General features: G+C 41.9%; 4 protein-coding genes across 8 annotated transcripts; 1 reads left to right on the top strand and 3 right to left on the bottom strand.

Annotated features, from left to right (window-relative positions):
* Positions 1–18,963: 18,963 nt before the first annotated feature.
* Positions 18,964–54,766, top strand: slco5a1 (solute carrier organic anion transporter family member 5A1). Of its 2 annotated transcripts, none has more exons than XM_072378530.1 (10): positions 18,964–19,099; positions 19,631–21,081; positions 37,954–38,086; positions 38,206–38,423; positions 43,021–43,185; positions 47,117–47,315; positions 49,980–50,139; positions 50,473–50,714; positions 50,812–50,876; positions 51,741–54,766. In XM_072378530.1, exons 2-10 carry the CDS (start codon positions 20,142–20,144, stop codon positions 52,196–52,198), a joined length of 2,580 nt encoding a protein of 859 aa, XP_072234631.1. In that variant the 5' UTR covers positions 18,964–19,099; positions 19,631–20,141; the 3' UTR covers positions 52,199–54,766. The 2 variants fall into 2 exon arrangements, with proteins under 2 accessions (XP_072234631.1, XP_072234632.1); XM_072378531.1 differs by lacking the exon at positions 18,964–19,099 and adding an exon at positions 19,249–19,371.
* Positions 54,767–54,821: 55 nt separating this feature from the next.
* sulf1 (sulfatase 1) lies at positions 54,822–88,227 on the bottom strand. Of its 4 annotated transcripts, none has more exons than XM_072378529.1 (20): positions 87,925–88,226; positions 75,366–75,661; positions 74,681–74,920; positions 73,928–74,079; positions 71,231–71,400; positions 68,600–68,750; positions 68,338–68,513; positions 68,015–68,143; positions 67,400–67,456; positions 65,230–65,356; positions 63,492–63,705; positions 62,804–63,050; positions 62,595–62,691; positions 62,420–62,511; positions 62,172–62,243; positions 61,286–61,458; positions 60,944–61,086; positions 60,296–60,419; positions 58,803–58,836; positions 56,882–57,003 (listed from the first exon to the last, which is right to left on the bottom strand). In XM_072378529.1, exons 2-20 carry the CDS (start codon positions 75,538–75,540, stop codon positions 56,970–56,972), a joined length of 2,607 nt encoding a protein of 868 aa, XP_072234630.1. In that variant the 5' UTR covers positions 75,541–75,661; positions 87,925–88,226; the 3' UTR covers positions 56,882–56,969. The 4 variants fall into 4 exon arrangements, with proteins under 4 accessions (XP_072234627.1, XP_072234628.1, XP_072234630.1 ...); XM_072378528.1 differs by lacking the exon at positions 56,882–57,003 and adding an exon at positions 57,012–57,775 and having other exon boundaries at positions 87,925–88,227; XM_072378526.1 differs by lacking the exon at positions 58,803–58,836 and having other exon boundaries at positions 54,822–57,003; positions 87,925–88,225.
* A 47,633-nt stretch (positions 88,228–135,860) lies between these two features.
* On the bottom strand, positions 135,861–201,293 carry cunh8orf34 (chromosome unknown C8orf34 homolog). The gene is made up of 15 exons (XM_072378408.1): positions 201,002–201,293; positions 185,943–186,087; positions 185,382–185,513; positions 183,263–183,382; positions 182,123–182,151; positions 181,247–181,410; positions 177,432–177,598; positions 162,743–162,878; positions 155,331–155,416; positions 155,134–155,207; positions 147,664–147,790; positions 143,219–143,706; positions 140,366–140,462; positions 137,197–137,235; positions 135,861–136,371 (listed from the first exon to the last, which is right to left on the bottom strand). Exons 1-15 carry the CDS (start codon positions 201,068–201,070, stop codon positions 136,364–136,366), a joined length of 1,881 nt encoding a protein of 626 aa, XP_072234509.1. The 5' UTR covers positions 201,071–201,293; the 3' UTR covers positions 135,861–136,363.
* Positions 201,294–202,947: 1,654 nt separating this feature from the next.
* prex2 (phosphatidylinositol-3,4,5-trisphosphate-dependent Rac exchange factor 2) lies at positions 202,948–283,913 on the bottom strand. Its single transcript, XM_072378219.1, has 41 exons — positions 283,458–283,913; positions 270,321–270,392; positions 269,174–269,296; positions 266,678–266,782; positions 264,385–264,486; positions 263,490–263,651; positions 260,604–260,737; positions 259,733–259,836; positions 258,008–258,157; positions 257,471–257,612; positions 253,422–253,522; positions 252,303–252,406; positions 252,151–252,200; positions 249,759–249,834; positions 248,796–248,868; positions 246,821–246,963; positions 246,422–246,514; positions 244,991–245,139; positions 244,810–244,895; positions 242,764–242,900; positions 241,212–241,329; positions 240,429–240,613; positions 238,310–238,471; positions 235,811–236,033; positions 235,514–235,721; positions 231,921–232,100; positions 231,496–231,590; positions 231,289–231,371; positions 230,475–230,565; positions 227,769–227,897; positions 226,799–226,840; positions 225,312–225,409; positions 225,073–225,201; positions 222,588–222,690; positions 222,313–222,456; positions 222,057–222,171; positions 212,550–212,616; positions 212,000–212,190; positions 208,757–208,859; positions 206,381–206,448; positions 202,948–203,972 (listed from the first exon to the last, which is right to left on the bottom strand). The coding sequence occupies exons 1-41, from the start codon at positions 283,593–283,595 to the stop codon at positions 203,927–203,929; spliced, it is 4,824 nt and encodes a 1,607-aa protein (XP_072234320.1). The 5' UTR covers positions 283,596–283,913; the 3' UTR covers positions 202,948–203,926.
* Between the last annotated feature and the right edge of the window lie 4,445 nt (positions 283,914–288,358).

Genomic DNA, 288,358 nt, shown 5'->3' with positions numbered 1-288,358 from the left:
TGTGTCATTTTAAAGAAATATATCGAAGATGAAATGAAAAGTCCAAAAACCGAAACAGATGCTTCAGTACCGATAATCTCATGATGCAGAATACAGTATGTCTGTCAGAGGAACAAAATATTTGCCATGCCGTGAAAGGGATGTTTGCCATGGTCCACCCTAGTTCTCAGATTTTTTTGGCTTTTCTAAATCTTTTCATCTGGTTTAGTTTGATTGCAGTTTTAATCAAAGCTTTAATTGTGAAATGAAGGTCCTCACCAGGATCACAATAGTATGTTGTCTGTGTGACGTCTACCTTTAAAGAAACGTGTTAGTTAAGTCTTCTGAGTTTGAATGGATCCACTGAACTGTGCCCCAACCACTGCCCACCCCACGCTCTCAAGTCAAGCGATGGGCCTGATCAGCTTGCGCCCTGCCATTCACCCCTCAGGTTGGAAGTGTTGTTCGCGGCCGGTGATTTCCACAGGGACGGGCGGACAGTACAGCAGGAGACACGCAGAGAGGCTCAGCAGCTTGTGTGCTGCTGGCTGAATGAAAAGCAGATCAAACACTGTCGGCAAAGCCTCTCCATATTGGTCCTGAGTGTGTGTATCTTCTAGGTGGGATTGACGCGTGAGGTGGGCAGATGGTCTTATCCTTCTTTGTGGGGGCTGGTGTGAGGTTGCATGGTTGTCCCACGGGGCAACATATTTGTGGACACACATGCATACACACGCACACCCACCCACACACACACACACACACACCTTATACCCCTAAACAACCCCCAACAACCCCCAAAGTAGCTCATAGTAAAATCTACTGTATACCTGTGTGTCTCTTTCTATCTTCTCTGCTGCTCCTGTTTGAACTATTTCATCCCTGATTAACTGCAGGGCTTCTCTCTTGGGTTGATTCATATGCAACTGTGTGTGAGAAGTAAGACTGCTTGTAGGTTGACATCTGGCATTGTCATTCGGGATGTTAGAGAGTGTTATAGGCTTCTTCTCCACATGCGTGGCGCTTTACAATGGTTCTCTGTGTGCTAGTTGTGTGTCTTTATGCGCAAAGCTTTTGTATGGACTCATCTGTTATTCCTGTGGGTGATGAAGTTAGCAGTAGGGCAGTGAGGAGAGGAGCAACTGTTACAGCACTACTCCGTCCCCTGTGAATCACACATTTCTGTCACAGCATCCCCTTTCTTATTCCTTCTTTGAAGAGTGTGTGTTTGCATGTGTACTTATATTTTTTGGACTTTTCCATCAAACCAGCAAGCACATATATTGTTATAAAAATGTCTCTGTTAGGAGCTGATCGTGTACTTCCCGTGTGGCAGTTTGCTGGCCACCCCTGCTTTGCTCTAGTCTATTCTCAGGCAAATGTTTCCCTCTGTAGGGTGGAAGTGTTGAAAAGCCCTGTGATGTCTTAAACTAATACTTTTGCACAGTGAAACCACATGCCGCCCCCTACCATTGACAAAAGGGAAGAGATATACTGATGCATGCCTGCATAAATCCAGCAGCGTTGAAGAACCTCTGGGAAATCTTAAAATCCATATAAAACTTATACTTTCCACAGGTAGTCTAAAGTGCAAGTGGCATTTAAAAAAAAGAAAGAAGATCAGATTGGAACAGAGGGGATTGAAATGGCAAAATGTCTAAGAATGAGCACAGTCTTACAGCAAAAGAGGGACTGTTGCTCCTGGGGAAGGATTTACAACATATGGACACTGTACTCCTGCCACATGCGCATCCATGCGCAGACAAAGTGACCTTCCTGCCTCTAAGGATGTTTGCTGTTAGCCCTGATAATCCTAACTAAGCTGTTCATTTAGATGAACACTTAGATGGCGGACCCTGAGATCTGTTTGCTTTCTCTGTTACTGCCCAGCTGGAGGAGAAAGATTGTGAGTGATGACATTTTCTTGAAAGGTAACCTGACACGTTATGTACTGTATGTCCTCTTCCAGAAGAATGTATGGCAAGCAGCCTCACGGGACAGACCATGACTGATTCCCCATGAGAGCACAGGAATGAGAAGCATGTTGTACTATAACACTACAAACCTGTGAATGGTTATATTCACGTGTATGCAAGTCAGCCATCATCAAGTCATCAGTATCTGTCAAACTAACAGCACAAAGACATGGGAGGACAACTGGCTCATCAGCTAGTTAGTTCCCTCCTCCTCTGATCACCCCCTCTGCCCCACCTCACCCTCTCTAATCACTGTAATACTCCCATTCCATTTGCTTACACTCCTATTTGAGGAGCCTGTGGCATAGCTAAAAGGCAGCAAAGGATTAAGTCCAGGTGGTGCTTTAAAATTTGAATTTCAAAGTCTGGATTTTTTAAATCTTTTTTACAGTTCCCAACCACAGCTTCCAGTCTGTTTCTTTACAAAATTGCATTTGTTGCTTCCTAAGAAATCTTCATTGTCAGTTTTAAACATCTCCTGCTACCATCAGCTGATTTCTGTGAAATGCAAACCTCTACTTGGAGCTTCGTTTTGCTGTCTTTAATGCTCTAACAAACATATCAAAATACAATACAATTGTTAGCTGCCACAAACTACTCATACAGGAGCTGAGAGACATTAGCTGATGAAATGTTTGTTAAGGTAAATGTCCTGATCTTCTGTCTTTGCCTTCAAAATGAGCTCATGTAGTTCACGTTCCTATCACAGCTTCACTTGTATTGTTCATTAGACAATTGACCGTGACCTCAGGCAGGTCCCAAAGGCCTGTGAGGTCAAAGGGGAGAAGAAGTTGAAAGGCCCCAGGGTGTAGATATTTTAGTAGCCATACCTCAACATTGTAACAACTGTTTAAGCACTTGATGCTCTGCGATGGTGGCAAACATTAGTGAAGCTAAAAGCACCAATAGGCAGTCCAACAGAAAGTGTGTTGACAGTTATGGAGACAAAAACTATAAAGGATAAGCTGGGCACTGAGTGCTCTACCGCAGCTAAGAGTATGTGAGCTTACGTTAGGTGCTGTGTGTGCATGTTTTCCTTTGCGTTGCATGTCCATGTGTATGATTGTACACTGCCACAGGGAAAATGGAGCGTTTTGGCTCTGGAACCACAGCCATTTACCCCACCCCCAACAGTTAGTCATGATGGCTTTTTGACAGTAGAGCTGGAAGACAAATGCCCCTGTCTCGCTGAAACATTTATGAAGTCGTATGATCCTCTTCTCTACCTAATGTACCCTAACAGGCCTTTATGGCTCTCTAGCCTAGCGTCACCTTAGTGCTGTTTCCCGGCATCTAAGTTCTTAACACCCCGCCACCACCGGTCTTTTACATCCTTTCAGCAGTTTGATGGAGAATAAGTTCTCCTGAGTGGACGATATAGCTGTAGACTGATTACCATTGTTTGAAGGTTTGTGCTTTCTGCTAATCCCCGTCTTTAGGCAAAGTTCAGGCAGACTTGGATCCTCGCAGGTTCATTTTGTTTGCCTTCTTGTTCCTCCTTTCCTTCACGTGTGGTCATTGACAGTCTTTGTAATCTGATTCTCGAGGGCTTCATTGATCTGTTAAGATTGTCACTTTTAAGAAAGCTCCATTAGGGTTTAAGGTTTGACAGTTGATATCAACATCCTTTAGTGTTGTGACGGGTCCAAATGCATCAGGTGACCCTCGAGGGAGGGAGGAAAATGTTGCCGGGTAGCAAGAAAGGACAGAAAACTTTAGGTTAGTGTGTGGAGAAAATGTGACCAGCAGCCTAATTTAATGTCTTAACATGAATTATGTATAATTATATAAATAAGGATAAAAAAAATTAAATTAAAAAAAAAAAAGATAAAGAAGATTTATCTTTATCAGTTGTTGCTGAGCAAAATTACCTCAGCTTGTCATTGGACTATGTCCTCTGTGGGTGTCCATCCAATGTGTGGTTCCACAGGGAGATCTGTCCTGAGCTTTGTGTTTTACTACTCTCCTGGCCTCCCCACTGTGTTTACCTCTCCGTGGTAAAAAATGCCATATGCTAAATGGGCTTGTGTTACGGCTCTGGTTTCCAGGCAGACCATAGGCCCCACACACACTCTGACACCAGTCGGAACGGATATCCAAGCTATATCTAAGCCTATAAAGTGGAGCTCCATTGATTTGTTTATGCTTTTTCAACAATCTCCAACACTAGAGATTCATCTTGGCCACAGACAATCTTCTGATGGTCATTGATTCATCTGGTAACACCAGAGCAATTAATTAGTGGTAACAAATAGTCCTTGTTGAAGCATTATACATTAAATCACAACATTTGGCATTTTAGCAATGCAAACACATAATTATTGCTCAGTAAAATAGACCAGTTTGCTTTATTCAAACCAAATGTTCAGTAATGCACAAACTATACGTCTCAGACTATTGGCGATGCTTTTTATTGACTAAGATAATATGGCTGCGGATACGGTAAGAGTCAGTCTATATCTCTGATAATGTGCTCTCATCAGAGGAAAACTGCAGAGCGCTGCAAGAATTTTACTTTCTGACTTATTTTCTGATGGAAATACAAATCCCTTTAAGCATTAGGATTACAGGTGAAAAAATGTCCTCCCTACTGCAGTCTTTCACAATGAACACATTAGACTGAACATCAATTATTCAGATAAACAAATCTTTTCTTAAACAATTCTCAATCATTTAAAGTGTTTACTGTTTCTCAACAGCTGTGTGTACATCTTTCAGTTTTAGAGTGAATTCTTAATCAAAATGACCAACATGCCATTTTATTTTCTGCCATTATCAGCAGAACATTCAGCTTCCTTTTTAAAAAACCCTGCGTCTGTAATTTTTGCATTTTGCCACACCATGCTGACCGTGTTTTCTGCCACTCTTCCAATATGTTCGTACTCTTTGAAGTTAGTCAGAGTCTCCTTTGCAATGGCAGATTTCAGCTTTCCGAGGGTTTTCCATGAAATTCAGGTTACGACTCACTGCCGGCTAGTTTAGAAAAGTCCATCTGGTCTTTTTCAACAATTTTTTCAACAGTGTCCTTCAGGCTACTCTCCTGCTGAGAGACACAGAACCTTCACCTAAAATTGGGTTGCCTGACAACTCATTTGTAAGACCTCCACTATGCTTTATTGTTGATGAGTATTGTTTTCCTTGTAAGCCATTACCAGAGAGTGCTTCTTTAGTGTTCTCTGTCCATAGAACATTATTCCAGACAGATGTGAAACTTTTTGAAGGCAGTATTTCTGCTTTTTTATCTCATTTTGTCAGTAGTGGTGTCCTTACTGGCCTTCATCCATGCAACCCCTTGGTTCAGTGATATGAGCTGCAGCAGCCTCTCTTGGTTGCTCCAGGGCAGACAGAAACTCTTCAGAAGAGTTGTTTGTTGTGGGGGTTTGTCTGTTTGTCCCCCAGACTCTCTACCAGATTGTCATTGATCTTAGTTTGAAACACAGATTTGAGGATCTTTGGCTTTAGCTTTTGAGCCTTTGGACTTGATGTTATTTGGAAACAAAATGTTTTTATGTTTCTAAGACTGTGCTCATATTTTCACCATAGTGAAAAGAAATAGAAACAATCTATTTAGTCATACACGGTTCATTACAATTTATTGATTCATTCAGATTCACGAAATCTGAAATTCAATTGTACGTGTGGGATTCACACCAAAATGTCTCCTGCATATTTTCCATATTTGTGTCTCAAAAGAAGTCATGGGTCCTTTGAAACAGCCAATCCTTAAAAAAAAAAGTAGATCAGCCTGACATTAGCAACCCTCATTTCTCCATTTTAAACCCACCTCCCCAGCTTCTCTCAGGCTTCTATGTACCTCTCCTGCAACATCACTCTGCAAGCTCCAGCAGCAGCAGATCAATGTTTGTGAAATGGAGCCGGCCTGCAGTCACATTAATGGTACTCACATCATCTTAAGGGGCTCTTCCCAGAAGACAGTCCTGCTCACACTCTCGCACATACTCCAAACACAGCAACCAGCAGAGGGGAGACAGAGGTCAATACAGGCCATACTGCACCAAGTTATGTTCACCTCAGCCGGGCCTGCTAACAGCTAAAGGCTTACATTACAAAGTCCTGTTCATTAAGGACCCTGACAAAACCAAAGATAGTTCTCAGGCTTGACAGCAGGGGATGTCATATGATCTGTATCTTCTCTTCAGTAGGAAGCTTCCCTTTTCTTGACATCAAAAATGAATCAAACACCCCTCAGTTCTCTTGTCAGTGTGCATGTGGGCTTTTTTTCTGTATCACTGACCGCATTACATCAATAATGGCACTTTTTGCCATTAAATACTGACTATTCAGCACCAAACATGATCAATATTGGAACTTGATAAGAGGAAATGATTTCTGTTCTGCGGTTTCTGGGTACAGACACACATGTGGCAATGTCCTCAGTCATGATGACCCATTCCAAGGATTAACAGTTAGATATTAGCGTCCAACAATTGCTCATCACCACTGTGAAGGCTTCATACATGCTGAATGCTTCCATTGGAGGTCAGATTAGCAGCTATGATGTGTCATTCGTGTGGTGGAGCTGAAAGGCCTTCTCGGGGGAATAGGGTTTAGATGTGGCCCTTCTTCATCCACCGCCTCATAGATGCTACGAACAGGCCTCTGGAGTGTTAATGAGTTGGTGGAGGTGGTCTGTGCAGGTTTAAACTTTGTTGAATGTATGGTTTGAATTTGAAAGAAGCGGTTGTAGTTTTTATTACGTTGTGATAAATTACGTCTTTTGCTTCTTGACAACATAAACCATCTTTAAAGTAATATTTCTACAGTTGCTTAACATTTGCATTTCTGGCTTTTATCAGGAAACAATTATCTCCTGTTTACAGAAATTATTTATTTATTGCCTTTGTACATTTGGCAGGAAGGACCTCAGAAGGTTTAACACTTTATGTATACATTTTTTAAAAGATTTTGCCTTAATTTAAGCATTTAAAGATAACAGGTAAGGTATGTGTGACATAGAGCTCTAAGGCCTCTGCAACTGAGAGCTGTTAAGCAAATCAATCCACCTGTATTTCTCTGACACAAACCATCAGTATTAGTTACACACGCTAATCATATGTGTTGATTTCATCCCAGTTGGCAGCACGGAGGGCAGCAGAGCAGCGGTTTCCCCTGCGTCCTTGCAGCGTTCAGGCCCAGTGCCTTATTGATCAGAATGAGTAAGTTAATAAGCTTTAGACTCATTCATCAGGAGGGTAGAGACTGGAACTGCACATGGCAGGCTTAATCAAGTCATCGGTGCCCATCAAGCATGAACACAGTAATTAAAGGAAGAGCGAACACAAAGATGGGGTCTGACGAGGAGGAGGGATCTTTGGGTTTGCCTCAGAAAGAGATAGAGAACCTCAGTGCTCCATTTATAAAGCTCAGATATATGAAGACAGCTACTGAGGGATGTCACAGTTAAAGTCATGCCTCCCTGTCTTTAGCCGTGTTTGGCTCTCACGTTAATCTAGCCTTTGTTAATCAACAGCTGAAATACAATCAGCCACGCGATCCGAACAGTAACCCGAGGACAGAAGATTCATTCCGGCTTGAGCAGGTCCTCATATGTGTACAAACACATGCTCACACACATAAACAGGACAAAGAACAACTCACCCCCTCCTTCCTCTACTGACACGCGCAGCTGAGGAAATCACCAGTAATCACCATAATCATTATCATCCTCAATATTTCCCTGCTGCAACTGAAGTGCCTCGTGAGACCAAAGTGATGATCTCATTCGGTTTTTCTAGGTGGTTTGCTGAGGCCGACCAGATTTACAACAGCAGAAGTGAGTGATGACGCTCCTCTGCGAACAAAAGCCATCAGCTCGGTCTGCAGCAGAGGAGAAGAAAGGCTGGAAAAATCCTCATGGAATTTGTGCTCCGATTTGAAAAGATGTTGAAGACTTATGTTGTCACATTATGTAACTCTGTGTGAGTGACTTTCTAGTTAAAGTTTGACATATCAGGATATAGTAAGAGTCACCTGGTCTTCACCAGTTGTTGAAAATAGATAAATATGGCCTCAAATTAACAACAGCACGTGACATGTTGCACCATGCCCTCATTTAATGAACAAAAACTGAAACTAAATTCAGAAGAAAAGAACGACATATACCCTTACTGCTTCCATATGACTTCAGATAGTTAATGGCAGCCAGGCATCGGTGCTCTGGAGCATTCAAGTGTGCGTTAATAACAATGCCAAAGAGGAAAGTTATCAGTAGTGATCTTGGAAAAGCACATTATTGCTGTTTATCTATGTGAGAAGAGCTACAAGGCTATTTCCAAACAAGCTGGAGTCCATTGTTTATCAGTGAGAAAGATTATTCACAAGTGGAAAACATTCAAGACGGCTGTCAATCTTCCAAAGAAGTGGGTGTCGCAGCAAATTCAGCCCAAGGTCAGACTGTGCAATGCTCTGAGAAACTGCATAAAACCAAGAACTACATCTCAGACTCTACAGGCCTCAGTTAGCATGTTAGACATTAAAGTTCATGATAGCAGAACATTCAGCTTCAAGATAGTATACTTCGAAAAAAACTAAACAGGTATGGCTTGTTTGTAAGGGTCGCTGGAGCAAGTTTCTCCTCACTAAGAATAATACGACACGGCTCAGGTTTGAAAAGATGGATAAAAAATGTTTGACCATAACGCACCACATTTGAAGCTTCAAACCTCCATTGAGGTTAGAGTCTAAAGGAGTGATTTGCACTTTTTTCCCCCAATCTCAATCTACTGAGTTTCATTTTGCCATAATATGCATAAATACATATAAATTTAATTTTGTGAGGATTTAAAAAGCTTGATTTTGGCATCCTATCCAAAACAATATAATTCACAGACCTCTGTTTAAGCATGTTAGCACAGCTTTATTTATTTATTTTTTTTTAAAAGTAGCATTTTACAGCTGCTCCTTTATCTTATCAGAAAACTCTTCCTGTACATAACAGTCATGATAATACTCTTTTGTTCTCTTTTGTGCGTTATCTCTGCTGTAGTTTATGTTTGTACACACAAGTCAGTGTCTGTAATATATGAGCGTTGGGCCTCACTCAGGTGCCCTTATCCCCCAGTGCCCTATTAGCCTTAAACCTGACCATTACACTGCCCCTTCAACTCACACGACACACACCTAATGAAGGCAGCTCCCAGACTGAGTGGCCATTAATTGTTACTATTGCCATTCTGTAACCCATCTTCAGCTGGATACGAAGCTCGGAGTGGAGACGTGGTGTGTGTGTGTATGTGTGTGTGATAATTATATGGCCTTTGTGGTTGCTGAGGTAAGGGAGCTGACAGGTACCATTAGTGTCACAGGTGCCCATGGAAGCGTGGACGGGCCACAGAGGAAATATTCCATACACACACACACACACACGCACACACACACACACACACACATACACATACCCGCACTGACAAATATATTACGACACCTGTGTTACTTGTTTAACTTAATTAGTATCTCCTCTGACATCTAAACACAGATGCAAGCAAGATTTGAATGTTAAATATCCTTAAATGCTTGTGTTTGGTGTAACTTTTTCAAATTTCAAATGAACAAAACAGCAAAGGACCCAAATCAGAAGATTAAAGAAGATCTATCCACAAATGATTTTATGATATTTGGGTCAGGATACTGTGAGGGCTATGGCAAAACCTCCAGCTTGCATCTGATGAGGTTGCTCACTGTGTTTTCTTCAACAGAATCCCTTGATGCATGATCATTCCACCCTTGTGTGGGACATCTGCAGAGGTGTTTCAACAAGCATACTTTGGCTCTTTGTGGTCAGAAAGTTCTATTTTAACTTAATCAGACCAAAGAACTTGTTACGATAATGAATGATGATGGTTTACAAGTTCTAAAAGCCTTAGTTTCTGCTCTGTCCTACTCTACCACCACTGGAGAGTCTTGTTAAACCCTTTGGAAGATCTGGACTTGGACATTAATCTTGAATTGAACTTGTTTGCCTTCTCTCTAAAGTTCCATACTTCTGTTGTGAGCTGGCATAATATAAATAAAGCTGAGTTAACTTTAACTTTAAAAATCAAAATGAATGATTCATATTCAACTTAATGCTTTTTGCAGTCCAGCTCATCCTGTACTCATTTGACCATTCACAGGAACATAAAGTTTCTTCAAATTTGTACATGTCACTGTGATTAAGATTTAACATCTTAAAAGTTTGATCAGTTTCAGCCTTTTCAAGCCATTAAGCTTTGTTTAATTTATCAGAGCTACAATAATACCTTGTTACAGCTTTTTATCTAACCCTACTCAAGTTTCTGTCTCGTCTTTGTATAGTTTCTCAAGCTTCTCCAATAAGTGGTGTATCCCTTAATGTATTTTAAAGGCAAATTGCCCCAGAGATTGGGTTTTAAAACTCCATTATTATCTAATGTGTTAGTCAGTTGCATGATTTATGCATGTATTCCAGTAAAATGCTACAAAATGACAGAGCCATGCATGTATGAGAGGATTCACATGCTATTATCTTTGTATCAATTAGATCAACATCTTAGTTTAAACTTTCTTTCCCTCTCTGGTCTGTCTAATCACACAGTGCAATGGACAGACTGAATGTTGATCCCCCTCTGGGACGCAAACCAACAACCACAATCACAACCTGCTTTACAACTCATAATTAGCGCAGGGACAGCATCTCCCATGGCTTGAAACACACAAAAAGAAACACAACAGGATGCTGACAGTCCTGTACTGGAATACACCTTTGGGCATGTGTAATGTGTGTGGAGAACACAGGCAACACTCCCACTCCCACAGAGCAACTCAATTACAGCGGGACTCCTTCATAGATCTGTTAGCTTATCTGATAGCCGGATCACCTGATCGATACAGAACAGCCACGGAGGGTTTATGTAAGCATGCCGATCATTAATGTGGGTCCTGCAGTGCAGAGATGCAGCAGCAGTGGAAACCTGTTGAGGAGCTCAGCAGCCCAAACACGGGCAGCACAAGATGTGAGTGTGCTGTGAGACTGTGTTTGCGAGAACATTGGAAGAGTTTGCAAACTGTATTCTTACTCCTTTGGATGCACAGACAGAGCTCTGTCCGATCTCAAAGGACTTAACAGTTGAAAACACTGTGCTCGTGTCTTCTTGATGTTATTTCCCTTCTGTTTATTGATCTCTATATAATCATTAACAGAGCAATCTCTGAATGACTAGCCCTGAATTCAATTAAAAGCTCAGCCCACTGATGACATCTTTTTTCAACCACCTTGTACAACATCTCACCCCCTTCCCTCCCAATTAATGTGTAACTAATAAATTAATTGAATGACCACTTGTTTCTCCGTCACAAAGGCCTGTGAGTAGAGTATCTCCAAGCATGAGGCAGCACACTCCGGTGTTTGCATTAAAGTGCCATTTAAAACTTTGTCCCATTGTGCGTCATGCTTCCAGGCCGACGCCAGGGCTTACTGTCACAGGGCTAATTGTCCCTCTTTCTAGTCCCTTTTGTGGTGCAGCACACTTCTCTTGTTCGTGGGGCAAAAAAGGGACGGCCTCTCTGAGATGTTTGGGGTGGTTTAAAGGACAAGTAGGAGGGTGAGCGTTGGCAGTAGTGAGGGAACAGGCACGTGTGACCAACAATGAGATCCCTGGGATTATGGTGCGGACAAAGACAGCGTTGCAGTAATTACAGTCCAAACACCACTGCGTTGTATGTGTGTGTGTGTGTGTGCGCACAGAGGTGTGGATCAGGAGCAGAGGGCATTGCTCTGTTTAGCAGCTGTGTCTCAAGAACCTGATCACTGAAAGGAGGGTGCGTGTGTGTGGTCACTGGAATGATCAAGACAGCAGTGAAGAAAAGCAGAAAGAACTGAAGCTTTTGTCTTTCTGCTCTATAGGAGCCGTGGAGACAGCAGGTGATAAATTCGGCGCTGTGTAAAATCAAAAAGAAAAGAAAAATGCAGCTAATTGAGGACATGTGTTTGATTTAAAATGGTATAAATTAAACATTTAAAAAGTAAAAGAATTTGAAGCTTTATTGTTTGGGCCTGAGAAAGATAAAGTTTGATTCCATTTCAAGTATTTGAGAATTTCAGTGACCAATTGTTTGGCCTTTGAAAGAATTTAAAAGTGAAATTTTCTTCTTTTTCTATGTTACACACCTTTTGGATGAACAGGGTTGAATCGTCTTATACACAAACCCATTGAAAAGGTGTTGCTGCAAACATAATTCAGAGAGGAAACCCCTTTAAGCTCAACCTTTTAACAATGTTCACCACATATATCCTAAAAGCATTTGTAGTAATACTGTCACTGTGTATCTTGTTGAAACAAAAAAGAAAATCTAAAGCAATTTTCACTCATGCCACCTAAAAGCTAAATCCCAGTTTGGTATGTTCCATGTCACTGAGAATGATTAGTTTTAATTTCACAGCACAAATCCACAAATGTGTGCAACATGAGCACACACTCCTAGCTGATTCTTTTTTATTATTAGTGCAAGATTCCCTGAAAAAAAGTATTTCTGTGGGGGACTACCTCTCAGCTATGTAAGCGGAAACACATCCATATGCATCTTGGAAGATGTCACCAAAACCTTGCAAGTTGTCAAACCAACAAAGCTTTTGAGCTAATCAGCTTCATTGAAACACTGCCATTCCCTTCATCCCTGACCCATACATATCTCCCTCTGTTTGCACTTGCATCCAGCCTTCCTCGCAGCTTAGGTTGATTAGCAGGAGTGGCCTTTTTACAGTATGACTAGGAGGTAATTAGCGGGATGAGCTGGGCAGAAGGATCCTCTTCAGGGGTTTAGAAGGCACATGCTCAAGCACCTCTGATGTGTGTCATCACACAACAATAGGAAAAGCATTTCCCTTTACTCAAGTGGGACCAGGCCAGATCAGAATAAAAGATTTGATCATTTTTAAGATGATTAATGATGCACAAGATCTGCATCTTCAGAGTTAACTGGTGCTTTTGATTATCCGTCACTAAAGAAAACTCCATTTTTATCGAATCTTCTCAGCAATCATGCTTCATTTTTTGAAAGAAAAATTTAAAAAGACAAAGTAAGTAATGAGTATACATTAGCATTTTCCCAGCTGCAGGTAGATCCTTGTTGGACACACAAGTCTGGCCCATAAATAAAACTGGGGCCTATTGCATATGCGTGCCAAAATAGGAGGCAAGCATTTCTTCCCCATAACAGAAGATGAGACAGAACCTCTGCTGAGGTGGCTGATGATGATCACTGTGGCCCAAGGGCCTTAAAAAAAAAAAAAGCACACACACTTCAGTTAGAAGCTTAAGATTCTAAAGAGCAATTATTCCATTCATATTAAGGTAATTGTCTTCCATGAATATGAAATGTTTGGCAGTCCCTTCTTTAACATTTAGAGGGCTGTGTGGATGTTCTTGGAGGAAGACAAAGCCCCGAAGGTACAGCCCATTTCCATATGTTTTAGGGGAATTGAGGAGAGTGTGAAACATCCCACTGTTTACAGTAAACTCAAAGTCTCTTCTGGGTGTCCCTGGAAGGACTGACATGATGAGCACACTGCTGTAAAATCTTGCTCAAACCCACGGCTCAATTCTCTACTTTCACCGGTCGGGTGCTGTCACTGAAACACGATGTGCTGAGGTGATTTCCTTGCATATGTTGTACAGTTTTGTTCAAATTTTGACCTTCTCAAATGACATATAGTTAAGTCATTGGTGTTCATTTAGTTTAATCACTTTTGATACCGAATCACAGGGGTAAAAAATTTTTTTTTCGTTTTCTTAAATTCAGTGAACTTTCCACGAAACTTCGTGTCATTTTAGAGTAAAGACTTTCAGTTTTGATTATGCTACATCTGATAATGTTTTCATTTTGCTTCAGCGTAACTTTTAAACATGGCCTTTTAACTTGGCTCCTCATTTGGTATGAATAGATATCAATGATCTGTTTTTTAAATCAGTCAAATGTGTTTCTAACGCTCAGCAGGGGATAATTCTTGGCCATCACCGTGTGATTGTCTCTACTAATCGAGGCTGTATGCTATCAGTGTTAAAGATCACTGCAGGGAAGGGGACTGTTGTGCCCTCTTCTTAACAAGGCATATTTTTGTTAATGTCCTCGTGATTTATTAGGAAGGGAACATTCAGCTAGCCTTTGTCATGGAGGGACCTGTGTTTGAGTCCACTCATTGGGTGACCTCGACAACCAGTCAGGCTTTTGGAGGTTAGACTCTCTTTGGAGGATGGGCAAAGAAGAGGGGGGGTGGTGAGGACTTTTGCATAAGCATGGGGACCAATCTGCCCGGATTGCTCTGCACAGTAAGGGGGCCTCGACAGGCTTATAGTAGGGGTCTTTATTTTGGATCCCTTGTACTTTTCCTCACAATTACTACACCACCCTTCTGCCCTGATCTGCTTGCTTCATTCATATGCATCAGTCTCTCTTTAGGTTGCGAGGTTTCCAGTTGCAAGCCCCTCTGAATGGTTAAACTAATTTGGGGTGTAGTCCTAGCTACAGACCAGGGAGTCTGTCCACAAGACAAGAATGTTGACTTGAAAAAAAAAACAAACACACAAAGAGGATGGTTAATTTAAGAGGATGCCTTTCCTGTAAGCAGAATGTGATAAAACAGTACCACAGAGGGTTATAGCTCACGCATAGAGTCCTCTTATATCTTTGAGTGCTGTTGTAAAACCATTAGCTGATGAAGCCATGCACAGTCAGACACATTTGGATTGTTTCTTTTGCATCTTTTCACAAAATGCTGGAAGAACAGCTACAAGTAAAGGAGCAATAAAACAAGGAGCCCAGTGAATAAACATTACACACGTAACTCTTATCACATTTTCCTCGGAGGTCCAGGAATTCTTAGCAACACTCCAGACTTCCAGTTACAGAAGCAAACACCTCAATATCTGCCAGTATTACATGTTCCCGTATGCAACACAGCAGTTATAGCAGTCAAGGCTACATGCAGGGAAAAAAACTACACTGTGTGGATGCGAATGGTGGGGGATGGGGAAGCACAAGTATTCATGAACACACATGTCTGTGTGAGTTTGCACTTTATTCCCTTTAATAGCTCCACAGGCAGACGGACCCTCAGAAACAGACAGAGCTTCATTAGTGATTCCTGTAATGTCGATAAAGTTGAGATGGTTAACAGGAACAGTGTGGGATGGGGCAGGGAGAAGACCCGCCCAAGGCCATGGGAAGTGTTGGACCAGTTACACATCACGATTACACTGATTAGGTCATGAATTATCAACTGACAGAAGGACATATCTCACTGGCACAGCAAATTTGTGACAGCCACAGAAGCCAAGATTTCTTGATTTTTCTTTTTTTTTTAGGTCCCTTGTATGAGTTAGCCTCAAACTGGTAACCTCTAATGTCACTTTAACCAATAATTCCTTGTTATAGCGCATTCCCTAATCAATATAGTTTGTTTTTTAAGCCTTTGCAGAGCGACAGTGGACGTTGCTTTCACAGACACGGGCTTAAAGGCAGTCTGGATTCAAGATCAATCCATTCGCAATGCCAGCTTCATCCTGTTCAGGGTCACAGGGGGCTGGAACCTGTCTGCAACAGGGCTAACAGACACAAACAACTGTGCACACACCCACTGTCAGTTTAGGCCTAACATGCCTGCTGTTGCACAGCAGAAGATTGTAGCACTAAATTACAGATGTAGCTCCTCTGCTCTCAAAGACACAAGCGTTATAATTGGCTTTCTTAGACATTATATATTCATATTCTGTATTTTTCTAAATAACCTATGTTCCTATTTTGTACTTGTCAACTCTGCTCATACTACACAAAGTATGTCCTTGAATGGTCCAAGACTTCAAGATAGCATAACTGGGCTAAATAACTGGGACAGATGAAAGTTCTCTATCTTGTCAGATAGGTCTGTTACATTAGATACACGCCAAAAGCAACACTCACACACACACGTTGTTTATCACATCCCAAGAACATGATGTGGACGGTGGTTGGCCTGTTCACGTCACTAATAATTGGTCAATTACATTCGATTTCGTGTAAGTCCAACTTCTGAACGGGGCTGACCCAGCCCAAGATGATAAGTGTGAAGAAGATAGATATGAACTATTTCCAGAGATCGGAGCTCGTTCTGACAGAGGCCCTGCAAGGGCTCTGTCTTTACCTGTGACCAAAATAAATGCTTTGTCTATGAACTGAAGATTTCCCCGTTTTGTTCTTGGGCTTCCAATCCAAACATGTTTTTATAAGATGAGAGTAAATTGAGGTGATGTCCAGAGTTTTTTTTTGTCCTGAGGCTGCTGAAGGCAAACGACAAAATCTGCATGTTGTTCATTTTTTCAAATTTTGCATGGAGGGATGTAAACAACAACACAAGCAAATTCTATGTCTGAAACCAGAAAAAAAAGATCAATTGAAAAGTACTGTGCAAGGAAATTAACTTCACTGAAATGTACATTTTACCACTCCTGATGTAACGAATGAAATTGCATTTATAATTTCACCAGTCTGGGTAAGATCTGCCCTTATATTGACAGCTCAGTCCCTTGTCAAGTGTCCATAATGTTAAGGGCAAAGCACCATCTACTGGTCATCCTTAAAAACACAAACATTCTACAAATCCTGGGTTCATTGCATGAGATTGCACAGTAGAGGGTAGTGTTGCATTTCTCTCCTCTGGGTGACCGACACTCTATTTATACTGATCCGTCACATCATAAAACATCAACTAAATAAAGCATAACATTGCAAACAACCTATGTACAAATCTTTTTAGGCACTTTTTTGAGTAACAATTGATCGCACTATATCTTTAAAATCAAGTCACTTGGACTGTTAGTTATTGCCGTCTGTTGTTGGACAGCGATGAATCAATTTCTGCATAAAACTGCTCTAGACATTTCTCAATGCTTTTGACAGTCTAAAAAGAAATTAGATTTCTGACCCAATAAGTGCAACAAACAGTTTTATGGACCTCTCTAATAACGACTAAGGAGTTGCACATTTTCATTGCCGCGAATATGAAAAAGAATATATCCATAATGACTGGCAACGACTGTGGGAAGCATTTTGATATAAAGGGAAGCTTTGTAGCAGCTTCCCTTTTTAAAAAATGCTGGCATGCTCGTTCCACCTCTATTGTATAAACTTTTTCCGTTCTCATGGGAAGTTTTCTGTTTAGTTTTCAACACCAGAAAAAGAGACGTTTTGTTCTTCAGCTGGCATTTCTGCTAGATAAGGCAGTACTGAACCCCATTAAGACAATTTCTGAGCAGGCATGGCCATATTAACCTTTAGAAAAGGCTGATCCTGTCATTTGTGAGTTCGCCATACACTCTCTGAGTTTGAAGAAAGGTCATGGGCTGACTAAATGTCTCAAGGCTCATGGTACAACTTTGCTATTCTCTCTAAATCAGTAGCATTTGCCTCTCAGAATACAAAATGATGTAGACATTATAACACAGTACACTGCCACTGCAACGCCGGCACGTTGTCAAAAACTGTTAAATATCTCCTTACATACCCAGCTGCTGATATGTATTCATGGTGGTTTGTGGTATTGATCAGCCGGCTGCATTCTGAAAGGCAGCGATGACAACCCGCTTAACAGAGGCGACAAAAGCCTGTGATGGACCATGATGCTTTTCATCGATTCTGTATGATTGACTGTTCTTGCGAGACACCTAAAGGGTGCTGAGGTCTAGAAAGTGTGTGTATCACTTAGTATAGAGATCATTGCTTCACAAAAATGTTAGATTAGATTTAGATTGCACACACATACCAAGTCTGGGTGGTGAGAAAAAGACATTTGGAATGAGTTCTGTTAAAAAAATAGGAACCAAAAAGCATCAGAATGAGAACGAGTGATCGATCATCCAGTTTATAGCCCCGGAAATTGATTAATGACGTTTGGAAAAGCCATCCATCCCTCTGTCAGGACAGTGTTTAAAGAAGCTTAGACATACAATTAATGACCAGGTCAATAACTGACATTAAACTGACATGTAATGTCTTTCAAGTCATGAATGTAAACTGTGTGGGAATATTCATAAAAAAGAAAGCTATGTGCGAGAATGTGCGATTATCCAGATGAAGTCAAACACAGATTAAGTATTGGCATATTTAAAAAAAAAAGCATACCCATAATATATGTATGCGATTTGTCTTGTGTAAAGTTGATATTTTCGACATAGAAATGCTTTTGAAAAAGTGCTAAAACTTTATTTAAACTGTAAGCATCACTTTGATAGTTACGTCACTTTTCATCAGTAAATCAGTGGTAGTATTTTCCGTTTAGTGTCAGTTTGTTGGGTCAGACAGCCAAGCACTTAGCCCCTTGACTGCACGAACCTGCGACCACTGACAGGACACTGCTAAGTCAGCAGGTGTCCCAGCTGTCTACATGACGCATCGCACTAGAAGAGCCACCATATGGTCCGGCTAGCATGCTGGTACATGAAGTCGCGAAGAGTTAGCGTTAGCCAAGTAAAGTGAATGAAAAATTAAACGAGTGCAGTCACATCTAGGTTTTTTTTCGGTGTGGCCTGTTTCGTTTCCAAGACTCAAGGATACTCAATTATTTTTATGTTGTTCATTAAACGTGGTTGTAAAGTTAAAGTCACGAATTGAACTACAAGTCCAAACATGGCTGCGGTCAGTCCCACGATGCCTTCGGAGATTGCACGTTGGTTTTTGTAAGTTAGATATTCCACGTCCTACATGGTGGGTTTGTCTGTTTGAGGTGAAAGTGACAAATAAGTATCTTTGTGATTTTAACATTTCATATATGCAAAAGTAAAACAACTAATTTTATTTTTTAGATCCTGAAAGGATGTAAGGAATCGCAGATTGAATTATTTTCGACCGCGAAAATGTTTAATAATGATATACACAAGATTTTCTATATTTATTTGTTGCTTGAGCGGACATTATAAAAACAAAGAGCCAAAGTTCGAGTTTTTTGTGTGTTGTTTCTTTGTTTGTTTCCCTACGCAGGTGGCTCTTGGAACTCTGAAGAGTGAAATATCCGACAAGTTGTCGGACAGTGAAGGCATTCTCCCACCTCCTCCGGCAGCAGCAGCCACCCTCATCAAACAGTTTTCATTCACTGTGTGGTTGCTACGCAGAGAACAACAGGCTACCTCCCTCGGTCCTGTGTGAGTATCACAGCCCTCTCTACCGTTAGCCTCTCCTCCAACTTATGTCAAATTACACGTTTTGTCATTCTTTTTGGTCAAAGCTGGCATGTCGTTATATTTGAATTGCGAAAATGTCTTAATTTAGCGTTTAATTTATTTTCAAACTCAGGACTGAGGCATTTATGGACAGCGTGGTCTTTTGTTCTCATGGTATAAATTCTCGTTTTTACAAAGGAGAGCAGGGTTTTTACTCCGATTAACCGCTGAGACACTCTTTTGACACATTTGCTGTAGGTTGTCAGTGTGGGTTATTTTTTCTTTTATTATTATTGTTTGAATATTTACTGGTGTTGTGTAGCATTTTAGCGATATTAAGAGGCTGCTGTAATCCGGTATGGATATACTGCAACACCTCAATGACAGGAGTCAGAAGGGTTTGATTTTAAACAGACCTTATAGGTGTATCCACTCTGCAAGTGGATTTTTTATTTTTTATTTATTTTACAGAGATTTGCTGATGTTCGTTTCCTATTTATGTCTGTTTTCTAGGATGCTGCACAGCTATGGGACAAAGGAAACATAAAAAGCTGTGAAGCAAGGTTGCTATCTAACAAAGAGCCATGAAATTCAAGACCAACATGCGATCGAAAGCTGTAAAATCAAAGTAAAAATCACCCTTTTTGTTGACAAAATATACAGTATTTGCTCACAAAGAAGAAATAACTCAAAAGATCATCTCCTGTTTTTGAAGAGAGAGTTATATCCTATAGTCAGTGAAAACGCAAATATCGCAGGGGTTTAGAAGCTTCTAAGAATATCAGGGGCCTCATGTTCTGCTTTGTGAGTGGATTCTTGTGTTAGAGCAGCATTGCTTGAAGGAGAAATGTGGAACAAAACATGCACATAACCAGAGGGGTTCAGTCTGCCTCACTCCTACTGGCAGTCTTCTCCCCAGCACCCAGCCCTGCGAGCAGCTCCACAGTGTCCTCATGTGCACCGGTTACTGACGGACTCGTCAGCCCTACCAGGAGCCGACTGAATCTCAAAGTCCAGCTGCACCATGACTTCATCGGACAACGACGAAACGGGGAGCGATCTGTCCGATTCTCTGGAGATCTGTGAGCTCCAGGACCAATACATGGACGCGGGAAACTGCTTCAAATCCAAAAGTTTACCCATCCTGAATGGACCCTGTCGGCAAGATGGCAAGGCTGCTGAGCTTAGGCCGCTCAACATCACCCACACCTGTATGGCTGTGGAGGTGAGCAGGGAGCTCCAGTTGAAAACCCCAGACTCCAGCCTGGCAGAATCTCCCTCGTCCAGGACAGACTTCTCCCCCTCCGTCTCCAGCATGGTGGGGCTCAGCAGCTCTCTGCCCGTGGAAAAAACAAACAAAAAACGTGGCTTTTCTCTCACTCGCTTCATCCGCATCCCAGCTCGAAAGTATGTCCGAGTCATCTTGAGTGATTCGCGCTGCTTCTTGTTCTGCATGTGCTACCTGACCTTCATTCAGTCTCTGATGGTTTCGGGCTACCTGAGCAGCGTCATCACTACCATTGAGAAGCGCTACAGCTTACGCAGCTCGGAGTCCGGCCTGCTGGTCAGCTGCTTTGACATCGGCAGCTTGCTGGTGGTTGTCTTTATCTCCTACTTTGGCGGCAGAGGTCAGAGGCCACGCTGGCTGGCTGTAGGTGGTGTTGTGATTGCTATCGGAGCAGCATTGTTTTCCCTGCCGCACTTCATCTCACCACCTTACCAGATCCAAGAGGTGAACTCCTCAGCTGGCCACGAAGGCCTCTGTCAGAACGTCAACAACAGCGGGCGCGAACTCGACGTGGCGTCGTGCCCTCGCGACCAGGAGGGCAATGAGCACAACCTGTACGTGGCGCTGTTTATCTGCGCCCAGATACTCGTTGGCATGGGGTCAACGCCGATCTACACCCTGGGGCCCACCTACCTGGATGACAACGTGAAGAAAGAAAATGCGTCTCTCTATCTGGGTAAGCAAACTGAACCACTTCAGTGTAGAGAATGAATCAGTCCCATCCTGTGATCCATTTTATCCTCTTTGCTTATGAGTGACACTTGTAAAAACTGGAAGAATTATTGTCATAAGACAAAAGCCATTAGGTGGTTTACACAGCCGAGGCCTGATGAATTTATTTGAATAAATAGAGGCTGCTTCTCAGACTTCAGCAGCTTCACTAATCTTGCTTTGCAGTACAAGCAACGCTGGTCTGGTATGTGACTAGAAGCATTCAATGCTCTCGGGTTTCACGGTCTTTAACACAGTTATCCAAGCTGATCTAATTTCCATTAGAAATAGATCGGATGATTACATTTTGATGGATTTAGAGGGCAGCTTCCAACCGGTTGGATCTTGCTCATCTTGACCAGTATGAGCATGCGTGTTTGTTTATCCAAAATGTTCTCCCTCTGTTCTTTGAATCCAGTCTCCACTGCACGCGACCTCTGCACCTCGCTGAGGTAAATACAGACTGCAAAGTCAACCCCGGGCGAGAGGCACATGGGAGACGGGATGTGTTGGGAAAAGCAAAACTAGGTTGCTTATGATTAATGGGCCAATACTGTCTGCTCCTGTCAGTGTGTATAATACAGCTGTGTTCTTGGGTATGTGTGCGCACATTGAAAACCGGCAGCGGTAATGAAACATGCTCTCGTGTTTGACCAGAATTGACAAGGCTCTGCTGTGTTTAAGCGTTAGCAGGTTGTTTTTGTTATTGTATTCCCCCTTAAAACATTTAGACATTTTTTGCATGACATCCTTACATTTTTTTGCTAATATGTTGGCTCACGTTGGCTGCAGACCACATACTCCTCATAGTTTATGGAGAAGATCATGATTGCAGAGATAATCTATTGTCTGTCTTGGTTTTGTAGTTGGATTATTGGGACAAGGGGCACCCCACAGTCTGTGCCCCGCACAGATGGCTTCTTCCTGTAAAGCTGCAACTCTTTTGATTATCAGTTAATCCATTTTTTTTAATTGAAAGATATTTAATGCAAAGGAAAGACTTCAAATCCTCCAAAATTTAAATTTTTTAATTTAATTCAATTGTTTAATTTAATTCTGAGCCTCTTAATGGTTTTTTTCTTGCTCGAGCTTAACAATGTATCTTGAGGCACCTCACTCATTGTTTCACTGTGAATCTGCTTAACTGACAGCTGTCTGGGAGTCCTTTAACCGTGTGTTTAAGTGTAGAGAGTGATGTGTGAACTCTGTTGGACAGAGGATGACATTGAAATGATTGCACAGCCTTAACCACGGCGCCGGCTCCTCATCACACCATTGCACGCCCCATGCAACGCATACACTGCCTTCTGTGCCGCCTGCCCTCAAGACCCAGTATTGATCAGATTGCTGCGTCACGGGGAGCCAATGCAGCACAGCTATTGAACCTGCCACAAAAACAAGGAGAAAATGGCCTCGGGTGCCAGCTTGCTTTGCCCTAACCTTGGCAAGATACTCCACCGGAAATGGCTGTTTGAGCCGCCACAGTTGAGACTTTCCCTCATACAGTTTTCCATCAAAAGCAGCACATGCTCTGATGACCTTGATTGTTGTTCAGAGGGCTCTCGGCGCGATCATCTGCTTCCTTCCAGTAAAGTAGTGTTTAAGACAACAGACGTGTTCTCACATGTCAAAAAGGAGCATATAAGTGGGGCAAAAATTTTTTTTGGTTTGTTTTTTATTCCTGCTGATATTCAGATAACCATGGAGACTAGATGTCAGGGGTGTTTTGAGTATTTTTATCTTCCAGAGTCCAAACAGTACCGGCTTGTTATACAGTGTCTCGCCTTTTTGTAAGCTTCACTGAACCCACGCCGACCCTTCGATCTTTCATCTGCTCGCTCAGAAATCCTCAGCCCCATTTCCATATTTCTCCAAAATGGATTTTGTCGCTATATAGGCTACACATATCTGGAGGAGGTTTCCCCCTCAAACTTTCCCCAAACCTATTAATGTCAACCCCATCTCAATTTGCAGTGGCTCGGAGGGGAGGAGCCGCCTGCTTTTGTAGGACAATGCTGTGCACATCCAGGGCTACTTGTGGTGTCCTTGGAGAGACACAAAGCGCGCACACATGTGGGCGTCTCAGAAATCAGGATGTTATCTTTCCGTGTGTGTGTGCACACACAGTAGGACATTCCTCCTGATCCACTGCCCCCCCCGCGCTTGTCGCTATGGTAATGTAACGAACGCAGCATCTGTACTCCACCTCTTCTACTCTGCCAGCGGAGGAAACTGAAATCAGTTCCTAGGATTTTGTGTGTGTGTGTGTGCATTTACACCTTTTTCCTCCTTTTTTTTTTCCTTTAGTTTAATGACATACCATTCCTGGTGTTGCTATGGTGAACATTTTGTCTCAGCAAAGGTTGCATTAGAAGAGGTCTCTGTTGTACAGCTGAGCGAAGGGCGCATTTGAATCACTTTTCCTCTCGCTTTGGTGTTTCAGCCTCTAACACTCTGTCATCGTCTTGTTGTGCTTCGGCGTTGCACCCACACGCGGATCGAAATGGTCAATGATTGTGTTTCTTATCCTTAAGTTTATGATTCATTCCAAGCAGTGGACAGTGGCTGTGACCTCTGGCTATTAGAGGAGGTGTGATTTACAAGCCAGTGATGTTGAGAAGCTGTTATCAATGTGGGATGACTCGTGAGGTTGGGTCACTTGAGATTTCTGCATCTGCATTACTGTTTGGAGGGGGCGTGCGATCATGCAGCATATGTGTGCTTGAAATGTCTAATGATATTACAATATCATTCTTTAATAACACTTCATTGTCTAGACATTGCAGGCTCTTTGCATGCCTCTCCATTAACGAGCGAGCAGCGCAGATGACCGAATTTAGCACACTAGTGTGTATTATTTGTGTTTTTTCATTATTAATATCTATCTGGCACTCATGAAAATCCAAGGATGCCTGATGCAGTCTTTGCTTAACACAGAGGGGGCTGTTAGAGCAGAAGGAGGAGGCGAAAAAGGTAGTGCCTGGTTTATAAAAAGAGGAGCGTTAATGTCCACAGAGAGCCTGAACGGCAGTCTTGTCTGCTTACAGACGTGCTCACTTAGGCGGACATAGGGGTGTGTTTTTTCAGTGGACAGATTTAGAAAGAACAGTTGCTCTCAGTCTCTCCCCTGAAGTGTGCGTAATGCATGTTCCCTGCAGATTGAGGGGGGGGGGGGATACAACTGAACAGCTAGTCTGCAGTCAAAGCTCGGCGTGCTTATAGTTTTGTTTTTTTGTTTTGTAAATCGGGATTATCAGTCATGACCCTGGCATGTCTCTTTCTGCGCTCACTCGGTCACTTTCATTAAATGGTGCGTGCTGTTCTGCTCTGCAGCAGCCAAAGCAAAAGGCAGATTGTGCACACACAGAAGTCCCCAGAGAACTTCTCCTCGGTGCTCCTCTGCCCCTCCAGCACGAAAGATCACATTTCAGTGCTGGTTGAGGGTATGGCCCCATCAGAGACTGGCACACATATAGAAAGCAGGCTGGTCCCGTTTCATCTGTGTCTCTCTGGCTTAATCTTGCAGAGGGTTTGAATATCACTGCCCCCCCTCTCCCTGCGCACAGTCAGGGTTACTCAGCAGCAGGCGACCCTTTTAGCTACAGACTGCAGGGCAGCTAGCCCTGAGTGCTACAGTACTATTAAATGTGACTCCCCTGTGAACCACTGACCTCTGTGTGGCTGATCCTGTGCCACTAATGACCATGTGTGTGTGCTTCAGAATGTGTTACTTCAGGACGAGCAGGAGTGATGATACAGGACCGTGAAGGTAGAGATAAGTGTGGGAGTGTTTGATGACAGTCTGAACTGCAACAAATGCAGTTTAGGTATTGCTCAGCATCACTTGCTAATGACAAGTAGTGTTATGGGCTGGTTGTTTTGACAGTGTGGGAAGGTTCCTGTGGAAATGCCACGGGAGCTTTTTTTTTTCTTTTTTTTTTTTTTTTCATAGCAGGAATGCTTTTGTTTTGAGCTATGCAGGAAAGAAACAGAGATTATTTTTTTTTTTTCGATCTGGCTCCTTGGCCCATATTAGTCCATTATGTCCTGGCTCTTGTTGGCTTGGAATGAAAATTAGAAAACATCTGAAATGCTTCAAAGCAGCTTAATTGTCATTGCATAGAAGCGCTTTAGAGGGCTATTTAAGAATTTGAGCAATACGTTCAACATCACTTGCTAATGACAAGTAGTGTTGTGGGCTGGCTGTTTTGACAGTGTGGGAAATGTTCCCGGGGAAATGCCACGAGAGTTTTTTTTTTTCAGTTTTTTTTTTCATAGCAGGAATGCTTTTGTTTTGAGCTATGCAGGAAAGAAACAGAGGTTATTTTTCTTTGTTCGTTCTGGCTCCTCGGCCCATATTAGTCCATTATGTCCTGGCTCTTGTTGGCTTGGAATGAAAATTAGAAAACATCTAAAATGCTTCAAAGCAGCTTAATTGTCATTGCATAGAAGCGCTTTAGAGGGCTATTTAAGAATTTGAGATGAGAGCAAAAACATGATGTTTAGACTGACATATTATACTCTAAACTGTTTTTTTACTCTTTCTGGCATAGGTTTGCCCCTGAAGTTTGTTTTTTTTGGGAGGGGAAGGTACCTGAGGTAATGTTCGCCTGACAGGAGCTTCTGCTGTTGTTGTAATTGCCATGTTTTTCACCAACTTCTATTTTACTCTGCTCTATTCTATGCTCTGTTAACCAGAAGTATGCTACTGCTTCCTCTTCTTCTTCTGCTGGATCCAGGGCAGACGACTGTCTTATTTCTTTAAGTGTAAATGAATATGAGTGAATGGAAGGTCTTGCTTATTTCAGCAAGATGATGGCCTCTGTGTTGCGGTCCTCCCCACATCGCAACACAGTGGTTTTGTAGTTGGAGTTCAGGTGCTAAATTGGCCCACTGAAAACAACTATAGACTTTGAATGACTTTCAAATCATTGCATTTTTTAAGAGAAAAAGATGGCGTTCTCTCTTCAGCCGTCTTATCTGATTTTCCTTTGAAAGTGTTTCACAACACAGGAATGAAAACAAGAGGCGTCTTTCATTAGATAGCATTTGCCTTTTCATCTCTCTGGTTGAAAGCATTTAGATCTTTAATTTTCTCTGATTGCGCTAATCAGTTCTGTGATCAGAAACATTGCCTTCTTTGGCCTGTTGTTTCCAGACAAGAAATTAATCACTGTCACTGTTTACCAGTTGTTTATCTCTTTCCAGTGGAGCAGTGTGTCCTGAGATTAGTATCCAGACAGGGGGTTCTGCTGCGATCATGAGCTGTTTTCTCAAAAAGATGGATAGTGACCGAGCTGAGGAAGGATCGGACTGATCCAACCTGCTTAAACTGTCTCCGGCTCAGACAGTTCGATAGACTGAAAAGAGACGGCCGGAACATCTGTATCATGCTGCATTGCGTTTCCTTTCCTTCTCCCCGTGCATCTTATCTGCACTGTTTTAGTCCACCCTCCATGTTGATCCAGCCCTCAGGATGTTGATAGGAGTGTTGTTTTGTTGTAGAGACGGAGGAAAAAAAATCCTCCTCCACTCCAGTGTTCTGCCCTGTGAGGAGTGGTCTGGGTATTGTTCTTCCCGACCCCTGCACCACTTAGATGACTTGCGAGTGAGGGAGAGTTGCTGGAGGGAGCATGTAAACTGTATTTGCATAAGCAAAAAGAAGCGAAGAGGAAAAATAAAATGTAGATAAGTTTGGAAAGACGTTGATGCTGGTAACTAATATGGGGATGATGTCAATACTTAAACTGACATTAAACTGAAATGCCAAAAGTCAATTAACAGCATTTTTGTGCATTGGGTGTCACTTTCAGACACTTTCTCAGACAGACGTGTGTTCCCCTCCGTCCTTCAGCCGTTCTCCTTCTGTAATGGCCGCACGCTGCAGTCCGATCTGCGTTGAGCTTCCTGGAGGTGCACGTGCAGACTCTGAGGGAGATGGATGCCTCGAAACATTTTTATTATTTTTTTTTACCTAACCCAGTGGGACCGCAGTTGCAAGCACACACAGACACACAAAGTTGCACACAGAAGTTGTGGATTTATTGCATTACAGCCTGAAATGTAGCTTGACAAATGTAAATATGAAGGAGAGTTTTGGTGTGCACGCTCATCTGTTTCCCACAGATAGTCTGAGCGGGCTCTGTTCCGCTGTTAAATGTAGCATTAAGCTTGTTACGCATTATGTAGTTCACTATAATAAGCTAAGAAGTAACTGTGATACAGCTCATCGAAGAGGCTGATTATAACAAGGGCTGCCCACAACTGAGTTAGCTCATTAATGGGGGAAGTTGGGAAAATAGAATTCTTTTGCTCAATACAGATACTTAATATACATATATATTAATTTTCCCAGATCTGCTGCATTTATGTTGATTTATCTTTTTCTGATCCTGTAGTTCTGCAGTTCCTAGTTTTAGTAGTCAGGAGGTTATGAAAGGGGAAAGAGCAGCTGTTGAGGGCTGCGTGGAGCTTTTAATGGGTGTGGGGGGGGATGCACCTGCATTTGCGGGTTAGTGAGGGTTTGGGCCTGTGGGAGTTGCCTGTAGGCAGCGTAAGTGTGTTGTTGGTAATAGCTTACTCTAGTGTTTCTTGCACAAGTCTCGTCTGAGCCTGCAAGCAGGGCCTCACATGCTCCTGTTCCAGGAATGTACGTGCACACGCTGTGTAGGAGGCAGAGCAACGCGCTAAGACTTTTTCTTACGTGCATTAACACCTTGTGGTATGAATGAAAGCAAAGCTGGTCTGTATTCATTCCAATTTGTGTGTTTTGACTATATCCGTATGATGAGTAATCAGTTTTCCTGTTTATTTGTTTCTTCAGTAGGGACAGTAAGTGAACAGCACAAAGTGAAAACTTGCTGGAAACAACATTTTATATACAAGAGCAGGATTACTATTGCAACAACACATCATCAGTAGGATAAAGATAACCTGTCTCACGACGGTCTAAACCCATGTAGGAGTATAAGAGTATGTATCAGTAAATATGAAACATAGGAAGTCTGTGTGTAAGGTTGGTGTTTCTATCCTCTGCTTCTCCTGTGCATATTGAACGGTTCTCGGCAGAGACGCTGAACCCCATGACTTGTGTATAGAAGTATTTTGCCTACAAGAGTGATGTTTGAGCAAAAACATTTACGTTATTGACAGTGTCTTTCAGCTTTTGAAGAAAGATTATAGATTTTCGATTTTTCAACTCGTCATTCCAAAGTGATTTTTTTTTCTCAATTGTATGCAGCCCTGAAATATACAAATACATTCTATGCAAGTAAAAGGAATAAGAGACTAAGTGATAGAATACATTGTGCCAAATGAATGGTGTTCATAGACCTGTTTGAAGCTCATGTTTTGAGCTGAGTCTTACGCAGAGTCTGTAGAGCGCTCTTTAACTGAAAGCGGTAGATTGTTCCACTTTCTTCTTGATATCACAAAACTAACACCAACGCAGTCTTTTTGAAAATGGATCTTTCAAGACTAAATTGAATTTTTTTTTCTCACAGCTGAAAATCCAAAACGAACATCACATAATTAGCAAAGAACATGCGGAGGCACAAAGAACAGCACGACGAAGAATGTGCCTTTAATCCGTGGATAATTATATTGAATACAAACTCTAAGAATGACTATACACACTGTTCTCCTTTTGTGTGAGACTAACTTTGCTGTGTAGTTTTGGGATGAGGAGTGTCTCTGATTTAGTTCATCGTGAGCAGTTGCTGTTGGACGCTCTTGCGATGCCAAATTCTTGGCGGGAGACGAGGGGGCGCAGCTTTAGCATCGTGAACCGGATTGCCATACCATGGCTGTCAATGGGAGAGGCTGAAAAGCTGCAGGTGCCAGCTTGTGGCAAACTGAAACCCAAGCCCCCGAACTCATCGCTCTGATGGATTCCCACGCACAGCGCACTAAGTATAATGTCCTTCTACCCCCGGCCCAGATGCCTCATTCAAGGCCACTCATCAGCTGAAAGATTATCTGCCTGCCTCCTAAATGCTGGAGCATTATATATGCACAGACGAACACACAGAGTGGAAACAAGCTTTTCCTGTTGATTTGTGAGCAATTCTTTGGTGTGATATTTACTTTTTTTTTTCGGGGGGAAGGGGGAATGCTTTTTTTCAAGTGGCTTGCTGACTTAGGTGTAGTTTTGTCTCTTTCTGTGATTTTAAACTGATCAACAAAACTGTAAAGAGATCGGTTTTCACCTTGAAAGACACTTACAAACTGTAATTGCGTTGCTAATCGCTCAAGTCTGATGACTAATCTCAACCTAGAATAGCTGTTTGCTGACTTAAGTGCTCAGCCAGAAAGTGGTTGAGAGGAGAAAAAAAGTATAGACACTCTTTCTGCAGGTTGCCCTGCCTGAGCATCATCTTCTGTGTGTTTGCAAAATGCCGACCTGAACTTCACTCTGTTTAGAGAGTTCCACTGCAGGAAGGTGCTTTCAGCTTGCTGATATCAGTCATTCATCATGAGCATTTAGTTTAGAATAAACAAAAGTGTGCCTATTTATTGAAAAGAAAAACAGATTAGCAGGGAAGATGTTGGATTAGACAATTAAGTAAAAGGATTTACTAAATGTGGCAGTGTGTAAGAGACGTCTCGGGACTAATAGACGGTGAGGTAATGTGAAAGAGCCGAGGAACGAAAAGAAAAAACCAACACATTTCTTTTATGCAGTGCTTCTGAATGGCACTCCGTCTCTAATGCATTTTAAGGAGAATGTGGTGCTTTCATTGGCTTGTGACAATGGGCAGTTCACAGGAAACCACATTGAAATAGATTTCCTTTGAAGGTGCTGCAATATGTCAAATCAAAATCATTGCTGACTCCTGTTTAGTAGCTTACATCCAATAAATAACATGTGCAAATGTGTACTGCGTACAGGGTGAGATTTTTTTTGCAATGTTTGTGCTACAGCAGACTTTTATGAACAGTAGCCATAAAGGAATGAGGGCAGCAAATGTTGTGAGATTTGCAAGCAAACTAAAAATGAGGTCAGATCAGGTGACTGGAGTACACAAAAGCAACCATGGGTGCACATTTGGGGCCAGCAATGAACATTAGTACAGTGAAAGTCAGTTTCTCTAATAAAGGAACTCCCACTTTACCAGATTTAATCCCCGAAGCATTTGTTAAACTCAGCCTTAACACACGCTTTGCCCATCTGAGACTGATGCATTCAGAGGCCTGGTCACATGTTTTAATGCAGCATGGAAGAGTGGTTCCATTACCGTGTCCCCGCTTGATTTGGAGACTTTGCCATTCTTTGCATTCATTTGCGCTCTCCCAGCCTTTGGCACCTTAAGTGGGTTCAGGTAGATCAGCAGCAGCGCATTTGCCATCTTTGCTGTCGGTGCAGGTCCAGAAGCCTTAGACCAGCAACAGAATCAGCACAATGTGTTCATTTGGTTTTAGAGTGGTGACCCCACTAATGCACACTAAAGAAAAGCTGTGGGCGGATCAGGTCCCTCAGGAGAGCACTTGCTTGTTACAACTTTTTCTTTGTGGACTTGCTGAATCGCTGGTTTAAACGGTTAATATTTGGCACGCACATTTTATGGCATGTTGTCCCCGTTAGATCTTATATCAGTGAATGAATAAAAGTACACGTGCCTCTGTGGCCGGCTAACTGACAATGACACCTCTGGCTTGATTTGGACAGAAATTTCATGTATTTGGAAGTTTTGGATTAACATAAAATAACAGCATTGCTGTAAGTCCACAGCAGCAAGCACACAAGCCTTATAAATGGGTCTCACCTTGGCCAAAGTAGTCCAGCTTTACAGTCCAGCAGGTGACTATCACCTGCGTCAGGACGAGGGAGAAGGTTTTAGTTTGTTGCACAGAAGTGAAGCAGAATAAGGGATGGCATGAGGAGGGCGGACCTCAGATGCTGACCAACTTCTTAATGCCCCTTGTGACTTGTGATGTCTTTGTTTAAGGGGCTTACAAAGTAATGCCCGGAGGTAAAGTGGTACAAAAGGCCGATGGGTGGTCTGAATGTTGATTTGCTAGTCAGAGTGGCTTTGATGTTGCTGTTCCTACACATCCTTTGAAGGCCTGTTAAAGACTTTGCTCAGGATCTGTACCCCTGTGTTCTACCCGTACCGCAGGATAAAGGTTCTTTACTGCTCTTAATCCACTGAAATCTTCAGCACATCCTGCATCTTACTGTTCTGCACGTGTGACCTGGAATTCATCTTAGCTTAACACCATCTTCTGTTCTCACAGTGGAGAAGTCAAACTGCTAGTACTGCGAAATATCACTCAAATATATACTTGTGTGATGTGCGTTTTATAAAATCTTTTCTGCCGTTGCGGTCATTTAGAAATGAACACAGTCATCAAAATAATCCAAGTACAAAGAAAGGCAAAGTGTACAGTTCAAACTGTCTTTGTTGTCCAACTAGACTGGTAGCACCAAGAGTGGTGTCTGTCAGTTTAACATACGGGGGAAAATGTGTGTCCCACTAGATCATCTGGAGTCTGTTTGTTGTTGTACAGTATGTACACAGTATATATATATATATATATATATATATGCACGTGTACTCCCACCGACCCTCCAGTATTCACCAATTCTTGATGCAAGAACATGCACAGTCTTGCAGAGAAAACTCGGCTCTCTTGGCTCTTAATGAGCGTTTGCACTATGAAATTTGGAGCATGATACGCCACGAAGAAGGTCGCCAAACGTTTAAAAGTTTAAAAAAAGGACACGCCTCCTGATTTGTGATGCTGCATTCTTGCTGTGTGTTGTAAAGATGTGTTTTGTCCCACTGTCCTTATCATGTCTGTGCACGTGTTTGTGCGTGCATGCCCTTTGGGTAAAACTGTAAGGTTAGGACTGGTAAGACAACACTGCTAAGTCAGCAAGTTGTCGCGACAATGCCGTCATTCCCCTATTTCATTGTCTTTTCTTTTTTCCTTTGCTCCTCTTGCGAGGAAGGTCACATGACTGCACCGATACCCATAACACAGGAAACACGGTGCAGCTCTCTTTCGAGCAGCAGCAGCACGATCATCTATCATCTAGCTGTCACCTGCAGCTATACTCACCAACTAGAACTCTGTGGTGCAGCAAATCAGAGTTCTGAAGTCTGTGCCGACGTATCGCACTGAGCCGATGTTCTCGAATAAATCAGAATAGCTCACCAAGGTTTTTTTCTTTTTGGTTTGTCATAAAAGTGGTGTCAACACTGATTATCGTCCCATGGCAGAGCAAATAGGTAATGTGTGATACATAATGCTACACAAACCGTTTTACAGCAATTAAACGGATCCCACGTAATGTACCGAAGACAAATCCAAGGTCTCTGTGTCACTGCTTGCCTCTCATTCACAGGCTTGTTTAGAGGCTGACTGAGCTGTGTGAGCTAATAAGCAGGTAGAGCGCTACATAACTCAATGAAACAGTCCAAGACCAAAGAACGGAGGAGGATTGCGGAGCCAGGCTCATTCCTCTGCAGGCCTTATCGGAGGCTGGTGACGGGAGAGAGAAATATTCCAAAATAAATTGGACTCATATGCTGGACCTCAGTGCATTGTGCTCAGTTTGGTTTCAGGACAAAGTCGCAGATGTTTTAACCTTTGCTGTTTTGTCCCAAAACAAATCTTAAATTTTCTTTTTTTTTTTTTTAATTCATGTAATTAATTCCAATCATTTTCCTGTGGTAATTAGTTTGACCACAGAGGAGCTGCTTCATTAGTTCCAGTGTTCTTTATCGTCAGGTTCTGGATGTTCTTCCTTCATTCTCTGCCTGAATCTCACGGTTGAGGGGTAGAGAGAACAGAAGGTCAGCAGAGGTTGGGGGATGGAGGGGGGTTGCTGACGCCATTTCATTGTCTGAAAGTCCATTCTACACCAAGGCGGCAAGAGAAGCATCTAAGTATCGGGACAAATGCAAAGGGCAGACAACATAAAGGAAACGGAAGATTTGGTTAAATTCTGGTAGTTTTGCCTGTTGTTTCTTCTTTCTGTCATTCATGCCTATGAGCTCGGAGAGAGTCGGTGTGGCTCGTGAGAAGGGCAGAGCTCTTTCAGAGTGTGGAGGAGGCAAAGCAGAGACAACAGAGCAGCAATGGTCCCTGAAGGTTAGACATAAGAGGGATGTTGCTGAGCAAGCTCTATCACTCAGTTTCACAGCAGGATCACAGAGCGCAGCTCGTCTTTTTTCCTCTCCCTCCTTGTCTTCATGTTCATTCCTCTCAGATATTATTCTGTTTCTCCCCAGCGTGTCTGTTTTTCTTTGTCTGCTTTCCCTCCCTGTCACTTTTCTGTGCTAATCGGTTTTTATGTCTTCCTGTGTCTCACTTTATTGCCTTTCTCTTTCTGAATTATTGTCATCTTTCTCTCTCTGAACACTGCATTCATCCATCACACTCGAGCTGAAACACGAAATTGGGGTCAATGATGCACTATAAAACTCAGTAACCTTATCCCTCCTTCCCTCCTACCCTTGACATTTTGGGTTTTATGCCTATAAGAGTATGTGACACTAAAGTCAGTAAGTTGTTATTGATACATTTCTACTAACTGATGTTTTTTTTTTTTCCTGGGAAGTAAAGCACATGTGCAGAAGAGCCATCCACCATTTCTACAGTATATTGTTAGGAGAACAATAATTAGATGCAGTGATTTTTATTGAAATGTGTGTAAACTTAAATGGACATGCAGTATATAAGGAAAACACAGAGTTTGTATGATTCTAATGATCTTGAAAGCCAGTATTTGCTATGAGCTCCTTTTTTCTTCAAAACATACTGAAACCTGAGGCCTTCCTTCCAAAACCTCCTTTCTAGATGTTGGCTGGAGACCATTTCTGAACAGAAAATGAATCAATTAAAAGGCTTGATGCATCTCTCAGGTCTTTAATGGATTTTTTTTTTCCTATCTCATGGGAAGATCACCTTCATATCTGCCCTAGATATATTCTTGACTTTATTGTCCTCGACTTATTGTCCAGTTTTTCTTCAGATGTGCTGCGGACAGATTGGACAACATGCTTTGATACTATTTAGTGCAAAATTATCATTTTTGTGTCTTTAACTGTGTTGTCGCTCCCATTTTTTTTTGTAGACACAGCTAAAGAAAGGATGTCTTTGCAACAGACTGCTAGTAACAAAATACCTAAAGATAGAATTAAAAATGGATTCTTTGCTATCTTTATCTTATGTGCAACACTGTTCATCGATTGAGTTGGGTTCTGTTTTTATGCTTCAGTGAAATATGGGAATCAAAACACATTTAGATGTAAGGACTTGACTGAAAATGAGTTAATGTAGTAAAAACAGACAGATGTTGAAAGGCGTTTGAAAGTCTTAATGACTGGTGCTCAAGGCCACTTCAAAAGTCAGGCTGATTGCAAATGAATTATAACGATATGAGCGGTGGCTCAAGACTGCACAGAATTGTACTTTCTACATATTTTTTTTATTCACACTGACAGAAACTATCCCTAATCGGGATTTCTCCATGCATGTCTAATGAGCAGAATGTGATCAGGACGCAGTTACTCCACCAATGGACCACAAACATCATTTAGATGCTGCCTTTGTATAACACAAAGAGTGAAAAGCCAATAACTGCAATGGAGAGCTCCTAATCCATTACCTCCAAGCGTGTAGAAAGCCATAAAAGCTATATAATGTGTTGTCCTTCAGTGCTGCTGGTGAAGGTCTGTTGTGTAATTTAAGGGAGCCTGTGGGCGCCATGCATTCTTCATTGGCGTGCACCCCCTGCAGTCCGGTGACGACTGCCTCCCACTGCATGTGTGTTGTGTTGTTTGTGATGGAACACTGCTGCTGTGCCAGCATATTCTTCAATCCAACAGCTCTGCCCCAGCTGTCCTTCAGGCTGGATGCAACCCTCCAATCCCTTCATCCCAACCTGCTGATCCTAAACTATCCCCACTCTGTGCCAAGTGGGCAGGATAGAACTATGTGTAAGGCCCAGTTCACAACCCTCTTTGTCCTCCAGCGGGGCAGAACACTGTTAACATGATAGATTGAGCGCAAAGACAGAGTTACACAATCACCCCAAGGGGATAAAATACGGCCATCCCTGGAGGATGGAGTTTAGAGGGCAAGCAAAGGACCATACCTTACGGTTAACCTCTGCCTGGCAACTGACTGAGTGGATGCACTGTTTGTATCTGACTCGAGCCAGAATGTGCTTGAATAATTGTGTTTTATATTTGGGGCAACAGAAGGGTCTTGAGGGCTGGGCTGTACTTTATTCAAAAACTGTCCTTCTTTGCTAGTTAGTTATTTTCTAGTTGAAATCTTGTTTGGTTTGATTAAAAAACAGTAGGCTGCAGATCGCAGCTGTCTCCATATTTCCACCCGGAGCTGATTAAGTGGTCCTTAAATGGGAGACATTCTGTCCAATTTCTTGAGGTCCTGATGGTCTGTAAAGTGCAAATAGCCTGAGAGCTCAGATCGCACACAAAACTTCCCTTCTGTTATTAGAGCATAGACTAAGCTACCGATCCCTAGTATGCTAGGGGGTACAGTGAATGCAGCATCATCCTAAAGTTGGGTGGAAAAGAGGAGAGGAGGAGGCTGGATGACCTTCAGTATTCTGAAATTGACTGACATCTGAATAATTTGACATAATATGTCCACTTTTAACACAAATTACTAACAAAAGTGTTGCGTATGGATTTATCATTTTTCTGTACCTTTTGCTGGGTCGAGCCTTTCAGATGACAGACCTTCAGGGTTTTTTTTCTTCGCGGTATGTGATAATACACGATGTTTTCTTTAAATTATGACCAGGTGATTGAACTTGAAAGTTTTTAATCCTCAACTGACCTGAAGTTGAACAGGTCTGTTTTGGATTTTGAGGATTAGAAATGGTGTGGGGATTAATCAGAAGGCATCAGATTTCAGTCTTCACTCCCTGCAGTCTAAAAGATTATGTCTAAAGCTCAGTCAGCCTTTATACTTCCATCTATTTTATGATTTCTCCCACCGGGGCACGATTCACTTGATTAAGTTTTTGCAAGACATTTTTAATTTTCAAGATTGCAATAATAAGAGAAGAGCTCTCGTCCTTGCCAGCTATAATTTATTGTTTATTGTCTCTGGGTGGTAATATCCTGTTACTGTGTGAATACTTTGACTACTGCAGTGAATTGTCTCTCCGGGCGGCAGGATATGAGAAATGGCACCTTGAAAGGAGTTAAAAAGACGATATATGATATGCGAGGGAAAGAGACGGATAAAAGAGGGATGAAAACCTGTTTTGTGTTGGTGCACGGTGAAGAGATTCCTGTCTGAACATGTAGACTAATGGAAAATGAAAACAAACAGACCTCCAGACTATTACACATGCTGATACATATTCTAAATGTAATTTCAAATGCGTCCACGTGTGATTGTCTGCTTTGTGCTGATAAGAGGATTTGTTGAGGAGTGTTATGTTGTCTAAGTTCCAATTTTCTTTCTTTTTTTTCCAGTTTTGTTCAAGGAGGCCGTGAATTTGATCAAGATTTGATAAGGATTATTGTTTTGGGGACATTGTTGTGGCATTTCTAGAAAACAGAACAAACCTTTTTTTGTTCTTTGCTGGGCACATCCAAAGAGGAAAGGATGAGTAGTAACTGTTAGAATGTTGAAGGTAGAAGAATAGACGTAAGCCACTAGAAGTGCTTTATGCAAATGTTGGGCCGGCAGCAGGCTCTTTACATTCCAACTAAAGCAAATGTACTTGCTGGAGAAAAAGTGTGTATGCATGCAACTTCTTATGTAATCTGGCTGGGAGGATGTGTTCCTTTGGTCTCAGGAGAGATTAGACATTTGACTGCTGGTTTGGGCAAAAAAGCACACACCTGCTGCCTCTACTGCTAAACCAGAGACTCAGACACCAGCACGCTCACACATTCTCTCACACACACACACACACACACACACACACACACACTGCCAATGGGATTTATCGCTGCCATTTAAAAAGGGGAAGAAAAAAAAAAAGAAAGAATTCGAGGACCAGAAGTCTTCTTTTTTTTGGTGGAGCGTGCGAATGTGTGGGAAGTGAGTGGCAGAAGCTTTTGGTTTGGAGCTATTTTGAAAGTGAAAACATAACTGTGAAGTCTGAGTGTGGGGAAGAGTTTTGACATTCAGTTAAACATTTTAAAGCATATGCACACACTTACACAAACGCGCAGTAATCCTCTCGGCACTCAAGTTCACACACACACACATTCCCAGGTTGCAGAAATGTTCCAGGTGTAATTATAGAAAGTTTGCCCCCTGATTCCAGCTGGTAAATGGCTTTGACTCACGTCTCTGCTGGATGTCCACAGGAGATTTTTCCACTTGTCTAACTAAAGTTATCCAAATTTAATGAGTTTTCCCTCTCCCTGCGGCAAAGCATCGGAGCATTTGGCCAACCTCAGCGATGGTCTGAGCCCCCCAGAGGGTTAATGTTTCACTTCCACTCGCACTAAGGCTTGCTGATGTGCCCTTGGGTCAGAGTGAGACCTCTGGAGCTTTCAGGTCAGTTGTTCCAGAGGCTTCAGAAGCTGTGAAAGATGACCTCTGGTATGGTGGAGAGCTCCCAGTGCAGGTGTCCTGACTAAAGTGGACTAAGAATCAGAAGTAATGAACAGCTCTTTCAGGTCTGATTTAATCGGTCACAGAGTGGATCATTAATGGCGTTAATGAGGAAAATGGGGAAAAAATGAGAGGTGTTAAAGCTTGTGTTAATTATGGAAGTACATTTTTAGGCTTCACACCTATCAAAACCTACCAATAACTGATGATGTTTAAAGCAGTTTGATTAGATGTTATGGAGGTTATTGATTGGTTTTGTCTGTCTTTTGTTTAGCCGTTATGTATGTGATGGGAGCCCTCGGACCTGCTGCTGGTTACCTGCTGGGAGGTGTCCTCATAGGCTTCTACGTTGACCCCAAAACTGTTGTGAACATCGATCAGAATGACCCCCGCTTCGTTGGCAACTGGTAAATATGCATGTGCATCTGTACGCCTGCCCGTTTCCTTCAGTTTCACACCCCCCCCGTTATGTGTTAATCAGTCTTCCACCTTTACAACCCACCTTTTCTTGCCCTTTTTCTCTCAGGTGGAGTGGCTTTCTCCTGTGTGCCATAGCTATGCTTCTGGTGATCTTCCCCATGTTTGCCTTCCCCAAAAAGCTGCCTCCTCGCCACAAGAAGAGGAAGAAGAAAAAGATGGGATCACCAGGCGACGTGTCCAGCGACGATGATGTGATGAAGGAGAAGTCCAGTAGCAAAGGCCAAAATGTGTCCTCATCTATGGGCTTTGGAAAGGATATCAAAGGTGAGAAATGGATGATTTCTTTTCTGGATACTGAGGTGTAGGTAGTATCGTTCATAAAGGAACTGTGAGCTATTGATATACAAAGTCTGTAATCCAATCAAAGCTGGGGATTAGTCATTTTATCCAATAATGGAAGCTTTATTGAGAACTCTTTTTAAAGATAATATTGATCTATATAGGACTGTGTCAACGCAGATGACTGAAGATGAAGCAGTAAACCGCAGCAGGTTTGGTTAGCATTAGCTTCCATTAAATGAATATATTAAATACTGCGCTTCTATCCTTTGCTGCTTTAGCATTTTGGAACGTATTCCCTGTGCCAAATATAGCAGGAATCTCCCGGTTTTCCCCGGATACGCTCACTCCTGCACTAGTGTTTCCTCTTGCCTGATTTTTGCTTTCGGTCCTCTTTTAAACGAGCTCTCAGGAGACTTCCATCACATTTCCACACAATGGAGTCGATAGGCTGCGCAGCAGGGCTAGAAAGCAGCGTTCGTGTTTGCCATCACACGCTTTAATACCGGCACAATATATTTAACATGGTTGCACGCACATAATTAATGCTTACATGCACAACCAGAGCAATGAAAACAGTGCTCTGTCTTGGGGATGCACATGATGCGAATCATAAATGTGTTACAGCTTCATCAGTTCGGTGCTCACTCAGCTGCTCTTTAATTTGTCTCAGCAGGATGTTTTGGGCCTGTGTGCAAACCGCGGCCAATTTAGCCGACTCAGGAGCTTCAACATGTAGTGCTGGGATGTATTTTAGTACAGTGCATGTCTTTCAGTTGAGGTGTGCATGTTTGCTAGTGCACATATTCAGCAATTTCTGTGAAAGATATGCTGTAATAAAGCGCTTTTTTTTTTTTTTTTTGCCCTTCAGATCAAAACTAAAAAATGAAAAAATGCTAACACTGAATGTTTTCAGTAACATCAGAAGGACAAACTTTTGATTTTGGAACGTTCCAGAGGCCTTGGTCTGCCACTGTGAGAAAGCAGCTCACCTTGAAAGGTACAGATGTGAGGAAAAATGACTGCTGACACAGTTTAAATGAAAAAAGTGATTGATTACTCGACAGGATTAGAAATGCAGGTGTTTTAGTACTGTTTGACTCAACCTTCCATTCAGTAAAATCCAAAGTAAAATTTGTAATACACAAGACGTATTTAAGGCTAATTATATTATTATTAGTAGTATAATCTATTGATTCGCTGCCATTTGTTTGGACTGTAAAAATAGCCGGTTTGATGTGGTAGATCTAATACAGCTCGAACACTGGCCTTTCTAAGAGGATCAGCGACCGCCGGTCATGATTAGCTCAATCCTCATTAGAGGAAAATTCCAGGAAGTTAAACCAGGACAGTAATTGCCACAAGTTGCACGTGTGAGAGTATTAGAGCAAGAGGGACTTTTCCTCATTTTCTGGTGGCAGTTGTCTGTCACCGGTGAGCGTGTTATGGGATGTTTAAAAGAGAAAAAGTCAAAATGATCAGTCATGAGCATTTTTTTCTTTTCTTTTTGAAAGAACGTTTTACATTAAACTAGAAAAAAAATTATAATTTAAATTATAATTGTTTTAATCTGAATAAAACCAGATTTTTAGAATATGACAACCGGATAATGCCATAAGGGGTTCAAATCTCTCCTGCTTGAATATGCTTAAGCTGACTTAAATGGACCAGGTCCATCTTTTTGTGTTAACAGTCAAGTTGAAGTGTATATTCATACAGTTCCCTATACCGCTGCTTTCATTCACATATTTTGCAGACTGGCTGCCGTGCATGTACACAGGGACGAGGACGGTGGTCCAGTTAAATGACCACATTATACATCAAAATACAAGGGAAATGGGAAGCAGGTGGAACATTTTTTAAAATGTATTTTGACAGACGAATGAAACAGGTTGACAAAGTCATCGAAACCAATTGCAACAAAACGACGAGTTTGGCAACCACAGCGAGCCAGGGGTCTGTCTGATTAAGAGAGCAGCTGCCATAGATGCCAGCAAGACTTGGCCATCTGCCCCCCCCCCCAGACAAGATTACAGTCCAGCTCTCAGGAATGAAATAATTAGTGTTACTATTTTACTCCTATCTTTGATCTGGGACCAACTGCGCTGACAGATGCTTCGAACATTTCCCCACCTACAACCAGATCAGTGGAGCTGGTGCTGGGGCGGCTATTCCCACATCAGAGCTCTGTGTCGTGTAGTTCCACTGGCTGACTTCCTAATAACCTTTGTGATAAAAGGCAGTGATAATCCACTTCATGTTCCTTGTGCCCTTTCCTTTGTGCATAGCTTTGTTGCATTTGCTCGTGAGCACATGATAGCCTCATGACTATAAAGCCATAATGTGCTCCTTCAGTCATGCTTTAAAACCTCTGTGCACAGAACTGGAGATGGCACTGAAAGTTGTGACACACTATGCATATGCTTACAGACATGATGGGAGCGTCACAAAGAGAGTTTTCTTAGTTTTTCGAGTAAGATCAAATGTTTTGACGCAAAGTGTGGAAACTTTGCACTAAAAATGACATCACTTCCTTTAATTACTGTTAATATTTGTTGACAGAAGGACCTTTTCTTGCCTGTTGGAAAGAAAATCTTTGGCTTTCGTTCCATTCACACACAAATGCTGTAGATACGGGCTCATCCTTTTTGTATAGATGATTCCCAGACTGTTCCTCTGAAAAAGGAGAAAAGAAAGACAAAGAGACACTCGACTGGTAGCAGCATATCCTGGGCCTTCCTCTGTACTGTCCAGTTGTAGGAAAATGCTACAACTGGACAGTACAAAATGACATTTAAGGCAAACTTTTCTCACACAAGAGTTAGAAGCATAGATCTTAGTGGTCAGACTTACTGTGAAATGGTGAAATGATCTCCTAAAGGTAGTGTCATTAAAGCAAAAATGATCATTTCACAATTTTAAGCAAGATAAGCATGTTGTTTTGTTTTGAAGTGGGGGAAATGTTGCATGGAGGTGACTTTTACCAAGGTCTCAGAGCAGATAGGTAGCTTTGCCCTTAATTCGTTACATCATTAAGAAATGACAGTTAACAGGAACCATTTAAGTCACAAAGACACATGAATATGTTTCAACAATCGTGCTCAAAGGATTCCTAGAGAGCCAAACAAAGCCCCCGTTCCACTGCCAAAGACTGGAAGATTTAGCAAAAGCTTTAAACAGACCATTTTAGAACAAACCTTGTGGACTGACGTTAAATAGAGCTAAGGTTGGTAGGGCTGGATTGATCAAGCTTTGGGCTTGTTTTGCAGCCAGAGACAAGACACATTTAATGGAAGGAAGAAAAAAAACTGACAATGAACAGATTATGGCTTCTACAACAGAGCAAATTCAAATAGATATTTAAAATAAGCAATATTTCTTGAACGCTGATGAAAAGATACATTTGCAAAGTAGCAACATTTTGCAGTGGTGCTCAAACCATGCCTGTGGATTAAGATTAACAGGCCCTGACAGTTTTGTTTTCCCATTAATTTATGAGTTGGGTTTCTTCTGAGCTGATGAGCTGAAAGTTAAAGGGAATTCTCAGATAGCGCTGAATGTTATGAGGATTGTGATTTCATGATAGTGAAATCCAGCATCCACAGAGTGCAGATGGCAGACTCCAACAAACCCTGATCGCAGAGACACCAAGTAGCCTGGCAGGCCTGAATGTTTTACATGACCAGATGAGCCAAACCCTCCTGAATTCCAGGACTGCATTTTCATGGACCTGCCAGCAGATTATTGGTATTGAGACGGGTTGTGTCAGTGGGGGTGGGGGCTATAACCCAACTCAGAAGTGTGTTTATATGGATCCAGGCGTTCTCAAGCTTGTGCAAAAATATAACGCATTTTATTTCATGCAGACTGTTTAAGGCAAGAGTTCTCTTTGATATAAGAGTTTTGTTTTTAGGGATCAGTGAAAATCACATGCTAATAAAGTTAGCCCCATCTCAGTTGCTGCAAAGTACCTCTGCAAAAGCTGAATCAGGGTAATTTGGCCCCGCAGCAGTAATAAAACTACAAATCATGCTCCGATGTCGTCAGTCTTATTCCATCATAGCAAGGGCAAATGCCCTTTATGTCTGCTTCAGGGCTGTGCCCATGTGATGTGGTCCCAATGATGCGTGTTCGCTCGTTCTGTCACTCAAAAGTCATGTGATCCAGGCTGTTTGTAATAGTTCTGAGGACACAACTGGCGAAGTCTCGATTGTTCATTAATAACACGAGAGTGTTCTGCACAGGAATCGCCGAACATCTGTGTGTTCAGGCATTGTTTTTGTTTTCTTTAATTGATTTTTTTTTTTTTACCGCTGCAGCCTTAATTGAAGCAAGAATGCCAATTCAGACTAATGAGACATGGCTGAGTGCATCTTTTAAATGTGAGAATGCTTATTTACGTGTGCCAGCTTCAAAGACGATCATATGTGGGGTTAACTTAGCGTTTTGTTACGTAAGGTTTGTTTGGGTTGCAGATGCAGCTTTATATCAGTGAGTGACATCTAAATGAGGAGGCTGCTTGTGTATTAATTACTGCAGGACTGTAACGAGGTGCTCTGTCCTCTCTTGTATGCTGATCCAGATCTCCCCAAGGCTGCGCTGAGGATCCTCAGCAACATGACCTTCCTGTTTGTCAGCCTGTCCTACACTGCTGAGTGTGCCATTGTCACGGCCTTCATCACATTCATCCCCAAGTTTATTGAATCGCAGTTTGGCATTCCTGCCTCCAGCGCCAGCATATACACAGGTAAGTCTATTTGTATGCATTCAAATACGGTTCTGTACCCCAGCATCGTGTCTACTGTTGCATTTTTAAGTGCTCAGTGCTTCAATCTTCCCTAGAAACGTCATTGTATTACAGCAGTCAGTCGTGTGTTTGAGTTGCTTGTGGGGGAGTGCAGTCACAGTCCCTTGTGGGGTACCAAGAAGGATGTGTGGGAGCCTGTGATGACAATATTCTGCTGTATGATCTGAATAGTTCCAGCTGTCTGTAAAAAGAGTTAAGCTCTATAACTACCCATTTACATATGCTTATTATTATTTTTAGGCTTGTAAAGAATAAGGAAATGCCCTTTTATAATGTCCTAAATGTGGAGAGATATTAAAGAAAGGTATCTGAGATATTTAACTGTTCAAACTGGACTCATATTTGCTCACCCTGTTCCCCGTCTATGCAGTGATTCACAAGTAAAGGACAGTAATGAGTCATGGAGTCCTTTCATTCAGTGATAAATTTCTATTACATCCACTGACTCTAACACACAAGTCTTTATTGAGTCCAGGAGACGCAGTCATCACAGTGTGGAGGCTGATACTCGCGCGCACACACACACACACACACACACACACACACACACACACACACACACACACACACACACACACACACACACACACACACACACACAGTATATAGTGTGCACAAAGCACAAAGATCCAGTTTAATCCCTCAGTTGTGTCTGAGCCAGTGTTGCTAATGCACAACTAATCTGGTAGCAGGATTATGGCAGTAAGGAGTGATTGAAAACCCAATTATGGTTTTGAAAGCAAAACGTGTGTGCTTGCATTTGTGTCCCAAGGATTCCGCCGGCTCACATACGCTTACTTTAGAGACACACAGGAAAACACAGAAAACGCACACAAGGTTTCATCTCATCTGCTTGTTACCAGGATACAAGGGGTAAAGGCAAAAGGGTGGTGCAGTTGCCTTGACTACCAAAACGCTGCCAAATTACTGGGTTGTGATGATGGCTGGAAATGAGGAGGAGAAGCCACTCCTGTTGATGGGAGTGCTGTGCTTCTCCGGAGAACCAGGTGGACTGACAGACCGTGGCATTTCCCAGATGATTGAAACAAGTCGATTGGAAATCAGTCAGTGGCGTTGCTGAGGTCTGGGTGTCATACAGTTGTATATTATTCCATTAAAACCAAATGATCAATTTGGGTTAACTTTTGACAGTTTTAAGCAGCAGACGCTGACATTTAGGAACCCAAATTCCAGATTGAGATTTAGAAGAGCACAAGTCAAACACCTGCCGAGGAAATTTGATATCGACACATCTTGTGTGCAGGGGTTGTTTTTCAGTCTGTAACTTTGTTTTTGTAGTTTTTATTCCACATAATAACATGCTAAAAATGTTCAAATTAAAACATGACGGTGATTTTTCAGCAAAGATACAAAGATTACAACAATCTTATCAATCTAAGCACTGACAAACGTTTATTTGGCACCAGCCTACAATCGCTTCCGACTTTTTTAAAATTAGTTTTATGAACTGATGAGCACTGATCTAACTGTGTTGAATTAGCTCAATATCTGTTGAATATGTGCTTCTCATGGCTTATAATAGTGTTAACATGATCTAATTGTCTAATGCGCTTAATTATCGTTGTATTCTTTATTCATTGCGTAAAACCTAATTAGCCACAGTCTCATAGAAACTATCAGCAGTACTTCTACTTGCAGTAAATTATTAAATAATGCAGTGCAATAATATTACATATTTGAAGCTTTTGTTTAATGAATCCCCTCTAATGAAACGATGCAGAGGTTCAAAGTTGGGCTGCAAATTATTTACAAAAAAAAGGCTTTTTCTCTGACCTGCAGTCTGTGAGCAAAATATTCCCATAATAATCTATAATTACTCATTTTTGCTGTGTTGCAGTGTGTCTGGTTGGTCTAATGTATTGGTAATAGATGAGGTTGGTGATCAATTTTCCTGTTTGTAACGTGTCAGCACTTCTTTGTAGGCCATAAACGGAGGAAGAGGGCAGTTTTGATATAGCCACAATGGCCGCCGCGTCCAGAGAGAGTTACGTTCTGAAGAAACAAGGAAAACGATACAGCCCCAAAGACCTCAAAAAGAAACTATCTGCAATCTCTAAAATTACCGCTTTGTTGAATCTGTCTCATGAGCTGTTAAATGGCTGCCACTGCTACATATTCATTAGATGTAGCCACAGAAATAGAACTGTAACATATCACACATGCCCCCCCCCTCAGTCAGCTGCAGTTTCCCCCTCACTGCCGCTGTGCTTTCTGGACTTTTTCTCCACTTTTTCGGTGCATTTCTTTCATTCTGAGCGTTTGTCTTATGTTTTCTTTTGTACCTTTTTAAAGCATTTCTCTATTGGATGTCTGTGAAACGGCCATCTGCTGCATGCTTTCTGTAATACAGCCACACGCAAATGTTATAAAAGAATGAGGGGGGAAAAGGCTGTTGCATTGATGCCCATAAAGCTATTAATCCAGATGGAATCATTCATGTAGCGTTGACACTACATCATGGTGTTTGTGTCACCGTGAGTGTGATATCTGCTTCTACAGTGTAAATACTTGATCTTGCAGAAATCATGTTTTTTTTTTAATAAACATGCACTTCTGATGATGATAATTTGCCACAGTCTGTTGCCTGCCTGTCACCTCGCTCCATGTCTTCGATTTTCACTTGAACACGCGGAGATGCAGGGAAAAGCCACACGACTCTTTTATACTTTTGTCATTTCCCTGCTGATGCTCCCTCTGACGCCCCCCCGCCTCCACTGACTGACCCCGTCTCGCTCATTACTCGGCTGTTTGAGCCCGTGGCCGAACTCCCGGGCTGTCGTGTGCAGTCGCCCCGGGCCATAATTCTTGCACGATGACACTTAGCACTCGCTCAGACTTGCTAGCAGCCAGTATTGCCTTTTGCTGTCAGTTTGACTGGCTTAAAGGAACTGAGCGCACGTGTCGCAGCCTGAAATGACTCAGTGGTTACCCGCAGCATGGCCTGGTCGCAGTGATACAGCAGAGCCTATTTTGGTCTCTCTCTCTCGCTCTCTCTCTGAAGTCATTTATTCTTAGTTTAATGGGGGAAGTCACGTTGAGATTGATATTTCTTTTTCAAGCAAAACTCCTTTCATACACTATATTGCCAAAAGTATTCGCCCATCTGCCTTTACGTGATTCGTCACTCCAGAGAACGCGTCTCCACTGCTCTGGAGTCCAGTGGCGGCGTGCTTTACAGCACTGCATCTGACGCTTTGCATTGCACTTGGTGATGTATGGCTTGGGTGCAGCTTCTCGGCCATGGAAACCCATTCCATGAAGCTCTCTACGCACTGTTCTTGAGCTAATCTGAAGGCCACATGAAGTCTGGAGGTCTGTAGGGATCGACTCTGCAGAAAGTTGGCGACCTCTGCGCACAATGCGCTTCAGCATCCGCTTCAGCATGGGCTATCACTTCGTGGCTGAGTTGCTGTCGTTTCCGATCGCTTCCACTCTGTTATGATACCACTGACAGTTGACTGTGGAATGTTTAGTAGTGAGGACATTTCAACCAGTGGACTTGTTGCACAGGTGGCATCCCATCACGGTACCACGCTGGAATTCACTGTCCTCCTGAGAGCGACCCATTCTTTCACAAATGTCCGTAGAAGCAGTCAACATGCCCAGGTGCTTTAATTCTGTGGAAGTGGTTGGAACACTTGAATTTAATTATTTGGATGGGTGAGGGAATACTTTTGGCAATATGTATGTGTATATTTATTAAAACACTGTATATTTGCATTGTTGTGAACTCGGTGTTAACATTTCATGACTTGGATTATTTATTTATTCATTTTTTTGTGTATTTCTGTGCGAGTTGCAGCACTTCCGCCACCTCACAAATGCTTTTCGTTTTTTTTCTGTCTCACAGGTGTGATCATCGTGCCCAGCGCCGGGGTGGGCATCGTGTTGGGGGGTTACATCATCAAGAAGCTGAAGCTCGGAGCAAGAGAGTCAGCCAAGCTGGCCATGATCTGCAGCGGAGTGTCTCTGCTCTGCTTTTCCACGCTCTTCATCGTCGGCTGCGAGAGCATCAATCTGGGTGGCATCAACATCCCATACACTACTGGGTGAGACAGATTCTCATTCAAATCTAAACTAAATCTAAGCCTCAACCGCAAAATGGTTGAGGTTTTTTCCTCCTAAAGCGCAGCAGCACATTTTATACATCTATTTTATTTTCCAGCTCATCATACAGGTAGTTTAAGACTCTTTGTGTGACACACACTTTGAATCTGTTCCTTGATGAGGTATTTCTGTGAAGGGGGTGGGCTCGGGACGCTATCGCCGCTCCTATCGTGCTCATGTGTTGTGGCGTTTTGTTGGGTTGAGTGCGAACGATTAATTAGCAGCACTGGCATCTGCTCTCGTAGCCCCGCTGAATCACTTCGCCACCTCTATTTCTGAAGCTGTTGCCCGACACCACTTGGGTAACCGGCTGCAGCGTTAACAGTCAGTCATCTGATGTGTCAGCCCTGCAGGCAGAAACACAGATCACTGGCACACGAGCACTCTCACGCAGACACATGTAGGCATCATCCACACACTGACCTTGGATGATGCAAAAGCCCCAACAAACACAATATCGTTCTAATATCCCATCTCCTCTTACAGTTCACTGCAGAAACTACATTTCATGACAAGTAGTTTAGAGTGAAGATGTTACGGTTGATTGTGGAGCCCAGATGCATGACAACGATGTGCATCAGCAGCCAAAATAGCTTCTAGGCTTTGTTTATCTGGGTAATAATTGAAGCATTCAACCTTGGCCCCTGCCCCCATGTTCTGCAAGTGAGAGTAACAGCTGGGCTCAAAGTGTTCCAGTTGTTTCAAAACTGTTGCATTGTGAAGCATTAATGTACATGTTCAGATCTCTGCACACTCAGATCTGCTCAAAAACGCCCCAAACACAGCAAAGAATGACGAAAAAAGGGACATGCCAGCAGAACTGGGTCTCTGTGAGGAAACGCACCACCACACACTTATAGTGGGTCATAAGACATGATAGAGAGGGATTACTCTGGAGTCTATTTGTCCTGTAAAGAAGAATTTTGCTTAATCTGCAGACGTGTACATAGCATGGCATTTAGCATCTTTTCTTTCTTTTTTTTTTTCAGCAAAATACAGCAAAACCACACCTCTTTTCCACAATCTTTTCATTTATTTTACAATCTTGTGTATGTAATATTATACTCGGAATGGGAAAACCTTTCACTTTCGAGACTGCTTTCTCTGTTTGCTATGCTGCCTCACACACACTTCCAGTGTTTTTGGAAACTGCCTTGTGTTACCTATACGAAAAGTACTTTTGTTATCAAGACCATACAAACTACTAAACCGCTGTGTATGTTCCTGAGTTAATCAAGGCAACCATTTGCCGAACAGCCTGCGTGTTCTTTCATGTGTTCAGTCCCACAGCTGACTCATTAATGACCGTGGTTCTTGTTTGAGCCAGTGTTTACAGACGGGTCACCGAGACTGTGTGAGTTGGTGTGGCGCCTGATTATGAACAGGACTGGTCACTAGTCATGAGTAGCACCCACATGTGGAATCTTTAGCTCAAACCTCCCCTTTAAGTCTGCGCTATAGTCTCGTGTCTAGACTCTGGCTATGCTGCCTGCTGACAGGCGGAAAGGTATTGACAAAGCCAAGAGGCTAATCGGGTTATGTAATATTCTTAAATAAACGTGACAGTATTGCATGATTATTTGGATGATATGCCTTATTTAAAGCTACAGACTCTGTTAAAAGACCTTTTTGTTCATGGTAAACCTTCACAACTTTTCCATTTTTCCTGTCCAGTATCCACAGTGTTGAAGCAGATTAAGCCGCTCGCTCTTTTGGCTCCGTTTGGTTGTTTTTTTTTTCCTTTTTTTTGCAGTGCAGCGTGGGCTCAGTGACAAACATCTGGAGGGTTCAGGGAAGGCCAGGGTTTAGCCTGGAGAAGGACACGTGTAATCAGCGCAGCAAAGCCTGCAACATGCCATTTTACATTTATGCAAATGCACACATGGTCAGGACAGTGTCGCCGTTATGTCAGGATAAGCTCAATACGCCATCCACTGTGACGGCCAATGTGAAAGATCTTTTTGTGGTCCTGCGAGAAGTGATGGTCCACTGACTTAACAGGCAGCTGAACTGACTTATTTCTATTTTTTATTTTTTTTTAGTTTGGCACAATGCATTTTTAGTTTGTTTTACTGATTTTCATCCGATAATTCTATTCTGCGTTCTCAGGAAAACGAGCTATGTGGAAATATTGGCCCTCTATTCAACCCAACATACACAATGTGACCCCCCCCACCCCCCCACCCTGTTATGTTGTGCGGGCCTGTCCCTGTCAGTTCCGCGGGATTCAGGGCAAAGCTTTCCAGAGAAAAGCCAGCCCTCGCTTCACTGCTCCTGGTTTAGACAACGCCAAAGTTCTGTCTGGCTTAGAGCAACCGTTCCCACGCCGGCCAGAGCGACAGCGGAGGTGTCGCTTCCTCGGCCCTGCGTCTCGTGTCATCACACAGGCCAGTAGAGCGGAAGGTCAAAGCTAATTAATGGTTATGAGCAGATTGTTTATTAGACAACTGTAAATATTTGCAATAGGATTGGGAAGGTCTTAACAGTATTGTCCTTCATATAAAACAATAAATAGAAAACGACCTAAAACAGGAAGCACCAAGTCAGTCCAGTGAAGTGTATTAGCCGTTGTTGACTGTTTTTCTCCCTATATTTGCCTTCTGCAGTCCCACCCTGACCATGACCCACAGGAACCTGACGGGCAGTTGCAACGTGAACTGTGGCTGCAGGATCCACGAGTACGCTCCGGTGTGCGGCTCCGACGGCATCACCTACTTCAACCCCTGCCTGGCTGGATGCAGCACTGTGGGCAACGATAGCACCGGGGTGAGGGCAGCTTCAACGGCACTCATAGCGCCTTTTGTATTCCTGTCAAATAAGTAACTTCTACAAAGGGTTGGTGAACAATATTCAGAAGAGCCTTGATAAAGGACACACAAATCATTGCTGATACCCAAAGACTTTCCCCTCCCGTAGCTCCAGAAGTGCAGGAAGTGACTCCACAGATAGGAAATGATGGCAATACAAGGAAAGAAATGTTTAGAATCTTTGTCCAGATTACTGTGATTACACCACATGGTTGGTGCCACCCAGTCTAATGTCCTCACAACAGAATTGGCTTTAGATTTGAAGCGTTTCCTCGTTCGTTTTTGTCTCCAGATCAGGAACTACACTGACTGCGGCTGCGTGCAGAGCAGACAGGTCATCACTCCGTCCTCCGGCGGCCAGGTCAACCAGCTCCAGCTGGTCATCGTCAAAACCTACCTGAACGAGAACGGCTACGCCATGTCGGGGAAGTGCGACCGCACCTGCAACACGCTCATCCCTTTCCTCATCTTCCTCTTCATCGTCACGCTCATCACCGCGTGTGCCCAGCCCTCCGCCATCATCGTCACACTCAGGTAAGAAGCCACGCCCCCTGGTCATTTTTCACATTTGAATCCTCTGAGTGCGGTGCTGCAAATTCATATTATTTCATGACCTTTTGTCTTCTGTCAGGTCCGTTGATGAGCAAGAGAGGCCGTTTGCTCTTGGGATGCAGTTTGTTTTGCTCCGAACTCTTGGTACGTTTCTGATCATTAGACCCGCCTACGCCATTATCCCAGTTCACAGGACTGCGAGATTATTAGTTTCAGAAAGCACAGCAGGTGTCTGTTGGGGAAAAGTAATGCATTTGTAATTAATTTTAGTAATGAGGCTGTAAACAGCCTCCTGAGCAGTTCAAGGAGTTGGCACACAACATGCAGCCAATCTCCTCTCCTGCTGGTCTGTAGTCCACCTCTCCAGAAATACTTTCTCCAGCTTCCTAACAGCCTCCAGTTTCACAGAGAGCAGGAAATGCTGCACTTTAGTGAACCTCTTTGACCCTTTTCGTTTCATAGAAGTAGCAGAACCGGAGGGTGAGTGAGCTCTGCCGTAACATGCCTCCGATCAACTCGGTATTGCCGTGGGAACTTAAAGCTGCCACATCACGTTACAAAACTCCTGCACAAAGGGTACGCGTGTGCCCAGGGGCAGAATCTAAAGAATCTGAGCTCCTGAATGTCATTTCAGCCCTGTGGTACCGTTTACATGTATAAACTTAGTGGAGCTCTCTTAATCTCTGTAGTTAATACTGCTGGAGGAATTGTTTTGCAGGGAGTCATCTTATCAGCATGAAGCTGAATGGTGCCACCAAGTGGTTAAAAAGAGGCGCTGCAGCCCATTAAAGTTTCTGAGGGTTGCATGGATGGAGCTGTATTTACACGAAAGGATTAAGCAGACAGTTTACATTTCCCAAAAGGGAAACTTTACTTTTTTTGTAAAGAAATGCATCTTTTGGAGGATTTTCAAAACTGGAAAAATAGAATATCTCATGCCTCACCTCCTTGTGAAAAATGTTTACTAGAATTTCCGGCATTAATCACAGTCTCTGCCTCCTTTTCCAGCCTACATACCAACGCCCATCTACTTCGGCGCGGTGATTGACACCACCTGCATGCTCTGGCAGCAGGACTGCGGCGTGCACGGCTCCTGCTGGGAGTACGACGTTACCTCGTTCCGCTTCGTCTACTTCGGCCTGGCTGCCAGCCTGAAATTTGTCGGCTTCATCTTCATCTTCCTCACCTGGTACTCGATCAAGCACAAGGAGGCGAGGGCCGAGCGCTGGCGCCAGCACCTGCCTCCACTGGGCACCGTCAGCGACCTCATCTGCCACGCCGGGGGCCAGAAAAGCCACGCCCGCACCCGCTCGTGCCCCGTGTTCATTCCGCCTCGGCCCGAGCCGCCCGCCGCCCTACTGCTCAACCGCGGCCACAGCAGCCTCAGCTGCCCGGGCAACACCCTAAAAGCAATAACTGCCCCCAATTTCCCCCAGCATCACCACAGAGGCTCCGCCCACGTCTGAAAGCACCTCCGTCTGGGCTTTATTGTGCCTTCCTGTTTGTGTTTCTGCACAACGCGGTGTCTGCTCGTGACCAATCAGACACTAGACTGACAGGCAGAGACACAGTTGCGCCCATCATACCTAAAGGGCTGCTCAATGTTCACGGTAACGGTTGGAAAGATGTTTTACTTGGAGCATATCGTCAGCTGCAGCCACACTCCACGTCACGTTTGGACGGTGAAGGAACATCACACGGTGCTACTGTTCACAGGCAGGGCATTTCAGTCTCTGTACAGACAGATGAGCCATCAACATGGCATCTAAAGCACAACAAACCTGTACTATGCAAAATCCTATGTACAGCTCCTTCAATATTCCACACGTACCTCCTTTTATCTGCGCAGGTCACAAGAGTCGTCGTTGGCCCTCTCATGATCTTATTTATCATGATAGTTAGCTGTCCCTTGTATATTTGAGCCATTCTCTTGTCCGGTTCATACATGTTGTCCGCATCCTCAGATATGACAGAAGTTTAAAAAAAACAAAAAAAAACCTGTTTCCCAGTCCTTTTTTTTTTTTCCTTAACAGTGCCTCTCAGGCTTTGCTAACAATTGAAAAGCCAGTCCCTGCGACAACACTCCGCTGTGCCGCCCTGAACAGCTGTTTGCAGATCTCCGGGTTGTGAACTTTTTTTCACCCGTCTTACGGTAACCATGTAGCTTAAAGCAGACGAGCACCAGCGCTACAAAGTTAGTGCACAAAGAAAGTGATGTGGTTTCACATGACGGGATATATAAATGCTAAGTGGTAAACCGACCGAGTGTAGAAGCTACTGTAAGTAATTTGAAAGTAGGTTAGAAATAATGGCAATCCCGTGGTTTTATTTCATCCCTTCTCAAAAACAATTGGATTTAAAAAAATGTTTAAAAAAAGCATCATTTTGGCTTTGTATTGTAATGGCTTCTCCATTCTAACAGTCAACAGATGTATATAGTAGTTTTTTTTTCTTTTTCTAGCTGTCTAGACTTAAAAAGATTTAGTGCAGTGAGCACCCATTGATCAGCAGGAATGCGATGCCGACTCAGCTCTTGGGTATGTGGTGCCCCCTAGTGGACACAGAGGAGATTGCGTGAAGGCCAATGGACCCTGCCGTTCGTCAGACCTAACTGTATTGTGAAATTCTTGGGTAAAAGGTTCTGAATTTAGCACGCCAATTTACCAAATATTGTTACCTGATGGGGAAGGAAACAATCTGATCTGCTGTTAATTTTTATTTTGCAGGAGGTGTTACGGCATCGTCCCGAAGGTTGCTCATAAATTCAGGGTTTGAAACCGCTTGAATGAGCCTCAGACTCTGAACAGATGCCAGAATTGTCACATCTGCGTTAACAATGGGCTCGTATTCTCTTCACAAACATTAAGATTTTATATTCCTTAAAGCAGGATTGGTAACTTCTCTAAAGAAGGGGAAGAGGCGCTGATGAGGCCTTTCTTTGTGTGCTGATATTGGATTTATCAAACGTAGACACATTTCAGACGATACGTATGCTTTTTCTGATGTGGGTTGGGGATTAATAATTTAAATGATAGTATTTTATAATTAGAAAGTTTAGTCGTTAAATGTTGCACATAAAAGAGGAATCTAACGCAGTGAATGGATTTTAAAAGTTAACCGTTTGGGGGGAAAAAGAGTCTGGTATTCTGCCACGTGGGGATTATCATGCGGTAATGACTAACTTTAGTATTAATGTGACATAGTACCGTAAAGTACATATTCATAAGTGATCGTCATGTAAATATGGAAAGCAAATGAAGCATATTATAGAGCTTGCACATAGTTAGAAGAGTATTTATGAACTAACCCATGACATTGAAATGTTGAATTAAAGCTACGAACAACCTAAACGGTGGATTTGTCTCGTGGAGCCTGACCAGTATTATCCACATGGGGACACAAGATCATTTCATATCTTAGTGGGAGGGAGTTATTGAAATGTTAACGGGGCTGAACTGGTAGATTAATAGAAATGTCTCAGTGGTGCCACCCCTTCTTTCTACCTGTACAGATTCTCTGCTCTTTCTTCTGTGGGTTGGATTTATCACACTGGGTAGGATTCTTTTTCCTCATTCTCTTGGCGTAATAACCGCAAATTAAATTATTCAGAATTATGAACTACTGTTGAGAAAATGGCATTAAACAGTCTGCCATTAATGAGGCAAATCAACCGAGGAGTGTATTCGGTGGAGACAGGAAGAGTAAAGAATCATCCAGAGACGCCGCAGAGGTCAGATGCTGTAAATGCACTCATGTCTGACTGTATAGTTGATCTCCCACTTAGGCGTCCCGCCCACAGAGCGCCTGGACTACTCTCTGCTAGCGCAGGCGACTTCGTGCTGACTGTGCAGTTTGCTTTACAAACACTGTCCTGCAAAGTGAATTTCCTGGACTGAACCCAAGTTGTGTTCTGAAAGATGAGCTCTTATTGCTTGGTGTTCCTCAGGAGCCGAAGCCTAATTGATGTTTGTGAACACTTGGTTTACAGATGCCTTGAATACTTGATATTTGTCATTAAAAAGTGAAAAACCCAACTTGTTTGAGTCGTTTGCACGGTGCTCTTGGTACGCACATGTGGAGGGATGAGGCTTGAGGCTTTGAAAGGGTTTTATTTCTGAACAGTGTCATGGCTTTACTGAAACCAGAGTTCATTCCAACACTTCTACACACACACACCAAGGAGAAAAAAAAGAAAAATGGCAGCATGAGACTTTTCTTGCTGAACCGAGTCAAAGCCAGAAGATGTCTTCTTTGTGTCTGCACTCTGCAGCTGGTTGTCACGAATGAAACTGTCAGACTAAACTGATGGTTCAACCGTTTTCAGATTCATTTGGTTCTGTGTAACGTCACGCTCTGGATTATCAAAGCGCTACAATCGTACACGGCGTCAGTAATTGGTGGCATCTCTAAAAGAAAGTTGCACAACGAGCGTTTTTCCAGCGCTTTGGTGCATTTTCTTTTGAGAAGTCAGGAGTTTTAAAACGTGTTGGACTCTGAATTAAAAACAGAGTTGGTGCAGTAATGCAGCTTATTGGTGAGAAATGGGTTCTGGCATGAAGAAGAAACAAAGCAAGGTATTTTGTTTTTGCCTGTACACATTGGAGGTTTGCTGCAGCTCGGTAATTCAGGTAATGTAAAGCCGTCGGTACTAAGCGTCACCCATGATTGTCTAAACTTATTGCTATGTTGTAGAGACAAAATACTAAAGAAAAAAAGGAAAGTTTCAAGATGATTTAGTTATTAGCACAATAGCTGTTATGTTCATATAACTTTTTCAAAGGTTACAATGCAGTTCTTCGTCTGGGAATTCAATGAAATCTGTTCAGAACGGACACATTTGTCAAACAGAAGGACGAGTGTCGTGATGTGGCAAAAGTTCAAAAGTGCATTTGGGGTTTCTCTCGTGGAGACTGACTGGGCTGCTTGAGTTTGAACAGTTTGTGTAAAGACTGGAGTTACTCGCTACTGTTGAGATGGTTTCACCACTCACTGTTTTTATAAAAACTTATATTAAAAACGTCAGTTTATCCATAAGGAATTAATCACTTTTAATCCCAATTGTTAAGCTTGGCTGCATTAAGGCTTTTTCTTTTTTAAACATATATATATGGAAATATATATATTTGGAAAAAAGAAAAAAAACGTAACACTGTTTACTAATAAATGTAGGCACCAGTAAAAAAATAAACAACTTTAATCGTCATTATACAACTCTGACTTGACTGAGGTGGCATCACTCGCCATCGCTCTTGGCAAGCTCATCTCTTAATCACAGTGTCCGTGTCACTATGGTGACCAGGAGCTCATTGGCAGGCCGGCCAGAGCGTATGTCTGCCTCAGAGGGTCTGATAGGTGGGTTGAGGCAGAGAGCCACTGCCCTCATAGTCCAAGCTGAGGGGCAGAGCTGACTGAGGCAGTGCTTTCAGTACCAGCCCAACACTCTGTGAGGGGCTAGTCTGTGTGGTGGTGGGGGTCCCGGTGGTGCCGACCTGCACCTTTGGCCTCAGAGTCTGTGGGGAGAAAGGGAGATAACCTTGGGCCTGGAAAATGTCCTCTTCTTCGGGGACCAGGCTTTGGCTGAGACTTTGTGGTCCGGTGGCTCCTTCGTGGTCCGTACCGGGTTCTAGGTGGGCTCGCAGGCTGTTGTGAGTACGCAAGAGGCTGTCATGTCTCGTCTCTAGCTCTGTCGGTCCGTTCCCACTGAACATCTCTCCCTCGATCTCCTCCAGCTGCTGCGCCCACATACCACTCTGGAAGATGGGCTTGTAGCTTTTTGGACCCGATGATGACACTGTCTCCAGTGAAGCTGATACAACAGAGCCCTTGAGTCCGTTTGCAAGGCTCTCGGGAAGGTCATTCATAAGAGATTCCAGTTTCCATTCCAGTGTGGGTGGTGCTGATGGCAATCTGCTGGGGGCGGGGGTGGCGAGGCGAGTGTCTGTGGCAAGGCGTGGCCAGACGTCACTGGCAGAGGCAAACTCTTTTCCGCTGCCTTCTTCAAGGCTTCCACCCCCGGCCCCGGAGCCCAGCTCTGGCAGGGTGGAGTCGTCAAACGTTTGGTTTAATTGGTTCAAAACGTGTAGCAGTGCAAACAATTCATCTACATCCTTCTGGAAGTTGGCCCAGTTGTCTGGGCTGGGGCTGTAGTCAGTCCTACATTCATACAGGCTTTCATTTATGCTATACAGATCCTCCAGTTCCTGCCAGTTCACCTCCTCATCTGTCAAGTTGGGTAGCTTAACCCTTTCTTCCCTCCCATACTGGCTGTGTGCTGCCAAAGAAAAAGAAACAGGACTTTAGGGATCTGGAGTCAAAGAACGAGGAGCTCTTTTCACGTTTACACAGACAGCATGCAGTCATGCCCAGCTTCCGGCTCACTACAACAGCCAACTGCATGGGGTCTGTGGCCCCAAACAGACACACACACACACACACTTTAAAGCAGCCCTAAATAAACACAGCACTGACACTGAGCTCAAGCCATAGTGCAAACATGCCTTCTTACTAAATCACATAAAAAAGAGAGACTGAAAGGAAAAATATTTAATGATACATTATAACAGACTAAGACACTAAGCTGCACAGGAAATATATAACAGCATAGGTAATGGCAGGCTGGCACTGAACTGAAATGCAAAGTCAGTTAACCTGAAATAAAAGAAGCTGAAGAAACAAACAAAAAAGACTTGATCAACAAAAGGAAAATGCTCAGGAAAAAAACCATGAAAATCAGCGTCAGACTGAATGGTGTATCCCCAGGAGAAGCAAAACAAAAAGAAAAATCAAAAAGAAATTTTGAAAATGCAATAAAGGAAAAGGAAAAAATAAGCAGACTGCAGCAAAAGCCAAAATTAGAGTCGGGCTCAGTTTGATGGCTGCGAGTAAAACAGGAAAAGAAGCATCAATGCCACTTTTGGCTGGCTGCCCTTCTGAGATCAGCTTTCCTGTAACTACTGCAGCTACAGATGGTTTGGCTAGTCTGAGGGACTCACAGGAAGGTGACGCTTGGTCTCCTCTTTAACCACTTGCGATGCTGCTGTCGCCTGGTAAGCAGGTGCCAGAGGGATCAAAAGCGCAGAGATCAGTAGGGGGGCAGAGATGTCTGCTCTAGCACTAGCAAATGTATATGAGTGAATAATGAGAGCTATTCTGAATGAGATGTTACGCTGGCACAGCGTGTGATGACTATGTGTGGATATGGGGGGGTTAATACATGGATTGAGATGTGATATAGGAATAGTTTCACATTTTGGGTACTTCATTTATTCAGTCTCCTTTTCTAAAGTTGGATGATTGATACTTCTCTCATATCAGTTTCTTAAATATAAACCTGCAGCCAGAGGGAAACGATGGGCCAACCGGCACCTCAGAAGCCCATAAAATAGCTGCCGAAGTACACAATCCAAGTCAAGACGGCACAGTATATCAGTCCATTTAAACAGCAAACTGATGGTTTTTGTGGGTTTTTTTCCCCTCTCGACTTTAGTATGGATTTAACAGAAGAAATTGATTAATGAGCTTCAATGTGCTTCTTGGAAGCTAGGCTAACTGTCTCTTGGCTGTCTATTTATTTGAACAGGAAAGTAGTATCATTCATCTTATAAGTTTATGCCCCAAAGTGTCAACCTACTCCTGAAGCTTTCATGTAATGATGCATGAGTGGGATGATACAGCATCATGCGTCATCATTCACATGCACTTGATGCTCAGTTTGATCTCATGGAAACACATACCACTTTGAATTATCATCTTTACGTAGCCATGGTATCCTATGAATGGGATCAACTCTGATCTAACTTTTAAGCACAGGAAACTGGTGTAAAGGTACGAAAATATGTGAATATATGAATTATCTTCACAGCTGTTTGCATTTTCAAGGAGCTGCAGATTGTGTGCGCAGAAGTGCGGGAAAAAAAAAATCTGTTATGATTTGTTAGCGTGTTCCCAGCATGCAGCCACAGATCAAGCGTCAGCACTCCATGGATGGATGTATTAGTGGGAATGAGGCAATTGGGCCCGTGCAGGTGTTAAAGAAAAAGCTACTGAAGAGGAACAAAACTTGGTGGATACCTGTGTGGCTCATAGCTTCCTCCATCTTTACCTCCTGATCGGAAAAATAAGAGCAATCGATTGTTAATTCTTTGATTTCAAAGGGATGTGGAGGGGGAAATAAATAGATGAGTTACACTGAGGCGTTCTTCATGCACTGGTGCTACTTGCTAAGGAGAAACGTAATTATCTGGTAACTGGAAGGAGGAATGAGGAGGAATTGAAAGGAGGACAACAGAGAGGAAAGGTGAAAACAGATTCAGAATAAAGTGATTCGATGGGTGACAAGTTCAACAGGTTTTCTCCTTCAAGGCAAAATACACAAGATTATCCAGTTGGATGATTGTCAGGGTTAAGTCATACTTTGCAAATAGATGCTGCTAGATCCATTTCATCTGACAATTAAGTTTTAATAATTCATTTCTCCAACAAAAACATCACTTGATGTAACCACAACAGCAATTTTACTGGTTGACAAAACTGGCATTTCACCGCGAAAAAGGGCAGCCAGGACAAGTAATAGGTTTTAGGCTGTTTTGTGACATGAGTTGGCATGCTTGTGACGGGCCGATGTGCCAGCACCAAAACAATTGAGTTTTCTAAGCGCAGCTTGGCCGCTCCAGTACTCCCCTCTCCAGCTAGTAATTATAGACATGAAGGTTTTATCCTCAAGTCATAAGCAGTGCAGCCAGTTCATGCCACACAATCACTGCAGGCTTACGTCACTGTGACATTCCTTATTAACCACCTCCATCACTGGGACGTCTCCTCTTCAGGATGCCTGGACCGTTGAGCGGTAGTAAAAATGAAATATTACAGCTGACGATAGCAGTGAAGCATGACAAGCTCAAGTAAAATGACAGCCTCAATTGCAATGATGACAGCATCCTCAAAATAATAACTTTAACACTCAGTGACTCATAAAGAGGAAGGTGGCCAGGACACACAACTGTAACATGGGCTTACTGTTTTGGTACAAGAAAACTGCATATGGGGGGAAAATATTCTGGCAGAGTAGAAGATCCGGGGCTGAAAGAGAGGTCAATTTGAGGTGTTTCATTGTGAGGTGTTTCATTGTGGGGGAAAAAAAACATTTAGCACAGATAAAGGAAAAAATAAATAAATCTCAGTAACAACTTAATGACCTCCACCTGAGACTTCAGCACACATCACTGAGTGGATCATACCCAAACACATGCAGCATGCAGATATGTGCAAACACACACCACTCAGACTGAAACAGACTCGCAGCGGAAGTGTGAAATATATTAAATCTGCGCCACCATTCGCACATGACGACACTCTGCAGCTTGTTCTTTTAACTCAAAACTAATTTATCTACTTGGGTTCATATAAATCAGAAACTCTTCTGTGAGAAGAATCTGTTTCAGTCAGAACTGGAATAAAAGCTACCATCATACCACATATCAGTCCGTATGTCCAATACATCTCACTTTCCACTCAAAGACAATGGAGCAGGAATGAAGACAAGACAAAAAAGTGAGCGTTTTTACCTGTGTCCAAGCCTTTAGGACGAGGGTTACACTGCTTGTACCCTTGACAGCTCCTCATCTCCATGAGCTGAGCATGGAGTGAGTTCAAAACGTCCCGATCCACTGCGTACACTGCATTGGTCAGCTGCAAATTCAACACAATCGCACACACTTCAGTGAAATTGCGTTTGGAAGTCTATTGACCCCTTTTGTGAAGGATCCATATAAAATCTTATACATTTACAACATATACGAAACATCTTTATTCAATTTGACTATTATACATCAGGCATTCCATTGTTTTATAGCCCTCTGGGGAAAAAAAAAAAAGTAGGGCTGAACTAATTTTACCCACTGCTTCTCAAAAATGCTACAGTGTATTTGAGTTAAATGTGACATGGTGTAAAAATCCCCAACATAGCATTCAGTTGAACCGCTGTGAAACTGTTTTAGATGGAGAAAAATGAGCTCTTCTCATGGAAGATCCCTTTAAAGCTTGGAATAACATATTCTAAAATCCCATGATACATGTACAAACACATGATATTTCGCACAGTACTGTGTGAACCATGTACGACAGAGCAGTTAAAAATGGTTTTAAAAGACAACGCTGGAGTGCACAGTGAGAAAAAGCACAGGGGGAATGACAGTAGACAGCTCTTCACCCACCTGGTAGGGGTCACTGTTGAGATCAAAGTATTCCAGGAAGCCGGTGGAAAACTCGCAGAAGAGCGTGTTGTGGGTCTCGTTGATGGTTCTCAGACACCAGTAAGTGTTGTTGTTGGAGCTGGTGCATGCACAGAATCCACCCACTAGAAAATAATTGACATTGTCATCATCGTCAGCCTGGGTCCTCTCACACAAAGACATAAAAGTGAGGTGTGGAATAAATTTAGCAGAGCTCTGGAAATGTAGTAAACACTAGAAAAGAAGCTTCTAATACTGACTGACACAGGAAGGCTCTTATCTGCCATAATGGTGAATTGAGAAGCTTGAGCTAAATGTACACACATGTCCAGAAGGGAGCGGTCTGCCAGTGGTCATTGTTGTGGGTGAAGCAGGTGAGGCCTGGCAGGCTGCAGTCGTCTCCTTTCCTCAGCCGCTTCTTCTCCTTTCTTTCCTTCTTCCTCCTGCGGATCTCGTTGTACAACTGGGTCTTCCCGTCGATTTCCTGTGTGGCCTCCCTGTTAGACAAAAACATGGCAGAATTTCTTAAAGGCTGATGCAAACATGACATCAGCCCCTATCCTCTCTGGTGCCTGTAAGCACAGTAACGGATGATATAAGGGGGACTTCCACAAGACATCAACCGTGCCAGGATATGACAGCTTGTTTACTTTTATGTTTAAGTTCTTTCTACGTCCAATTTTCTCTGGGATGATATTCCAGCCACCGTCCCCTCTTCCTGCCTGTCTTAACACACAACAGGCACCGCTGAAAACAGCTGCTTTGTATTGGCATAATCGGTTCCCAGTGTTTGCTGGTGCAAGTTGATCACTGCATTTGAGAGGCCGACTGATTTCCCCTCTGTTAAATCATTCCATCTTACCATGCAACTCAATCACTTCCAGACACACACATGAAATAGATCCATCTGTTTTGTCATTTTCACTCCATTCAGGGACCCAACAATCAATGAAAGTTTGTAAAAAGCATGCTCCGTATGAAACCTGGGAAAGTTAAAGGGTCACAAACATCAACACAACACACGACACAAATACTTTATGAACAGGTCATCTGTTACCTAAATAATAACTAATATTCTGACATGCAGAGACCATGCAGATGGGGGGGGGGGGCAACAATTCCACACTTGAACAAATACACACGATCTGGATGCTGTCAGTTACAGATGTCAGGATTGCATGTCCATAATTAAAGGGGAAATGAAACTCACTTAAACGGATGGAGTTGATCTTTCCTGCTCTTCAATCTCTCTGCCTTGTTTCTGTGTCCTTTGCTATAATAGCTGGTTTTATAAACAGAGAAAGAGACTAAGGACGGTAGAAGAAAACTCTTTGTCTGTGTACTCTAACAGGGTTTGACCTAAGGTCTAAAACAAACTACAAATGACTTGCATTTTGTGTAGAAATCTAAAAAAAAACAAAAAACACAGAATTTTTGATAGTGTAATCAACGACTAACCTCTTTCCACAGTCACACTCGTCCGGTCGAGTCCTCTTCAGATGGCCTCTGACTTCTCGAAGGTTTTTTATTTTGTCTTGAAGTGCTTCGATCTATAGAAAAAATTATGTCACTGAATCCACAAACGATTTGTTTCCCATTATTATTTATTTCATCAGTACAACTTCCCACTCACCTCCTGGTCCACATAGCTCTTGTGATCCTTCCAGGCTCTGGAGGACTGGTAGATTTCTCTCTCACAGTGGACGCTGTCATTCATCAAGATGTAACATCTGAAAAAACATCTCCAAAAAATGTATCCTGCCCTTCACATAAACATAAATGCAAATGAGAAGTTCCCCATCAAGATGTCCTTTAATAATCTAAGAAGGATGGATTTCTTACTTGTGGGTGACTTTCACAGAGTTCGGGTATCCCACTGCATTGGTATCATCTGCCAGCATCTCCTCTGAACCGTCATCAGATCCCCAGTCGAAGTCTGGATCCTCCGGGCTGTAGTGACGTTTTGAGATGGCACGGCGGTGGATGGCTGACTGGTCATCCGCTTGCAGGTCAATGTCATAAATCTGACCCTCAAACTCCACAGAAAGAGATCTGGCAGGCCGTGTGTGGACAAAACGAGGGTGATTACCTGTTAGGAAACAAGAAAACTCACTCAGGCTGCATCAACTGCCTTGGTTGAATGAGATTCTATCTGGATCTTATCTGAATATCTCAAGACAAAAAGATATTCTACTAAAGCTGCACTTCATCTGAACAACACTAGAGGGCAACAAACCATTTTAAGAATGCAACACTGGCAGAACATCCACACACGAAGCAACCCATAGACTTGTTACAAGATATTTGTTTTAAACAGAAATCTGCCTCCTTTAACAGCCTAAATAATCTATTTGAAAGTAATTGAGACTTGAGCCTTTACAGACTGATTTCATTCAACTGGCAGTGAAGATAGACATAAATGACAAAATCCCATACAGCATGAATAACCAATTCCGTATTGTTAAAATAACAAAATGTTCATGCACATTCTTAGAAGAGAAGAGGAGAGAACATTTAAATGTATACTCACGTTGACCTGCTGAAGAAGAGAACTGTCGGTGGGCCCGGCGGTCCGTACTGGATGGTTTGTACGGAGTTTCTTCACAGTCACAGGCCTTCTCTCGGTTGTCATAACTGCTGCGGGGCTTCAGGCTGCGAGGCCTCTTTCTGGAGCCTTCTTTCGAGCCACCTTTACACTTCTGTATCCTCCACTTCCCTGTGATCTCCTCCACACAGTGCCATTTCTGTCAGTAGGAAAAAGGAAACTTAAACTAGGAGAACAAATACCCACTCTCAGTTTTCCACAGGCTGGAGTGTACGTGGTCTGAGGGCCCTCCCACGACTTGTAGTGATGACTTCTAATTTCAATGCAAAAATCTTTTATGACGAGAGATTCTTTTTGAAAAAAATATTTAATGAACAGCTCAGACAGATCTTGAAATCCTGGCATCTAAAAGCTGCAATAATGATAAACCAAAAGAAAACTATTAGGTCTATCTGGTAACTGAAAAACAAATAAGAAACACTCTCACACTGGGCATGTCGATGTTAAGTGCATCATCAACATAATTGCATAAATGCACATCCCCACACAACATCATCTGTCTTTCTCAACTTGCGTTCCACCATGAAAGGAAAGTTTTGGGGTTAATTGCTGTGAGTAATGCTGCAGATTAAACCCCATACATAAACAGAAAAGACACATCTGTAGAGTGTAGTGCAGATGACCAAAGCAAAGTGTGGGAACGAGGGTCCAAACAAAGAGGCGTAAGGCAGATCAGGTTTCCTCTGGAGGAGCTTACGGGCCCAGCGGTGCGGTTGTGTCCGCATTAGACAAGACGCAAGGGAGAGACATGTATCGTCAATGGAGGATGAAAACAATCACCGTCTTTCTTTATCCTTTCTTTTCATCCGTCCTGCTGCGAGTGGCTTAACCCGTTAAGACCAGATGCAACATGTGCATGTACCACTGAAGCAGCAGCCCAGCAGAAAGTTGTGAGAAACATAAAAGGAGGGGAGTGGTTAGTAAGAGCCTGATTTGCTGCCAGAGATACAGCGGCTGCTTAAAACGCTTACGTGGCTTCCAACAAATGTCATTTTACGGCCATCTGGGTTCGCAATTAAAGATTCATTTCACAGGACGCTTCCTGGTTTGATTTTGTTAGCAGCAGAAAGGATGATAATGCATGCTGAAGCACGAATGAAAAGCACCGCAAGCCACTCGCACCGTCTTGCCCCCCTACGATGTACAGTCACTTTAAAGGGAATGTTATATACAGCTGAACTACCGCACACATACTTTTGCGTGCACTACACGCTTTTGAGTTCAACCAAAATTGCTTTGTTGCTGTCTTTAATAAGTGATTGTTACATACACACATTTATGTGGTCATAAAACGGATCTGGATTGCATTAGTAAGACCTTAGAGACCGTGCCCGTCATTTAACACTACCTGAAATTTGTAACAATTTGTATAGCTCTGGCCTGTCTGCACCAAGGCCGCATACTGTACCATCTGGCTGTTAGTCTGCCAGAAAATTAATGACCACAGATGAAAGGAAAGTACCCACAAATGAATGGACCACAAAACAGCCCAAAAGAGAGCCATTATAAACCAAGTGACGCACTTGTACAGGGTGTTTCACTTGTGGCTCTGCAGAATTCTTCAACTGGTAGCAGGGAGGTCACTTCAAGTGTGTGTTCATAATTGTTAGAAAACTTGTTTGTAGTGGGAGGATTTGAACGTTTGCGGTAGTCTTTCTTTTACCTGTCCAGGCTGCTCACATGGAGTCTGGAATTCAGCCTGCTGGCAAGTCTCTCTGACCTTCTTGTACTTGGGAAGGCTGTTCGTGTGTTGAGTGCTCACAGAGTCATCCTTCTTTCTCACGATCTTTCTGCAAGACACAACATGTAAATGAACAGAAGAGGAAGACTGTATTAGGTATGTGACTTATTCAGGGGGTAAACACACACACACACACACACACACATAAATATACCAATTAAAATGAACTAAATTAAGTTGTCTGAAAAAGAATGTTGTGTACCTCTGTTTTGGCTAACCCTGTGTGATCTCATGGTGTTGGCCAATGAATGGATAAGTTATAGAGTGTCTGCATGTGCATGAGGGTTTGGGCATGGAGCAGCTTAGCCTCAGTTTAGGCTGCTTGACCCCAGCTTAGCATAAAGTTCAACTGCCCCTGTCTTCACAGCCATCACTACAAGAACTGGCTCAATGTGGCTCATTCTTCGTTTTGCCCATGCCAATAACACCCCCCCACCCCCCTAACCGTCACTTCTTCTTTCCCCCACTCTCTGCCAACATGTCTAAACCGCCCATGAACCAGTGACAAAATGACAAGGAAAACAAGGCACAGAACAGCCTGACAGTAAGGACATTTCCTTTTCTGGTTCTCTGTAGAGAAGACAGCCAGCATTCACACACTAGCTGGGCCGTTGTCTCTTGGCTTTTAACAGCCAACAGTTGTTGATGTCACTCCCTGACGACTGCGTCACATAGATGATGAGGTTTTACAACAACACAGTCAGTCCCAGCTGTCATTCAGCATTTCACAGCCTCTGAAGTAGTACTGTAAGGTCCTGTGAGGGTATCAAATCACAGAGAATATCACATGACCCATGACAGAACTGCACAACAAACATTAGCTACTGCGAGTGTTCTGCGACATGTGTGCCTGAGTAACAGAGAGAGGTCCGAGCAGGCTAATCTCAGCATTTAGCTACAAGTCTTCCAGTAGACAGCCATTGCAAATAGTTTGGATAAATGAGGTAAGAGCTTAAAAAAGCTAAAGGCCTTACAGAGTAAAGGTCATTCACTTTTTTTCACTTATTTTCCCCCATAAAGAGCAGTAAATATATCAGCTCCAGACTAGCGTATGTGTATGCGTGGCAACAGCACTAACGAGAGCTTCTCTTACACTCTTGAATACATGTCTGCAGATGTTGATGCAGTCATTGGCAAATGAGCAAATTAGTGGAGTTGGGAGGCCTCAGCCAGCAATTCAGAAAAAACAACAACAGAGATTTCAAGACAATGATTGTGTGTAAAATAAAAGCTGAAAATAAGTTTGTGACATACCATAACAAGATTATTACATATACTGGCAGTGTAATCTGTCCCATTCCTTTGGTTTTCTTTTGTCATGGGCACCTTGATCTAGTCAGGACAAGCTCGATAGGATAGATAGTCCCCCCTAAATGTCACGAGTCTGTCAGTATACCCCAGCCAGATTATAGGTATCATTTTCTGCAACATATACGTCACGACAAAGGAGAGGTTGATTAAAGAACGGAGAAAGCTTGTGTGCACTGTATCCAGTTGCATGCACTGTGAAGAAAACAGTGCTTGGTCAAATGTTTGCAGCAGCGGCTGCAGCATTCCGCAGCAGAAAGCTGGTGTCACGTGAGCCTTCAAGCCATTCCTCAGGTAACATCATCCCTGAGCCTGGATATTCTGTGTTTATTTTGCATACATTTAGCTCAGCTATGTAACTGAAATGCATCTTCCTTCTGTCTCCACTGGTTCAAAAACTGCAGGCTAAGTCCCATTTGCAAGGCCTCCATAAAGCACAAAGACTCGTTTTGTTTTTCCTATAAATGACCTGGTTAAACAGATGTCAGCACCCCTAGCATGAACCATCATAATTTGACAGCCGTTTATAGCTTTACCAAACAACTTAGAACACTTCCATCTCCTCCACCATCACTGCCTTCCAAACCGACTGTGGTCAGGAAATATCTGTCTGATAACAAATAGCTGGGGAAAGCAGCTGTGTTGCTTGAACAGGGTACATGTACCGAGTTGAACACATTTTGGGTTCATGTAAAACTTTTGCCAGGTTTAGGTGACACACAATGCTCTGCAATGACATGGATGTTCCTGTGGTGTGGACGAGGAATAAAGAAACCCAGCTTACCCTCGTTCCACCAGGAATGTGTCTCGCCAGACTTTTGGTTTCCGGTTGGGTTTGAATCTGGGAGAACAAAATGGACAAAGTTTATAGAATTCATATGGTCTATCCTCTACAGTGTGTCGGGTACAAAGCTAGCCAAGATTATGGAAGTTGATCACAGAAAACTCAAAACCTTGTGGGTTCAAGAGAACGGTGTAAATGCTCTTGAGTATTAAACAGATTATCACTGTAATTTCATTTTCTCTGAAAGTTTTTTTGTGCAGATACATAAACAATAGATACTTTGTTAAGGACAGTCATTTTCCCTTCACATTGTACATTGTTAGCTCAGTGGGTTTTGTGGAGAAACACATGATTCAGCTTGCAAACAAATTCTGCAGGAAACGTAATAAAGACCTCAGCAACTTGGGGCCAAAGTCCCACAGCCAAGAAAATAATCCGCCAAACTAGCCTGAACCCACTTGGTGCTCAGCTGGAGCAAAAGCAATCATTTAGACTGTGGCAATTTGCATTTGCTCAGTAATGGCCAATGAAGAGAACTGTTACATATATCATGCACACTGTGCAATTATTGTTCAAAATATCCATTACAGCATGGCATGATGGATCCATACAAACCTATTGCCAGTCCGTTCCTGTTCCAGCAGCTTAAGGATGGACTTTCCATCCATGTCTGGGGGCGTGTCCAGTCCCGCAATGTGGAGGATTGTGGGAGCCAAGTCAATGTTCAGCACTAGATGAGGGTTTCTGAAGTACATGTAGACAGAGTTTAATATATTTTGTGCATAAAGTGAAATTATATAAGAAGAAACGACCATGAGGACAAAATTATTGGAGAGAGAGAGAACATTTAGAATGTCAAGCATGCAGTACAGTACAGTCTAGCCCATACATTCAGAAACAATTAACCTTGTAAGCCAATGATCTTAATTGTTACTCACACAGCTCCAGGCTCCACATTGGGTCCTCTCAGGAAGAATGGAACGCGGATATCAAAATCATAAGGCATTGATTTCCCCTTGACTAACCCAAACTGACCAATGTGGTAGCCATGATCGGCTGTATAGATGATGTAAGTGTTGTCCAGCTCTCCAGTTTCCTCCAGCATGTCGTAAACCTATGTAAAGTAAGCAACTATGAAAAGATGTACTTTGGACAAAAAATGTTTAGAGCAACTTGAAGTCTATAGATAATTATATTTACCTTCTGCACAGAGTCATCCACAGACAAAAGTGTCTGGAGCCTTTTACGATGCAGGAAGTTAGTGAACTCCATGTGGATTGGTTTCATGGGGCCTGTGTACTGCATGATCCAATGTTTGTCCATATTTGGGGCATAGTTGTAGCTAGGGGTGCTAGAAAGACAAAGAAGGGACAAAGGCAAAAACTGCTGTGTTTAGGTCTGATAGAACATATGCAAGGTACATGATGATCTCACATAGACATATGAAAATCTTTCTCAACATCTCTCTACATGCGACTCTACAAGAGCGCGTGTAAGATGCCAAAAAACACCTGTCTGCTACTTTTCGCAAACTGCTGCACAGCAACAGGTGCCACAGTTGTCCACTGTGTTTGACATGCATCAATAGTTACTCTGTTTGTTGACGGAAATGTCTTAATACTCTGTAGCCAGCACCTTCGCCATTTTTCCACACCCCTCTCGGACCATCTCTCCTCTCACACAGAGACGAGAGTCTCCTCGCTCCACTGCGCTCTTGGCACTGACAAGTCATTTGAGGGTTGGCACATGCTTATGAAAATAACAGGCCCCAAAGTCAAGTTTGCAACAACTTCTGGACCAAAAACTCAATAAGTCATGGTCATTTGAAATAGGGGGAATAACAAGAGAGAATAAACAGCAAGAGGGAGGGAGAGTTATAATTGGTGAAGCTGTTCACCCGACTGTGGAGTCAGCTGAAGAGTTCAGACAAAAGATAGAGAATACAGTATGACTGCTTTCAAGGCTTTCTAGGGCTGAAAGCATCACTCACACAGACAGACATGAATCACAATTTTGTCACCTTTGGAATCTGTAGTGTTGGAGCTATTTCACTTCAGCAATTTCACTTTACTCCTAAAACAAGCAGCAGTAAAACAAATTAAATGGCTTCAGCTGTAAATAAGCAGCCCTTAGAATCAAAACTTTGAGGCTTAATGAAGACCTGCTATGAGAGTCGATTTGCTCTCACTGTCTAAGCTGCCTTCTGTCCTCATCTCCTCAGGCCTGCTTTGTGAGAAGGGTGAACTCTTCACCCACTTATCAGGCGGTCTAATAAGCCCCACAAAGAGACCTGTCTCTGGGCAATGGGCCACCAAGGTATGGGGCCCTGAGCACCAGGGAACCAAGAATGCGGAGGTCAGTGGAATGAAGCCGGTCCATAGGAGAGGTCACACCTGTCTCATATAGGTCTGAGTTTTTGGGTCACAGCCTTCTTGTGACTTTATAAAACTTACCACAGACTCATCCCATGCCATTATTAGTAACTTTCCCCAAAGCAATTTGTTAGGTTATGATCAGAATTACTTCCATCCCACCCTGCTATCATAAGACATGCAACTGAGAAACCACATCAACTCTGTAGTATTTAAAACAGATCACAGCTGAGCCTACATCTGAGGAACTCAGCAAAAACACCTACAGTGTGGAATGTTAATGACATTAACATCAAGTCCTCCTCTGCTATTGTGGCTGTCAAAAGTACAGACGCTCACTTGATTTATGAGGCTGCTCCTCCTTTACTGCCATGAAGTCTCTTCCCACCCCTGAGCACAGCACACTTCAGCTGTATAAAGAATCTGCTGCAAAAATAAAGTGTCTCTCAGCAGATATAAAGCATATACCATATCTTCCTAAATAAACACAAACTGGAAGAATGTCAAACAACAATTCTAGCTACACAAGAGAATTCCTAATCCCTCCCTAACCTATAATGAAAGCAGATATCCAGCAAACATCAAAACATCCACCCTACAAACCACCTGTGCTCTCCATAGTAACCTTGTCAAATATTCTACACACTGCACCTACACAAAATCACTCAGGCAACACTTTTAGTCACCCATGGGCCCCTGCTCCACCCCCTTCACTCGGAGGCTCCGGTTAAAAATAAATTAATAAAGTCACAAAGGGTGTTCCAAAGCACACAATGCATTCCTCACGCCCCAGGAGCCATAGGGAGAAACTACTGATTGATATGGACAGGGTCAGGAAGTCCTTTACGGATTACGCAGGACGGGAGGAAGGAGTGAGCAGAGCGAGCTGGGATGAGAACAGGAGATGAAACTGGGAAATACGGACGGAGATAAACAGAGATTCACAGATGGAAGTACAGATTTAGAGGTAAATAAAAGAATGTTAAGTTAGACAGAAAGTGAGAGGAAGGCACACTGAAAGCAGCTGGAATCCAGTGGAGCTGTGCACTCCATGAGCCTGTTGGATGGCACAGTGCCAGTGGAACGACTAAGAGTGAATCGCAGCGCCGCCTCAGCTGAAAAGATGAGAGTTGAGGGAGGCCACTGCTGGCTTGGCATGAACGTAGTGCTATGTTAAAAAGCAATCCCTGATCTGTGCCATGGTAGGTGCCCCTGCTATTTTTGGATGATAAATCATTTTGATTTCACACTCGACTTGTCAGCCCTCACAGCCTCTAAGCAACCTGTCATCCCTGGGGATTGAGGGGCGTGCCTACTGTCATCATGTAAGGCACACCTAATCATAAAAACTCAATTGGCTGTCAAAGAGGAAAATCTGAAAAGCTTGTATGGGAACTAAACATTATTTTACTGGGCTAAAAAGGGATTAAGTCTGAACGTGACTTCGGGCATTACTCACATGTGCTGTGAAGCATTTGGGAAGAGCTCAGCATACTGTGGAGCTGAGTCTTCTGGGCCATGAGGAGCAGCGTGGCTGATGACCATCATCACAGGACGGTGGGGGTACATCTTCTTGGACACGCGGAAGAAGTTGATGCTGTCGTTGGTGATCAGATCAGTGAAATAATCCTTTGAAAACGAGAGAGATTCAAGCGTCGTTATCAAGTGCTGCAAAGCGAAAAGCCACATCTAGAGAGGTCTAAAAATAAAGGTGGGATTGAGGGAAAATACTAAACAGCACAAGCTTTGATAAAACACGTTTGCAGTCCAATCACCGTGACATGTTGCTTTTCCTCGTCTAGTCGTTTTCAAATAAATTAAGAGGAGCCAGCAGGGATATGAAGTGAGGCCATTGAGTACACTACAGTACCAATCTGTCGAGTCAACAGCTGGCAGCTTGCCTGTGTGAGTGTGTATACACGAGTGTGTGTGGGTTTGAGTCTCTGTGTGTATGTGTATACAGTATATGGGCTGTTGCCCCATCAGTGAATCTCTGCACTATTGAATGTGACACCACTTGATGGTGAGGGAAGCCTGGCGCTTTCAAATGGTATGTTGTTATGACAGCTCCCACCCTCTGCTCCTCTGTAAGCCATTCATTCTGTTTCTGCTACTTAGCTTCATTCTAGTCGATCCATTTTACTTTCCCTTGCTTTCCACTGATTTACTCGCAGATAGAATGGAAGACACAAAGAGAAGATCTCTAAAGATGTAAGCCGCTGGCAATACTCAAGTGAGTGATTACACAGTGCGGTGTTTTTCAAAATGTAGTGGATTAGGCAAAGAGAGGACAACTGAATTAGTAAAACTAACTGTCAGGAGCTTAGGCTCAGGAAATGCAGAATTGTTACAACAAAAACCTCAAAGGAGTGGCACTTTATCCAAACCTTTATTCCAGGGGAGGTTGAGTCAGCACAGTAGGCAACACCCTGAACTAAAATCCGGATTTGCCAAGTTTCCTACAGCAGATTAAGAATTCTACCTGTTATTTTGGCATACTTTTGTCGCCTGGCAAACAATAAATGGAAGGGAGTGCCAGGCTGAGAATGAAAGGGTAAAGGGTGATTTCCCTGAAATGTCAGAAGTGGGTTTGGCTGATTCATCTTGTCCCTATTAATAGTTTTTTATAGTCAGGCCAGCTTTAATGGCCTGGCGGCTTAACATGCCCATGGAGGGTGATGATTACGCACACATGGCAAAGCACTGCCACGCACTCCGATGCTGCCAGCTCCTAAAATCTGAGCCACTGGTGCTAAGGACTCTGGCAGGTCAAAAGGAAGTGACAGTGTCATGGGGAGTGCTTGGCCAGCAGCTATAAAATAGTCAGGAGGGTGATGAGTATCACTTTTCCCATTTGGAGCTATGAAGTAGTAAGCGGCAATAATGTGATGCCAAGTTGTTAGTACAGGGCTAAATTTCTTGACAATATCCTTGTGATTGTCTAAGATTATAAACTTTGGAAGAACCTACAGCTCGGTCAGTACAGCGGGGTGCTTTAGAGTTAAATTCACAAAGTCTGTACATAAAGGATAATGAGGAGGAATTTTATTAGCCATAAAAATAAAACAAGCCAGATGTGGTGATATGTTGATGTCAACAGTGCTGTTACTCTAGGGAAATTTTAAATGAAAGTGTATGAACAATATCCTCAAACCAAGTCTGTTATAGAAAGATCCTTGACAAAAGCTCCAACTTAAATTAACTCATCCACTTACAGACGGAAAATTTGATGGGATTTAACTGAATGAAATTACTGAGCAAATGTCTCGTCTACATGCAATAACTCGATGTGCCAGCTGCAAAATCCTGCATGAAATCCCTTAAACCTCTCACACTGTGTGAATCTAAAAAAGAGCTGTGGTTCTCTTCGTGGTGGCAGGTGATGGGTTTTAGCAGTAAATTGCAAATATTGTGTCCATTTGGTTTCAAACCACAATCTGCTGACCAAGTCCGTGTCATGTAAACAGCCTGGCCTCAGCTTGTGGGTCATTTTACACCTTGGTCCAAGTTGGCTGAAGAACAGCAGTCCAAACATTTGTTTGCCCATCTCTTTGGCCAAATCTCCTCATTGATTTGTGTATACGGGACTGCCCGACCTGGGACGATACTGGCACAGAACCATGAAAACTAACTGACAGCTCTTACAAAAACATATGTGGAAGATTGATGACCTATACAATCCAGAGCCTCAACAGGCGGCTGATTGGAAAATGAAAACACATCCTGAGGCTGACAATATGAAAGGGAAATTTGATTTCCTATTTTCCTGTGGTATTTTAGTAAAAAAAAAAGCTAAACTGCACAGCACGATACTAAAATGAGGGGAAAAGCAGACCGTGTGAGAGACACAAACAACCACAAGGTGGTACTTATCGCAAGTGACTTTGGCTTCTCATAAAGATGTTTCAGTTCTAGTGTCTAAATATTGAGGAAAGGTGCGTCATAATAAAGGGATGCTGCAGAGAGAGACGCCTAAGCTCATTCCCTCTAATTCTCATGACAGAATTCCTGCCAGCCTGAATCATAACACGGTGATAAGTGAAGTGCTTCACTGTCTGTATTTATAAATGAGTGGAACCTGCAATTTGTCAGACCAAGTCTTTATATTAAGTCATAAAGGAAGAACAAATTAGTGAGAAATCATGTGAACACATACCTTGGCATAGTCAGCACCATGTTTCTCCTTGAAACCATTCCGACAGACAGTGTAATTATAGAAGCGGGAATTTTTTATCAATCCGACCCATTCACGCCACCCAGGTGGGATGTAGCTGCCATTGTACTCATTGAGGTACTTGCCGAAGAAGGCTGAGGAGGACAGGAGAGAAAGAAAGGCTTTAAATACGCAGGCCTTGGGGTACCAACGCATGTTTTCGGTGCTCTTTTAAGGTTGCGCTGCATCTATGACTTTATCTGTGCGAGATGCTCAGCTTTTCTTTACTTGCCCCCCCCCCCCTACCACCACCACCCCCCCCCCCCCCCCCCCCCCCTTTCTCTGACGAGTTTGGTAGGGAGCCAGACTGTCCCAAAGCAGGCTGACTGCAGAGTAACACATGAGCTTGAAAGCCGCAGGCCGTGCTGCAGCCAACATGACCCTGAGCTGAGCCGAGGGCGCCCATCACTCACACGGACACAGTCTGATGAGACATAATGGTGACCTGGCATGCTCAATCCATTTGGGTTTCTCACAGCCATGCTGTGTTGTGGAGACATGCTAAGTGTAAAATTTTCATCAACATGTGAGTTCAAAAAAATGAAGTATGAAGTGTCATATCTTGCTCAAAAGTGTGAAGGTACCCAGTACAGATAAACAATAAAAACAGCTCAGTTCACTGGTAAAGATACCACATTGTTTTAATGCTGATCATTCTATCGAAGGGTTTGTATTTGTGTACGCATCTTCACCAACCTGTCCTGTAGCCAGTGTTGTTGAGGTAGACCGCAAAGGAGCGTGGCTCATGCTGGGCTTGCCAAGACGGGGAGGAGCAGTTCTCATTGTTGGTGTAGGTGTTGTGGTTGTGGACGTACTTGCCCGTCAACATGGAGGATCGTGAAGGGCAGCACATGGGTGTGGTGACAAAGGCATTGGTGAAACTCGTGCCACCATCTTCCATTATCTTGCGGGTTTTATTCATCACCTGTAGAGAACCTGGAGCACAAAGCCAAATCATTCTTGCTGTACAGTTAAACTAAAATGTTCATTTTGCTACATGCTGACACACTTGATAAATTCTACAAATACACATTTTTAGTTGATTTCCGTATGTATAGAGTTCAGTTCCTTCGTATTATTTTACAACTCTTTGTCACTCATTTTCTTAGGAGGAAAAGTAATGAAAATTCAGCAGCTGAAAGACCAGATGGCCATTCACGTCTGGTTTATGGCCCGTCTTAAATATTTAATGTAAGGAAAGAAACGCATAAATCCTAATGCAAATGGCCACAAAGACAAAGAAACTTATTACGAACGAAAGGTGAAAGAGTTTAAACAAAATTAAAGCAAACTGACTTTGTTAAGTCAGGGAAAAAACAGGAGCCAAAGAATAAGTCGAAAAAGAGTATTCCAGGAAGAGCAGGAAGTTTGCCAGGCTTACCCAACTCAACATCCTGATCGTCAGTCATGATGAGGATGATGTTGGGCCGGATGTTTCTGCGGTCTCTTTGGATGCGACCCCTGAGGCCCTGAGCCCTGGTGGTGGTAAAGGCCCAGCTGCCTGGAGTCCAGTCCAGGGACAGCAGGGTCAACCAGGACAGCCACTGAATCAGCATGGTGTCCAATACAACAGCCCACAGGATTGGTTAATGGAAGGATTAGTGGAGAGATGGGAGGGAGAAGAGGACCAGCCAGGCTACTCACTCACACCCGTGCAGCTCTCGTAGCCTTGGTTGACTGAGAAGAGACGGGAGGAAAAAAAGAACACATGGATACAATTACAACAAGAAATTGAAAGTGACATAAAGTACTTAAATTTTAAGTAAACCTTTCAGGAAATTAAAGACAGACTTTGTCTATGAACATTCAAGTATATTTAGTTGAGATAAGCTGTGTGAATCTTGTCACAAACACTTAAACAAATCTTCATTATTCATTAGCAAAGAAGCCAGGAAAGAATCTTCTGAGCTTTAGCTTTTGATGGTCCACCAATCAAAGCTTTCCAAACAGTTACAACATATTTTTGCCAACTGAAACTTCATGACTACTGAAATCCAACCACATCAACAATCCTGACCTGAACTTATAAAAGAAGAAAACAAACTCTACGTCTCCCTACCCATTAAAACTACCAAAATTGAGCTGTGAAGACACACAGGGCTCACCTCATGTCTTCTCACAAAATCCTCCAACTTTCTCGTGGTTTTTACCCTCTCGTTCTTAACACACACGCACGGAAACTCTCCATCTCTGTTGCAGAGCTGTTGTTCAGCTAACTGCTGAGATAACACCATTGGCTGTTAGTACTCAACACCCACAGCTGCTCTCCTGTGGGAGCCAATCGTGGCCCACCTTCCACCTGTCACTCAAAAGTCAACCCCCCGGGAGTCAAGCATGACGGAGTGCCGGTGGGGGGAGGGAGTTCAGGCACTGGAGGCGGAGGGAGGGTTCCGCTACATTAACCCCGGTGCCAGTGTCACCAATCACAGATGACCACTGAGTCATCACAAAACTGTGGACCCTCATTCTCACAAAGTCATGGTGGATCATGAAAACTCCTACACATCCTAAATGCAAGAACTAAATTTATGCTTTTGCAAACCTGAACTAGAAGATAATAGATATTTATGGCTTTAGCCCTAATGAGAAATTAATTCAAGTAATCCCAAACTTCAAAAAAATTATTCCGCAGCAACAATTACTGTAAAAAAACAAAACAATGTAAAGATGTGTCTATCAGTAGGTAACTATGAAAAGAAAAACATCTGCAAGAATGGCTTTTGGCTGTGAAATGAACCATGACAATGTGATAATGAGTACTCCATCACTGCTTGATAAAAAAAAAAGTGCCTTATGGACAGCAATCCCACTGAGTGGCACCATACCGCTCCCTATTCTGAGTTAATGGCCTGAAAACAAATGGCAGGTTGGTGACACCTGGGCTTGGCCAAACCCTACGGGTGGCTCTGCCCTTGCCCTCATTTGAAAAAAAGGGTTCTAAACCAACATATATCATAGTTTACGGTGCATAATGGAAGACACTCGAGAAATGTTTAAGGGTTGAAATGCCAATCAGTAGTATTTTTAATACTGTGATTAAATCATCTCCTGTAGCAAAAGAGAGATGTTTGTTTGCCACTCCACTGTTAAGATGTTGGAAATGATAAGCAGAATTTCAGACAGAGCAGTAAGGTCTGTCTTGTTTTCAGACGAGCAGTGTCTGTGCAAGCCAGTCAGCCTAGTCATCGTGACAGCCCTGTGCAAACATTGGCACCGTTTGGACAAACACCCCTCCAGTGCAGGGTGGCGGAGTGCACAGAACCTTGCAGTGAATTACACACACAACACAAACTACTCTACAGACATATGGTAGCATGCAGAAACTCATAATCCTCACACATAAGCCTTTGTCCCACAAAAATACAATTTCTTGCTGTGTGGGTTCAAGTCGTTGGACAAAAAATGCTAAATCTTCCCACAAACAATAGACTTAACCCATATCTAAGCAAACTCCAGGCCTTATTTCTGTCTGTATGCTGCAGAAGACCTGAAATTAGCCATAAGCCTGTCGGCCAGCTAGTGTAATGTAGCACCTAGTGCAAATTCAATTTTACATGCCAATGATTCCAAGCAATAGCCTCTTCTTACAACCCAGAGAAAACAGACAAGGTTCATTGTGGTGTCTGATTCAAACCTTGTGGTGCTGATGTGGTTAGCAACAGTGGAATAAAAAGCTATACTGCCTAAAACAACTGGGATTGCAGTGCTAATTAAGTGCCACACAGAACAACCAATAGGATGAGGGCAGTAGATATACAGACATCCTTTTCCTTTCTATGGGCCAGGTCTCATCCTGACTCCTTTTCACCTGATCTACTTTCCTCAACAGGTCATATAAGGCAAAAAAAAGGAGCTTTAGCAGCTCTATAATTTGGTTAATTTGTTAACAATCCATCAAAGAATGGCCCATCAAAGAAAACAAAAAATGTATTCAAGTCACATCCTCTTCTCTGACTTTCTCGTGTTATTTAGATTTAACTCTTACAAAAACTTAATCTGGTACGTCCGCCATACAGAAAACAAAAGGTGACTGTAGAAGGCTACAATGAAATTTGGATCCCACGAGTCCGGTTTTAAAGTTGCTGTGAGTGGAAGCAGGCGGAGGCAAAAAAAAGAAAAGAAAAAGAAAAAAGGAGTTGCTCCTGGTGTGGAATGTCCTGGTATTTATCTAGCTTTAACCACAATTACGTAGACAGAAAATGCAGTTGATAAGATTAAAGCAGGAATTTATGATACAAAAGTCAAACTAGGTGAGCCTCACATTTGGACAGTTTTTTGGTTGTCAACATGTTTAACACAATAAATGGAAAACAGAAGGCACAAAAATCAATGGAGTCATGTGAGCATTTAGAGTGGATGGGAGTATATACATCAAATTTTGTATTCAGTATAATCTGAACCAGATTCAAAATTGGATAGTATGAAATTGACTAGAAAAGGCCTCAGAAATGACTGCTGGTTGTCAAACAGCAAAGGATTACCAGAATAAGATCTGTGCTATCAAACACTTCTGAGTGTTTTATTTTGTACACATGCCAGTGTTATCCAGAGCTCTCGGCTTCATGCACACGTTGGGATGACAGGCAGCAGGTAGGGAACCCAGATTATCCAACCCTGGACATTGCTGGATGTATTGTGGCCTAAGAGGCACTTCAAACACTGTAAACGCATAACAATATGAGCGAATATCATGAACTCTGAAAGTTATTATGTAGTTGGCTTCAGAATATTGTTTCTGTTATTGCCACAGCTTCCAACTTCCAGACTGTGATTTTATACGCATGTTGTTAATTTCATGGAGCCCTTGAGAAAAGTCAGAATAATGTTTCATGTAACTTTAATGAACTCTTCATTTCAAATGAGTCATTTATTTATGTCATCTGGCATGATACAAGTATAACAGGTGTCTTCTATACAACTGTGGAACAGACAAGAGGTCTTTATTCCTTGACAGAGTCAGAGGACTAGGGAGCACATTGTTTCTGCTTCCTCATTGTTGTGGGGGATTAGTACTAATGACCCTTTAAATGAGCCTGCACTGTACTCATCATGGGTAAGCTGCAGGAGGAATATTGAGGATGGATGGGAAGACCGTAAAATGCCCAGAGGTTCAAAGGACTGGAACAAAAAGGCCACTATGGAGTTTTCAGACACACAGCTGCCAGATACATAAAAGATGTGCAATTTTCAGATTAATGGCCTTCAACACAAGGGGCTTTTAGTACACCTCAGCACCATAGTAATCTTTACTTTCATGATAGTCAAAATTCTTTCCTCCTTTACTTGTGGAAAACAGCTCTCCCACTTACTTTGCTGGGGAACATGGACCATTGCTCAGTAATTTGGTACGGCTACACAGACAGCTGTGCTTTGTGCATTGAGAGAAGCTGAACATAATAGAGCTGTTGCTTGTGTAACCATGCAGGGTAGCAGTGCTTGGCTGGTTGGCAGTCGTGCCCTCCAGTTGGGGCCTCAAACCACACACTCTGCTGCGCTCTGACCCTCTTCCGACCCAAGCGGCGATATGGCTTTGATGGTGGCTTGTTTAACCTAACCTCAGCAACCTGAGGCTACCCGCACACTAGGGTTAAGAGGGGAACGTGAGGAAAAAATGAGTGGAGGGGGCTTAAAACAGAGGTTTGAAAGCAGCAAAAGTCCTGTAAAGGTTTTGGTTGTGATTGGCCTGCATTTTCATTTCAATTATGGCAAAAGGGCTACATCTGGCTTAGGTTTTGTTCAGTTAGCAGTGACAGTCCATACATTTATCAGCTGTCACTGAAAAACGAAAGAAGAAACATAAAAGAGCTCATATGTAAAAACACAGAATGAATGTCATGAATCCATAAAGCCTTTAAAGCAACATGTTTGTTCACCAAAGTAAAGTATGTCTGCCCACAGAACAGGATCCTGCTTAAGTTAACATGGTGAGTTTGGAAGGTAAGTGGGTTCACGTTCTAAAAACAAGATGCAAGTCAAACAGAAACCAGATGCTCTTCCAAAGTAAATCGGTCATTCATAAAAGGCCTTGCTATTAAGGACAATGGCTAATTTAAAGCTCCTCAAATCCCTCTTTGTTCTAGGATCTTGGTCCAGTCCATCACAATGGCAAAAAAAAGAGGATTTAACGTCTTATGGCATACTTTGAATTCTGCAGGCTGTTCTGTGACTATTTACTGTGGAACTAGTGACAATATAAGTCATTACATTTATCAGGAGAGTTGATGAAAGCAGGGAACGGGAATTAAGGAGTGGGAATACAACGCATGTTAAATTGTCCGTTAATCTGAGAAATACTGCGGAGGCGATCAATCTAGACAACGTTTTCTTTTTTGTTTCAGACCTGTGACGTTTCTCAGTCCTATCGGTTCTCTTCCTGTCCATTTCATAGGGGAAAAATTATTACAGCTAGGCCTAAATCAATATTGAGGTTTGTCCAAATATTTCTGTAATCCGAGGGAATTCAGCTGGTCTGTTGCCATGATGGCTGACAGGGGCATTTTACGCTGTGGAGGGCCTGTGTAAGGATCCGCTGTGCCCGGCAGGCCAAGGGCAGCACATTGTACCCACCAAGACCCGCCTGTTAGCCACACAAACTGACCGAAGGACAGCTCAGTCTCTGTGCAACCACTTGGCTGCAAATAGGCACTGGGAAAAAGCTCAAACCTTGGTGTTTTCAGACTCTTAACGCCACTGATTTGTTTGACCAAGTTGGTTTAAGATCCATGACAAAATTCCAATGAAAAGTTGAAGTACAAGATAGTGAAGAGAGATAACTGGCTCCTTGTTCTAGCATGTTTATAGTTACACAACTTTGACAGGCGCTGCCCTATCGATGTTAGATGTTTAAGCTTCCCATTAACTAGTGAGTGATGTGTTTGGGTGCAAAGCAGGCCACCTTAATGAAGAAAAATGGCCTCAATTCAGTGAAATGTGAACCTGGAGTGAGTGCATTTACAGCTATTTGTGAACCGCCCCCCCGTGTTTATCTCAGACCAAGTAAGGGACCCTTTGTAGTGCCAAACCTGCCAGGCCCTACCATCAATATCATGATTGCATCTCAACGTATAATTATATGATCCTGGTTTAAAATACTTCAAAGTGTGGGCAACAGGCAGCATGTTGGAAATCCCGATTGGATTTTGAGCACACTAAGAGGGGAATAATTAGAAAACACAAAAGGTCATTTCAGAAACAGAGGAAGCAGTATTTATTTGAGTATGGGTGTGTGCATGTGTTTCTGGCCTAAAGCTGGTGGGTATTTAAGCAGAACCAGGAACAACCTTTGTTTGGTTCTCTCCATTTACAAAAAAGTGTCATACTATTGACAATGACAAATTGGGCTTAGCGCAATCAAGCAAGACTGGAATCATTTACAATATAGTCTCCATGTTCAAGAAATTTCAGGCCAATATAAGCCATGTTTACCAAATAAAGGGCAACCAGAATTTGGTACCTTCAACAAAACAAAGAAACCCTGACCTCAACATCCTTGAGTGAGTCTTGCATCACATGTAGTCACATACACAGCCAGTACGCTTGCTCTTAAAGCGAGGCTCAATTTTATGAGTGGAAAAGCCATTTTACAATTCGAAAGGGTGAAGGAAAGGGTAAAAGAAAGGGATGGACAGATAGGAAAGAGAGTGAACAAAACAGAAACTACTCCTCTTGATTTATTGTGTGATATGAAATCACAATCAGAGGACTGGCAGCCACAGTTACATGATATATGCCAGAGGCAAGCACTTTCTTGTTAAATCTATTCTAAGCTAAGAATGGAAACCATTAGAGACAGATGACCTCAGATGAATAAAATACATTTCACTAATATGCCTGCAGCCACCTTCTTGTCAAAACCCACACTTCCATCCCAAACATGCTATCAGAGAGAGAGGGAGCAGAATGTATTGCTGGCTCACGGGTGGCTTTCCTGTCTTTTTGACGTGTCAAATAAAACCCAGGCAAATCACTCCATTTACCACATAAGAGAGCTATGGCAAATTGCTTCAATAGGTTTCCATTGAGGTAATCGTCGAGAATAAAGAGACTGATTTCTTTTCCATGAAATCATCAATGTGGCACAGAGAGCTCGAGGACTCCAATCCACCAAGTATGATTGATGTTTTGTGTCAATGACTACTGATGTGCGCAGGATGACTGCCTATGAGTTCTTTGTCTTACGTAACAATGATTGATATCGATAAGGAAAATTAAGTTCTTGTTGAGTTTGTACATGATCAGAAAAGAATTTTAAAAAGTCATTGTTCTTTCACCATAACTATTTCTTTTAGTGTGCCTGGGTTTGCGAAACATAGCTGCAATTAAAATATCACCTTTTTTTTTAACATGGAATTGAACAGTCACTGTTAAACTTTACTATGCTGTTGTTGTAGTTCAATTAAACTCTCAATCTGCATTTCACCTGAGGACACCGTCTCTGCCATCACTGCTTCTTCAGAGAAGAAGCTGCACTACAAAAGACTCCTGCTACATCTTTGGATATAAATGGTTCATTCTAAGAGAATATAAAACACTATTTGTTGTGTGTAGAGGCTTCAAATACTACTATGAGTGAATCAAATGCAAATACAAATATTAAATACAAGTTTCCATAATTATGTGGATTTAAGCTAACTCAATACTGAGAAGTGGAGAAAAATGCAAATATTTTTCAAGGTGCGAGCAGCTCAGTCACCAAGCTCCTGATAAGTGCAGCACTGCTGCAGACACATGAAACTAAACACCCCTAAAATGTGGAGCATGTGTAGGCATATTCTCTGGGAACCGAAGACAAACATAGCCCATGAGAATCGAGATGTGTGACCCTGCACGCCATAAACAAACCTCTCTATGAATGCGACACATAAACATGATACCACTCATAAAAATGTATATTTGTCTGATTGCACCTGTGCCTGTTTGGTACTCCTCTCTGTCCATGCCTGTGGGCACAAACGCAAGACTGAATTTGGATATCATGTACTCCAAGTGTGTGAAGCAGTCACTCAAACAGTCAGAAGGAGCATCTGTCAGACTTGAGCACAGACAGACGCATAACCTGTAATTTGTACACGGGGGAGCTCTCCTTTCCATTGCCTCTGGGTTTGTGTGTGGCTTTCCAAAGCACGCATTAAAGTAATTTGTAATTCAATTAGCTTGAGCCTGCCTGACAAAAATTCCACAACTTTGTGCATTTTGAAATATATAGAACAAAATATCTTTGCAAAGTCTAAATTAGCTTAGAAAGCATAAAACAGGAGGCTCACCCATTCAAATGCTTCCATGCCACACTTAGAGGAATGCATCATCTCACCATGTTGAAGAGACACCGGCCAAACTAAGCTGAAGTTGCCGTGGGCAGTTTGAGAAAAGTAAAGTGAAGATAATGTATAACACAGTGCAAGATGTTTTCCCTGTAAACAATGTTGCTGCTCAAAGATACAGCCGCTCACTTCTTCATGGCCTGGTTGATCAAGTGAAGGCAAACAGAACTAGAGGCTACCAGAAGCACATGGCCAAGTCCACACTTATGAGCACTTGTGCATGTACATACACTTAGACACGCACAAGCAGAAGAGGGGTGTGCTGGCAGAGGCTCAATGTGTTTGCCCGCTCCGGGGGAGAAGGAAAGAAAGGGAGCAGAAGAGCTGAAACAAACGCATGCTGGCTTCTATTAGTCGAGCTGTGGAGCGGGATGAAGGGGTGAGGAAACATATTCATTCCTCCTGCACACCCTCAACCTCCATCCATTCTCATCCCTCCTACCCTCCCAATCTATTATCTCCATTCTGGAAAGGCGGTGGATGAAAGAGACAACCCCCCAGTGGCAGCACTTCTCTCTCCAAACTTGCGCCGACGCATTCTGACGGCTGCTTAATTGTACGTGATACAGACCGGGTCCTTTCTTTTTCAAATCTAAAACAGATTGCTTGTCCCTGGGGAGGGGATTATTGGACAAGAGACATGACAAAGCAGGGACAGTTCAGCCCTCTGGGAGGTGGAGGACAGAGGGGGAAAGCTTGAGAGAAGTGTGTGTGTGTACATAGCTTTTTTTAGGTTTTTCTTTTACACATGCCTATGTCAAAAGGAGATTATGTAAGTGTCCATGAGTTTCAAATGAAAGCATGTGTAGGTGAGTGCACACTGCTCGGATCATGACAAGATGACTGGATCTTTTTCATCCGTTTTAATCTCTTACTTTCTTCTCTTCTTTCAGTTCACCTTCACACCACCTCCTCTCTCTCATCTTGCCCTCTTCTTTATCTTATCCCTCCTCCACTTCCACCTCTTGACCCAGCTTTCTCTTTCTCCCACTTAATCCCATGCTGCATCTACATGCAGTTTGACATTTGAGCAGAAGCTGCTCTGGACATCTGAGAATAAGCACTGAACTCCTTTCCTCTCTCCCTCAAACCTCATTTATTAAAGCACATTTTGGCCACAACAAGCAACCAAAGTATGATTGACTGAATGATTCTACAACCATATCCAAAATGTCAGTGTTCATTAAACTTTTCAATGATAAAAAAAAATATATATATTCTTTTTTTTTTTTTCATAAAGGGAAGAAAGGCACTCAAAACAGCTAAAGCACTAAATATATGTCAGGCATGCAGCTCTTTTTATGGCGGGCTCAGTGTAGGATCAAAGGCTGGAGAATGAGGAATTCCCTCCAAAGATGAGCTAGCTGTAATGCATGCCCCGACCTTTCTCACTTAAATGACAGGCTGATCAAACACATGGGGGTGCTATTGTGAGCTCCCAAATAACTCAAAATCGATAAGCATTGTGTGTTTCTTCGCACGTTCAGATATGAATGGCCCATCTTTTAAATATGTCCTCAAAAGTCAAGGACGCTTTGCGTTTAAGGACTGTTATTTGCTAGCAAATTGAAAACACCAAAGCAGTGTTTGATCAGTGAAGTCAACAAAGAACTGCGAAAGTGTCTGACTCATCTAAAGATAGTCTTTCTTGATCCCATGTAAATAAAAGCATGCCAAAATGCTCTATGTCTGAATACTGGTCATTTGCAGTGATAGGACATTGCAATCTACTCCAGTGCTACTGTGCAATCAGGCTTGTATGAGGAACACTATAATTATTGTGAAGAGATAAACAAGTGACAGAGGAGAGGGCGGTTTAGGAAACCTTTTCTCAACATTCCGGCACACGAGAGAACACACACAAACTACCACTGTTTAAGCATTGTTTTCTATATTTTCAGAGAGAGAAATGTGAAATGCCTTTCAAAGCAAAGATAATGTATGATTAAGTATACTTTATACCAGTCTTCATACTTATACTTAATAAGTGGACTTTATCTAAATGCGTTGCAAATAAAAACACCAAATGACCATTTCAAAATTATCTGGGTTCCATCTTTCAGGAGAATGGAAAGTTGTTTGCAGAGTTCTGTTCTACAGCAAACAAGGGGACACTATTTTGGCAGAATTCAAACGTGACATCTGTCACTCGTTTACATGGTCAGTTGAGTCGAGCAACGGCTATAGCTCAACTAAGTAGACTTTTCCCCTTTGTCCCAGTATACATCAGCAGCTTTGAGAAGTTTGATTTTGCATTTCAGTTTTTTTGTATGTCCAACTTTCAGATGGGCCAACATGTTTATTCGTTTTAAGTTTTTGGTCAGGCTAACGCAATAATTTATTGTTTTTTTTCTAGTATCATGTAAGCATGTCAAGTTAAGACAGTAAAATGCAGTATGATAACTGTCCGACTCTGCTGATAAAATTTTAGAGCCAAGTTGGAGACAAAAAGTTTATAGAAGACTTTAGTGCTCTTTTTGTTTAACTTTTGCAATAATTAGTTGGCCAAGAATACCTTGAACCTTGCTGGTCACTCGTCTGATTCACACTGTTAGTGCTGTTTTTACAGAACAAACAGTTAAATCCACAGCCACCTCCTCCTCTTCTCTTACACTCAGTCACTCAGCATCCTTATCAGAAGAACAAATTACTTCACTTATTACCTTCAAAATACACGCATACACGCACAAACACACACACACACATCTTTAAGCAGATTCAAATGATGTCAAAGTGGCTACTGGAGTAACGTTTGTCTTGGCAAAAGCCTACCCCCAGAATCTAATTATTTGCAGCAGCTGCTCGTACTCTTGTTTGTAGCACAGAAGAGCTAAAAACCGCTTAAAAGGATCTCTCCACTGTTTTGGGCTGGCAGTAAGCACTGTGTTTTAAAAGACTCCCAAGCTGCTCTACTATGACCTGGGCAGGGCAATCAGAAAAAGAATCCAAAAATTGTCCGGTAAAACTAAAGCGAGGTGACGAATTTGTAGATCAGTCTTGTCAATACGGAAAGTTTGAAGTTAAGGTTCTCCATCATTCTCCTGGCTCGCCATTCAGTAACACACACTGACTGAGCCAAAGTACTGAAATGCAAGCCAGTCTTTTCACAGTGATTGTGCTGGATACAAGCAATCGACTTTGAATGGAAGCACACTATAATTTTGCCATTTAGGAAATCTAGGTCAGAGGGATAAATGCTCTGGCTTTTGTGGACCAGTGAGTGAACACACACTGATCTGATACAAAGTAAAGAACAGAGTCAAATCATTCACAAACAGAGGAAATTTAAAACCATACCACACACAAATCAAAGCCTACTGGCAGTATACAGTATAAAGAAATTTGAATGTACTCAGTATTTAGATCTTCTAGAGCATTTAAAATGTTTCTCTCTGGTGAACATAAAGACCATGTTTAGTCAACTCAATATCTCTTATGAAAGTTTACACTTCACCACTGCAGTTTGCAAATTTCCCTTTTCACATTTTTTTCCCCTCAATAGTCTACTAATTGGTTCATGTAAAAATTGCATTAATGAACTGGCCTTAGAACAGTAGGTCATCAAAATCTAATGCTGGCAGTGTCAAATACTCCAAGTCACAAACAGGAAGTGGGGCTACGGCTGGTTTATAAGGGTAAACACAAATTCACACAACAGCAGCTTTCACCCCATTCAAACTCCTCTCCTCTCAGTCTGGCTGCTGTCCGTGCAGCCTTTCACAGCTGCACAATCTCCATTTACAAACACCTCACACACATACATGGTGCCCCAAGCTGGGTATAAATACTATACATCATATTCCCACTTCACTGGCAAGTTTCCTTTCTCACTTGACTTGACTTAAATAGCTAAAGTGAGGTGTGCATTCCCAGAGTCTCTGCCTCTCCGCTTACCTTTGACAGTTTCTCCGGAAAAAGCTCTTCAGCAGCTCATCCATTTAGCGTTTGCTGACACAATCTGCCAGAAGTGCACTCTGAATAAGATTTATTTAAAAAAAAAAAAAACTTATTTGGACTGAGGCGAGAGGATGTAAATGCCACACTGACTTTTGAAAATGTGAAAAAAAGAAAAAAAAAAGGATTGTATTCCAACTATCGTAAAAACTGAAAAAGATAATTGGAAAACTATCATTATATAATGTGAATAACACAATAAATTAAAGATTTTAAGACCCCTACTAACAGCACAAGCCCACAGCAGTATATTTTAATACAACAGCAACATTTTCCTAAATTTACAAAAACTGCTGTTTACCTTCCAGTAATTTTAAATAAACAAAAACTTTTACAGGTGAATACTTAAGCATTGGAGGGAAAAAAATGACATTAATGGAATGTGCTGCCCTCTAATCCCTTGAGAGGAGGAATTTGCGATGGAGGGAATTCCTGTCATTCAGTGGGAAAACTATGAAATCCTGCACATACACAGAGCTGCCGTACAGGCAGCAGACTGACTGCAGGAACAGTGCAGCTCACCACAACTATAAATCCCCTCTTACACTCGTATCCTCGTCTCTAAACTGAACAAATCAACAAGCACACACTCTGCAAAAGCAGAAGTAAAAAGGATGAAAAACAGTAGTGTGTAAACAAAGAAAAAGCAAGAAAGTTGTGCTGTACCTGAACGGCAGGAGAGCAGAGTGAGAGGCAAGGCGAGGATTCCTCTCTTAGTTCTATCCTCACGTTCTTCACCGGCTCTGCCTTCGCTCATTAAGGGGCTTGCGTCTGGGAGCTGGGATTTTAGCTTCAAGAGTAAGGAGGGGACCACACAGCTCCTGGAAGACAACCTCTCTCCTCTAATCCTCTCTCCGATGTGATGACACTTTCTAACCTCGACCATCTGTTGAAACACGTCCCGGAGAAGTCAGCACCACGCTGTGTCAAGAACCCCACTCCTCTGCCCAATCACAGACCGGCTGCTGGGTGGCTCCTTGCTGCCAGGAGGCAGGGACAAGGACACAGCACAGCGCAGAGGGAGACACGCACACACAAACACACACACAAACAGACACTACGAATGAGAGCAAGAAAAACCCCCAGTCATCGTAACCTGAGAGGCAGGGTGGAAGGGCAGGAGGAGTGGAAATGGGTGGAAAGGGAGGAATGGGAGGGGAGCAAGAGTGGGAGACTGAGAGCATGTTTAAATGCTAACAGTAGAGGGAGAAAAAGATGGATAAATACCATTTGTACGTTTTATATTAAAGTGATGATACATAATAATTCTCCCACAAATCTCAGAAGGAAAATCCATGCACACTGAAAAACACTAGTTCTACTACTTCACTCTCAGCATATTGACCTTTCTCCTCCCATTCCTCTCCCTGCAGCCACAAAGTATGTGGTCTAAAGAATAAGGCTAAAAAAAGCAATAAAAGTCTGTATTGGCTCCATGGTGGGAATGCTGTTGGCACTAAACTGTTACATCTGCAGGCACAGGAGCCCTCACACCTTAGTGTGATAAATCCTTGCAGTCCCCCGGCTGCATTCCTGCCCTTCACCACCTATTGCCTTAAGTTAGAAAAAAGGGCAGAGGGGAAGACACTAAAATTACAAAGCCAAGGAAAGAGTATGATAAAGAGAAAAAAGAAAAAGAAAGGAAGTATAGATAAGAGAGGGTCCGTGTTTAGAGATGGCAGCAGGTCAATAAAGCATTTAGCATTTACTATGAACCCCGTTACTGATGCATTTCCTGAAAGAATGAACAGATTTTCAACCTATTCATGCAAAACACGAGGAATATTAGGTGAGAAAGGCTGTCACATTAATCATTTTGTTAGAGCACTGTTCTACTCACTGATCCATTAAAAAAGGATTACGAGACCCTGATGATATTCAGGAGCCACTTCAAAGGCAAACCCTAATGAGGTAATTCCCGTTTGATAACCAACGGCATCGCTGTGAGTTAATCAGAGGTGTGAAACACCAAAGAAAAGGCCTCTAAGTAGTTCATTTACATTCTATAAGCAGCTTGAACATAATGGCGTCTGTCTCAAGTTGTTCTTTGTAAACTAATTTGAACTTAATGGTATTTATCAGACTTATTAATGATTACTTTAGTTACTTTTCAGCCTGACCTCTCTGCTAATTACAACCCTCATTATGTATAAACACAAACATTTTAAATTTAGGTTCACTCATTAAAGAAAGTTTCATGTCATGGAGTAATATGCCTGAGATTCCATATGAAACCGATTTAAAGTTTAATTTGAAAGCAACATTTAAAAAGCTTTTTTTTTTAAGTGGATTCCCAGTTAGATTCCCCTCAGGCTCACTTTAAACTGAACAAGACCCATTTTCACAAGAAACACATGAAACTTTCACCAGCTTGGACTGATGTTTGAAACAGAGGCAGCGGTTAGAAATAGCTAGAGCCTTCAGGGGAAAGAACTCAAATTAGATTAACTAAATTCACAAAGACTGTCCTTAGTCCCTCCTGCATGGCTACACAGAGCCTAACCCACACCTTCAACCCCAAGCCCCCATTCTCACGGCCGAGAGGTTTCCAAAGGGCCTTCAGGCAGGCCAGGGGCGACCAAATCCCTGTGCTCTTTACTGGATTAAAGATGGCTGCCTCACTAGGGGAGAGGGGCTGTATTTTTTCAGAAGCTGAGAACATCTGTAAACATATAAAATATATGCAGACAGAAAAGGTTCCAAGGCTGAGTTTGGGTTAGGAAAACATCCACAGCATTGCCCTCACATACTCGAGTTTTCAAGAGGTACAAACGGACCTTCTGAATTAATTCTGATTCAATTTCCACTATTAATTTCCATTTTAATTTCCATGAATGGACACAAAAGCAGGGGCAGAGGGAGGTCTAGAAAATGGTCTCATCTTATGAATGACTGAATGACCTGCAGGGGGGCTTGTGGTTCTCAGGTTCCCCTATTCACTCTCCTTCAGCAAGCCCATCACATGGATGTCTAACACTAAATTACCTTTCGGTAGAGCAGTTTTACCTTATGTAATCTTTGCAATTGGGTCCTTTATGTAATGTTACATTATTGTATCTTATGCTTTAATTTCAAAGTGGATGCAAGCTTCCAATCAACAAGTAACTTCCCCCATTTTCCTACCAGCTGTACAGCCATCAGTTGGGCCTGCAGGTGCAGGCAGAGGCCAATATTGGGGGGCTCCTCGGTTCACTGGCTTCATTCTCTATGGATGAATGAGATACATAGGGGTGTCATAGCTGAGATTCTGCTTCTGTGCCAATGCAAACTGCCAAAGCTGAGGCTGGGGGATGAAGCCATGATGTGGAGGTTACACTGGCTCATGTCATGAGGCATTTTAAATACCAAGCACACGGCCATCACTGCAACTGTAACTTCTCTCGCTGTGACGCAGTGCCATAGACTATGTGAGATGAGTGGCAGGAAACAAGGGGAAAGCTAAAGAAGGCTTGCGCAGTTGGTCGTAAAAAAGGTGCAGAGGAGAAAGGAAAGGGGAAGAGAGGACAGGAATACAGCAGGGACAGAGGGGTAACAAAAACAGAGGGGGAAAGTGAGGAATGGAGGAAGAAGAGGAGGGGCCTATGTGGTTCAGTGACAGGATCTCTCTTCACACCACACTCCTGCAGTGCTATGCATGTGCCCTCAGACTTTCAGTGTGCAACTAAAACACATGAAAAAAAACACACATCCACTTAGATATGCTTTGTAACATTTCTCACTATTCGGCATTGTGGGAATCAATCAAGAATAATACTACTGGTCTAATCGACAGAAACATGTTTAGTGCTGAGCCTTTTAGTTTGCCATTGTTAGATTGCTTAACTCAAGTTGAATTTGCGGAAGAACACCAGAAACGTTACAGAATTATATAAAATAATACCTGCACAGAAACCACATGGAAACATTTCAAAATCCCCTCCAGAGTAACATCAAAAATAAAAATGTTATGTCTGTGTATGGAGATAGGTCCATGTTGGTCCTTAACATGTACATTTAGTTCGAGTTTCTCCTTGGCTGTCTGTGTGTAGTCCTTAATTTGGGACAGGCATATTGCACAGACTTCAAGCACATTGAGCGAGCATGAGCCAGCAAAACTACAACAGTCACAGAATGTTATGCCAACTCATTGTGTACATGTGTAACTAATTTTTAGAACTCTATTATGCATACATTTACCAATCACTTAAAAGAGTTTAAAGGGCTTCAAAAACAAATGGAAAAAAAAAACAAGGTTGGCACAGGAACTCCTTCTCTTGGTGTCATAAAGTTGCCGTACGTTTGGCTTATTTGCTTGTCATTATTAAAGTAATGTGTGGCTCTTCTTTATGAATTAAAAGAGAGGACAAAGTTATTTACAGTGATAGTGTAAGAAAACATTCAGATCTACACTACATACATGAAACGATGAATGTGATTACTGTGAATAGTAAATTTAACTCTCTACACTGACTCTTCCACTAAACACCAAGTCTGAAACCAATTCTCAGCCAAATATCTAACAGATTGCATTCTTTTCATATGAAGCACAAACTTCCTGACCTAATTAGCAACTTGAGATTGAGTGTTTTTTAGGTTAATAGGATTTAGAGGCCTTTTCACCAACAAGCTTCACTTAAATGGCACTGATGCCATCTTTTCTCTTTCAGATGTTAAGGTGATAAGTTAACATCACAACATAGCATCATTGCCAAGAGTATAACATCTCATAACTTAAGATAGCATTATGTTTTGATGACTTAATCTAATCTTTGGGATTTTTACCATGAAAGTGTGAGGTCATCCTTCTGCTAATCATACTTTTACTTTTTAAATTAGCAACAGCTACAGAAGTAGTCACAGAGCCAAAATGGTGTGCATCGACACTTTCGTAACTCTGCCGATTCTGCGATGCTGGCTTGCCATTTGTAAGCATGAACTGATGGCGTCAGTGGATTAACAAATTGGAACAGTAACAGTTTAACAAGAATGACTTTTTTTGCCAATACCGCACAACCACTGTGTGAAAAGGGTTATGATTCATTGGCTCTTAAAAAGCGAACTATCCTTATCCATCCCTCAACAAATGTCTTCCAAAACCATAAACACGTTCATATAAATCTCCCAGTCTAGCTTACAAATACAGCAATACTGTATTGCCTTGAGCAGTCATGCGTCTTTTCCAAACTTAGAGAATTTGTAATATTTAGAGTAAGGATAAAATCCTATGACAGGGAAAAGACCAACAGCAGAAATGTCCCAGACCACCCACAGAGATATTTTAAAGCAGGATTAGGAACTTCCAAGAGCTTCTACAAAGCTAGGGACAGATAGTGAGACAAACCAATCCTATCACTCCTCTGATCTGTTGAATCACAAGATGACAGAAATGAATTGGGATGGCCTCAAGGTTCAGTAAGTGAGTAAATGGTTGGGAACCAGCGCTGTAAGCCATCAATATATACGAGATAAATACAGTGAAGAGATACTGATCGCTCTCCCTGGAGATGAAAGGCATTCTGACGGGTAAGATAATGGTAGTCATGTAGTGACCAGGTTCCCCAGGCAGAGCCTCAGGTACCTTTGACACTGAATTCCACAGAACTGAGGAAAACATTATATAAAGGACACATCGACCAGAGGTTGGGGATTAAAGGAAGATAAGCTGCAGTAATGAGGATAAAAAAATTCAAAATGTCAATAGTCCATCACAATCAATCCTTGTTAAAAAGAAAAAGAAGCATTAGGACCCCTGACATTATGAATGTATCTCATTGTCTCATTTAAAAAAAAAAAAAAAAAATTATGGGAAAATTTGTTGTAAATAAGTCATATTTAAAAGCTACATAAATACATGGTATCAAATTTTCAAATTGTGAACATGTTTTGGGTTTTAAAAACTATATGCTAATGCATCATCATTAAGAAAACTGGCAAATGAAAAGGTAAAGACTGGAAAAGCTGCCTAATGCCGAGAAAAATAAAATCACCTGATAAATGTCTCACTACTAATCAACTGGTGATGGTCCGTAACATGACTGGGCATAAAAAGAGCCTGAAAACCAATATTGAATGACCATGGTCTTCAAGCATCACAACAATAAAAAGGTTTTGGCGCAACACATGCATATGCACCCTGACATCTTTTTTCAAAAAAAGGCCTTGCATATTGTAACAAGTCCAGGCCAAACAGCCTTGTGCATGTGATACATCAGCATGGCTACAGAGTAAAACATCCAAGTGCTAAACTTGCCTCCTGACAGTCACTGACTGAAAAAAATTCTGTATACATGAAATGATTCTCTTCCATATATATATATTTTTTTACTTTTAACACAATAGCAAAGGGTCCATTAACCATTTGAAAAGAACAGATGATGCATGGCAATGGTAACCATGTTCAAAACTGACCTGAAATGAGCATATTTCTTAAAAATTATTATTTTTGATTTTATCATTTGGTAAAGAGTACATGTTAAACACCCTTTAAAAAGAGGGAAAACATAAGGCCTATTCAGTTTCTCTAGATATTAACTACTTTCCTCAAGTATGAAGGAGACCAAATGTGTCTGTGAAATATCTGAAAAAGCACCCTGGTGGTTTTCCACAACAAATCATGAAGACAATTTTTCTAGTTTGAACCAACTAATTTATGCATCACCTTCAATACGATCCAAGTTTGAGCTGCTGCGGTAACAAATATTCACAGTAGCGAGCAAGACTTTCTTTCTTTCTTTCTTTCAAGACTTACTTTCCAATAAGATAATACATATAGATAAAGTGCTGTGTTCAGCTGCTGCCATCCACCACTGGTAGGACTTATAGTCCTTGCTCTCCTCTCACTTGGGTGTAAAAGTGTGGCTGTGGGGTTATCTCAAACTGAAAATTGCTAACGCTGTTATATTGTTATATAGGCAGTTATCTAAAATTCTCTACATCAGTCAGTCAGGCTCTACCTTTGTATAACAAAGTACTTTATTTAGTATATAGTATTATTATTATAGTATTATTTAGTATTTAGTCCAACTTCAGAGTAATTATCCCTTATTACTTTGACAGTGAACTTATTCACATCACATTAGTGTCTAATTCTTGAAAAGATTAAGCTTAGATAATTTTGCAAATGCCGTTTCAATAGACTCAGGTCTTTGATTGAAAAGGTAACTTGGAACGTATATGTCTGTATATAGAGATAATCTTATTCAGGGTAATACAGGATTACAGCTCACATGAATCTGAACCCTTTAACCAAAATTGACAAAAAGAAAATATCTCAAAGAACATTTTTATCCCCTCTGAAAAGACTTAATAGTGATAAAGGAGAAAATGCAGTGGCCAATCACTGACCCCTTTGAAAGAATTCCTCCGTCGCCGCAAATCAACAGTCTCTTCACCACCAAACAATAATGCATTCAACAAATAATCATTTCCCTGCATACCCCTCACTCCACTGACTCCAAACAGTCTCCTGAGAAATAGAAAAATCTGCTCCAAAAGTGTTTGTTTACACTGATATTCTCCATGAAAAACAAGCCAACTCTTTGTTAACTGCTAAAAACTTTGACCCCCAGAAGACATGGGGAGAAAGCAGGGATTGTTGTCATAAAGCCAGAGTCCAGCTCCTTCCTGTCTCTGAGGAGCTTTTGGAAGTCTCATCCTCACAGAGTGGTGCTCCATTTCCGGAAGCCTGACTTACTAATCCTCTCAGGCGAGAAGGTGAAAGGCAGGAACAAGGAGAAAGGGGGAAAGTGCTATGTGGGAAGGAAGGGCTATGTATACAACAACATTCAAAATGCCTGGTTGAAAATAATCCCATAAAGCATGCCGCCAGTAGCCTGTTGAGAGGGAGAATTAGGATTTGCGTTGGGCAGATACGCCATTCAATTATCCCCTTAGAGGCCTTAAATTGCCCAAAGCCTTGATAAAGGCAGCATTTTCATTTGTCAGCAGCATGTGGCGAGAACCGGGCAGATCAGGTTAGAGTATACTGTAGCCTAATGACACAGCCCTGCAAAACAGAGTCATGAACAATCAGTTTGGCTCCACTAAACAAACTACAATCTGTGGAGGAAAAAAAAGCTCCATAAAAGGAAAAAGGATTAAACTGATGACCTGAAAGACATACTCTGTAGTGCTGGTGTCCACATGGCAACATTGGTACACATGTTAGTTTAATTAGAATACAAACTGTTTTCTGTGGCCAGTAAGATGAAACACAGGGATGTGGCTGTGGCTTTTAACAGGGTGTTTGTTAGGTTCCTGGGCAAAGGGAAGCAGTGAGGCTCCGTGTGATTTGTGATTCGCACGCGGGTGGGAAGAGAAGCCTTTTAATCTGTGCCCTGGACTCTGTTTCCTCTCGCTCGGAGAAAATCAGTAACACGAACAGCTCAACCCACTTTATGACCCACTGGAGGGCCACACAGCGCAGAAGATCATTTGTATGAGAATAGGTACAAGGGCACAACCCTCCCCTTTACTAAGCTCCCTCATCCAGACTCTTTTATACCCCTGGGCCCTCAAATCACAAACCACGCCCTTTATCCATCACCTTCTTTTGACTTGGCCTCTTTTTAGATTTATTCAAAGCTGCATTAATCATCATTCAGAGAACGACTCCTCAGTTTTTGAAAATGTACATTTCCCAAAGAGCTAGAGGGGCAGCTTTCAAGAGTGAAGCCCGAACCGGCTGAATCTCAAAACAGGTGCAAATTCCAGTAATACCTGTGTACACGTGGACGCTATTCTGTCTCTGTAAAACTTGTCCAAGTAGCACGTTGAAGGTGATGGCCAACAGAGATGTCTGACAGCTACACCTGGTTCATCCCACTAATTAAATAGTTTTCACATTGATTCCCTCCAACTGTGCATGTGTGGGTCAGTGAGGCTGAAAAAGTGCAGCGTGAACTTAGAAAATTAAAAGAAATCTAATTAGATTTGTTAGAATTCTGACATAATGGTATGATACTGTGACAGACAGAGGTTCCCATTTCACGCTCATTCTGCGCAATGTGGAGTCTGGAAACAGCCTGGACAGCCCATCCAAGTGGAGAATTCAGCTGTGTGGGTGGGTGAGCAGTCATTTGAAGAAAACTCCCAATAATCCAATTAAGCACATAATTTCCTTTAGTACACAGGAACTGAATCAACTGTCAGAAAGCAGCCGAGTCAGAGAGAGTGAAAAGCGTATGGACAGAGGAAGGGTAAGAAAAGGCTTTTCTGTGTACTGCTCAGTGGCTGCAGAGAACAAATGCAAACAAAGCTTGAAAGAAAAACGCTTTAGATCTCTGCAAACATGGTGGGGCCTCCTGTGCTCCACTTGGCTGGCGATCAGCTTTCTTGTCCAGGACCAATTTTTAGACGGGCTCCCTTGACCGAGAGCCAAAAAGCCTTTCACAGGGTCCGAGAGTGAATACACACGCACACGTGCTTGAATATGCATGAGAGAAATGAAGGGGCTTCTCCACTGTTCAGCGTCTAACAGCTGGCTTTAGTCCCCCATGACAAGAATTTGCATGGCTTTGAAAAGGAGTAAAATACAACAACAAAAAAAATTAATCAAATACACCTTTTCCCATAAAAATGATTAAATGTTATTTAGTTGTGGTCATGGAGTAAGTGTAATTCTCCCAACATGAAAGTTTCAAAATGTCCCAAACCATTGTTCACACAAAAACAGAAACTCACGAGGAAAACAAAAAAATCCAGATGCTGAAAAATTGTACACGTTAACTGATTAAAATCATACTCAATCTGATTTTTTAAAAACTAACACCAGAAAACAAAGTTGGGGATCAGATTTCTCCATAATGTATACATTCAGTGGGACTGGCCTTGGTACTGTGTATATTCCACAGATATCGTCCTGGATGAGCTGAAAGGGGCCATAGTGCAAGCTACAATAGTGCAGCTGGACATACTTCAGTCAATAAATTGATCCTCCTCTGATAGTTAAGTGTGCTAGTTGGGGTACTCCAGCTGTGGGCTGGTGAATTCTCCATTTATGGCTTATGGCTGATGCCAAAACTAATACTGCTGCCAGCTAATACTATGTTGGTGTTTTCAAACACTAAACGGAAGTGAGGCTGGGCAAAAATGGATCATAATTAATGCAGCTCACAGCTGGACAGGCTGCGGCGACTCAGATGGGAAAGAGAGGAGAGTGGGAGAGGCAATGTGAGAGTTCAAGGCTGTTCACAGTGTTTCTCTTCAACGAAAAGCAGCTATAGTTTGTCCAAAATTCTGCTACAAAAAACAAGTTGCTAAGTTGGCAACAATGAGGAGAAGTCATGAGCTTTGCAGCACACAGTAAAAGCGAGGCTTTATACATACAATCTTTTTGCAAAAATGACAGACATAATGTTGGGAAGGGCGTTATACATTGAAAAACAGGACTCAAGAATGCTGTTCTAGCAGGTTCAGCATTCAAACTAGGGAATGAAGAAACCCTGGTTCTACCCAGTTTATTTGTACTCAGGAGAACTGCTTAAATTTGTTTAAACCAGACTTAAATGCTGAAAGTGGAGCTCAGCTTTTTTTTTTTTGTTCTTTTGTCCAAGCTTTCAGATCCTAAGAGGAACCCTTCTTAAGTCCTGATTCTTCATTTCCTGTTCCTGTCTGGGTCCAGATGGTCAAAGGATCCGGGGTACAGCCGCAACGGAATGACCAAGTTGGTGCAGAGAGGACTTAAGTTGGTGGGAGGTAGAGGGATTTGTATCATACCAGTACATTTACAGTCTCTTACACATATAAATCACCTAACTCTGTTTTGGCAAGTAAGAAAAAAATAACTTAACCAACATAACATACTGCAGTAGATTTAACAGACACCATACAATATGCGTTTAGAAATCTCACAGTCTTCTGAAACAGCAATTTGAGGGCTCAATTCCAGAAATCTGGAAAAATAGTGTGTCTTGTTATATGGTGATGAATGTGTTTGGTTTGGTGTCAGACCTGCTGAAACCATACACGTCAGAAAGAAAGGGATAAAACATGTTGAAGGCTTTATGGTTCCCTCATCTCGTACTGTACAACACTTGAGCTCATGCTGAAATTAAAACGGATGTTAACTGAATTAAAAACAGCCATAAATATTAGAGCCTGCAACTTCGATAAACAAGCTTTGGAGATCGAAAATAGACAGCAATGGGAAACCTTTCTGTACTTGTCTAATCTCTGCTTGATTTGTAAGAAATAAGATGAGAATCTCGGGAATAACTTCATGGCAAACATGGGCTAGAAAGGCGAAATGAGGGGGTTGTTGACAGGTAAACTGGTTTCATAGGATTCTGGGCTTTTTAATCCCTTTGCAAAACCCACGCAATAAAATTATTGACAAACCAGGACATTCTGTTTGGGGAAGCTATTTGAATCCCATTTTGGAGAAATCATTACTCAGCTCTGCCACAAATATGTGGAATCAAAAAGTGTGGCTGAAATCACCTATAAATAGTGCTCTGTGCGCTTCCCACATCAGAGAGTTTGCCATATGAACCCCATGCTCTTGGCATCTTCTGTCAGGACATTACACAATAGTGTTCCATCTCAAACAGAAAGTTGGTCCTCTAGCATTGCAGCCAAATACAAATCCCAACCTCGAGTTTTATAACTAAGTCAAAGGAGAAGCAAGCTGCTGGCACTGCAAATGTAGAAATCTGGATGAGTAGGAAGTCAAAAGTCTTTCATGTCAGTGTATTTGCCCGCACAATCAAATACATCCCAGCAAATAAAACACCTAAATCTGAGCCCTTTCACACTGCATTTGAGTGACAAGACTGCAGTACTCCAAATTACTTGCAGGCTCATATTAGAACACTTGGCTGAGATGTGCATTTGGTGCCAGTCCGTTGTACACAAGCCAAACTTTTGGAGTCAATTGTCAAGAGCATTTAGGTCTTAGCCATGAAAGCCATCTGGAAAGAAGCAGAAATGCCACTATTTACAGCTATAAATAGAACAAATAAGGGCTCACAATCAGAGTGATAATCCCTCAACAATGTAGTGGCTTTGTGGCATTACTTAATGTTCCACAGCAAGACTTGGAAGGAAATATCCCGTTCCACCTAACCATCATGCCGTGGCTGACCCCGACTACATCGTATTTAGTGAGAGTTCTGGGTAAGGCACATGACCTTTGACCTGAACTGGAGGAGTCACAGAGGTCTGGGATTAGAGGGACATGACACTTAAATCATGTACTCTCACTTAATCCCCCTGAAAGAATCCTCTTCACTGCAAATGGAGAGGAGGCAAATCAGGTAAACTGCAGTCTATTGTTGTGGAGGATAAAAAGGAAGGGCCAGTTTATCATGTCATTGTTGTACTGTAGGTATAGCTCTGAAGTTAAGAAAGGACTTGAATTTAGAGGGTTGTTTTTAAAAATAAGTTGTATGCGGGATGTTGTCAAATACATTAAAAAAAAAAAAAAAAACACTCAGTAAATGTTAGTTTTCATCTCTTTATGTCTATTTGTTCTTTTAAGAAATGAAATGAGAAAAAGCAAGCTGAAAGGCCAACCTGACAACCCTCAATTCTCCTCCAAGGCTGATTCTTTAACAAAATATCTCTTTTCTCATGACTTTGTGTTTGCTCCTTCTTGCTTGACATAGGGCCACTATATTAAAATGTTTGAGCCTTTATCCCATCCAGTTCAAACAGAGCCAAGTTGGGTTTGCCCAGACCACGATACAAAAGACAAAAGAACATGTGCACATGCCCACTCACTCACACTTAAAGCAGTCAACTGCTGCCATTGTGTATTGGTAGGAGCATCAGATATTCATGTCGGCAGACGATGAGATGAATAGTGTACAGGGAGCTCAGCGTGGCAGTTATGTTGTGAATAATCTTAGGTTTCTCCCCATTTTCAACATTTGTGCATGACAACACAGTTAAAATGGAACGATTTCTGAAATGAGCCAACATTACCGTCAGCTGAATACACAATGAGGCTCTGTGCAAGAACTTGGTATCCTCTAATGTCTCCGAAGGAGGCCAACATGCTCAGACTTAACCTAAAACACTTTGGGATCATAAATACTCTAAATCCTTTTAATGTTAGTAAAAGAGAAAGATACCAGCAATACTTAAGAGTAACCACCTAATTCCTTATAAAATGTCTGCTATCAATGGAGGAAATATCTGGCAGTTTGTACAAGGTAGGAGTATTTGAGCCTAACTTTTGTAAATATGCTGAAAAAAATATTTAAAAAAAAAAATTCAGCATCAAGTAAGAGTATGAGTTCTTAAACACATACCAATCATTACTAACAAGTTTGTTCTGGCCGTCCATTGAATAGCTGAAGGTTATCCGATATCAGTTCTAAGTGCTGTGTGAACCGAACCCTAAGGCGGTCTACTTTTTCAAAAAGATTGTGCCAAAGACTTATCTATTGCATCACTGATCTGTAATCCTGCCTAAAAAACCTCTGCTGATAACTCTGACACTTTGAAACTGTGATGATACACTTTTGGAAATAAACCAATAGATACTGCAGGAACTATCCTCACGCATCCTACGCCTACAATCACACAAGACCCACAGGCTGTCAGGCCAACCCAAAAACCTTAAGAAAATAATTGAGGAGATTCTGTGTGTTACTCTTACAAAATGTGAATCATCCTCTTTGCTGTAGCATTCGTCCTACAAAAATGTAATTCATTCTAATTTTACAGCTGTGTTTAGTTTCTAACAGTGGTGGGAAGAGAAGAAGTTCTGTTAGTTTTGTCCAGAGCAGCTCTCGATCAAATTGTTACAGCTTCCACAATCATCATTTTCACCAACAGAGGATACATATCAGACTAACAGTTCATCAGAAACAGTAACTTTTCAGAGTAATTGCCTCGCATCTAGCTCCCCAGCTAGCTGGTCATGGGCCTTATCCTTGGAAGCTGAGAGGTCTGGGGGGAAAAGGAGGCTCAAGTTAAGCTCGAAAGATGATGTGTGTAGAGGTTGATTTATTTGCAATATAAGTCCTTTCCTTCACTCCAAGACCTCCTAGTTTGACTGAGCCCCGCAGAGTCGTGAGCTGTTGTATCACAACAATAATAAATCATATCCACTACTGGTGAAGGAAAACAATTTGGCAAAAGACGACAACTACATGAAATGCTTTTGACATAGTACTGTTTCGTTTTCATCAAATTAACACTCTTTAAAAATGCTTGTAGTTATGTATATAATCGAACAAAATAAATGATCTTGCACTGCAAGAATGCAAGCCTACCAATGGCAAGAAATCACATCAAAATTATTTTTCACAGATGGTTATACCAAGCATATGCAACTGTTTGTGACTTATGACTTAGCAGTAATTTTACGGGTCAGAGACGAAAATGGTCTATTTGCGGTGGGACCGCACATATTCATGAATACAAAGTAATTCATGACATACTTAAATTAATTAGATTTCATATTTGGAACTTTGACAGAGTCGGAACTTTTCATGGACCGACGGCAAAATAAGCATTTTTTCTGCCAATGTTCCAAAAGAGAAAAACAGATGCATCTAGATTAGACGTCAGCACTGATGTTTCTATGCTTTCCATCAACAGCCACCACACCAAGGCGCAACCTAACAGGCGGGAGACCTTATGTGTAAGACTGTAGGCAATGGTCTCAATAAACAAAGGTAAAAAAGGAATATGCAAGAATTCATGCTGGCACAGACATTTGTGCGTTACATCAAGGATGTACATTCAATTTGTTGATGCGAACTATCGCTAACTGCCATAGTACTGCAACTAGTCATAACAAATATAGGTAAATCTACAAAAAAAAATCTGTTTTATTGAAATTGTACATTATACTGGCTAAAAATAAAAAAGATAATTATGATTAGTATGATAAAGGGGCATTTATGATCCAGGGTTGCTTTAGTTGGTTAGGGCTAGGCTCAGCACAAAATGAGGTCAGCTTACTACCTAAATATACTGAATGACCAGGTTTTTCCCCCATAAACAAGATTTGTTTTCCTCCCAGATGGCATGCAAACATTTCAAAATGATAATGCTAAGATTCATGAAAGTCAAACTGCGAAAGAGAAGTTCAGGGAGCACAAGTCATCATTTTCACATATGGAATAGCCAGCGCAAAGTCCAGACCTTAACATTACCAAGTGGTCTGACTTCCCATCATCAGGACAATATATTTGTGAATTTCAATAGAACTCTGAATGGAGATGAATGTTGAAACATTGCATAAAAACTTGTCAAAATAATGCCACAATGAATGCATGCTGTAAAAGCACAAGGCTAAAGGTGGTGCAAGTAAATATTAAAGGGTGTGACCATTCTTTTTTGGCCAGGCAGTGTGCATGTCTATTCTACATTTTCTATGAAAAATATCTAATAAAGTGAGTTTTCTTTATCTAAGGTTACATGGAAAAAGCTGCTGCAGATCCCACTGCTGAAACAAATGCAGTTTGTGGACAACTGGGTATCCAAATGTCCTGAAAACTAACATGTGGACCACACAAGAAGGCCAACTACAAAATACATCAAATGATTACGATCAATAATAACTCAACTAATATGCAAGACATTCTATCCTCCTTATATTTACAACCTTCTTTACTTTGTGTGTCTGCATTTATCTCAGTGGGGCTGAGCTCCAATGTGGCACTGATTGTTTGCAACTCTTAGTAAGCCTTCTACCTCACCTCCTTCCAATGAGAAGCAGCTTTCACTAAGCATCAGTTGTGGTCTAACAGCTCTCGGTGATTTTGTTCTTAACCACAGAGCTTGTTTTGAAACCTCCAGGGGGGTATTGAAAAATGAAATCCAAGTGCTGTGGAAACCTTGTCCACCCCCCGCCCATTGCTCTGGTTGAGAGAACAGATAGTTCGTGGTGGGGAGGTGCATCTCACTTAGCTAAATTGACCGTGTCTCATCCCTCAATACCTACTTTTCCCACGGGGAAGATGAACTCCACAGGATGCCATGTAGGATCGGTAGAGTCCAAGGAATCCTTTCGTTTCCACGCCCCTGCATTCCTGCTGTTGAAGTAAAGATTGGTCAGACATGCCTGGATAGCCTTGGTCAACACCTTAGCAGTATCAAACCATGTCTTACACAGGCATGGGTCACACTCAGATGTGTGCGGCATTATTTTCAGATGAGTCATAATTCTGGCACAAATATTCTCAAGAGTGCACCAGTTCACTCTATTAACACAGTTTCAAGGATTTGGATGGAGGGCAAAATGTCCAGATGGCCCAAACTCAGCAGTAGCCATATTAGTTTTCAAAATGTCCCGTCTCGGTCCTGAGTTACCATTTACCTGGGGCGGCAGGGTACTTCCCTTTTGATTCCAGCACAGTTGCTCTGATCTGTCAAGCAGAAAAATAACCAGAGGCTACATCAAAGACCAGGTCTCCTCAGAGCGGCTGTCTCCTAAATGCTGCTGCTTTCATGCGAGGGGCCGAAGCTTAAAAGGCGTCTTTATATGAAAATTGGTTTCATTACGATCACTGGAATCCTTTGAGGGTCATTGGAAAAAAGAAAACACATGTTGACAAGCACAAATGTCTGCACCTTCTTATAAACATCAACCTCAATACGTTTCACAATGACAGTCCCCTCACCCCATCGGCAGTTAGTAAGACTGCAGGCAGCCACTCAAAAACCAACTGTAAATGATCTAAAAATGTTCAAGCAGTTCTCTGAAAAAGACCCTGTTCTTACATGAGTAGCAGGCATTTGTGGTTTTATGTGTGGGTGAAAGCACACCCTGTGTACTAAAATTTCATCTTAAGAGGTGTTTTATGGTGTCCACAGGGAGGCTGAGAGGAAAAGGATCCATTTAGTTTTTCCTGAAGTGAATGTACATACAGTGAACTCAGCACAAATTACCGTGTAACTGAGTAATCTATAACAATGTTTAACTTGAACAGAAACTGGACCAATGCTATAGAAAAATCGGTCAATAACAACACATAAAAGGTCAAACTTGTACAAAAAAAAACCCAAAGACAAACCAAAGAAATTAAAAAGCGGCAAATTTGGCATAAGGGACAAGATAAAGGATATCAAAGGAACAAATTTGACAGATTCAGAACCCCTAATTTCAAAATACTTAAAGCTGGAATGCCAAATTGTGGGTCAACTGCTCGTTCACACACACTTCAGGTTGGCCTGAAAAGGCTTTCCAGCTGTATCTTAGCTGCAATAACACATTTAAACCCTGTCAAGTCAACTGATATCGGAGCATGGAAATTATTAGACATCACACATAAGAGGAGATGGAAGGACTTAAAGATGCAGGCATTTTATCACACTCTGGACCTGCTGTGGCTGTTCTTTCAGGGTTAAGGGTGGGGGGGTAACCCCATTGCATGAAGCAGTTCTTTATCTGGCCAAGGATCAAACCCTGTGGTGTGTGCTGTACTTTCTTCAGATGGCTTTGACAAGCAATGTTTCAGTAGGGCTCGGTCCAGCGCTGGAGGGAAATGAAATGAGTAAGTCCTGTGCTAAATTAAATACTTAGAGATATAAAGTCAGCAGGGCTGAGAGGAAAATGAGGTGTTTCAATGCCACATGAAGTGACATTTCAGTAATTTGACCACTATCACATTCAAGGTCTTTTCCGACCAGGTCCAGGTCAGATACTTTGTCATCAAAAGCACACAGCAAAAAAGACTTAAGCTCTCAGCAGCTGGTCTTGTAGATAATAGGTTTCAGTAAGGCTACCCCTCAATAATAGCTCACTGAGCTCCCCGTGACTTTGTTTTCAGTAGAAGTGAACACATTAAAGTCATCCGTCTCGGTCTCTGTGGATGCATTTTGGAGGATGGTTGGGTTATGAGATTGGCTCGTGTTACCTGGCTCTGCTTGATCTGAACTGAGCGAGACCTGGAGATTAAGGAACCATCTGGGAGCTGCAATCTGAGCCCAGGAAAGGAGAAACAGCAGGACCATGCCAGAACAGCATTTTTACTTATTTACAACAATATATGATGCACAAACACAGACACAACAGCCTCTACTGGACTTCAAAAGCACTTCAGCTTCAACTGCTTTTTTAAAGAAGCTAACCTGCCATGTTTTAGCACCTAACCACTAAAAGGTTCAGTGACTAATGTTCAGTTACTTATGTTAGCTTTTATCTATTTTATTTTTATTTTATTTAGTACTTTCCGCCTTGTTCCATAACTGTTGCACAGCAATCTCCCTCAGGATAAATAAAGCCTCTTGAATCTTGAATCTAATGCCATCATTCTATTCAGCTCCAGCAACAGACACAAATCAATAATTAACTTACATATTGATCTGATGAAATAATGCCAGTGGTTTATATTCTTCTATTTCAGCTTAAATCTCCGACTTAGTCGGAGTTGTTGGGGTAGAAAACCCCCTTTAAAGTAGAAACATCAGCTAATGGGGAACAGTAAGATATTACATTTATCCAGTTTTGTCTGTTTATTTAAATCTGTCACCACAAACTTGCTATATGAAGGGACCCAATCCCTAAGTCATACAAAAAGGATGCAAAGCTCCCATGTGCTACTGAAAAAATTCAGCTAAGCAATCTGTATTTGATATTTCTGTTCAGTTCAGTGAGTCCAGTTCTTCATTCATGTTACAATCAGAGGTCAACACAAGTGCAGATTTGTAAAACAATCTGCCTTTCACATAAGCTGCAATTCACAACTGCATGCCTAAAATTAAACAACAACAGCTGAAATACACGTGTCAAAAAAGCCAAACACGATTGGCATCCCTAAACTATAGGCATGATGTTCCTATGCTACTTTGCCCTTTGATCCATAACAACATGTGCTGGAATTTTTTGTCATAATATTATCCCCTATTGAGCCTTGGGAAATAAAAATAAAACAGTGATGGTATTTATGTAACATAATAGACACGAGCAGAAGCAGAATTATCTTTAACAAACCATGTCAAGATTTATTGCTAGTCTTTCATCTTCTGCTTGACAACCTTAGTCTTACCCTGACCCGCTGACGTTCCTCTGAACTCACTTGTTTTACCTCTGATGCAGCAGCTCTTTTTTAAGGTTTTGTGATTCTTAAAAGGTTTCTTTAGGTCTGTGTGGTGGCAGTCCTAATCAGAGTGCTACACACAGCCAGGGAACCAGAGCAAGGCCTGGTTTCCATCTGAGAAAACAATAATGGCTCCTAATGCCATCATCATCAGGACCCCTGCCCTTTTCAGACGACACACACTGATAGATCAATTTACAGCAATTACTCTCATTTACCCCCCCCCCAAAAAAAAAAAAGGTCTTTCATGTTTCCCTTAGAAAGACTCATTCTCAGGATGGCCTGGTGGCTGAGTGGTTTGGGTGCATACCACATGGTTGCGAATGCTCCATACACTGGGACCCAAGGGCCACATTATTTGCTGCAGAGTCATTCTCCTAGTCTTTTTTCTCACATTTCCTGTTGTTCTCCCGAATGGGGAAAAGAGACAGAAATTCCTGCGAAATCGCAACAGTGAAAAGTAGTAATACAATTTAAAAATAAAATAAATAAATGAACAATCTACATTTGCCTCAAACTGATCTCATCAAGAAAAAGTCCACCCATCTGGGAGAATCACACAAGGTAGAACAACCCACATAAAGACAACCATGTGCTTGTATCTAGGCAGTCAGAAGTGATAACACTCCATCTCCCAAACAAAGTGCCTGTTCTAATGACAGCCCCATGCTGCACACGTTACGATAAGCACAGACCTCACAGCTGTTGCACTTAACAAGCTCACCAAAAACATGAAATCAGCATACCATCTGCTACTTGTGTCTCCTCCAGATCATTAATCAAACTCCAAAGATGCAGTTCCCACCACATCATAAGGAGCACGAGGTGCCTGAGCTGTTTTCTATACGACGTCATTGTGTATAAGTCGCTGAACTTAAATGTGTCAAACTGAGAGTATGGAAAGTTATCATCAATCAGTGCAAAGATTATTTAGTCTGTGGCTTTAAAGTAATGACATTTACGGTCATTTTACGTCATCCATTTAAGAATTCAAAATATGTTAATCATCCATCAACATCAATCATTGGACTCAACCACAGAGACCATTTTATAAACTGACAGTACAAGTAGGAAAAAAAAAAAAAAAAAAAGATGTGCTTCAGTTCAAAACAAACCAAGAAAATGCACTCCCCCAATTTCATGTCTTCTTTTGAGCTTTAGGAGTACTTACTGATTACCCTGCTGAGACAAGACAAAGCATCTTCACAGTGCCATGACAGGACACTAATAACACCTCAATTGAAAGCAGTGACTCTGTGTGTCATAGCTGACTCACGCATCAATGCTGTGCTATCCCACTCACTTCAAACCTCCAGAGACACATTGCAACATGACAGCTGGTTTGGGACGGCGCTAAAATATTTATACACTGCCTCTAAATGCCAAATCTACTTGTAAAATACACTATCTTGACATATGGACATTTTATCACAAGCTCCAAAGATTTAATACCGAGAAAATTACCTCCACATTATGCTAATTGAAGGAGATGCATGGTTGTAACTTTGAGTGAGGGTTGAATAGGGACCACCGTCACAAACATAAAAAAAAATATATATATAAACACAGGACATATTTTTTTACCCTCACAAAAGACCATGGATTGTCAAAAGCAATAAATCAGACCGTGTCCATCTGCTTCTGTGAACAAATTACACAACGCAACCTGGCAAATGCACAGCAGTAAGCCTGTAACGTACGCCGCTCTATTCAAACAACTGCCCTGAAAAGTATTATATGCTGCCTTTAATTTATCGTTCTTGTTTATTCCCATTGGATAAGAGTTTATTTATTATTCCTGTGAAACAAAACATTAATCATCATTGGTGCATATCTTCATAAACCCTAATGTGATGTCAGTAAATGAAAAACAAGGCCTAAAGATTCTTTATGGCACTGGTTATGAGTCAGAAACTGGAACTCTCCTTTCCAGTAATTGACAACATATTTACAATTGCTGAGACAAAGTCATTCAAATATGCAATCATTCAGAATATGATGGAATAGTAGCTATACTATGGGACAGAAGCCGGTAAATATTTGCAAAGTGGTCTACAGCTTTTCTCCGGGGGACATATTAGTTGGTTACTTCCTTGTGATGCCACTGAATTTAAGGCCGTTTTTTTATTTGCTGCCGAGGAAGATACGAGCTAAGATTCATACAGTTTCTCATGTCTTAGGCAAGATGTGCTGTATTTCCCCTAAAATGTATCTTTGTGCTAATCACACAGTTCAGTATCATAAGTACTGGATGCTTTTCTTCATGACACAAGGCCATCAGCCACTCAAATGTTAGCTTTGATACCTCTATTTGCAGTTTTGTACTATAATCTTCACTGTTAGAATTGCCATGAAAAGCCTGCACACAAATTATATTTCACTGCTTTTGAGTCTCCTCTATGATCTTAGTACCGACTGTCAAATAAAACAGCTATCACTGGTAACAGTTTTATGTCACAACTGGACTTCAAGAGAGACCTGAAAACTGAGTAAATCTGCAGCAAAATGTAATAGTAAATCTGAAAATGCAGCCCTAAATGTTCTTATACAAGAGCTGGTATACCAATTCACAATAAAATCAGAGTTTTCAATTTAAAGGAGACATTTACAATACTTGGGTATCTGAAGTCACCATTAAAACCAAATCTCTGACTGCCTAGGTTTGAAAATATCTGTTAAGTGATCTGTTCAGATTTGCAGGATACGGTTACATCACAGTACCAGCTTAGAGAAGAATTATTTTTGCTTTGCTATCAACAGCCAATTGTCATCAACAGTTAACTGAATTTCAGCTAACAATGCTCCGTTTGTATCAAATGTTCTATATCCTGAAAAGGAAACGGACAGTAATAGCCAGGGTTTATGAGCTTAGATGTGGTGAAGGAATTACAACATAGTCGTGACTTGTCAATTGTCCAGCAGCCGCTTACACATTAGTTCAGCATTCCTATCTGTGGCACAGTGCGTCCAACTGTTAAATGTATGTCCTACATGAGTAATCAATATCAACTGTTCATGGCCAAACTGCAAACACGAGAAATGCAAGTATCTGGGAATATAACTGGTAGTCATAGTATTTTTCTTAGCAGCCAATTTTAATAATAGCTTGTATGATCTCTCCTTTGGGATGATATGGTTCAACAACACATTTACATGGGAAAGGTAGCTCAAACCTGTACAACAGATCTAAAGAGAGATGGAGTTGAGTGGCTCACTCGATCTAATAAAACCATTTGGTACTGTATGAGGAGAGTTGAAAGACGTGGTTGAAAAGGGAGCTGTTGGACTGTATCCCAATTGGGTTTTGACCAAAGCATTTTACAAATATGCTATTTTCTTTGCAAAACGGAAACTGTCCACCACAGCAGCACAACTGCTATGTACGAACATCTAAAAAGGAAAATATCCTGGGGTTCTCAAACTTCAAACCAGTATTTTTTACAGTAATTGTTGACTGGTATCAGTGCCTAGGAGTCTGCTGTGTTTAAACAAACCCAGTGTTATCTCACCAAGACTGTATAGCCTTGTAATTGCAAATAGCCACTCTGGCAAGGCTACAGCTTTCGATTACAATTTGAAGGTGGTTTGTTGCATATGGCTCGATGATTCACAGTGCAACACTTCTGCCATTAAAGCCCAAAGAGACTCCAGCCAGCAGTGTGGATGTTTAGCTCAGCTTGAGTCGTCACAACGGACACAGTGAGTTTGTTAATGAGTTGTTTCGAGGAAATAAAAGATTAAACAACTTACAGAAACTTTCCACTTACGTTCCTATAGTCAAACAGGACCAATATCGTTTGAAAGGTTAATTGAAGTTATGGTTCAATGGTTATAACATTTTTAATACACTAAGCAGAAAATAATCATTGAATTAATAGAATTAGACTTTAAAAGAAAATTGATAGATAAATAAAAATATAATTGAGTTAACTCGTGTGAAAACGGCATGTCTATTACCTACCTACTTATTTGAAGTCAAAATAAAAAATAAATAAAAAAAAACACCAGTGAGGTTAATATCAGGGAGACAGCAATCTCATGATTATGTGAATAAACTTCTGAATGTCTAAAAGGGAGCAAGTAGAAGTTTGACACTTATTTAGACCAAACACTTGTTTTTTTTGTTTAAATAAATAAAAGTTCAGATCAGATTTCTAAGATGGTTGCAGACATGAATCCAACTGGATGTTGATGCTGCTCTGTGTGCGTTTTGATCAACGGTTTCAAATTTAGATTTCTGGAAAACAACCACATTCACTCTCTAAGTTTTAACATAATGTTTTGGAAAGAAGAGGACAGAAGTGTTTTTTGACTGGACAGCGGGGGTTCAGGAGATGTCGAGTGCCATCAACCCTTTCATGCACGATGTCCACTTGAGTTGACGGAAATAAAAATATTTTTTTTACCATAAATGTTTTTTTTTGTCAAAGTTGCACATAGGCCACTAAAGTGTATGTTAAAGCATCATGTTTTGTGTTTCTGTTCGTCAGATGCACAATGTCCATTCCATGTGACATTTCAGTAACTCCTTAAATAATTGGTGTAAAAAGTCAAATAAAATAAATAATTTGTTCTTTTTATGCCCAAAGATAAATTTTAAAAAATGGGAAAAAAAATCCTGACTGAGGCTTTCATAATTTGTGCATGAAAGGGTTAAATGAAACATCTGTGACGGGAGGTTCCCACTTGATAAACTCGATGACCGCTATTCTGTGCGTTCTATTTCCCCTCCTCAGCTGCTCCATAAATCTATATTAGCAGATGATAAGCACAACATATACATCTGCCATCATTAGAAACATATCTGTTAAAACGGATTTTGTTTAGAAATCTCATGTGGAAAACCGAGCCAGCTCATCCCGCTTCTGAAACCACTGAAGCAAATGCCCTTGACAGACTTTGAGGTTATCCTGCTTCAAGCTGCTTTATGAGAAAATGCCAACTTTTAACAACACTTTGCTGTGGTTCTGTAACTGAGCCCTTAAAAAAAGAAGGGGCAGCCTTGACAATAATCCTACATGTGTGAAAGCACATCTTAGGCTCAGACACCATTGGAGGGTGCGGGGATCTGTGATCTGTGCAACTGCCTATTTACTTGCTCAATGCTCTCATAATAGTCTGAACCTCAGAATTGTTAATGACATACTTTTTGTATGCATCTAAATTCATCAGCACTGAAACTTTAACAGTCTACAGACTGATGAATTCTGGTTGAACTACAGAAAACAATTTAACAAAAAGGTATAACAATACAAATTTAAAAAGAAGTTATACGTGTTAGCACCATTTGTTCAGCAGTTACTGAAAATCTGTCCATATTTACATGAAAAAATAAGTAGAGCACTCAAGAGGGTCAATGTGAGCAGTTAAGATTAGGCGAGCACAAATCCCAAGTAATTATTCCCAGCAGGACAGTAGCAGACAGGCGGTGAACTAAAAGACTTGTTAAGAACAACATCAATGAAAACCACCTGTTATTCCAGGTTTGAAACAAGGCCGCGACTGAAGAACAAAGTGTTGTGATGGGAGGGCTCCTCAGAATTGTGGTGTTTAACTGAAAACTACTTCACTGCCATCTGCCATCTGAAAAGATCATTTTCCCTCCTGCCCGTTCGAAGAATTTACTGCTTCTACAACAATATGCTCTCTGTTTAATAAGCCTTGCAGAGACATCTGGATTTCCCTGCCTGTTGGACTCATTCATTCTGTGCATCTATTCATGAAGGCAGGGAATAATTTTGCACAGCACAGAGCATTATCACCAAAACTGAAAGAGAAGATGGACTTCACTGCTATAATTCTGCCCTTGACAGGATTTACTAAACCTGTGGTCTGCCGAAACTTAATAATTAGATAGTAATTAGACTAATTCTTTAATTGGATAAGATTGAGCAACACCCATTATATACAAAAGCACATTTGTAAAAGCCTATAAACAATGATTTGAACAACTTGGGTTTTAAACAGCATCTATATTAAACTGAAGGATGCTATATTTATAACAGTTACTGTTGTGTAACATGATTCTGTAATCAAAAATATCGGGAGTGATAAGTTCCCTGTGACATCACAACGCTCAGTCAAGTCAAGCAGCTTGAACCATGAGCTGTCATCAGGAAACATTATTATTTGACTATCAATTTGAACTGTAAAAAGCAAGAGAGATTTTAACAGTAATACTCATAATTTAACCTCATAAAATAGACAAACTATCAAATTAAGTAAACAAGACTCTGAAAAACCAGGAACTGGCTGCAATTTATCTAAACTGGAGCTCATCTGAAATTTCTGCTTCAACCTTCACGACCTCCATAGAGACCAAACCAACCACTCAAAAACCGCTAATAAATCAGCTCGATCCACAACAACCCACTGGAACACTACGGGTAGTTCCTGTATATATATTTCAACCCAAATGCACCAAGCTAATCAGACAAATAAATTGAAAGGATGGAATTTAAACAAACTGTTAATACATAAGCTCATTCAGCATTAACACTTAATTTGTCTAAGCCTCAAATGTCCCGTGCATAATTCCTGGCTAAAAGTGAAGAGACTCTGGCGTTTGCACTTGGAAATGTTTATTATTGGAGCATTTGGATACAAAAAGGCTGAAAGCCTTAAGAGACGTAGATTTACACAAGAGAGATGGATTTGAACAGGCAATGAGTAAGAGCAACAGGACTGAGGAACGGTAGTAACACCACATGAAAAAAAAGAAGAAAGAGACATCATTTTTCTGAGATGTTCTGAGGTATTTTTCTGAGTTGGGGGTCTCTTGCTTGTCTGAGGTCCTCCACTACCACCAAAAAAAAAAAATATTTAAAGAACAGACCGATACATATGGGGATTAATATTTCTTGGATGCTTGAAACACATATCTGTGTATGGTTTTAAATGTACTTTTAGTGTTGTATGATCCCAGTAAAAAAGATCAGATTACATTAAAGAAACCGATCTTTCCCCCATGTCAGCGTTTGCAGTGCTGATTTAGACCATTTAATTCACTTTAGAAAACACAGGTGCTGTAGTAAAAGCTTACAGCTTCCTGCTCCAACAGGTGAAAGTTGACTGTGCCAATTTTCAGAAATCCCTTTAGGGTTATTAATGACTTGTTCTGTAAGAATATATTCTCAGTGTGATGATTTTTCCACTTAGCAAAATCTGCCCTACAACTGGCATTATGGTCTAGGCAGAAACTACTAGATGGCTTTTCATTTTTTTTCATTTTTTTTGGCAGCATTTCCTGTGGGATTAATCAATCCATCCATCCAGTGGGAGTAATCCCAATGACCTATTTGATCTTCGCTTCCTTTTTCCTTACTGAAGCTACGAGAGCCACAATCCTTGGATTTTACCACTGCTTCGCTCCTCACTTTTCCGTGTCATCCATCTCGTGCTTTCTCCTTCCCTCTCAGCCTGACTCCTAATCCCTTATATAATTACTGTCTTCTACTATCATTCCTGATGTTCAGTGGTGTCAAAGGTGTTTCTTAAATCCTTCTTGTGTCTTGTCAGGAATCACTCAGTTTCTTTCCTTATATGTTTTCTACTTACCCCTCCACCCTTCAAGCGATTAAATCTCACTTAAAGTGTCCCACCAATAGGTATCCTTATATCAGGACTTGCTCAGGCAGTGTGTTTTCCTTAGGAAATGACTCGTAAATTAGGAGAGCTCCCAGGCTGGCTGTGAAAGAGCCAGACAAGCATACAGAAGGGTTCCTGATTAGTGTGGCTGGGAGAAAGGCCAGACGGGCCAAGGCTGGAGGACCCATTTAGGAACATCACTGACTTGAAGTAGAAAAAGGAAAACACTGATCATATGGCACTGACTGGTTCAGTCTTAACGACTGGAGTACAAGGATGTGTGAGCTACCTATAGAGTGGATCAATCATCCCAAAAGTAACGCAATATTGTTCATCGTTGAAAGATTTTTTTTCCAGGATAACCTAAGGGTTGTCCAACTTTAATAAGTCAATACCTTTTCAACACAACGCAGGGAAGGAATTTAATACAAACATCAGGGCAATATAGGCAAGAATAGAATGGCAACATGCAGCTATCCCAAACAGTCGGAGAGTGATGTTAAGAGAAGGAAACATGCCTCATCTTTTTTTTGTCTGTTTGTTGACCTACTCAATACAGAAAAATGTGTCTGTGTCAATCTTATATACTCCGTATCATTCATATATATAAGGTTGAAATGATTTATTTGTCCATTTTTTTTCATCCTTTTTTCTGCAGCATCCCACCTTATTGGGAAACTGGGTTCTATGTGTTAAGGTCCTTGAGCTGTGTGATTGAATTTACTGAGAGTGTGGAGGGGCTGAGACCTGTTGATAAGATCAGGTGATGCCTGGGGTTACTGGAGTAACTGGGCTGTCATTTCCTGTTTTATGTGTCTGTGTTTAAAGACGTAATTGAATAACCTTTACTAGCCTGTTAGTTCTCAGTTCGTTTGCAGCCATTCAGAATTGCTCGTCTGTGTGACTCTTTGCTGCTGAGACAGAGTGTGTCTCTTCAGCACTCTGCTGTCAGAAACAGAATAGAGGGGTCTATTGTACTTGTGCAGACAAAAATGTGGCTGCACGGTCTATAAAGTATATTTTACAGCCGAATATATAAAGGAATGTCAAATAATGTACAAGACTGTCAGTGTATCCAAGAAGAGACAGTTAGATGAGGTGAAGTAGTCTTAAAGCAGTTCAGGTTCTATTTAAGTATGCACTAACTAGTTCTGTGTGGCTCTGCTTTTCTAATCTAAATCAGTTGAGCTCACTTGCTTAATTCAATCAGTTGTATTTCTGAAAGTTTCTGCCCATTGCATTACAAAGGGAGACAACACAAGACCTCCTGAGTGGTTCAGGGAATCATGCCATCTGTCGTTTTGTTCCTGAAGTGAAACCAAAATACGAGCAGGTTAACCTTATTATAGACAATGACTGCTGGCCCACTGCTGTGTTTTGAAATCTTCAAGCCAGGTACAATAGGGTCAAAACTTTAAAAAGAAAATAAACCTATAATCTGGTGCATGATGGGGGATATACTGTCATTTTTTTCCTGTTAGATTTTGAAGAAATAGCACCATTCAAATAATTAGCAATGGAAATGGTAAATGGGCCATCTCTGGTGTGATGTCCCATTTCTTTGATAAACCCACTACTCTGAGTCAGGTCATGACTTGACAGAGTGACGCTCGCTGTGGGGTGTGTCGTTTGCAAGCCTTAGCAAAGAGGATTGCCTTTGCTGGCTGGTAGTTTTCCCACGTGGCTATGGTTGAGGTAACTACAGTGTGACTGCAACCGCTTTGCAATGACTTGATTATGCCATCAGTGATAGCAGCCTTCTGTGAGGGCCTTCATGCAGCTGCTGAGCATGTGCTCAAGGGTTCGCCTTCCACAGTAAAGAGTGTTGTGTTTTCTTTACCTCTGAAAAATGCTGAATCTGAATGCTCTTTTGTCTTTGTGACATATTCAATCATATGTAAGGGTTAAATGCACATTATCACATTCTGTTTCAATTTACATTTTCTTCAACATCTGAACCTTTTTGGAAAAGAAATGGGTCTGGATTATTTGCCTTCCTTACTTAGATATGCAGGCAGGTTGCAAGTTGAGGATTTCCCAAATAATGACACTTATATTAATTACATAACAGTTTTTCCCCACTTGTGTTTGTAAGCACAAATAGTGGTTGTGTTAAGTTGTGGCTGCTTGGAGAATTATTCATAACAAAAAGGTATTTTCCACATCATCATGTAAGCATACTTTGCCAAAGTAAATTTAAGGTTTCGATGAACTATCAAAACATAACATAAAGAAGGAAGCTTTGACTTGATTTCAAAAATCCATATAGACAAGTGTCATCTGTAACCTCAAACTCAGCACACCATCCTAGTGTATCAAAAATTGTGAAAGACTAACAGCTTAACAGAACAACCATTCAAAACTCAATGAATGTCCTGTAATTTTCCAATGCATGAGACAAGGGCTTTTCAGCTGTGGCTGAATTTGGGTTTATGGTCATTCCCCGAGGACGCATATGTGTATTACAGTTTATTCAGGCACATTCTCTTGGGATAGCTTCAAACCAAGTGCTCAGACGGACATAAATCCAACTTGAATGCATAGCATGCATACATTATATGTCCTACAAGAAAAAAAAAAAAAAGGATTTAGCACAAGGTATGCAAGTGCTACAAATATCAGTCAATCGGCCCAACAGGATGCAATCTATTTTTATGCCTGAACTTTACAAAGAATAAAAGCTGGCTGTTCAACTGGGCATTCAGAACTTCAAGTCAAGCGTATTTCTTACATTATTAAATGGGGCTTTTTTTCTTTTGAAAGAATTTCCTTTAGAGCAGACAGCAATAAAGAGAGACTGAGAAAAGTCTGACTTTTAACACAGAGCTATATTCAGTCTGATTCAAATGAGTATTTCAGATTGACCAGGTGACGTCTAGTTTTGAGATGAATTCCCTCAAAGCTGACAACAGCAGGACCTCTGTTGGTGCCATAGTAGGAATATGAGTCTAGATGGTCCCCTTTTTCCATTCCCAACAGAATAAAACATGGGGAAATAGAGGAGGAAAGACCTGAAGAGAGTCCTGAGCATGACTATGTCCTCACAGTCAACACCTAAGAGCAGCTGTCTATCACCTACTCCTAACTCTGCGAGGTCAGCTCCACTTACAGCTTCCAAAAACCCAACACACACAACAGACTGGCAAATTAGCGTTTTACAGTCATGGGTTGTAAGGAAGATACAACAGTGAATGAGGTAGGAGGTGGAGAAGAAGGCAGGAAATAGGAAGTGAGAGCTTTGACTATGATAGAGCAATGACTGGGATTGTCATTCACATGGTTGTAAAAGTGTAGTTAAGTCTAAGTGAATGGAAATGGAAGATAAAGGAGTCATTCATTAACAGTACAAATTCTAACATTTGATTTAAAAGATATTTAGTGGGTGTAACTTCATTTTATTCAAGTTGTTTTTAACACCCCTGTTAAGCAAGTCTTGTACACTGGGGTTAAGAAAAGGTTGAGGCTTGCTTCTACTGAAGCCAGCTTGTGAGAATTTGCAGTAATGCAGATTGGTGCTGATCATCAAAAAGTCAAAACAAAAAATGTAATTAGTGTGCGCTAAACTCTACAATTATTAAAAGGAAACAGTAAGCATCAGTATCCGATACCAGCTAGGCTCTACCCGCTTCTATTCAAGATTTAAAGAAGAGTAGAAAAGAAGCCAATTAAAAAAATTTAAAAAATAAATAAATAACAATGTCACTTATGGAAAAAAAAAACCCACATATACTGTTTCTTAAACCACATGAGACCAATGAACAGAAAGTAGAACAAATGCACTTTGTTCCAGAAGATAGAATCCTCTTTCAAAACATCCATCATTTCTAACTATGTTTTAGTTCTACTAACTAAAACTTTACTGTGGCCTTAAAGGATTATGGGTTCATTTTTAGACAATTAAAAAAAAATAATAATGTCATAAGCTCATAAAAATGGTCTGATCACGAATTATCACACCAAAAGATAGTCAGGAAGCAGAGAAGTTACTAGTTACATAGTTACTGTTAAGAACATTTGGAGATAATGGGAACAGTAGCAGCAAGAGACCAGGACACCTAAAGTGGAGTTCCAAAAAGTGGAGTCCCACATTAGACTAAAATATAGATTAAAATATATAATAATAATAATAATAATAAAAAAATATATATATATGATGTTCTCTTGATTATCTTTGAGAACAGAAACTCCCCTACATGATCTGGGTGGCTTTCAGAGACCAGCACAGTTGATTCTAACTGAGGAAACTCTTGAACATAAAAGGAGAGATAACAGGGAACAGCACTGATTTAAGGGACTAAAAACATTTAAAGCGGGTCCACTGAAAGTGTGAGACAAAATCTTCGGTGATGAGCATGCGCCTGCAAGTCAGACAGGAAATAACAGAAATAATCTCACCTAAGTGTTAAGTCATTAGGTTAGGTGTCACCATTAAACATCTAAATGTTTTTATAGAGTTATTGTCACACTTGAACAAAAGACACCAGCTGAACTCTTGACCTAGTCACCTGGCTCAGGACCTGCTGGGGGCCAGTTGAGCTATGAAGGGTCACTCCACCCTGGCAATCAGGGCTTTTCTATTTACTGCAAAAAAACAAACAAAAAAAAAAAAAATACTTTCAGTGGCACAGAGATCTACTTCGAATTCAGAAAGCCTCGTTTCCAATGTTGCACAAAGACCCCCTCGGTGATAACTATGATTATTTCTAAAGTAGACAGAGGAATAACTAAACATCTGACATCATGAGCAGGAGAGAAAGTAGAAGAAAAGAAGTGGAGAAGCTGTTGCTAACTGTTCGACTAGATGGTCTAAAAGGAGCAATGTCAGTAATTGGCACATAGAAAAAAAAAACTACGAGGATACCGAGTAAAACATTTAGTTAGCTCAGATCGTTCTGTGCAGAGCAACACAACAGTGTGCGAGTGTGGAGCGACACAATAAGATTACCATAACATACATCAACCACACAAACGTCACCACTGAGGCGATGAAAACAGCCCTCTGCTCTCAGCTGTGCACACACACATTATTCTTACACGCCACTGGTTAAAAAGTGTAATTATAAGAATGTAGATTGCTGTACTGAAGTGAGTAGTTGACTGAAAATACCAGTTTTAGGAATGCTGCCTTGAATACTGGCTGTGAAAACAGATATTTCATCATTTCATAATCATCCCATTTATTCAAAGCATTCCAATAGAATCAAATGGTTTGAATTGGCAGGTTTTGGCAGAGTTTTACAAGAAACAAAAACAAACATGTCAGCGATGCACTCGAGGTCTCAATCAATGACAGCAGGTTTACTTTAACTGACAAGCAGGGCAGATAACACAGTGATTTAGTACGGGTTTGTTGACACAAGTAAGATAATATTTCTTCAGCTGTTTCAAACTTTCTCGCATTAAACAAAGATTTTTATTTGAAGTAAATCAAAAAAAAAAGAAAAAAAAAAAAAAGGATTTATTGGTTGCCGTTGGCTCTCAAAAGCCAAACTTGAAGTCACTGATGTCATTTCAAGGCTTGCTCACGGAGAATGCCCAGTTGTTACACTAAACCTATCCATATACCCATTATATATTTTTAAAAGAACTTGTCAAATATCTTTACAGTTACAATATGTTTATTGAAACCAGAAGAAACATCAGTTAAACTGGGACCCCACTTCCTTTTCCATTGCCACCACCTGTGCATACAACTTAAAAATTTGTGCTCTCGTTAATACCCACAGAGACCAAGACTCAGAGCAAATCTCAGTTGATCTGAGGAGGTGCTTTTGCATAAATCTTCGAAGACAAGTCCATGTTGATCCTATCCCACCCACTGGTTTCCTCTCTTTTAGTTCTTGAAGAGAAAAAAAAAAAAACAGTATACAGATGGACTTTGCACCTTGACCACTATTGCAAACACGCACACAAATCCATAAAAGTATCCACCCGGCATGTTGTGCTTCTACCCACTCACTCTCATCCTCTGACATCCTTATCACCTTCCCCCGCACATTCTGACTTCCTCTATTTTGCAAGGCTTATAAACAAGCGTTCCAAACACTAACATTGCATAACCCAAGCCAAATGTCACCTAATTTATACACACACGCATATACTTGTCACATTTGAAAGAAAATGTGTGAATCCTCCAAAAGCTCTAATTCAGACATCCACCATATTTGCATATCATTTAATATATCTGTCGTCACCCCCTCCCCCATCCCTGTCCTGATTTTCTATCTTTCACTTTCTTGGCCAACAGGTCCTTCCATCTGTTAGCCAGCTGGTGGAAGCAGAGGATGAGGGGAGGTGCCTGCTCCACCCGTATTTTTGCGACTCTCAATGGTCCAACTTTCTCTCAGTGACGGTAATGACTCTTCTATGGGTCTCATTAGGGCCTGACCCAGCATGGTTTTACCTCCCTGCATGATGTCCCATCCGGGCTACAGACACCACAGTGCTGAATACAGAGCACTGTAGCAAATCACTGACATAGTGTTCATCCATATTGTAAGGGTACTTTTTTCCTCCATCACTGGACAAAAATGACTAACTACTGTGTGTGTGCTAATGAGCATGCTAAGCCAAGTCCGATTTCCCCACAGACACCCAAAAAAAAACAGAGTTTAATTTCTGTAATCTATTTGGCAGAAGACTGTTAATAAATAAAGTACGCAGACAGCTTATTTCATTACTTTTGCTTTGTGGCATGAAATGGTTTTAGTAAAGGATCAGCTCTGACTAGCCCATGTTACCATCACAAAGAAGGCAACAGTTTCTACCTGAATGGAGGTCTTTGAGCAGAGCCTGTTAGTCACAACGTGTCACTCATCAATCTTTTCTTCGTTCTCCTCCTCTTCTCCTCTCTGACAGACAGGTTCAGGGCAGGTCTCGGGTTGACAGCATGTAACCTGACCCTGCCCAGTGCTCCCTTTCTCGCTCTAATGATCTTGGCTCCCTCCCATTCCTAATGTTAGTTTAACCTGATGTTAATGTGCCTCTTCTGTGCTTCTGAAACAGTTCTGTTCCACGGGGTCTAACATATGTCTAGCCTCTGTCACCTCTGCTGTCAAATGCAGTTTTTAAATAGCACCATCTTAAACAAAACTGAATGCGTTTGTACAACTGTAGTCACATGTTACTGGTTGTCACAGCTGGGGGGGGAGACATATGTGACAAGCACTGGTGATTCACGGGTAACCTGATAGTTATAACTTGAATTTTGGAACCCCCCCAACCCCTTTTCAGTGTCTCAGACCTTCAAAAAAAAAGTTATTTTGTCAAGTTAACTCTATTATCCATACAACTGATTAACATTTAAAAAGAGATTTCTATGCAGGTACTAGAGTGGGGGATATTTCTTCTCCAGAAGAGAAGAAATATTGCTGTATCATCATTACCAGTTTGCTGTGAACCACATCATACAGACCGGCCCAACCTGAATGCTTCAAAGTAGCAATGGACATCAGCAGGACAAACCTGCCCTTGAAAGCTTTGTTTTGTTAGCTTTTATTCACTATCACAATTATTAGACATAAAAATCCCAGTATAATTATATACAGATATACAATGTTGGGGTATTCATGGTCCTGTCTAACACTGTCAGACCTGACAATACAACAGCAGCTGTGTTTCCATCCAATTTTAAGGCAAAATGTACCACAGACTTCACAGAATATGTGCACAGAAGGCCTGTTTCCATGATAACAGAATGAGAAAGGTGAATACTGGTCAAAAGAAAGACTGAAAGAGACAGAAGAGCTAATCTAAACTGGTCGCTTGGGCTGTGTCTTGATGGAAACTGAGCTGACAGTTTGTGTGGTCAGTCACAAGAGTAAAATGTTCTAAACGTATTCACATCAGGCATTTCCATTTGCCCTAATGTGCATCAGCCGAAGGGATCGTTTCCACAGAGGGGGACCTTGCTGATTCAGGCAGACGACAAAATATACCTCAAATGGACCGTTTTGGACATATGGAAGAGGACAGAATGATCTGGTCTTTCCCCTTATTTTAGGAGAAGATAATCAAATATATTAATTCCATCACTAGGGGCAGCTACATCACCCCAGTGATGACCAGGATTTCGTACATAACTCCTATTTTGTTTATAAAAAAAGAAAGAAAAAAAAAAGTTATTCTGCACAGGCTCAATGATTGTAACTCCTTTGTAGCTGTGACAAATCTTATCAATATCTAAAGCTGAACCAGTTGGCTTTGCGTTATCTGTGTAAACCTACAGTAATAACTGCCACTCAGACTCGTGAGGTAGTCAGTAAATATGATGCAACTTGAAAGTCACTTCAAGGGAAAGGGAAATTTTTTTTAAAAAAAACTCAAAAACCTTTCCAGATTTTCTTACCTTATCATAGCAAAGGGAACCTTCTGCCCCTGTGACCCTACGAGCAACGCTGTCTGGATCACTTCGTTTCTGGCGGGGTCTCAAATAGCAAATTGGACTCAGACACGAGGCCAGACAACCAGCAAATGTCTAACACATTATGTGTGACTGTAAGAGAAATGTACAGCAGGCTTCTTGTTGGAGGGGAAACTTTTTAGGAAATTTTACATGTTTTGATGTTAACATGAGTTACAAGCACAGGATTTCCACTTTACATTTCTTTTACTTGTAGCACAGTGTAAAAAGGTAATGTAGACATACGATCAAGCGCTGGAAGATGTCAGCAGACCAGTTCCGGAGCATTTATTTCAGCACTGCCGCTCCTATTACAGCATACTGGTATTTACTTGTGATAACAAGTTTGCAGTCAGCGTTAAAGCCAAGAACTGTGTTTCTTGGATGTAATTCTTAATATGCTCTTTGTTTTCCTTTGAAAATGAGCTGCTGTTCCATGAATCTCTACACAGCTCTCCAGAGAAAAGCAGAAGTACTCAGCGTGGAGAGAAACAAACCCAGATGATTTCTTAAGTCCAGGCTTTGAAGTTTTATGGTACTTCAGCTCTGAAAGTTGTATCACACAATTATGACACAGACCACTATTTCCCATCAATATCCCACATCCTCTTTACACCCACAAATGAACTTAATGGCCATATGTATGTAAAATGTGTTTTTTGCCCATTGGTCAGAAGGAGAAGAACAACTGGTGACAGAATGGACCATTCACTTTATACTGACCTCATCTCAACAAACCCCCACTTTCGCTGCCTGTCTCTCACATCCTATTCAAACCATCTTGGGTGAAAGCCTTAAGTCTTCCCCCATTCAATAGGATGCCTGTCCATTCTAGCTGAGGTTTCCATGTCTCTCCAAACACAGAGAGGCCAGGTCTGAAGAAAGGTCCACCAGAGAGAAATCCCATCTGTGTCCTCATCCATTCTGCAGGTCTGGACATGAGCAAACAGCATGCTTTCACCACCCTGGCAACCCTTTTCACTTCACACGGCAAACCATTGGAGTCTACGCACACACACTCACAAAATCAAAGTTCTTGACAGCAAACCCAACACCCTCTCAAGGACTGAGAGATAAACATTTTGATAGTCACACACAGAACAAGACTTCCTGGCTCTTTGTTACACGGGAGGCAAAGCTGCCTGAGACGATACAAAAAGGGGGAAGCCTTTTTTTCAGAACAGTGAGGAGATATATGGACCACAGCGCTCTGAAAACTGCTGTGTTTAAATGGCAAGCCTTAACTATGGCCCAGAGAGGACGTATTTTTTGTTTGCATATGGTAATCATTGTCCAGACAAAGACTTACAAATGCTTTAATGTGGTATAATGAAACCAAAGCTTTCAATACAATTAAGAACAATCTAAAAGCGATATCTTTTCATCTTTAATATTCCTCTTCTAAATGTCTAGTTAAGAATAAGCGCTTTGAAAATGTTGCCAGGCTATTATTTATTCTGAACACAACTTCGTAATCAGAAACAACTAAATACATTTCATGTGTTGAATTCTGACCAAGTCAAAATTTAAATGGCACAGGTGCGTAATTTGTCAGTGTTCATTACACGTCACGACCCTTTTTAAATTCAAATGCTGCCTCCCGCTCAGTTCAAAGCATTATTCCTCTTTCAATTACACGTCACACAGACAGTGATGCGATGGGAAAGTTCAGTCTTCAATTGGGGTGTTTGCTTGGACAGATTGGACAAATATTTATTTTGTGTTGTCATATCCTCACCTCAGTTTGTCCCTGACAGCCACAGAAGAGAGAGTAAGAATTGTAAAAAATGTAGTTTTTGCCTCCCAAACAGCATAAATCAGGGCAAAAATTATTACTCATGAATAACCAATTTAAGAATTTGGTCCAAAGAAAAGACAAGTTGTTTTAAGGTTATCTAAAAAGGACAGCTGAATTAAAAGAATTCATTTTAGATTGTTATCATTTCTGATATTGTCCCGTTTCTAAAGTAAACAACTCAACTCCCTTGTCATTCCAAACCAAACCACAGACACAGTAAGGTAACGCCACGTTTTTTGCACCATATGGAGCCATCTTAAGAGTCGAAGGCTCTGTAACAACACATCGACTGCGAGGACAAACAGCAGCCCAGACCACATGTTGCTGCAATTTCAACCCTGACTGTGTCAAACTCAGACTACAAGCTCTGAAGAGCAGGTGATGTATTATGATCACATAGTCCTGCTTCACAGCCTGCTCAGCCTGAGCAAACCCTGTTTATCTGTAAACCCCTACTAGGTGTTGTCTGCTGACTTCTAAACAAATTCATACCCAAAAATCCAATCTACATATCTGCTAATGAGTAATGAGCTCAGTAAAATCACCTTTTGAGAGAATAAGGAAAAGGTGAGATAACCACTCATCAAGTTCCCCTTTTTTGGCACTTGAAAGAAGTTCCATCGTTTATTTTCATTCCTGATTATGGTTCCACAGTAATGTTTTTTTAATCATTTAATCTACAAAGTGCCAGAGCAATTTCAACAAAAGAACCCACAAAAAAATAGAATTTCCCAAAGTCTAAATTAATATTCAATTGTCTCCTTGACAAATGTTGGCTAAAAATCCCAAAAACAAACAATGCCCGACTGGAGCTCCTTATGAAGGGTCCTGCAAAAACAAGCATATTAGCAGAATTCACTGCAGAGACAGATTTAGTTGGCCTTATAAGCAACATCATCTGTGCCCTCTTGTGGAGGGATGCCACAGTTCACCTTTCTCAACCTTTTTCACCCCTGGCTGATGTGAGCCAAAAAGACCGCAGCTGCTGGCGAAACCCTTCTGTCCTGTTGCGCCCCTTTTCTCCCTCCAAACTGCTGGCAAAACCCAAACGCCTCATGGAAACGCCTCAGCTTCATGGAAATTTATCAAAGTAGTTAGTGCCTGCCCCAAACCCCTCATTGTTTGGCCTCAACTTGAAAAATAATAAAACTTTAGTGTGCTGTATTCATATACTCAAGTCCACCAGCCAACTTGTCACTGACATCATGGAGAAACACTAAAATTTCTTGGTTATCAATGATTCCTCTTCAGTCAGTCATTCATCCACTTCCCCCTTTTTTATACGAGTCCAAATTTGACATAATATCTGAAGCAAATTAAAAGGGGAATTCCACAGGAAACTTCTGACATGATTGAGGAGACAAAGGATGATTCAGAGTGGTGATCTTGGAATAGAAACCATTGGAAAGAAGAACACAGAAGTCAGTATAAAGTCTTTAACTGTAATCTTGAACCAGTCTTAAGGATAGAAACAGTCAATAGCTCATTCCTTTCTAGGCCTGATTCAAGCTTATCCTGTGGTTTCCTGTTTTATCAAGGCTTTTTCAACTTCAAATCTAACTTTGAACATTTATCTTTTACGTAAACTTTGTATGGTTCTTACAAAGTTTACAGTAAATGTCTGTATGTGTAATGTGTTGTAGCCGTGCTCTTACTGCTCTCTTGGCCAGGACACTCGTGCAAAAGAGATCTTTAATCTCAATGAGACACTTCCAGGTTAAAAAAAGGTCATAACAATATAATCAAGTTGATAATGGCATCTTTGAGGTAATGTTCACATCAGGTTTTAAATGAGTAGCTCTTCAACAGGCATGGGTAAAGAGGCATTTTTCAAAGGCTGATGAATGTTACAGTGGGCCAAGCTCTCAATATATATATAAAATTAGACAGATCCACATCTTTAAAAATAAGTAGATATGCTGTAACTTAAAGCTTTTAACCCACGTTATAAGCTTTTATGGATCCCATAACATTTCTGCGTACCTAGGGATTGTGAGTCTACCCAACAGGCACAAAGCTACTTTGGGTACAACAAGAAAAAAAAAAAAAGGTTTTCCTCTTATCCAACGAACTCATTTTAATGTCAAGTTTGCTCTTCAGCCAACACCAATGAGATCATTTACTATTACGTCTGCTTGCGTTCCTACACCACGGTACATATTGTACAGTTTACACTTTGGGGTTACAAATTTTACAAGATTTTGCCGTTTCAGCTCCAAATCTTTGTGGTCTCCACTTAACAGGAAACTAAATGCTGTATGGCTAAAATGCTGCTCCAAAGCCAGTGGTTGAGGCAGCCTACCTGCTGCGAAACCTTTGGACACAAATTTTTATTTTGAGTCAAACCTGTCACTGCGGTTCAAATGACTTACTGAGGTTTCAGAGCTACTTAGTTTGGGTAAACATGACATTTACAATCTTAAGACGAAAACAGCCTCACATAAAGTGAGGATTAAGATGCCTGCAGGGTGAATTACTTTGAAAAAATATATATTTTGGGACAGCTGGAAGGACATCCAATGACTCTTTGTTCAAAATCATAAAACTTAAAAGCATTTTTTTGCAGCCAAAGAAAAAAAAAAAGACATGACTCATAGCCACAAAAGTTCAGGGAATTCATCTTTTTAGTGTCTTGATAGCCTCAACATCCTTTACAACTGATGGCAAAGTCTAAAAAAAATGGGTTGTGTTAATGTTCCAGTCTGTCCAATGTTCTAATTCAGTCAAACCTAAACAAACACATCACTACCCCTAAATAATTCCACTTATCATTACACTGCATTGCCGGGAAACTGACATCAGACTCTTGGCAGCATTGAGCTTTGATGAGGGGAACCAGCATCATCGTGGTGATTGGGACAGACGAGAACTAAATGCTATTAATACCATTTAGAATTCAACCCTACAAACCAGCGACTCTAATCTGCCACTGTTAATGCTGAGAATGACAGGTTTCTGTAAAAGGCCCGCTTGCACATTATTCCTCCGCATAAAAGACATAATGCCTTAAGAAAAAGCAGAGGAAAGATGCACGAAAGAGGAGAGATAAGAAGCTGCTGGAGTGAAGCAGCTGAAAGCTGTCAAACTTCTTTTGGCATTGCTACAGAGATTATCTGGCCTCCTGCAGCAAGGGATCCACTTGAGATTATACAAGTGAGCCGATCACGCAGCTCTTCCTCTCCCAAAAAGCCAGTAACCGCATCATCATTCAGCCCTACTCCACCCGTTTCCTACATTCTGTCCCTCAGAGAGCTGATAAAACAACAAGAACACCACAAAAGAGCCCTTTTTTTGCCAAATTAAATTATTCAGTATTATTTGTACAACTCACCCTGCTTTTGTATTATGACAAAAAGAGCATTGGATTACCTGGACCTGGCAACTCTGATTGCTTAAGTGTTCAAGATGTTATCACAGCTGGTAAAGAGGGAAATGCAACAGCTAATTGCATCTTGTAGAAAGAACTTTGTGTAATTGCATTATGAATTTAAGAAATCACTTCCAAGCTAAATACTTTTGCAGAGGCTATCAAATGTTGTACCTGTGATCAACAAATGTTAAAAGTTCTGTCTGCACGATTTTGAGCATTAACATAGCATCAAACTAATTTTAACTGTGTGAAGTTAGGCTCAAGTAATGGCGTCCTCAGCAGGGAACAAAGAAACACTCTCTCTGCATGTTTTGCAATCCGAGCTTCTATTTTTCTGTGCTTTGGTAGGTGGTCCAGCTGTGCATGCCTTTTAGTGCATGCTAGCCCCACCTCCGAAACATCTGACCCTCCCCATATTTCTAAACAACCAAAGCTAAATTGTGGACTTGCCTGATCTGCATGACTGCATGTCTAAACTACTCCGTTAATGTGTGAGGTGCTAAATGCAGACTTCCCTTCAACTGTTAAAAAGTTTCTAACACGTCCACAGACATGAAGGCACAAGTAAACAACTGTTAACCAATCCCAAGCTCCAAAACGCAGGTTACAACCGGAAAATGAAACACACCTAAGATACCGATTCCATCTACTTGCAATGTGAGACTAACTTTTCAAGCCTCAATAAAGTTTTTATTATAAGTTAACTGTTAGCACCACTTTATTAGCTCTGTGCTAACATGGCAATATGCTTCACCTCAGTGCAGTGATGGCCTCAGACGCTGCTTTGCTCCTCTGTTTCAGGGTTAGTTTCCTTTTAAGGCAACTACAATTACTATATGGCCACTACTGCTTGATTTCTTAAAGAAAAGGGGAAACGGGATTGGGCCCTTGTTTATTTGTGTGCATTGGTGCCTCTATGTTCATAAATTCTCAGGGGAGAGTCACCTCGCAGTGACTCGACTCTGCCTCAGTGCCACACACAGTCCCATGGTGCGTCATTTTCTCAACGGCACATAAAAAGCCAAGATGCTGGAACCGCGTGTATTTTTTTTCCCCCGCTACATAATGTCACAAGTAAAAACAGACAGAGTGGAGTCAGCCAAAGCAAATACAAGCACAGCATAGAGAGAAGACCTGTCGCGCTTATGTGAGCAAAGAAGAGTTAGTCTGCTGAAAAAGATCAAGGATCAGAGGGAGGAGTCAGGACTCCTTTTCATATGAACAGGTCCCAGAATACCAAATGAGGTAAATACTGCTTTTTACAAAAAGGACTGTGTTCATAAAAAAAAAAAACAACTATAAATATATGCATTAATACCATCAGATATTTTCTGGAGCGTTATAAGTGAACTTGAGTTGAAGCGTTTGTCCAGTCAGGTGCAGCCTTTGTTCAGTTTCATATTTCAGGGATGGAGAACACCTGTAAATAAACTTCAGTGTGTAACTACTTAGTTTGATCACATCTAACCGTGAGAAGCAGAGTGACTTTGTTGGGTTCAAACATAACAGTGTAGAAAAATACCAGTCGAGTCGCAGTTGGTTTTTAATCCACTTTGCGGTCACTGCTCATTCATTTCCAAAGAAGTAAAGAAGGGCTAAAACCAAAATTGACTGCTTTCAACTCAAGACAAAAAATCCTTATTGCACACAAAGCCATTCATGTGTATCATTTTTATCAAGCGATCCATCTATTTCTGCACCTAATGTCTTAATTATTTTGTATGATGATTTCGTAATCCAGCAACACTTTTACAAATCCAGTTACCATTTAGTGGGAGAACTGTCATTTGCTTGGTTTGTAATACTAAAATCATGGTCATTAATCTAATTAACCATCCCTAAAACATAAAGAAAGATGATTTTTTTTGACACCGTATATAATAGTTAAAAACAAATATATACACATCAGAATTTTCAATAGAGGGGAATATAAGGGTGAATCCAGAAAGAAGTCTAAAGTTATAGACTCCAGAGATGAATCTTTCCAAGCCGTGCACAAGCAGCCTTCCAGCAGAAGGATTTGACAAATAACTGACAACACACAAAAAAAGCACACTGGCAGCCAATTAGAATAAAGCAGCATGAGAATGTGTAATAAATCACAGCTGTGTAGACTCAATAAATTCACTGCAACTTTATATGTAAATGAAAGCACAAAAGAGCAGGGATCAGGAGGGATCGGTGGTGCTTTGGGGGAAAAAAAGGATGGTGAAACAAGAGCTGAGATTAAATGCAGCAGTGGAGGTGTTCCATGCTGCCCAGAGGGACTTTTGGTGGATAGTAATACAACAAAGTTTGACAGTAGGTATAAATATGATCAGGTTCACACGTTCTTTGTGTCTCTGCCACTGTACTTTGTTTCAGTCCGCCCCAGACTTGGATAAAAACATCCACTCAAGCAAATGCAAACATTTCCAACACACGATGCACCACCAGACCAAGATTACATCCCTGCATTTGAAAGATTAATAACTAAATACGCATATAAAAGATTCCCTGGACCCAAAGGCAGACACTGGGTTTGGATGAGTCATCTGATCCAGGTCTAAGCCTCACCCACCGCAAGGGCCTTCAGTGTGTAACACACATACAGCTCACTCTTTGAAATGATCCCCAAGCGTCTGGAATTCTGACCACATCATGGTCGGGGAGAAGAACCATAAATTAGTCTGTGTGAAAGAAAAGGGAGATACAGACAAGAAAGCTCCAACTACCATTCTCACAGAATGATGGCTCACAAGTTAACCTTAAAGTGCGGAACACTGCCAAGGCTCAGGGTACTCTGGAGAATGGGAATCGCAGAGATTTGACAGAAAAGCCTCACAATCAGGCAGAGATCACAACAGGATTTATGTTCATCCACCCACTATGTAATCCCTCAGGATTTTCTTTGAAACAACATTACACACGAGATGACACTGTTCCAGTGGGTCTGAAAACAATTCGCTACTCCCCGATTGTGATATTTTTCTCTCAAGCCCATCGCACAGAAGAAGATGAGTCACTTCCATGTTGTTTATCAGACAGATTTGGACTGACACCTTGATTGAAGTGGAAGAAAGCAAAACAACCAAATCACTTGTTTGTGTAAAAGGAAAGGCCAAGAAACCACCACAGCAAATAGCTGAAAAAATTAAATCATTGGAAAACTACTGAGCTTTAAACACTTGTTTAATACACACAATATGTCCCTCAGCACTCCAGAAGTCCGGCCAAATCCAGCAGTCTGAACTCCCCACACATCAATGATGGATATCTCCTGGTTTTACAGTGTTGGAGTGAGGATGGCCGAGTACTACTTCAACTCAGCTGCCTGAGGTAACGGCTCAAACATGAGCACTGGATTGATTTAAGATGTGCTCAAGATGCTGCAGTGAAATACAAAATGTTTAAGTAGTTCTGCTTTTCCATTTTGATTGTGGTGAAATGTTAGGGAGCGTTTCACTGGGTCAAGTTTGTGAGACAAAATTATATATATATATATATATATATATAAAAACGCTATGGGAAAATAGTCAAGAACAAAACCAGGCTTCTTAAGGTGGCCTACAATATGTGAACGTCTTCTGAAAATAACATTTATTCAAGAGGAGTAGGGGCAAATGATATAGCGTAATTTTATAATTACCTTCATTTTGGATGCTGCTGTGCCTCCCATGGACTCTTATCACCATGACTTCAGACACAAGGAGTTTTATGGCCTTTTCTTTGGATTAAACTATCAACCAGACTTGCAGCTTAAGTCACTCGGGGCTCCTTAGAGAACATTTCATAAACTTCTGCGTGTCGCGCGTGAAGTTGCTCGTAATTACAAACAGTTTAACCGCACCTCGAAAAAGTCGTACATGAACGGTTTATAGGTGTAGTTCAAAGTTTCATCCTGAATCACGTCTAAGAAAAGAAAAGAAAAATACAATTAGACTAATTTGACATGAATAAAGTCGAATTCCTTTTTACTAACTCTCTCTCTCTGTGGCGGGCTTGATTTGATTGAAAACAGCTGCAACTTTTTAAAATAAAATTTACAAATAAAACATTAATAGAATAAAAAAAAACGCATAACCAGCTACCTAATGTCCGTTACATAAGCTACACTGAGGGCCTTTTTTAAAAAAAATATTTGGTTCCGACCAAAGATGTTAAGGTCGGACCCATTTCACCTATTCTTAGCTAGAAGACCCACTGCAGGGTTTACAGTTGAAAATCTGAAAGACGGAGAAGAAGCTACACTTAGGTCAGGTCGATTAACCAGTTTGCTAAGCTCTGTCAAAATGTGCACTTAAATCACTTCTGGAAGTCACACTCGAACAGCTGTGAAGCTAAGCGTGTTACTCTGAAAAACAGAATTATTTAAGTTATCACATTTAACCATTTGTTCAAATGCGTTGAGTATGTGCAACACTGTAGGACCCCTTGTTAGGCTCATTGTATAAGGAGCGGAGATCCACATTAAGAGTTTTTTGACAATCATCAACTTCCAGAAAACTACAAGGTTATCAATACCTTCTTATATTTGGGATAGTAGGACACCTAGTTTTACACTGGTGCAGAATAGCTCAGTTGCTTTGAACAAAAAGGTGTACTCACACTGGATCAGAGAGTTTTTTTAGTTTCAGGTTTTTTTTTAAGTGAAGCTCCACACAACCTTTTCTCCAAATTTTAGTTATAAAATAATTACTTCAGTTGAACAAAATCCCACTTTCAAATGACTGCACAGAGCAAAACTTTAAACTTCCAGCCTGATGACAGACCTGGAGAAGCAAACCACCGAGGACCGAAGGAGGCTGACTTCATTAGCTCTGTGAGAACAGGCAGTTCACTTCAGAGAACACAAAAGAACAAAATCCAGATTGTTGATCGTGTCTCAAATTACAGTCGCCATAAAAAGGAGCCACGCAAAGCTCCCCGGGTCATTCTGCTGAGGACTTGAGAGGCTTTAATATGAAACTCCTACATTGTTATACAAAGTGTTTCTGGTCGTGTAGCTTGAAGTACAAACTGTACCATGTATTTATTCTGGTTTCTCTGTTTTTGTGAAATTAAACAAATGTATCTAGAATGGTTCGGTCACAGAAGATGTGGGGGAAACATTCAAAGGAATGAAAACATTTTCAACACAAAATTTCAACCATAAAGGAGCATTTAAACCCCTTTAAAAAGGGGGGTTTGACTGATTATATCACTTGTTTGTGAAAAAGGAAAGGCCAAGAAACTCCCACAGCAAATAGCCAAAATAAAATGAACAGAAAGCGACAGTTTTACCAACCTTTCTCGCACACTCTGTCCACAAAGTGAGTCTGTCACCCAGACACACTGCTGCTTTTACACACACAGCCCATTCTCACCGTACTGGCACATTTTAAGCTAAAAGATGACACCAAATGTAGATCCCTTGAAAGTATAACCTCCATCCAGCATAGATTTATTTGTGCTGTATATCGGAGTAAATCCCAGTCTGTTCAGTTGTAAATCAAGACCGGGGGTCAGTCTGCTGACCACTGATGGTGGTCCAGATCTCCCAGTAAGCACGTTGATGTCTGCCCCTCTTCCTGTGTGGCCCTTACAGTTTTGGGCCCGGTTTATAAAACCTGCACAGTGCACAAAATTTTAAGAAAATATTGATGGTTATTCTCCAGCGATATGGTAATAATTAAATCGGAACTAATGTCCTATTCTTAACACATGTAACCAATGTCCAGCTGAAAGTAAATGATACATGCAGCATGAATTAAGAATCATTTTTGTAATGATCATAATGAGGTTATATCGCAACAATCCGATGTAGTGACTCTCCCACAATTCCAGCTAAATAACCGGTGACATGTGGAGACATTTGGTGGAAAAGCATCACATTACTGTTTTTGTGTGACATCTGCGGCAGTAACTGAAGTCTTTATCTCTCAAACCGCCGTGCCTTACTCCAGAACTCTTCGTGCGTTCATATTTAATTGACGTGACAAGTGGAAAAAAAGTGGAGGAGACATGCAAACTCGGAGAAAATATTGATTGTAAAACAGAGTTGGTGATCTGTGGAACAAGAGCAGATGGCAATCACACTTCTCAATGCTTTCCAACACTGGGAAAAAGGAATATTATAAGTTATAACATGCAACGCGAGACATTTCCTTTTTCTGACAGGAAAATATTGTTTATGGTGTTATAGAGATCATATCAAGGCACCGCTATGACTCAATTATGCCATGTCCTGAAATTCTTCCACATATCTTCTAACCACATCCCTTTCCAGTGAGAACACAATGTGCTCAAATACACGGGGCATTAATCCACATACCATGTTTTACAGGATGGGATTTTAAGTGATTAGCCTTCTCACACATCCCTTTACAGGAATCAGCCCTCGTGAAACGAGACTGGAGATCTGAGTAGTTTGCTGACCACATCCCGAGGGACGGTCTGAAAAAGCTGGCACAGCCGGGTAAAGTTTACCACATAAGGATTAGAATGTAGGGATCAGACTGTGTCCGTGATGTGTGCGTCTCTACAGCTTATGTCGCCTGTGGAACCCTCAAGACAACCACAGTTTAACTGACACATGCCCAGGCAAACACACAGGAGCACTGTAGTCATTGCCAATCAGATTTCTATGTCTCTGTCAGCTCCTCAGTGTGAGTAAGAAACAAAGAGTTTGATGGGTGGTGTGTCTGGGAAAAGTCCAAACTTAACCAGTTCAACGGTTTTGGTCATTCTCAAAAATGACTCAAGTATGATGAGAGAAAGAAGCTGTGAGTTAAAAAAGCTTTTCAAATTATGTAAACCTTATATTGGAAGAAGTAAATAATAGGAAAAAACAACCTAGAATTGTTGTGTAATACTAAATGAAGGAAAAACGAAGAAAAAACACCAGGAGAAAAGAGTCTTTCAGATGTAAAGGTGAGGACGAGTTCACTTTTCACCGGTCTGTGAAAAACTGTGTGGGCATGTAGCTCAGGAATTTGTAATAAGATATAAGAAAAATGCTTCCCAAGGTAAAACTCAAAATACAAAAAAAAAAGAAATATGCTTTATAATATCATATAAATATTCTCACTACTACAATTCAATTTTTTTTAAACTCTATTTCATTAATTAAATGATTTAATTTAATTTCAGATTGCATGTTTGGTTAGGAATTGTTTGGTTCTAGAAACAAAAAATACTTGAGGGGGGGTTAGGCAAGGGTTAAAAATCTGCATTAGTATCATGCATTAGGTTTCATTTACCCTGTAAACGTATCTTGAATTTTTTCTATGTGTTTCAAGACACATAGAAAAAATTCATGAGCAAAATCAGCCATCGACACTTTGGTTGAGAGTTTCTGCGTTGAATAAGCAGAGCACCACCTACCGTATCAGAAAAGTGAGGTCACATAGCCTGTATCTTCTATAAGGAAAATAGGAGGAACCAATCCTTACTCTTACCCTACTTTTAGGCTGTGGTTATACAGTTAGGTTGAATGTGCTGTGAGGAGAAGACGAAATGACAAGTTAGCACAAGGAAGGTGGAGAAGTTGTTGTTTTGCTCTTGTTGCTAAGATGGCAAACCTGACAGGTTCTGTTCAAGACTGCGACAGAATAACATGATATTCTGAAGTTTTAATGTCTTATACAGAGATGTTAAACTCCAACCGAAGTGGATTCAGTTTAATTGGAGATGCTGCACTGTCATGGATCTGCAGCTTTCCTCTTCTTAACAACTGCTTCCCAAATTTGATCCAAAAACGGGTGGGTTTCAACACTAAACTTTTTATAAAGTCTGACATGGTGCCGTTTGTTTGGGCAACTACGTCGGTAGGTCTAATTTATCAGTGTGTTTTCTCTCTGTTCCTCTCTTGTTCACAACTCCTTCAACCCAAGTGGTGAGGTCCCGATGTGAAGGCCTTCAGCCGGCCAAGCAAGCCAGGAGCTGCCAAGCAGGGAACCACTGGCTTTCCCAACCAACCGAGCCAAGAGACTCGAGAACTGCACGGCTCTTCGCTCCCAGCTCTCCAGACCAGGAGCCACGGGCTCTCTCGGATTTCGGCTGGACAAGTCCCGGCTTGCTCAGCCAGCCAAAGTGGAACTAAATAGGCCGAAGCGAGCAGGGTTGGATTTCTAGTATTGTTGAAAGCGATAGAAAGCAATAGAGTGAATACTTCCTCTTCTTGAAATTCTCTCTGCTTCAAACTACATCTGAATATCCCCATTGCACATTGTAGCCCAGACAGGGAGGTAGTGTTATCTGTTGGCTGGCAGATATATGGGTGGCTTGATTAGCATATTCTTAAATCTTAATTTACAGACTGAGGAAAAAGTCATATTTAAGGTATTTTCAAGCATGAGAGGTTTATGGCCCAAAAAAATGACGCCAAACTTAAAAATGTACTTAAAAAAACGAGGAATACAGATTAGTTTCAAGGGGAGTATTAAGTGCAAGAGAAGGACTTTAAACTGCATTGACATTCAGAAGGCTTTAAATACAACAGGCAACACAAACAGTGTAATACAGTGTATTCGGGTCCAAACCAAAACAAATGCACCAAATCATTTTAATTAATATAACAGCATTCCATGTGTTCCCTCTACAACTAGCTCATTTGTTATCCGAAAAACACAATTCTTTTAAGAGTGCTCATCAATGAACAGTTTCTTAATATGTGTGCTGTCCTCACAATGTGAATATGCCCTGGGGCCTAGAGAAAAAAAAAAAGAGTCTACCGACAACAAAATGCATCTCTTTTCTGGACTCCATATAGAAGTTCAACAGCATGCTATAGGCTGAACAAAAATAAATAGCATATCCCATAATCTCAAGTAATATTTTCTCATTGTGTCATACAGTTACAGTACAATGTCTATGAAATATCTGTGAAAAAAAGTATACAATCTTTTTTCATTCATATGATTTTATAAAAATAATTGTCTCTGTACACATATTCAAAATGTCCAGTGGTTTGCATAATAGTTTGATTGGATCAATGTCTCTGGTCTTCATCACTATAGGCCTGTAAGAAACAAAAATGAAAGACAAAAACATCAGTCTCCTAGAAACCAAAATCAGACACATTTAACCGCTAATAGGAATAATAACTGAGGCAATTACTATGAAACAGCCATTTAATATTTGAACATGTCATAGGCAAACAACATGAGGTGGAAAATGAGGTTTGGTGCTGCCCAGTGGAGGTTCCAATCACCATATTTCACAATATGGGAGAGTTTTGGGACAGCCGTGCGCTTTGAGTTTGGTTGCCGTGGCAATGTTCTGAACTCTCCGATAGCTAAGCAGCAGCAGCAGCAGCCTGCTCTCAGATCTCATTCCAGACTGGCACACTGACACTGGGAACTGTGGGCACCTTCGGAGCCACAAGAAGGAGAACCGCAGACAGCCTCAAACCAGACAGACTTTCTCCTTCCCCTAAATGTTGACGCTGTGAGTTGTTGCTGTCTGCTGCGTGTAAACTCAGAGCCCAAGTGACTTAATGGAACTGGGCAACAGCGCTCCCGTCTCCACACACAGCCAGCTTGGACCAATCACATTTCAGAGCCGCTGTGCCCTCCATTTAGCCTATGACGGTAATTGAATGGCCCATAAATGAAGGTGGAGGCCTCTACAGTAAGTCAGCCATTGGTGGTTATGTGGGCTACATGTTGTGGCTCTACAAATGAGATCACTGACAGACACTGAGGCTCTTTTAGTTTGAGGCTGTTGCTTACAATTGCAGAACATTTAGCATGGCTGGTTCTCGGTGGCCCAGATGACACAACAGGAGGTGATTCTGTCTCTCTGGGCTTTAGGCCCTGACGCTTCTAACTGTCCAGATTCTCACCTGAAAACACAGATCTCTTGTTGCCATCTCGTGAACCACCTGTGAAAAAAAAGAGGAAGAATTAAAAGTTTGTCATACAAAACTAGCAAGATGGCTTATTAGGAGTAGTACTAAGTTTTGACAAATAATAACATTGACTCCAATGAAGAATTACTGTAACAAGCTGCTGGTTAGCTTTACTTAGACTGGAAATAGCTGTGAAACGGAAAGGCTATAAGCACTTTTTTTATGTTTCGTTTTGAAAGTATGAAAAAAACTCAGGCACTTATCAAGCAACTCTCAGTAGAAAGGAAATAAGCATCACCTTTCAAGTGATTCACTGTCAAGGTTGTTACTTACTGTGTTTTGCATGTACACTCAATGGGGCTAATCTCACATTTAATGTCAGTCAGTGAATTATGTAACTGCTCAAATATTTAACATGTCCACAACATGCATTTTTGTGATCGTTAGTACATAGACAACACAAACCACTTGTGAACGAAAATATTGAACTCTGCTCGAAATTTGAACAAGTTGTTAACATAAAAAGCAAATTTCTTGCCATTGTAAACATTGGGCCCGCTGAATTCATGAAGGTGCTGCAAAACATAGCCCCGCGAGTGTGAAAAGGGACCAACTTTCATCTGTATTGTGGAATGTGCGGTCGACACATTGTGGAAGTTTATGGAATAACAGGAAATGGTGATGGATTTTTCCCCTATTATTTTGCTCTCAGTTCAGACACATCTGCTGAGATTCTGTGCCGAGGGTTTACCGCACTAATGATGTGGATCCCACATTCACAGATGCACATGAACATACCAGCATGTGAGCAGACATTCATTGTTCATTTTCATGCCAGAAGGCGTTTATCCAAATTATTTCACTTGTTTCCGTTTTTTTACTTGGATTTGAGTAAATAGAATGATTCCTAAACAAGGATGTCAGTAGGAAACAGGAGATGTGACTTTGTTTACAGATTTGTATCCTTGTTTTTAGTGGCACAACATTTCATCCTATTTTGGGACGAGATCCCTCAGTAGCTTCACCATTTAATACATGAAGTTAAATCCATAGCCTTCATCCATCTCTTGTCTTGTTACTGATTTATGGTGCTGAATAATAAGCAGTGAAGTTGATTTTAGTCTTTTGGGATATAAAGTGTTATATCACAAGTTTATGCTGAGACATCTGGGTGACTTTAAAAAAAACATGCTGCCAAAGGCATAAAAACTGCCCCGGAAAACACTGAGAAATCAGATTAAAGGGGCAAAAGTGTTCTCTGAAAACTATTTTCCTGTCTTTCCCTGACTAATATAATCATTCTCATGCACTCAGTCAGAGACATGCGAACCAGATTTCAGTGATCAGTCCTGTGGGCCTTCTCTTATGCCAGAAGGTGCTTTGTCACGTCTCGTGGCAGTTGGGTCTCTTTTTCTCTGACAGTGTCTCTCTCAGCTCTCTGAGCCACATCTAATTCAATTTATGCTTCAAATGCTTTCTTAACACGCCATTACCATCTCCAAGGCTCAGAGCAGGCCCCCAGGGGCTATTAGAAAAACTTATCCATTTATTGCACAAGATACACATTTGGCAAAACAACCACCCTCCAGAGGAACTTGTCAGAGAGATTTAATTTCCATTTGACAACCATTTGCCTGCTTGATCTTCTCTTTGACAGGAATTCTTGTTTTATAACGTCAGTGAAGGCTTTCTTTTTGAGTCCCAGATGCAGATCATTTTCAGTTTGAGTATCCGATGGGGACTCTTTTCCTACTCCATGCATGTGTTGTCCACTGACTAACCGGGGAGCTGGTACAACCAGGATATATGTGTATTCACCCAAAGCAGCACACCGGTTCACGACAAGAGATGTCGTTGGTTCTGAAATTTGAAATTTCAAAACCAGTAGAGGTCCTTAGGCAAGACCCCATTAAGCACCTGCCTACCTGGAATATGAGTGTAAGTCGCTTTGGACAAAAGTGTCTGCCAAATGCATAAAAAACAACAAAAAAACCCCATAAAACTAATCAATCGTTTCCACAGTTTTGTGTGAATCTTAAGAAAAATAACTCAGATGCTTCACTTTTCAACTTTTCCCAGAGGATGAGCCTTTTGGCTGCGGGGCAATTCTCTCTATCTATTCTCTAACTATCTCGTGAATTTGTAATACTGCCATTACACTCGTTGTCTCGAAAATGTTCAGAGAATATCTGTGCTTCCAAGAAAGATAAACGAAAGTGGTCTTCTTGACCCTAAAGCCATTCATTCAGAGCCACTGTCGGGATGCTGTTACACTTGGAGTCCAGGCAGTATGTCTTGGAAATAGCACTCTACGGTGTGTTTCTCATTTTCACCAGTATATTTTGATATTTCACACAGCAGGCCTGCAGAAGTATGCGATGTCTACACAAGTAATTTTTAATTTACAGCAGCAATAAATTCCAATCCCAACATCTCAAAGGATCAGAAAGTTTAGCTATATGTTAACCAATGCTAAAACAGCATAAATCTGACAGGTCCTTAGTGGAGCACAGTGAATTGAGAACTACTTAGTTTCACTCCGGTGAGGCTCTAACTATCGGACCATACTGCCACATGCATTGGATTTATGAACCAGAACATTCAAGGAGGTCTGATCTAATTCTGTCACATTCTAAGCTAGTTTATTATGCTTCTCATTATCGGAGCCAGACCATTACTGTGACTAGATTTATGATGTCTAACAAGAACCGTTCAAGTCTATCGACGAGATCTTGATAGAGATAAATCTCTTGTGTGATGCAAGAGAAGGAAATTTTACATGACAACCCCCTCCCTCCCTTTAAAAACCCCAACAGGATTTCAACCAAAAGGTGAAATATGGGAATTTTCAGCTCTTGTGTTCCACCTTAAAAGTTTCACAAGGAGTGCTATTCTTCTGCCACTTTAGTGCAGTAGTAATTCATTGCAGTTGAGTGACATAATGAAATAAACCTCACGTCTTACAGAAAAAAAAACATCAGTGAGAAGGTAAAGTCATTAAAGGGGCCGATTTGAGAGCTGTGGAGGTCGCCTGAGAGAACAACAACTGAACTAAGCTCTGAATAATTGCTTTCTCCTGTCATGGGAGCTGGATGATAAACAACCAAGTTGAGAAAAAAGATACAAAAAACAGAGGTAAGCAAAAGCAAGATAGTTCACTCACTCTTATCCTGTTCAGGAGGCTCCAGGATGTCACTGTCTGTGTCACTGGGAATATGCCAAGGCTGTCTGATGGCCATTAACTGCTGGTAAAACTCATCCTGAAATGGACAAAGAACAGAAGATAAGAGAAGGGATGAACGATGGGAATTATTTACAGAATAAACAAATGGAAATGGATGAAAATTAAGGTTAGAAGAGGGACTCAACACCCTAGTTTCTCTTGGTTTGTCAGGACACCAAACATGTTTAAACTATTGGGCAATTTCAAAGAAATGTGTCTCAATGTAAAATTACTTGATTATTCTATTTGAATTTGAATATTCCATCATCTACAGTACATAATATCATCAAATGTGCATCTCCATGGACAAAGGACATGGCCAAAAAGCAATAATGGATCTTGGCCCTCAGGCAGCAGACTGCATGATTCACTGCAAGAGTTCAGGAACACTTCCAGAAATCCTCGTCTGCATACATTGCCGTTCCAGCCACAAAAAAAGGTCAAAGGTCTGTCGTGTAAAGAAGAAGCCATATGTGAACATGATCCAGAAACACCACCATCTTCTCTGGGTCAAAGCTCATTTAAAATGGACTGAGGCAAAATTGTTCTGTCTTCAAACAAATCAACGTTTGAAATTCTTTTTAGAAATAATGACGACCAAAGAGGAAATGGACCTTCCAGGTTGTTATCAGTCCAAAGACCATCTCTGATGGTATGGGGGTCTATTAGTGCCTGTGGAACTGGCAACTTGCCCATCTGGAAGGGCACCATCAATGATGAGAGGTATATACAGGTGTGTCTCAGACAGACAATGCTAAACTGCATACTGCATCTGTTACAACAGCAAGGCTTCATAGTAGAAGAGTGCAGGTGCTGGATCGGCTTCCCTGTAGTCCTGATCTTTTACCAAATAAAAATCATTCGGTGCATCATGAAACACAAAATACAGTGAAGACTACCCAGGACTGTTGAGCAGCTAGAATCCTATCTCAGACAAGAATGGGACAACATTCAATTCGATTCAGTTCGATTTTATATATACAGTGCCAAATTACAACAAACGCCATCTCAAGGCACTTCCTCTACAGAAGGTCCAGCAACTGGTCTCCTAAGATTCCAGATGTTTACGAAGTGTTGTCAAAGGAAAAAGGGATGGTACATGGTGGTAAACATGGCTCTGTGTCACTGCCATCAAATTCAAGATGAGCTAATATTTCCACTGAATAGTAACGTGTGTCGCTTTTGGCATCTGATGTGTTTTTTTTGTGGTGTATTCTGTTTATATTTCCACACTGTGTCCTAACTTTATTGGGATTGGGGTTGTAAATTTGGAAAATTCCCGACTGAACTTTGAAGACTGAAGTCTTCAAAGTGAACAAATAGACATACTTGTACAAAATCAGTTTTACCACTGTATCTAGCGACTATCCTTGGGGCAAAAGTTTCATGAATATATTTTCTTTTCATTCCCGTTCACGTGGTAATACAAGCGGTTCAGAACTCTCTCACTTTCCAACCAGGCTTCAGTCGTTCTACAAGGGACCATGTGGCCTCAATAAAAGCAGTCTGGGTGCACTGGAGTAGTGTTTTGGATAATGTCACTAGGTGTCAACTGGCGTAACTGTCAAAAAGTACACAAAGGGACTGTAAAATCTTTGCCCACCATTAAGAAAGCCTTCAAAAAAGGCTCAAATTTAACAGCGCTGCTGTTAAGTAGATCATGAAAGGAGCATAAGAAAGAAATCCTACTGAAAGAGCCCCTTTAATGCCAGGCTCATTTTTCCACAGTGAAATGACATCCTACTGTACAGACCTCCGTGACTCTACACCAAACCCCACACGAAGTGTATGTGTGTTTGGCAGGTCATCCACATGTGTGTAAAGGCTCTCAGGTTTTACACCCAGCTTTCTTTTCTGCACATTCAGGACACAAGCTCACTGTCATCAAACTAAAACACTATCATAAAGTGGTAGTAAAGCTCAAGCGCACGACCCAACGTTTTATGCCATGTTTTACGCAGAGTGAGTATGCGTGACCTGTTTCACTGCAACATGTGGGGACTGATGGCTATAGAACTGGACGTTTTCCATTTAAAAATAGTTTGAATTTGCTTATTTGCTTTTTGTGTCAAGAGTTGAGAAGATGAGAGGATGTGTTCCATTCTCAGACAGTAACTGTCCATCACACGTGGAACTACACCCAGGAGATGGTGAGGTCAGCATTACATAAAGACCGGTAAAGCAGCAGGAGCAAACAACTAGACTGTCTCTGTCTAGTGCTTACGAAAATATACAAAAAAGTAAGTGCAAAAATAACAATCTGTGGTTTTATGTGCAGGACTTTTTGCTTGCCTGGCCACTACTTTCTCGAGACAGGTCATGAACCTCTCCAAGAAGTCACTGTGCAAAGCCAAAAGTGATCCTGTGCATAAAACCCATCTATAACTGGGGTTGGTCAGCATGGTAACCTAAATAGTATTACTTAATTGGTTTTAAAGGTACTGAAATGCAAGGTTTTGGTTTATTCTTTACAAAGAGCAAAGCTCATCTTTTCTGGTAACACAAGTTTGGCAACTGGCGGTAGTTTCATATCAATCTGACAGACAGGAGAGTGGTACTTAATCTTTCATCTGAATCTCAACTCTCAAGAAGGCACATAAGTGCATTTATGGTTAAAGGCTCCTTCAGAAGTATTTTTGTTGGAAGCAGCTGGACATATACAGTGAACGTAGCCACAGTGCAACACAATCTCCTCTTCAGCGATCATATTTTCAAATAAAACTGACCTGGATGACTCCTTTTATGAGTTTGCAGCAAAAAGAGAACATTTGCGGGTTTCAGTTGGGGTCTTACCTCGGACAGATATGCCCGAAGGCTGGCACCGAGGCTGTCTGTAGTGCTTAGTCCTGGAGGGGTGAGCAGCGGTCGGGTATGTGGTGGTTGACTGGTGGGTGTCACAGGGCGGCTCCGCGACCTCCTGAATGTCACCTCTTTATGAGACCCAGAGTTAAAAGTGGAGCGTGCCAGTAAGCTATTTGGGGTCAGGGGCCTGCTAGGTGTTCTGGGGGTTTGAGTCCTGCTCCCAGGGTTGCTGGGGGAATGAGTCCGACCCATGACCAGAGTGCTTGGCTTGGGGCTTAGCAAAGGGAGTCCGATGCTACAAGGCTTGCCTGAGAGGCTGCCGGCTGGAGACTGGGGCCGGGAGACGAGGCTGGGGAGAGGAAGTGTGTCAGGTAGTGTTCTGTGGCGCAGAGGGTTGTGGAGACTACTGTGCGGATTGTTGGAGCTGCGAGTGGTCATCTTTCCCACTTCTGCCAGTTTGGCCAGGTCCTTCTCAACCTCTGTTGAAGAGAGGAAGATAATCCAAGTCAACATACTTTAAACATGTGGAGTGAGTCGGTACATGCTCCTACTCTAAAATCATAATTTTCCCACAAATTTAAATGTCAATGCTTGAACCAAGATTATACAGTATAAATAGAGGATGGAGCCTGTAATACTTTCATCAAATCCCAGTTTATTCTGAGAAATTCCAAGATTTCACCATGACTTGTTTTTTAGATTATTATGAGACTGGAGATGGTTTCTGTCCCACAGGACAGATGATTCACAAATGTTTACTGAGCATTAAAGTGGGCGAGACTTCTTGCTTTAATCCTTCTTCTGGGTAATGATGACAATATTTATAGACCTTGTAAACTGTGGTGAATCCAGCTTTCTCTATCAAAAGAAGTCCAAAGGTGATATACAGTAAGTAAAGGCTGCCATCTCTTTTTTTCCCCTGTTCCTGACAAAAACACATCTGTTTGCTTCTCTGGTAGTTTTACTAACATGTCTGTTTATGAAAGAAGTGACGCAGCCAACTCCTCTGACCAACATCTGGGTCATTTTTCCCATGTCTTGTGCCGTTGTGCCAAATTTTAGCACTCTGTGTTCAGCAAACCAGTCTGGGAGTTATCATTTGAGTGGCATCACTTCAGGAATGACTCATCACGAATGAGTATTTTCAGGAAAACTGTCTACATGTGACATGAAATGAAAAACAAAACGAAGCATGACAAGTATTTCACAAACCTTGACTTCCATGTTTTTGAGCAAACGGTGCTTTGTTCTCGTACAAACAACATTTTTCTATGCAATAATACGAAACATGTGTGTCTGTTCACTGACAAACATCCACTCAGTATGCAAAGCAGAAAATGTCAGCAATGCTACCCAAAAATCTGCGTTGCGAAATTCACTTTGGAGGTTTGTTTACAGTTTTATTCAAGGCTGTTTTATATAGCATCCTCCAGGGGAAGCAAATGCATGTATTTGTTTGACAACAGAGTGCAGTTTGTGCGCTTGAGCAGCTCTCACTGCCTGTCTAATGTGCTCAATCACCTGCATATGTGCTGCATGACATCAAGTCTGTGTTGGTTTAACTTTAACAGATTGACAATTAAAGGCACAAATTGGCATTTCTTGTTGTTTTTGACCAAAACATGTAGAAAAACTACCTCTGCGGTTGGTCAGTGAATATCATTACATCAGCTTTTGGTGGTATATAACTTAAAAAACCATAAAGCAGCACTTTAATTAGGTTATTAGCTTGTTAACTACATCCTGAGCATGAGACAAAAACTGAATCTGGGCATACGTCCCTGTATGGCAATGAAACAAACGCTACATGGTGTAAAATCAAGCTCCGTGTATGATTTCTCAGTCTGACATCTTACCCACCCACACCATGTTCACTATGACTGGCGTTATTATGATAACGTGCTGTAAACAGGATACGTTCATTAGTAATCTGTTCTTGTAAGGTTGATATTTTCAGCTCAAGATATTTACCATTCTAATGATAACACCACATGTTTTAGGTTGTGAAAATCTTCCTCCTTTCCATATATGGTGACTTCACTTCCAACCTTACAGTAAACCAGTTCTCCTGACTTCTTGGCATAAGAGAGAACCCTATGAGCAGCAATTTCAAATTGCAACTCTCTTCAGTTGAGTGCATTAAAAGCAAAGATACTGCAAGTTATCGCTCGTGATGCAAAATGACAAGTTCTGGTGATCAAAGACATAGGAGCAGAACGCATATGGAAAGATAAGTTTTGATCCAAAACTTGAGTAATAAGAAAAGGGAACAGAAAGCAGGGTAGAAAATTAGACAGAAGAACGGACACAAGAAGAAATGGAAACAGATCGAATCTATTAAAGTCTTTGATCAACAAGCAGTTGCACGTGGTGAGAGAGTACACAGCCACAGCACGCTATAAAACCATTCAGAACTCATGCAATCTTTATTGAGTCCCTCCTCTAAAAATAAACAAGCGTGCTAATGACATATCATTTGCCTGCAGGCTTGCAGCTTTAGAGAACACTGCTTGCCTGAATAAAGTAAAACAACACCCACTGTCCCAGGACAGACAGGCAGAAACTCACTTTCCAACCTCCGTCTAACTTACTGTAGACGGAACTGACCATCAACAATGCTCAATATCAAAAATCTAAAGTAAGCATCCAGATCCTTGACTTCGATTGTATATATCTGACAAAATCAAGAAAAAAACCTACTGATGATAAAAACAAGTATTTAAGCATTTTAACAGTATGTCTCTTTTTAACTGACAAAAATAAGAAAAAAGTTAAATCTTCCCATTACTCATAATTAGAAAAAAGCCTTTGTTGTAATTGAACCTCTGATTAAGACATAGTTCTGCAAAGTGTAATGAAGTGTTTTTGCCTTCAACGTAAAGTTTATGTAAACCCAGATTGTAGATGTGTTGCAATTTAAATACTTTCTCACCCTTATCAGCTCATTTGTAGTAGTACTTCACCATATGTTTCACATATCATCATATTATCAAGCTCAAGTTTATAGTAACAAGGCTTCGCTGGGGTTAAACAATTCTACAGCAAACAGAGCATGTGTGGAACTGAGCCTGATTTATCTGATATTATCGATTGCTGCCTACTGGCTGTTACTATAAGCCTTAACCAGAACCAATGTACATGGTAGTTTAAAGCTCATCAAAAGTCAAATAATCGAATTCCTTTCACGTTAAACATAATTCACTGGCAACCTCAATGGTTTTGGGATATGACTCAAACTTAGTGTGCTACTTCTGTCCCTGGAGGTGTGCTTTTATTAAACATTCTGGAAAGTTCTGAAAAATACAAAAATTGATTCAAAATGTTCCTATTCGTGTCACGTGCTGCATCAGAAATGACCAACGTTTTACAAACAAAGCCGTACTAGCACCTTTCAAGTCAAGCTAAACCTCTGACAATTTCTGTGAGCAGTTATCAAAAAAAACACAGATGAGAGAGATTCAAATGCAACCTAACTGTAGTCAAATTTGAATGAGAAAAGTGGGGCTCGAGCTCTTAACGTGGCTTGAAAGAGTTGATTTTACTTGCTGACAACTTCAATCAGGACTCCGCTGGGAGTCTTCTGTTGGAATGTTCAGTTAATCAAAGCAATCTGATGATCTCAAGGGGCAAATACTAGCTTAATAATCCTTTCTGCGGTTTGTTTTGTAGGCAAATGGTATATCTAATACTGATGTGGAGATGAGCTGAGGTCACTGCAGCTGGACGAGTGTTGTGTAACTGTAGGTTTACTCAGCGGGACCAGTGTGCTGCAAATGATGCTGGTATGTTATGGCATGTAGAAAGTCTTTACACAGTGAGACACTGTTAAACAGAGTGGGAGGACATTCATAAACAAACAAATGTGTGACACAACACTAAATGGCACCGTTCCCTCTGGCCTCCAGACTTTCATGTGATTCATAAGCGAATACATACTTAATCTTCATGACAACAAAAGCAGCCACTGACTCACCCAGATGTCAAATGTGTAAAAAACGATGTGTGGACTACATTAGGAGGGATTTTTTTCCAGATTGCCACACCTTGTTGGTTAAGAAAAAAAAAAGAATCAGTCTGCAGCACAGACAGGCTGAACAGCTCAACAACTCAGCAGAGCGAACGGGACATAATGATTTACTTTAAGCATGATGACCAGTTTGTGATCAAACAACACAATCCTTTCACCTCATTCCTCGGCTGAACTCTCTCCCCACGTACTTTCTAAACGCCTTTCAATTTCACAAGTCATGACTCAAATGCATTTGTATGTGTGTAACTGCACTGTATATCGTCGGGCACCCAAAGATATTACTCAAAGGAAGCATTTGAAAACACATCATTAAAGTCACTGAAAGCAACGAAGATGAACTTGTGTACTGGAGGCGCAAAGTCACATACTTGTCACATAAACCCATATACATAAAGGACTGCCTCACCAGCGAGCTGTTTGCCCATGTTCTCAAGCTCTTTAGAAAAGAGGGAGTCGCCCAGCAGCAGGCCCGTCTGCCCGACAGAGCTGCCACCTCTCACAGCCTTCAGATCAGCATCCCAGACAGCCTGGCGCTGGTTAGCAAGGAGAACAGAAAAAAAAAAGAGAGCAAGACACATTAGAAGAAAGACCCTTCAATTAACTCTTTTTTTTTAATATATATCATTTTCATGTATTGCTGGAAATATCTGAGCCATATCTGCTGGGGAAAAAAAAAGAAAGAAAAAAGAGCCAATTATTATTTTATGGGCTTAAGAAAAACACAAGAAACCACAGCAAGTGTAGATGAAAGCATACAGCACGGAGTGAACTCTGTTAAGAGAATGTGGGGCGCTAGACAGTCAGTAGTGGTTCAGGACATTTTTGGGTAACTGTCAGTACATCTAAAGGAGCTCAAATGCACACGAGTGTGGAGCGATACATTTCTAATTGCTCCCTGACTGCACAAGATTTTTTACACTTTTCTTTTTACAAAAATAAAAATGATCACATGGCAAACCTCATTAAATCAGTTCTGCTCACACCACTCCTGGCCAAGTGTACGAATTGGAAAGGAACCTGTTAGACGGACTAAGCTTTGCCAAATTCTGTGATGGCAGCATGCCTAATCCTTCTTATTCATTCCTTTGATATGACAAACGGCCAGATGATCTGTAGAGTTAATGGACGAGGCGCACACGAGCTCCGGGCACAGGTGAGAAATAAAACTTGTCGGTCATAATTCCACCACCTGTAAGTTTAGTTCACGCAAGATAAGTAACGACACCTCCGATGCCAGCGCTTACATCATTTGATGTGCAAAGCTCTTAATGAAAGACAGAGCTGTCTCGACAAAAGTGCTGACACTGGGGAAGGTTCTGGGGCATCTGGCAATATACAAGCGGCGCAGTCTTTCAGTGATGTTTAGGGACCGTCCTGGGATATACAGTGTGTGGTGAAACCAGAACATCACTGAAATATTGGAATGATATTTCAGAATAATTGAAGTGTTCTTATGTTTCAGTGAAGGGTTTTTGATCTTATGTGGGGCACCAGGCGAGACAGACACATGCAGTATGGTAAATGATCTGCTGTGGCTTTTAACATTACTCTTCAGCTAAAAACACGGTGAAAAGGAACAAAGCGATTTGCTATTTACTTTCACAGCTTTTTTATTTTCTTCTCGGCTGCATCGAATGCAGCACGACTCGAATCACCTGAAAAATGGGATACAGAGGGAGTCTCACTGCCGATGACGGTGGAAGATGTTTTCACTACCTTGGATCGAAAATCAGGTGTAAAAATTCTAACTTTCTATGAAAAATGGTGTTTTGGCGACTGTTCAGGCAGTGCAAAAGGCACTGAATAATATCAACCTCTGTGGTTGGTCCTAAAGAAGAAAATCATATTGCTCATAATACCATCTAAATGGTAAAATTAGCCCCTTCCATGGAGTTCACAAATCTGTCTGATACCGGGCAGGAACAATACGACAAGGTTAAACTCTGCCAGGAAAAAAGTGAAAAGAAGCTTGATCCATTTCGAGCAGTATGCTGCTCCGGCATGGTGAGCATGGGCCTGGTGTCTCCTCCTTCCACAGACACAAACACAAACCAGGTAGCCAGCTGAGGTTAAGTGCTACTGCTGGCTCAGATTTCGTTAAAGTTGAGATCCCTTTAAGAACTGTGGTGCTTTTCCATTGACTGGAGAGCAATAGATCCACTTCATTAATCCACTGAGCACATCTGTTTGTGCACCAGTTTCTGTTTTAAAGCTTTCCATAGATTATTTTGAACTTCTGTCAATGATCACAGAGGAGGAGACAGTTTGTCTCACATCATTCATCTGATCTTCATGCTGTTCCGAGTGTTTTAATGGCATTCGGTGCATATGAGTACCACACTATGATTTACAAATGCAGCTTGGAGCTGTGTTTATAATAATCCAGATGGTTAGACTAAAATATTGCAACACATTCCTCTCCTACTTCAATTTCAAACACATACTGAAGCTCCAATTTTTCTACATGTACTATCAACTAGTACTAGCTCTGTTTATTTAGATTTTTTGACCACTCACGGTCTCAAGAAACTAGCGATAACAGGTTTTTCTACTTTCAACGTCACAGCGTTTCTTTGTTTTTCCATGAGATCAAATGCTCTACAGCATATCCTAATAACAGAATAGTTATTGCAGTGTGACACAATTCAACTTCTAGTAAAGAGGAGAGTGCACAGTTCTTCCGTGCATTGCAATAGGCTACCCATTTAAAATTTTCCAAGTCCATTTTCAAACAGAAGGTGCAGTGAGAAGCTGCTATCCCCTGATAAAAGACTGACCATGGATCCCTGGGTCTGTGGCATTGAGCTCCATGCCTGTCAGATACATGAGGCATTCTGTGGCAGCAGAACCACAACACCACAAGCCCGTTCTTAATTACAGCCCTCATAAAGCAGCAAGTCGAGTTGAACATTACAAGTGAATCAACTCCCAAGCTTTATTTCTTTTTCTTTCGTGGTATATCCCCAAATCCAAAAGCATGACATCATCTACTCCTCCTCTCGCTCTGGGTCTTCTCGGCTCTGGCAAACAAGGCCACCAACAGATCCCAGCTTTTAATTTCCCATACATTTTAAAAATCATTATTGAACTCATAAGTCATTAAATTCATAGGCGTTGCAAAAAGAATTCCTTGGGAAAACCAGTTCCAGATTTTTAAGATTTTAATCAAAGACACAATTTATTATGGTGCCTCAGGAAGCCACTCTTGCTTCATAGGAGCAGTTGATACAGATTTACTCTTATGAATAGTACAAACTCTCGATTGAGCTCTAAAGCTTCTTGCGTTACTGTAATTAGGACCAGGCTGGTTATCCTGGAGACTGCAGACTGAAAGGTAAAACTAGTGTTACTGCACAGTCCCCGAGACCTGATACGAATAAAAAAAAAGGATAAACCACCGCTGAAAGCAATTTACCTCCAAAGATAACGCTGATAGATAAACAAGAATAACAATCAAAATCATAACCGTTGTCTCATTCGAGTTTGGTGAGGTCATACATATTCATAAAGTGGAAGACATCTAGATCTACAAGCATCAGGAATTAGATAGAGGCAAAAACAAACCGAAAGAGGCTTGATTGTACCCTGACAGGACATAATGAAGTGACGAAAAGCAACATCAGTTTACTAAAACAGCGTTTGTTCTCATCAGAAGCAATGTACCCAACCCCCCTGTTTGGTGCTTAGATTGGACGCTTTAATCTACACAGGCAAAGGGACGGAAAAGAATGCCTTTACATCTCCAAAATAAAGAGTGGCTATGATTTTGCAATGACTTATGAGTATATTAATGTCAGTGGCGCAAAACCCAACTTTTAAAACCCTCCTCCTACTATTGCAAAGCTAAGAAGAAAAAAAAAAACAGCTCAAAACTTAAAAAGAAAAAAGGGAAAGCCCTCTGGTGATGCTTCTGCCCAAATGAGAAATATGGATCTTGTTTCTTACTAAATTGTTGCCATGTTGTGAGCAAACAAGACAGAAAGGGAGAAGATGGAAATCTAAAGTTAAATATTTTACAGCTTGCATGTGTGTGCATCTATATGTGTGTGGTCAGCAGCTATAATCACCACAATCTGGGGTTTGGTCCAACATTGTTCGCCACGCCACAAGGGCTGTTATGGATGTGTGCATGCAGTTACAGACATAAAACATGAGCAGGCCAGGGTTCCAAAGGGACCAAGACACACAAACAGCACCAACATGGACATAAAGGTGAGCCACATTTCTCACTCTTGTTTAATATTTTAGGTTTTAAACAGTGTTTTTGACTAACTGAAGAGCCCTTTGGGTGATAAAAGCTGTGGCTAATACGTTTTCCTCTAAGATCGTTTACAATGTTTAGTTAAAGGTGCATTTACGATACTTCTTCCTTTAAAACACAATTACTGTTACTGGGGCATTACTACTCTACACCTTTTTCTAAATTGACATGCTCATAGATGAGCCCTCTTGATAGTGAGCCATACTGGTAGTTTCTACCTTAAACAAAAGGGACATTGTTCCTTTTTCCTTGTGAGAAAGAAGATCATTTCAATTCTATAGCATCAGATATGTGACGCCACAACCCAACAACAACCCACCCAGAAGTGCTTTTATAAAATCAATTGTAAAATTCCCATATGCACTCAGAGAAGATCCCAAAATTCTGGCAAATGGAAGTTTGTCAGGACAAGATTGGCACATGTGCGAGATAAAAGAAAATCTAGTGTCGTGGCAGCTTTTTTTCCCTTTCTTTTATCTGACAAACCTTGAGATTTTACTGATTAACTACCCTTCCCATATGCACATTCTCCATCTTTAAAATACATCATCATAAGGCACTTGTTCAGCTGTGAGACTAACATATTACTTGGCTATTGGGTCAAAGCAGCATTAACAGAGGTGCAAAAGCAAAGAAGGAAAAATGTGGCAGCCTATATTTCCTGTCAGACTCAACTCTAACATGGATTAATCTCCTGAACTTTGCCGTGAGGAGCAAATAAGATGATAACATTTTCTGCATTACTCATTTTGCTGTTGTAGCCATCCCACAGCTTGCATAGCAATGGGAGGATGTAGGATATGAGGGGTCACACTCCTCTTTTAATGAATTCCTGTTGTTTTGGCTCACAAAAGAAGCACCGAATAGATTTTATGGACATGTGTACAGGGCTCAGAGGCTCACCGGCCCCACCACAGCCAAAAGCAAACAGGATATTGACAATAACACAGTTAGATTTTCATTTATGCCTCCCCAAAGACATGTTATAGGACAAATTGTCTGTTCCTCAGTTGAAAAAGTTTGGCTAGCAGAGGAAGATATATGTCAAGTGCAAAAGACACACACAACCAGGGTAAACGGGCTGTGTAGAAAGGCAGAGAAAGGCAGCTCACGGTTGTGGGTGAATCCTACGGACAAGATTGCTGAAAATAATACATTCTCCTGTTAAACAATATCTGAAAGTGAGCTTTAGCCCTGTCACAGGTAAAAGTTTTTTAAATAATACAAAGTTTTCTAACTTTTCTGAGTTTATCCCACAGATCCATGGCTGCACAATGAAAAACCTATAGGTCTATTGAAATTTTTTGGGGGGCTGTTCAATGAACACAAAAAAAAGGCATATATAGGCTACAAAGGCGATATCTTTACATTTTTTACTTCTTCATAAAAGATTGTGAAGCGTAGCAAAAAAACATCCTTGATCTCCACTACCTCCTGAAACAGATGCTTGCAGTTTTAATTTAATTTTGATTTGTTTAAGTGTGTTTGTTTGAAGATACTGGAATTTCCTCAATGACTGTGTGGCGTCGAAAGTTTGTCAAACAGGATATTTGAATATCGCAAACATTTATAGTATAAAGTATAAAGTATAAATAAGTATAAATGCACTCGTTATGAAACGAGAGCCACAGATGTTGAAAATCAAGCTTTTGCACATGCCTCTTCCACTGTTTTTGATTTGCTGCGAGATTTGCTCAGAGGATAACCATGCATGCACCACTGTGGAGGTGTGGGGAATAGACCGATGCCAAATATGTAAAGCCAAACAGCGTATCAACTTGAACTCTGCCAAAATCCCCCATGAAGTGAAAATAAACCATCTTAAAGGTTCTGCTTTGTATCATGCACGTATAAATTGCATCACACCAATTATCTTAGTCCTACTAGAGAAGTTTCCCCGGCAGATTTTATGACGATAACAGTCGCAACACTCAGAGCTACAGTAAATGTGATTAAAACATATCACTAAGCTGCTACAAAGAAGGCTACAGAACAATTTCTTAGGGAATATGCTTTGGCTATTGCTTCAGGAAAGCATTTGGCTTTATGGGGCAATTATCACCTAAAGGAGCTGGCAGAGGCAGGGGGTCTGTCAGACTAATAATAATAACCATTAACAGTGTTTACTTTCCAACTTTCCAACATCACCAGGCATTTACAGCCATAACTAGCACAGACCACAATATGAGGCATGCATTATTTATGGGCAGTCATAAACATGCTAAAAATAAAACATCACCTTAAACCTCTATGGCGTTAAAGGAAAGATGCATGTCAATATTTCTTTTTTTAACAACCAATCCTACAAAGCTACAAATGCAAAGATGACCTGTGTTCCCTCATGAACATGTATGTACATATATTTAACCTTTGTGGCTAAACAACCACTTTATTAGGAGCTTTAATAAACAATAAGCTGAATTGACTTCAAGTCATTTGCCTCCGTCTCTACAATCACTGTTTAATGATCGTGGCACCAGGAGCTCCTGAAGGACCAGTTAACCACTTATAAGTGATTACAAATCGCATTTGCCTTTCAAAAATAGCCAAACATACCCAGATTAGCACAAAGCAACCACTTTAGTAACACTAGGTGACAGGACAAGTGTGCACTCGCAGTTTACATATGGGAGAAATTAGTGCATTGTTCTTGAGTGCAGCAGACAAGGCTTAACCTACGAAGCTGTAGGGTTGCAAAGAAACTGTGTTTAATCTCTTGGTATAAGCTGCTGCAAACTAGTGCAGGATAAACGGATCAGCTTAAACCTCAGAGATTTCTAAGATCTTTGGTATTACTTTTGGTCAAGAATCAGAGGACTTGTACAGTAATCATGTTCCGATGTTGAGGTCACAGTATTTTTAAGTTGAAGATGGTGGGTGTTGTGTTTAGCCTAATCCATCAGACCTCAGTTTTGGTCTTTCAGTTTCTAAAAGTCTGCTCCCAGTTAGCGCGGAGCCTCTCTCCATCTGCTCAACACACGGAGCGCTGCCTTGGCTCCAAAACCCTTTTTTTATTTAAAAAGAAATGCTGTAAAAAGCCCTAACACTTAGATCGGGCAATTATAAAAAAGGTATTGGCTTTTTTTTGGTGCTTAAACAAAGGTACCGGCGTCTTAGCTGAGCGCTTTATTAGGAGCATGTGAGTGTCTGCCTTCGTCTGAGTCTGGTGAGTGCCACGTTAGACCACTATAGATTTCTTCACTAAAGCACGTGAGGTCCTATTGAGCAAAACTTTGTGCTCTCCCATAACCTCTAAACATTTTTCTCTGTAGCATAAAAAATCCAAATCAGTTTCAGTTGTGTCATTAGATATTCTTTTCATTTATTTCCCTTTTCAGGCTGTGCACAAGTGCCCTAAGAGGCAAGCAAAGTGATACAGATAGATTTCTAATTAGGGGTATCATTTGTTTGCCACTGTCAACTGTTGTATGAGCTTAAAGGAGCACATAGAAATAGATCAGTTTTGCTTGGGTCTTGTTCTGTTAACAAGAGGCTTGAGGTGTTTTTTTTGCTCAGCCTCAGACAATAGAAGTTGCGGAGGAGAGAGCAACAAAGTAATTGATGGCTGTAAAGTGATCTTAATTGTTTGGTGATGGATGTAGGGAGGACACTTACAGAGCCCGACACTTGAGATAAGGCCTCACATTCCTGCAGCCGACCTGCCACTGTGTCCACCCCAGGCAACGGTGCTGCTCCAGACAACACACGCAAAACAAGGAAAACGAAGGGCAGAGCAGAGGGTAACACAAAAATGCACAAATATGTGAGAAAACAAAAACATTTTGAGACTGAACTGTGTGTTGCATACTTACCGGAGATGTCAGGTACAGCTTGTTCAGATATGTGAGGCCTGTGCTCCTCTTCTGATCGGCTGTCTGATAGAGTGTCCCCCTGCAGCCTGGAAACAACACGTAAGGCATGTACTAAAGTGTACACACTGGCACGGAGCTATGTATGCAGAGCAAGCTTCGAAGCTGAATGTCAGATAACAAAGAGACATGCATGTCTTTATCAGTCTGAGGTGATGAGACAAAGAGGAAATGTTTAACAAGTTGCTAATCTCTTTTGCAAAATCTGGGACAGTAAGAAAGGAAGACTGTGGGGTTCAGTTTGGGGCCAGCAACAAAAGCTTTTCATCAAAGCTCATTGTGTCACATCTGAAGTTGCTTTCTTTAATAATCCAATTGTACCAATGCACTTTCAGACCTAGTCCATATAGAAATAAGCAGTTTCTCTGTGCTTTGTGAAATTTTTTCATCTTTATGTTTTCACTGAGTGATTTAAGAGATTTCCCTTAAATCATTCTGTAGCTGCTCTTTATCAAAATGTAATCCAAGCCCCTATAGCTTTTTTTCTTTTTCAACGATATCTGTTTGAAATACAAGCGGGTCTGAGAGATCTGGCGGTCTCTCTAAGCTACTAAAAGATTTATGTTTCTCTGAGATAGCAAAGTAAACTGTGGGTGAAAGACAAACAGCGACTGAGCTGCTTTTCCAGTGGGAAGGTGAAGTTGTTCCACATGGCTTTTTTTTTACTGCATTTATAACTCCTCTACTAACTAGTTCACATTCTACTACTCAAGTATGGAATCAAAGCCTTTTGCTTCTCTGAGACACTTATGTTAACTGTAAATCATATAATACATACAGTATTAACCATAATTACACTGTAGTTGAGCTCTAGTCTTTTGCAGCATGCCATTTCCATGTCATCAGTGCAGCCATTAGCTGAAGACAAAGGAAAGCAATTCGTCTGCTTTTATGGCGCAGCTGCATTTCCAGCCGTAGGGTCTCTCGGTTTCTACCTCTACATTGAGGGTTTAAGAACTTTTTCAAGCGTATTCGATTTCTTTATTTCTTTCTTTAAAACATGCCTCCCTTGTCTCCTTTGCTCTTTAATAGTCTTTATAAGACCATTAACTGTACCCAAGATGACTATCGTAAGGCCTTCTCATTCTCTGAACAAAAGCTGCTCATAACCGCAAGTCTTGACTACCATTCCCTCATTACATTCCTGATATGAAAGCAATTAATCTAATGAGACCTACAAGCCCAAAAGGAGGATTGTGTAGATTTATCCATTTCCTATGACCGCACTGCCAGCTTCTCCAGAAAGTGCTGGAGATCTGGGATGTGTTTGCAAACAGAGTGCTGTAGGTTTCTGTGGCAGGAATGCATGGCTGTTAAATAAATTGATCAGATGCATGAGGGGAGTGGATGAAACACTGGTGTGGCCACAGCTAAAGCCAAATAGACAGAGACATGGCCACAGCAAATAGGGCCTCACAGCACTTTACACTTGAACCAGCCAGCGGATGGCCAGAGGAAGCAGAGCATTTCCTGAGCTGCTGCTGCTGGTTAGGAGCCTCACAGGCTGACTGGTGTGGGCAGAGTCTGGATAGAGGAGAAGGAAAGGGGCTGGGATGAGTTTCACTGTGGGGTCAGCAAGTTCAAAAAGATAAGAGATTCTGCAAAGAAATGTTACCATTTTATCTCAACCATAGTATTTATATATATATATATTTATATATATATATATATATCAACATGACTGTCTCCGTGTTCCAGGTGTGCCCGTTGAAATTAACAGAACCTTTCTGGGAAGTAACATAATTGTCACCTTCATGCTGTGGGCGTGAAAATAAGTGTCACCTTTTCTCAGCTTTGGGTGGCACTTGGCAACACCAAGAAGTGGAAAAGCCAGATGGAACGAATGCACCATACATGTGTTTAACAGCGTAACACGCAGAATCACCGACCTGTGGGAGCTCACAGGTGGAAAAAAAAACAAAAGGAGCTGGATTCTAATCTGTTTGCCGGAGGGGTGACAGGTATGTGAGGTATGCCTCTCCAGTTCTGGCCAGTGTTCACAGTGTGTTTGAAAGAGTTACATAATATAGGAAAGATTATAATCATTTACTGTATGTGCAGTGCCACTGCACGGACACATTTAAACTTAGAGAACGGCCTGATACTAAGCCACGATTGAAAGGTGTTTCTGGGAATCCAGTCAAAACATTGAGACAGGAAAAGAACTGAATATTCTTCTATTTCTTTTATGCCAAGAAGGGAATTTTATGAAAATAAACGAGTCTCCTAATAAGAGTGTTATAGACTCTTTTTAAACTCTCTGCTCCTCACTGATCCACAAACATATGTCGCGTTTAAATGCTGGTGGAAAGCGGGGCAATTCCAAATTCATGTCTTACTTCCCTGGTTATTTCTAGGTGGGAAACTTGTTTTTCCTGAGTAAACACAACAGCCTACTGCCCACACAATAAGACAGGCCTACATTTACTTTTCAAGATTCTTAAAATATCAATACAGCCACTAATTGTGGACTATATAAATGCAAATAAATGGGTTTTATAGGCTACTCCCAGGTGGAAAGCTTGTTGTTCTAAATCAGCTGGGGAGACGGAGCACACACCGCTGATCGTTTCACAGCGGTTATGTTCTAAGACACATAAAAACATCTCCAACCCATAGAAATTTGGTGAATGCCGCTGAGGCACACAGCAGTTGCCTTCCGAGGCACAAATGCAAAGACTCACAACCCATAGAGGAGCCGAGGAGTGAGAGTGTGAAAGGGTCCCAAAACTCTGCATGTTAACGCAAGCTGATCTGTGTGCTAATGTAACCTGCTCCGTGCGCGTCAGGACATGCTCCCACTCTCATCTAACAATTTGAATGTCCTGGAAGTTTTTCAAGTATGAAAATAATCACATTTGTGAAGTTGCAAAATATTAGTTGCTCAGTTTACAACGTTTATAATTGTGGAGTTGCTTTATACATGTTACAGGTGGATTAGAAGTCATATTTGCATGTACCCACAGTTTGTAATTGGTGTTGTACAACTTTTTGACCATTATGAGACACGTTTCTACCAGAATAAATAAAGTTGCAGGATGACAATGAATGACTGATGATTTATAGAAAATAAATGTGTGAGGCTATGTGTGCTGTGGGAAGGAATGACCTTCCATACAAGCAAATATTGCAGCAGACCTGAAGAAGCCTCTGACTGAAGACACCACAGTTCTGTCTTTCCTGGGTTTTGTTTCTTGCTGGTTTTGAGTTTGGTTCCTTGCTGTTCCTGCCTCTGCATTGCCTATTCTCATGTTTTAAAAAAGCCTATGTTTCTTCTGTTTCTTCTTTCCTTTTCCTCTGCAAGTTCTAGTCATGGATTTTCAGCAGTTTTGTGCAACATTTTTCTCTGCACAGTCGGCTCCATTGCTACCAGAGCAGTTCCAGTAACAGAGCCAGCTTCTTTATCAATTTGCTTTTTTTTCTTTGAGTCACTGACTCCAATGCTGCTGCATCAACAAATACTTTGAATATCTGTGTCAGCGCATACGCAAACCCCTGTACAAGCTTGATTTCAGAATTCAGGGTTTTCGGAAATGCACAAAAGGCCAACCATGTGTGCACCATTTTTCCAGCTAATTGGTCTGTTTAAGGCCCTTACATTTCCCAAAAATGACTGCCTGATAAAAATCCAGAAAGATTTGGTTCAAGAGTTAAGGGGAGTGCAGGAAGAATTTGACCTAAACCAGCAGGAGACAAGCAGACGGAGAAGAAGAACAGATGGCTGACATTACAGTCATCAAACAGAAACCACAAGAGTTTAAAAAAAAATTACTCCTGATACAGATGCTGCCATGCTTTGCCACTGATCCAACCATGGTACAAGGGTATAGGTAAGGGCTTAGAAACATCAAGTCTATAAACTGCCAACAAAAATCCAGAGATAGCATTCATTCTCCAGCAAAACCTCTGACAACGGCCCGCAGCCTGTGTGTGGAACAGAACTGATAAGCTGCATGAATGAAAGAGGAGTGGGAAACATTCCCCAAACAGTGACGGCTGTACAGGCAGATGTGTGCCTGGCGTCTCATCATGGCAGATACACGTTTATCTCTGACTGGCATCGAGGAAGAGCTTTGCCCACACCTGCCAGTGATATCGCACCAAATAAAACCTCAGAAATCTGAGCACTAGATTGCTTTGGATTATGGAGGGATCAGGAAATGTGTCAGAGGGAAAAACGATGATAAATAGAGATGGTGATAATGGAGATGATTATCCATGTAACGATTGTGAAAACAAGTAACGGTAGAATGGACTTAAGACATAACATTATTCTTCTCTACCTTGGATACAAGTGCAGATAGGGAGGGGACAATGAAGGGTGAGGCTCTTTAAGGGGTCAGGACTCAAAATAAAGGCAGGGCTGAAAGACTGTCAAGAAAAGGATTAAAATGAATAGTATCAACTTTTCAGTCTAGTAGTCTCTGAATTTATGTAATTGGATGCATGAAACATTAAATCGTGATTCCGAGAAAGCTATGGGGGTTCAGGGGAATGCATCACTAGGAGAAAATCTTCAAAATGCATCTTTAAATGGTGGCTCCTAGTGAGTTTTTCGAGAAAAACACATGGTAGAAGTTTGCCCTCAGGAATTTCTGGCAGAAGGACCTTCCAATGTTGTGGACATGTCTGCTTTAACTCAAACCAAGATCTTTTCCTAAATCATACCAAGTGGTTTTGGTACTTAAAAGTAACCAAACCACACAAAAAACAGAAAATAATGGGGAAAAAAACTCCTTATAAATCTATTAAAAATAATACACGCGTTGAAGTTTGGAGTCACAGGACTCAAACCTCAGTCTCCTACGTGAAAGTCCTTTATTAGAGCCATTCACTATTGTGACTTCCTGCTTTTGTGAACATCATGCTCCCTCATATCACTTTTAAAGCCTTTCAAGCAGAGAGCTCTGCAGGCAAACTTCTGCCACTGGCGAAACAAACTAACAAATTATTAGACTGACTCGACTTGAAGGCTTTCCCTAGCGGTTCACTGATTGTACTATCCTCATGCTTAGACTTTTTCTTCATGACTCAGAGAACAAGTGGGTGCAGGGATCCTGTCAACCACACCAAAGTTTGCTGAAACACGAAAGTCAAAATATGTTATCTGTGGTTGAAATCTCGTTTTAATGAACTGAGAAGAATAACACAGCATATGTGTAATTATGGTAAGAGAATCTTGCCACTGTGATCAAATGCTCATTTGTCAGACCTACTGTCAATCATTGATACAAGAAAGTGTGCAGTCCACTCATTCAGAACAGGGAAGTGTTCTACTAATATTTAACCAGCTATAAAGCACAAATACTTCAAGTATTTTTGAAGTAACACTCTGGAATTTGTTTAATCTTTGGCTTTCTCTACAGTTGTGTCATGAAAAACAAATTTCTGTCAGAGCCCTGCACATGCACAGCCTTCCACAGAAATGTTGTCAAGCTGAAGAGGCTAACAAAGACACCACCATCAACTACGAAAAATGTCAAGTGACAGTGTGGGATGATGTTACAAGACCTAACACGAATAAGACTGCATGTCTCTGTAGACTGTGATATTTGTGATAATCAAAAAAAGACAAGAACAGAGCAGAACTGCAGTCGCTAACAGAGGCTGCATCTGTGAGGTCGGTAAGGTTAGAACTTACATTTCAATCTCTTATCAATAACATGCTGCTGTTGTAATGTTCGGTATTTCCCGTTAGCTGACATACAAAGAACTAAAGTAAATGTCTGGAATAAATAAACACGTTTCAAAAGTTCTATCATAGGAATCAATCTTTTTACAACCTTTGCAGAGCAGAGGAACAAAATAACTGTAGTATGTACATGATAAAGAACCTGCACGTTGGCAACTTTACGGACAGAGCCAAGCACAGCAAACTTGACACAACACAGATCAAGTCAGCTAATCAGTAACTACTTACCAATAGCATCAACAAGGCTAAATCTACATCTGTCTGTCATTGTGATTTTTTTCTCTTCATTCTCTACAGCAGTGAAATTCAATCTGATGTTTATTCTTGTCCTGTCTCTAGCCTGTGCATTTTATCTCTTTTTCTCCTGTTCACTTCCTCCGATAGCATTGTCTGGGATCTGTTCGCCACAGTGGATTTTTTTCCTCCTTTTTTTGCCCAACTTTATTTTTTATGGTGACTGTGTCTTTCTTGTTGTTTTTAGTTTTTTTTTTACTTTATCTATTGTGGTAAAAGTGTGTTGTTATCTGGTTGTTGGTGCATGGCATGGTACCATAAAGCAAAACAGAAAGCAGAGTTGTGAAATGCAGTAACTCGGCCTCTGTGGGATGCGGGGCAGCCTCAGTACTGAGAATGTGCATCATGAATGTCAGTGCACTTCAAAATGAATCAGATTTACACACTAATCTGGTGTTGCTTCAAATTAGGCCAGTTGTGGCTGCTGTACAGCTTCCATTGTCAGTTTGTTTGTGCAATATGCAGCAACCGAGGTGAGAAATAGTTTAGTAAATGTAAAACACGCGTGCAGTTTCTATCCAAGCGTATCATGCTTTGTCATCCTTATAGGACGCTGTACAGACCCTCAGCAGCTCTGTCAGATTGCTGGTCTTTTAGAAGCTACAACAGCTCCTTCACCCCAACTGTTGTAAGACTTTTTAACAGTATGACAAAATGCTGAAACTGTTTTAACTGCCTTTTTGTGCTCATTACTATGTATTTACCCTGCACCATCGCTGCTTTTGAGCCAAACTGTAAAACATGGAATCATACATATGTGCAATAACCTGATCTGAACAACTTTTGAATCTTTCTTTTATACAAACTTTTGATTATGCTGGAAAGTAGTCCCTCTTAGTGAAGCGGTATTGAATGTATACAGCTTGTATATGATAAACTCAATGTTTCTGATGACACTGCAACAAGTTCATTTCCAAATAAAAGTTTATATCTGTCTGTTTATCTGTCGTCTTTTCAAGCACTGCTTCATCTGCTTAAATTGACGAGCCTCCTTTGATTTAACCATACAAGGAAACAAATGTGTTTGCATTCTTGTTGAGTGTTTGATGATGAGGATCCTGATACAACTTCCTCAAGTCTGGTAAAAAGTTGCAGTTTTACACGGGGTTATAAACGGAACAGTTTCTTGGTCAAGTGCAGTAACAAAACGCAGCCCTCTGTAAAACAGCTGCTTGTTTTATTTGTGCCTGCTTCCAGTCTTAATACTAAGCAAAACAGACAGCTATGAAAGTGGTATCGATTAGCCTGTTTGAATCTTCAGAAGAAAGCAAATGAGTTTTGTGTTTTTGAATTTCTTTAAATTCTCACAAGAACTGATCGACTCTACTGATGTGCAGAGGGCCAGATAAGAGAAGGTGGAAACATTTACCTGGCACACCTAGAGCAGATGTTGAGTGTAACTTTGGCCTGTGGTTCAGACTGATAGGAGCTGCGTCCCTGGCTGAACTTACTGCCGGATGGAGCCAGCCCCGTCACACCCTCCATCCGCAGGTCATCCAGGTCCTCTGAGGGCAGAGGGAGTGACATAGCAGAGGGGGGAGAACCAAAACAAGGAAAATGGAGAGAAAACAAGAAACAGAAAGGACAGCCATTAATCATCCTTTGTCTCTCCCTTATAAATATGATGCCCCGCGATGACAGTCTGCTGAGAGTCAAAGAAGCAAGCGTGATCATCACAGTAAGTAAACATTATCAACCCAGCCATACTGATGTGTTTCCTCACATGCACGCCATCCACACATGCTCATCCACAAGAACATGCAGATCTCTCTTTGTTTTTAACTTTGTCACTGCTTTACTCCCCACAAAACCCTTTCTTTTGAGGAACAATGTTGAGGCGTTGATGACAGCGCCACATTATGGCAGCACAAAAACAGGAAGGGCAACAGGCTGAGGGCAAAGGGGGCAAAACAATTCAGTGGGTGAGAAAATATGTGCGAGAATATGAAGGAGGAGGGAGACGGAGGGCTGGAAAGTTGGGTTTCGTCTGATCTCTCACTGTGTCCTTAAGAGCAAACAGTCGCTGCGGAGTACAGACTCACATGTACTGTGGACCCTCATCCCTCTGAAACTAAAGAAGTCCAGATGCATCAGACACGCCAGCACTGCTCATGTTAGCTTCTTAGTGTTTTTCTCTGTCTTACACTAGCAGCTGCATTTGAACACATTGCTAACAGGTGCAGAGGGCCTTTAATTTTTTCCCCACTAATATACATATTAAAAGTATCTAATCTTTTTCTACATTCCCACCGTTTCATAAGACATCTGCTTTATTTCAAACTACAGCTGTACCCTATGAGCTGACATACTGTCCATGTGAAGCAACAGAATTTTTTGACATTTGGAGGTAATTCAAGCCTGAGCAGAATCAATTGTCGTGTCATCATGGGGAACTCGCAACATCAAGACAACATCCAGTCTACTTCTGTCATAGTAGCAGTATTAGCAAAATAGAGAAAGAAAGCTGAAATCACACCAATACCAAGATTTATGACAAAACAGTGAAGTAGTGACGCAAAATACACATGAAATCAATGTTTTCTACAGCGCAGCAGAGACAGTCAAAGGGGAGCTTCTGAATGAGCCAGACCGGTTTGGTTTTGAATGCGTCCCCATGAGATTAAACATATTGCAGTACTTTTCGTGTCACAGTTCCGTTCGTGAGAATGAATAGTGAGCGGGTGTTTTGTAACTCTTGCTCTGATTTAATGTGCTGGTCAAGCTGATTTAATGTCGGTCAATGTTGAATCAACATTTTCAGTGGTCACCATGACAATATTTGTGCTGTGTTCTTCTCAGACCAGATGAAGGGTTGAGAAAGGGAAGGTCACCTTTAGGACATACTCAGTTTTTGCTGCTGCTGTTTCTGCTACTCATACATGTGGCGCAGTGCGTGCCTGACTCTCTGACTGTTTAGGTATTTGATACCAACAATGATACTTTTTTTTTGGGATCGCGTTACGTCGCCCCTGATTTGGAGGAGAAAAAAAACTGATTGGATGACACTTGCTCATGAGAACTCTTTGCCTCCATCCATTCATCAGCGAGGCACAAATCCAAAAAAACTCATCTGTCACCTGTCTCCACTGGGTGTCAGGAAATAACTGATCCAACATTTAAACACAGCATTTATCTGTGAATATATCATGACCTGAAATGACATGTCTGAACTTTGAACGGCTGACGAGTAAAGTTGTTGACACCCAATGGATCAGTTGCTGTTTGCCCGTTGCCCCAGAGGATTAATGTCATTGACATTGGTGGGCTGGAGCCGCAATGATGTTAAATTGCGGTTGCCAGCTTTATATGAAGTAACATAATAACTTCCACCAGGGAGGTTATGTGGTTGGTGGAGTTTGTCAGTTTGTTTGTTAGCAAGACAGGTGCATTTCAGTATCACTCCCACTTGTTTGAGTCCTTGTTGGCAGGAATACTGAAAGACTAATGGACTAATTTGCATGAAAGTTTTATCAGAGATGGGCCACAGTCCATGTTAGATGTGATTAATTTATGATGTCGACTTAGATCTGGATCCAGAGATTTTTCATTAAGTCTTGGAGAATGTATTCAGCCTCACACTGCATTGCCCTTGGTAGTGTAAAATAATAATTAGTTTGTTAATTAAATGGTAAATGGTAAATGGACTTGTACTTGTATAGCGCTTTTCTAGTCTAGCTGACCACTCAAAGCGCTTCACTACATGCCACATTCACCCCTCTCACACACATTCATACAGCACGTCTTAGGACATAACTACGTGCTTTCTAATCATTCACACACATTCATACCCCCAATGATACACTGGGGGAGCAACGTGGGGTTCAGTGTCTTGCCCAAGGACGCTTCGACATGTATCCTGGGGAAGCCAGAGTCGAACCACCGACCTTCCGATTGGTGGGCGACTGCTCTTCCTCCTGAGCTACAGCCGCCGATTACAATTAGTAGTTGTAATCAATCAAATTTATAGGAGTATGGAGTATGGATGGAAAGATATGATTAATACATCTATTCTAATTGGATGTCATCCATTTTTGAACAAAATACATTTCAGATAATATGTGTTTTCTGAAATTAGACATTTACCCTTATCTTTTGGCTGGGCCTGCACTTGACACAAATACGTTTATGGATTGACTATGGCTCAGTAACAAGCTCGGGCTTGAAAGGCGTGGACACAATGATTTTTGTGCCTGTCCCTGTTGCATATGTCTATTCATGGCAGTTCTCCTGTCAGAATACAAATTTAGTTAGGGACACTACTGAAATTAATCAGGAGGTGTCAAATAGAAAGATCTGCGGTGAGCTATTTGCTGCTGATTGCTGCATTATTCACAGCCCAAAGAAAGCATGTCTTGGGGCGGCTGTAGCTCAGAAGGAAGAGCAGTCACCTACCAATCAGAAGGGTTCAACTCTCAGCTTCTCTGGGCCACATGTTGAAGTGTCCTTGGGCAAGATACCAAACCCCACGTTGCTTACTGATGCATCCATCAGGTGTATAGATGTGTGTGAGTGAATGGGTGAACATGGCCAAGTGCCTTGAGTGGTCAGCCAGACTAGAAAGGCACTATACAAGTACAGTCAATTTATCATTTTATACCTATTTTATTCATACAAGAAACTATCTGCTTTCTGTAGCTTTTTATTCACAGGTCAAGCATTTAGCACAGGTTTGTGAATTATCATAGAGTTGCAAAGCGTAAAGGCTAATTTGTATAGCTTATACTACTTCATATATGGCAACACCAGAGGTTTTTAACTTTTTAAATAATTGCTCAGGCCAAGGCAAGTCATGTTCTATAAGCATATTAGTACGACAGCTTATACGTTTCCTGCTAGTGTGGCAACAGGTGTTTAGTCCTGGTAACAACGACAACATAACCGCAGCTTTTTTATAGCTCAGAAAAAAAGCATCTTTAAAAAACACACACATTTCCTGAATTTTCACTCAATATGTTTTCAGTTAAGTCCTGTAAACAAATCATCTCACTGTCAAAATCACAAATGACAATTCTGTTCTGTCTTTCCTACGTATTCATCTATACATAAAATGATCTAGATCATAAAGTCTTCTTAGTTCTCCAACATCTTGATCTCTGGCATCTGTAATGTCACTCCTACACACACCACCAGAGAAAAGGGGTTGTTTTATTGTTTTGAGAAGGACAGATAAGCCACATTCCAGTAATACCCTTAAGCAGGGCAATATTAAATGTCCCATTCATCACGGAATGCATTGAAGAGGTGGGGCCAGAGAGAGCCACCAGCGATTTGGGCAATTTTCTGGTCGTGGGAACTGCTCACTTTAGTGCCTTCCTTCTTTTCCTTTTTTTCCTCGTTCATTCCCACTTCTTTCCCCTCTAGCTATTACCCCCTCTTTTGGCAACTAACCAATGTGGCATGCCGGATTTTCTTTGGGTCATAGCCCATGATACAAATCATTAGTTGACACTTGGAAACATTCACTTGTGAGAATGCAGCTTTCATGAAATACGAAACGAATAGCAGCAACCGGCCCTGACCCTGAAAGAGAACATGACCTCAGTGTGCACAGCTGCTTGTCACCTCAACTCCGTCTTTGTCTTTTCAACTTGTTTTCTTTCGGACGCAAACAATGTGACACAAATACAGAGAAAGGCCTATGTGTCTGAAGAAAGATAAAGGTCATGGAGATAAACACAATCTTTTCTCTCAAGTGCATCCCACACAGAAAACTGATTAAAGGCTGCCTGAACAGAATGCAGCAGAAGCTGAAACATGCAGAAATAAGTCCCTACATTTTGCTCTGAAACGAGATAATCTGTACTTGCAGTTGCTTCTCAAGTATCCCCTTGTTGAGGCTCCTTTTAGCTTAACAACAGAAGACGTGGTTTGAGATAAAGCTGCAGATGGAAACAGTTCTGTTCGTTTGGTTTGTGTGTGCTACTTTTATGTGTTTGCGTGTTTGTGGATATGGAAGTGAAAATGCAAGAATAAGCCATACCGCAAAACTGCAAAAGCTTAAGCCCCCGACAGCCCCATTTTAACCGCTTTATTGGTCCTGGATGTAACTCATTAAGATGGCATGCAATATGCTTGTTCAGACCTGGAGCAATCTCCACACGCTTCTTCCTTTCAATTTGTGATGCAGCAAGATTCTTTTTGCGTAATGTCATTGTCTCAAGACACATCTCCTTTTTTCCATCAGTGTTGGGGAACATCAGGGGTAAGGCAATAATTCCCAGCAAAAGTCAGAGGGTTAAGCATTCCAAATGTTTTTCATTCATGAGGCAGAGAAATAAAGGCTTAACCCTCGAGTTTTAAGATCCTGTTCTCATAAGATACTTAGGTTTAAAAAAGCTCTCTAAAAAAAACACAACTTATTAATGGGTTAAGAAAGGGTGCAGCCCTTCATCTGTGCAACAGCAGTGTGACTCTCAGCTATGTCATCTATGAGGCTGAATTCAAACTCTTCTACCGGGGGGAGAGAGAAGTGACACCGTGCTATCTCTGAGAAAGGCCTGAAATGAAGCATCGTGAGGTTTGGGTGCTAACATTTTAAATAACTTCTTCTTTATGAGCACCCTCTTTCATTTAATTTAAATTTTTTTGCATATCAGGATGAAATAAAAAATGCTGTCGCCCCTACCAGGTCTCAAAATGAGGTAAACACAACCTCAGATGAAAAACAGCCAACGCATTACATCGTGTCGTTAAGACTAAAGAGGAGATGTTCGTCATACCATAGCAACAAGTATTCTGAATCATGTGCTTACTCCGTGTCTTGTCTAGAGGCTTTTCTATGCTGTACAACTTTAGACGTATAGTAGTAGTCAAGAGGATGAGATTTCTGCAGTCTAATGCAAATAAAGTCAGAGCAAACTTGTACATATCCAAAACAAATCGCCTAATACATTATGTAAACTACACTTAAACCTTAACTTAACTCAGCTTAGTTTTTTCATGTGAAAATTCCTGACTCGATGCTCCCATCAAAGTTTATGTCAACACACAGTGCATTTGGTGTGTATAAGTGTCAACTTAGTCCAACACGTGCGCTTTCTCTCCACGTTCACAATAGACCTCAGCATGCCTCCCACACAATACTACCATGATAAGTTTACAGTGTGTCTCTCGCAGGACCAGTTTACCCTGAGACCATGACAGCCTCCAAGGCCTCCGTCTAGACACAACAAACGTCTGTCCACACTCGCCCGTTTGTCAGCCCGTCACATTTTCACTCCCCGGGCACAACCATGCATGCTCCTCCTGTCTAACAACAAGGCATGGCAGATAAATAAAACGTGCCTGCACTGTGGGGTGGGGGGTAGGCATAGTAAAGGTGGGGGGGTGGAAACTATTCAAGCGATGCAATCCCAACAAAAGGCCCGAGCGATGAAAAATTCCGTGCCGCAATCACTCACTCACAAGTGAAGCCAGAAAGGAGTGGAGCAGAGTGCACAGATAAAGTGTTGGCGTGCTCTTCTCTCCAAGTTTCCATGTAATTTAATGTTGTTTAAATAGCACACGGACTGACTGGCTCTTTGCTGCTCTTCGGGAAGCTAAGAACAGAGCTGAAGTCATAATTAGCGCACAAGCTTCACAAATAGCTTAATGTACACCTTCTCGGATGATGCGTTGACAGATATATGGGGTGGAATCATCCCAAGCACTACCGCACACGTGGAGATGGAAGACGCGCACATACACACTTCAGAGTCTCCCGCATCATGTCGGCGGCATTTCATCGAGCGCTCTGATTTATTGTGTCTCATCTAAGTGACATAATTAAATTTTCCATTCTTTCATGAGCAGCGGCGACGTGTAGCCACAAAACACTGGGCTCTAATTAATAGTCTGTATGTGGCAGATGCTCCTTACGGTGAACAGCCAAGAGTTGCACTCACTCACATGTGTGAGCAACACACTCAGACGGGCAGATAAAAAGGCGCACAGCAACACATGCAGTGACACTTGCAGACCTCACACTTCTGCTGCCCTCACACATACAACCAACATTTGTGCTTCATTAGGCCTCAAACACAATGCCTCCACTTGGCGGTTGTCGTCACTTGGGCATCTTTGATGTAACTCGCGACAGAGACACATTTGTTTGGCTTAGTATTGAAAACAATATTCCAACTTACATATCATAATTATGTAGCGGCTTTCAATGGCACCGTCACTCTGAGACTCTCGCCTCCTGGCCTAAAATTACGACTGCTCGGCTCTAAGGCCTCACAGCTCTGAAAACCCTGATCAGAATCAGATGGGGACACACATGAGTGGGGTAACATCACAGCTCTGAGGTCTGTGGAAAGTCTTATCACAGACCTTGCTGCAAACCTCCTTTCAACTCCCTTTCTAACCGCAAATATACCAGAGATTAGGACGTTGCTGTAGACACAGCAGCTTCATGTATTGATGAATTACAGGGCCAGTCAATTCATTTGGTCCTTGAGCTTTTTTTTTTTTTTTTGGAATGATACTTGATCTTAAAGAACGCGTGTTGTAATGTTTATCAAAACATCTGTCTGCCAGGATCAAGGTTGCCATCTGAAGTTTAAAACTAATTTCTTTTTAATCACTGGCAGAACATTTAAGTAGTCAATCAAAAGGAAAATAACTTTTTTAAGAGGCATTTTAAGAGAGGCTGCAGAAAAAAACCTACAAATATGTGTTAAACTTCTTTTTGTTTTTTGTAAAGCTTTTGTAAAGTGTTTTGTTCCATACAGTAGATGCAGCTTCACCTTAGTAGTCACCCATACAAAAACACACACGCCCGGGCTACTTATTACACCGCAGTTATTGCACTATATTGTCAGGTACAGATCTCATAGGTCTGCTGATTTCCCAAATCTTAATCTGGAAGCAGACAGGAGCCAGGAAACAGTGACGTCTCTAGTAAAATAACCCATAATAACATAATGCATCTATTCACACAAGGCCTTTATCTGTAACTCTACATCACAGCACTATCTAGAGATTACATACTTGTCCATCTATCTACAATCTTTTGATTCTGTCTGACGACATGAGTCACAATACAGCATCAGTGTACCCATTCAGCTGGCTTCCTTGCAATTAATCTGCCTAGTCCATCTAAGGTGCATATGAACACAGGAGATGATTGCTGGTATTAGGCTGTGTGCCACATATTGGCTAAGTCTGGATTCATATTAAGATCACAGCAGTCTGCTTGCCTATAGGTAATTGCTTCCAGTAATACCACCGTAACACCAGAGCAATTTGCCTCTCGATTAACGTATCCATCTGCACAGTGGAGACTTTTACAGGCGTCAAATTGGCCACAGTTACACTTTTACTGGGGGAGGTTCTTTATACCAACAGGCCAGCAAAACCTTCAGAGGTGAGCCAAACTCTTTCAAGCCGGTATGCTGAGTAACAGATTTAGTGCCGAAGGAACTTTCACCACTAAAATATAGCACACACTCTCGCCTACCTCCTCCCCTTCATCTTAATGCACCATGATGATACTGCTTTGTTTTTGCTGGTTTACACCGTTGCCAAGGCAACTGTTGTGTCTTTAGTTGTTTGGGCAACGATGAAGGAGGCAATGGTGATTGGAGTGTGTGTGTGTGTGTGTGTGAGGCTGCTGGCGTCAAGAAATGCAGCTCTTGTCTGCTGACACTGGCAGTCTGAACACGTGCATGGATGCACATGTACGTTAAGTTAATCTACCGCCAATGTAATGAAATGAGCTGTGTTCTTTACAGTCTTTGCTTTATACTTCTGCAAAACAACTTTCCAGAAGCAATACTGTAGTCATTTTTTCACGAATTACACAAATTTCACAGCCGTGCCAGAAAATTTCAAGAAATGAAAAAGGATGCACACCCTACTTCTACTGTAAAGTTTGACATGTCATGACATAATAAAACAAAGAGTCACTTTGACTGGACTATTGCAACACATTTTCTTTTTCAGACATTCTGTTGTAAATTTGCTGCTGTGTTTGAGCTCATTGTACCGTTGCATGATCCAATTTGTGATAAAGCTGTGGCTGTTAGACAGATAGCCTCATATTTGCGGTTATAATACTTTGGTCAACACAATGACTGCAAGGTGCTCGGGTCTTGTAGCTGCAAAACAAGCCCAAATGATCACCCCTCCACCACTGTGTTTGACAGTAGATACTGTATGAGAAACATCTCAACTTTGGGCTCGTCTGTCCAAAGGACCTTGTTCCAGAAGAAGTTGTTCAGAGGCAACTTTGCAATTCTAAGCTGTGCTGCCATGTTCTTTTTAGAGGATGCTTTCTTCTGCAACCTTTAAAAAAAACATTCAGTCTTTCTCTAATTGTACTGTCATGATCCTTAACCTTTGATGTGCTAACTGAGGACTGTAGAATCAGAGAACCGGTAAGGACGAGAGCATTTTTTTTTCATCCTGATACGAAAACATTAGAAATGAAAGAGGGTGTACTGTCATCCATCCCATAACTTTTAGAAAGGTTAATTCTGCTTCACCTTAGTTGGTATAAAACAAAATATGACATAAAATGGAACACCATTCTAGCAGCTCTGTAAAGGGCAAAAAAAGGACAATAGCTTAAAGAAAACAATTAATTTAAAATAGCCTCTAGCATTAAAATGAGCTTATAAATGATCAGTAAGGTCTCATCAAGAACACTGGGTAATCCATTGTATCCAAATGCTGGATTTTTCTTGCGACGAGTAACAATTTTATTATGCTAAATACTTTGCTCCTTGACCACAGACATCCATCTAGTTCAGAAACTGACCAGGCTGGGCAACGATGTCACACAGATCACTTCATGTGAAATTTCAGGCTGGTTGAGAAAGTAAAAATTGTGAACAAGAAAAAAACGGGCTAGTGTGTTGTATTGCAGACATTGCTTGAACAAAGAAGATACAGCACTCTCAAACAAAGAAGCCACACACAGCTACTGTAACTCATCCACCAGTCCCTGACAGAGCTTTATCTTGCCCTCATCTTGTCCCTGTCAAATCTTCACTGCTACTCTTACATCCTCTTCTCCTGTTTCAGGAATCACGCCAGAGTGGGTTGACTTACTGAAAGGGTCTACTGGCTAATGCAGGGGGGTCTGATGACTGTCATATACTGTTGTTTTACACTGAGAGAAGCTCTGTTACCTTCTGGAGGAATGAAAATGTATATGGGAGACGGACTCCTCCCACGCTGTTGCTTCTTTAAGCCGAGTAAAGGTAGACCAGGGTGAAATGAAAGCTTACCATTTCCTTGCAAAATATGTTTTGTCACGAAAGAGGATATTGTTTTTCCAATGCCAGCATGCGTCTAAATTAAACATGTTTCAAACATATATTCACAAAAGTAGAGCTTGAGAATTCAAAACATATGTCTCTGAAATGGGATAATTCCACCATGGATGACACAAGCAGTAACTCTGCAGCAGGGAGCCGGCTAACTCATAGCATTAAGTTACCGTGAAATAACACTGCAAGTCTAAAAACTGGGCGTTTTTCCCCACACTCTGAACTCAGCTTGTTTCTTGTTTGAGATAAGTATATAACTGCGGTCTCACCACCACCCAGTGAAAGCTAGAATCCTGACATTTTCCATGTTTTTACAAGAAGATGTGAGTCATATTCATCTTCAATATGGCTTTGACTGTGGTGAATATTAAGAGCAGATCTAAGGAAAACAACTGGGAAAACACAGCGAAATACTGTCCCTGAGAGCAACTAGAGAATCAATAAGAGTTAGCTGCGGAGCTCACATTGTTTTCTCTTTTCTGGAACAATCTAAGACAAATCAACCTTGAGTCATGTCTTTGGTTTTAGAACTGCATGACATTGGGAAAACCTTGGCTACCACGACTAAAAACCATTCCAAAGAGATCTTATTATTTCCTCATAAGCTTCATATTCGGGTACTGGCAATAATACACCCAGCATGGAAAACACTTCTCATTATGAAAATGGTGATTGCTCTCTTTGTATCTTTAAAAGCCTGTTTTTATTATACACCTTAGCCCCTCAGAGAAGTTGAAGTTGATACACAGCAGGGCAAACTAGTGCGCCTTTCCTGCCTCCTACTGGAAATCTGGCAATATGTTTAGTGCTCACAGTGGCTCAGAACTGCCCTCCCAGAGGAGGATGGCTGATGAGTCTTTTCACCTCTCACTATCACAGTTGCTCACAGTTATGCGGTTTGGACTTTTGTGTACGGCATGCATAAGCTCAACCAGGAGCCGATTATCAGGTGCAATGAACGAAGACCTACCCAACTGATTGTACAGCTCGCACAATGAGACGCTTGTGATGCACATCTGGAGTGACCATACGTTACTTCAGGATTTGTTTTGGCATTCGCCAGAACAAAGACTGCAGTATACCAAACAAAATAAGAGGAGTCATAAAGCCTGTGCACATCGATTTTATCAGATGAAATACAAATGTGCTCATCAGGCACAATAATTAAATTGTTAACCTGGCTCAGTGTAATTACTGTAATTACATATTTCGACCACTAGATGTCATCCTAAGCAAATACATAAAATATATAGCCTCCGACAATGTGTGGTGTTGGAGAAGCTGGCTTGCTGCACAAGGAGGACGTCCATTCTTGCATTCTCCACACCTGCTTCATCCTATGCATAGTGTGTGTTAGAATCTATCCAAGATGACACTTTATAAGGATTTATAAGCTTTGTGAGGCTTTTTTTAAACTTGTAACTTTACAGCAAGAGGTGCTTTTGATGGGTCATAGAATTTCCAACAGTGTTTTAATAATGTGAAGTTTCACCAGTCTGACTTCTGCAGTTCTTGAGGATCCCTTAACCACTCCAGGAGCACTGCTGAACAGCTGACCACATGCTTTAACCTTTATGTGCACAGCAGCAGGGGGAAGAAAAATAAAAAGCTCCACTGAGAGTCAGTGTTCTACCACAGGCTCATCATCTCTGCCTAAATTCAGCAGTCATCTTCGGTATGCACAAATTTGTGCCAATACCTTCTTCCTCAGTGAAGCCGAGGAATCCTCCAGAGGGTCTTCCATTTCTTTGAGCCACTGCACGTTAGTAGCCCCAACTGTCATAAACTCTACAGCAGTGAGGAGGTCAACACAGAAGCAGCATCTCTGGAGAGCTCCATGAACAGGCCTTGACAGAAAGTCAGGAATGACCTCGCTGTATTGTTTCCTCTGATTTACAGCCCTGGACTGTAGTGTAAAAGCCACTGAGGGACTATGTCTGGGTTTTGGAGTTATGATCAAGGAGGGCCATCACAGACCACCAACACCCTGCTTTATGGTTGTATTTATCACCATTATGTACTACTGTCTTGGGTCATGACTGTGTGAGGCTGGTATAAGAGAGGAGACACTTGGAGCTACAGGATAGAAAACAACCCAGCCGACATTTGTATGTGAGGTATATTAAAATTAATTAATTCATAAACTGACCCTCAGCAGCAGACACAGGGCCTAGAATAAAATCAAAGAAAGAAACACTAAAACACACAATCCCTCAAACATGACTTAAGTAAATGATTTGTGTCAGTGGTGCAGAGGGTTTCATTCCAGGGCATCTTAGCTAATTTGATATATTCCGTTAGCAGTGCTCAATCAAACAATTGGATGACTGACTAAAAAGATTAACAATCCCGTTTTTTTCCAAAGTAAAAAAAATAATAAATAAAAAAACCTTTTTTAAAACATTGTTTTCGGTTTGCACTAAGTGGTGACAACACCACAAAAGGTGTTCATTTCAAATAAAACTGCGTAGTTCCGACATCTGAATATTTGTTTCAGCTTCAGTACATGCAGCCCGTGGGCACTCTCTGTCACATATCAATAAAATAGTGTGACCCTCTGGATGACCCTGGTGCTAACAAGCAGAAAAACCTCAATGCTGCCTTCAAGCGCAGAGAGCGAAGGCATATGTAGATTGTGTGTCGCCACAGAGCTGAAGCTCTAAGGAGAACGCTTGTGAAGCTCTGTAATTGCAGCACATGTTAGACGCAAACAGAGAGCATTGTGGGTTGTTATTCCTCAAAGTTAACCGAGAACATAGTTTATGTAAAAGCTATAAGCTTGTATATATAGCTATAAGATATACTTCAAATCTAATCTTGAAGCACCTGATGCAAGTAAGTATGAACGTGAAGTGTGATTTTAAGCTGCTTCACTAAAAAGATCCACCACCACTGATAAAAATCACAACATCAGAGAGACAAAATGGGAGGAACTTTTAGAAGAGCTTCAAAACATAAAGTATTTCAGGCCCCAGATTCAATTTGGCATGAAGCATTAAATCCTGCGTCTGCACAGACAGCATGACAAGCTCTCAGACCGTCCACTAAACGAGGCTGAAACAAGACTTCATCCCAGGTGCTCTTTCCACCTCTACCAATCCATCACAAGCGAGCACAAAGTGGCATGAGTGGCATGAAGGAATGTGAATAATATGCGCTCAGATGCAGAGAAGTAAATCAAAGGAGCTACTCTGTGATTCTCCAGCTGTCAGAATGGAAAGGTAGACTCACTGGGTGAGAAGAATGTCTCACCAGATTATGTAAACAAGGGAAGCAGCTTCTTATAACAGCCAATATATGCATACACTTCCTTTACAGGTTTGCACAAATGGAACACTTTCCTTCCACGAAGCTGCCCCCAGTGTGTACTGAAGGAAATTCCACTTCTTTTAGGTAAAAAGCTTACTTCACCAGAACAGCATCTACTCCTCTCTGAGTGGGCGCTTTCCTGTTCTCACCGATGTTTTCCTCTTTTTCTGTAAGAGAGGGTGTGTGAGCGGCTGGGCTGTGAAGCTTTAGGTATCACACTATTTGAGCCGACTCAAAGGGTCAATTAAAAAGATCCAAAGAAAACAGAAGTAAGTTTTAAAGCAGAGTTAAGCCATTTGTAGGGTTAAGCTTACAAAGGTGAGTGAAAAAGGTGCAATATTTTGAACTGGTGACACCATAAATGCTGCCAGATTAATCAGATCAAGTGGGCATACGTTATATATCTGTAGCAATGGAAGCTAAAGAAAAAGATAAAACATGTAAATTCCAAAGTGAAACTAAATCAGAGGTACACTACAGAAAGCCACAAGTTTTTTCAGCTAAAAAACAGAGTCAACCCTCATTTATAACACCATTTATAAACAACGCAGCCTCCCTTACCGTATCATAAAGGTATGCATCGTTATACTGAACGGACATGTTATGAAACTAAACAAGATGCCTAAAATATGCACATGAATGTACATGTGCACTTCTTAAAATTTGTGTGGAGCTTTTAACTCGAATGCTGCTGCATCTGCAGTCATTTTAGCAGGAATTTCAAGCTTCTTCCACAATGAAAGTAAACACTAAACAGAAGCTTCTATACCTTTAACCCCTTCATATTTATAGTTTTTGGAGTTTTCTCCACAACAATGATGTAGTGGTAGGACACTCTTTGGCTCGATTCTCTGCATTAAAAATCAGACCGACGCAGACATCCTGCATACAACAAAAGCCTGGAAACCCAGCAGGTTCTTTAAAGTCTTCAGCTCGCTCAGCAAACTAACTGGAGCTTCTTAAACAGGTGAAAAAGTCATCGGTATGGAAGCAAAGAGAAACATGCTGCAAATCAACTTTACCAAACTGAAGAACTGAAGAAAAAAATGTGGTAAACAAACCTTCTTTTTTACATTTGTGAATTGATTCTGAATCTTAGAAAACAAGGATTTCGGTTTCTAACGTCAATCGATTTTATTTTCTCCAGCACCTCCAGTGAATATGTTGGATTAAAGGGCATCCTTTCAGCAACGCAACAGTAGCACTGGGTAACTGGAGCCAAAACCGTATGAAAGTGCACATCTTATTTTATGAATCTTCCAATTACAAAACAAAAAGAAAGTTTAATTCTTTCTTACTTTTATTGTGCCTCATTTTATTGTTGTTGCCTTATGAATTCCAGTTTTTGGGTCTGTCTGTGATGCTTGCTTTTCTTCCCTATTTTTGTGGTGTGTAAAAAACAGGCGTCTCAGACACGTGACAGCCTGGTTGATGGGCAGCTCGGCTTATAATCATCTTTGTGTAAGTTTATGTTGTATAAGCTTGTGACATTACCCAGAAGCTCCATGGCATCGTCCTCGTCCTCAATCTCTTCTTCCATAACGGAGGGGGTGGGGCTGTTGACTGAATCAAAGGAGTCTTGAGACAACATGGCCGCCAGGAGCTTCTTGTGATGCTGCTGCTGCTCCTTCAGCCCTTTGCTCTTTGTTTCCATCTTCAGGCTGAGAGGAAACACACACAAGATACTGTCATTCAAGAACATGTAATTACATGGCCACTCGTTTTTAAGATGTATTTGAAAGAGAAACGTTATCAATGTGATGCTATCATCACCCCGTGGGACATTTTTTGAGAATTGAATTAATCCACAAACAAATTTAGGATGATTTATCATGTTCAAGTTGTTATTGTTCTCATCCTCATGTGCCAGGCTCGTATCTCAGCAGTACTGTTATTGCCTCAGCTGTGTGCAGGTGGTATGGGTAGCTACACTCCCTGGTTGTTAAGAGACTAAACACCATGGAGTCTTTTCAAGTGTCATGCAGGTAGCCTACACCATGCTATAAATGGCTGGCAGGCAGAAGATAAGACGAGGTAATTGCTCTGAGGTGAGCAGCAGAGCAACGGTTGCACCACCGACCACAAACCATTAGGAGTTTAGAGGACGTTAGTTTGAAAAGTGAACTTGAGCTCAGGTTTTATGAGCAGGGAGTTGTTGAAAACATCCTTTGTAGCTCTTAGTCCTCACAAGCAGCAACAATCGGCTCCAAACAGACATGACTGAGAACAAGAAAGCTGCCAGAAATTAAACTAAAGATGAAAATAACAGAAATTCTGAATCACTCATTTCCTGTATTTCCGTATAGTCACAAGAGTCATTAAACAGGAGTACTGCTTTGTTTACATTTAATTCACATAACCCCACTATTTATTGTATCATAAAGGCCTATGTTAACATCTCTCACACACGGCCATTTGTAATCATTAGTTGCGGTTTGCCGTCCTGATAGGATGCAGCTGTGGAAATGCTCCGTTCTCTGCAGCAGCGACAGCACCATAAGGCTTCGGTTCTCAGGCTGTTTTAATTAAAAACAACAAATGTCAACATGGAAACAGAGAGCGCTTCTCTCCACATTCTCTTTGCCAAAAAGTTTTCTCTCCGGTAAAGACTGTCTGCATCTCTGACAAACTCAGAAAAGGCCACGTTTCTACACGCTGAAAAATACAGCGATGAAAGCTGGCCTCCGTGTTACTGAAGAAATTCATTTTCATATCTCTCGAGCTGAGGGTGTGGGTCGTAGGGGTGGGAGAGAATTTATTTGATACTAATCTCAGTTTAATGATTTCTATTTACAGCTAATAGGGAAGGGTCAAAAGATGACTGATATTCCATCACACCCTCTGTGTGGTGTGTGTGTTAATTACATTGATTAGTTTGATTGCGCATATGAGCCAGTTTCCACGGCTGTTGTTTTTTTTTAACTCTCTTCTTTTACTCTTTGTGATTGCAAATAATTACTTTAGACCTGATTATACAAATACATATATATATATATATATATATATATATATATATATGTGTGTGTGTGTGTGTGTATGTCTGTACCTGATCAGCTCAGATGTCAAAACAAGTTTTGATGAGTTAAGACTTTCAGCCGATGTGAAGCCTAATCATTGTCCCAAAGATTGTGAAAAAGTCAACCATGCCTCCTTTCACCTCGGCTGGATTATTGGAAATCCTTGTATGTGGGTGCAGAGCAATCATCTCTCTGTCATCTGCAGCCTCTCGTCTTTTAACAGGAACAAGTATAACAAATATCACATTTGATTGAGGGTTTTTTAAGGCTGGTTGGACCCGGCCTGTCCAGAGAAACTTTTCCATCGTACAAAAATAGAGTTGATCGTTTCTTTAGAGTGGCCTCTCCTGATCTGTGGAATTTACCGATTCACATACGAACTCCTCGGACCCACATCCTTTTCATCCTTCATTTCTTATTGTTTTTTTCGTTTGTTTGTTTTATCATATGGAAGTCGCTTTACTACTTTTAGTCTACATTTTCTATTGATTTCCCTCCTATTGTGTTTGTGATGTTATGGGATGTTATTTCATGCTGCGCTTGTTTTTTCTCGTCCACACTCGTGTCTTTTCTAAGTGCTTTGGGAATAAAACTGACAACAGCACTGACCACCAAACAAAAATAGATGTGGGCCACAAAGCAGGCTTTCGCAGGACCTTTGTTTATAACTACCTATAACTGTGGATACTGCTGGTGATAAAGGAAACAATGTAAAGACATTTCATGAAGATAAAAGGACCCAGTTGAGCAGTTTGTTTTGCTATCAGGCATTGAACAAGAAGGTCTTACTTCACTGTATGACCAAAATAAACCATTCACTTGAACCTTGATTTCCCACGAGCCTCTTTAATTACTCCCTCATAATGCATAAGGAGAATTGGCAGTGCCCCCCACCCCCTCCTGATAATCAGTGATGGTGGGCTTTAATGAGGAATCAGAGCAACATGTTTGTAAATGAAAACAAGCAAACACACGATAATAGAAAGAGGGAGATTTAGCTTACTTGGCAAAGAAGTCATACACATAAGAAAAAATAAATTCCAAGTGTACAAGCACTCGTGGGGATAACCCATTAAGGCTCAGAAGGGATTTGAAGACAGGCATTACTGGGTTTTAAATATGATGGCTAATTTCTAGCCTCTCTAACATAAATCATAAACCTATCCGGAGGATCTTAAACTCCAACCTCATGACCAGACACAACAACTAAAGCAATACATTCATTTATTCCCGAAAAACAGCTCGGAAGAGATGAAAGGGTGAGTCAAACACTTGCAAATGTAGGTTCCCTGCAAAAGCATCAAGATGTGCAAGAAATGATCCGTCTGATGAGCCTCTCACACTCATAAGCCGGAACACAACATCTCATTTACACACACGCAGAGTGGAGTGCATCAGTGAGCCCACGCACACATCTCTGGCTCCCAGATCAGGCTTCTAAGTGATTTCTCCCTTTAATCCAACCTTACAGTAATCTAATAAGATTAAAAGTGCGTGTGTCAGCTGAGGCCTGCACAAGACTTATGATTTTTATATCCCGTCCTCGTTTAATTAGGCACATCGGTGGCTGAACTGCATGAGACACACACACTTATGCAGACGTATACATATACATAAAAGTTCACACAGCTTTATTAATTAAGTCATTAGCACAATGCTCTGACTTCCATTAATTTTGAACAGCCTCATCTGACCCTAATTTTAACCACAACCAATTTAAATCTACCACAAACCTGAATAACCACCTAAATAATCCTGACCACCACCAAAGAAACGACATCATGCCACATTAGGATCAGATTATGGTCCAAATGACAACTACCGGTCCCAACAAGCTGTTGTTAGTATTAGAATGGTCCAAAGGGGGTAACAAAATAAGTATACACAAACACACACACACACAAGTATACTAACATAATCTTTTTCATTCTTTTTTAAAAAGTTCCCAGATTTAAAGACAAATGAATTAACAGCTCATTTTTTTAAACAACAGGGACAAAATTTCTTTGGCCTTGAGCATGCGGAAATGAGGTTAGCTTTAATTTGAAACTAGGCTGAAGCAGTATCATGGCAGAATGTTTGATCACTCCTTTGAAATGGGATTATCAAACCCATTCAGATGGGCATTCCTCAGGCAGCTCCAGTTAGAAGTCTACCCCATGATTCTTAAAGAGCCAATGATAGCTTTGAGAACTTTCTAAAGTTTTCAACTTCTGCACACACACACACACACACACACACACACACACACACACACACACAGACACGACTCAAGTAAATCTAGCGACTGACCTCCGAGCCGGGCTGTTGTCTCCGCTCCAGCAAGTTTCAGTTTTGGTCCGAGGGACAGGCGGGTGCAGCATCTCAGCAGCCAGCGGGTCGGCGTCATCTTCTTCACGACCGACCCACTCCCCCACCACCCGAGGGCGCAGAACCGAGTTGTATCCCCCAAAGTCCTAAAAAAAAAAAGGGGACATAAAATTAGAGGCAAAGCATCTGTAAAGATGGGACACACAGATGAGCAGTGATGCAAATCTAAATGACAAAAAGCACAGGTGAAGGTGGGCGGAGTAAGAGTCTGTATTCAAAAAGAACATACAAAAACTTAGGTCTGAAATGATAACTGCGTTCCTCATAACAACACTGTTTGAAACACTGCCAGCACACATTTGCACCTGGCTCAGTACAAAAGGCAAATGTTTCAAATTCTGCCGCATCTGCACGTTTACGGCGGGCGCTGTGTATTTCGTTTACATTTTCCATCCCCCAGGAAAAAGAAAAAAGGATACTGGACATGTGCTGCTTTACTAAGCATAAATAAAGTCTCTGTCAAAACAGAGGAATCTGCTCCTAATGGTTCTGCGTATCTCCAGCCAGGGCAGCTGCTGCCACTGTTGTGTCGGGAATGAAAAGAAACCTGATGAAGACAAAGACTGCGGTCCGACAGTGTTATTGGGGAGAGACGCACTGTGAAGCGGCAAGAGGAGATGGAGGACAGGCTCCCTGAAGTATTACTCCCATCAGATAGCACTCAACCAAGTTATGAAACTTTTAGAATATATTTGATGTAGCATGAGACATTCTGACAGGACAGGACAGGTCCTTGCAAATGAAATGCCATTATAGATATATGACTTTCAGATTCCGGGGAATTTAATATGTACATACCTGGTCGAGCTCATCAGAGATGGCGATGCCTGCAGAAAAGGGAAAATGTCTTTTTCAGTGTCACAAAGAGGTCAAACAGGTCAAAATCTGAGCCTGAACAGCTCAGATTCATTGTGTCAGTTACAGAAAGGTTGGACACATTCATTTTTACTAAAGTCTAGTTTATGATAAGTCGACTTTATTGTTGTAGTCGAGAGTTTTTAATTGAGGGAAATTATCCTCTATTACATATCTGTGTATGGTAGTAGAAATCAATTCCTGCAACTAAACATTCCCAGAACCCAGAAACTTTAGCTGCTAAGAAGTGATCCAGGCTTCCTCTGTGACCTTGGAGGCACCTTTGTTCTGGAGGGATCTTTGCTCCTGGGCCACTTTTGAGGAATTTTGAGTTACAATGGTCTCGAATTACCTCAACTATACAATCGTGGATGGTTTTGTAACCTTTTCCAGCTCAATCGGCATCAAAAACTATTTTTCTGAAGCTATTTGAGCTATCTTATTTGTTTGGGTAATGATACACATCGACAAATGTGCTGTGAAGATAAGCAGCCACTCATGCTGGGTTGTCATCCCACCGATTGAAAACACCTGACTCTAATTATATTTTTGTCTCATCAGTTTAATACGTTTTTTCTCCATCTAATTTCAGAACTCTACAGACTGTATAAAACAGATGGAGGTAGTGGTTTCACTGACTGGTTTGAGGACTTCCCGTTTTAAAGACTCGGCTCAAAATGTTTGCCATTGTCAGCTTTGTCTTAGAAGCAAGAAGAGAATGTAACTGAAACAGTGGAAACTGCAGACGTCTATTTCATGCTAGCAGTAGCAGTTTGGAATAAATTGTGAATCACAACCCCCAAGGGACCATCATTTATAAAACAGCAATCATTCTTTATTGATTAAAACATGACACAGTTTAATTATCCCCCTCAGTTGAAACCATGAACTCATTAGGAAAGTATTTATAGAGGTCACATTTCAAGGCAAGGGGTCGCCCCCGACTGGAGATTAGAATAAAATGCGGTTTAAAGGTATTTCTGCACTAGCCTCATTTTCTCAAGCAACATTGTTTATTTTACGAGGTGTTGAACTCTTCTCAGTGTGATGCAAACATGCGCTCTCCCGAGGTCAGCCACTCACTGCGTGACAGGCTCTCCAGGGCCTTGCCAAGCTTCTTGCTCTCCTGCAAAATGTGGTTGAGCTCATCAAAGTCCCGGCTCTCTCGCCAGTCCCAGGAGGGGCACTCGATTGACCGCGGCACTGGTCATCACAAACACAAACAATTCATGTCAGAACTTCTGAAAGCGCCACGGACCGACTGTGTGAATACATCCTAAGAGAGAGGACAAAAACTGATCACATAAAAGGACTTCAAGGCAATGAGAAAGAAAACACCCTCATTGTAATGTAAACCATAAACGGTACAGCTTGTAGCACTATTTGTCTGACAGTGAATTTGTTATTCACCACATGATGAAGTGAAATGGAGCACTGGCAGAAAAGTCTTTTGCATCCTGAGAGGCAGAGTTGACTGGTCTGAAGCCAGGGGACAGTGTCCATCAGTCTCTTTGATTACAAAAACGACTAAAACAGGGGCAGGAAATGACCCACATAGTGTACCGACATCCTGCCAGTGTCCTCTCACAGCATCCCTCAGCCTCTAAGATGATGGTTAATTCATAGACTATGGGATTTCTGCACTATTTATAAAGACAAAGAGCAACAGTCTTGTATATGAGGGGGATTACTTGTAGTTCATCTATATCTGACACCCTGATGCTGAAACACAGTTGAATTTGAATCAGTGTGAAAAACCAGTAGATTGTGTAGAGATGCCAAACACGTACTGGTTGTCTGCAGGCCACTCCTCACTGCCTGAACAGACATTGATTACTAAAGAAAAACATAAGGGATGTTAGAATAAGTGTATGCATGTGGAAATGAAACCTATATATCTGCTGACAGGTGCAGGAAGTAAGCATCGCCCTTTAGTTTGCTGACACACAAATACACACACATTAAGTGGATAGTGAATATCTGACAGCACTGCTGCTACAGTGTGCCTTCCCCTACCCTTGTTTACCCTGACTAAGCTGCTTGGTGTTATAACAACCGTAAACACACAGTAAATGTCTGCCAAATACAGATGGGGAAAAAATTTTTTTAATTTTTTGATGAATTCTGGCAAGAAAGGGCCTTTTTGTCCTCCGCTTGCCTCTGAGTGCTGTATTGGGTAGGAAAAAAGACCGTGCCGTATCTTAACAGCTTAGAAAATAGAGGTTAAGAATTAATTTCCCAGCAGATCTGGCAATTAAAAGCATCTGTCAAGTAGAGGTGAGGCCAAAGCCGATTGATCCTTTGCCAAACTTTGCACAGGATTTGTGTACCTTTGTGTATCCTTGGTACGCCTGTGATGGTTGTTGGTTCGTTTTTCGCTACACTGCACAATAATGGTAAGAAGCACTTCTTTTGATCTCAAACCTGCATGAGATTTGCGAGCCAAACCACCGATGTGTGTTTTTTTTTATGTAATCTGTGTATGGGTCCAGCTCTGAAGACGTCTTCACAGTATGTGAATGGACAACAGGACGGCTGGTACCGCTCCTAAGTTAAGTACACCTGGTGATGTGCTTCTCGGTTCGACCTCTCGCTTGTTGTCTTTTTTCGCTTCACGCACCCATCTCCAAACCCGTTTCCTCTCGATTGTGTGCAGTGCTTCAACCACAGCCTAAAATAGACTTGATCTGGCAGTGACAGAGCACAGTGTTAAATTATTGAAACACTCTGCGGCTCCGCTTCCTCCCCATTTGACCGATCCCCCTGCCTCCAGCCTCATGCTTCTGTCCAACATTACAGCAATGGTAATTTATTTCAAAACTAAACTAGAAATGTCTTAATCTCTCCATCTATTCTATGCAAGAACTTTGTGAATAATTCACCGGGTTGTATGAAAAGTGTTCACTTTATAATGAACTAATCTGTAGGGTTATGGGGAGGCTGGAAGGAGGATACCAGACTATACACTGTGACTAACTTTAATTAGATATAATTATATCCAATTAAAAATTGAGATTAAAGTCAGTGGACCATGTAATTGGGGAAACAACTGTTACAACTGCTACAAAACTGAGCAGCTTCATATTCTAACTTGGATTGCGTGAGTCTGTGTGTCTCTGTGGGATCAAGATAAATGTGAAAAAGTCAGGAAGAAGGAAAGTGATAAAAAAAAAAACAATAACCGCACAGAGGTTAAACTCACAGGACTTGGACTCCGGTGAAGGTGGGGAGATGCTTGAAACAGCCAGGTCACTTTTTGATTTCTTTGGTTTCTTTGGGTGAATTTGCCATGGCCTCTCAAAGTTGCTGTACTCCCTTCGAGTGTGTTTGCTTTCTGTCAGGAGAGACAGTCACAGTACATGCTCAGAATTCAAAGTGTCTGACGTATAAATGCAGTTTAATGTAAAAGCTTAGTTGTTTTTGCTGCAGCCTAATGGCCATTTGTCTAACATATGCTGAGCTTATTGCAGAGAGGGATATGTTCAAAGACAATTCTAATTCTATGTGAGTATTTGCAGCGTATATGGAAAGTTTCCAGACTCTGTTTTCCACACTTTGAAGTTATGTTTTGTCTTATCCTTAAACTGTTTCTTTATTCTAACAAATCCACATTTACATATATACAGAGACCCACATCCTTCTCAGCAGAATGGGGCGTGTCAGTGCACGACTGTTTTCAATCCCCTCCAGCGATGTAATTCTGGGTTTAGGTCTAAAAACTTTCCACTGTACACCATGTATGCCAGTGTGTGTGTTGACCAACCTGGGGAGCTCTGTGCCCACAGCGCTGCTGAGCCAGAGAGAGCTCTGTGCAGCTTGCCAGGGCTGTCTTGCTTGGTCTGCAGGTGATCAATGAGAAAAGGGATTGGATGGTCTGGAGTCTCAGTTATCAATTTGGTCATCAACTCCTACAGAAGCAGAGTAAAGCAGAGTAAAGCAGAGAACCATTAGACGAAAGAGGCCTTATAAAAGAAATGAGAGTCGAGCCAAGCCAGTGGATTCAGAGAAATGCAAACCTTGCAAGCATTACTGGGTTTGTTTTGTAGCTGAATTCGCTATCAACCTGGCAAAACCAGTGGCATACTCCCCTCGTCTCCTTCTCAGATTCATTAAATGTCTAGGCTCAGAGTCAATATCCTTAAAAGCAATAAGTCAGCGTAAACAGGATAATGGTTCATGCCGATGGATGGCAGCATTTCCCTTCTGTGTCAATTAATATGTCAGCAAGCTTGTTCAAATTCAGATGTCAATGCACAACTGTGAACAATTCAACAGAAACTGCAGCACCTGGTTATTCAGTGGTGCTCTGGGGCTTTGATCTGATAAATGGAATCTGAACAGACAAATGCAGCAGATCAGGAGTCAGGGATCACTGCTTGTCTCCACAACAAGAACCTCTGATTTCACTTGGGGGATAATTAAACTGTGGAGATGAAATTCTGTAATACTTTAAGCAGAAGACAGGTTGACTGTAGGATTACCTAACCATTTGGATAAAAGCGACCACTGTGAGAAAAAGAGAAAAAGTTTTGGAGGTTTGAAAGGAATTAAAGCACACAGGGAGCCACAGTAGCAGGGGCTGAGGGTAGAGGCCATCTCTCACTCTGCATGCTAATTAATCTAAGTTCATCAAATGCATGATGGAAATTAAGCACCAAATGGACAATCATTTGGTGCAACCAGTCACAACCAATCACATCCTATATAGGTGTCATACCTACTCAAATGCACAGGTTCCTGCAAATCAACCTAGACACTACTATAAAGACATGGGGTACAATGTATGTATAGAACAATGTGATAGGATTTTTTTTCTTCTCTTCTTCCTTTTTTCAGACAACAAACAACAAAACTGTTGTTTTACAGCAGTTTTATGGGAAATATCTGCCACCTCTTAGCACATAAAGGGGAAGGTGAATGAGCATATGTCACGCGGGAGTAGTTGTGTGCACTGGTATATGAGAAGGAACTCTGTTTGACCAGTTGAAGCCAGTCAGAGCAGCTGAGGCTGACTGCTGCAATGAAGCAAAGAAGCCATTAGTGGGCTGCAGTGAATTGGCAGTAATGTATGGCTAGAATGAGAATGTGTGTGCAAGTATTTGAGACTGTGTATCAAGCAGATATTGTGTACTAAACAAATTTGTGTAGCTATATGCTTGGGTGGCTGGTGCGCATTCGCCCTTGTGGACATGTATCTGCCAATGTGTGTGTTTCAGTGGGTGGGGAGGGATAAAGGGAGATGGTCTGAGTGTGTGTATTATAGCTGGCTAGCCTTGGCTGCGCTACGTGTGCTCAGAAAGCTAATCAGGTAATTGTTCACGGGGACATTCCTGCCCAGCCCCTGCAGTTCTGGCAGAAAACAGTATGTGAATGGACAAATAGGAGCATGCTGATGTGTTCACCAAAACTCCCTAACTGAAGGTCTCCTGTAAGAATGGAGGGAGCATTCTCCCATGCCCAAAAGAGATAAAGTGATCTGCAAGCCCTTTAGATAAAGACTCTAATGTGAATGATAAAAGTGCATTGTACAGCATATCCAGTAAGTTCAGTGAAAGGCCACTCCTTACAACTGCAGTGGATTTCTGCGGTCTGCATCTTAAAGTTACAATCCACTAATGATGCTTCTGTGTAAAAGCTGTAATTATTGCTCAGTAGCTCCTGTGGGTAATTTAGCTAACATATCAGCAGGAGGTCTATAAATGAAGGTTGTAATTTGGTTGATTATACAGGAAGAAAACCAGGAGAAGTCTGTTAAACATCCCAGGGTTTCTAAGTCTTGAAGTTTTTTCAAGGGAATTTTGTGCAGCTCTATTAACAGAGGACTGCCAAGTGGTGATCTTCACATTTTCGAAGGCTGTGTACACAGATGATTTGGATGCATGAAGTAAACAACAGTGATCTGCAAAGACAGACAGGTGGGTCCAGAGGATTGCTAGAAAATGGCAGCATGTGGCTACATCTGCACTTGCCTGAAAACCGTGTGCCAACATTTTTATTTAATGCATATCCTATAGCACTCTATATAGTTTTGTTTCCAGAATGACATGTCACACAACAGCTTTAGTGATGTTATAAAAAAAGCCCAAATTCCATATTATAAGAAGCCCATCACAACAAGTGTATATATTAAACTGCTCACATTTACAGCACAGAGAGATAACTGCATCTCACTTTCACTTTCCATGCTAATTAGGAGAATTATATAACTTGACTTCTTTGACTAGTGATCATAGAAACCTGTAGGCTCAGATTTGAGTCAATATTTCTACATGCTGCGCTTTGGAGGACATCAGCAGAATAACATCCTTGGAGTGTGATCATACAGAGAGACGAGTGGAGAGTTTCAATCTCTGCATCCACCAGCAGCCTATTAGCAGGCCACCAGGTGACGTGAGTCACAAAGACATACAGTCCATATCTGTGCAGATCTGAAGCTGGAGGAGATATCTCTGTGCCTCGGGCAGTTCAGTTTGGTCACGGTAATTGACAAGCTGTCAGGCAGCCAAGAAACAAACTGCGTCCTTGGAAGCTTGCAAGGACTCCCTCCGGGAACAATGACAGTCATGATACTCTCACTGATACTCCCTACTGCCATGCAACTTAAACAAACCACCAAAATGGAAAGTGGAAACACGTGAAGGAGAGGAGCGCAAACGGGGAAAGTTCTGAAGGTCAGAACTGGGTGGCGCACTCCAAGGCAGAGGTAGACAATTTAAAAGAAAAAGGTTAAAAGTAGGAGATAACCTTAAAATAAGTGCTTAGGGGAAAAAACACATCTCGAGTTTCAGTTCTGGTGGAGAGCACCTCTGCTCCAGTGTTCCAGCATATCCCCAACCTTCAAGACCCTGGATACTTAACTTACGTGTACAGATAAAACAGATTTTCAAGTGTATGAGAATAGATGGGAAAAGTTTAGCAAGAATAGCATAAAATTCCACAGTATCTTCAACTTTGTAGGTTAAAATCAATCAGTCACCAGCAACGTATTTTGAACTTCAAGTAGCACACAATCTCTAAAGTTGTGGCTGTTATCATCAATACAATCTGACATATTTTTTTCTTTACTTGTCCTTGACTAAAAGAGAAACATTAATGCAGCAACAGATCATCTTAGGAGGACTCCTTGTTGCGTATACCTGAGGTCTTATTTCTCCTTCACTAAAATATGGGAATACAAAGTCATTCCTCAGGTTAGAGTGATGTCTATCTATCTGACTTGTCTCACGCACACAAAGAAATCATTAAAAAAAGAGAACGGCGGAATGCACCAACTGAGGTAACGATGAGTAGGGAGAGATGGCGAGAGATGCCTCTGGAAAAGATCCAGACCTTGAGTAAACAGGCAGACAAGAGCAGGAGAGATCATGCGGAAGAGGAGAGCGTGGGAGAGGCAATGTCACCTGACCGGGCTGGCACTACCAGTTAATACTCAGAAGGGATGCTTTTATCTGCTTTGCTGATATTCGCCACTCGTGTGCTTTCTTCCTTTTTCATCACCGTTTCCATATTTTGCAGCAGCGCAAACAGGGCCATGGGAGTTCATCATTTTGCATCAAAAAAATGAGGGACTTGCTGATTATCAGTGAATGGTTGAATGGGTTGACAGAAAATGTGTCAGCCATAGTTTGGTCAATTCAAGTAAAAATGTTTTATATTCTATGGTTTTGCCAACTTAAAACCTGGGGTGGATCAAATCTAGAAAAGGAAAAACAAAGTACAGCACTCCTCTGGCAGAAGTCCCTCTTTACTACTAGTCCTAAGCCCCGCCCACCAGAAGAGCACATAAATATGCACATGCTTCTAAAGCCAAAAAATTAAATCCTTTTAACTGAACTCAAATCCATCTCTCCCAAGTGAGCAGCATCCATTCACCCAGACATGTCCACTCTGCTGAGGCGTTGTTGCCCTTTAGGCACTTCCTCGGTGCCACCATCTTGTTGCAGTTGTCCCCATCGAGGACACAGCGTGTTCATCTGCTCAGAAAGAAAGGGCTGCACCCAGCATCTTTTTTTCTGTAAACTCTGCTTTTTGTGTGTGTGTGTGTGCGTGTATGTGACTTCTGCAAGCACTTCCGACAGAAAGATCACTGAATTTTTCAGGAAAAGCGCTGGTGTCGCCACTTTTCAGGCAACCAGTCGTATGACCACAACTTGTCACCCCGGTAACATAAAAAAAAATAGTGAGTGGACAAGCTGTTCTGACGCTGACACAAACTGTCCTGGCAAAGAAAGAAAAGTTTATGTGACATAGCATATCAGCTGGACATTTTAAACATGTGTGAGCGTTGGGCTTCTTTTTTTTTTCTATCTCACGATGATGGAAGCTTGTTGTTCTGGGTTTTTTTTTTCTTTTTTTGGATGACGATGGGGCGAAGCTTTCACAACCTCCTTGCCAGCACTTTTCTGACAGGAGAAAACAAAGCAAATGTTATCTGAAAGGGCTTGACATTAGCAAAACTCTCCTATCAGCAAGTTACATTTTCCAAATCCAAAAAAAACGAAAGAGGAAAAGTCTGTTTTCCTCTCATTTATTCGTAGAATGCTAAAAGTATGACATTGCTGTCTGAAGCCGAAGATGGAATCTTACCCCAGGGTTAAGTGTATGCATTTGCTGAATTTTCATCTAGTTTGTATCTTACTTACATACACAGTTCTGTGCAAAAGCCTTGAGTCATTCTTAATTTCCCTTTATTTTGCTTACAAGGAGCCAGTCTTTCTTGAAATATTTCAAGCGTTCAGCAACAGTTCTCCAGGTCATCAGAGGGTCTTTCAAACATTTTTTTAGACAACGACTTTTTGTCTTGACCTATGAATCATTCAAGCATAAAAGGAGCACCAAAATCAGGGGATGAACCTGTGTTGTATCTACAAATAGAAAATAGAAAGAAAGAAACATTATTATTCAATGCTACGGCATTGTGTGGAGTGTGTCCTTAAAAAATGTATTAAACTGAACAAGTAAAGGGCAAAAGAAGAAGTGACAGACTTAATAAACTATCTGCAGCAAATGATGTGTATTTAAAAGTGATGTTTTTAAGAAATATGAAAAAAATCTGCAAAGACTTGACACAGGACCTGAGAGATGCATCTAGACCTTCAGTTGATCCGTCTACTGTTGGCCCAAGCCTCATCAGGTCTCCATGGAAGGGTGCCTGTCAAGAAGCCATTCTTAAGGAAGGGAAACAGGGAAATGCCGAGGAATGCCAAATGACACAATAAGTGGACTGAAAATCAGTGGCAACAGGTCTTATGGAGGGATAAATCCTCCCCAGAGATCAGACCTCAACATTATCTAAGCAGTGTGGGATCATCCTGACAGAGAACGGAACACAAGGCAGCAAACATCCAAAGAAGAGCTTTGAAATGTCCTTTAAGAAGCCTGGAGAACTATTCCTGAAGACTACTTAAAGAAATGACAAGAGAGCCTGTTTAAGAGGGTTCAGGCTGTGTTGAAGATTAAAGATACGCACACCAAATACTGACTTTCAAGATTACTATACTAGGTACCAGGTACTACTTTAAGGCAAAACAATTGTGAACTTGTGCTTTGGATCCAAGATGTCTGTATGAATGTCAAAAATACTTCCTGAATGCATAGACCACCATTAATCCCACTTTGAACAAATATACAGACACATATAGTCATTAGTCACCAACTGAACAAATAGAGGGTAACTGTCAAGGCTTTGTGTGTAACATGATCAGCTCTCCCACGCCACCACCATGATTATCGGTTACACACAAGCAGTCAGCCATCAGGATCCTTGGGCTGTAAGTGGACATGATAACTTGATTAGCATGCACTGAAGCCACCGTACACGCCTCAACTCTCTTACTGTTTCCCGCACATTCACAAACACAAACACAGTCTCTGCCCCCACCTTAAAGTGTGCTCCATGTTCTAAATCTTCCACATATTGGCCTTCGCTCACTGTTTGACTGCCTGATCTCACAGATATCTTTCCCTCATCACCCTTTCCTGCACTCCCTCAGGATCAACCCAGCACCGGGCTGTGTGCTCAGCTGCCCATCTTGTAGTAATTACTCTAACTGTGCCTGAAGGGGGAGCTGCATTAACCCTTGTGTAACCACACATCTGTCATATCCAACTACACATTTAAGACAAAATGTTGAACACAAAAAGATACAGAGTAAAAACAGGGTCTAACTGGCGTAATTAAGCCTGTGGTAGCCTTTGTTTTTTTCTTCCCTTGGTCTCCTCTGTTTTTAGAGGGCATTCATTTGTTAATGTGAATTCTGATGTTTTCTCCAGAGACGCCAAAAGTGAACAGCTTTGATTCAGATTTCACAGGATGTCATAATACACAGCTACAGGAAATTGCATTTAGTTTTACTCTAAAGTGACTACTTCTGGCTTTAAGCGAATTTTGCAAAAAAAAAAAAAAAAAGGATTTTAAATGTGAGTGAGCATCTCTGAGTTGTATGTAACCCAAGATGCAACCCACTAGCATACAAATGACTGAAACTAGGACAAAAGGAAAAGCAACACTTTAGAACCTGACACCATAATTAATCTTGAAGATTTCAGGCAATTAGCTTCCACTGAAGCATTTAAAATTCCCCCCACTTCTCACACTGGACTGTTTAAAGAATATGAGTCGCTCAGTGTTTACATGCATGCTGTAAACACACACTTATTTAGCAAATAATTTGATCTGATTAGAATAATAAGTCTCACACAGACATAAAATGAATCAGGTTTTCTCACCCAACTCATGGCAGCTTTGTCAATAAGAACTTACCCTGCAAGATATCTTCCATTTCGAAGATAAAGTGGAAATCCCTGCATGGACTCAGGAACATTTGTAAAAAACGTCATCAGCTAACAGCTTTTGATATCACCACACATGCGAGATAAAAAAAGATTCTGAGTCTGCAGCGTTTTTTCGGGGCAGCCTGAAACTATTTAACATAGATTTAAAGATTGAAAAACTGTCCTGTGATCTGATTTCGTCTGGAAATCCCTGACTCTGCGTCGTCCAGGGTACAGAAGAGAGAGATCATCGGGCTCATTAACGGCCCACTTGCACATCTAAAAGCATTTTTAACGCTCAACTTGGTGACTGTTGGCATCTGTACTTTTATGCTGCGTTCTAACAATGGAATAATGATGCACATTTAGACTTGACGTTCAAGTTGAAAGTTAAATGTTCATCATGACACTCGCTCAATCAAACTAAATGGGGTCAGGAGGGCGATATCTTTTGGTGTGACAGAAAATTAATCCGAATCGACAGGCACTAAAATCCGACCGCTGTGTCGAGCTTATGTGAAAATGTTGGACAGATACCGATATCCAGCCATTTTAATCTTTGAGAGAAATTGGAAAGCAAACTGGCATGAGTGCAGTTTTGGACATATAGTCATTGTCACCACACGCACACCACTAAACAGCCAAATATGAAGCTTGTAAACAATTTCATGGGAGCCAAGTCTATCAAGACAGACTGGTCATTCTCTTTATGCACCATGTTGGCACAGGGCGGTTTCCCAAAACTAGGGGAGTAATGGGAGGATCCCGACCGTCTGAAAACAAATTTTAAAGAGACACACGACCCGGAAAGCAAGAATTACAACGGAAAGGCATGACTTCAGTGCCATTTACCAAAAACCAGGTGAAATGACTGAAGCATATGTGAGTACATTCAGAAAGCAGATGGACATCTGGGGCTTTGTTTTCATTTCAAAGCGAATTAACACATTTAACAAATAAGTGAACTCACTGACCAACACAATGAAGTCCTCGCTTTGCCACAGCATCTTGACTTGTGCCTGTGTGGATGCTAGGCAGATAAAATACAGACATTCAAAGAGACAGTCATCTGGAAAAAGGAGAACACCTTTATCCAGCTGACACCCTCTCATTGTAAATTGAGGTGCAATGTGTATCCCCAGAAAGAGGAAGAGGATGCGTTTGAGTGGAGGAGCTAATTCTAGCAGAGCAGTAACTCTCGTGTCCCTGCATTCTGAATTACTGAAGGCATCGAAAAAAAGAACTCAGGTGGGGAAACCACAGAAGAGAAGGGCAAAGAAGGGCGAAGGAAAGTGCAATCATGTCGTACATAATTTATGACATTGAGAACGCTATTTAAGCATGCAGTGTCAGCCTGAAACTTTATCAACAAAAAGATTCACTAAAACTAGACCCAGTACTTCATCTCCCCTGCTCTCTTGTCACCACAGTGTATTTATGCATTAGTCTGAGCCTCCTTATGGTGTGAAACTGACAGGAATAAAGACAAACCCAACATCATATTCTGTCAGTGATAGAGTTGCATCCTTCAAAGCTTAACGAACTGAACCAGTTGAGTTACAATGCATCCCCGAACCACTAGGACAAAAGGACAAAACAGAGACAGCTGAAACGACTGACTAAAACAGGGCAAACAATGCTGAAGAGAAGTGCGTAGAGACACAAAACCATAGCCCAGTTCGGCCTATTAGTTTTGAAGTAACATCGAAAGTACCTGATCTAATAGAAATAGGATACAGAGCATATTTGAGATGTAAGAGCATGTTAATTATTGTGCCAGGTTGTCTGTGTATTCGTTCATCCGGCTACACCTACTGCTGCAGTGTGAAACCGCAATATGCTTGTTTGTGTAATACAATAACTGTAATAAACATAACTATACAAGTTATTTTGTGTCCTTTGCATAAACTGAGGACCACAGCAAAAGAAGAGGGATGTAGACAGCTGTGTTGTCATACTGTCCCTGGCGTGAGATTGGGTAAATGTATTCTGGATGTAAACAAAATCAATTGAACTAGAGTAACTGTAAGAAGAGGGTAGACTTGTATTATTTTCACACACGAACACCAGACATGTTCATGAGCACGTGATGCAGACGTTGTGTCGAAAAAATGTTGAAAATAGCAGATCACACTACTGATTGTGTTGATACCAGTACTGCAGGTATCTGTACATGTCCACGATAGTGGGGAGCAATGGAAAAGCAGCATACTGGTCAGCAGAAAGGACAAACTCTCATCAGGACACACCCACACACACTCACTCGCACAGCAGCTGCAATTGCTCCTGAGTATTTGCTGACACATACATTGTCTCAGCCACTAAAGCTCCCTCCCTCTCTGCTGTGCTTAAGTTCTGGCTACAGTCGTCCCTCCCTGCAGTGGAGGCTGTAGGAGTGGCAGCGATTAACCTATTAAAGACCCCTCCTGGCTCTTACTGGTTATTTTCACCCTTGAACAGTGAATTCTTCAAAATAACATCAAAGGCACTTGAAGGGAGCCAGAGGAACCAGACATTTTCAACAGACTGAGTGACTAATGTATTAATGCTTCCACGGGAGGGGGGTTAGAAAAAATAACAAAACGTTTTTATACAAATGACTAAGATCTTCTTTTAAAGCTGGACAATATATATACAGTTTCTCTCAGACACATACAGGTAAAAAGTTAATGCAAATCACTCCATAACATTTCTGAGTAAAAAAAAAAAAGCATTTCTCAGTTTCACCATTTGATATTTAGTCTTTGTGCTCTTTTTCCTGTTAAATTTGGTGTTAAGATGCATTTTGTGATTAGTTTACATCGGACACAGCATCCCAAGTTTTTGGGAAACTTATAATTGTGTAACTTCCCTGATACCAATGGATGTGGCAGACTGCTTCTGATTCAAGTAAACAGGCAAAACCCAATCACACCATGTCCAATACACAACTTCCTCAGGGGATGTACTATATCAATAGATCAGTGTGCGTTCAAATCTGGCTCAGCAGAGCTGGACAACAGAGACCCTGAGCACAGCACATTAGAAGAACTCCACAGTGAACCAAGTTCGAGTGGAGCTTTTCCACATGGATGGATATATGGTTCAGATAAATCAATCCGAAGAGGCGAAATCATCTAACTTTACTAGAACAACTCCAGTGGAAGAAACAGAGCAGCTTGCTGCTTTACATTCAGTTATTAGATAAAAACCAAGTGCCAAGAAGTCATTACCAGGCCCCCCCTTATTTATTAAATCAATTTCAAATCTGCAGTTCTCTCTATAGTACTAACTGAGATCTCTCTATTACGTTCAAGTGAACACCGGATTGTAAAAAGCTTTATAGGAATTACGAAGCGATACCCATTATAATCTAATGGGTATTGATCTAATGATATTTAGTGTTTGAAAACTTTTCTTGTAAACTTTTCTGTCTCGGCCTTTGTGATGTGTGCAGAATGAGGTTTTGCAGGTCCTTGTTGATAATGCATGGACAAGTGGAAAATAGTTAATCTTGAAGGCAATGTACGTTGCTCGAAAATTCCAGTGGATTCTTCTGAATAAACATCTGCCATCTGCAACAGTCTAAATGGTCCTTTTCATCGTTGGCTTACAGCACAACACGTCCATTTCTTCTTAAAAAAAAAAAAGCAGCGAATGCTGATTTGTCTGACCCCAGTGCATACTCCCACTGTCTGATGGTTCATCCCAGATGAGTCCAGAGAAGTCGATCTGGAAAGGATTGACATACGGCTTCTATTTTATTTTTTTACAGCCATTTGTGAATGTAACTCTATATTGAGGTGCTTGACAGGTGCTTGACAAAGGTTTCCAACAGTAATTCCTCGCCCATGTGGTTATATCAGCAACTGACGAATGGTGGTTCATGATGCTGTGCCATTTGAGGGATCAGAGATTGTGGGGTGTTAAGTTTAGGCTTGCCCTGTTACCCTCTGAGTTTCCTCCAGATTCTCTGATTCGTTTAATCATCTTCTACGCTGTAGAGAGAAAAATATGCAAAGGCATTTAAATCTCTCTCTGAGAAACGTTTTTTTTAAAACAGTTGAATCTTTTTCTCACACAACTGTTGAGAAACTGGTTATCTTCTGTCAATCTTCGTTTTTAATACAGTCTTTTGTGGGAACTGCATTTATGCCAAATTTCAATCCCCTGTTGACATAATTTACTTCAAATAACGTAATTTTTTACCTCATTGCTTGCCTCAAATTGCCCCAGTCCCAACTTTGAACTCTTTTTTTTGGAAGGCATTGCTGGCCTGAAGTGCAAAAATGAGTTGTATACTAACCAAAAAAGAAGATTACGAGATAAAACATGAATTATCTCGTGGGTTTGTTCCTTTTTCGGTTTTCTTTTCTTTTCTTTTTTCCATTTCACATAACCTTCTCAGCTTTTTCTGATGTGCAGTTGTAAATGAACTCAATGAGATTCCAGAACAGCTTGATTCTCATCAGCACATAATCTTTATTGGGAACAAATACTCTCTTAACCAACTGATATATCACATCCACAGTTTATCTGATTTACACGAGCGACCGGAGGTATGTTCAAGACATTGAAGGCACTGAAAAAGTCAGACTTTGTCTTGAAAAATGACATCAATTATTTCACAGAGCAGTGTTGGAATGTAGCACTTTCACACCAATTAAAGTTGAACCCAATCTAATTTTTTGATCTGGGCTACATTTACACGATCCGTCGGTTCACTGTTCCAGCAGGATCATTATATCCCCTCTGATATGATTGTCAGATCACAGCACAGAGGAAGATGAGAGGGGGTTGTTCGCTTTGGGCCCATGTAGGCAAAGACTGCTCCATTTTTGACATTCTCATCCTGTTCCACAAGTTTAAATGTCAGGAGCCCTATCATAAATTGAAGATTAAAGACTTGTGCATCTTCTTCTGTACAACAAGGTGATTCTGATATGTTGCCAACTGCAAAGAGAGAGGATGCTTATACTTCTTGTACATTTTTTCAATGATTCAACAAAACAGTATGTGACCTTAAAAAAAAACATAAAACAACTGGGAAAGGGATTCTTGATGCATGCAGTGAAAAAAAATGTGAAATAGCACAGTGCACTTACACTGTTTGGTGACACGAAAAAGCGTTTGAAAAGAATATCAATTTACCCAAACGTGCTACAACAGCTTGGAGTGCAATTACTCCAGTTATTATGAAAGGCTGCTTGACTTTTTGGAGGATAGTCACTCTGTGTTGACTCAGCTTGCTATCTCTGCAAAGTAACCATTTCATTAGTGAGAGGAGGGGGAGAAAAAAAATCAATTCTCTGGCAAATCATAAGCTGTGTCTCATCAGAGTGAGTAAATGAACCCCCACTGGCCGATACTCACACTGTTCAGTGCTGCAGATGTGTGCTGATGCTTTGCACAAGAGTGTGAGGAGAAACAAAGTGGAGAAAAGAGCTGGGGTAAAGAAATATAATAGAAAACTCATCCAAAACATGGTACATACCAAACTTCTAGTGTTGTGTTTGTACATTTAGGGCTGTTTAGATGCATTTTGGTAGCTCAGTTACCCAATAACTGAAATCATTCAGTGAACAGAAACTCATAGAAACTCTGAGTGTTCTGCAGCAATTGATATTATTCATGAATAACTCAAAGACATTTCAAATCAATTAAATTGTGTTTACATAACCCCAATCCCAAAGTGTTCAACGTATAACACCTTAGGGCATCATACTGTTCAATTTGCCACGTAATTTAATAGAAAAAAATTACATTGTACATGTCCATTTCCCTAATGTGCTGTTGTAATGTTTGGATATCCTGGAGATCTTTGCAGCCAACATTTTCCCATTTTCATTTTTTAGGGGAAAAAAAACATATTTGGCTCTACATCTTTGTGCATTGAGGAAACCCTGATTGACATTTTCAACCGAGATTTTATTTCATAACTATAGTTATATCTTTATAACGGGAATAAACTGCTCAATAAATGGACAACGAACAGTGTCGGCCATAATTTATGCACATACTTTAAGTCTCTCTTGCAGTGGAATTAACATATTGTTAGTCCGAATCTTATGGAGACGGCCCACCGACAGATGTAGAGGTCTTGTACAGAGCTGCTGAAATATATAGAGGCATCAGGCAAAGTAAAACAGCTATTTCCACTCACGTGTAAAATATGCACAAATCATATATGCAGCATTTTCAAACGAAAACGGTCAACTTCAACAGTGTTGAATTATGCTTTGCCTGAGACATTCCTGTCACAACCAGTGGTAATTTGATCTAATCTGCTTGCCAATGTGTATGGAGATGTCTAATGTAAAGCTTTTTTTGGTCCACCTTAGTGTTCTACCTGTGAGTCTTGTACTCCTGTGTGAATGGCCATCAAGCTTTCAGAAAGCTCCTTTTTGGTTGAAGCAGCACAGTGGAGCAGCTGTATTATTACCTCTGTTGCACCAAGTCTCCACATCTGATAAGAAAAAAAAATGCAAGGAGAATATCAGTCTCTCTTGCACTCTAATTTGTTATTAAAAAAGAAAAAAATCTTAACTTCTTTCTTTGCAGCTTTTTGAGGGGGACAACAATAACATGGTCAAGGTTTTTCAAGTTCAACAGCAGGGTAGAAACTATATCATTTTCTCATGAGGAGAGTGGGGGACATTGGAGAGTTTTTAAATGTTCTACTCTGGCAGCACCTCTGCCTTTCTGCTGTTTGCAATACACCATTCACCAGTATTACAACTCAGGACTGATCGATGTACTCTATCCCACCAAAGAGTCTGTTTGGTGACTAAAGCACGGGATGTTGAGCACAGCATGTAAAAGATTCAAGCTCGCAGTTCCTGACTCGCGTTCCTGATTCGATATCAAAAGCTTTGCCAATACACTTCACTTACACCATCTTCAATTTTCACATAAAGGACGACCAATTTAATCGGGAAAAGCGGTGGAAATAAAGAGGTGAGCACAGTCGGCAGAGCAGGGGAGGGTCGGACAGGTGGAAGAGGAATATGGAGCGAAGGAAAAACAAACAACAGGAGCACACAGAGGCCTATCACTGTGTGGTTTGGCCTCATCAAAAGATTTACTGTCATTTTCAGAGGCTGAGCAGCACATTAAGCATGAGCCTCTGTCCAGGGTGCTGAAACAAACCTCACTATTGCTCTTACATCTGTTCTGCATGCATGCCATGTTTGTCTGTGTGCTTCTTCCATAGAAGCATCAGTGTTGAACATACACAGTTCACGTCACCCCACTGTATCCTTATTTGCTTCTCAAAGTCATACTGATAGCACAGCAGTCCATCCAGCTGCCACTCTTCTTAGACTGACAATGACAAACTCGCTTACATGCTGTCTGTCCGAGTGGATGTTTTACTGCCTGCGTTCTGATTATCCCGCACACCTGTTCAGTCCTGCTTTCAGCTATTAGTCCAATGGCACAAGGTGAAGCGAGTCGTTTGCCCTGCTGAGTTGCTTAGATGTCACCCAGGTAACCGGCGATGAGCACACTGATCACTTGACTGGCAAACAGGCGGTAGAGCTGGCCCTGTCCTTTCCTTTGTAGAAGAGCACACAGTAAAGCCAAGCCTGCTGTGCAGTCAGATTTACCGCTGGCCTCCCTAAGTAGCTGTAACTTCAACTAACTGCAACAGTGTTGAGTCTGGCACTGGCAATGTGGCAACATCACCATCCTCTGCAAATCACTAACAAAGAGGCTAATTATGGCGATGTGAGGGTAAACACAGCAGCCAGTGTTCCTTTATTGGCTGCCTGTAGTGCAATATCATTCAAAACGGAGCGCTGTGGGACGTTTCACAAAAGGTATCACACAGAGAAGCCCATGACGCTTCTTAATTTTACCTGCAGCCTGGTTTAACATCTGCAACACATACGCTGCAGATAGTAATAGTCCATTACAAGATATCCTTATTAACTCAGTGACAACAGCAGCTGTGCTCTCGTTCTCTGGCACCAACTATCAATAAAAAGGGGTTAATGCAGTCTGGTGCAGAGCAATGATCCCTTAAACTGCCGGCAAATAAACTTCAGAGGTGTGTATTTGCGCACTCACCTCAAACAGGGGTCCGATTTTATTCTTCTCCAGATACGACTGAATTCTTGATTGTTGAGGAGACGCCATGAAGAAACTGTTTAGCCTCGCAAGAGCTTTTAGCAGAATGAAATTACGAGGTGAGCCAGAGGAGTCATTCGTCCTTCAAGAGGCGTCTCGGCGACTAAACTGACTGGGTGGCGGGGGGGAAAGAAAAATGTTATCAAGCGGGCTGCAAGGAGCCGCGCTGAGTTCAGACCGGCTTTGCGTCAAGCGCGGAGCAGGCGGCTCTGAGACCGTCTCATCGTTGAGACTCAGCCCGGGACCTTCCCCAGCTTATAGCCTCGCCGACTCTTTTGGCAGTGAAGAAGCCAATGGCACAGCAGCTCTGTGACAGAGATTACAAATCTTCCGCTCACTGGCTGCTGGTGTTAACAGCGGCACCGCCACTCCCCTTTCTGCACCGGCTCAGGCTAACCCGAGAGTCCAGCATGAAGCGCGTGTCAATGCAGCGTTACTCATATGCAGTTGACTATATTGTAAACAAGTGGAAAGTTCCTATATTACTATACAAAGCTGTATTTCCTTGAATAGACAAGCGCAGCTTAACAGGCTCGTTTACAGGAGCCAAGAGACACCCAAAGTGTTGTACAAGTTACATGCGCATACAGCACGTCAACTGTAGGACAAGTGAAGGTGGAGAACATTTGACACTACTCGAATTAATTATAGGGCTTACATTAAGTTAGCATTTTTTGTTACGATTTCTAAACTTGCTGTATAAAAAAATTAGGCATCTAGCTAAATCAGGAATCTAAGGTCCAAGTTAAAATGTTTTTAACTTAGTTTTTTTATTATACCGCGAATGAGAGAATAATATCAACAGCCACAAGAATTACATTTTGCTAGGTATATAGGGACAAAATGCCCTGTGAATCAGGCAGTCAATAATATGTTGATATAAACAGATCCCTCAGGAAAAACTGTCGGGAAATGGGTCAAATATATCTTGAGAATTTGGTGTGTTGTGCAGAAGATCTTGTGGAAATGTCATGTGTGTAATACAAAAAAATTGTAGATTTTAAAAGATAAAACATGTATTGAGAAATTCTGTACATTTTAATGGGACACAAATAAAAAGGTGACTTTACAGTAGGCTACCTTCTTAAAGCACAAATAGGCCTTAACATTTTTTGCATTCTCACTCGTGAGCAGTATACTGGCCTATGGACATCCCCAGGCCTGAAACTGTCCCAAATCGCAAAGGGCTGACATACCGCAGTTCACAACTTTGGTTTCAAGCATAGCTTCTTTCTCACACAATAATTTCCCCTCTTCCCTTTTCTTCCACGGGGTCTGCCTCTTTTGAGATCAGTAGAACTTAATACCTGGAGCAGTTAAGCAAAACCACGGCCGAATAATTCAATTCAACAACAACAGATATTAGCACAAGTGCATGGTTTGTCGTCTTGTTTGCCTCTATGTGGCCCTGTAATGGACTGGCGACACATCCCGGGTGTACCCTGCCTCTCGCCCACTGGCAGCTGGAATAGGCTCAGCGCCCCATCCCCGTGACCCTGAATTGGATTAAGCGGGCATAGAAAATGGATGGATGGAAGACATTAGCACATTCAAAGTGAATGAGAAGCAAGGCCTCTGATGCGTGAAATATAGATGTGTTAATCCAGCCTCATGACAGCAGTGGGATAACTGACAATATGCAGCATAGCAGTTCCTTAAAAACATCAGACGGTCGTGGTTAAGGTTAACATGTCTTCATGGCAGTTACCAAAAATACAAATTGATATGCATAAATGTTCAGAAAATGAAATGTAATCAAATAAATCTTTTCTTCCTGTTAGTCTAGTCGAGGACACGTGGAAGCAGAAAGCCTTAAAATGACAATACTGATCAGTACATAGTTTTTTTCCCTGTAGGTTTCTCTCCATTTGAACAAAAACACAGCATTGTCCATCCACTGTTATCTGGTTTAATATATTTTTACAAACTGTATACATGTCAGCATTTTAGTGCTTTGACTGAAATATGCACTTTTGTGTTGATCAGAGACCAGGAAATACAACCAGAGTTTATTGATGCATTTCATAACCACGGTTTCTGTTTGCATAGTAGTGAGCTAGTCATCAACTCTACAATGACAACATCAATCGCAACACAAAGATGCTTCAATCCTGAGTACTGTCGAAAAACTGAATAATGCTTGTAGCTCTATCTCCTGAAAACGACGGTTTTATACCGCTACATTATTGATCATCTTAATATGCATGCAACATTTTCGTGAATCCAAATGCAGTCAGAAACAACAATATGACCATCAGCGGGTTTGCTTAATATGCGTATTTACAGCATCATGTTGAGAAACACATTCGTATGTTTAAACCAATACTGACAGGACTGATACATCAAGTCTAACCTGATCAGGAGACAAAGTAATTTGAACAAAACTTATGCCAAACTACATCCAGTATCCTTTTAACATATGTATGAATATTTTTTTATTTCATATGCAAATTATACTAATGACACAAAATGCAAATGTGCCTCATAAAGACAAACCTAATTATCAGCCCGTTATATGAAGACAGTGAGCTGAATCCCATCAGCTCACTGATTTTATTGAGCTAAAGTAACTCCCTTCAGCCAGTAGAATCTTTTGCTTTCTCACTCTGAGTCATTGTCTTGTCCAATACAACATGCAAAAAAAATAAAATAATCAAAGCATGTATAAAGTACAACAGTGAAAAATATAAAGTATTAAAATACTATTTACGGCTTGAAAACTCTATTTACACTTCAGGCAGCTAGTCGGGACATATAAAACTCACTGGTTTTAATTAGGTTAACATATCGGTGGAGAGACAACTTTGATGGCTGGGCCTCAAAGTTCCTCCAGTCTTCTTTCAAATCTTCCACGGAAGCAATGCATTATGGATCACCATCTGGGGGTGGAGGCTGGCACAGCTTGTACAACCTGATCAGAGACACACATATATGACGTGACATTTAATTACAGTCTACAAACAGTGCCTCACGACATTAAAAAAAAAACATGCAGAAACCCCAAGCAATGAACTGCTGATCGGCTTCACTTTTCCAATCTCTAAGGAGGTGTTACCAGACATTTAGCTCCAGTTTCAAGGAAAGTGCTGTCGGCATCTGGAAAAACCAGCGCATATTCAGCTTTAGGCTAAAAAGTCACACTATATCAAATAGGTTAAATGATCAAAAATGACTTGTATATTGAGTGTATTTTGTGTTTTTGCATCAAACTTTATTGCAGTGCGTAACGATAATGAAGATCTATGAGAAAGAATGGATTATACTGTTAAATTGTAACAATTTTGTTACCTTAGAACCAACTATTTATTCTGTAGGTTCATTCATTTGGGAGAATGGACATCTCCTGCCTCACATAACACATAAATGAAGTGTAGTGTTCAGAGGACAGTGGAAGAATCAGTGGCTGTAGATACTGTTTTGGCTTTAGGATGCACACGTGGGAAATGGAGGACCATACCATGCTCAGGACAAAATTAAAGAAAACAGGCACCAGCACGTGAATTCAACTTGTCAAAGAAGTGGAAACACGAAGAGGTGAAGCAATTTTCTATTAAATGGAGAATAAAAACAGGCAGAAACGTGTGGCTCTCATTTCTTAAACAACCATGTTGAAAGTCAAGTGCTGTGGTTGTGGAAGTTTCAGGAGGGTCAAATCATTGGTCCGCATCAAGCAAACAGAGCAGAGTAAGAAGAACGATGAAACTACTAAAATTGAGTTCGGAACTGTCCAACACGTTATTGAAACCTGGAAGGATAGTGGTGAATCATCATCATGAAGGAAGAAAATCTGGAATGGCTGACTGGAAATCAATTAAATGTTTAGAGAAATTATATGGAAGAAAAACAACAATAGAACTCACATTAATGTTCAAGAGTGAAGGTAATAGCATCTCCTCACACACATGCATATACACATAATGCAAAAATAACTCATTATTGGGACTAAACAGCTGTGTAACCTTAAGTAAAACACTAGCAACTGACTCCTCAGTCATAACATGGTGTGTTTCTATCCTGAACAGAAACCGTTACTTCAGCAACTTATTCATGTTGCATTATTTATGATCAACCAGTGGAATCTCATTGTACGGTTCCCCGGCATCTCAGCCATTTCTTGCATTTAGATGCAGTACTGCTGTCTTCTGCAGTTTTCATAATCACATGCACTCTTTGGTCTTGATGAGACCGGGTTCGAAACACTCCAGTTCTTTTCATCCATATCATAATAAGCATCTTTCACCTTCACACGATCCACAGAGCTCACCTGCAAATTCTCTTTTGGCCTCGTGTGCTGCAACGATTATGACAGAAAGCTATTTTGCAGCAATTTTGCTCCACAACTGATGTCTCAACACAAATCATCCTGCTCTTTTAATCGTATTTGTCAACTTTACTGAAAGGCTGAGAAGGGCTGCCCTCTCACAAAAAAAAAATCTATATGTCACAGCTAAACGGCGGAGGCAGTCCTCCACTTTGGAGCTGCTGGGTGTAGGCGCCTTTATTCTAGTGTGGATAAAGTGAACATTTAGCTTCAGTTTTGTTCAAAATGCACACAGATGATGATTACATATCTGCCGTTTGCTTTCAGTATCAGGTGTGACCCTGAAACAAGCATTACGCTGCACCTCAGTTTGGAGGAATTCTGGCCCGTTCAACTGTAGTAGTTCTCCTGAGAACTGCTCGCTTCAGGTCCTTTTCACATGTTTCAACGGGAGAACTGCTTGTGTGATTTTGGTCATTGTGCCACTGTATGAACCACTCTCTGCTGAGATTCAACATGCAAACAGATATCCTGATATTTTCCCTCAGAATTTGCTAGTGTAATCGAGGAGTCATTAGTCCCAGCGGCAAAACAGGCCCTCAACCATGATACTACCACCACCGTGTTTACCGAGAAACTGTGGGAAGATGGTCATTCATTGTTGTTTTCTAAGCTAACATTGACAAGTGCTGCTTGCCATCAGTGCTGTAGGGTGCAGGAAAGAGGCTGTGAGTCATGGGAGCGAGCATAGACATCTCGCCATTTAGATTTTTCAAGAAAATGTATCTCGAGTTATGCACTTTTATTTAAATCACCACATGCTCCTAAAGCGGCAGCTGGAAAAAATGAATATTTCATGTAAAGTCACATTCTGACACAGTATCTTTAAATAATCAGTGATGATTCAGCAAAACCAATACTATTAATGCCGAGTAATGTATTTTTTTACACTCATAAACCCACAGTAAAATTCCACAGTTAAATTGAAGGTGGGAAAAGCTACTGTCCTTTAACTGAATGCACTGTTCACAGTCATCAGGCCACGGCTGCACTTTTACCTTGGGACTGATGACGGTGTTCGATCTCGCACTCCCAGATTCTTGGCAGAATTCTGAACTCTTGCGCCCTAAAAGACAAGCAGACAGGAACAATATACGGCATCACGATTCAAGTCGAAATGCAGCAATAAATAGAAAACAAAAGATAACAGTATACTGAGAGGACCTAATGTAAAACCTAAGCCAAAGAACATTTGTGCCTTTCCAAAAGCTTTGCATATGAAAAATTACACTGAGGCATGATGGTGATTCAGCTTTTGGGGAGAAAGAAAATGCTGAGCCACATAATTTAAACTCTCTACTACTTGCCATCTTTTGGGGTGTGCTTCCAACAATAACTTGTTGATTTATTCTTTCAGGTCGGGAGGCAGTGGGAAGTTTTCATTTCTTGTTGATTTTATTGTCCAAACTCTTGATGGAGCCACTGGTTCCCTGTGGCTTTTGTTACAGAACAGCTCCAATTTTTGGTTGTAAATTCAGAAACACGAGAGGAGCATATTGTGAAAGCCCACCGGGCCTACAGCGCAGCTGTGACTGGACGTCATCCTGGCTACAGCACATCCCTAGTGACAGTTTCTGTTTAATGATAGGAGTTTTCCCTCATGAGATTGCTTCCTGTCAGGTTTATAATGGCTGGGAGTCAACAGCAGGAGAAAATGTATATATACACAGAGTCGAAACACCATCCTATAAATATTGTATGTTGTAAAGTTGAAGCTATGTTGTGCAACTGGAGACCCTGGAATTTAAAATACTTTTTACACTAAATGTTTATGAAGAACTGTGCAAAACAGCACGTGCGGAATAGTTTTTGTACGGAAATAAAAGGATGGAATTTGGAAGATGAACAAGTTACTTCTGTCGGTATGTTACAGAGTATAATCATATCCAGTAAGGAGCATCTTTTGGGGGGGGGCATCCGGCCATGGTACAATAGCCAAACTCTTGGTTACAATTCTGCGGTCTGCAATCGTACGTCAGCTCAAAGTTACGTCCAGATAACAGGATAGCATCAGCAATTATTCGATTCCTATCATGGCCATCCATTCTGATGCCTCCAGACAGGGATGTCCCCTAAAGTCCCTGAAGGACACTGCACCCATTAACTTGTGCAAACAAGTGCTTTGTGTGCGTTTTTGTGCTTCATCTGTTCTTGTGAATAAAATCTATTTGCCGACATATCCGATTTACATAAAAATGACACTTAATATCCCACAGGTGCCAGAATAGGATGGGAATCCTATCCATGGATCCTTTTTCGACCAGATTATGTGCCGTCAACGTTTTCTAAGTGACTAAGTGAAAGGAAGACAAAGAGCCATTTAATCCATCGGCTGACTTCTCAGAGCAAGAAAGCACACACACATATTACATCAGACTTCCCCCGGTTTCTCATCTGGACTGGACAATCTCTCATCCGTGCCCTCAAGGTCAGCAATGATGTGAACAAACAGAAAATGTCTAATGGTACCAGAAGTTTTCCTCTGACTCCACATGTTCAACGATACCTGCAACTTTTCATAGTCAGTGAAAAATACCTCAGATCACAATTCCACAAGGTAGCAGAATGTAAGATTACACAGAGCAGAGTTGCATTGCCCTTGCAGCTCTTTTTGTTGGCTAGAAAATGAAATTTCATCACTGCTCGGGGCACTTGAACTGATGCTGTATGCACTCAAACAGCTTAAGTAGAAGCCCGCCCCAGTTCCAGACTCCCAGCGATTCTGTTTAGTTTGTCTTTACGCTCTAATTTGGTCAGATTCATACTGTGAAAGCAGCTGATGTTTATGTGCGATGACTGAAATAAGAAGAGGGGCGACAACAGACAAGAGAGCTTGCTTCTTGAACCTGAGAGACCAGCTGTTAAGGAAAACTGAAATGTCCTCTGTTTACATCTACATATTAGATCTTACTGGCACTCTGACACACTTCCAAACAGACACAGAGTTATGTGAGGGCAGTCAGTGGGCTAAACCACCTGTCCTCAATGGGATTGCCACCTATGTTGGACTCAGTGGAGCCTGCAATTCATTAATGACTCTGGATGCAGAAATTGTTTCATGAGTTGAAAAGGGCTGAAGCAGCTGGATATGGAGGCAGCACAGATATAATGTCAGTGACCCTGTCTACTTAGCCTATCTGGGCTTCTACTGTAGCCAAAAAGGCCAATATTTGTTTGTCATCATTTGCCTGCAGATACATTTAAAAAAAAACAGAGAGAGAAAAAAGAAACACACACAACTAATCATATGCATGTGACCAGAAAGACTATGCTACCAAAAATCTTGCCCACGTGTCCACAGACTCTGCATATTCACACGAAGAATCCTGTTTATGGAGACTCTGTACACAGCAACACTGTTTATTAACTTATACCTGCTTCCTCATGACATCAGTGGCCTGCATTATGTAGCGAGGGGGGAGGCCGTGGTTTCGAGCCAGCAGGATGGCTTGTTCCAGTGTCACACTCAGAGTGCAGCTGTTGATTAGAGAAAACACATACGGTTAGGCAAAAACTTACATTTTTCTGCCTCCATGGAAGGTTTTCATTAAGGGGCTGGATGAATCCCAAATTACAGCCTTTGGTAATGCCAAATAAGATCAAAAGTAGTGTCATGCCAGAAATTCCTCTTTCACTGATGCAACACTTTGAAAATATGCAATCTCCATACAATTTTTCCTTGTAGTGATAACAGCCTCCTTCTCAACTTAATGTAAATCAATTCCGCTTTCAAGGCAAAAATTGACCTTCTGCAGCAGATTGAAAGAGACTGAAACGAAGATAAACTGAAAACAAAAGCATGCCCAACACTGGCTCTCTTCCACATACAGTATGCTGACTCTCTGGCCAAATTCACTGCAACCTTCTCCATGCTCCTTTTGACACCTAGTCATTATCATCACATTCCTCCTACTTGGTACTTGCTCATATCCTCACCAGTGAATCATTTCACTTGTATTCCCTTCCACTGAGGAATCAGTCGCAGCGAGCAGACATGCAGCGAGCAGACATGCAGCGTCAGGACTATAAAAGAGGTTCCTCATCTTCGCTTAGCTCAAGCAGACAGAGGGGAGTGAAACTAGTGTCAGCACCTGAGAACTCTTCTCATCATCAGGATTGATGCCCGATGCAGCGCGAGAGAAAAGGGTCCAAGGACAAGTCAGTGTGTCTCCTGTGGCAGAGGCGATATGTTCTCACCACCATAACCATGTGATGGATGCAAAATGAGTGCTGACGTGAGCCTGTGATTCATTAGTTACTGCAAACTTTGTTCCCAGGCGCATGCAATGTGTGGCCACACTTTTCCTCTCCCTTGCCTTTACATGGACACAGACGGCAGCGCCGTGAATAAATCTCTGGAGAACCAGGGACAAGAGTCGAGGCTTCTGGGTGACCTTTCTCGCGTATCGATCCAGTGTCTTTTCACAGCAAATTGAACTGTCCAAAGTTCCAACGCTGTCAGCTTCGCTTTCATTTAACAGCATTGCTACAGAGTTACTATGAAATCTGAGCTGTTTGTTTAATATCTCCAACACTCAAATCAAGCAGATGTGCAAAGGGGGACTTCCTACTGCCAGAAGCAGTTAGTTAAAGTCAATCAGATTAAGATTTAAAAGTCCCCTTGGGTTCCAGTTGCATAACTTTATGACAGCCCAACATGACGTGATAAAACTAATTAACAAAAACAATCATCTAAAAGATATCCCAGAGGAGAACTGCAAAAGATGTCCTTTCACAGGCCACCCTAGAATATTTCAAGCACCCCTTTTGAGCTTCCCACACAGAAAAAAGAGGGAAGGGGGGGGAGTCACCCACAGAGGATCTTTAAATATCTCTTCAGCTGGAGCAGGATGAAGGAACTGCACAGAATCTGTGTGTGCGAGGCTGCACAGTTTCCCGTTTCATTAGGGCTGGTGAGATAGGAAGAGATGATTTATACCCATCTGTTTTATGTCGTTCCAACCCATATCCCATTTACACTCTGTGTTTCTCCAGAGCTGAGTACATGCTGATAAATGAGAGGAAATAAGAGGAGGACCAACCACAAAGGAAGAGGAAGATAGTAGGTGCCGAAAGAGGAACAAAGAAAGAGACGAAGGGATGGGGAGGGAAAAAGAGCTCATAAATGCCAAGCATGAGTAGTAGCTGCATGTACAATTGCTAAATAATGAATAAAAAAAATAGGGAAAATAACAAACATCTTTGAGGAAGTCGGTGCACTGGAATGTGGAGACTTTTTGTTAGATTAGTTTCTCACCCTCTGTCTTTTTGTTTCACTGCTAAACGGTGCAATGTTTTTGCAGGGCTGACTGACCCAAAAAAAAAATAAAAAAATCTGGCGAGGAGAGCCGCGCAGCATATTGCAAATTGCTGATGCCCCCAAAATATTCCACTTTCACTGTTATTAAAAATCATCCATCAAGCCAACTAATCCAATCAATAGTGCCTGAGAAGGCTGCCACACTGATAAAGCAATTTCCACATTGCTAATTAAGGACCTTGGTTTCATCATAGGTTTTTCAATTATTACAGATTTAGTTTGTGTGCTCACCATTTACATTTTTTTTTCCCTCTCTGAAGCTGTGCATAGAAAACAACCAGTAGTAAGTAGGTTCTATATATAGCCTTGGCTGCTAAAGGTGATGATGGTGATTTTGAGGATTGTGGCATTTGTGAGTCACTCTCTTGTGATCTTTTACTCCCAACACACTCATCATTCTGCAGCGTCAGAGGGTAAAGTAGTGTTTAAGTAGAAAGCCAGTGCACAAATAACCCTAGATATGACAGGACTTGTCACCTGCTATGTCTCGGAACACTTAGCATGCCTGTCTGGGTAAGTTGTGGCGAGTGTGTGACACACACACACACACAGATATACATGCAGGCTTGTGGGTTAATAAAGTAGCACAAGTCATTGCGCCGACAGGAACTTTCTATTAGAGCCCCGGCAAGCAGGCATCTCCCTCCGCAGCACTTTATCAAGCCATCACTCACACATAGGGAGCGTGTGAGCGCGTGGAAGCGTGACTGTGCATGTGACTTTGACTAAAAGATATGGAAACTGTCACAGGGTGAAGAAAAAGGGCATCAGAGAGAGGGGTGGGCGGGTGGAGGGAAAAGGTATGAGATGAAGATGAAAGCTGGAGCTGGGGATCAGCGGTGACAAACGATCAGGATATTTCTGTACTCCTACATTGATGAATGGTGCCCTCAGCAGCAGGTGAATTAGGCAGCTGTATATAGAATCCAATGAAAATGGGAGTAATTGACCTGTCCCCTTCCTGTGTGAAGTGCTCTGTCTACTTAAAGTCCCTAATTTGGTCTGAGAAACAATGGGCCCTATTAAGCAGAATACCCAACTGTTAATTAATGCAGAGAAATGTGTAATAATAGACAATGCTCATAATGCACAGTGCAGGGCTCTAAATAAAGAGGTAGAAATTAACTAAAAGGAGCACAGCATGGAGGAGTAAGTGTGGTATAAAATGATTAAGGTGAGAGCAGTGTCACATAAAAAGGAAGAAAGATCGCAGGCAAATAAGCAGGAACATATAATCTAACTGGAGAGGGTTCACAGAGAGTCGTATACATTACAGTACGTGTGCCCACTCGCTCACCGATGAACACCACTGTTGCACATAACAATGTGTGTGGCTCCCAGACGCGAACAGAGCTCAGAGGCCACGGTGAGCAGCCCCACTCCAGAGGCCCCGCAGGCGGTGTACTGACAGGCAGCGGTGCGGCGACAGCTGATAAAACTTTCCATCAGACGGTAGAGCTCCTCCAGAGCATTGAGAGGACGCATTAACTGGGTGGGAACAGTGGGCGGGTGGTTAGAGCAGGCAGGATTTTACAAAAACAAAAAAAATCAAGTGTACCAAGTTGGTTGTATGAGAAAAACAATCCACAGATTATGAGCCACTTGAGATTATCTGTCAGAAGGGTTCAGTTTTGACTCAGTGATTCAGAAACGTCAGTAACTACAAGTAAGATTAGGTAATCACAGCATTTGTTAACTCTTTTAAGTTAATCCTGCCTATTAACAAAGATCAGTGACGGTCCAACACATACATCATGCATATATTGCAGCATCTAATCCTGTTTATCAATGTTTGTCCCCCCATGGTGTCATGAATGCAGCACGAGGCTGTTAAAGACCATTCTTACCTTATCTATGATGGCTGCTTTGGGTGCCGCGCTGGGTGGCATGTTGGACTGATCAAGGAAAAAAGCCCTGTGGGATGGAAGACATTTCACATGAGGAGTAAAGCTAACTGGATTATTTGCACAGCAATCTACATACATTTCTGTAGACTTTAATTAATAATCAAAGACAAGTTGGGATTTTTTTTCCCCCTTGTAGCACCATTGCATGAAATCAAAATATTTCTCTGCACCATTAGGTCATCAGGAACACTGGCTGCCTCTCTGGAAAAAGTAGGCCAGCTGCTTATTATGGCGCACCAGCCTCTAACTATCAATCATGAGAATAACTTGGGCAAAGCAAGGCAGAAACACAGACTAAGCATCTCTTGTCCTGGGCATACTTCCAAATGCCATTGCCTCATTCATTCATGAAGTAAAGTCAATTTGGTGCTGTTTCCTTCCTCCTCCACAGGAGGCAGCACCACGCTGGTGTCCTTATGAGGACGGAGCAATACAGCGGGCCGCAGTGACTCCTTCTGAGGCGCAGGGCTGCGAGTGCAAGCTCAGCAGCACGTGACTCCATCAAATCTCTGTAACACAGCAGTGTGCTAAGAATAGACGCACGGCACCACATTAAAGCACTTGTAATAAAATCACCTGCTCCATTACGTCTTGCCAGAGGCGATAATAAAACTATGACATACAACCCACCATTTACTGCAAAATCTCCGATATCACACATATAATTACGGAATATTTCAGTTACCAGACATTGAGGGAGGGAGACTTGACAAGAATCAGTGAAGCACACCTCATTCATCTGCGCTGATTCTGCTATTGAGCGATTCAAATCAGGCCAAGGAGGCATTCATTAGGAGGGTGGCATTTCAGCCCGACATAATATTAATGAAATTAATGAATCAGAGCAGAGTTAACACAGCCCCGATTCAAGATTTTATAGTAATGATAAACGACCGCGCCTGAAATCAAAAGTAATTGAGAACACATAATAACTGCACAAGGAAGTCTGTGGGAAGCATACCTGCACCTTCTGGGACTCAAGTGCATGTTCAGAATAAATGACTACAGCCAAGAGTCAGCAGAACGTGTTTTCCTTCCTCATTTTGTCTAATGAGGCTGAAAGTATGAAGACGGACAATTTTACCCAAGCCCACTCACATATTCAGCTCGGACTTACAGAAGAGTAACCTAAACAGTTCACTTGTTGCAGGTTTCCAGGTATTAAATCCCCATCCACCGAATTACATATTAACTCTGTGGCATGCGCCCCAAAACCACTACGAGCAGAGTTTGGGAAAGGTTCAGATGAAGCTAACAGCCTGTGTAATTGGTTCAAGATGGCCTTATCGTAAAAAAAAAAAAAAGAAAATGCTCACAATAGACTGGGTTTACAGTGTCATAGATTGGAAAATTTCTAACGAAGAGCATGTAAAGAAAGCCCTGAGGCGCTAAAACAAAAGAAGATACTCTTTTCTTGTTTGTTTTGTAGATCTAATCTAGTCGTGTTGTTATTTAAATGCTGCACTTTCTGTGAAATATCATTTGTCATGTTTTCTTTTGTCTTTGTGTGTGTCTTGTCCACTGCTGTTGTGTTTGAAGCCCCCCAGGGTCACCGTAAGAAAATGACCAGCTCTGTGTGTGTGTGTGTGTGTGTGTGTGTGTGTGTGTGTGTGTGTGTGTGGTGTGAAAAAAAAGAAAATAAGCGTGGAAAAACAAACCCGCAGAGTAAATGGAAGTTAAAGCCAACAGCCTCCAAACAAAACATCCTTCTCCTGTCAGGCTACGAGCGTGAACATGACACAAAAAGAAATGTTTTGGAGATCAAAACTTTTCCCCGAAACAGAATCCGACTGATAAGAGCTGAATTTTCTATCTCTTCTTCATCTGCACATATTTGTTTATCTGTTCCAGACTGAGCAGAAAACCTTGTCTTGCCCTTGTTTTCTCTTTTTTTTGGGGGAGGTGGGGATATAAAATAATAACTCCTTCACATTCTTTTTATCCTCCTGCTCTAAGAGTTGCCCTGAAAATACGGAGCACAGCACAAGGAGCAGGGCTGCCTTTCCTGGAGGTCTCTAATGACAAAATAATACTGTGGGAGTCATGTGGGCTACATGTGAAGTGTGGCTTAAAGAGGATCTGCATTACATCTCTGAAGCTGACTCAGAACTTTGAAAACAAGGAGCCTTTGAAACATTAATATGGATTAAAACTGGAGTTTTAAGCCCACACACATCCCTGTGTAAACTGTGAGGTTAAGAAAACACGACAGGATGCGTCCGGTGTCTGTTCAGACTGCCTCTCACATTCTGATCCCTCCACTGCAGCTATATCGATGGCATACTTTTGCTCTTGCTTGTTATCATTTTTCTTACCCACTGGCATCGTCCAACATTTTTCCAAAAGCTGAACAATCGCAAATTCTCTTCTTCCATTCGCCAGTTTTGGCTGGAATATTTTTGCCAATCTAATCTCCCAGCCAGCCATCTGGTGGCCGCCGTGTAACAAAAACAAAAGTTACGTGAGCCGCGTGTGGTCAGGCTTGTCCCGGTTTCTCCTGTTACGTAAGCAATCTCCCTCTTCGTATTTCTACTTTTAAGTGCACATCAAGACAACCATAGGTAAAACCTGCCTGTAGCTCTTTCAGCAATAACCAACCCCCTGCTGACCACTCGCACGCACACACACACACACTCAGCCAATAGGATCGCTCATGAGGCTCTAATGGAGAATTTGGCTGCAAGCCAAAGATGACCCGCCCTGCTTGTTGCTGGTTTATTTCATTGGGCCAATGAGAACACTTATTTCTCTTTGTTTCTGCTTGCTCCGTGACAACAGGACATTTGAGAGCCTTTACGGCACAGAGTCAAAAGAAGTCAGCCGCAGCGTCAAAGAGGAAGAGGCACAGATGTGTTCAAAGGAGCAGGAAGCGAGCGGGTTTATTAGCATCACACCCCACACTCAAACAGTGCAAAAGGAACTTAAACAACTCCTGAAATACCCTAAGAGATATGACAGACACCGCCACATGAATTTATGAATTTACTGTACATACGTGAGACCAAAGAGGTGTGTGATGGTCTATGTAAATCACTCACGAGGCCATGACGAATGACACTCACTGTTATTAAATTCCCCACAAACCCTGGAGTGTGTGCCAGAGCCGACTGGGGGCTGATGAGGCCCTTCCAGGAGCCCTCGCAGTGACGCTGCTTCCATAACAAACAGTGCGTGTGAATCCTGCCAGAGGTAATTTTCTAACCCTGTGCCCATTTCCCATTTACGCAGACACAGATATATGAGCAGCTCCAGTGTATGTCAACCACAGTTTAATATAAAAGCACATGCCAGTGGATTAGGCCTCAAAACGCCCCTTTTCTTTTTGTTCTATCAAAGTATGAAAAATGATGTAAAGAAAAAAGACATACAGTAATAAGCAGTATTTTAAATGTATGCTGATGAATTTTAAATCAGAGGCAAGACTAAAGTCATTAGTGTTAATCAGGTTCAGGGAACAAACGCTCAGTCTTTGACACTCAAAGTGGATTTGTGTTAATGGTGTCTTAGTGCCAAAGTGAATCAAAGGTATATTATCACTAAATCATTGTTACCGAGGACACACGAGCAGCTCCCATTTACAGCGTTGACGACTGGCTCTCCAGAAGCGAACAAGTTTATTGTTCCCGATCCTGCTAAAAGTGGAAATAAGCGCATATCATTCTTGACTCTTTCTAAAGGCGATTGAAAACAAATGAATAATCAAGCTCTTTTGTTTTCAGCCGTGTAAAACATCACTAAGAGCAGAGCTGTGACAGCAGAGCAATAACAGAAGTCACCAAGAAGTGTTAAACGGAAAGGAGCTCTACCCTCCAGGCTTAATAAACAGCGGTTCAGCTCACACTGGCTGGAGCAGAACGAAGCCTCACCACCCTCCTCGGAGATCTTGTGAACCAGGACTGCACCATTTATCTCAAGCGGAGAAACACAAGTGACACCAGCTCTGTTCCCGTAGATGAGAAATATATAACCAAACTGTGTCACTGTGTGTCAAAATATCTATAATTCATTGCAGCATCTGTAATTATCTGTGAATCCATAATTGCTCAAATAAGTGCATTTCTTCAACCCCTGAAAGGAAAGCCATAAACATATTAAAAACTAACTGCAGTTCTTAAGCTATTCTTCAACCAGTGCTGCAAATTGTTGCAATAGAGAGGAAGAGAAACGGCATTACCTATGCAAACTGTGAGTGAAGGGATGTCATACTATGTATTGCTGTGTTTCCCTGCTTCTCAAACTGAGTGCTCCAACTACTCATACAAATACATACAAACATCCCTTTAACCTCTTGTGTGGGTTAATCTGATTCATCCCTGCATATTAAACTGTATACATGTCTGTTGAAGCCGTGTCCGTTACCAACACCAACTACATGCTTCAGCATAAATAATGACGGACCTTACTGGGGCTTTTAATATTTTAACAGCAAACCTCTGCTAATACATATTCATTTTCGTTCATCTTACTTCTATGTTGCTATTCTTAGTTCTTTTACATTGCTGTCGGCCCTTTTACTCAAGTAAAAGATGTGAATAATTCATCCATCCCCTGAAGGAGCCGTTCTCTTCAGTTAATTATTCCCTGATCAGCTGGTGTCGGTAATTGTGTCGGCTGAAACTTGAAACTTTAACAAAGATATGATTGAACGCTAAATGTTTAATCACGCCCAAACAATAGATAACAATGCCAAAAGGTTTGATCTCTGATCCAAATGGAGGAAACGGGAATGAAAGGCAGACGTGAGGGAGCTTGCTGCTGAGATGAAACCGACACTCTCACCTGCAGTAACCATTTAGCTTTCTGGCTTAATCCGGGCAAACAGCGCTGCAGCAGTGCGGTTAGCAATTCCCACTGCTGCTGGATGAGCGAGACTGAGAGCTCAGATGACTAAGAGGCAGTGCTGGGTGGTGATGACAGATGACTGTTTAACTAACAAAGCATGAAATTCAACAGTCCATAATATTAATACATATTGAGTGCCAGGCAAAGCTATACATCCAAGCTTATTGGTCATCTTTCAGCCACCGTGTCATCATTATACACCCTCTGTCAGACTGTGTGGAATTTGAGTATTATATTATCCAATAAATCCCATATTTTTATCAATAGGATAGGAGAATTTCACAAACAGCCTTGTGATACATAAACAGAAAACATTTCTGCTCTCCCATCAAAAGAATATGTCTAACACCTGAGAGCTACAAGCTCTCAGTCTCTCTGGTAAGGCAAAGATGCAGAAAAACATGTCGGCTTACACTCTCTAGTTACTGTTCTATGTCCAAGGGCATGGTGCACATACAGCTTTATGGAGTCTACATGCGGGGATTTTAACCTCCATTCTATCACACGGCTGTCCTTAAATCGATAGCCTGCAAGCACGCGAGAGGAAAACCCAATGCCCTCCTGAAAAGTCCTGTCAATAAGAGCAAAACTAGACGAAATAACAAGCCAGCAATGATTTGTCTCCTTCTCTCTAAATAATATATTTGCAGACTGTTCTGGTTCTCCCCTTTTCCCCGCTCTGCCCACTTCTCTCAACCCATGATCCTCATTACTTCTCTAAAATATCCCTCAATGTGTATTCTAACAAGGAAAAAATGTATTCTGTCCCTCAGTCCTCCTACTTACAAGAGTGTCACATTTCAGGTAAGACGCTTTACTGCGAAAGACTGCAAACCTGGGTTCAGGTTCTGGCTCTGCCTACTGTCGGCTGATGTTGGTGCAGAACTGCTGTGACTCAACAATGCATGTTGGGAAATAGATTAATGTGTAAGACCTTTTTAAATCTCAGAGGTAAGTATAAACTGTGCAGCTAACATGCAGAAAAGCATGTTTCTTTTAGTCAGAGAGCAGAAGGGAGGGGGGGAACAGATAAAAAAGATGATCCCACGAGCAGCAGCTGTGGGAGAAAATGTTCATTTCCACAGTTATCACTACTATTTATCTTTATAACTAGGACAAACTCATTTCAGCTTCTAAACAAACACACCAGGGGTGAAAAGAGTGAGGGCAAGCTACCCAGCAGCATGAAAAAAAACAAAAAAAAAAACAAAAAGACCTCTGAACGCAAACCTCCAATTGGTTCAGTTCAGTAATGCGTCTGGCTGTGCTCTTCCTGCCTGTCAGTTAGCCGCTGGCTCTGGCCCGCAGTGTGGGTTTAACCCAGCACTGCTGTGGCCCGGCTCCAAGGATAACGAGGTGCCTGAGGTTGGAGCGCCGCAACGGAGAGCGGAGTGACATCACGGCCTGGTCTGTGGTCGGCCGAAAGACAGATGGCAGCCGGGCAAAAGAAAACTATTGGTAATGATACATACTGTTGAGAGAGACCACTGACTGCTGAAAACCAACAGAGTATTTATTCTACCACGTTTTTTAAAACGGTGTCATTCTTTAGGGGGAGCAAGATTTTTTTTTTTGCCTGCTAAAGTTTGCTTAAGTTTGATGTGTTATTTCACGAGCTCATGAATTACTTGCTAGTAATAACCGAAAGGAAAAGACCACCAAGATGTTGAAAAAAAAAGGGACATGTTACGATCACTGAGTCACTGTGTAAATGATTTGATCCATTGATCTACTGTCTGACAGTCTGCACTAAATGATTCATTTGGGAGATAAAACCGTAAATTATACCAGTATGAAATCTAAAATCCACACATAAAATTCTATAACTAGAAGTGAATCCTCGACTAAACCCTGCTGGGCTATTAGCGATGTGTTTTTTTTAGATGGCCATATAGTCTTGTACCAAATCATAATGGCTTCTCCCTTTGCCAAAGTTCCTAAAAAAAATGTTTTTAAAGTATAATGTGCAATAGATAGATAGATAGATAGATAGATAGATAGATAGATAGATAGATAGATAGATAGATAGATAGATAGATAGATAGATAGATAGATAGATAGATAGATAGATAGATAGATAGATAGATAGATAGATAGATAGATAGATAGATAGATAGATAGATAGATAGATAGATAGATAGATAGATAGATAGATAGATAGATAGATAGATAGATAGATAGATAGATAGATAGATAGATAGATAGATAGATAGATAGATAGATAGATAGATAGATAGATAGATAGATAGATAGATAGATAGATAGATAGATAGATAGATAGATAGATAGATAGATAGATAGATAGATAGATAGATAGATAGATAGATAGATAGATAGATAGATAGATAGATAGATAGATAGATAGATAGATAGATAGATAGATAGATAGATAGATAGATAGATAGATAGATAGATAGATAGATAGATAGATAGATAGATAGATAGATAGATAGATAGATAGATAGATAGATAGATAGATAGATAGATAGATAGATAGATAGATAGATAGATAGATAGATAGATAGATAGATAGATAGATAGATAGATAGATAGATAGATAGATAGATAGATAGATAGATAGATAGATAGATAGATAGATAGATAGATAGATAGATAGATAGAGAGATAGATAGATAGAGAGAGAGAGAGAGAGAGAGAGAGAGAGAGGGAGAGAGGGAGAGAGGGAGAGAGGGAGGGAGGGAGAAAGTCAAATGACTTGATTTTCATCATTAATTTACAACTCAATGACTGCATATTATAAATGTATCACTCCTCATTCCAGTCCAAGAACATTTAATCCCTTCCTTTACTGGTTTGTAGTGATTTTCATTTCCTCAGCTTTTGTTTTAATAACTTTTTGGTTACTTCCATCATTTTTGGGCAACCTGAAAGAACAAATGGGCAGATTTCATTTTTAAACGATAATAGGGTGCATTACCACCTGGTGAATAATGAAACATGGTTTTAGTTTCATTACATTACACCCGCTTCAATCTGCTAATCTAAGCTTTCAAATCATCGGAATGATCAAAGCCATTTTCACCTCATTGTCATGAATCTTTCATCATCTCCATTTTCATAATTACATTTTTGTTACTTTGTCCTCTCTTGTGTCTAAGTTTTAGGAGAAACTCGTGTTGTCTATGATGCAGCAGCAGCAGAACAAACTCCTGCACTTCTTTATGCTCTGAAAAGGGTGACTTCTACTTGTATGTGTTCTTGCTCCTTTGGCCTAGAAACACAGCTCAACAGCCACAGATTCGAACAGATACTTTGACTGTAATGATCAGCTGTTATGTGAGGAGACCGAGAAGAGAACCGTCGCCAACACTTTCACTCAAGCTGCTTCTTCTCTACATCCAAGCACCCCGAATGCTTCCGCACATCATCAGCCTTCCTCGCTTGCATCCTGTTAGACACATCTGCTCCGTGTTACCGCTGCGGCCTCTGTTGTCAACCCAATTAGGTTCTTTCCATGCAGGTCAAATTGTGCAGAACCTGGCACAAATGTAAAAACCAAAAGGCAATTCTGGAAATCATACGAGTGGCCCTTCGTCATTAAGCTGCATAAGAATAAGCTGGGAGGAATTTGTGTTAAAGGGTTGCAAAAAAGACAGAACACAATATCAGAGGGATGACATTTTAGATACTGATCACCACGCTGCAGTCTAAAAATTAACTCAATGAAATGAAAGAGATGGCAGAAAATGTCATCTATTACAAAAGGTTATAAAGTCCCAGAAGATCTGGCAGAAAGCATAATGACACAAAGAGACAGAAGGGCAGATAAAAGCGCCTGACGCACGACAAGAGGAAATGTCCCGGCACCATTTAACCATCCTCCGCTGTGCTTTGGGAAATCCAGCACTCACTTTTCAACCACCAAATTAAACACTAAACACAAATTAAAAGCTCTCTGTTGAGAGCAATGGCCATAAATCAGTGTTTTGTCGTGGTGCGATGGCACCGATGAGGCAGATGGCTGTCTGAATCATAAATCATTACACAGCAAACTGTCCCTCAAAAGCACTAAGCTTTACTGCGTGTTCTACTCTCCTTTAAATTCAAATTACCCTCACAATCGGCAGCAGATATTTAGTGGAGACCCACTAAATGTTGTTCTCCGGGGTCCTCAATAACGGGACTCTTCCAAGGTCACGTTTAATCTCTAAGTTAAACAGTCCTCTAAGAATTGTCCGTCCACATGGAGGCGGCTTAAATAGAGCAGATTTTCCACATTCAGGAAGTTGAGAGTCAAGTTCTTCCTCTCGTGAGTTTCCAGCTCATTAAATCACCCACACCTGGCCAATCAGAGGGGGGTCTCCTGTGTGCAAATCAATGGGGTGTGAAGTAACTAAGAGCAGCAGCTGTACAGAGGCACTGCACCAAAACTGGTGACATGCTGGGCGTTCTCATCCAATCACCGCTGCCCCTGCTGTGTGTGGTCGCAACCAATACGAAAGCATTCCCCACAGTGCTTCTCGCAGCCAATCGCCACGAGGCGCAGCTGGGCGTTGGGGGAGTCAAGCCCGACAGAGCAGAAGGTCGCTAAAGTCAAACAAGACGTGTAAAGTCATATTTATGTGCATTTCTCTCATACTATACCTCAGTCTCTTGTAGTACTGTTTGACCTTATCCAATGAGGCAGCATTAATTTGGGCCTGGTATTCTTCCACTGACACATTGTCTCTGTAGTAGTATCCCTCCATACTCTCCAGTGCTAGACAGGGATCAAAGGATAGAGTTAAAGATAAAGTGAAGCACAGTGTATATCCCGCTGCCAGTGTTCAGAATCATCTACAGCACAAAATGGATTTCATGCACTTGCTGACCTACAGTTCGTGAACCAGACTCACTATACCTTGTGTGAAGAGTACAGGGTAGATTTTGACGCCCCCTCCGCTTTTCAGCCTGTAAGGCAGCTGGGAAAAGTAGAAACTCTCAAGGTAGAAGCAGACTTTCAAGGCCTGGCGGGTGCCCTCCACCTGGTATGAAATAGGCATGTCTGCCAGAGGAGAGAAAGACAGATCAGAGAACAGTTTAATGCTTTAGGTGTTGTCAAATTTAAAAATGAGCCGCACAACTACATGAACAAAAGAAAAAAGCTAAAGCAAAGCAAATGGATTAAGTACGCACTAGCAACCAGTGGCTCTCCTTCAAATTGCTGGAAGTAGAAGGTGACCTTCTCCAGGTCAATCAGGGCCACCTGAGTGTCCTCCAACATGGCCTGCTCATCGGTCTGAAGAGAAAAAGACAATGGTCACAATGCAGTGATCGAGGGAGTACTCCGATGATCTATTTAATGCAACTACGCACACATCCCACTTTAACGTTTTTAATAATTAGGTTACATAAGCCTCTGCTAACATAACTAACCACACTGTAGCCGTGAACGTTGCACTGCGGCTAATGTAAGCACCAGGGTTTGAAAAAAGGCAGGGAGTGTCGGAGCATTACAGCTATTTAGCACGCAACACATTTTATGGTGCAGCTGCACGCAAGCTAGCTAGCAAGACTAACTTTTTCCCCCCCAGACTTTTTCAACATTTTCAACATTTCCATGAGGTGGCCCTAAAATCATCATTTAAAATTCCACAATTTAAGCCTTAATAACCCTTTTCTATTGATTATTTAATTTATTGGCCGTTTCATTGACAGTTTCCACACTTAAACTTTTCCCTCACTGTAAAGCTTGCTTCTTGCCTGAAACAAACAAAAAAAAAAAATCGCTTCCTTTAAATCACTTTAATCACTTCCTCCGAGAGTGCGATTTGATTTCCATGACACCAGAATGCGGTTTAGTGTTGCAGTTTGTGTGTGCAATAGCATTTATGTGCATCAATATGAACAGATGAACATTTCTTTATATGTATAGTGCTGTCGGTTTATTACTAATACTTTAATATCTATTCAACAGTGTAAAAGGAAGTGAAGAAACGTGATATAGTAGTAGAAATGCCTCTAATTTGTACGTCTGTACAGCACATAGCAGCAAATACAACTAGATGTTTAATGTATAAGGAAGTCAGTGTGTGCACACGTTCTTGGGTAAAAAGACATGAACGCCATTCATTTCATCCAAGGATTCTGCCCTGATGCATGGCAGGATGTGTAAGCACGTCTTTGTCTGACTTCATGTTTGCTTGTGTTTGTTTACATCTCCAAATTAGCGCGTTTCCTTTACAAACAAGCTCACATCTGTCTGTGGCCACATCAACAGCAGCTCAAATATTACAGATGGCGACATCCTGCGCTCCTGTCACTCTCCTTCCCCTCTCCGTTCCGTTTCCTTTTCCTCTGCAAACCATCTGCATCGTGCAGAAGGCTAAGCAGAGCAGCGGTGGGACAGGATTAGGGGCTGTTTTCTAAAGACAGTAACAGAGGGGTACCTGGTGTCCTGCCAAGTGATGCATGGTGTGTGCGGGCAAGTTTATCTCAAAGGATGCCACACAAACGCATCCCAGTGTCCCCCAGCAACCCCCAAAACACATACAGTATTCAGCCTACACAAACAAGCTACAACCACAGCTCCTCTCATGCTGCCTTTCATGTGGTTCCCCAAAAAACAGGACATTGAGAAATCAATTGAAACACCTTCAGGTGCAGAGACTCTGTTTTGTTCCACAGGAACAATTGAAAGGGAAATGTTCTGAGAGACTGGACTGGCTGAAATTCAGTATAATTAGGATTCATTCAAATTAAATCATGTGCTCATGCTCTTTGAAAACAGAAGTAGATGAATATAAAGGAAGCAAGATGCACACATTTACATGATAAACACATGCAGGAATACAATTGACATTCATTTCACTGAAATCCAGACAATTAAAATGAAGGTGATTCATTCAATATGTATTAATTATTTGTAGATTGACATTCACTCGCTGAATTATTAGGCTCTATTGTTCTTGCTTTTAGCTTTGCTATAAACACCAGATCTCATCAGTAGTTATATTGCACACCTAAGATATAAATTAACTCATAATGGTCGACCAGTACCGGCTTCTAACTGCCACTCTGTAACTTTACAGTGGCAAGCTAGAAATTCCAATTACCAGTTTATCACTGAATGCATCAGCAGTACAGCATGCAACTTGCTCCAGAGGTTACCGAGTACTGCAGACCTCAAAAGAGGCAGAGGAGATGGGTGGAATGCAGTGGGTCCCACCACACGCCTAAAATGATCCGTTTGTATTAAAACCCCAGGAAATTGTGTCAGGACATTTGAGACGTATCGGGAAAGGTGCCATCAAATTCAGGATAAGTTTGATTGTAAAATGGCTCGCTTTCAACATTTGATATGTTTTCTATGTTCTAACATGAATAAAAATGTGGTTAATGAGATTTGCATTGCATTCCCTTTTCATCCACATTTTTTTCTTTTTAAATGTGGGTTGTAGTTATTTAGAGAGCAAAACATAAATGTTTCATAATTCATTCATTCACTGACTGGTACTGTATGACATTATTGCATGCATTCTAGTTAATTCACTATATGTTCAAGCTCAAATCTCTGTGTAATACAGATTTATAGAATGTAAAATGTGACTGATGCAACAGCAGCACCTGTTTCTATAGCGCCTGTTAACACAGATGAACTGATCGCAGGGCAGCTGCTCACCAGATTGGGGGAGAGGAGGGACTGGAAGTGGAAGAGAAGGCCAGCACTGGCGATCTGCTCCAGCCATCGACGGCTGGCTTCCTGAGGGTCCGGAAAGTCCTGGTCCAGCTCTCTTCCTACATTGTGGAACTAACAGTGGACACACACACACGAAAAAAAAAGCAAACCTCATTTAGCAGAGGGGACAGAGTGTTTCTTAATCTGCAATTCTTTTACAAGACATAGTACGTGTAATTTACTTGGTTGAGGACAGCCAGCAGGTGCTCTGAGAAGGCACACACAGCTGCGACCAGAGACTGGCAGAACACCATATCTCGACGCAACTGGATCTCGGAGTCTAGAGGAAAACCCAAAATTAGATGCAAGACTGTACATAAAAATCCTTATGAGAGAGAAACTGGGTGCAAACGGTGAAAACATGCAGTCAAGAAGAGATGAAAGAACAAAAGTGACGAGAGAAGATTAAAGATTAAAAGGCCAGAGATTAACCGAAGGGTGGAGGAAGAAGAGACATCGTGAGCTTGTTATGATAATTAAACAGACCTCCGCGGGTGACACTTAGAGTAAGGTGACCAAAAGACACCCCCCCCCCCCCCCCCCCCCATTCTTTCCATCTTATTTTTTCCAAATGTGCCGGTTATTTAGTGTTGTACCAGAAAAAAAAAAGAGCTAATGACAGGTGTGCCCAAATGGAAAATAATTGGCTGCTTTAATTTCCCAAGAAATAGGCCCTTTCAAAAAGTTCAACTATCCACAGAGTTAAAAATGAGTTTATGAGCGGTGATGAGAAAAAACGCAACCTCTCTAACACTCGCTTGTAATGGAAGCTGTTAAGGGAGCGCAACACAAGAAATCCAACGGCGTACTCATTCGGTGCCGAACCTCTCAATACGGGACTTGTAATCACACAGAATTCATCACTGCTGCTGTGGAGGTGTTTAATTACAGTGAAACGTTTTTGCGAGGCCACACGACACAGTCTGGCTGCAACACCAAAAGCAAGGTTGCGACTTTGGAAAAGAAAAGTGTCTGTGTGCAACAACACGAGGTAAGAAGCATCTACATGCATCACATCTACCATAGACTGAAAATATAAGAAAATAAAAATAAATAAGAATAAGAAAAAATAATAAGAAAAAAAACTACCTCAGGAATAATGTGAGCAACCTTAGCTGTGCTACTAAATCAACTGAACTGTAGATATTAGGTCATTTTTTTATTATTTTTTATTAGATCATATTGTTAGCTTTTTATATAGCATGTTATATCTTCATTTGTAAGTCGCTTTGGATAAAAGCGTCTGCTGAATACATTAACATAAACATTTTGGCACTCTTTTTTAACGCTGGTGAAACAGAGCTTGTGAGTCACCATCAACCAGAAAAAGGCTTCTTAATGACTGCATTACCTCTATGATACAAAGTAAAACGTGCGCACGGTGGTTTTAGATAAAGAAATCCTGTTCTTCCCTGTTTATAAAGCCCTTTCTCTCTCCTTTTCCTTTAATTTTGCTTCTCTTTCAGTCATGCTTACTTGACTTTTGCACAGCTACTTTTTTTATTTAATCTGAAAGTTCGGGTTACGGCCGCAGTGTTGCTCCCTTGAGGGATTACGGTTTCAGTCTATTCCCCCCCCCCCATTTGTGCAAAACGAAGAACACCAAGTTTATTATTTAAGCATACGGTGCATTCAGTTTGTCTCCGAATAAAAGAATGTGAACACAAACCTGTGTACTGCAGCAAGACCAAGAGCAGCCGTGTCTTCACCTCTGAAAACGACACATAAATACGAGTGAGACGGTAAACAACCTTATATCAAGCTGCACAAAGCCTGGCTTTTCAGCTGGAATAGGAAGATCTACTGTACGCTATAAACTCAACCCCCTAAAGTCATAAGCAGGACAATGCTGGATAACTTCATCCCTGCTCCTCAGCTGTTTATCTTCACGTATAAAAAAAAGAAACACCCCATAAAAAACAACCCCAGCCATAGATAAAGAGCATAAATCCACATTTGTTTATAGTCATATCATAGCTCTGGGTTACAAAGCAGGAAGCTGCGCTGCATAAAACAGCCATCCTGAAAAAATAACCGGTCCACACGGCCAAGCCTCACATTAATAATAACTCTGATTGTTTGTATTGTCACAGTCATGACCACCAGCTCACCTTTCCCAAGGGTGTCGTGTAGCCGACTTTTGGTTTCGACTGTTTGCGTTGTGCATGTACCTCACACGTCTGTGTGTGTTTATGTGTTCAATCAGTGAGCACAGAAAACCAAAAACAAGAAAAAGAAACGCACTCCCGTTGGCAACCAAACCGCCTCCGCAGACAAAAATCTTTTTTAAAGAAGGTAATCTCTCAGAGGGCAGTTCTGTGATTCTCAGCTTGATTTTAGCTCCAGCTCTGTGGCTCCAATTCATGAATCCCAGGTTGGTGTCAGGTTTATAGTTTAAAAGGAAATCCAGCAGTTACTGGGACTGCTTGTACCTCGACAACTTAGAGCCAGTTATTTAATCAAATAAATACGAGGGGGCGTACTGTAGAATTGGCCGTTTTAAAGAACATTTTATCCCACTTCAGGCGTGTTTTCTCCCTGACTTACTGACTATGACTTTATGAGCAAACTGCAGGGCTTAAACATTGTGGATTTCTTTTGTTATTGGTTTTGTGTGTGTCACTTAAATATACACTGACCTTCTACATATTTCGAAATGGTCTGAGTGAGCGCCTGGACGCTGCTGGGAAGGTTCCAGGGATCCTGTTTGACATGGAGACGCAACTTTTTGGTGCAGTTTACCTTGGGCTCCATCTCCTGCTGAAACTCTGACAGAGACACACACAGACTATTAGAATACCACAATAAGATGTATGCAACTGCACGGATATTAGATACAAGACACATTATGCAAAAAGAAAATGCAATTAGGGACGAGTGAAGAAAAAGAGAAAAAGGGAGATTAAGGCACCTCGGCATGAATGGCTGTGCACAATACCTGCTTAGGGGCGTAAACTCAGTAAGGGATAATGAGTTCATACCCAGGTTTGGAGTTACCTGATAAAACTAAGAATATGAGCTTCCTTCTCATATCAATCGCAATTTTATCAGAATGTTTCAGCCTTAGAGCCATCCGTATTACCAAGATTTGTGTCTTTAAGGGGAACAAATTCACATTTTCACCCATCACAGCGCCCTCTCATGGCAAAAGAACTTCAACAGGGTCAGGGTTCCACTGTTCTGCATTCTCTGTCAAACTGAATCCAGCTCATTTCAGTTACAATTCAATTCAATTAAATCAATAATAACTTATTTATTCGCAGAGCTTTATCGTACAAATTACATTAATTAAAGGAGTTTGCTTCTAATAGATGAAAATGTTGCTGATATATGATCTCATTCCTTATTGGCTGCTTTCTGCCAATTTTGATTGGTTGTAAAGGATGAATGCTTTCGATCAAGTCAGTGATCCACATGATAACTTTTGTGAGACCTAATCTGAAGACCAACTGTGCCAATCGTGATGGAGATTTGAAAAAGAATGGAGCCAGCAACCCTGAAAATTGTTTTTTTTTTCTTCCTTAGAATCCAGTAATCATGGAAAATGACATGACTGGGCGACACGACTTCGGACGGGTTTGAAGGAATCCAACAGTGCCACGTTTCTGAAATATCTGACCAACTGATGGCGCCGCAGTCCTCGAGGCAAAGATATGAAGCCTGGTGACAGGAAACAGGGGTCTGTACTCAATCCTGACAGTTCAAGAGGTTTCCACATATCCCGATGGCAGAAGAAAGAGGAGGAAGATGTAGTCAGAAACAATATATAATCAAATATATAATATAATTCAAGGTAGAATTGATAAAACGGATATAATTTGACTCCAAAGTGCAATGATGACCTTTTATTTCATGTTTTTCGTGACTCTCACATCAGCTCTATTCACTGACGTTTACTTGCATCAGAGAAACCGTTACATGGTCTTGTTCTACCTGGAAGAATAATTCATTTTTAAGGATCATTTACTTAGCGCTAATAACTAAAATGATTGATCAGTCAGGTCCAGAAGAAATATTTCCCTTTTTTTTTTTGCTAGCAGACAACCAGCTGTAGACCACCTGGAATCAAATATCTGCACCACATTCTGTCTTCAGTGATAAGGCATGAGTGGAAAAACCTTTCAATCTGATGTAATCCCTCTCGAATCACCTGAAATGCCTTGAAATATTTCTCACCTTGACGAAGAACAGATCTGTGACAGAAAGATCACAGATTTGTTAACAGGGGCTGAGTGTGTGCACATCTGAGAGTGGCAGAGTGAGACTGTGAGAACAGATGCAGGAATGCTCTACTTGTTAGATAATCCTATTTGCTCTGTTATCAACCAACACACACATAACTGAAGTAGAGATGGATCAGCTCAGATCAGGGCCTTACGTGCCTCCTGAAGGCATTTATGCATACAAACGCAGCTTACAAAACACAGGCAACCCTATAAAAAACAAGCAGGGCTCCCCCCCCCCATTTCATCTGCACTCACTTGAGGACAGTTGGAGATGAGAGGCAGAGTGTGTGTGCCAAATGGGCCGGAGTGTTTGGAGGCTTGCATTATCGAAACGTACGGAATAAACCGGGTAAGCTGCTGTTTTGCTTCAATGCACATCTCGGTGCATTAAAGTCACATTCAAGGGCACAAAGGCTTGGTTGTGAGCGAGTTTAGCACAGCGTCATACAGACTGTGGCGACACAAAACAAAGCCCGGCAAGCCTGCTGGAAGCACGGTTGCCGTTTTAGAACATGGCTGTCGTCTATCTTATCGAAGAAATGGGTCAAAACATTTGAATGAGGTTCAAGAGATGATGAACGGTCACTGTAAGCTTGTCTGTATTTGCGGTAGAGAATGATAAGAAAACCACTAGACACATTTCCTACATTTTCTTGGAAGAGATAAAAGCTTAAAATAGAGTACAGTTAAACAACAAGGCCAAGACGAGGTCAGGTGGCACACAGAGCAGAAAGAAATGATCAGATGCCAGAAAAGGTACACCACCTCCAACCTTTTCCCCCATATGTCCACAATCACATCTGTGCTCACACACATTATGCAACAGGAAGTCGCAGCCCTATGGTTTCAATTTGTCTTCTGCTTTATGTCAGTATTGGGTTTGGGAGTCTTTTATGTCATCGTTCCCCTCCTAAGCCCACAACAGCAGCAGTTCTCCCAGGAAACGCAGATTCTGTTAAATGTATTATATTTTGGCAAGAAAGCTGCCTGTAAGTGTATGACAGAACGAATAAACATTCTAGATGTAAAAATGTTTGACTCAACGAGCTCGTGTTGAAATGCAGTGTGTGAAAACATCTGTCTTTGGGCCAAAGGCGCGTCTCAGTCCTGGTGTTTTACCTTGTAGTCCTCTTCCAGGTGTGAAGCACTTGGTCTGCTCGAACGCCCGAGCCACCACCGCACCTCTCAGCATGCTGGTGATTGAATCCACCTGCAGAAGGCACACGGGTCAAGTTGGTGCACTCGATACGGTTTCACGCTGGGCCGAAATCGAAAGCATGCGCGAGGAAGCAAAAAAAAAAACAAAAAAAAAAAACTGCTGCCCGCGCACAACCAACACCTGCTTCTCCTGCTGTCCTCTGTAACACACACACACACACACACGCAACCCCACAGAGCCCCGGTGAACACAGCTTGCTATGCAGCATGTGTAAACAAAGCCGGGGGAAACTGCTCTAAAATAAAACAAATGACAGGAAGCAGCCCAAAAAGCGCAGAGACAGCACAGCTTCGTTTTTTGTCTGCTTATCCACCGCTGATGGAAACATCCTCACAAAGCGGGTGGTGTGTGTGCATATAAACGTGTCAAATTAAACACGCTGAACTTTGCTAAAGACGTGTTTTGTTTGGTTTTTTTAACCAAAAAAAAAAAAAAAAACCTTATTCCTGCTCTTTACTCGCACATATTTCACACATTTCAATAAAGAGCTGACCTTTAAACAAGAAAAAAAAACCTTAACCACACAAAAAATTATTACAGTTTGATTCAGCCTGGTACAGCTTGTGTTCGGCTAGGAAATGCTTCAGGAAATCAGACAACAAAGCCGAATGCATTCTTTAGGGTATTTCTCTGACCACAATGGAGCTTTAAAAAAAAAAAGTTTCTCAGCAATGAGCCTTAATAATGTCATGTTAAGATGCTCGGCTGACTCACCTGGCTAAAGAGATGCTCCAGGAAGCTGTGAAGTTTTTTCTGCTTATCATGGGACAGCCACACACTGGAGGGCATCTCATCTCCTGCAGAGGTGCCATGACAACATGTCAGCAATCAACAAACTGTACTCTATCAAACAATGGACCTCAAAGTCACACTTTTCTTTCAAACGCTCTGTGCGAAGAGTGTTTGAACTACAGCAAGCACCTGAGTCCATCTCGTCGCTGTGAACGTAGGAGCTGCAGTGGCTGCTGCAGATGCTGGTGAAAGAGGCGATGGAGTTTCTGTTGCTGTTACAGTCACTGGCAAGGAATCGAGGGGGGGGGAAACAATTAGGAAGACCATGATATAAAAGCACACAAAACATATGCAGCATGTTCTCTTGTCAGCTGATCTATAGCCCGTCTTTTATAGTGTTATTGTTCTGTGAGCGCCCCTGAGCTACATCCATAACATTTTGATTGAATTTGATCCAAATGGCATTACATTTTAGTAGCCCAAGCAATGTACTTTTTTTACTTATGCATAAAAAGGAGCTATAAGAATAAAATTGACTGTCGTTAATTGTGATAAAGGTATTTGGGAATATTTATGAGCCCTTCATAAGTGAAAACGTCTCCTTTTGGTTGTACCTGTAAGAGTCTCTGTTGCTGATCGTGTCGTGTCCCGAGTCCTCCTGCTCGTCCCCTGCCACATTGAAACACACCTTCTTCCCGTTCCTCTCCCCCCTCTCCCCCTCACTTTCTGCAGAGATGTAGCTCTCTGGGGTCCTCACCTCTGACGCAGGAGGATGGGTGATGGAGGATAGAAGGCTGATGGAGGCAAAACGGAAGGAAGGAAGGAATGGGAAGAAAGAGAGGAGGGATTATTCAAAACGGTAACCCAAACCAAACATGAGACGGAACGTTTGATCAGACTGGCGCGACACAATAAGGTCTTACACAAGTGTGAGCGCTGCACACACATCATGTACAGTATGCACTTACAGCTGACCGAGTGGGCCAAAAAAAACGCCCGGTCTGTTTGTTTTTGGCTTCCGCACAACAGCTTCAGATGGTCAGAGGCCCCCTGTCATACCTAAAGTTTCAAACATGTAGCACAGTGCAGCTGTGTCAACACGCTGCAACAAGGCTGCACAGATCAGCTCCGTGTTACCATTGGCTTGCATTCTACTACACGTCTATCAGAGGAGCAGGAACAGGGTGGACAGGATATTTTCACAGTTGAGGCAACACATGGCGGAGTTTAAAGCAACCCTAATAAATGCTAAGCTAGGACCCCCCCCTCCCTTTCTTTTTTATCTCTCTCCACGCACACACTCTGACACGCGATGTCTGTTTATATTTCAGACTCATTTTAATTCGAGTCTGCTTGAATTTTCCATGACGTCACACCACTGGCCCTCAAGACATTCTAAAGCACGGAGAGAACAGAGGGGCTGCATTACCCTGAGCTGCATCAAAATAAACAACCTGCCTAAGTGGATCTCGGTTTTACATCTCCTAAACTCTCCCACTATTCCTCTCTCTCAACTGACCCTCTTTCTGCCCATTCGCAGGCTGACAAGGCAGCAAAAGAAGTCCTCATTATGGTTCACTCCAGGAGCCACCACAATGCCTCTCCAAAGCAAAGAGGCATTCCATCACCATGGAAAAATTCTCCTGGCTCCGTGATTGGCTACCGCTTAATAAACAAAGTGAGCCCAGTTTGGGGCCTTTGGGGCGCCAACTGTTGGAGGCAGTATGGCAGCATAACAATTACTGGATCGGAGAAGGGGCTCCAAAGAGAGAAAGACAGGAAACACTGAAAACAAGAGAATGAGAGCGGCCCAAAGTCGACGACTGCTTTGCTTATCGCAACTCACACAGAAGGCCTTTAAACCTACGTTGACACATTAAACCATTAGACTTCAGCTGCCTTGACTGAATCTGGAAGAGCACCTGCATTGCAAAGCTTCACGTTAAGCAGCTCAGTGGCAGGATATTTGCATAACACTTCAATCCATAGTGGAATAAGTAAGTGTGAGCACCTTGCGTCTTCAAGTTGCTGCCGGCTACTGTACTCACAATGCGAGCAGATTAAGGAAAAGATATGAAAATGGAGGGGGAGAGTGGGGAAGTTTGGTATTTGATCCAGGAAGGGAGGAGATCCTGATATAGAGCACGTCAACGGGCTTGTCCTCTCGCAGCTGTGTCTCCTTCTCTGCAGCCCCAAGACAAAGGTTCACATGTTGCTGCCTCAAAATGGATTCCTCAAAGATCAGCCAAGAAATTATATAACATTAAGGAACATCCTTCTTTTTTCTTTCCTTTCCTAAATTATCATAAGGATACATCTAATCGGCTGTGAATGTACCTCAGACTTCCCCTCTTGACGTTGGGAACGGAAGAGGGCTGTGTTTGACATAATGCGAAAAATAGCCACTTCAGCTTATCATTATATGGTTAAAATATGAGCTGTCAGAGTGGGTCGCACCCAAAACAGAGAAAGGAAAGAGACACGGATTCCAGCGAGGAATGCGTGTGTCCATGCGTACAGATGGCTGCGTAGATACTAGGACATGGAGGAAATGAGAGCAAACAAGAGGAACATCAGAGATTTAAACAGAACCAGGAGGGGCAGGGTGTGTGTAGCAGAACAAGTAATGACCCTTTACCAGCCAGCGAACAGACTAATATGCAAACTAATCCAATGAAGAGCAAAGGAAGGCTCAACATCCCCTCAAAGGTCAAAGCAATGCATCCAGAAGGCTACTACAACACAGCTTATTAGTTTCCACGCTGAGACCCTCACAGCTCAACCTTAACAAGCTCCTGAAGTGTGTATCGTCTGCACATTTGAACAGACAACACATGGTAAAGGTCATTAACGCCTCGATAGATGTGTCTCCGACCGTTCGAGCGCGAGAGGATGGCGGTGAGCTAATTGGCAGTGACAAGAGCATGACAAAAAATTTGTCCAGACTCCGTCATTATCAGCCCCGCAGTGGACTCATCTCATTATTAACACGCCGAGGTGACAGCTCTGCTCCATTTAGCGACTTTTAATGTCACTCTCTGAATCAGGAGGAGACTCTTAATGACTAAATCGATCAAATGATCATCTAAAGATTCATAACTGACGGTGTAACACGTGAGCAGGCTATAAATAATTACCGACTCGGTTTCCTCTGCAGTATATTCATGCCGGCGCTGTGCAGGCATTTATCAGAGGTCCATTGTTGGTGGATTTATTGGTGGAGTCCCCTTGGCTTCAAGTCACACCTTTCTTTATTGAGATTTTATTTCCTGTTTGGAGATGGCGGTCGGAATGGAGCAGCATTTCCCTTTTGCTTTCTCGCTTCCAAACAATGAGCCTTGCATCCACGCCAAAGACCGAAAGCCAGGCTGAATACAGAGTGACCCAACAGAAAACAGTGAGTCAGCACTCACAGCCAGCCCCGCCCCCCTGTCCCAAATCACACAGTCATTTCAAATCCGGAACTTTTTTTGGCAAATATTTGCTTTTCCTTCACCCTCTGTCTATCCCACATGCAGAGCCTGCACACACAGGTGTTACGGTAATGACCCAAATGTATGCCCAACAACAACCAGATGCAGCACAATGACCTCTGCCAAGGCTACAGCTTGTTACATGAAGCAATCTGGTTTTACAGGACATTTCAGATGGAAATTTACTTCCATCAGTGACAAAACGTGATCTGAAAAGTTCCCAAATTTTTTTTTTTCCTTTTTACGGGGAACATGTTCAAAACACAACAATCGAGGTGTTAGAGCCACCTTCACAACTTTTCTGGAATGAATCAAATGAAAATCCCATTTGAATTTAATTGGATGGAAACCTTCTGGTTCTTATCGGGGTTTTAATTGGGAAAAATGCAAGAGCAGACGGGGTGGTTCAGGAATAAAATAATAAATAATAAAATAATAAATCAAATTGCATCACTGTAGGTTTAAAAAAAAAAAAAGGAAAAAAAAAGGAATGTTTAATATATTTAATCTGGTCGAACAAAATGTTCTGCCTCCAAAAAAAAACAAAATTGCTGCAAGCCGAACTTTTAACATCATAGTCCACAGACTAATGAGAGTTGTCATGATGGTCATGTCCATCTTTAATATCAAGGCTGTGACCCATCATCACGGGGATTATTTGCACTGCTGTGCACAGTAATAAAGGTGTCAGTTTGTGAGTCGGCGTCGTATATAGTGTTGCTATAGCCACTCACTCATGAATATGGGCGCCGTGCGTCTCCATCTCCTTGACAACAGCCGTGAGTTTGTAGAGAAGTTTCTGATAAGCGTCCAGGGTGAGCAGGTCTTCTTCTCTAAGCAGGAAACGAAGTCCGTGACCTTCTGTCCGGCCCAAGCTGTGACCAGACGGTGCAGCCATGGTTGTGATGGTGTGCTGTACATTCACCATGGGGTTTAGCTTACCTGAGCATAGAAACCACATTCTCTATTCAAATCCAGAGCCGTGAAGCTATGTGAATGTACGGAATCATTCCACTGTGGAAGATGCTCACCCTGCTCAGCACTGCTATGCCTGCCCTTCTCCAGAGTGTTCTTCCTGCTGTCCAGCTGCACGCCAAAGGCGCTGCCCAGAGAGGTTGTGGTCTTGGGGTAGGACACTTCCATCACATTGATGTGGCAGTTTGTGGGGCAGAAGTCGCTGCTGTGAAGGGGGGAAACCTTGGCCTTGGCCTGCTTAAAGGTGGGCCACGCTCTGTTTTTTAGTACCCGGGAAAACTGCGTGAAAGAAGAGAGAAGAGCTTGGATGTATACCTGTTTATGCACTGTAATAGCAGTCACTACTGGAAAAACAACCTTTATGTCAGGTGTGTAGATGATAGCTCTCAAAGTTATTAATGAGGAAATTAAGCCATTTATGAACATGCAGGCTTCAGAAGTCAGAGTCTTTGCATTATTTAGCTGATGTGTATCTCAGCCATAGATCAAAAGGAGTATCTGTCAACAAAACGTGTTGTGTTCATTACCAAATGTGACAGCTGGCCGTAGAAGAAAAGCACGAACACCCGATATTGTATATTTACAACATTCCTCTTTTTTAGCTCAAATATTCAAACTAAATCAAAGATTCAAAGCAGACTCGTACGAATATCATTGCTCGCATGTGTGAAAAACCCCAGACCCGGACGCAAGCCTTCATCAATTAAACTGGCACAAACGGAGCTGAAATGGTGTGCGGCCGCTCGTATCATCGTGTTGTAAATTGTGATTTTTCCCATTTGGAACTTCACGGAATATGTAAAATCCATGTTTCGCATTTGCTGCAGAGGAGCTGTTGATTAATTTCCTTTCAAGAGTAATATCAAACAGATTTTCGGCTGAAAAACACATTGCTACCACTGAGGTTTTGGTCAGCGCTCCACACATGGATCAAGCATATGCACTGTTTAATGAGGGCACATATCCTCCACTGTTGCTTAACACTACAGGACGTGCATAAAACGTCTGACTCCACCCAACCCTGCAACGGAAGCATGCGATGAAACGTCTTTAACCTGCTACAACATTGGATCTCCGTTTGAAACAGACTGCATGGGGAGCAGGAAGTTCTGCTTGGATCCAGTAAGTCTTCTCTGCACCTTCCTTGAACTCTATCACAGAGCCCGCATCCTGTCTTGTCTGTTTACATTAGACGTTTTAAACCACTGGATCAGTTTTTAGCAACGTGGGCTGAGAGCCAATACAAGCGCAACATAATGTACTGTATATCCAAAAGGAAGGAACCTAAACCCCCAAAAAATGAAAAATTCTCCTCGTTTAGCTCGAGTATGAAGCTGTAGCTCCAAGTGTGTTGACGAGTCACCTTGACAACTGTCTTTACATGCTTCAGGTCTATTTTTTCCGTGCACCGCGTCAACATATCTCCTAATCAAACTCAGTCACTCAGCTTTCATTTTTCCCTTCTCTCCATTTCTCTTCTCTCCTCCTCCTCCTCCTCTCTCTGGAGATCTGAGGAGGAATGTTCTGCTGCATGAGGGGATCTTACACAACTAAAGTCCCGGCTGTGTCTGTGCAGGGATAGTTCTATGTGGTGATTAATCCAGTCCCCCCCCCTCTGATGTTGGGTCAGATCTTTTCCTCTTTTCTCACTGATTAGATTTTTATTTTTGCAGCGGTTTGCGGTCCGTTATTGGACTGCTGCTTCGATAAGTCAGTGTCATCAGCGAGAAAAAGGACATCTCTGCCTTTTTCAGTGCCTTCTAACTCACTCGCTCAGGTATTGGGTTATGCAAGAGATCGAATTCCGCCACAGAGAGCGGAGGTCACCATAAACGTTGTGTCAAAGTGGGCCTGCGTTGTGCAGCAGCCCTCAGGCGCTGCTACACTGCAGAAAACACGCCAGCGGTTTTTTTTTTTTTTTTAAAAGCAGCATCTCTCAGAAATCAGGGAACAATAGTTTTTGTGTTTTATGAAAGTTTGCATTTTTCAGTTTTCTTGTGGAGTCCTCTTTTGTTGGAGTGTTTTTGGTTTCGTGGCGTTTTCTGGAATGCCTTTTTGTTTTATAAACTGTGTTTTCCTCGCTTTTTCTTTTTTTATTGCGAAATCTTGCCTGTTGTGAAATGCCACTGTGTTCTTTGTTCTGATATTCACATATTATCTTTCTCCCTTTACCTAAAATAAAGCACTAAAGTATGCTGAATCTTAAGGAGCTCGTTCAATTTAAGGCATTCGTGGACTCCTTACACGACATAACAGCAGTCAAATGCCTGCAAATGCTCTGATTGACTGCTGAAGCCTCGTTTTTATCTGGATGTTATTCTGATATTCTAGGTCTGTGTTTTTTATCTGCTTTTTATTTTGTGCGCACACACAAAGTAGTTTGCATGCAATGCTATTTTGTGCATATGTTAAATCAAGGTTAAACAATGAAATGAAATGTTCCAAAGCTACGCAAAAATGTATAAATGCACCACTCAGTGGAGAGAAAGACCGTATCCTCTGGAGCAGAGAGGCTGATGACGGTCCTCTCTGTCACAGCTGCTCTGGAGAGCTACCTTTCTGTAGTTGGTGATGCGCCGGCTGATGTGCTCCACCCTCTCGCCGTACATGGCGCTGAAGCGTACCTGCAGCTCCTCAGGGACAACATCACAGCTGGAACTCAACCTGCCACACATCTGCACCAGCATCTCGTCATTTCGCACCAGTGCCTCCAGGATCTGGCCACAGAGAGGGCAAACAAAGACCAGGAGGATAAAGTGATATGCAAATACCTCTAAAAACCCTTCCTGAAGCAACAAATGGTATGTAAATGAAGGACCAGGCACACTGCTCAGCAGAAAACAAAATGAATGTTGCCCACAGACCTTATTTCTCTGCAGCCTTTCATGAGCGGTTAAAATCGAATACATCTAAAATTCCCACGTGTTATTCATGAGTCCATGGAGATAAACCCACTGCGATACATATGCAGCACATGTGAAGACTGACTTCTCAGATAAGAGATTAGATATGAGGCTCAAGTCTCTGAGCCTTTGTAATGAGATGAGATAAAATGAGAGAAAAACGGGGAGGCGACTGAAGCACGAGGCCAACATTAAAATTCAACATCACACAGATATCAGAGGGAGACAACCTATGCTGGCACTGACATTTCTAATCACAGTAAAATCATTTTCACTTTGGAGCAATGAGAAACTGTATGGAGAACAGGGACATGGGACTTTTTTTCCCCCTTTAATGTCAGTGGGTTTAATTTAATATGGATCTTTTACAGTAAACATTTCAGAACATAATAACTGTAAATCTAGATTAAATCCAGCCTCAGACATGTACCCGTTTTGTGATCATGGCTAATTCATTGCAGACGAGACGCATTTTGTCCGAGCGAATCCTCTCCGTCTCTCCCTGCATCTTAAATCAATAATGATCATTCTGTGAACATCACTGCTGGGATGTAACACACTTGCTCTTCACTCGGGAAATAAAGTAACTGAAGGAAAGCTGTCAGTTCCAACTAGCTTCAAGCCTCTCAGACTACACACATCAAAAGAGCTGGTGGCTTCAACTCACAGACTAAAAAATGACATTAAGATTTATGTCCGATTTGTACATCATTACAAATTGGAGGCATGGTAAAGAATTACCATCCCAAATCTGAATGATTGCAAATTTGACTCCAAACAGCAAGCAGACAGTAAATAAAGAAAAATGACTCCTCACAATCATTTGTAAGGTCATCTCCTGCTCCACTCGAGCCAGTTAAGACAGAGGCCTTATTATGGTTTGTTGGTCTTCTCTGCTGTTATACCCCATTACATGAGCTGCAGCGCTACTGTGTTAAACACCATTCATCAGCCCACGACCACGAAGGATTTAAAAACAGCACAGCCAAACGCGCCAGATTTTTAGAGACGACTACATTTAGTTAAGAGGGATTTTCCAGCAGGGCTTTACAGACATGGCGGAATAAACTAACAAAACTAACATGATAAAACTGGCTTAAAGAATAGATGATTACGCTCAGATACAGAGGGAAAAATGCTCATTTTAAGTCAATTCAAACATAACAAGGCATTTAAAATAGATACTGAAAAATAGGAATTCAAATCAAGATGTAAGCAACTATTTTGTGCTTTGTGAATCTGTGAAGCCTATCAAACAATTGCACAACTGGTCAAAATACCATTGAATGAAATGCCCAAGCAGTTGCCAAAAAATTAACCCAGGGTCTGTGATTACAGACTGAACCAAAGCCCTGAAAATGTGTAGAATTACCCAAAAATCCAAGTGAAAACTGTTTGTTCCCACATTTGATCCAGCACAAAATGAATGAATTCAAGACAATGCAAAACCACATCCTGCATGTATTCCAGCAACATTTCTCTGTTTCATTTCATTCTTTCTCTGAGTCAGGATGCTAAAATGGCCTACCTGCAGTCCAGTATGCATACACACTTTTCAAAACAAGGATACCATCAACATTCAGATGATTTTCAAACAATGCAAACCATTTTTGCTTACAGGGTTGCACTTAAACCAGCACCTAGCCAGATGTTCAACCAACCAATCAGCCTGGAGTCCATACAAATCCAATACGGGAAAGAAACAGCTTCATATAGACGATTAATACATTGTGAACAAAGCAAAAGTGACAAAAACAAATGGATACTTTACCTTTGCAGTGAGGCTGAAGAATCCTTTTGGCTCAACCATCTTATCCAGCACATGGCACTTGATGCCAGCTGTGCTGTCATACTCGTACACCACCCCGTACTCCAGGTGGACATTGTCTACTGTCAGACTCACGTGGTCCTTCTTCCCGTCAATGATGGCAATAGTGTTGAATTTATCCATCACCTCTGAGATTGGAGGATACACAAAAACAGTGGCGTAACATGTTTCTGTTGGCGCGCATGCAAATAAGGCAACACACATGCATGAACTCTGCTATGTCCAGCTGCAAACTTGCAAGTGTTTTCATCATCCCACTTGGCCCTGAAGGAGCCTCAGACCACCAAATCTGTACACAATTTCAGAGAAAGACCCTCTGAAAAAGACCCTCTTGCTCCGCCAGCTGAAAACGATGAGCAATTTCAAGAGCACCGAGTTAACCAGGCCCTTGCTAACGCAATGACTTAATATGGCAATAAATTGTGCTCCGGAGCTGTTTGCTGTGATGGGAATAGCTTTCCTGTTTTACTTTCTCATTGGGATCTATAAATTGGTGGGGGAAATTAACGCTCGATGAGCCAGAGAAGACGGCGGTTCTCAGGCTAACACGTTCCAGATGAGCCAGTTCGGAGAGCTGCATCTCAATCATTAAATGGAGGGAGGCGAAGCACTGGCGCGAGCCTGTTTTACATTCACAGACACCTTCGGCACAATTTCTTTTCCCAAATGAGTCATTTGTCGAACGATGCAGTTGTCGAATGTTCACAAGTGTTTGTGTGCAGTCACCTTCTACTTTGCACTCAAAGCCATCTCCGTTCTCCTCGGGGGTGGGTTTCTGGTTGGTTTTTTGCTTGTCCTCCTGGGCACTCTCGCTGTTGTTGTACACCCACTTAATGGTGTCTTGCTGCGTAAATAATCCAAGAGGGGATTTCATTTTAGAATTTAAATGGAAATATTTATGCTTCATGGGGACTGAAAAAACAGTTGACTGGTAATCATGCTTTGAACTTTTGCTCGCTGTCATTTCTGCGAGTCTTTTCATCTAAAATTAAAAACGATGGGAGCCATTAGAGCCACACACAGACACAACCGTCTACCCAAATCAGTCACATCACTCTTATCCCTACATTCTCACTTGGAACTTTCTGCTGCTGAAGTTTTAAATAAAAGTGAACACAATGAACTTGGTCGTGTGCACGCAGGCTGTGGCTGTTGCAGCATGTTCGGTTGAATCTGCCCAGAGATGGTGTTCAGTGTCACAGTTGGGTTGGCAGAGCATACGGCGAAAAGCCTTCACAAACATATGGAAACGTGGTGCTTGGTGAGCCCACAAAAGGAAACCCATGCCAATCTCATCAATCCATTCTAGCATGCCTCACAGGCCTGTGTGTGTGTCTGTGTGTGTGTGTGTATCTGTGTCGGTTCTCCACACCCAAACCCACATAGAGCTTTCTGCCAAGGCTACATGCTGTGCCTGCTCACTAGTCTGTGGTGTTCCCATGTACAACCCTACACCCACAAACACACAGAGAATAAGAAAGAGAGGGCGAGTCCTCTGCGTCCACACATGATTTAAACCAGAACTCCAGTAGTTTTGGAACGCTGTAGTGCATCATTAAGCGCGAGGTACCAACGGAGCTCAATTATAATGACACACTACACTAACTCACCCTATACCTACACCCCGAGGTTGCTATTTTTCCCTGTTTCCCACCTTGAACAGGTGGTCAGAGCACGCTCTCTCCTCCTACACTTGTCTGCTGTCAACCACTCACCAGGACTAAGAAAAACTGTCTGGCCGACCAACCCCCCCCCCTGTTTCACCAGCCACCTCCAGATCCTTTCCCACCTCCCTGTGTAGTCTGTCAGTCTCCCACAACAAGCTAACCACTGTGAGCCAGGGGTCAAGGCTGGAGGAGCCAAAACTATTATTATTTCAGTGTAATGACCCAAGAGAAGGAAAGATGGAGTCAAAGAGAGATGTGATGTAAAACGGGAGCAAGGAGGCTTGTGTGCTATGTTTTTAACCTATTCTTTTTCCCCTTATTTTCGGCTCTTTTGTACCTCTCACACATTTCTTCTCCTATCAATGCCATTACACAACAAACCTATCAATCAGCATATGGTTTAAGATATCCCCACCAGAAAGAAACCATTTAAAGACCTAAAGCTCTATAATATAACTCTATACTCTGTTGGCAATATTACAAACCCAGTCACAGTGACATGTATTCAAAAACTGTTGATGTGTCACTCTTACCAATGAGTGAAACTATTGAAAAAGACAAAAAATTCTAAAACATTCTTTTGCCGTTCCCGTCTTCTCCACCTGCCCCACCTGCGTTGGTCGCCGGTACTTCCTGCACGCGGTGACGTGAGCGATGACGCTGGCGTGGCTCTCCTTGCTCACGTTGATGCCGTTCACCTTGATGATGCACTGGCCCGGGTGGAGACCGGCGGTGGCTGCCACGGTGCCTGGCGGGAGACAGAAAGACAGGCAAAGAGAAGGGAGGGCTGTCAAGGGCGAGATGTAGCGTGCGTTATCACGCAGGTGCAGGCTGAAACAGGATGAAAAAACACCAGCACATCCTATTAAAAATACTTGTCACATTTTCCACATCCTGTACACAAAACTGGGCTGAGCGGCAGTCCCTCTTCTTCTTTATATTTACATCTTTGCTTCCTGTTTTTTGCAGCTCGGGAGAAGTGTGAGAAAGAGAGTGGTGTGAAGGGGGGGGGGTTGTTTGTCTGGGGTAGACGAGGGCCTCTCTTAGGGACGCGTATGAGACTGTAGAAGAATTTTTATGGTTTACAGTTATCAGAAGGAAGGACACGGCAGACTAAATATTCCTCTCATTCGTTTCCATAGCAAAAAAGTCTCGTGTAGTTTATAACGAAACAGTCAACCGACCAATATAACAATAACACAATGAAACACTGTAGAGTCGCCTGCTAAATTATTCAACCTCCATGAATCCTTAAAAGCATAAACAAATATAGTTAATGGATGATAATAAACAGCTCTCAGGTAGATTTCTAAACAACAACTGGTAAACCAAATCCAAAGTGTTCTTTGTACTTGCAAATAGGATTTTTAAAGCTATTAAAAAGGTATAGCATCCTATTGACATAGGACTGATCCACGCTAGCAGCACTCTGATGCTGTACTCAGGGACAGACGTGCTGCAGGCTACATGCTAACTCCAGAACGTCAACACATTTATTCTTAAACTGACGTTTAACAGGCCTCCAACTGGCTTAATTTCAAGCCCTTGGAGATTTTTGACATAGTGGAACTCCTTGTACTTTTTGATTATGCTTTGAACTGTAGCCACTGGCTCTTGGGAACTCTTGGGATATGGCTTTATAACCTTTTCCGTGTCTTGCGAGACGCCATAATGTGCAGGCAGAGATCCACACTTAGCTGTTTGGTTTTAGCCATGATTTTTAATTGACTACGGTCAAACAAAAATCAACAGGACGACTTGGAAATGGGTGCTGACATGATATCTGATGCTCACTACAAGATTATTGTGGAAAAAAACAAGGTTATTGCAACAACAGTAGAAAACTTGTTGGAAAAAATATTGGAATCAGACCATTTTATCTTTGTTTTGATTGGTTAATCATATCAAAATATCATCATATGTGCATTGTCAACACAATACTGATATTTCATTCTTAGAATATCACAATTATCATCAATGACCATATTTGAAACATCATAGAGGCCTGTTAAAAACTTGCTCTTCCCATGTCTCAGGTTGTCTCTTACTAATTGGTATCCCCTGCTCGTGGCGACCTCAGACCTCGGGGAACAGAAGCTGCTGTGACAATCCACAGGATTAGGCCCCTCCTACATTATGAGCTTTGTCTCTGGGGATCAGTGCATCTACTTAAACACAACAGGTTCCCAGGCAACAACAGCATAAGGTCAAAACTTACAGACACACATGCATGCATGCAAGCACATACCCAGCACTTTTCTGTCCTTCTATCACACTTGGATTGCTTACAGGGAAAAAAAAAAAACGAGATTCAATTCCCCTGAGAACAGCCAGACAAGGCTATGGATTGTTTTTTGATTGGACCCCATCTTGTGCCAGCCCTGATAGAAGTGCTACTAAACACACAGCGTTAGCTAAGTGCTGGGAGAGAGGGACTCTGATGAATGCAGACCAAAAACCCAGACGGCTTTACAGTAAAACCGAACCGCTAAGAAAAACGGGAATAGGTGCATGAAAATCACTGTGATCACATCGTGCCGCAGCCAAGTCACGTACGTGCACAAAGATCGGTGCAGCAGCTGCTTGCCAGCTGTGCCACAATAACACAGAACTGATGGGAGGCCTTCTGCTGATGAAGCCAGACAGTCATCTCTTACCTCTTCCAACAGCATGAACCACAGAGGGGCCAAATCCACGAATCTGGAAACCCAGCCCATCAACTGAGTCTGGGATCTTTACAGTCCTGGGGAGGGAGAGAGAGAGAGAGACGTAAGAGGAAATGTGCCGCGCAATGCAGGCAGTTTGGATAGTATTCGTGCACATGCAGATCTGCCTTACTCTCTTGGCTTGGTGCTAACCAGCACCCGAAGAGGTCCCTTGCTGTTGAAGCATTGCCTGAGGAGAACTTCCACTTCAGAGAAAGGCCTGAGGAACACCAGGTCCCCATTTATGGCAAACAGCTTCTTCCCCACTTCCAGGCCAGCCATCTTAGAAGAGAGAAGAGAATGAATGGTTGCTTGAAAAAAAGAATAAGGTTTAAAAGCCACATAAAACCACAACAAAATATTAATGTTCACATTTGTTAAATACCATCTTTGTACATCACAAATAAGAATGTATGCATGTCCACTGATGGGACGCAAAAGGGGAAAACTTTGTCGATCAGTGTACAGCTGGATCCTGTTGTGGATTTCAACATCCCAGACTGAATATTCAAAAATATACACACACAATGACAGTCTATTCAAGCCAGATATTTCAGGCTCTTTGTGACTGGAAGGAATTATGGGTCATGCGCTCAAATGGATGACACTTGCCCCAAAAACTCTCATCTCTCCCATTCTCAGTGAGCGGATACTAACTGAAGGAGACATCAAACATACGGTGCAGATCATTACAATTTATTTCTGAGCGAAAATGCCTTGTAGCAGTTTGGCTTGGAAGCCAAACGTCTTAAGTCTTTATATTTCATTAAAAACGATAAAGCCATATTTTAAGAAAAAAAAAGAAGAAAAAAGTCTGCAGAGCAACACAACCAACCAAAATGGAAGCAAAGCTTCCACATCAACAGAACCGCCTCCAGTTCTATATAAACCATGATCTGTTAAATATGGAATAACACAAATAGGTTCCCTATTTCCATCCAAAACTCTTCCCCTCATATAGTTAAAGTTCAACAACACTGAATATTTAAAAGTGAAATGTAGGATATTTTCAACCTTAATAGATTAGCAAGCAATTATTTGCTTTATATGAAGATATAGCAAGAGTAGTGCTGATTTTACCAAAGCCTGCAAACTTTTTTCTCTCTGTGTTCATTCTATTTACTTTACTTATTATCAAGCCGGTTTGGCTAAGTGAACACGTGTGTGTAATTCATGTTGGAGAAAGCAAAGTTCTAGGTTTTTTTCTACACCGAACAGACCAGGTTTTTCATTTTAAGACACCCAAAGTGAAAGAAATCTATGAGCTAGATCATTTCTATGATAGGTTACACTTGCTTTGGGGTAAGTTGTTGTTGGAATCTTTAGGAAACAGCTCCATCTAAGCTATAATGGCTTGCTAGCCTGGCTCAGACTACTCTGTGACATACCTCTACATCGGATGGTGCATCTGTTTCAGCCAACAACGTTTACTGTCCAGTGAACCCTTTTGCTAATAATACCACCTCCTCCTCCACCATGACTCCAGCCAACACTGACTACTCTGTCACATATTCAGCCAGCCACTCTCCACTGGTGCCCCAACTACCTGCTCCTTTCGTCTCACCTCAGCTGGGGAGCCCTTCTCCACAGATTTGATCATGGGGACACGGTTTTTCTCTTCCAGGGTAAAGCCGTAGCCTCCGTCACTTGGCCTTATCTGGAAAACAACATGTGTCGCATCAGCAAAATCCCAATCCAGCAGACTGAGACACTTTCACAGAGCACAAAGACACACACACCAGAAGAAGATGCTGGTGCAGACAGATAGCAGACACTGTAATATTTTGCTCACTCCGTTGAAAAGAATGCTTTTCTTGCTTACCGAGGTATAAAACTGAACTTCTGCAGGGTTATCACTTTTCTTCTTCACAGCTGTGCTTTTGGTTTGATTCCAATTAAAGGCACATTATAGCGAATCTTAGCGTGTTAGACAGAATGAGTAAATCGGTTGAGGAGAACTCACCAGGAGACACTTGGCGATGACATTCTCCACTATTTTCAGGTCGTGCTTCATGGGTTTATATTTGGTGTTAGATCCCTCCATCTCCTCGTCAGCAAAGAAACGGAACAGTAGGGGCTCGTCCTTAAATTCACTCTTCTCCAACACTGAGGGAAACAGGGAAACTTGCAGAATCAGTCAATCACATCTAGCAAAAAAAAATAATAATTTGAAAATAAAGCTCTCTAGTCTACAACTAAACCTGAACACAATCCCCTTTTTTTTGCATATGTGAAGGTAAACAATTTAAGAAACTGAAGCTCTGTTATCTGACCAGAACATTGGAAAAAGCCACATCCATGACATTATATAAAAAGTCCTATGCAGCTGAGATACACAACTCAGATCCTTTGGGGATGGAACGCATTCTAATGTAGTACCACTTAGTACCAATAGATGAGATATGAGAGATACGCTCTGACGATTCTGCAGGAATCGCATCTGGTTGGTATGTGAGAGCTACCAAAGAGGAGCAGTGGTGGGTTAACGACGACATCCTTTATGGGCCAATAAGGAGAAATTGGTGTGTGAAAAGGCTACAGCGTTCCTATGTTTTGTACAGAAACTGAGCTGGTCGTATATCGTAAACCATACATGCGTGGAGGTAGCTGCCTTTTTCCGGATCAGGCCCAAGCATTATTAGCAATAACATCAAAATTAGGTTACGTTCATCTTGTTGTTTTTTGTTCGACGGATGCTTTTGAGGTTGTTCAATAGATAAAGGTTAGATGAGATTTGCATGAGAGTTTTTTTCCCCCCCTTTCTCCTAAAAGTGTTTACAGTCAAGCTTTTAAGATGAGCAGATCAGGTCGCCATGGTGACTGTGCCCCAGTGAACTGCTTGACTCGTCTATTATTCTAATTGTGACCATTATCATTACTGTGTGAACTTTCAATGCCTGAAAACCAAATAAAGAACAATACGTTTGGCAATAAGTCTAAACCCGTCAAAATACGACACAACGGTGTCAGATGCCCAAATACTACAACATCTACAATAGAAACAGTGTTTACTCAAATGTACAAACTTCTGAAGATTTTCAGAGAAAGCAAACTCTCACATAATACGGCTCAAGTTCACTTTTGAATGAACCCAGTCTCTGCTGCAACATAACATCCACCAAGACTTTATTTTTTAAATAAAAAGAGTCCCGAGGGGGGAAAACCAGAGCTTCCTTTTTAACATTCTCTCTCTCTTCATTCCCCCTCAAGATCAGATATAGTGCCAATAGTTTTAATAGCTACATCATCAGGCCAAATAACTTACAGGCACGAATGGTGAAATTGCCCTGCAGGCCGAGGAAGTGAAGGGAAATTTGATGGCTGGGGTTGTTATGTTCTATAGATGTGCTGGTAATTTGTAGTGTGAGACTTGAACCATGGGCAGTTAGGAGCGGTTACATCATGAGGGTACGAGGAGACACGCTGTGACTCATACTGTAGTCTGTATGATGTGGACTTTGGCACAAAGGAAGCGTGGAGTTAAAAACAAATTAGCCCTTCTCAGACCAACAGTAACCATGACGACAGTCCATTTTCATTTTAAAAACTGTCAAACGCACGTGTCACATGCCAGGTTTTCAAAGCTAAAGCAAATCACGCAGGCACAGCCATGCAGGTTACTTTATGGCATACGTAAGTATACAACTACACAAGGAATTAATGATGGTATGTATGAATAGAGGCATAGATGCACTAATTTATTCATTGCATTGGGGGAAAAAGGTTCTATTCTGGCAACATGTCAAAGGGATTATGAATAGAAATGGAAAAAGAACAAGAATGGTTGTGTTCTAGAGCAGGATGCTAAATGCCAGGCGCCCGAAGTTCCTCCAAAGCGTTGAGGCTCGCATTTGGCCAATGACGGGAGAGGATTTCATGGTTCAGTTAGATCAGAACTTTTTCTGGTCTGCTGAAATCAGCAGAGGGAAGTGCTGTACCGTGGTGCATGAAGCCATTGTCGCACAGTTCCACCCCCAAGATCAGCGCTTCCTCTCTTGTTCTGCAGTCCCCCTGCAGCAGAAGACAAGAGAAAGAGTGGACACACAGGAGATGGATTTAAGAGTGGATAAAGTAGCTGAGACAAAGGAGAAAAAAAAAGCTAAATGTATTCTTCTTTTTTTTTTAAAGAGAAAGAAACGCAGATCAAAGAAAGTGTGTTTTTTAGAGAACAGTCGAGATGACACACTTACACTCTCCTTTGTTCCTGCGTCCAAATGCCCTGAGGCCAGCAGAGCTACTCCATGCTCTGCCCTAAACGCAGCTAAAATCAGGTCTAGACTGTATAGTGTGACAGCTCTTGAAGTCCTGCTAAAGGGAGTCTGAGCTATTACACCGACCTGCATCAAACATAGTTATACGGACTTCCACAAGCGCACAATTGCACTTACAGGCAGACACAAACGTGCGATGTCTGCTTTAATTTAGTTGTGGTCGCCTTGTACGTTTCATTTCTTTCTCATCCTGTACTCGAATATCAATCTTTCGAGCTCAAAGCTTCCTGTCAGAGTCAATAAAGCTTAGCCGTACAATCAATTCTGCTTTTCTTCCTCCGTTTCCTCTTGGCTTTACAGAGGGCTTCTTTTCTCTGTTGCACATTTGAAGTGACCGACCTGTTATGACAACAGCTGCTTCCATCCCTCTCACTCTCTCTTTCTTTCTTTCTTTCTTGCGCAAATCTGTTTCCAATGTGCTCAGAAACCAGTGGACATTATTTAGAACGACGTGTTGTGGATTAGGATTTACCAGGAAGGAAATCAGTATCATAATATGATGAATTCCTAATGAAAATGATATATCGTGAACATGTTCCGTTGCTTAAATGAGAAATGTCATTATATTTCATGTTCTTGTGAGACAGACATGAATAGCATTGTTGATACCGTAGCAGTTTAAAGGCTTACCTGTGCTATGAGCCAGTCTATCAGCTTGTTAGCCATGACAACTGATTTGTAGGTCCGCAAATGATAGTCCTTATCCCTAAATAGGAAAAAAATCATTTTAATGGAAGGATTGGAAAGAGAACATTGTTTGGCTTGTTTCGTTTTACTGTTGCTTTCACTGTGATGAACTTAGAGTGAACTTGTGTAGCGGTAATTGCTTCGTCTATTTAAACACAATGCCTAAAGGAGGACTGATATTTCCTACTGTCAGCGAAGCGCAGCTACTTTTCAAGCGCTGGCAGTTGTGTCATATATCTAAGCGAGTTCCTGAAGTTTGGCAACGGCTAAACAGCATTCCTCGGAGCAGGGCTGGTATGGTGTTGCTGTTCTCAGTGTTACCCACATGGCCGCACTTTGCCAGACCCCGAGAATGCCGTTTGAAATGGAGCAGTGACTTTCCCATGAACGCAGGGGCCTCCCTGGGGACACACAGGGGCTGAGCAGCAGCGCCGGGAAAGTCCTGAACCACCGTGACTTACACCACTCCACCGCATGCAAACACTCAGACACACAAACACAACACTTTCCATCTCACACACACACACACACACACACACATACGGTCCAGACCAGTCAAACAAGGCTCGTGGGCCAACTTAAAGCCCAATCTCGGCTGTGTGGCGCTCTTCAGAATGTGAAGCGTGAGAGGGCGAATGTTGCCCCGTTTCCGCCACAATAAAATACTCTGTTATGCAAGAGCATCTGACAGCCTGTGTTCGTCTCTGATGAGGACAGTTGGAGTTGATTTTACGCACGATAGCCTGTCGCGCCATGCAGAACCACTTTGGCCAGAAGAAGCAGGAGGCACCAGGCCTTTATCCTGAATGGGATACCAGAGCCAGGGAGACTGAGGCTTCAGCGGCTGGTGCAGTGAGGCTGTCAGGGTGAAATATGGGGGGTAAACAGCAGCCCAGTGGGCAGCCATATGTCGGGGCTGAGGAAACAGCAGCTTGAGGAGTAACTGAGGGAAAGGTCAGAGAGGTGGTTTTTAACTGGCTGTTTGTGGAGGAAAGTTTGTTTTGACATTTTGTGAGCGGGTTCTTTGGCAGTTGCATTAAACTGTACTTGCAAAAGCAAACTTCGAGGGAAAACATGCAGAGGAAACAAGAAATTCAAGCTTTAATCAGCTACTCAGCCCTGATAAATTACTGAAGTAGGAGGTACTGTAGAATTTTTTTCATTTTGGAATTCTTACGCAGAAATTTGGAGTTGCTGGAGGATTCATCATCAAAATGAAGAAAACAATCAAATACTGAACCCGAAACAAAGCCAGTCCCCCCCCTCAAATTCTAAGTAAAAATAATTCATGAGTCACCTTTGCTGCATTGTGTAGATTTAAAGCCAGTCCGTGTGCACATCAAAAGATTCTTCTCATTGTCTCAAGTTTCTCCACTACATGTACACTGATCAAGTCTATAGTGGATATTTGAAACTGTGCAATGGGATCCCCTGGAATGGATGGAATCACAGATTTCTTTAGGGCTTCACAAGCTGCAGTGGTTTGGGGGCTACGTGGTGTCCCCTCCTGCCTCATCCCTCTCGCTCTGCCAGGAAATTCCACCTAATTAGGCAGGGACTGGTTGCTCCAATTAAACTCTGGCATTCCTGGGCCGTGTGATGCATTGTACTGGGCTTTCAGTGAGAGTGCACTGCGCATACAAGCTTGCTAACAACGCACAACAACTTCAGTGCACCAAAAAGAGTTATTACGTCAAGAGGTTTGGCAAACAAACACCAGAGAACTGATAGTCTTTTTCAGCATGAAAAATGACTATGGGGCAGTTTTAAAGGTGTGAAATGACAGTTTCTCTTTGGGCATTTTTTTAAAATCCCACATAAAACAGCCAGCCCTGGCGTGGCGCTTTGCGATAAAACACATTAGCAGCCTGTGAACAGTTTTCATTCGAATTACAGGAGCAACACCAGAGAGCAAAGCAGCAGTTTAGTCAAACAATTGGATTGAATAAGCGACTTTTCACTTTTAACTGAAAAGACTTTTCCAAATATAATCTTATTTTAACTCAAGTTAAATAATTCGATATTCTTTCCACCTCTGACTAAATGTATCCAAAGAAACTTAACATGTGATAAACTCTTTCACCACACCTGCATCTCATGGCAGAGCAGATAAAACCTGCCAGGCTCAATCACCCACACCCTATCACCATCTGTGCTAACTCCTCATAAGTCAAGTTTCTCTTTGAAAACAATGAGCTCATAGTTCACTGCGATACTTCTCTCCTCAACGCCGGTTGCTCTGTGGGAGCGTTGCTTTTAAAAGGCACAAATACAGGATGACAGGCTACTGGGATCCCAAGCAAGGTTGTAAAGCAGAAGAAAAAGGAAAACATACCTGATGACGGGGGTAAAAAGGCTATGAAGGCGGCAGAACAGCCGAACACCCTGAGGAAAAAAAAAAAAAAAAAACCAGGAAAAGCATGACAAGTTATTTCAGGGATGTGTGTGTGTTTTAAACCGAATTAGTCTCTACTGTTAAACCTTTACCTTGGAAATAACATCATGCATGTCACTTCTGGGGTGGTAGGTGCCATCGTCGTAGCGGAAGCGGTACAACACAGGCTCAGGCTTGAACTGGTGCTTGTCTGTGACTGGGAAAAAAAAAAAAAACTATGCTATTCGAAACACGAGGAAGCTGACAGATCTGCCAGAGTCAGAGAAGAAACAAGGAGAAAAAAAAAAAGGCAAAACCCCTGGGAAAATTATTTGTTTGGCTTTAAATTTCCAAAGTATAACAAGTTTAAAAACTTATTCAAGCGAAGCAGAGCTGTGCAAAGAAACAAGCTGACAAGAGGAAGACTCCCACCTCATACAAAGCCAGCACTGATAACACAGCTGCTCATGAGCTCCGTGCCTCACTTGCTTTAGGGGGACTTCTACAACGACCCTCCAGCAGTAATAAAAGCTGGCTCTGTATTCTTTGTTGCCACCATGCAGCTTCCATTAAGGGCTCTTATGAAAAGATATTCTATCGTTTTTCTCCTTGCGGACCTCCGACTGCACCGAGCGAGCTCAGAGGGCCTCGGAGTTATTCCTCTCAGTCAGGGGTGGCTTTAAAGCCCAATCTCATTTCTCAGTGAGGAAGCAATAAAGTGCCCCTGAGTGATTTAAGCTAAAACTTGACTTGGGGCACTACTTTTTTCAGGGAAAAAAAAACGCATATATGCAGAGCAGTTCGCACCACTGACTCTGAATGCAAAGCATTAGCCAGCTTAAGCCTCATGCATCTACACTGACACTTTTGTCACATAAAGAAACCGAGTAAATATTACACAAGCGTTAGGACAAGAAGAGATTAGCATTTATAATCCCTTACCTAAACTTTGTGTCAAAGGAGTGTTTAAATGGAACACCTGCTAAGACATAAAAAAGACAGCTGCATCTACACCGTAGACTTCAGCCAAAGAGTGAAATCACTGAGAAACTGTGTGTTGAATGACGAGTGTTTTTTTCCCACATAGCTAGTGGTTTGGTTAAGCGGTGGCGGGCCATTGCATGCTCTACACTGTGCGGCCCAAAGTAAAACAGACGGTGGTGGATTTGGTTCCAGATCGGGGAAACCAGAGGGCGACGAAGCGGGTCCAAGAAGAAGAGAAAAGAACCAACCGTGGTGGATGATGCCGTTCTCTAGCAGAGCTTGACCCAGATGAACCCCTTCTTCTGGGTTGTCCGTCTCGCCGATTTCCATCAGCCAGGACACAAACTCACTGGAGGACACACAAAACACGACGTTGGCATAGCAACACACATGCCCACTTACAGACAGCACGACAAAAAATATGTGGAAAAAAAACCTATAGCACACAATGAGTGTGATCGGTGGAGAGAGCTTGGAATTCACCATGTGAAAGGGAAGCAGAGGACTGGAGACGAAACAGACTTTATAACCCACTACAAACAACATTTACTCTAAATTCATATGACTGTTATGGCAAGTGGCACTATGTCGGAATGATCCATTTACTGTCAAGAGCCACATTTGTTTGCTAAAACAACCGGCAGGCTTTAGTTCTCTTGTTTTGTCTAGTTCCACTTCATTTATTTTAGACTCACAGCATAACACAATCAAACACAGTGGATTCAATTAGATCTTGGGAATTTCTGATGATGGAAAACACAAGAAAAAAGGAAACAAACCAACCACCAGAAGCAACAAACAGCATCTGACGGTTTGATGGCCGAAATTAGCTAAACGGGTTAATTCACAGTTATTTAATGTGTCGGAGAAAAAAAAAAATAGACTGACGGAGAGTAAGAGGACAAAGTAAAGAGAGGGGGGTTGACAATGGGTTAGGGTTAACCCAGCAGTAGTCTATCTGATTATATCCCTGATGTCCTGTCTCCCCACAGAAGCCAAACAAACACAGCCAGCAGCATCATTGGAATTCTCTGGAGCTCGCTTCCAGGCCGCGATGGAGGCCGTCTGGTGTCAGAGTTGAGCCAAAAGAAGCATTTTACAAAGTTTTCGGAGAGACAACAGGCCAAACTGCCCACTTCCAACATCTTACACTCTTTATCCACTGATCCTTGACGTCTTGACTACAGGGGAAACACACAAGCTTTTGACAATGATAATTTATCAAGCTGTATATCTTAACCACTAAAGCCAAACACTGGATTATGGAGTTTTCATGGGCTCATGCTCCATGTGCGGTACATTAAATTAAATATATATCACTAATTCCATTACTTTAAAATAAAGAAATAAAATGTACACATTAACAATTTGTTATTTTAAGCAGTCATTGTGTAGGGCCATTTCTGTGGGCAGGAATGACCCCCTGAAGTGTTTTTTTTTTAGTCCAGGCAAAGCTGAAGAAGCCTCTGGTTGAACACATTATGCTGTGTAGAGCAGCGTTTCTCAATCCTGGTCCTGAAGGCACCCCACCCTGCATGTTTTCCATGTTTCCCTGCTCCAGCACACCTGATTCAAATCAATGGGTCAGGTCTTTAAGCTCTGCAGAGGGAGACCTGACCCATTCATTTGAATGAAGAAAATTTTAAATCTATGAAGAAATATGAAAGGCTACGCTAGAGCTTGTAATGATCTGCGAGGCAGTAGGTGATGGGACACAGGTTTATACTGGATCCAATTTCCAAGGAAAGTTTTCCCCTTCAAATGTGACAAAGTTGAACTAACCAAAGACACTGAAGGCGTTTGTGCTAATCATATAAGTGACTTGGGAAGGCATACCTTGCATACCCCATCTATAAAACTTAGCTTGTCTCTGGGCCCTTCTTTGGCCATCAGCCGCACTCTCCACACTTTTTCATGTACCCGGAGGCTTTAACAGTGGCAAAGAAAATTGCATTTTGTTACTTTGCAGCCTGGACATGGATTGATCTGAAGAAAGAAGTCAAACGAGAAACCTCTAAAACTATTGATGGATTTAAGGATATGGTAGAGAATACGGTGAAGGAGACATACGGTTATTTTTTATAAGCTGGTCACTGTTATTTTAAAAGATGCTGGGAGGTGGATGTGAAATTTTGCTTCTTGCTTACGGTAACCGTGGCTTCATTTGCACTCAACAGATTTGACAGCATCAGTGGTTTAAGTTTCAGTGAGGCATACAGTGTCTTTCACATCCGTCATGACAGACTGACACTAGTGTCTGTCATATAAAGCAAACACACATTTGTTTTTCTGCTTATTTTTATTTTTTTTCAGGTTTTAAAATGGGATGAGAACATCTGGCTGGCGGGCTGTCACACACATTTCCTTTGATGAATTACTCTGTTTCAGCAAACTAACCACAAATACGATCGTGCCATTCGAAGGGGAGGAGCCGGAGGAGCCAAAATAGCCCTAAGTCTGAAAAAGACAAGTCAAGAAAAAAAAAAGAGGAGGAGGAGGAGTGCAAGGAGAATAAAGGCAAAGCATTTCACAATGGGAGGAGTGGGCTCAGTTGAAGCCACGGGCAATGTGGTTTTCATCAGAGACATACGATGCTGTTTCTCATTCGACAATTACGCCTACATGTAATCATCTCCAAAATCATCCCAGACTGGGGAAGTACAGAGGGGCTAGAGATGTCTTTTTACCCACAAGTGGTCATCCAGGTGTGGTGTTTAAAGGGTAGGTTTTCCAAAGGGAGCTTTCTCTGAGCAGCTTTCTCACCACTTGATCTCAGCACTCACAGAGATGACCGCATAGGACTAGCATTTGATCCTTTTAATCTTTTCAGCTGACAGACCCATTCCTTCTCCAGACCACAAGGGATCTGGTGTTGTCTGCATGGAGTTCAAGAGAAAGTAACTCTTCGTTCCAAACCACCATGCCATGTAACTCGGCCACAACTATGTCCAATTGGAGTTTTCGGGTTTTATCTTCTCTTTTTTTGTTGCTCTTCGGGCTTTTAAAAATAACAGCGATTTCGACAGGATTGTTTAAGCTTGGTTTATTTTCATTGTGACTATTACAAGTCAAAAAAGCTCTTAAAAGACTTGATGTTAATGGAAAACACCGGCCATTCTGAAATGTACTGAGAGGGGGGGGGGGTTACAAGACAAAGAGTTTAGGATTTCAAGACTAGAAACAGGAACACAGGTTAAACAGCATTAAAACAAGGCTGTCATGTAAATACAATTCTATGTCTGTAGAAAATCTTCAATCCATTAAAAAAAAAAAAAAAAAACGCGTTTTCAATTTTAAAGCTGCTGCCAGATGTTTGTAGATTTTATCATAATTAGCTTTTCACCTTTTCATTCTCGCAGCACCTGCTCCTGACATTGCCCTGCAGTGTGGGAAGCACACACTGAGAGACAAACATTTTTAAATAGACTGCATATTAGCAGAGTTTCCCCAACTTTACTTTGTATTTGAAGGAAAAACGGGAATATGACACCAAGTTATCTATATCCCGCATGATAAAAGCAACTGAAATGGATGCATCCTATCATTCATCCTCATAATAGTCCAAGGAAAAGGATTTTTGGGAAAAGCATCACACTAAAAGCACGTATTTTCAGCCATTTCCAAATCCACGCTGGACAGACACGCTCAGACATGTAAAGAGACAGGTGGAAAATGGCCCGACTTTCCAGTGAAAATGCAACAAAATGAATGCAGTATACACAATGTGCCACCTTTGGCTAACTTTGACAGTAGTTACCTCATGGATTCCTAAGCCAGGAGCTTAATGTAATCTAACATGGGCGAGGGAGAAGGCGGGCAGTCAGCTGAGCCACACGGGGATATCTCCCTCTGATTTATGACTGGCATTCAATAGCCGATTCTTCCCCAGACACCATACCAATAATCCTTAAATAAGATTCATAGGCTAAATCCGTCTGGATTTGATTTTCCCATGACTGAGTCTGCAGATATACACAGACTCTCTTGAACGCATGCTTTTTTTTTCCCTTTTCTTCCCAGCTGCTGCTCTTTAAAAATCCTTGCCAATTTAAAAATCAACTCTGCACATCACACTGTTCAAGACCCCCTACTGTCAGCTTAGCATCTTCTACAAAGACCTGCAAATCTTCCAAGTGTAAACATACAGAATATACAGTAGATATCGATTCTGGCCTCTCTAAAAAGGGTCATGACACAGTCATCCAGTTTGGCACTCACTCACTGTCTGGCAGTTACAGAGACAACCACAGGATTTGTTTTCTAACCAAAGCGTCGAGATTGGTGGCGGGAGCCTTACCTTCCCAGGAAACACTTGGGGAACGTGGTGAGCTTGCGTTTCCGGTCCTTAATGAGATTCCCTTTGGTCATAAGGTGGTAGAGTTTCTCTCCTTTCTCTGAGACCATCACCCACGTGTCCTGCTCCATGCCAAGCCTCAGACCTGCGCAGGAGAGGAGGAAGGGGACGGTGCAAATTGCCTGTCAGTCTCATTAGCATTAACACTCTTTGCACTTAGCCCTGAGCTATTCAACAGTCAAACTGGAAAATGTCTTCTAATTGCTAAGATAATTAGCAGTGTCTGTCCTAATAGTCTGAGGCGGAGTTCACGTCAGACGTGAAACATTTATCTAAAAAACTAAAGAAAAAGAAAAAGAGTAAGTGAAAATATGCTGACTTTGCCATCCATTCTTACAAATCCCACATACTTATCATTTCAGTTGTCTTGCTATGTACTGATTTTCCCCAAACACAACATAAAGTATATTTTCAGCCGTTCAATTCTGTGACGTTTCCCTCTCTGATTCCATTAAAAGTGAACCAGCTTCAGCCTCTTACTTTTCCTCCGCTCCCTCTCTTTCATGATGGCTTCCAGCCACTCCTGCTTCTCCTCCGGGGTCTTGGCCATGCAGACGAACCACTTGTTCTTGGCCGTGTTGTGGATCTTCCAGCCGTTGTTCACAATGTTCCCGCTGCTGTGGTAGTCGGCTGTAAGGCAGAGGAGGAGAGCGACACAGACAGAAACAATCGTGACTCTTCACATTTTATAAAGTCCTCTCTTTGCAAGGGGTGGAACGGCAAGAAATCCCTTTAAGGAGTCATGCATGCGCAGAGTACTTTTTCCATGTTTGAAATGCTGTCAGTCTGTGGTTGCACTGCAAACACAGTTATTGGGAAGTTGGGTGCACAATAAATAAGGGTTGCTGCAAAAAGCACAGCACTGAGGCACAAATCCAATTAACCACTTCAGAGAAACCAAAGCCGGCACACAAAACAAAATCAAGTAATAGACAAGAACAGGCATACTTGATTAATTAAGGCCCTTACAGTGGTGTGTTCTTCAAAAACCTCCATTATAAATCTGCTCAGAATATCATATGCAAACACTGGCCTCAAACTTGTTTTTCTAGCCCTACTCTCGTCCTCAAAGTCCTGGTCCTCCTTATCGAGCGACTCATTGATTATCGCGCTTGTTTTTCAATGAGATAAACGAGGGGACGCACATGCAGATGAAGGACCATCTATCAAGCTTTCCAACTGCGGCGCTGCAGGTCTCAGAAGGCCCCCCTCCGACCTGATGGGTGATATCAAAGAGGACATCCTGTACTTTTGGCTTTGTCCCTTTGCTTCAGTGTGTTTTATAGCTCTATTCTGAGTCTTTAAAGTCAGCTCACACCATAGAAGAAACAGCTCCAAAAGTACCCGAAACACCTTGACGGCAGTCAATGGCTTTCTTCCCTCGCGATTTAGGTTTCCTAGCTAGAATTTTAGACCAATCAGATGTGCTTTGACCAAACGATGTGCTTTTAGAGCGATGAAGAATGTGTAAACCACCTCTACCAGACTTAACCAATTGCAGTCACAAGCTGATTATAAAACGAGCATGACATGAGCTCTTTGAGAATGCCAAAACCACCAGGACATTGAAGTGAACTCTTAAGATGTAGTTGTATTCATATCATTGTTTCCATCTCTGGGGGAATATTCTAAATCTCTCCCCAGCTGACTTTTGGTTTTTCCCTGTGAGGCCGTAACAAAAAGCAAACCATTACAATCACCAATTGTAATCATGTCTAAATACATATATAGTGTGGTGTCCTCTCTATGGAATGCCTCGAGGGCGTGTTTCAACCTCAAGCAGCAGAGTGTGTGCCTGGGAAAAAAAGTCGAGGCACTTTCATTACATAGGAATCCAAGCTAAAATACTCCTGTCGCCCTGGATTTCAGATTGAGATCTCCCGCCTGTGGTGCAGAACACCCACGAGTTTCTGCACTGCCGCCTGCTTCACATTTTTATACTCCTCTCCTGCTCTCCCTCTAGCTCCAAACCCATCCATCTCTCACCAGAAACACCAAATACTACTGCCCCTCCAAGTCTGCTGGAAAGGAAAAGCTGGCTTCTGCAAATATAAATCATAATCAGTGCCTATGAGAGGCCAAGAGACACAAGGCTACAAGTTCACCAAGGACGAGCAGCAGCAGCAGCACATTCCAACGATATGGAACCACAGATTTTAAAAACTGATTTTAGGGAAATGATATCGGTCAACTTGCACGGCTCACCTGTGCCATCGTCCACATTTTCAACCTCCATCACCTCGGTGTTGATCCTTCCTCTGAACAGGTAGCGAGGACCCTCGGTGGATGTTTTGCTGTTTTTCAAACGCCTTCAACAAAGAAAAAAAAAAAGCGGGAACAAACCGTTTAATCTTTAAATGTTAGCTTATGAAGTGGAAATATTCAAATTCAAGATACATTCAGGAGGAGAACAATGTTTAGGCTTAAGAGAAGCTATTGAATTTTGAGTGTGAGGAAACACACTTTGGTCAATAAATGGCTCCGATTGGGTGCATGACCTGACGACACTACAAAATAACACAAATAGCACGTCAAAGCAGGTGGCAGCTGAGCTGGTGGTGGATAAACGCATCCCGTTGTTAGCAGCTGCAGCAGTATGAGCAGCAGCAAAATATAAAGGATTTTGTACAGAAAAGCTTATACATCAAGTGTGCTGCCTACAAAATAAACTAAACACAATCATCCAACATCAGATTCCTGATTCCACAAGCTGATCGTGACATTTTCTTTGACACACTGACTCAGAATTGTGTCTGAAAGATGGCTTTACAGAGAAAGAAACATACATCCAAAGACAGTGGTTCGCCTTGATTAAACATTTGTAGTTAAAAAAAGAAAAAAAGGGGGGAAAAAATCCATTTCTAATGCGTTCCTTCTCCATGTTTCTACATCACCCCCTAATATTTCTCTCTACTCCCGAACAAAAAACACTGAAATGTTTCCCACGGAACACGAGTCCATTTTCTAACGAAAAGTAAAGGAAGGGCTGCGGTGAACATTGATGCTGCGCTCGGCTGAACTGCAGACAAAAACGTCAGGAATAAAATGAAAGATTTCCTTCGGACAGTAGAATCACCTGTTTTTCTTCTTGCAATAGACCAGAAGCTTGTCGAACAAGAAGAAAATCCTCTCCTGTATGTTCCCAGCTGAAATCTTCAGCAGGACACCCTGCATTAGCATCTCCGTGCACGTGTCTGTGATGTTGGAGCCCTGGAGATGGACATGGGGGGGTCAAACAGACAGAAAAAAACAAAAAAACAGAAGGAGATTTGGACATAATTGACACATAGTGGAATGATTTGTTAAAAAACTTCAAACCGTTTAATGATCATGACGTAAATTATCTGAAAGACGGCTCTCGTTGCCACAGAAAGTTTCAACCAAATATTTCTGTTCCGATCGGTTCAAATGTAGTATCTGAGCAGGAGGAGGGATTACAGAGCCCAGCCTTTCCTGTTCCCTCTCTCAGGGGTCTGTGAAAACACTCCCTGCTTCCTCAGAGCAGATTGCTGTGGGACTTTAAAACACGGGGTGGTTAATAGCTTCTATAGAATAACATCCCGTCCAGTCAGACTATGTGTTGCATTGTCACGCCCGGTCACATACTGGTTGAGGCTCCTCCTGCAAAGTGATAAAGTGTGCTGTCTTTTCCCCAAGCTTGTCTGCTCTGGGAATTTATGTACCCCGTTTGATCAGTCCCTCAGAGCTAAAAATACCTCCCATGCGCACAGAGGCGGAAAATGTGCTAAGCATTTCCTCCTGCTGGAGACATCAGCGGGCCAAAACCTTTCGAGCTTTTTCCTTCTTGCCCTCTTCATCCCTTGCTCCTCCTTTTCCTCCTTATGATCAGTTCTCACTTTTCTTCCCCTTCACTGTTCCTCTGTTTATTTTAGTCCTTCCTCCATGCTCCTTTTTAACGCTCCCACTCTCTCAAGTCCCTTGACCAGATGTTAAACTAATTTGCAGCAGTCGAATGTGTGCACACCAGACACACCAGAAACCTGTCTTGGTCAGCTGAAAGTGCCAATATCACACCGCGACAGACCATAAAGTTGCATTTCCTTCATGGCAGAACCCACCCTTCCTCTGTGTTTCATGGCAATTTTAACAGAACACCCCCCCATCCCATCCCATTTACCCGCTGCGGCCTTTTTAGTTGTTTTTTTTTTTTACTCCTTTGCAGCATTTTTTTGGTCACACTTCATATTAATCCTCTTTGAGCCAAAGCAGCACTAAGCAACATTTTAAACTCGTAATTGTGTGTTTCATCCAAGTTCCTGCACTCTATCTTTGTAGCCAAACACTGCCAGACACAACAACTGCAGAACTGGATGACGAATTATGAATGGCAGAGCAGAATGTGTCATTAATCAAGGAAAAAGATGAGAGAATTTCTGCATCTAAAGAAGCCAAATCAAGCAAAGCCGACATCACAGACAGAACAGAAAGTAAAGTTGAAAAAAAAAGGAAACTACCAAGGAAACTACCACCCTCAGGTCTAAAATTACAACATTATTATGGTACACTAGAACAGAACACAGACACTTGCAACGCTAACCAACTGGCAATCACTGCCCTGGCAAATGCTGGCAGTCGTCACCATGGTGACCACTTCGGGCCGTCGCCCTGTCCATCCCACGCAATGAATGCAAACCTGCCAGGAGGCCCCCGCGGGTGGCCAGCAGTTCAGCTCTAACGAGCAATCATCCCGGCCAGAGGAGCAGGAAGGGAAAAATCTTGCAATCGCTCCTCATCCCTCCATCATTCCTCAAACACCCACACAGAAAAACAAAGTGCATCCATCACTCAGTTCCTCCTTTGCCTCTCCGCTTTTCTCCCCCCTCGCTCTTAGTTCCATCTTGTTTGGAGCTGCAGAGGCTGGCGTGCAGCAGTCAGAAGGTCCAGCTCCAGAATGAGCTAATGTTTATAATTAATAAAAGTGCAGAGGGGAAACCGCATGGTAGCTAGAGCCAGAACTATGTCGAGTACAAGATGTCACCCCACCCAGTGCTGAGCTTCACTCTGATTCCACTGTTCTTGTACTATGTAGCTGTTATTTTCGTACTCTTTCATTTCAACTCAAAGAAAAGTTAAATGAATTGTTTGGTCATTAATTTCTTTAAAAAAAATCTATGATATTATTAATGGATTCAAGATGGGGTTCTAGTTGTCATAAGAACCGTCCAGCTGTTTATGTTTCAGCCGTGTATTTTACTCTGAAGCACTGTGATGTTGTCAGTGATCCCAAAGCAACACAAAAAAAAACTAGATAATCTTGGTTAAAAGGAAGGAAGTCTAATCACACACTGCTGTATCTCGTCTTTCTCGTATCTGGGTTGAAAGTCTGTCTTCTGTCCAGTATCTGCACAGACGCTGTATCACCACTGGCAGCGTCTCTCTGTCTGAATTTGCTCAAGAAGCCTTCAGGCCTATTTTAAATGAAGCCAGGTTAATTACATCCACATCCTAACCTCTTGTCGCACAAGACTTACTGCTGCCATCTCTTTCCCATCATCACAAAGCCCTACTTGGGGCAACCTATAAGTCAAGAAGAAAACTTATAGAAACCAATTAAAAAAAAACAAAAAGGCAACCCTAAACACCAAGAGGAGCAATCTGCCCAGTGATGACTGGATCGGTCACCCCAAAGCATGACAGCTCCAACTATACGTTCATTCATGCAGAAAGAATTTGCCCATTGTGAACATAAGTCCTTGTTCCCTGAGAGTACAAGAACGCTTAAAAAGGCTACAAAAGTCACGCCACTTGGAATTCTTGTTAAACTGCTGGCACAGAGCTGAGTGGCTTTAAATAAGTCATGACTTTCAGCTTTGGTCAAAAAAAAGCACACGTGAGTTTAAGAAGACAGGAAAAAAGAAACAAAAAACATTATGATGACACAGGCAAGAAGTCAACGCTGTGTTTAAAGTAATTGGATTATAATAAAAGCGTCGAGGCCCACCTCCCAGCCCTCAATGTGGGACTGCCACTCTTCTAAAACCTCCAACTTTTCCATCTGTCTTTTGGCTTCATTGATGCTGGAGCACACAGCCTTCATCACCTGCAGAGACTCCTGTACCAGGGCGTAGTCGTTGTGCTTCTTAGGGGTCCTCTTCAGCAGCTCCTGTCACACACATATTTGTACAGATGAGCATATTCACACTCATCCAACTTTTTTTTACAAGAAACAAGCCATCTGGAAAACATGGCTCTCGAGTTGAGTGCCACTGCATGCCACAGTCTAGCAAAAGCAGGAGGAATCTCGTAGTCTTAACTCAAGGTATTTGAGCATGTCAGTCGTTCGCCACACGGCTGATTTACACTGCTCTGGATATGTCTGCAGCCACTGATGGCTATCTGTGTCACTTTGTGGGGAAGAGGAGGCCCTCACAGCTGGAAGCCTTCAACTGGCAGAGCATCAGATTACCCCCTTATTATCATAACATCTTTGTGCACATGCTGGTGGCTGTTTAGAGAACGGCTGGTTGAATTAATAGATCATAACAAGATAAATGAGATGGGACAAGCTCAGATCGCCGACTCAAACCAGCCTTTGAAAATGTATCGCATTTCGCTCACGTTTCACGTTGGAGAAAGGAAACGTCTAAACTAACAACTGGGAGTGCAGGTATGAATGAGCCCAGTCAAAGTGTCTGTGCAAACAGCTGGGCCGCGGGGAGGTGATGATAGGTCGTGTTTTATTCCTGCAACGCGGTTGTGCCACAAAACTAAAGCAGAGACGTGTCAGGGTATGAGGCCAGATGTGAAGAGGACAGGGGAGCCCTAACTAATGACTGAGGAGAGGAAAGTGATGTACAACAGTGGCCGCCCTGCAAGACACGGTTAGCCATACTCACTCTTAGAAGCAACGGGTACTTGCAAATCCTCTGAATAGGAGCTACCAAGTATCCTTCAAGTGGGACTTCTGTGTTTTTTCTGCCTCCCAGCAACATGCAGTTCTAGTGGAGAAGAGAGAAGGTTAAAAATGAGCAGGGTTTGTGAGGCTGTAAGGCTCAGCGTTAACTGTTGAAGTCCAACGATGTATTTTTAACTAAACATCAGCAGAGAATTTGATGTTACACTCATAAGCGTGGTGTTACAATAAAGACCTGAAATAAAGAGTTTCAGAAGACTTTATGCTGATGTTTGCCAATTAGCACAGAACACAATATGATATTTATGATACAGCAGAAGTCGTGAAACCAGAATACAAGTGGAACATGACAGATATGCAACATTAAAAAAGTCAGACAGGCATTTAAATTTGCAGCTGCATCTGCAGAAAAGCAGTACAGGCTTTCGTTTTGACACGGCAACGTACAACTGTGCAAGAGGCGCAACGCTGGACGGCAACTCAAACATGTCACATTACAGCATTTTTGTTGGGAGTTAATCACAAACCACTCGGTAGGAGACGGCTGATGTAACCGACTGTGATTTAAGAGTTCTGGGAGTTCGGCACGGTTTGTTTTTAGCCGCTCTGTTTACAGGATACAGCGTTTGCCAGTGAGTCATAGCAGGCTCAGCATGTACAAAGCAAAATTAGCAAGAAACGGGAGAAAAATGGCAAAAGGACTCATCTGGTTACAAAGAAGAAAAACAACAACAACGCACTTGAGAAATGAGACAAATTTATCAACGTGGTACGATCACAAAAAGAGATCATACCCGTGTGATATTTCTTCATTCATCTGTAGTTTTGTAATAGAGCCGAGTTGTATGGTGATCATCCCAGTGTCAGGCTGCAGGATCAATGCATCTCTACAGCCTTCCTTGATTACAAAGGACACTGAGAAGTGACTATGACCTTCCAGTTTTCACTGCTGCTCTGCAGAGAGCAGAGGTGAAGGAAATGGCCTGAAGTCTAAGGAAGGAAGAAATATCTACAGCCCCTCACTTCAAGCTATAGCCATATGACAATTCATCAAAAAGTTGTGGAAATAGCTTTGTCTGGACCAAAGTGGAGGCCTGATCATCCAGATTCAGCAATGTGTGGGTTAAAAATTACAAGGTAATAATCATTCTCACGTCCCCTCTCACCTGGAAGTTAGATGAGATGCTCTTGAGTTACAATGTAAACACTAAACCAGACTTTGCAGCAGTCAGTAGGCCAAAGGTTTACAGGAGGTTAGTGGATATCCCCTCCCTGGTCACCACAGGGCACAGGAGGTGACCTGAGGTATATCAACACATGGCCGGGTGCAGCCTGGACTGTAACAAGAGACCCGAATGGCCCTGATGGAAGACCTGGGCTCCAGAGGGTCAAGGCTACAAATCAAAGTCAATTAATGGCTTGGCCTCCTTTGACTGCCTAGATTACAGACGGACACCGACAGTAAATCAGACATGGAGATCCTGCCGCCATTCTTCTTTAATGACGTCTAAAGTAGGCGCACAAAGTATGCTTTTCAGTTGTCAGTCCATCAGTTACAGTCAGAGAAAAAGGTCATGCGGTTCCCAACAGAAGCAGCTGATCAATACAGGTAAGTCCGGGGTTAGATTTTAGTGCATCTGCTGCAGATCTCAATTTCTATTCTTCAAACATAAAGGGGTGACTGGATGCGTACAAACCTTCAAAGCCAACCTGGAAAAGGTGAAAAGTGCAAATGAATCGACAGTAAACATCTTGCAGGGGAGAGCTTTCAAGTAATAAAGGGGGGAGCATTTTCTCCCCGAAAAGCGTGAGCCAGCAGTGTAGATGTAGTCATCTCTTGTTCTGGCAACACGACGCTCCCCTGTGGAAGTGAAAGTTTCTAAGAGCAGCGGGACAGGAAAAGGGAGTCCGCCCACGCATGGGGCAGAGTCGCATCAGCTGTCAGACGCACTGGAACATGGAGTACAGGGTTTGACGCTGTCCAGCTGCTGTGTGTGGGTGACTGTGTGTTTGTGTCTGACTCTGGAGCAGCCTCAAGTCTCCATTGGGAACAATGAGGCTTAGAAATGACCTGCGCTTTCAGAATTTTCAGCTTATCGTGTGGATGTTTGTCGCTGCTCAGGAAGTCTTTTGTGTTTTTTGATACCAAGAAGCAAACACAGTTTCAAAAACAGAGGTTTTTCAGACTTGATCGTACCCAGTTCAGCGCTGCTTACAGCGTATGTGCACGCATGCTTCAGCCCACATGAGATACAGAGGTTTACAGTTCTTCTCACCAGCAAACATGTCCTGACGCTCCTGATCTTATTGAGCTCCAGCAGCAGCTTCTGGGCCTTCTCGTGATTCCCGCAGTATTCGTCATAAATCTGAAAACGGCTCCTCTGCACGAGACAGAGAAAGTCATGGTGAGAGGGAGTAAAAGGAGCAAACCGCAGACAGTGTGACAAAGGTGGCGACAACAGCAGAATCAAGAAGCACTTTGAACTGAAGGCCAGAGTCATATATCGCACTTCTAAGGAAAGCGATTCATTGCGGCACCACACTTTTGTGTCATCTTCCTTTGCCACTGCTCCACTTCTCCAAAAACTTGTACAAAAGTCTAAAAAAAATTGATTGAGCCAAATAGGGAAATACAGACGACGCAGATTTTCATGCAAAAACTTCTATTAGATTCATGGGATTTTAAAAAACCTTGAAGCTCTACTCCGGCTATTTTATTAAAATGAAATTTGGCTCATGATTCAAATTTAATCATTTTCTCGACATCCGATTAAATTGCTCATTTTTTACTGGACCGGGTGTCGAACAGTTACCAACTCTAGTCCTTCACAGTAAAAGTAACACTTTTACCATATTTTGACATTATTGAAATTCCTCAAATCTTCTGTTTTTTGTGTGGAAAAGTGCAACAGATCAGTGCCAATCTACATAACTTTGGATGACTTTTCTCTCCATCAATTCACAGCATTTCAAGAATAGCTCATTCCTCGCATTTTCTCGAGCTGCACCATCACACGCAGTAGTTTGAAAGTTCCCTTCCTCTCAGTGAAGCCTTTGCTTTGCGCAGTTGTTTCAAGGCATCCCTATGCTGTTGTTCTCCGTTGGGCAGTGTTCCCCTGACATACAGGAAATGGCAACACATGCATGCCAACATGTGCACACTGCAACCACACAGGATTATGTAAGCCTCTAACCATTGATTTTGTAACTGGAAGACCTGACTGCGTACTTTTAACACCACACACTAACCATTTGCAGGCGAGAGTGCAGTTGAAAAGCTACAAATAGTGGGCGGAGAGGAAGAAGACGTGCATAATTACTGATTAAAAAACCCTTTGCATGACAAGTTTGGAACCAACAATGTCGTGCAGTATCCGTGTAGGGAACAGAGCAATAAAGAACCCGCTAATAAAACATTTTGTCCTTTTATCATCCAACTACAAAGTGTTTTGGACCGACGCAGCTATTTTTCCCAATCTGTCATGAAACGTTGCGACCAAGTTCAACTTTCCATAATATGTTTATCACTGGGATTTAACAAAACCCCATAAACCCAATGGGAGTTTTTCTTTCCTTTTTTTTCTGCCAATATTTGAAAAATTTGAACCAATAAGAGAACTTGAGGCGTAACAGACTCAAGGCCAGACATGGACACTGCAAGAGTTACGGTGGTGTATGAGATCTCCCACTCGTTCATCATGAATCGCATGATGTGCCCATCTGCCTGTTTGTGTGCGAGACATCCTGTCATCTGCCTCGCAGCCTTACGACCGGCAACTTTCCACCAAAGCTACTCGTATGACATGCGTGCTCCACGGTCTTTGAGAGCGAGCAGCGAGAACAGACCCCACAGCCTCTAAATCACTCGCTACAAAGTCACTTCAGAGAAGCAAAAATAGTTCTCAGTCCTCAGCCACGTGAAGAGACCTTGCTGCTGCTGCAATGACAAGCAGAGCCCTTAGAAAACACAACATTACCGTAAAATTAATAGTATGCTACCCTTATCGATTCAGATTTTCAATTTGTTGGCCTCGGGATTGATTGATTGATTGAGCGGAGTCCAAATGAAGCAGTCTGAATCACAGAGGGAGCGCGAGTTGAGCAGTCAGGTGTCCAGATGGCTAACTTTTCTGTGCTGCTGCCATAAAGCGACGGTGTTATTCTTTCTTGGAACTTTTTCACCTTGTTGTATCGCCGAATTACCGACACGAGATTTCAGTTGTGCTTTGAAGCTAATCGAACTCTCCCGATGAAATCACCTCATCATAAAACCCACTGTAACCTTTCTGCGGCACTAGATCATCTGCATTTCACCTGCGCCTCGACACCAGCAAGCCACGGCTGACGCACAAGTGGCCTCAAGTCCAACAGAGGGATGGCTGGATTTATTACGCTTTAAAAAGCTATTACATGCCAGTGCGCCTCAAGGCTCTGCATCAAAGAAATGTGATATATAGTAGTTGAGATCAGTATATCAGAGCCACATCAAGCATATCGCACATGTGCACTGTCTAACTGACAGTGCACTGAGTAATTCAGAGATTTAAATTGACAACATGTGGAGGAACTTATCACTTTCAGGAGTACTGGTGGACCCAACTGTGCATTAGAACTCCACAGAGGAATTTTGTCCAACGTCGCAGGCCGCAGTGAGCAAAGGATTATTATGGGAGGAGGATTGCATCAGGGTGAGTGAGCACCAAAAGGTGTTGAGGTGACGTTCAGGTTGCAGGAGAAGATGCATGCAGGCGTTTGTGCACGGAGCTACTCACAAAATGCAAGAAGCAGCGGCCGATTTCATGGTGAGCGTGAGGGTCGGGCTGCAGCAGCTCCTCCACCATGGACAGGAAGTCTCTGTGAACGGCCAGTATCTCCTCGATGTTGGAGAACAAAACCTACGAGAGAAAAACATGGAACTGTCAACTGAAGACAAGCATTCTGTTCTCTCCTCCGTCGCAGATCTTAAATCAAGACTTTGGCATATGCGGCTTTTTTTCCTTTTGCGGTCGCTGGTGGTAGATAAATGAACGTCTGAAGCCACAGAATCCAAAAAAATAGGTTTTTCTGTAATGAGCCCCTTGCCTCAGACGTCTTTGATTTTCGAATTTCAAAAACACTATTCGAGATACTTTAACAGCGAAGCTTAAAAAAAGAAAAGAACCACATTTTTAAGAGCTGTTGTGCAAAAACTTAGCCCTCAAGTTGGGTTGACCTCTGCCCCCATTTATGTCATTTTTGTGGCGATTTTGCCCGATGCTGGTTTAAAAAAAAAGAAACCAGTGATGTAAAATCAAAGTATGAAACCCAGAGCTCTTTCATTTATTTTTTTTACGTTTTGGGGCTAAATAATCTTTAGCTATAATAAGCCAAAAGTAAAAAAAAAAACCTCTGGAGAAGTTTAATCCCTGCGTTTCCACTCTGGAGGACTGAAGGTCTCCCTGCTCCTCTGTGACATTGCACCCATAATAACCCCCTGCTATCTAAAACCCTCTCTGCACAGCATGTTCCCAAACAAAGCATAACATGAGAGGACATATCCCAAAACACGGGGACGTGCAGTAAATATCCTCTGAATGCGTGTTTACCTTCAAAAAGTAAGCAGAAAACCCTCCCGCTGCGAGGGAGCATCCTTTATTATCCTCCAGCCGGAATCACTTATAAATAGATTATATTTGCAGCTGCTTCCTGCATCGCCCACTACTTCTTTGCTCCATTCCGATCTTGGCTATTTCAGGTTGAAAGAGCACCACTAACGAGAGTTTATTTGGCTTGCGATGTCATTTCCGAAACTTTTCACGGAGCGGGTTGCCAAACTAAAATAAGGTTCGGTTCGCAGCGGCAGAGTAAAACTTAATTACCTTGAATGTTTTTCCACGTCTTAATTATACGGTCGCATACCTCACACACTGCCACCCTCACCTTAACAGTTTCCTCTGTGATGTTCTTGTCGATTTTGGTGGCGGCGTACTGGTCGAGACGATGTAGAAACACCTGAAGCAGAGCAGAGAAAGGAACGCAGCAGTTAGCGGGAGGAGATTACTTGCTGCCATTCGATCGCTTGTTCCTCAAAAAGACCAACTGTAAAGTTGGATTTGAGGCTTTGTGTGCAGCTGCAACACTTCACCGCCACAGCAAATTGGCAACCCTCACAATGGACACCTGATACTCTCCAAAAACACAATCTTTGCACTGTATGAAAAAGAAAAAAAAACTATAATTGCAGCGCATTGTATTTCAAAGGTGGCATTAAGTGGCTATAGATGTGAGCTGGAGAGGCTAACAGGCTGTGAATTGAGACTGATGGAAAGTGCTTTGACTTTCTTTAGTCGTTCAGGGCGCTGGTTTCCCAGGATGCTTCACTGCACAAGCCCTGCGTAACCCATTTAATGCTTCAGGGCACTTCCTAAAAGTGGCTAATTAAGGAGAAACGCTTCAAATGCATTCTTAAAATGTACCCAAAAAGAAATGAGTCATCTTCTCAACTCTCGCTTTTAAAAGAGCAGCACCTCCATCAGCAGGTAATACACCGGAAATGTTGGGTTTGTGTGTGAAATGGAGCGCAAACAGAACTCCATCTTCAGCTTCCTTCACTGGCATGACACTTTGACGGATTTCTGTTAAAGCACCTTACTTCAGAGAGGCCCTGGTAAAATCCAACGTGAGGAATTTCGTCCAGTAACTCCGAACTTCCTCTCTGCTGAAGCTGAAGTTGAACAAAGACACCATCTCTGATGTTTATCTCGATGACACATTTGCATGTTAACAAGATAAGCAGCATTAAAAAGACTGTAACACCACTTATGTACACTTGCATGTTGTTTTCTTTCAGTTTCTGAGTTGCACAATTGAATTAACTTATCCTCTAAATGGCACCACAGGTAGCAACTCATCTGGGGCATTCTTTAAGTGAGATAAAGCACACTATGCCAAACCGCATCAGTAAGACAAATGACCACAGACAGATGAGAGGAAGCTGACACTAAATGCGGTGGTTGAACATTGTGACAGTCTCTTGCGTTTGAATGGATGCAAAAAGGCTGTCAAAAAGAATTTTCTAACTTAATCAAAGGCCTGTGACAGATCACACACATCCTCACACAAAGCCAATGCAACACGACAGACCGGCACAACGCAGCAGATTCCGACACCGACGCTCCTCCAGCACAAATGCTCGTTTTATGGTGATCAAACCAACAACGGCAGCTCTGTAAGCACATGACCGTCACGGTCAGACAAACTGCCTGCAGTCACCGAGTGCAAAAAGAAGTTGAATCCGTCTCTGTAGCTGCCCTTCACCGTGGGCATCCCCTTTACCGCCCTACTGAGGGCCATAATGCCATCTGTCGCCCTGTGCAGCCTCACAGCAGGCAGCCCGACCCGAGCAAGCAAACATTATACTTCCAAAAAGCAGGAACAGGTTGCTTTAATGAGCAGACAAGGCAAGAATTATTACTTGACACCAACATCTAAAAAGGGCTGATTGTAAATGCAGTGAGCTTATTGAAAAGTTTCACTTGATTAATTCCTAACAGATGGTAGGGAAGCAGTGCTAATTCAGTGGTAAAAAAAAAAAAAAATCTACATTTCCAACTAATCAGAAAGCCAATCTTGTGTTAACTTTTGTAAGAAAACAAGTCGGCATGAAAAAAAGAATTACCGAAATCATCTTAATCACATTGTATTTATGTCGAGCGGCACTTCAAAAGGAGCTGAGCAGGCGAGTGCATGAATGTAGGTTTGAGGTTGGAAAAAAAGAAAAAAAAAAGGCGCGCCTTGATAATCAGCCTCTTTGTTGCAGGGCAACTCCACGCTGATTACCATTCTGCGGCTGCCTTGCCTCGCAACTCCACCGCTCACGAGTATTAGCATCTGATTAGCAAGTCTAATATGTACAAACTCTGAGCAGAATCCGTCAGAACCAAAGGCCTGACGGGGCAAACGGCGTTTGAGGTGATCTGAGCAAAAGCAGCAGGGACTTCCATCCAAACCCAGCCTCTTGTCGTTGATGTGCGATGCCCAATAAAAGGCTCATTATGGAGTCTATCACTTCAGGTTTAATAACAAAGAAACTCTCACTGCATCTGCAAAGCACTAATTAGAATGAACATCTATAGCTATGGGGGACTCCGCTGCAAAATATAGAGGCCACATTGCAGATGCTTATCTGATGTAAACAGCATGGGGGGGGGGCATAACTGAGCGCAGTGAGTCTCAATCTGATTCAATGTTTCTGTCACACACACACATACACACACAGGTGCTGGTGTAAAACTGAGAACATCTTTCATGTAGGTTTTTACGACAAGTCTCAGGCCACAGTAACAGACCGAGCTATTGTTCAGGCTGTTCCTTGAATTGTGCACGTTTCCGACTTGATTTGTTGAACACGTTTCGTCCGAAGAGACTGCCAAGATGGCCTTGTTTAGTGACCGGCCCTGCAGACAATGAATGAGAATTTGTGGATACAGCAGCAGCAGGGCGACTGGGGCCTATGAGCCCGTTCCCAGGTGGGCAGTACTGCACCCGACACCGCTGCACAACTTTGCATCTCATTTGCAAAAGGCCGAATGAGCAGAGGAGCTTCTGAGTCCAGCACTCATGTCTTCCAACCGAGCTTTGGAAAACATCCGGGATTTGTCTCTCGTTTGCACCTCAGATCGGAGCATCTGTTAGATGGATAAAAGCTTCAAGTGTAAGACGGTATTGACAGTTCAAACATTATAGCGTTTACAAGCTTGAAAGCACGTAGAGACGTCCGCGACTGAGCTGCGACTCTTCCAAAGAGGGCGGACGTTTTTCATTTACAAGACAGAGATTTCCAGCAATCTTCTCCACGGCTGCTCTTTGTCCTCGCAACCCATATCAACAATTGAATTCCAGATGGATCCGTTTTCCTCCCTGGATGTGCTTTCTAGCAGGAATCCATCATGTCTGGGCACAAGCCAAACATGAGCCCTGTAACCTAAATTCATTTCAAAGCTCCACAGGAGCTGTTCACGATCCATGTAACTCCATTTTGTGGATTAAAATGTATTTTTTCCATATTTTGTCATATTTCTAAGATACTCTGGTCTAACAATGATGGAATGTGATGAGCTAAGAAGAGGATGTAAGTTTTCATAACAACTGTGATTTTCTTTCTTTCTTTTTAACCGTTTGTGGAAATTTACGCCCACTCTCCCTCAGACACAGAAAACCTGTGAACATGCACTGTATTCACAGACTGAGGACAACAACGCTTTGCCCATCCTTGGTCTTATACTGCGTCAGCTGCTGACAAAAAGGGACAGAAAAACGCTCTGTCAGACAGTCGTTTTGTTCCCCGAGGTCCAGGTATAATCTCTTGGAGTGTCACTTAGAAGAGTACACATTAAAACCTCATTAAAAGTTTTCATCGTTCCACAAAGCAGATGGGCGTGATGAATAGATTGGTCCAGCAGCCGCGTGTGGCCCTGCGTGCCATTAATCAACAGCAGCCCGCCTGCTGTGGGCTACAAAGACACAGAAATCATAGCTGAGCTGCCTCATGCAGTGGTGCTCTGCTTTAATGGAGAAAAGAAGAAGCGATAACCAGCTTGCTGTCACATTAGCAGTTTCTCTGCCCTGTAGTCTCGCACCTAAAATAACACCCTGCATCCTTTGGACTTTGGTGTCTTATAGGAAAGGAGAAGGCCAGACTGTCTGACCAGACAGCCAACCCAGCTCAGGACACTTTGTGAATGGGTGTTATGTAATATGACTCTCCCAGCGTTTCTTCGCCAGACTGGAAAGATACAATCAGCGGAAGACTAGCCCCTCCCCCTGTATAAGTTTACCTTTTTGTCAATGAAGCCCATGAATTACACAAGGGGAGTTTTGGCAAAAACAGAGGCCACTTGCTTCCTAAAACAAGTACACTGGCAACCGCGTCACAAGAGGACAATGACAGACATTCTTGCACCTCAAAATAAAGTGTGTGGAGAGTTTATTTGCCGAGCCAGAGCTGTAGCAAACGTCCCTGTCTCAAAGAAAGGCTACAGCGAATGTGAAGTGAGTGGAAACGAAAGGGAAGGTGGCGCAGAGCAGATCAAAAAGAGCAACACATTGCTACAAGCTCCTCTGATTAGAAAAATAGAGAGAGAGATGTAACAGTTCCCATTCTGAAGAAGGCTAGCCTCAAACATCTGTTTATGCGTTCAAGTCAAAACCAGTGGGCCAGTGGGCAGGAGCATGGGCGTGTTGCATGTATCACATGAACACGACCATTTTAGGTCTTTTTTAAACTGCAGACCAACGTGTCTTTACATTCCTTTAAGTGGAATAAGAATATCAAAATGCAACAACACAGTTTTAAAACGTCCCCAGGTTTAAACTGCTTTTTCTGTGATGCGGGATCTACTGCTCACAACTGAGAAAAAAAAAAAAAAAAAAGAAAGAAAAAAGGTCCAGAGTGAGCTCCATGGCACTGGTCACCAGTATAAACTGTCAGATAAGGAGAACAAATGGACCTTTCCCAGAGCCTATCAGACCAACTGGCACTTTTGTCCACTGACAACTCACTGATCTGCTTTGTTATCGTGACGCTGTCAAACACACACACACACACACACACACACACACACACACACACACACACACACACACACACACACACACACACACACACACACACACACACACACACACACACACACACACACACACACACACACACACACACACACACACACACACACACATACGATTTGCTTCCAGCTTCAAATTGCACTGTTGCAAAAAAAAAAAAAAAAGAACATGAAAATTTGAAACGACCTCAGAAAAAAGATGAGACAAAGGCCATTCAAAGCTGGGGACTGACACACAAACAGCTTCCATACAACAAAGCCCACTGGAGTGAATCACCAGACTGTGAAGAAGCTTTGCTCATTAACACCGGGGTGATTTGAGTACAGTATGTTATTGTCAGTATTTTCTCATCATCTCCAGTACATTTTCTTTTTGGAGAGTAAAGCAAGGCTATAATACCGCAGGTAACAGGTTGAGTGTGCAGTCCAGAGCTCTCAGGCAACGAGCTCCCAAAGCACCTGAGTCACTGAATGTGCTTCGGATGGAGTGAGAGAGCAAAGCTGGGGGGGGGGGAAAGGCAGAAGCGTTAAACAGATCGAGACAAAGCACAGAGGGAAAAAGAGGCCTACTTCTTAACACCATGTGGGGAGAATACGGTGCCTTTATTTCTTGCACAGTGGAACCGCTTTTAAGTCTTACTTCAGCAATGCAGGGATAAATCTCACACCATACACACACCTGTGCACACAGACCGAATTACTGGCAAGAAAAAAAAGCTCAACTTCCCCTAAGAACCGACCAGAGACTGGGAGCACACTGGGGGACATCCGAAAAGAGAAAAAAAGGCTCTTTGTAGTGATGCCCTCTCATAAGCTAGGCCCTGATGGCTTCAACAGGTCCCAATGACACCTCCAAGAGTCATCCTGGGCTTCCCATCTCATTAGTCCTCAACTACTTTTCCCCAAACAGGCCTTTTCTCTCCCCAGAGAATGTATACAGGAAACAGGAACTATAAATACAGAGGGGAATGTTAATATATCCATGTTGGGAGTGGTTATTGAGGCTCATCTGCAAGGCTCAACGAAGGTCTCTGGCTTTAATTAACAGCAAGCGACATGAATGGTCATTTCACTGAACATTTTGGAAGACAAAAGCCCATCTGTCTGTGGATCTGGCATTCAAAAGCCGGTCAGAAATAGGGATCGAGTACAATTCAAAAGCTTCAGAACTCGCTGGAATCTGACTCGCACTTTGAGGCATCACTTAGAAATCACTCATGACCGTGGAAGTTTAAAAAGATGAATTCCGTGTCTGTGACCGACTCCTGGCGAGCTGCGAGCACGGTAAATACCAGAGTGAAGTGAGCACGTGTAAATCAAACTATGCTTGAAGGATGAGGTTCCGGAGAATTTCATCCGTCACGGTACAATAAGTGGGAAGACTCTTTCAAATATCAGAAAGAGCTTTTGAAATTGTAAAACTGAGTATGGGGTACGAAGGCTAACCTCCAGTAGACAAGAAGCAGTCTTCAGAGACCAAGCCCCCCATCTTAATGTGCAACCAAGCAACCAATCACCCACTGATTTGCTGGCAATTCCCTACAGGGCCACACACCAGCAGACTGTATTGATCGCCAAGATGACTGAGCAGAACTGTCGGCCTCCTAATCCGTGGCGCACTCCCAACCATGACTGTCACACATCCCGATTGTTCATCTGATTTAGGGCTTTAAGACCATCTGCAAAAGGAACCCCTGCCATTCATTTCAGCAGGCCTGGCTGGGAAAAAATTAAACCAGCAGAGTCAGAAGCGACACTGTCAGTGGAGAACTGAACAACGACCCTGCCAGTCCCCCCCCCCCCCCCCCCCCCCCCCCCCCCAAACTCCCCGTCTTTGCCACAGTTGAGAGTACGGCCATCCGTACAAAAAGCCTCTCCTGCCAGGGCTCTGCTCATCATGGCCTAGTTTTTGTCTGTGAGGGATCAACATCGGAGGCGCCATGTGAAGGTCTGTTAAATCAAACCAGTATGATTTCCCCATATATTTATTGCTGTCCATCTTTTCTTCATTCTTTATGTTGTAATGGACGTTTTCATCCAAAAGACATAAAAAAAAAAGAATCTACCCAACAGTTGGAGACAGAGGTAGGAGACTTTAAGCCTCATATTTACACAGTGGTAATTCTTTTAGCTGTAAAGTATCCCTAAAACGGGCAACTGGCTTTGGTTTAAAAAGTCATAGGCAGCAAGAAACAAAGAAGGAAAGGAAGAAAAAGAAGGAAATAGAAAAGATGTCCGCAGACAGAATATGCATAGACACAGAGAGACACTTATCTAACTCTTTGAGCTTCTACAGCAAATCCCATTCAGCCCCTTAATTAGATAATTCAGAGTGAAGTGGAATGCCCCGTCATGTCTGGCCGGACGGTTGAGTATCTACAGCTGCGGGGCTTTGACATGAGGGCTGGACTGAAACATGATTGGCATGGAAAGTGTGAGTTTTTCGGCACAGAACAATAATGCAAGCTTGTCTAGACATCTCCAGCGGACGAAGAGAAAAAAAAAAAAAAAAATCAGATTTGAGAATGTAGAAGCGTGATGTCACGAGATTTGAGAGGAAGTTCGTGACATTAAACCACACATTGGAAATTAAAGTTTTTCCCCAGAAAGAATTTCACCCAAGTGAACACTATTTTGTGCAGTTTCTGCTGCAGCGCCGTCTGCACTGTGCGCATATAGATCTAAGCGAGAGTGCGATTGTGCTAAAACACACAGCTCTTTGTGGCGGTGTCCGCCTCACACCTCATGAACATCCTAACAAGCGTTTACCACTGTCCTACTTGTCGTGAAGGCACCATGTGACCAGGCAGCTGGCACCGGACAAATCAAAGGCCGCCTTCTCCTCTGGGCAGAGAGGCAGCACAATCTCCCTCTCCTGAGCAACAGCCACTCCATGGATCCAGCACAGGGCTTATTGCTGCTTATCGCATAATGCAGCAAGGCTCCACGTAGTCAAGTGGGCATCTGTAGCGTGACACTGCTTTCCATACCCCAGTGGAAAGAGGGGGGGGGGTATCAGTGCACATGTGTGTTTAAGCAGGAAACAAGCAGCACAATGTAAAGACGGGGAGGTCCAGGAAGGAAGGAAATCCTGCTTGAAAAATGGTCTGCGAGACAAAAGCTAAAGCACTCTGTCCAGTGAAGAGAAAAGGTGTGCAGGACCAGAACAAACAGTTGTCAATGAAGTCAGACTCCATCTGACACCCGGAGTTCATGCACAAGCAATTCTAGGACTACATTTCGGAGTCCAATTTACGAAATATTCTCTTCTGGCGTTTGGCACAACAACACAGCCCCTCAATGGGGAGATGAAGGACCCAGGAAGGCAGGCCATAGGAAAGTAGTGCAGAAGTGACACGTGCAGCCTTGAAAACATGTCATAAAATGCAGGCCACTTGTGTACTTGGCAGCAGCGTGAAATTAAAATGCAAGAGAGCCACTTCATCAGTTCAGAGGCTTTACAAAGGGGGGGGCAGATATAAGAGAGAAGCTGCCTGTATTCTCAGAGAGGACCCTGGGCTTATCCAATTAAAGAGTCAAGGAGAAAACCATGTCACATTGCCCTCCCTTCACCTCTGGGTTCCTCTACTCTTCCCAATCACACGTGTCAGTGCGTCTGGACTATGACAGTTTGGACAGTTTTTCATTCAACTTCACCTGTTTTAATTCCAGATTCTAAAAAAGATTTTAAAAAACAAAAGTCTGGGGAGCCGAAAACATTTATGCACCTTATATTCAACATGCATCTTATTAAAGTTAATGCTCAACTTTTATAATCACTATAGTCCTCACACCTGCATGCTGTCAAGGTCTAAGGATTTTATTGAAAATTACTAACCGCAGTTAAAAGTTTGAATAAAAAAAAGAGTGATCTCCCTGCAAGCAACACCAGACATGTCGCTTCAGCCAGTTAGGACAACGAGGGCCGTGCAGCTACCAGAGACATTAAATTCTGGACCACAGATCGGATTTGACGGTTTAAGATGAGAGCTTCAAGTCACTTACAACTGACTTTTAAAAGCTAAAAACACCAGGCATCCGGAGACTGGATGAGACAAATGAACAATTGTGAAATTGAAGCAAGCGCAGCAACTGTCTGAATGAAACGTAGCTCTGAAAGACGGCAAACATGTATGAATCTATGGAGAAAAAGACCGAGGAGGACAGGAAAGGAAAGGCGGCTAGCTTTGCTGTTTTAGCAGATACTGGTAGCAGGACCACGTACTGAAGTGATACTAATGGGATTTGAAAGTAGGAACTGACTACTGGATCTCTGTGTCCACACAGCCCTTATTAAAAGCTTGTAATGTGAACGTTGGCAGAGACTCGTACACCTCCACTGCGTTCAGAGAGCAGAGAGCCCGTTAAATCTTCTGCATTACTAGCCTAGCTTCTTCTTAAAGGCTCAGATGATCCCAAAATAAAAGTTAGTGAGTCGTTTTCTTATACTGAAAACAGTCCGTTAACAATAAAATCTCCAAACAAAAAGCCTCTCCAAACATTTTATTTTAAAAAGCTGATAAATTTAGATTGCTTGAAGGCTTAAAGTTGCTTAAAGTTGGGCATCTGCTCCAATGCTGCGTGGCAGTAACACATCAGTCAGTCTCAGTGTGACGTTGCGACTCTCCTCTGGTTCACGTCACAGCTGTTTTTGTGTGGTTCATACCTTATGAGTTGATCCAGTTGATTTGATTTATCGTTCTCTACAGACTGCAGACATTAGTGAACAAACCAGATACTGTGAGGATTGCAAGACTCCAGCTCAGGGACGCCCATACCTGCACTGGCCATTGTTCCTATTATGCTCTGAAGAAAGACTCGACTCCCCTTTAGTCATTGTAGAAATTGCACTCTCCGTTAAGGGGATAAGTGGGAGGTATGCAGCAGTATTATGTGTTAGTAATCAGTCCAGAAAAAAGGAAGTAATTAAGGAATAAAGACGAGCAATCACGGCAGAAGGAGCGGACTGCCTCTGTGGAATGTCTTATCACAAAACGCTGTGAGAACCATAATAGATGGGACAGTAAGTGTTCACTGGCAGGCTCTGCCTGAAGCACCCACTCACATTAGGCTCATAACCTGCCAATCCCGGTTCACTCAGCATAAGTTATGGGGAGTCCATCACCTGGTGTCAGTCCTTCACTAACATATGCAACTTTCACTCAGTTTCATCCCTCATCTACTACAATCTAGACTTCTTCTTATTCTTTTCCTGCATAAATACAACACAGCCTAATACTGGTCGTTATACTGGTGAGAGTTTGTGTTTTTTCACCAGATCACCGGCTGACAAAGAGAGTCCTCCATCATGCAGGACAGATGAGGAAGCCGAATGTTGCCACGACATCTACAGATTAACAGACAGGAAAGGGGTAGGAACAAGAGGCTGTGACCTTTTGGATCATCCGCAGCGTGTCCAGAGGATATGAACCTTTTCGTCCTCCAACCTCGACCCGACCCCCGTCAGGACTGCTCCAGGGTTCAAATGGTACAAGAAACTACTCCATCCAGGATGTAAACAAAAGTCAAACCCTGGGAGAGAGAAGTGGAACATCCAAATGCAAATAGAGACACACACACACACGGGTTGAGTTAAGCACCTGAGTGTCTGAGAGCCTGTTCACACTCCTTCTCTGTTTTCTCCATCAGGCCTGATTTTCCAACTTCCTGCAGCTATTTTTTTTTGCAGAAATGACACGACCGATTTAACATGACTGCTGACATCTTTGTTGACCCAATAAAGCCAATGACATGTACACAGAATAATCTAATTAAGTCCCGTTTGAAGGAGTTGAAAACAGAACGAATGATAAACAGGATTTTTTGAGCTTCATCTTGAGATGTTCAACACTTTTTTTTAATTAAATGACACAAAAGGAAGAGTTTTTTTGCAGCCTTACGGTGTCTAAAACCGTATTTTAAGCTTATTTAGTTGCAGTTCATGCAAGGGATTAGAAAAATGTTTTAAAGCTTGCACAAGCTTTTGTTGGTGTAGGAGGGCAGCAGCAAAGGGACCACTTAATGTACTGTACCGCAGAGCTCTTTGGAATAAATTAAGTTAACTTGTGGCTCAGATCTCCCTCCAGAATCAGGACATGAAAGGCTTCCCCCATTGAAACCTCTTGTATTCTCTTTCCTAAGAGCTTAACATGCAAGGAAATGTCCTCCAATGTCTCTCTATGAATGGCCGAGTCTGACAAAAGGTTTTTCCTTTGACAGAATGAGCAGAAATTTTTTAGAAATGCAAAAAGCCCATCGGGGTGTCTGTTTACATTATGTCTTGATTTGTCGTTTTATTGGCTCGGAGCCGTCCAAGATAAACACCAGAGTCCACCGCCGCCCACTATCGCAGGCTATAATTGTTCATTATGTAAGTAAGGAAAGAGATATGTCAACTTTCCTGGAGACTCCCTCGGTGAGAGTACTGTGGAAGTTTAGGAGATTAAGAGTAAAAGGTGGATCCAATTCCAAAACGAAATTCTAGGAAACTCAAATTTAAACTTTGCAGTACTGACACCTTCAAGATGCAATCTGAACATTTTCCCAGAAGAGAAAGAACATCCAACAATAGGCTCGGTCTGTCCTGGGACAAAAATCGCTCTAATCGGCCATTGTTTTCCACTACCTTAACACTAAATGATGCATTAGGCGCATTGTGTTACGGTCCCACGGATCAGCAGCAACAATCTCTGCTCTTCAGTTCAACTTTGCCAACCGATCGGAGCCTCATTGTTCTGCAGCACTTCCTAACCTCGGAGGAATTCCTCCTCCAGGAAATATGGTTTACAAGAGAGGGCACCAAGCCCAGCAACTCCCAGAGACCACCCCTCTACGCATCGCCCTCCCTGCAACTTCTACTGCTGGATCTGTCCTACACATTTACCCTTAACACCTCTGGCTATATTGGTCGGCTGCTGTCCCTGCTGGAACTCAGAATCCCCTGGATCAACCCACTCAGGGACTGCACAGAGGGGCAGGGGGGGTGCTTCATTCTGACCTCTAGACACAGAGGCTTGTGTGGTTTGTAACTGGCTTTCGTTTGGGAAGCGGGGGAGGCGAGTGTGTGATACTGGGATCAGATGAAAGTCTTCAATATGGCCCCTCTCCACAGTAGGGCCAGTCTTTGATCAACCTTAGTGTCTTCCACAATGCTCTCTGTGATCTTTAAGCAGATAAGAATGACTCTTTGTCTATAACTTCCTTATCATTATCATCATCAAGACCCGACAGCTATAATCCACAGCTAAACCAACAAGCTATCTTTCACTATTAGATCTCGATCTGAGGCTTCAGTACCAACATTCTCGGCCAGAACACAAAGGCCTTGCAAGGATCAGGCACCTCTGGAATTAATCCCAGCTCCAGCACAACAGGGGAGATAAGGGAGGGGTCACTGCATGCCCCAAACCCCCATCACAAGGACAGAGGACACATTCCCACATGTAATCACCATCTCTTGGGATAGTGCTCCATTGGAAACATCTGGATGGCGGTGGCAGAGGGTCGGGGCGCAGACATTCATACGTGTCTGTCTTTGAAGGAGGTCGGTGCTGCTTGACTTAAGGCCATCAAGCTGACGGCGTCCTGTGACGCAACAACCAGGTGTTATCCTGCACTGCGAGGCGGGACATGTGGAGCCAGCTCTGGTGCTTTTCATCTGAGTCCACCTGGGCTGTATTCCGGCAACATTCGGGCCATGTGGATTTGATGAGATGAGAAGTGAACTCTCCTGTGTGCTTTTATGCAGGGGAGCAAGTGGAGTAATTATAGGAGGGAGTCGTAATGCCCCACGAGGCAGCAGTCTGCAGCCAGGGTTGATAAACTTTATCACTGTTATTTTACTATTTTCTATCCAATATTCATGAACTGTAAAGCAAATGGGTGTGATTTACCCTAACAGCTGTGCACATCATAGAGAAGCAGTGCTATGGTCCGAACATGAAAATTAATGACACACAAGTGTTTTCTGACGGTAAACACCTTGATGTTGTCTTTTACCTGCTTTTATACATCACTGTATGACTATGTAGCCAAACTCACCTGTCCTGCAACGCTTTGTGCGTGAGAACTGCCACACAAGCCTCTGTGAGCCTCAAAAACACCCCCACTAAACGGGCTAAGATGAGGATTAAACATGACACCGGCCACTTTGTGACTGTTCTTCCAATTTCACACTTACAAGCTGAACGGTTGAGATCTCCATCAGTGGGATGGGTTCACAAAGTGCAGCAGACAACTCTGTTAATTGCTAATAGAGATCCTGCCAACACAACAAACAGCACGCAGGGTTTGCACAGGATAACCAGACACACTTTCAGTGGGCTGGTTCTAGCTCTAGGCTGATGCACCATGCATACCAAGCAGGCTTTTTTATTCATTTATATTGGGGAAGTGGGACTTTCGTGAGCAAAAGTGCACATTTGAGCCGTTTCAAACTGTTCGCATCACTCACCGAGAGAAACTCTAGCGTCCCGACATAATCCCGTTCAGTCTTTAAAAGTTCATTCAAGACGCACACTCGCAACCGGAGCTGCTTCTCCAAGTCCTTCCCGCTCTCAGCTCTGTGCTCACCTCTGCTCTCCTCAGTCATGGTGAGAATACAGACAGTAAAAAAAAAAATAAAATTAAAAAAGAAGCGTAATTCCCTTCAGCGGCTCGCAGTTTCACATCAGGTAGGAAGGGAGGAAAGTTCGCAGCATGGTCAAAACTCAAAGGTGCAACCGGTGTCTGTGCTTCAGGTCCACGAGAGGCGGAAAGAATAGCGAAACATTCGCGTTAAAAAAAAGAGTTTAAAAAATGCGCGAAGGGGGGAAAAAAGATTATAAAACGCCGTGAAACTGCTTCACACAGAGGGTGTGACAGAACGGAGTGCAGCAACTGGACTCAAGTTAAAGTTGGGTCCATGTGACTCCTTAAACCCTCATCCTGCTCCAGCCTCCTAACAGCCTTAAAAGTAGAGGACCAGAGTCAAGTCAGCCGCGAGACGCCCAACAGCTTCCGGTGGCATTTTCCAAAATAATGGTCTTACGGCAGGTTTTGAGGAAGTGAGAAACATATTTTGGGAGGACACGCAGGGAATGTTTCTGTACACTCCATGGTGAGCTACGACGTGTATGTTTTCAACTTGGAGGAACAACTGCTGTATTTCTGAGAGGATTTTACTTCCATTTAAGCTGACACCTTTGAACCCTTTGAATCGAAGATAGTCACTGACTTTTTAAGAAGACGTTGAATAACAGATGGAAGAAAGTCTTTTTTTCTTCTCAACCCCCTGAAACTGCATGAAACACCGCAAAAGTCAACCATGGAAGACAATTACTTTGTATCATTTCAATGACTTCAGTTGCTTTTTTTTCCTCCTTGCAATGAAGCACAGATGCTGCTTAATGGAGTAATGACTTGCAGTCATAAATCGCACATCGACTTCTGCCATTAAGTTGTAAATTAGTTTACCACTCTGACGTGATGAAAAACTGAATACACCAAAACACAAACATTTCTTCAAATAATTGATCATTTTGGTGAAGGGTAACTCTGAAAGTTGAGAAAGAAATGATCTGAATATCTACAGGCAACCTCTTCACCGGCCACTTTTATTGGGAAGAAGGCGCTGATATGACGTCAGCAGGTGTGGTTGGACAGGTTGGCATTTGTCGTTCTACAGGCTCTCGCTTTCGGCTGATTTGGTTTTGAAAGAGATGTTGGTTAGTTTATGTAAACCTAAAGAATACACAGCCCCTTGAACTGTAATACACACCTTGTTGTCAAAGCAGGTTTTTCATGTCACAGTTCACGACATCACTATGAAACACTTTAGCAAAATGTCTGCCCGCCTGCTGATAGAACAGGTCTCGAGTAAATAATCAAAAGGTGTTCATTTCTGACCTGTCGGAGCAGAGTGAGCCTTTTGGGAATGGAGTCTTTATGAGAGATGAGCTAAAAACTGCGTTCGAGAGAAGGTGACAAAAATACCTTTCACACACTCAGCCTATCCAGTAATCTGACATCGCCTAAGTGTGTCGGTGTCATATTGTCTGAATGAGCACATGGGCGCTTGTCCATATTAGTAACATTAATGCCTATTTTTTAAATAAGCATGCACAGTAGCTTTGTGTGATCAGTAGAAACTGATAGTTTGCATCATGAAATGAATACAGAACAGTGCTGAATAACGCTCCATTGTTTTCCTTTATTTGGTGCAGCAGCTTCAGCGTCTCTTCTTTCACACACAGTGGCAAACTGTAGACACAGTGCCTGCAAAATATAAAAAAAAAATAGGTTTATTCATCCATTTTCTATTCCCACTTAATCCAACTCAGGACATTCGCAGGGAGGCTGGAGCCTTTTCCAGCTGTCATTGGGCATGAGGTACAGTACACCCCAGACAGGTCACCAGTTCATCAGGACCACACAGAGACAAAGAAACAACCACACTCACAGGGACAATATTTAGAATCACACAATTAACCTAACATGCATGTTTTTGGGCAGTGGGAGGAAGCCAGGGTACCTGGAGAGAACCCACACATACACCAGCTGGGTGTTGAACCAGGAACCCTCTTGCTGTGAGGTGACAATGATAACCACCATTACACCATGCAGCCATGATGGGTTTATTGGTGTAGAAAATAAATTAAAACACTTTTTAAAAAATCTATACAGTATGTAGACAACAGAGTTAGAGGAGCAGTTGGAAAGCTCCATCAAGTTTCACTTAATTAGGCTTGGTTGTTTTTGTGTAATCTTGGTGACAAACAGACGGAGTCAAGAAGAAGAAATAAATTGGACTTACAGAAGGATCCGCAATGCATGAAACCTGAAGCCCCTCTGCTACCTCTGCCAATGAACTGCCTCTTTGCTTTTGTGTCCTCACCGAAAGAGATCGACAATCGACAATCTGAAACATTTCATTTCAGAAGAAGTGCATCACAGGTGGCTTGAGAAACTGAAAGAAAATGTGTATACTGTCATCTTGTGATCCTTGCAGTCGTGGAATTTTCAAGGAAGTATGGAAGAAACACTGATTATTGTCTTTGTTAGATAAGTTGTAAGACAGGGTTTCATTAGAAACACATTAAGCTGCAGCTTTTTTTTATGGTATTTCATAGTATTTGATTTAAACAGCAGTCTTTAATTAGTCAGACTGTGTTTAATTAGGACAGGATATCCACTTAACAAGACTTGGAAACTATGTGCCGCCTCCTCCCTCCCAACACTGCAGAGCTGAACCAGCCTCTTGAGATGATAGTTAAGTGTTTTTATATTGAATTAGACACAGTCAGAGTCATTTTGCGCCTGGGTAAATATGAACAAGATCAACACTAAAACCAGCTTTATGGCACCAGCTTTACATCTTTAGAGACGATTTTACTGGAGCCATTCTGCAGCTCACAATAATGAGGCAGGGATTAGCATCTCAACCAGTGAGGATTCAGCTGAATCCATTCTGCAGTCAATGCAAGCACTTTGTTCCACCAGTGGAGCGCAAGAAAAAGGGAGAAATTAACTGTCCTTCTTTATCAGTGCCAGAGGGAGTCTTTATTTTATGGAGCTGTTGTAGATCTCGGTTACAAGTTGGTGGCTGTCAGTTTTGTGAGGTGGGATGAGGACATGGCTCTTAAAGACGAGTAAATCTTGACATGTACTATACTCTGGTGCCCAGATGGGGTACTGCACATTTCCAGTGTGTTTAAAGCTGATGAAGGGATGAGTTGTTCTGCTTCTGTACTGCCACCAGAGAGCAGTGTTGCTTTTCATATAAATAATTATCCTGGAATGAATGAAAAGAGGTTTTCCATCACTCTGAATTCTCACAATGACTATATATTAACAGTATCCCAAGTAGGTGGCTGAATGTACTAAACTTGGTTCCTAGTCTGAAAAAAAACAGAGAAACGTTGGCAACATTTGCTGCAGAGCCACCTAATTACAGTCTAACATTGACAATTCAAATTCAGTTACATATCCAGACCCTCCGACTTTTATGACCTGTGACTTTAGTGTGTGGAATTAACTTGTGTTCCTTCTGGGTTTTGTGCTGCCGGTGCCTTGCAGAGTGCTGCCAGGGAGTCTTCCACTCTTCCTGTTGCAAGAGGAGTGTCAGACTGATATGAACCACTTTTGTGTGATTACTCGCATGAAAAGTCAAACAAGAGTGGCGATAACATTGTTACTCTACACAGATATGAACATGTTAGCCTTTATTTCCACCCATAGGCCTTACAGTTCAACAGTTTATGGCAGCAAAACGAGGACATAGCTCACTTACAGTGGCTGCAGTGTTATTCTCACAAGTCATTGTTCAGTTTATTCCTCTCCACTCACATGAAAGAACTAATTCTAAATGCTATTTATTACAATCTTCATCATATACAACTACAGAAAAGGAAAGCATGATATTTGGCAAATAAACAAAAAAATGTTTTACTCCAAGTTATTTATTGGCAGATCTACAACCTTGAGTGAGTGAAGTCCTGCTATAAAAGAGGCATTCATTCTCACATTTGAGCTGTAGTAGGTCACAATCACTGCATTGTGGTTCATTTTCCCCGGTTCATATTGCAATGGTGCGCAACAAGAGGTCAAGATAAGTGGTGTAATAAAGTCCTGGTATGTTACAAACACAGACCTGCTTGTCTGCATCCGCTATTCTTAAAGTTCTTTGGCTTAACTGCTATTCCTGTTTTTACTCCACAGCTTCTGTTTTCTCCGTGATCAGAGTTAATTAAAAGCAGAGGACGCATTTGTTCATTCACCCGTTTATTAATTTATTTAAAATACAAGCTTATCACAGAAGCTCAAGAAGCTGTTACGACATATATAGTAATAACTAGCTCAAGTAGCTCATTGCAGGACTGAATCAAATACTGTAGACAATATAACAAGGTACATTATTTTATTGCAGTGATCATATTTTTAAAAAAGCATTCATTTTATCGGCTTAGAGAGATTGTTTTATTTATTTGTCTTTTGCTTATGGAGTTATAAACAGATAGAAATGATCAGATATTTACAGCAAAAAAAAAAAAAATGTTGAGATTGCTTTCAAACCATAAATGATTTACTTACCTTTGGCTAAGCTCCACAGTTTTTCTAGTTTCCAAAAGGTCCAGATTTCAGCAGTGAAGTCCCAGTCCGATGCAGTGGCAGCTCTGAATTGTTAGCACATCATTTTGAAGAGCTTTGGAAATGATCCGACCAACTAATAAAACATTTTGTGTCCAATCAGAGAAAGAAGATGTCATATATTAAACAACAGAAAGTTTTAGTAGTAGAAACTTGCATCACCTTCAGTGCTCAGTTTACAGTCTCTTATGAATTTGAAAGAATCGTTTTGCAAAAGCTCTCTTCAGA

Source organism: Leuresthes tenuis, unplaced genomic scaffold (assembly GCF_036924035.1).
Source record: "Leuresthes tenuis unplaced genomic scaffold, fLeuTen1.0.hap1 SCAF_24, whole genome shotgun sequence".
Lineage (NCBI taxonomy): Eukaryota > Metazoa > Chordata > Actinopteri > Atheriniformes > Atherinopsidae > Leuresthes > Leuresthes tenuis.
This window is presented reverse-complemented; position numbering and strand designations above follow the sequence as displayed.

Coding starts and splice junctions, on each gene's coding strand:
- slco5a1 (XM_072378530.1), top strand. CDS start 20,142: ATGACTTCATCGGACAACGACGAAACGGGGAGCGATCTGTCCGATTCT. Junction 50,140..50,472: donor TGGGCAACGATAGCACCGGG/GTGAGGGCAGCT, acceptor TTTTGTCTCCAG/ATCAGGAACTACACTGACTG. Junction 50,715..50,811: donor GCCATCATCGTCACACTCAG/GTAAGAAGCCAC, acceptor GTCTTCTGTCAG/GTCCGTTGATGAGCAAGAGA.
- prex2 (XM_072378219.1), bottom strand. CDS start 283,595: ATGACTGAGGAGAGCAGAGGTGAGCACAGAGCTGAGAGCGGGAAGGAC. Junction 252,407..253,421: donor GAACGGCATCATCCACCACG/GTTGGTTCTTTT, acceptor TTTTTTTCCCAG/TCACAGACAAGCACCAGTTC. Junction 246,515..246,820: donor TCATCGCCAAGTGTCTCCTG/GTGAGTTCTCCT, acceptor GTTGTTTTCCAG/ATAAGGCCAAGTGACGGAGG.
- cunh8orf34 (XM_072378408.1), bottom strand. CDS start 201,070: ATGGCGTCTCCTCAACAATCAAGAATTCAGTCGTATCTGGAGAAGAAT. Junction 186,088..201,001: donor AAATCGGACCCCTGTTTGAG/GTGAGTGCGCAA, acceptor CTGCTTCTGTAG/GAGTTGATGACCAAATTGAT. Junction 137,236..140,365: donor GCCTCCTGAACAGGATAAGA/GTGAGTGAACTA, acceptor TTTTTTTCACAG/GTGGTTCACGAGATGGCAAC.
- sulf1 (XM_072378526.1), bottom strand. CDS start 75,540: ATGCTGATTCAGTGGCTGTCCTGGTTGACCCTGCTGTCCCTGGACTGG. Junction 68,514..68,599: donor TGGATGACTCTGTGCAGAAG/GTAAATATAATT, acceptor TACTTTACATAG/GTTTACGACATGCTGGAGGA. Junction 62,244..62,419: donor GAGTGTGACTGTGGAAAGAG/GTTAGTCGTTGA, acceptor TTATAAAACCAG/CTATTATAGCAAAGGACACA.